Source organism: Haemaphysalis longicornis, unplaced genomic scaffold (genome assembly GCF_048455015.1).
Source record: "Haemaphysalis longicornis isolate Haplotype H1 unplaced genomic scaffold, Haemaphysalis longicornis Haplotype H1 scaffold_4, whole genome shotgun sequence".
In the NCBI taxonomy this organism is placed as follows: domain Eukaryota; kingdom Metazoa; phylum Arthropoda; class Arachnida; order Ixodida; family Ixodidae; genus Haemaphysalis; species Haemaphysalis longicornis.
Genome location: NW_027526361.1, coordinates 125,395,281 through 125,683,638, shown reverse-complemented (window position 1 = coordinate 125,683,638; position 288,358 = coordinate 125,395,281). Strand labels below are relative to the sequence as shown.

The 288,358-nt window shown below is 45.4% G+C and overlaps 2 protein-coding genes across 2 annotated transcripts; one reads left to right on the top strand and one right to left on the bottom strand.

The window, feature by feature from the left end:
* Positions 1–56,354: 56,354 nt before the first annotated feature.
* LOC144179368 (uncharacterized) lies at positions 56,355–196,235 on the top strand. The gene is made up of 8 exons (XM_077707696.1): positions 56,355–56,497; positions 169,759–169,964; positions 175,684–175,819; positions 180,401–180,534; positions 182,758–182,974; positions 187,202–187,335; positions 188,427–188,658; positions 192,790–196,235. Exons 1-8 carry the CDS (start codon positions 56,446–56,448, stop codon positions 192,873–192,875), a joined length of 1,197 nt encoding a protein of 398 aa, XP_077563822.1. The 5' UTR covers positions 56,355–56,445; the 3' UTR covers positions 192,876–196,235.
* An 11,722-nt stretch (positions 196,236–207,957) lies between these two features.
* LOC144179989 (uncharacterized) lies at positions 207,958–208,311 on the bottom strand. The gene has a single exon (XM_077708402.1). The coding sequence runs from the start codon at positions 208,309–208,311 to the stop codon at positions 207,958–207,960; it is 354 nt and encodes a 117-aa protein (XP_077564528.1).
* Positions 208,312–288,358: the final 80,047 nt, after the last annotated feature.

Below are 288,358 nucleotides of genomic sequence, written 5' to 3'. Positions count from 1 at the left end.
CGTTAGTGCTACGCCCGACGGGCTGAAAACTCATAAAGCTCAAGCGCCTGTCAAACTCATAAAGCTCAAGTGCACAGGTAGCTGTTCGGAATCTTCGAGCAAATCGTCAGCATTCCGTTTGAGGTGGACCAACTGGTCGCAGCCTTTCCGAGCTTCGTTCTTTACGACGAGGCAATCTACAGACTTCGTAAAAACATGCAAGCTATAAAGTCAGCGAACAAGCAGAAGCAGAAAATTCTCACCTATACGTGAGATCCGTCGCTGTTTGCATACGGCTGCGGCAGAATAGCTTGTAGGAGATATACGCGTGTTTACACCGAGCGCGCCATCCAAAAAACGTTGTAGCGTCGCGCCTCACCACAGCCATGGTGGACCCTCTCCCCTCACCAGCTGTGCGTGGTAAGGTGGCGCTCACTTCCTCTGCTTACCGCAAGTATGCCATTCGTAGATGGCGCTATAGGCACAACCAAGTAGATGCAAAATAATAAACTATATATAAAACTGACCATACCTAATGTGGGTGTCTGGTTGGGGACGTAACGCACCACATAGCGCTGCTGGCGATCAGCCTTTACAGAGTGGAATGTTATATATTTTTTGAAAAGGCACCAAGTCACAACAACATCCACATCCACCTCAAGTCACAACAACATCCACAAGAACTCTGTTTTTCCGCCATCAATTGCATATTGGAATCAACTTTTGTAAATAGTCGTGAACTGTGACACAGTAGAATCCTTTATTGAAAATATTAAAACGATAAGTCTCGAACATTAGACGCAAATGTACTAATAGGGGATTTTTATTGAAGCAGTTTTTTTTCCTTGGATTGGGTTGTACTTTTCCGCATGATTCTGAAATTCGCAGTCTGACACTGTCGTTTTGACTGCTGGGAATTGAATAGTTTTTTTCTTCTTTTTTTGGATTGTGTCTATGCCTTTGTGCACGTGCCATCGCTGTTTGTATACCCATTGTACCACTCCAGCTTGGACCGAGAAGGTCTGCAGTATACTCAAATAAATAAATAAAACAATCTGATAACTTTGAAATAAGGCAAAGCGTGTCGCCATAATTGTGAAATCTTCCAAAAAAGTCTAATTTTATGGCTGGGCGTGCTATAAACTACTCCAACAATTTTCATGCCCTTGCGCATTTCAAGACAGCTTTTGAGGAATCGACTTATCTAAAGTTAGCTAAACTTCAGCAGGTTCATAAATGTTACCTATAGAGCACGTTTCATGGCCGTGAAAGGCGTGTTTTATGTATGAAACCAAGGACCATTTATCACTAGGCAAATGAAAGTATTCCGGTAGACATCAGCTATTTTTCTTCATGCCAGCTTTTCGATGTCCGCTGTATTTTCAGCATCCGTCATACAAAGTCAAGGTGTATAAAAAGTTATTGCGGAAGGTAATATAGGAAAGAAATGGCGCAAAAATAACAGACCTTGTCTTGCCAATTCACGTCATTAAATTTCTTTCATACACTTCCTGCTGCCATAAATTGATTATTTTGGAGGGATATAGCTGAACTGGGAAAACAATCAATCACGGGTATGTTGTTTATCCAAATTCAGCAATTAAAAGTACACTTTTAGACTTCGTGAAAAGTCCACCATAATGTAGGTGGAAGTATACAGTGAGATAAAGGTACAAATATTGCAGTATGTTTGGAAGTTTAGAGTTCGAAAATGATGGCGACTTCCGGGAGAAATGCCGCTGATAGTTTATTTGCTGTTCGTTGTCTGAAAAAGGGATATAGTATATTTGTGCATCCTACTGTTGGCTAAATGGGATCGCTTTAATTTATTAAAAACGTGCGTGCCAACAGTTCATAAGAAATACTAGGCGCCAGTACATATTTCATACCATCATATACCATACCATCATTCTATACCGCCAGTACATATTCCATACCATATTCCATATCATCAATTTCACAGCCCAATGTTCTGGCACTGGTTTTCACCTGCCAATACACTGATGCACTATCAAAGATTTTCTGAAGCTTTTAAAAATAGACGGCACCCAAATCACTTATAGAAGAACCGGGGTAACTAAAGTTAGATATGAAGGATTTTGTGGTCATTTTTCTCGCTAGCCTTGATTGTGGCCGTAAAAAGTTGTTCATGTATCGAATAGCAACGCTACAATGAAGAGATCTCTACAAAATTGCAACAACTCAATTGTTTTCTAATAGCTTAGAGACATTTTTTAAGGAGAGTATGTAATCAAAAATTATCGGTCAGTCGAGTTCTTGTGACCAATCGTACTTGAACGTACAAATAGCACTGCTCTCGAGCGGTGCTGCATGGCACGATCCAGTTTCACTTCCGGAATACATTTCATTCCAAAACATAGTATAAAACAAGTCATAAGAGGATGGCAATTGCGAAGTATGTTTTAAGCATATGGATGCGTTTAGGTGGAAAATGGTTTTGTTTTGGGTTCTAGCGGGTTTCCAAAAAAAACTAAGTGCCTTATAATGCGTGTTTAGGTTTAAAATCGCGGCCTGAAATATCTTGCTAAATGAATTGTGAAGTATTTTTGTAATAATACTTTAAAAGCAGTTCGAAACGGGCTACTTGCACAGCTCGGTCGGCTATTACAACCGTGGCAAAATCGCGATGAAGGCACCTTCTGTTGTATTGTCATGAGCTGATTTCTAAGTTTTCAGCTATCTTGTCTTTTTGCAATAGGTCAAGCCCCGGTGCGAAGTTAGGATGCCCAAACAAATATGTAACGAATCAGACGGGAATTTATTTGTACTTTTTTGGTGAACGAAAAACTTTACTTGTGGAATACTATTACGAACATTGCTTCATAATGTTTCCTAGCAGGATCACACGGCCCGATGCTAGGTGTTTAGGATTTCATGCTTAAAGCCTGATTCGTCATTTGGGCGTTCATAGCAGCAAACTACCCCATAGAACTCTTCGATTGAAACATAATTTCCAAGCTCACTCCAAGTTCCGCGGTGCAAGATTCAGGAAATATTTTTTTCCTCTTTTAGGTATATCGCAAACTTGCAAAGCAAGACTGCATGAGGCAGACGAGGAAGTCATGAAGAACAAGCAAGGTAAGGCAGGAGCAGCCCAATGATTGCGTCTTTTAAAAATTGGCATCAATAAGTGTTTTCATAAACACTAAACTAGCAATCTGACAGATGTTTTATTTCGGATGGTGGGCTAATAACGCCAGCATTTGGGTGTAGGGCATTTTTTATTCCTTCTTTATTACGCGGACCTCCTGCCCCGCTGTTTCCTACATTATACATTACTTGTCGCACAATTACCCCCGAAGGTAAAAAAAAAGGTGCCATCAACTACGCATACAAGGCGCTATGCCACAGTTTGTGGAGCAAAAATGATACTGTTTGCTCTTTGGCCACTGAGTGATTATAGCTTGCAAAATTCTAACTCCGCCCCCTGAAATTAAAATAATAATTTCTTTAAGGCTACCCGGCACGCCCCGTAATGAGCGCTAAGGTTTAGGATCGGTCTTCTTGTTTCCTAAAAAAGGATCGAGCAAGTAAATCCGGGTTGAGGGCCAGCAAATGCATGGGCAGTTGCAGTCGATTTTGTTCACAAAACGCATGCGGGCGAATCAGCTTCCCCGTCAATATTCGCACTTCCGCTTAAACATTTCATTACAAATTTTAAGAGGGACGGTATTTTTAAACATTTATTGTATGTAGACGTTTATAATACAGCTTGCTGCAGGATTTTTATAACAGTTCTTCTGGGTTGTGTTTGTTTAAATGATGATTAACGAACTCTGCACACCGTCTCGCAGTGTTGGAAGGTGTGTATTTGTATGTGGTTTATACTCAGCAATACAGAAATACAGAAATACAGTAGCACAGCGTGAAACAATAACACTTGATTCCACCAAAAAACAAATAGGTTCCCGTTTGGCAAACTACACGCGATATTTGTGGTTCGACAATGCGGAAGAAACATTTATTGAACGCGTTTTACTCTAAAGCAGGACCTCTACAAGTACGAGAAACGTGGGGCTACGCTCAGTGCAAGAAATCGATTGGATAACGTATTTTTTTCCGAAACACTTCATTTTCTTCGCAAGCCAGAAAAAATTATTAGACTTGGCTTGCGACGGCATAGAGAAAGTTACGAAAATCAGCTTTTTTTCAATTCCGTGGGTGTTCTTGAAAAAAAAGTGTTGGAGATACCCTTTTCTCCTTTCTTCATCGTATACTTATGCATGCCAAATGAAAAACAGGAGCTCGGACTATAGAAGACGACTTACTTGATAGGCGGAGGCAGCTGAATTATAAATTCGATCACCGCTCCAGAGTTCTTTCAGTTCGCGGAACGATTCAGAACAAAATAAGTACCACAAAGAGACGATAACAGTCCACGAAGGCCCGTGACGCAAGGAGGCGGTGGAAAAAAATTGAAGCTCCGATGTACGAAAAAGAAAAGCCGCGAGTGAGTCATTACGTGGAATCAGGGCTACTGTTTCCCCCACCCCTAGAACGTCGCCTTTGATCGATAGAGCAAGCCATGTACTAGCGGCTCCTAATTTACGTCCTTTCGCAGCTTCGCCCGTGTTTTATTCACAGAACCCAAACTTAACTCCCAAAGAATCTAAAAAAGCTTTGGCTTTATGCGCTTTTTACTTAGTTACGGTTTCCTCCGACAATTTTTGCCTCGGCCAGGCGCCTCGAACAGAAGAGCCGCCAAAGTAATTATTATCCCGTGGTTGTGGGCCGAACTCCTTTATTCATTCTTTGAAGTTTCAGCTGTATGGCTAATAATTTCACAGCGTTGGCACGTGGAACACATTTCATAATTTCCCTGCTCAGGAGCATGCGCTTTTATATTTGAGGTTTTTGTAAACAGGGCACAAGACATGCCACTTTAAATTTTTCTCAAGATTAAAAGTCACTAAGAAGCATACACAACATCCGATTTAATAGTAACGACCGTCGGTTACGCACTGTGGCTAAATTATTCTTAACGCGTCAAAGTTGTCAAATAAATTTCCCGCCGCAGAGGTGGCTTTTCAGAAATTTTTGTTTAAAAGGACTACAAAATTTGAGGTCGTTACGCTAGATTATCATTGTCAATTAACACTTCAAGTAGCTATCAAATGGTGTGAAGTTTTGCGTCCCTAAATATTCTACAGTATTATCTTCCCAAATAGGATACTTTTTCCGCTTCGAGGTGAGCTCCTATTTGTTTAAAAAAACTGATTGAGGAAATGTATTATTTTGATGACGAAGTACCAGACTTTACGTTATGAAAAAACCGCGCATGGGCGCATAGTGGCGCCGAAGCAAGGCCACGCAAAATCAGGCATCTATACAATCGAGCGTCTTATTGTTCCTCCAAGTTCACAAAAAGCACACAAGCCTTGCACGCGCCACGTCGTATACGTACATCCGTTCTCCGTTGTCCTCTTCATTGCGTGGTCGTTCCGACCAACGCGATTGGTCCGCGGGAAGTTCAAACAGAATTTACAACATACGTCTTAGTCTGACTACCAAAATACCACACATAGGGCTTCACACGGAATTGGACGTGTTCATACGGCAGCACGACACTGAACGTAATGCTTTCCTTGTTTAGGTTCTAGCATTTAACCTAAGCTTTTCCTCAGCGAGCTCTTTTTTCTTCCCCTTGTGATCCTTGAAAATTTACCTAGAACTATAGGAACATTACACCATTGCTTTTAGTAATAAAATATCGTAGCCACGCTTCCTACACAGGGCAGAAACCGAAATGAGTACATATGTAAGCGTTGTTCCTGTGTACTTACGTGCAGTCAAGTCAACAACTTTTTTGGGCGTTAGCAGAAGGCTCTTAAAGGGTGATCCGGTGTGATGGGAAGCTTAGGTTGGTTCGCCGTCCCAAAAGCATGGGATATCTGATAACACGGCAGAACAAACTCCATTAAACCGCAGCTGCTTAGTTGTGCATAGTTTTGTGATATTGTTCAGAAGTTCTCCGCGGCAGTAACGTTACGCATCGCCCGGCGACGAGGGTGGTAATAGGCGTTTAAAATGCTTTAACAGAAAAAAAAGACAAATAAACAAGGTCTTCTATTATCACTAGCAAAAAGATACTTAGACTTTGTACATCATCCAGTGCTGCCATTATCTACGCAAGCTACGAAAACCGGCTGCGCTGATACAGTAACAGGATGAAGGGCAAGTAACGGTAATTGGTATTGTTTTTCAGAAGCATTCACTTCTGACGTGTGCAGAATACATTCTTCATATTGAAGCACCGCGTTGACTGCAGTATCTGGGCGTGTTACACCATGCACAAAGTCGATACCAGCTGTGGTACGCCACATCACATGGCAGAACATTGCTCTGGCTTTACAACAGCCGGTCACCCGAGACTTGTGCCGCGCACATGTCATTGACTGCCTCTATCGGGTCACCACAGCTATTCATGGTCCCGTTTAGCAATTGCCTGTGAAGCACAAGTCGATCTTCTCTCTCGCCTGACACCTCAGCAGCCACTCTCGAGTTGAACGGCTGTGAACTTTGAAACCTTCGTCGCTTGCGGTGCTGGTCGCCACATGTATGGCTCTTCTGTTTGATAAGTACTCTAACCCAATGAATCGTTGCATATTCACCCTGCGATTCTCCACCGGCCAGCCAGATATTATTATTCGTTACTGGAAGACCATATCATACCTACAATAGCTCTTTGTTAACTGTCTTGCTGCAACACATGTCGGTAAACTTCAATGTTATGCCGGCAGTTTATGAGATGCGTCTTCACCCAACACATTTTAAAGGAATACTATTAGACGCGGTTAACTCGCTAAGAAAACTTAAAATGCAACACACGAGCTATTGTAGCGTGCCTTACTACGCCGTCGAAACGACGGTTGATAGTATTGCTGCCGTTGCGTTTAATGACATAAGACTACTACTGCGTGCAATACTCAAGTTATAAGTTAGAAAAGTTCTTAAAATGATGGCGCCGCCTAATGTATGTGCGCAGTTATATAGGCGTTTATTTGCAATATTCGTCTTCGCTTTCACTGTTCACCTATAACAAACACAGCTGCTGCATACCCCAGGTCGTATGTTACCGGTGAGAACGTCACAGCCTCCTGTCCCCAGTCATCACCCTCTTCTATGCCACTGCGGCTAACGGAAGATGTAAGGGAATTAGGTTAAACCCGTCAGTGATGTGCTTTAAAGGGCACTTCGGTTGTAAAACCCAGTTGTTACTCTTCTGGGCCTTTCGTCGGGAGATGGCGCATTGTGCTTAGTACTCGTCACCAACCTCGCTGCTTCGAGCCCTACTGATTTGACTTGTGGGTTTGTGTTCACTGCAGCGGGTATATTTTCTTCGCACTCTCCGGCAGTGCGGAGCAGTTTGGAGGACACGTACGGGTGACCGCAATTGTAAGGACTGTTTAGAGCGGGCCCGGTAGACCCACGTGATATGCAGAAGTTCAACGATATAAGACGCCGGTTATCTGTTTTCTTCTCTACATAGCATAATTTCTTGCCGTGTAAACATTCGTATCTGCCGTTTCCAACTGCGACTCCTCCATTGATCCTGGCTAGTGTTCTGTTCGCCCAGGAAAGCCGGCGACCCAACTCTAAATGGACAAGCGTAACAGCGCTCAACACTGCGAGCGCGGAAAACCCCCATCCTGGCCCATGCGCACCGTATTTATTCAGATTAGTCGTCCTCCCGCCATGCCCTTATGACATCATTCTTGGCTGGGATCAATTCGAACCCGACAGCCGAATCTGCTAGCAAAAAATTAAGATCAGCTACACTGCAAAAACAATCCGTAATTTTACTCACAAATTATGGACCAGATGGCCGTAATAAAACGGAGCCGGGTTCCGTTTGCTGCAGAACAAAGAAAACACCCGTAATTTAACGGAAGTGCGCTCCGTTCCTAAGTATACGGATGCTCTCTCCGTTACACGTCAAACGGAATCTTTTTCTGCTTTGCAAAATACGGGCGTTTCCTCTGTGTGATGCAGAACAGAAACAGATCAATTTATTATTAACTGCAACAAATATATCGCCGTGTCGATCGTCGGGAATCGATCGAAAAGCGAAAACTGCGCCCCGACAACTTTCGTGGCGTAATGAATGCGGCTCTGTTTCGTTAGTATCTGAAGTGTAGTAAACTTAGTGAAGGACCACGAGGCCCATACCGCTCAACACGAGCACTGTATCTTGTCTTTACGTCGCTCCGGCGACGTCGCTGCCCTGGACCTGCAAACTGCACATGCGTGTGTGACCGGCACACTTGTAGAAAATATAAGGTCATTTGCGTGCAGAAGCAGAGTTGCGGAAGGTAATTTAGTTCTTACTAAATCAATGTCGGCCGAGGTATTTACCCTAAAGCTAAAAACCAAAGCAGAGCAAGCACTATTCATGCAGTGCGAAATCGCAGTCGCAGCCAGTCACACAAATTTTTGCGAGCGCTTTCTCGAAACAGCGGAGTTGATGGCGATCAACTATTGTGGGGGCTTCGCGGAACCTTACTGCGCAAGCGCTATTTAGGAAATCGCACTTTATCAGCCAGGAAATCTGTAAGCCAGCTAGTAAACACCGATGTATGGCACACGCAGGGTGGGCATCCATGTAGTATACAGGTTGTTCGGCGCAAGTGCTGCGTTCGTGCGGTGGTGCAGTGGTCTCGATCGTCGCGCCCATTCTTTCAACGTCGCCGGTTCGATTCCTCGTCGAAGTATTTTTTTTCTTTTCTGAAGGTTCTATCAATTACGGAAAGACGTATTTTTTGAAACGGAGTGTTTGTTTTGTTACGGCCTTTCCGTACTGCGGAATGTCCGTTCTTAAAATTCTTTCGGTTGTGTAAATTACGGAAATGTGTCCGGTAACATTTTACCAGCCGCTTTCTCCGTAAAATTGGCCATTTTTTTACAGTGTAGTAACATCCCAGCAGTGCAAGTGCAGTTTCTCGGATGATGCCCACTGAGTTGTCTTTTGTTTTCGCCTGTTTTTTCTAACAATTGTTTGCTCCCGTCAATAGTCCTTACTACGCTTGCCTGTTTTTGTCTCAAATGTGCGTAAATTTCCCATTCGGTGTAGTTCAATCATGGTATGGGTCAAGAATTCTGCCCATTTTCAACCACGCACTGTACACACCCGCAATCATGCAAAACTACACGCATCGGTTTGCATTACCGTGAGTTCGCCTGAGGCCAAATGACGCCCAGCATTTGTGGCGAAGCACAGAGGCATAGAAAAACCAAAAACAGATGAGAGCAAACCCCTGATTCGTGTATAACTTCCTGGCTTTCACTGATAAGCTTTCTTCTATCTCTGAGTGGGCAAACAACAACCATACAGAGTAATCCTGAATGTCAAAATTGGGTTCATCTTTTAGCCAAAAATGAGTATATAAATCTGGGTTCGTAGAATATAAATCATAGTGCTGTACTACCGTAGCCTTTGACAACGTAACTGGGTAATGTTTGAATTATTATTTTATAAAATGAAAGTGTAACCTAGGAGCTACAAAAGAGTGTTACCTCTCTGCTGATTTCTCCGTTAACATCAACCAAAGCTACACGAACCTATGTACATTTATATAAGAACACTCTTGAAAACAAATTGTAGCACCGAAAAACAGACCGCTAGTACGAATCTGGCGAGGGCATGAACCAATGTCTTATCTTTTATAGATCCGTTCACTCGGTATTTGCATACAGTAAGCCTAGTCACAGTTGTATACAAATGCCGGAATTATCACGTTTGATGCACACTGTTTTAAAGCAAAGCTTTTACCTCTACCCCACAAGGGTTCTTTCGCGACCGTTGGTGTCATCAGAAAACTCCCGCGAACAAATAAAAGAAATTACTGGCACCGGCAGGAATCGAACCTGGAACTAGTAGAATAACAAAGCGAGAACCCCTTGTCTTACCGGTTTAGCTACGAGCCCACGCGGGGACTGAAAAGACTGGTGGTGCATTCACCAAGCAGATCTGCGGCTTTACCCCCTGCATCCTCTTCCTCCGCACGAGGCGTTCGACCTCTCCCTTCTTAATAAATTGATTGATTCATTTATTCTCACTGAATGCCACGGGATAGCGTCACGAGACCTCACGCGCCAGTGTGCGCTAATCCCACGGCACATGTAGCGGCAGTGTGCGCGCTTTACGCATGCGCCGGGAGTTATAAAAATTAGGAAAACGCACACCAACGCATGGCATCTGACTTCTAGTACGCGAACAGGCTAAAACCTGCGGGCTTCAGTGTTCACGTAAAAACCACAGCTTCTTGTCGTCCGCCCTCACGCCAAACGACACATCAAGGAACACAAGCAAATACGCCTTGGTGGCCAGGCCATCACTCCAAGCCCCAGCATCAAGATCGTGGGCCTATATCTCCAGGCCAACACTAAGAGTGATGTATCTTTGCAGCGCCTCAAAAGCAGCATCAATCAAATCATACACATGATCTGGCGAGTTGCCACCAAGAAGCGAGGCCTCGAAGAATCCGATGCCTTTCGAATATTTCAAGCTTTTGTCTTCTCCAGAAGCACTTACTGTCAACCCCCTGTCTTCTTCTCAGCAAGGAGGACATAAAGATGCTTTATATATTGATCAGAAAGGCGGTTCAGCAGGCCATTGCTCTTCCCATGAGTGCGTCCACAAAGAGGCTGCTTACCACGGGACTCCGCAACATGGTAGAACAGCTGATAGAGGGCCATATGTCTAACCAGAAGCTCCGATTGAGCACAACTGCGGGGGATAGCGGCATCCTTCACCAGATCGGCTGGGCTTGATGTACTCCCGGGGCATACCGCTTGATGTACTCCCGCTTGATGAAGCCCGCTTGTTGTACTCCCGTACTTTCGGCGACAAGAACTAAACATGGTCTCTTTTCTTAGAAAATGAACCCCTCACGCGACGAGGGTCGCCGACCAGCACAGGTTCAAGCGCTCAACACCACCCTTGGTGGGGATCATGCCATTATCTACACAGACTCCTTAGAACACCGAGGGAAGCAGAACGCTATCATCATGGCTACCTCAAAAACCAACCTCCTTGCGTCTGCCTTACTCAAGACACAAGACATGACGCCAACAGAACAGGCAGCCGTCGCTTTGGCTGCCTCTCAGCGGCAGTGACCAATTCCCAACAAGCCTACCGGATTTAAAAGTCGGTTTGGGTGTCTCGACCTGCATTGCGTGTGCTAAAAAACCTCTCCCGAAGCGGCTCCATTCAGCTCATCTGGACACCCGCTCGCGCTTCCTTGGGGCCAAACAATACGCCCGCCAACAAGCCTGCGGTTTTACCTCGCGTGCTATGGAGCTGCACGAGGACAGTAACCCGCTTGTCACGTTCCGGGAGATAACCCAGCATTATCGCCTTCAGAGACAGACCCTACCTTCGTCTTACGCTGACCTTTCCAGTCTACAACAAACTACCCTACGGCTCATACAATCTGGTTCCTTCCCAGACCCGACGCGTCTTCACTTAATGCACCCTTATCGCTACGACGCTGAATGTGAATTTTGCTCAGAAGTAGGAACACTATGCCACATAATCGGGGTGTGCGACTTTAGCCCTCAGCGCACTCCTCGCTTCCCGTCAACTACCCAAACAGAGCAATGGGAGATGCTGCCGTCGAGCCCCTCTCTGCTTACCCAGCTTGAGCTGGTGGACACAGTACAGGCGGCGCGGACTGCATACGGGCTCCAGTGAAGAAGGAACCACTCCCTTGGGCCGCACTCTGGGCCGTTCAGAAATTTGAAGGTTTCCCTCCTCCTACTTCTGCTCCTCCTTATACACTTCCCTTAACTCCTCTACCTTATCCTTTTCTGTCTCTTCCACCCATCTCGCCGTCTCCGTCCGCGTTGCAGAGATGGAGACGTGAGATCGTTTAACACCGGGTTACAGATACTGAGACAGCAGTATCTGTAAATTATTATTAGTAAATAGACCCCTTTCGGTCAGGGTGGCGTGTTTTTCTCACAACGGTTCATAAATTAATATCTATAACAGTTCAGAGCAACTTCATAGCCTGTAAACATGGTACGTCAACATGGAGGCACCCGCTATTTCATGGCCCTCCTGTGCCAGGTACGTTGAAATATTTTGTTTTAAACGGTACTTCGTAACGTCGGGGAAGGGCGGGGTAGTCCAATGTTATGAAATATATTCTGACATTTTGAATAAACTTAACATTTCATGCTTCCCTCATGAGCCGAGTGTTGAGTGTTCGGCACGTGCCGCAAGCGTACAATGTTAAGTCCATTATTGTGTCGCAAAGTGATGGCTATTTATTTATTCTCTTATAGTACCTTCCACGCGGAGCAGGGCAGTGGGAAATGGAGGACTAGCAGAGCAAAAATTCACGAACTAACAACAAAGGGTATACAATAACTAGGCATTTATTACGAATAGATCAACAAGTCAAATATGAAAAGGAGTGTAAAAAGAAAAAAAAAGAACATGATAACAACGAGCCTGGCAAGCGGAATAACTAAAAAAACATAAGCTGAAACACATTGTGGCAGTCGTAACTGTAAATAAGTGATGTTCACGGAAAGAAACGCGAGAATTCCTGTTTGGTGGTGTTAAATAAAAAAAAACTTCTACAGGCGATGGCGGAATGTTTCTGGGTAAGTCATCATCATCAGCGTCACCCAACTCAGGCCCATTGCAGAACGAAGGCCCCTCCCGTTGACTCCCAACTGCTCCGGTCCTGCACTGCTCGAGAACACAGTTTACCACCGAATTTCTTTCGTTCATATCCTCCATCGGATTACTGGCCTTCGCCTTCTTCTACACCCACCTCTGAGCATGCACTCTGTCACACGAATTGTCCGCCGATTGTCAGTTCGTCTCACTGCACGACCAGCCTAAACCCATTTATTTTCTTTAGGAAATATGACATCTTCTACCCTTGTTTGTTCTCTGATCCAGGTGGCTCGTTTTCTGTGGTTGAGTGTTATTTCTTGCATCATCCGTTCCATGGCTTGTTACGCCGATGTAAGTTTTCTATGTAGTTTTTTAGTAGGGGGCCAACTTTCCGCTCTGGTTCGTCAGTGATGTGGTATTATCAGAAAGATCGTTCCATAGACGGAAAGCACGTGAAAGAGCAGATGCATTGAATGCGTTTGTGGTTCCGTAGATTCGGGTTTTGATGCGTTGATTGAACAATAGGCGTGATGTGGAGGGTCAGGCACAATATTGTATTTGTATAATATTGTCTAAATGCATAGAAGAGCGATTTGCCCTCGGATATGCAAGGGTGCGAGTAAAAGATTATGTCTTATTTTTGTGAGGCTTGAACTGAACTGATATAATTTGGATATGAACCCTGCAGCCAGATTTTGTACGGCTTCAAGTTTGTCAGTAAAGTACATTTGATAGGGGGATGAAACTGAATACAACAACTCTGACTGTGGTAATTAAAATGTTTTGTAGGCTAGTTGACGAATGCTAGAAAGAGAAGCATGCACATATTGACGTAAGAACCCTAATAATCGTGCGGCTTTAGGAGTTATAGCTTTAATGGGTGGACCATGAAAGGTTCGCGGTTAGGAGGACGCCTAGGTGTTTATACCTTAGTGCCTCGGAAACTGCAGGGTTGTTTCGGAAGTAAGAAAAATCAGAGTTAGTGGGTTTTCGTCTGCAGGATAATATTTGGCATTTGGTCATGTGCATAGACGTTTGCCATGTGTTGCACCAATCACAGATAAAGTTAGGTCTTTTTGGAAAGTTGCGTGGTCACTGGGGTCATTTGTGTTCCGGTAAATCACACCGTCTTCGGAAACGTACGCATCTAGGATGTTCCGCATGAAGGCCTGTCAAAATATTAATGAAATTAAGGGTCCAAGAAGGCTGATTTGAGGTACAACCGAAGTGATAGGGATCAGCGGCAAGGCATAATCAGTCCCTACCGTGAAATGCTGAAGCATAAAAAAGTTACTTAGGCAAGATATGGTTAAAAAATCTAGTTGAAGGGCGGAAAATGTAGAGAACAAATGGTAAAGTACTACATGGTCAAAAGCTTTAGAAAAATTAAAAAGAGCATACCGCCAGTTTGAAAGTTAATATGTTAATGTGCAAGTCTGTGGTCAATTCAGGTAACTGCGTATCAGAAGAAAAACCTTTTAAAAACCGTAGCGTTCATCAAAGAAGAAGTCCTTGGTTTCGAGGTGAGAGTAAGTGTGAGAAGCGATAATATGCTCAAACAATTTACAACATATGCACTTTAATGAATTAGGGCAGTAGTTGTTGGGTAAAATGTTCTTCCCAGATTTACATATTGGCACTATTTCAGCTATTTTCCAGGATCTGCCCAGATGATAACGACTGCAAGAACATGAGGTACAAAATGTTACTTGAAATAGATTTGGCATTTTTAGTATTTTCCAATTATTGTTATCGACTCGTGCGAAGGTAGGTAGTGTAAGACTATTTGTAAGACAGTCAATACCTTCGGCAGTTCTGGCAATAGTTCGCTTGCATGAACAGTCACGGGCATCAAAACAAGAAAATTTGAAATACTCTTCGTAAGTGAATACTGACGGAGAAAATCCGTTAATTGTGATGGGGAATTTGATAGCGATAGAACTAGGCGAGTTCACAGAAGCAGATTAGGCGATGAGGGTGCGTGCCGCTCTCTAGCTATTGTTTGCATAAGAAAATGGTTTCTGTTGCGTTATCGCAGAGTTTGCATGTTATCAATTGAGAATTTGTCTACCATCAGCCTAAAAGGTGTGTCTAGTTCTCGGGAAAACGATACTACTCTCCGTCTAGCTAGACGATTAGAAAAGAAAAAGTCGTCTCCGATAGCAAAATCTGTGCCTTTTAGTTTATGAGCAGCGCCCAGCCCATTAATCTTGTCTTTGAATGAGGTGAACTTTGAGAGTATTGAACCGATCTTTTCTCTCGTGAACTTGCCTAATCCTATAATATTCGAATTTAGAACGAATTGTCTGCGAATTTAGAGCTTTTTGGTACAGAAAGCGATTATTTTTCCTTCAGGTTTTTTATTTTCTTTTAGTCACCTTCAGTTCATAAAAAATTAGGGCCCTTCCCTCTGTGGAGAAGGATGACCTGCAAATCATGATGCAGTACACGAAATGCATGAAACAAAGCACGTTTGTTTGTGGTTTGCTATCGAGCAATTAGCATTCAGCCTAATGAAACTTTGAAGGACCCGGATTTATTCTAGTGGACCAACATGTAGCTGTCTGTTTCCCTCTGCCACGTCGTAGGCATCTTACTGTCTGCGTGACACCCCAAAGCAAACCTCTCGACCACTGAGGACACCAGAAAGTTCGCATTGGGGGGGGGGGGGGGGGGGGGGGTGGACGTAGACGTTTAAACCTCCCGCCATCACAATGGACGTGTCATCAGTGAAGGCATGAAACCTATGTCGGCGCATGCACGCCCCCCCCCACCCCCCCCTCCCTCACAATCTTTTCATTCCACTCCCATTTCGTGCCTTCGTGTGCAGATTTCCCGCTCATGGCAGTCCGTTCAACAGCGATTAATCTGTAGTTATTTAGCGTAATGTAAACTTCTTTCGCGCTGCTAATATTGAGGGTGAAAACTTGCTTTGCGCAGAGTTTCAAGTCTTGCACGTTTTGCGGCTAGGTTCCTGAGCCATGGGAACTATGCCATAGAAATGCATGGGAAGTGAAACTTTATCGCAAATTCAGAATCCTGAAAAGTTCTTCTAGTGTTTCTATCTTCCCGTTGAGGTCTTGCTTTGTGCCAAATATCACATTCCTGAAGTAATTTTCCTAGGTTCCTGCGAGGTTAGGATATTTGAGTGGGAAAGCTGGGTATGATAAACCGGCAACTAGTTATGTGCGAGTGGTTTGAAGTAAAAGGCACCGCCGAAATTGCCGCTATGAAAGCAAATCAAGCTAAACCAGGAATATTGCCTCACATCGACGTTGTTGTTCATCCGGTAGAGCTCCCCAGCCGCTCAGCGAAGTATAGTTTGCGCTGCAAGCAGTGGCGGCAGCGGCTTTCTGTTCTTTTCGCACTCATTAGCGCTTCTTTTCTGGCAGACGCTCCTTCGATTCACGCTGTTCTTCCTCCGAGCGAACGACACACGCCTGTCCCTAGATAGTTAGAACCTGCAATGACTCGAGCCTTATGTTAGTGGACAAACAAGTGGCTGTCCTTTTCTGTCCTGCGTCCCAGGCACCTCCCTGTCTGTGCAACACATCAACCCAAATCCAAACCGCTCGTCCATTGAAGACAGCGGACAGGTCGCATCGAGTCGCGAGACATTCACGTTTAAACTACCGCCAGCACAACGCGAATGTAACCGGTAGTGGAATGAAGACTAGCTGTTCACGCACGCCCTCTGCTTCTACCCCCATCCCATGTACTTATAACCTGGCAACTGGTGATGGGTGAGTACTCGGAAGTGAAATACACGGGATGGCGCTACGTCGGGGTTCAAAGCGGGCACGTTGCTCTGGGAAAACCCGTTAAGGGCGCTACCACCGTTATCAGCCGAGTGCGCAGATTGTGAAAAAGGCATCCATGGTGGCGAAAGGAACAACAGTTGGGAAAGTTGTGTCGGCTGTTTCAAGGAGAAGCGCCAAAGCGGAGCCGCGTAAATCGGCTTCACCGGAATGAGAACAGTGGTGGGGGTTAGACACATGCTGCGTCGCAGTAAAACAGCAAGTGTCACCGTCGCTTGCGGTTCTCAGGTATCGTCACCTTCGTTATCGTTTGAAGCTGGGTAGCGATAGTTTGTAAACTGTTGTCACTTGGAGGGGCAGCTGTGGCACTTGACAAAGAAATATTTCATCCAAGCGCAGCAATCTGCGCTCTTAGCGCCCTAATTTTGTTTCTTGTAACCTCGTGGTTATCCTTTGCAATCTTAAGATCAGCGAATACAGCCCCCAGCCAAGTTTCTAGCTTGTGTATTGCTCCTAACGTGGAATCAAATGACTCTGCCTTCGTTTTACTCCTCGGAGGACCCGGTTTGGATTTCTCCTCGCCCGATAACATCAGCAGCAAATTTGACAAAACAGATTACATATGCGACGGCGAAAAAAGTACATGCCTTTTCACATTAGGCAACTAGGTGGGCACCACACCGCTAATAAACAGCGATTGCTACTCTTTGCACAAGCAGCAGAGTCACGGTAACTAACGTGACACAACAGCACGAATAATACTAGCATCGTCGAAGCAGTGCCGTGCCCAAAGTGGATGGCCGCTGATTGCTTCTTATATTCGCTGCCCCCGCGACGACATCAGCGATGATGTATCCTCGTTGCCAGACGTATGACGCAGATGCATCCAATATTGGCGTGGAGAGCTGGGATTCATTCCAAGGCCGAAATTGGGGATCGGTAGCGGCGAGTTCCGATCTTTGAGGCCAAGGACAGGAGGTCCAGAGCAGAAAGGTCTGAAACAACTCCACGGGTGAGCGTACCACCGTCAACGTTCTGCCGTGCCCAATTATAAAGCGAACATTGCCCCACATGTCTAATAGCGGCATCTTTTGACAAACGCGTCCTGCCGAAACGTAGAGGAAAGATAATTTTTGGGGAGGCGTCATAGCTATGTCGCTCTTAGGAGATGTCCGGCGAAACTCGAGCTCGTTTTAAGGGCATTCGAAGGGCGATAACAACAACGTCCCAACAACTGCGGCAGAACCCCGGTTGAACGGGGCCTTACTTTATGACAAGCCCAGCCCATATTCACCAGTTTTATATATCAGACGTAACAAATGACAGGTGAAGCGAGCACAGGCGTATAATAAAAGAAATGGTACAGAATAAAAGAGAAATGCACCCCCTCCCAAGAAGGCGCATCCAGATAGACGGACTAATTATCATGTACCAGCAGATCGTTATGGAGAAAATGGGTGAAGTTCTCTTCAATGCCACATGGGTCCGAGTCCCAGTCTTGTTAGTTCTTTCTCCGCTAGGATTGAACGTTGCCAGACTGAAGGCCTCCGTGCGCTTGCTGCGAGCACTTTGGCTTTGCCCGCTAGAGTAAGGGGAAAATATTCAAAGATGTTCCCATTAGTAGCACCGGTGCGATTGTTTCCGGTAATGTTGCCCGGTTTTTCGCCTTTTGAGTGGGGAAGGGGGTGCGAAAAAGCGACTCGTTTTGGCGCACTGGGCGATGCGGAGGCCGCTCTTCAGCTTCCTCTCTGCCCACATGCTGCACCGGCATTACGTTCTCCTTAATTCGTTTAGTTTAGATGGATTTGAACTTTTGGTTCAACCAACTGGATGGAAAACAAGCGGATTTACACGCCTTAATTTGCATCTTTTTCCAATGCGACTTTAGCCGTACTGAACGCGAGTAACATTCTTGTGTACAGTACGTCTAAGCATTGTTTAATTCAACCTCTTCCGGCAGAACTGAAGTGTTCTAATCTTCTCGCATATTTATTTATTTATTGATTTATTTACTTATTTGTACAATACTGCGGACCTTGGGAGGTTCAAGCAGGAGAGGGATGTACAGAATCAGAAGACATGCGTACGGATACAAGACCAATACCTGGACGCGTGAATATATGACGAGCCGTTTAGAATGCAGTCATTATACAATGAATGAGAGCAAGGGTGAACGCTCTGCTAAAACATTCCAATACGAAACAGTTCTGGGGAAAACTGAGTTTTGTATTGTTCAGTATGGGCAAAGAATGGTTTAATACTTCGGCTATGTTTGTGCGGAGACGCTCGACCAGGGATGTTATGCAATCTCGTGGCAGGATTCCCAGTTTATCAAAATAGAGCTCGCAGAGAAAGTTTACACTGGCACTTTCACATCGGTTGGCCAATCGCTCAAGGCGTTCAAGCTGAAAGGGAGTCGCGACGTCTAAGATTTTCATAGTTAAAACGAGCCACCAACGTGTAATTTTCTTCGTGCTTTTCTTTATTAGTGATAGTGTAAGGGTCCTAGATGATGCGCTGGATTGCATGGTGGGTGTTACAATCGATTTATATGAAATAGATATAGGCGGCAGGAGGGCATTATGTAAGTTATGCTTCCAGAATTCCGACTTCTCTCTCGTGGAGGAAATATGCTATTTATATGAGAAGCCCCTTAAGTGGGGACGTCAAGGTTATTCCCAGATACTTATGTTCTTCCGCTTGCATATTCTGGTAACGTCGAACACTATACGTGAAATAAGTTTTATTCATTTTACTTGTAATGCACATGTGAAGCGTCTTGTCAAAATGTATAAGCATATTCCACTTATCACACCATTTCGTTACTGCATGCAAAGCATGGTTAGGAACTTGGGGACCGGCGGCCGACAGTATGGGGCTATATATGATGCAGTCGTCTGCAGACAACCTGAGACGTACAGGGAGATTTGCAACTCTTCCCAGATCATTATTATAAATACCAAACAGAACCAGTGCCCAGACCGAACCCTGCGGGCGCGCGAGGAAACATCTAGACACGAGAACAGGCACCGTCAATTTCAACATATTTCTTTCGGCCAGTTAAAAATGAAATGACCCATTTACTACTCGCATGGGACGCCTAAGTGTTTTGTTTGGTGATTAGCTTCAAACGTGGAATTCTGTCGAACGATTTAGAAAAATGTATTAGTATTGCGTCAATCTACACTCCTTCATCAAGCACCAAGGCCACCTCATGAATGGTAACTACTGATTTTTTTATCTATAACCATGCGAGCACCGACAGCTATGTGATCTACCCTTCTTAAATCCTTGTTTGATCAATATTACCAAAACTTGTGAGGGTTTTCGGTATCAAAGCGCCCAAGGGAGCTTGAATAGAAGCACTACTTAGCTTCTGGTGGCCACGATTTCAACATTGGGCTTATGTCGACCACAGGGGTGCCGTCGCTGTTCTTTCATTTCCGGTAGCTTTTGAGTTTACGATTGAAACATATAACCTCTCTAGTTATCCAAGAGTTGGATTGGTTGATTTTTTTCGTTTTATCAGGTATAAACTTATGGATGCAATATTTGCAGCATGGCTTAATTGTGCCCGCAGGACAGTAACATCATCATCAATAAATGTTAGTATTGCCTCTTTTAAATAGTGTACAGTGCTTGTCTTATACCCTGCGTTGAAGTCGTGCTTTCACAGATTTTACATTGTTACACTTGAGTCAGTCTGTAAGCTTTACAAATGTGGTGCTCTTAGTGTTCGTTTAGTTCAAAATAAACGTGCTTGATGTGTTCGATTGTAAACAAAAAAACCTGTAAAAACTCCATTTTGACCTCAAATACAAACAGAGGCAGTTTTCTTAGTTCAACCGTAACAACAGGATCCAGTAGACGGGGCTAGTCGTGAAGCACGGCAAACTTCAATTGACTTCACCGTATCTTCTCTGTGCTTATTGTGAGAGGATTGCAAGGGATGGAGAAAGCATGAGAGATGGATAGGGATCAGAAGAAAGACATTTACTTCCCACAGGCGGCAGAAGACTATTGGGTTTCGACGACGCTTGCAGTGATGTAGGGCGATATGCGGCAATTTTTTTCTGAAAGCTTTCAGTAGGTCAGAGTCGGCACGTGTATTTTCGAAATAACCCCATGGCGGCTGTAGAAGGTCTTTAGTTGGTGTTACAGTTATTTCAAGGTCATTCAGCTTGGTTTGAATAAAAAAGTTACAGAATTGTTTTTGAATTTAAATTCTTTCACAAAAACCAGAGAAAACTCTGCACGAAAATGCTGTTTATTCTTCATTCAAAACGCATTTTTACGCTATGTACGAATTCTAGGCAGCACACCCTATCCCAAGCCTTCGAAACAGCTGAAAACCCATAAACCCTTTATTTCCGATAACTGTGAGATTTTTTAAAGCTTCGAGAGCAATTTGCCCGAAGCACCCTCAGAGCTACGTTTGATTCATCTGTGTTTTTTTTTTAATTTTTCTCCTCATTTCATGAGTTCGTTTTTTTTTCCGGTAGCTGATTTTTTACTACTTCGTTATTTTTTGTTTTGGAGAGCAACATTATTCCGTTTATTAAAACGCGACCATTAAACCGCCCAGTTTTACATATTATTGACAAGAAAATCAATTTGATAATAACTACGTTCCTATTTTAACGAAAACAAATGTTAGTTTAGGCGACAGTAATTCACAACGTTTTCCTCGCATGTGTTATAATAAGGACACCCTACTACCTGTGAAAAGGTATTCATATACCCCGTTTTCAGTAGTGTCAGCTTTGTGTAATGGACCTTAAACTGGTCATTCAGGGTCAGAGCAGTTTCGCCTCAACACAAAACAGTGCAAAGCGGCAAAAACGCGCCCTCTTACCATTCTGGGGTGGCGGAAGCTTCAAGGCCAACGCCACGGAAACGTGTAGAGCCGGCTTTGACTATAAGAGTACCAGTGACTTGCTCCTGCGGTGGTGATTGGAGCCCGTGCCAAAAACACGACGTGCGCTAAACGAAACAATTTCGAAAGAGACACACGGCCCTTCACAGGCAGTCCGCTGCATTATCCTGGAATTGTCTTTGTTGAATGGTGCACTTCAAGGTACGCTTATCTGGACGAAGTTTACCTGGACGAAGGTTACCATTCAGCCAGTGATCCTTCGTGATAACACGCCTACTTCAGCTGTAGTCTACCGTCTTCGGACCACCATTTTAAAGAACGCTTCAGTCTTCAAGTCATCGTTTTTGAGCGTAGTAAGTGCCAAGGTAGTCTGGGACCTCGTCATAAGCTCTGGGTGCAGGGACTCATTTGTTGAGATTATTCATGATCATTTGCACATAGTGTACAGTTATGGTCTACTGTGTAGTGTTTGCGTACAGCGAAACCACCCGCACGTTCGACGTACAACCTACAATTCCGCCGTTCAGTCTAAGAGTGTCTTTATTTTTCACTTCCGCGCATCATGCTGGCTCCCCCGTAATTCATCTCTGAGATGTTCGGAAAAAGCTACATCAGATAGTTGGCCATTTCCAGAGACCTCCTCAGTTCCTGAGTGGGTGACGGAAGCCTCATGCCAATAATAGTACGGACGTTTGAAGGGCCAATGTGAAAGCCTTTCTTATAAACGATGTGTCACAAGAACGATACTTACTCCGGTACATACATACATACCACTTCGCCAGTTGGTGCAGCTCTGTGACGAACTATTTGGCCCCTTCTCTTTCTTGTTGTTCTCTTCTTAAGAATGACCCTCTTTCGCACACATTTCCTCTAACTACGAAGTGATTTTTGAACGCCTGAAAAACGTCGCAGTAGCTGTTCCTCTGTTCCTCTGTCAAATTGCATGAGGCAAGGATGTCTTCGTCGTTGTCGACCATAAAATAGACGACTGAGTAGATTTGCCCCCCCCCCCCGAACATTTATAGGTGAGGCCACTCACAATGCAGAAACTTTCAAAACATCGTTTTCATTGCCGCCCTATTTTTTCGGAGGCTTGCATTGAAAGCTGGACACAGTCATTTTTCCTTTCTGGGCTCTCATCCGCTCTATCGGTCCCTTCGTACCAGATTCAAACGTACGCTGTGACTATGTAATGTTCGCGGAGAGCGAGAAACATACCAGCCATACTTTTGGCGCTCAGCCTGAAAGTGTCTTTTTTTCAGTTCCTTTCACCGTGTTCGCGCCCTCTTAATTCCTTTGTTTGGCGGGCCGAGCCCGCTTCTCGCCGGCGCCCCGCCGTCAACACGGCCTCCCGTGCGTATCAGCAGTAAACACAGCACTGGTTTTCAATTACGCCAGTGCGAAAAGAGTAAATAAAAGAAAATTGGCTGTACAGACCGTTTCGGTGGCGTGTTCTGTAATGGCGATCCATTAGTGTTGTGCTTATTTTTCCGTAGCAGTATCAGAAAGCCATAGTGCTGTTGATTTGACACTCCGACTCACTTTCACTGTGGCCCTGTGTGAAAGTTTAGCCTCATAGCACAACTCTCAGTGTCAGGGGTTGGTGGTGTAGAAACTATTTTCTCTGGGGTGACAAAGAGACACGGTCACATGGTGACAACTACACATAGGGAAGGGCTAACATCAAAATCTCTGTTCTACGCTGCGACTACGCTGACTACGGATTGCTTCTGATTCAGATTCATTACTCTGATCACGAAACCAGTGCATGTTGTTTTCGGCATTGCTTCGAATTGCTGATGTTCGCTATTTACAATACGCTTTAGGGGCTATTTCTATTGGAACTTGTAGAATAGGGCAAGTAGCGAGACACCTTGTCCTGCTTCCAATAGTTCTACCTTGATTTAGAAGTTGTGCTCATGAGAGGGGCGTAGTTTCTGTGCTCGCCAGCATCCTGATTTAGACTAGCTTGTATTTCAGATATGAGGAAGGTTTTTATGCCGTGCATCACAAACATTTCTGTGTCCAGCTTTGCAGAAAAACTTTGTCGGGTTGGTGCGTGGCTTTTGAGATGCTATCGTACCATCACCTTCATTAGTTGAGTGTTATGTCTATGCCCGACTAGCCGAATGGTCCTAGTGTTCTGCTTTATGAGGCCGGGTGTTCAAAGCGGGTGAGCGTGCCACCCGCGGAGGAGGATTACGAAAAAGTGACGCCCTGGTTTAGCTTCAGAATGGATTGTAATTACTTGCGCAAGCGCACACACACACGCGCACACACACACACACACGCACACACACACGCACACACACACACACACACACACACACACACCCCCCCACACACACACACACACAGAGACGCACACACACAAACACACGCGCACGCACACCCGTACCCCCTCACGCACGCACACACACACACACACACACACACACAAACTCACGCACACGCGTATGCGAAAGCAAAGGAAATTTGTATTTAGCCAGGGGAGTTTGTTACCAATAAATCAGTTGTAAGTCCAGTGTCGGTCTGTATTCTCCCCTTGTGTAGCGTCTTAACACTAGTTCCCACTTAAAAGACGCGCTCGCGCACACGCGGACATGCACCTACACGCGGACACGCACCCACACGCGCGCACGCACGCACCCACACGCACGCACGCATCTGCATACGTACACGCAAACACACACTCACACGCACGCATGCACGCACGCGCGCATGGACACGCACGCACACACGCACGCACACGCGCACACGCACGCACGCACGCATTCCCGTCCGAGGACATTCCGCAGTGGTTGCTGCGACTTCCGGCGGTGACACGCCCAGACGAAGCACACAGAAACTGGCGACGTTCGGAAGATAGAGAGGCGGACGCAGCAGCTCGGAACAGCCGACTCATGCGCTGGCCCCTCACGAGCCTAAGCTTCGCCCCAGAACAAAAACCCCCAGGAACAACCACTCGGACGGCAGTGGCGTATCCTCCGAGGCAGCACCTCCAGCGACAAGCACATCTCTAACGGTACCCGGCATGATCAGAGCATGTCCTTGCGCTGGCCGCGAACTGCTCCCGGTCTGGATCTTTCCGCCGGCTCCCCGAATCTCAGCCGTCGCTAGCTCAGCTGGCTCCTATTGCACTCGTTCCCTGTGCATCACTTGCTCTCGTCGATATCTTGCTTGCTTCTTTCTGTTCTTCCATTTCCCGGCTCCTCGGAGTCGTCTGCAATGCTTTTGCGGCATGGGGATGCTAGTCATCACAGGCCGCAGGCTTTCCTCTTGCGGGGTCAATAGATGGGGCATGTCACCGTACATTTAAGCCCCGATCCTTGAACAGGTCGAAAGAACACCAGTGGCTGTGAAGGCGTGTGGATGCGGTGGCACTGTTTACCCGCCGCTAACGGGTCGCTAGAAAGTCGTCAAGTTGCAGCGCAGCTCATTAGCTGTGTCTGCTGGCCGTGCCGTTGCAAACCATCCCGGCGTATTCTAGGACACCCGTCACGCATTGCACCCGTTGTAAAATGGATTGTGCAGCCTGTAGAGGCTGAAAACTGCTCGAAGCAAGGCATTGCATTTATTTTTTGAAATTGTAAGGCCATCATAACCTCATTTTTCGTCAAGCTCAGGGCAATGGTTGGCCGAGTCAACTCTTAACTGTATGTCAAAAGTCATGCAAAGTATATCAGCTCCTCCCTCCCTTTGCTTCGCGAGCACTTCGTCTAGCTTTTTAGTAAGGCTGACGTGGTTTCAAAGGCTCTTGCAACCTGGTATTTGCGAAATCCAGGGAAGTAGAGTGAAATTGCTTTTGCACTTAAGAATCCTCGATTTCACCCACTCCACGTTTGCATATAGTGTAACAATAATAATGTTCAACGGTACATAGCAAATGCCGTCACAGGTAACGCCAAACGCAGAACTCGTTTTCCGCTTACACTGTGATACGGTTACTAAATTTTCTTTGCTATGCCACGATTAGTAAGAGATTCGCTTAGCTTATTCACTTGCTCACTCCTAGTTAGCTACAAACTCGTCATGATGATAGTTTTGAATTCATGTAATTGGACATATCTGCCGCTCGCCTTGCACATTCACAACGTGAAATGCCGCTTATTGTTTTCTTCAGTATTTATTATACTGGTAACGTCAGGCTTTTAGAAGCTGGTAATACTTGGTTTAGAATAGAGGCTGTTCAAAACGTTTCCCGACATTGACGAGTCGCTCTCTGATTCTAGCGATTGGAAATATAGAGGAGTTAGGCATCGTTACACAGTGCGTCGTACGCGCCGCTTGACGATCGCTGCAGCGCCAAACCATCGGCCCTTGCCGACCGTGCCCGTTGCGGAAAACCCACTGCCTGCGCGCCAGTTCTGCCGTAATGAGCAATTGATGAGCGACCATTTCATCCGCCGCGGGAGCGAGCTCCGAAACAGTGCTCCTAATTAATGGGAGCCGCTCATGCCAGATAATGGGGCCGTGGCCTCCTTTGTCCAGTGTCACTCTCTCTCCAGCCACGCTCGTGTTCTCCCGGCTAGCGGGTATGCATGGATGCAACGGCCGAAGCTGGCCTCTAGTTACGCGTCCTGATCTGTTCCGGTCAGCCTGCGTGCGCTCCGTCTCATTTCATATAATTCGTGCGAATCGAAGCACAGGTCAACCGGACAGGTTAATTTGCCCGTAGTGCGCCAGATCGAACGTGTCCGCGTAATCCAGCCTGCGACTGCCTTCATCGGCGTCCACCAGTTGTCGATTAGGCTCGCCCTTCCGACTTCCACGAACTCTATCGGCTCGCGCCTTTCCGCGCATTTCTGCGGGTTTGCATAAGGTCCAATGGGCAGCACTGTTGTGCGAACGTAACGGGAAATGAATTGTTAGAGAAAATGGCTCCCTTTGCAAAGCATAAAAAAGCATTCATGAATTATGTGATCTGATGTTTGCGTACTTATTTGTTTAAGTTGTCATTATTCATCAAGAAAGAAAACCCCCAGTAAAAATAAGGATTTCTCTTCAACCGCGATACTCTTCCTACAAATGATAATTGTTATTGTTCGCATTTTTGTGAACAGAAAGCACGTGGCTGCACATCGGTCTCATGGATGATTAATGCAAGATAAGTCCCGGCATAATAAGTTTACGTACCATGGTTGGAAAGTTGTCTTTTAAAAAGATATCACGCACTAAGACCTCAGCCCTTCAAAACAATTAGAAAATTTAGAAAATTAGAAAACAATTAGAAATGGTATCAAAACATACCAGTCATTCGAAAACGTCGGAGTCTCTTCAGATATATGGATAACACCGTTTATTACGCGAATCTGGGTGGCGGGAACTTCAAAGACATTGTTTCACGAAGGGCATTTAGACAGCTAGCCTTCAGAAATTATCGATATGAATAGGTCAAAAGCCATGTTAACAGAATAGCAAACTGCTTTCTGCAGCTTAATTAATAACAGTCAAATCTCGGTATAATGAATCCCGCGGGACCGCCCAAAATCATTCGTTATATTGAAATATTGTTGTAATGCAAAACTTGTGGCTATACGCTCATACCTAGGGGTAAAATTGGCGTACATTGGAAGCATACGCGTGGGCAGACAAGCAACCTTCAAATGAAAACATTCTACTCAAGTCAAAGTATCTTTATTTGAAGAAATCATTTATTATCTTCTGGCGAGTGCACCCCGCGGGACGAATTCCATTCTGCGCAATACCTCATCGGGTACATCATGGCAATGAGGGATGAAAGTGTGGACTTTATTGAAGTGAATTAAAACATCAATTTTTGACGATATATCATCTTCTTCTGGGTTATGTGATCCACCCACGTCTTCGTTCTCGTCGGGACGATGACTCATTTCGCTTGTTCTTGGTTATGTGGCTAGCTACATTCATCGTTAAATCTCGCACAAATTTCGCAGCATGATCACACACAGCAAAGATATACTTACCTGCACACGTTAATAGCGTGAGAAACAACCGAAACCCAACCGGCCAACGACTGACAACCAAAGCAACCAGAGAGAAAAGGGGCTAAGGCGGCTAGGCTGGCTAGGCTACTGCACATGAAACTACAGCGTTGTGGTGGCGCTAGCAATTGTCACTCAACATGATGATGATGATAGCTACTTCACTTGGGGGAACACACACATAAACGGCGGTTTTTGGTTGCGCGCGAGAGTTGCGGTGCTGTTATTTTACCGGAATTCGTACTACTGAAGTTCTTAGACTGTAAAGGATAAAATAAATTACGTGCGTTATTCTGAAAAATAAGCTGTACTGATATTCGAAGCTCCAAAATATTTTACATTGAAAATGTAGGCAATCGGGCGTTTGAAAATGTTCGTAAATATGAGAAATTTAATAGTTTGGGGTTCGTTGTAACAAGATTTGACTGTATATGCTACATCAGGTAGATGGACAAAGTATCTTTGACAAAACTTTAGGGCTTATCCACATTACGAGAAGGAAACAAGACGTGGCATTTGCACAGCCTGGAAAGCCTTGTTAGAGAACATTGAAGTATCGCCCAGTTGTCTACATTTGTCAGTAAAGATACTCACAAAAACTGAAGCGTACTCCCGGTGATCATTCAATTGGCCAATAACTGAGCACTTATAAGCATAACAAAAAATACCTAGGTCAGATCCGTAGAAAGAAAGCGGTATGGGCAGCGTTAAGCCCAAGAAACGAGCGTCTTCGTTTGAGGAACAAACTAAGGGAGAAGGCAAGCTCACCCACATTGCGAAAAAGAAGAGTAGTTGGTTTCGCAATGTAATGCTAGGAACTGAACACCGTTGGACCAGCCGGGTGACTTCATGGGTGTCGAAAAAGAAGGTTTAACTTATTAACATATTAATTACGTGATAGTTTTTGGAGGCAAATAATCGAAATTAATGAACGAAGTATATCACCAAAGAGAAGTATTTGGGATAGGTGCTCATCCGGGGGGTAAAAAAAAATAGGCCGATGCCAACAGCAATGATGTTGAATTGTTTGCGGCGAATGCTCGAGACAGCTTGTTCTCTAATAGCGTTTGGCACAGGAAATGTCGCCGCCACGTAGTTCCCCTCGCATCATCACCTTTCCATCCCGCTCTGCAAAAATATGGTGGAGAGGTTTATAATCCACAGGTCATTGTTAGGACACTGGTTGACAAGTAACAACGAGATATCAGTTACCCGCCATTGAAGCCGCCGCGGGCAATAAGTGATACACTCCTTACTCTTGGGTCAAGTTAACCGGTTGAAATAGCCGCCCACTATAGTGGGTAACCAGTGCCACGCCAAATTTTAGTTAGCCACGGGCGATAGTCAGCGAATTAGCAATGCACGCGGTGCAACCGGAAGATTCGTGCGAGGCGAGTGACACATGCCATGTGCGCATTTTCAAGAATTTCAGTCGATAATCCTGGCTGTGGTGCTGGTTTTTCTGGGGCGGAGAACACAACGTGGCTTAGTGGACAGAACAAGGTGGCAAGGAAATGTGGTGCCGACGTTGTGTTCTGCGTCCCCCCCCCCCCAAAAAAAAAAACAGGCACGAATTTGCTCTGCTGTGAATCGCGAGAAAAAGGACAACCGCTGTGGTAACAGGCATGCCAAGCTTTTAGTTGGTTGCAAACAAGGTTTTGTATAAAACGTGCCTCTATCTTGTGGAAAATGCTATATATTGCAGACTGGTAGATGCAATAATGACAGGCTCCGGGGGCACAGTACAGCTGTTCAAGCACTCGCTGCGGGGGTCCATTTAGCTGACGACACCGCCACTGCCTTAGCGTTGCAGACTGTGTTCCACTTTTCGAGAAGACACTGATATTGCGCTGCTTGAAGGATCAAGCCAGCCGTGAATTGTTTGAAGCGTGGTGCATCCTGAAAGCAGGCGATAAGTGTGTAAGCACGGCAACTATCGGTTTGTCCAAAAAAGAAATAGATTACTGAGTTCGAACCTAATACGAGCGTAACAAAATGCACCACTTGACTTTGCCACGGCTTCGTCTTGGTGCTTTAGCCATGTTCACGCATGCGCCGTTCCTGTATATCTTCTTTTGTGTGTAGTAAAAATTTCCGTTGATGTCTAGCGCTAGACCTGTGCGATCAATACTTATTGTCCTGTCTTTCCCGCGCTACATAAACCTGTTTCACGGATACAATTGAGTGCAGCAAGAGACTACCCAACAAGGAGCATAAGGTAATGTCTAACTCAGAGTGGTTTCTTGGGCGAGTTGGTCATTCATCGTGTAAGTAAGCGCAAAATGGACAAGGACGAACGAAGTGAACGGGACACGGCGCTACTATCAACTCATTTTATTTTCACTATGATGTCCGATTTTTATACCGGAAGATACACAGCTAAAGAAAGAAAGGAGGAAAGTGAGAGGAGCACAAGCAAGTACAAAAAAACAAAAAAAGTGAAGGATGACATTTCAAAGGTCGCGTTACAAATGCACTTTTGCACGGTAAAATCTAATGATTTGATAAGTATTGCAGTTCTTTCTTTGTCAATGCTAAAGAAGCTGTGCTAACGCAGTTGTCTTTTAAGGACACTATCTGGTGGGCCTCGATGATCTCTCGTGTCAACTGATCCTCGTGACGAGCTACAACCCTAGTCTTATCAAAAAATGGCTTACACTCACAATTTCTGCAGTCTCTGCAGTTTATGCCCAGATGTCCTTTAATCTTATCTACATTATTCCTGTGTTCTCGAAGCCGATCGTTTAAGCAACGACCCGACTGTCCGACATACTGCCTGCCACACGATAGAGGAATAGAATAAACTGTGCCTACTGAGCAATTCACGAACCGGTCCCGATGCTGCGTTGCGCACTTGCTTTTCTTTTTTTTTCTTTGACTCTGTTCATTAACTTCGACAGTTTGTTGGGAGCAGAGAACACAACGTTAACGTTGACGCGCTTTTCTATTTTCTTTAGATTGTGCGAAATTCCATGTAGGTACGGCACGACAGCGCACTTCAACTTTTCTCTTTCTGTCTCCCTGGGTTCCACGTCTGGCTTGTTCCTAAGCTGTTTAAGCATCTTATCCGCGACCGACAACAGAAGAAATGGAGGGTACCCGGCAGATGTTAGACGTACTGTCTGTTTTTTGAAACTATCTTCCACGACATGGCAGCAGGATTTCATCAGCGCGTTGGTAAAACAATGCCTAGCGATCCCACGTTTGGTCAGCTTTGAATGTGCCGACTGAAAAGGCAGAATCGGTTTCTGGCTACGCGGATCATATTCCCAACAGACGTGATTGGGACCGAACGAGAGCCTGAGGTCGAGGAATTTTATAGACCACTCACTTGGAGTTTCATGTGTCAGAACAAGAGGGGCGAGACACTGTCGAAACTGTGACAAAACACTGGTTACGGTGGACGTAAAAGCACTACGCCCACAGTCTAGGACCACAAGAAAGTCGTCGACATATCGGAACAGAGGCCAAGAAATTGTGTGAAAAACTAAATCTAAACCTATTGGCCCAGAGTGTTGGTAAAAGACCAAGCGTTGGTTTAAGAATGTTCTTTTCAATGAAGACGCATAAGGTTGACTGGCCCCTTAGAGTTATTGTTTCCGAGAGGGACACTTGGCAGAAACCTTTCGCGCTGTTTCTCAAAGAAAAGCTGGAAATATTGGCAATCGAGGATCCGTTCCTTATAAGACGCTCGGAGGACGTCATTAGCTTTTTGAAAAAAAAATGACCACAAATAACTTGTTGCTTTCTCGGTTGACGTGAAAGACTTATACTATTCCATACCGCACGATAATCTCCTCCGTTGCCTGGAGGATTGCATTGACCGCTATGATGCCGTACGCTTCCAGAATGCGTGTGGAATCTCGACAAGCAGCTTCCTGGAAATGCTTTCCTTCTACCTGAATTCCACGTACGCGACATGGGACGGCAGAGTTTATATTCAGAGAAAAGGCATTTGCATAGGGTCGTGCTTAGCTCCCATCCTGAGCGACTTGTACCTAGGCTCACTGGACAGGCTCCTAGCTCCTCGCCTAGAGCGGTCAGCCGTCGTTAAGGTGTTCCGATATGTCGACGACCTTCTTGTGGTCCTAGACTGTGGGCGTAGTGCTTTTACGTCCACCGTAACCAGTGTTTTGTCACAGTTTCGACAGTGTCTCGCCCCTCTTGTTCTGACACATGAAACTCCAAGTGAGTGGTCTATAAAATTCCTCGACCTCAGGCTCTCGTTCGGTCCCAATCACGTCTGTTGGGAGTATGATCCGCGTAGCCAGAAACCCATTCTGCCTTTTCAGTCGGCACATTCAAAGCTGACCAAACGTGGGATCGCTAGGCATTGTTTTACCAACGCGCTGATGAAATTCTGCTGCCATGTCGTGGAAGATAGTTTCAAAAAATAGACAGTACGTCTAACATCTGCCGGGTACCCTCCATTTCTTCCGTTGTCGGTCGCGGATAAGATGCTTAAACAGCTTAGGAACAAGCCAGACGTGGAACCCAGGGAGAGAGAAAGAGAAAAGTTGAAGTGCGCTGTCGTGCCGTACCTACATGGAATTTCGCACAATCTAAAGAAAATAGGAAAGCGCGTCAACGTTAACGTTGTGTTCTCTGCTCCCAACAAACTGTCGAAGTTAATGAACAGAGTCAATGGAAAAAAAAAGAAAAGCAAGTGCGCAACGCAGCATCGGGACCGGTTCGTGAATTGCTCAGTAGGCACAGTTTATTCTATTCCTCTACCGTGTGGCAGGCAGTATGTCAGACAGTCGGGTCGTTGCTTAAACGATCGGCTTCGAGAACACAGGAATAATGTAGATAAGATTAAAGGACATCTGGGCATACACTGCAGAGACTGCAGAAATTGTGAGTGTAAGCCATTTGTTGATAAGACTAGGCTTGTAGCTCGTCACGAGGATCAGTTGACACGAGAGATCATCGAGGCCCACCAGATAGTGTCCTTAAAAGACAACTGCGTTAGCACAGCTTCTTTAGCATTGACAAAGAAAGAACTGCAATACTTATCAAATCATTAGATTTTACCGTGCAAAAGTGCATTTGTAACGCGACCTTTGAAATGTCATCCTTCACTTTTTTGTTTTTTTTTTGTTTTTTTGTACTTGCTTGTGCTCCTCCCACTTTCCTCCTTTCTTTCTTTAGCTGTGTATCTTCCGGTATAAAAATTGGACATCATAGTGAAAATAAAATGAGTTGATAGTAGCGCCGTGTCCCGTTCACTTCGTTCGTCCTTGTCCATTTTGCGCTTACTTACACGATCTAACTCAGAATTTGGTTGAAACCCCGTCAGATGTTGCGAACGCTTTTGCCTTTCTTTCAGCAGTTTTGACATTTGATGAAAAACTGGAAATAAATACGATGTGGATCATGACGTCAACGCACCAAATAGGAGTTCTCAGATATCTACACGGAGGTACTGGTCAGTGGCAGCAGCCGTTAGACGCTCATGGAAGATTCACTATTCCCAAATGACAACTATGCCAACACAACCAAACACACCAATGCTTTCAAACCTCAAACAGAGATTTTGGTTCCGCGTTCCGGCCGTGTAAGAGGATGGTGAAGTGCCCCGTAACGTTTCGTTGTTTAGCATTGCCCGGTGCTCCGGCGATGTAAAGCACATTTAGACTGAAAACATCAATGGTTTAAACAGGTTCACCGTTCTTGAAAAATGAATTGGTGGAGTGATATTTTTGCCCCTCCCGCGTTTGTCCAATTTTGAAAGAATAAAAATCAGGAAAAATGAGTTCTTCGCAACAACAGACGATTTGGGGAAAACGCAGGAAGCTATTCTGAGTAGTTACAGATAACAAAGTTTTCTCGTCAGCCGCCAGAAAAGTTCAGAGTGCATTACCTGCTGAGCCACCTCTTTGAAATAATTCTTTGTTCAATTTATTTTCCTAAGAAATGGCGCATTCCAAAAAAACGTCAATATTCATGCGATTTTTAATTTAAATAATAATTGTTTCAATTCACTTTAAATATTCGTAACCCAGACACAAACTGTCCATTAAAAAGTGTTATGAATGCCTTTCTAAATTAGCAATCACCTATCAAGCAGGTTTTTAGCAATAAGAACTTTTTATAATTTTGCGTTGAAAGTGTAATGGGCTCCTCACGAGAGTTATGTGTAGAACGCACAGTTTCGAGCACCCTTTTCTTTGTGATCAAAATTTGGCGCAGGTTCTACGAAATCGGTATTAACGACCACTTGCCAAAATATAACTGGCCTTTGAACAGTGTGTAATTGTTTGCAGGTAGAAACGAGAGGTTCTTATCCCACAGAAGAGGAAGACAACAGAAGCAATTACGAGCGAGCGTTTGGTCGAGCCCTTGGGTATTTACGGCCACCGTCTTTACAAAAACTTCGTTCGGCGTGGGTGCCTGGGCACGCAGGCATCTGGCTCAACAAAGCAGCAGACACTCAGGCCGGCGTTGCTTTGGATGGCCCGGTGGTGGCGGTTCTACCGCCCATAAATTTTCTCACCTCGGCACGCTTCCGAAGATTGGGCATGCTACAATGCATGGCTGAATCTGCGTACGCAGGTTATGACCTCGAGCACCTCCGGCACTCATGGAAGTGCTGAACTAGTCAGTCACGAGCTTGTGAAGTTACTCTCACGAGGTTTTAGTGGGGTGTCCCAAATTTAAAATATTAGCTGTATCGCTGCAGTCTGGCCCCTTCACCACTCTGTGCATTATGTAACGAAGTAAAGACAGCTGAATATTTTTTACTCTCCTGCCGACAATACTCTTCTATAGAAAAGATACTGGGAAAGCAGGTTTAACCAATTGGCCCTCCCGCTGTCTGTTCCTGTAATCTTATCGTTCGTGGCGAAAACGCTTGGTTTTAGCCGCGCAGATATTTGCTCCCCCGTACACTTATTCATTTCGGAATCTGGCCGTCTCCGGTGCTAGCCCCAGGGCGTGCCGGGCTTTCCTAAAAAAGATGGTGGCGTGTATGATCACTTTTATCGGCGCCTTCCCGCCCACTGCCTCTCCTTCACCAACTTCCCTTCTTGTTTTATACCTCTAATTACTTTTCGTGTCTTCTTTTCTTTATTTTTTAAGCTTTATTTTTTTTTCAACAGTTCCTGATGCTACGTCGCATGTTTAGGCAGTTTTCTTTCTGTTTGTATTTCCCCCTAATCGCCTATTTTATTTTATTCCTTAAATTATTCCGAAAATAATACTCCGCCTCATCGCCTGCGTTGCGTCGTCGCGTTAAACCCTACTGAAAATAATACTATATCGAATAATCTAGTAACAAGGTAAGCCAAAAAAATTAATGCCCAAAAAACTGTTACTTTTTGTAGCTTATATAAAGGAACTAATTTTAGGTAGGTATTCTGTAATCTCACTCGGACCAATGGCCATTCAAGCACACGGGCAATGTCATACCCAGCTGAGTTTACATGCACTACTATTGTAAATCAAGTGCAGGCTTCATGACGCCGAGTGCTAACAGAGTCAGCCAGAAATAATTCGTACTTACAAAAAGTGACTCTAGGCCGGTGGCCAAGGGATCAGAATTATCCACTTCTGCAGCGTGCTGAATACCTTTAAAAAATTAATATTTTCCACTAAGCACCTTATCATGGGCAATATTGCGACCGAGTAGGGGCACCCGATCCGAGCTCCGTGGCCTCCGACATACGAGTGGTAGCGTGTATGATGCGAGCGGCCAGCCGCTCTTGCAGCCGTGAAGAAGTCCAGAAGCCGTAGGCTAACGTAACTTCATAGCGACAGGTGAGCCAAAGTCAAAGAACAATGCCCCGACGGGCGAGGTTACAATACAGGACTCGAGCAGAGTGACAGCATGGATTCACTGCTCTAACAGGATAGGGTTACAGCGCCTGGGCAGCTCTATTTATACCCAAAAGCGGTAACGGCCAAAGGAGCCTTCCCTCTGCATTTTGCGCACGCCAAGAGAATCACAGACACACACAACGCTCTTTCCAGAGTTCGTAAGCAGTCGGTATCCTCGGCGCACGTTGAGTCCGAGAGAGGGGAGAGAGGAGGACTCCGCTGAGATCGCGGGGACCCTGTGTCCTTGAACAAGTCTCGGCGCGCCTCGTCGCCAACTGCCGAAGTATAAAACGCGTCGATAGCGAGGCGTCTGGCCCGGCTTGTCGAAACTTGAATGATGAGTCACCGACATGGTGGCGCCTGACGGCTGAAAGGCGCACGCAGTGGCTTTGCCGCACAGCCAAGGAGTGATGCGGGAAAGTACGGTGGCGCTGGTCGATTCGTAACAGCAAGCACAAAAACATACGCACGACAGAATGCGGGTGAATAACGAGAGATCGAAAGTCAGCGTAATTGCAGCAGGTCAGAATTCCCGATGAGGTGCAACGCAAGCGCTCGAAATTCTCCGATCATTGGCCGTCGATAGGTGGCGCGAGTAAGTTGCCGTTGGCTGCGGACACCATTTGGGGACCTCGGGTTAGGTTGCGTGTCCTCCACCCACCTTAACTTCGAACAAGCTCACGTAAGCTTGCGGGGCCGCCGATGCGGACACTATGATAGAGCTTACAAGCCCTTGCCTCGAACAGACAATTTAACCAGCCACACAGTCGTGAGTGTACGAAATGTTAAGCGCAGCAATGATACTTGTGACAGCCCACCTAAAGATTACGCGTCCGTTTTCGTGGTCTTACACGCCCGCTTCAATTCTTCCTGTGTTTAACACTCCAAGGAATGCCGCCGCAGCGCCATTTACGGATGGCGTCAGTGGCCCCTCTGCGGCATTCAGATCATATGCTCTTTCTGGTCCTGAGATCATCGCCACTTTGCGTGGGCTCTGAACGCCACTTTAGAGACATCCGGATAGTTTAATACACCAAGGTCCTTCAAATATATCTGGAGGAGCTTACTCAGCTGCACACGTCGTACGTTTCTACGTAGAAGTAGAGTATTTCGTAGGAGTATATCACCCAAAAGGGGGACTTTTATGCACAGGGGAAAGAAGTTCTTTGCGTTGAACCAGAACTTTTTCATTGACATAGAACTTTTTCATTTTTCATTCTTTCAAAATTGGACAATTCTTTCTCGGACGTCACGAGTGCATGACGTGCTGAATGTAATCAGCACCCGACTTCGGTTAGTGAGCAGTGGAGGGTGACCACACTAGTCAAGAACGGGATATGTAAGCCTGCGCATATAGCAGATCCTACCGGCACTGCACTGTCTCCTTTCGGTGGCTGGACGATGACGAGTAATTCCGAACCAATGATGTTCCTTAATATCTGTATGTTTCGCAGCCATCTTTTGCGACCAGCGCCCTTGTGCTGTGAGTTGGCGGGTCAGGAGCTCCTAGCTGTTTGCTAGCGCGATTTTCTGAAGAATTCAAACCCATCGACTTTCGGCTGTGGCCAATAGTGGCGGCGATTCAGATGAGCATCTTCCCGGAGCGCATCTTGACTTGCAAATGCTCCACGGAGGCGGCGCACCGAGGATGTTGTAAACAACAGTGCTTACGTGCGTGGAATGTGTCTTTCTCCCTCTGTTTTGTGCCGTTTCAGCACGTACCGATCGGGCTTTTAGATTTGAAAAATACTAAGGTCCAGGCAGCCCGGTTCGAAAAACAACAATATCCGAAATACGGTCGGAAAAAGCGATAGACATGCTCCTTTTGGTACAAAATGCAGGGTGATGTTCCTTGTAATAGCGCAAACAAACCTCTATTTCTCACCCCCCACCCCCCCTTCTAGGCAACGTATGTACACTTGGCTATAACAGAAGTACACTAAGTACAAATAACCACACAGGGGTAAAGAGGGGCCCCCGAAAACGTGAAGCAAAGAAAAAGAGACGGAAATAATTGGTATCTCAAAGCACCTTCGCGCGCACCTTTGCAAGAAGCGTGTAATAAATGCAGAAGTCAAGGCGCGCTGAGAAATTCCACCCCTGTATTCAAGAAGCTCATAGAAGTAGGCGCTGAGTCAAGGAAACAGCTGAAAGAAAAATCAATGCAGAGATTCCACCGAGCCCTAACACAGAGGGCCAATATATGCTACCACCATCTGATGCAGACCGTGGCTTCGATTTGAGATGGAGCTGCGTTAGAAGCAGTGAAAATTTGTTATGCATATATACGACTCACAAATCCGGTCGCCATTCTGTAAAGGGAAAACGTGCAAATTGTGTACTTCCAAAAAACTATGTGAACAAAGAAGCAGAAAGGAGTGTGACTGATTGAAGGGAAGACACATAGAAACAAGACCAACAAGGATCAGTTTCAAATTAACATGAAAACACAAGGTCACCGAGAAAAAGACAGTCTTTGCCGATGAGCTGTTTCGAAATGCCCCTATTACTTACTACTTGTGGTTTGTGTTTTTTTTTTCAAGACGCCTGCACTTCAATTTATTAATGAGGATAGCCCCACGCTTTGCGCACCCTGCAAGGTGGTTTTCTAATCCTAATGAATGCGGACGATGTGCTCCACACTTTCTTGTAATGTTTTCCTCATGTGCGGCCGCAAATAATGTAGATTCCTCGTAAACAAAACACAGTGCAACCTACAATTAGGAGATACCATATTTACGTTTCTGTTGACCTTACCATAAAAATTGACCACAGATTCTTAGGCTGCTTTTAGAGAAGTGTTGATTAAACATTACCAAAATTATTACAAGCGGTACTATGCTAAAAGCCCCGATATCAGCCCGTAGAATGCAAGCCAATGTGACTGAAGAACTAGTCGGGACCCTAAAAAACGTTTCTAAAACCCAATAGCTTCCGTTAAAGTGCACGAAAGTGTGCTGTGAAGCTTACCATTGACAAAAACAGTTTGCCCTGTACTAAATGGTTATAAATTTTAAAAGGAATCAGGTTCTTCTTGGGTTTCAGGACTTCTACCTCAGGGGGGGGGGGGATAAAATTGCCCAGAAATACACGAAAATGCTTTAAACTTGCAAACCAGCATTTCTGCCTCTTGGCTTAATATATCTTGATTCCGGTTTAAAATACTGTAAACGGACGAAAATATTATTTTTGCGATTGACCAATCTCTTTATATTTCTGGATAAGCTGAAGGCAAACAAAACCTTGCTTCGATCTGGTCTTTCTCAAAACGATAATGTTACCGAGCTTTTTTTAAATATACCGAAACACAGGGCGGAGGCAGACGTAACCAGATTTTTTTTCTCGTGTGTATTACAGTCAAAACCAGAAGAAATATTGTAAGCAAAGAGCCGTCCAAAATTTGGTGCCTTGCTATTGCAGTCCCCTCAGGTTTCATTTTAACAATTATTCCAGGGAACAGTACGCAAGCTAAGGGGACCTCGCACAAAGAGCGCTATCGTGGCTTCCTCCTTAAATTGTCAAACAAGAGCTGCTGCAGTTACTTCAAAGGGCCAGCCACCACCGTGTCCTCTCAGCGCTGCTGCGCCATAAACTCGTCACCGTATCTTGATTTAGGACGAAAATCGACCCTATTGCTCTGATAATTCTTCCTACGCACACGACCATCTTCTCAAACTGTACCATGGGAGCTACTACCTAGGGGTTGGCCAGTTCTTAGAAAGGAAAAAAGCTCCAAAAGAGGCGCGAGTATTCCTCTTTTGGAGTGACTAGGCGCATCCCCTCAGCGATCACTGCAGAGCATGTGTTCCCTACTGACGGCTCGAACAACCAGACAGGCCCATGAGCTTTTAGGCAGCCAGCAGAATTCGTCGCCGACTGGAGGCAATTTCCTGAGCCATCTCCTTTTTTCATTCCCAATGTTTCGGTTCTTTTATTATAATAAAGATGATGGAAAATCGTCCAAATATTGTGAATGGAAAGCTCATGACATGTCATCGTCAGCATCACTACGGCAGCGCAAGCCATTATGGCCATTATGTCTTTTAGATCATTATTATCTACCGCGCGCGATCTCGGGGAAGGCGGTGCCACGCGGACACAAAGAAACAAATTTGGCACCCGTTCGGGAAAGTTTCCTGGAGCAATATTAAGCTAGTGATGACATCTGGATGGGAGAGCGACGCAGAACGCACCGATAGTCTCCAGGGATTTATCATCCACCGTGGCACGGGGCGCGATGTCGCGGTGGTACATCACCGACTGTGACGTAATCTTTGAGAACTAAAACAACAATCGGCAAGCAGGAACCATGCACTCGGATACCGATCACTGTAGCTTTGTACGCGACCCAACCTGCGACTCATTCCGCCATTGCGGCTGGCTGATAATGCTCGGCCGATCAGCCAGCCACAGCTACACTTTTAGTGCGCTGACGTGTAATGGTAACATTACAACATGCGCGGCTTCCGAGTTGTAGAACGCTACCAGAGCGAAAGAGGTGGTAGAAGGCGTCTTGCAGCTAGAGGGGAGAGGGGGGGGGGTGTAGTTCATTCTCAACGCCTGGCTCTGAATGCCATCGAGAACTCCCGCGGTAGATAACAATACTTATAGAGCACTGACCATGATAAAGAGTTACATTGGTGACAGTCACGCTGACGTTGCACGCGTTTTTCTGTTTGTTTTTGTGGGCTTGTCTGAGCACCCGTGCGGGCATAATGTGTAGTGTAAAAAGAAACACTATCGATAAACATCATTTACACTAATTTCCGTGCGCATGAATAGCCAGCAATTTCTTTCTCTGTATTCTTAAATTTGTTATTTTGTAATACAGAAAAAGAGAACAGCTCTTGCTCTTGGCTTTACATTTTCAGGTGGCGCTGAGCTGGGTTGCCAAGCTCAGTGAAACCTGAAAATGTACAGATAAAGAGAAAGAACGCGACACCGAGTTCTCCTTTTTGAGTGAATTGTTGCTTTGAGTTCTCGGCAGTGAAAGAAGCAGACAGAGTACTAGCGTCTGGGCCTGTCGTGGATTTGGAACACCATAAGAGAGAATGCTGGTATCAGAATGAGCGTTTTGCAGGCAGACCCTGTTTCCCTGATTTAGTCTCTTTTAAGTGTACCATTATGCCAATGTACCCGCCGGTCCACGATTCTGCGATAATAACCAAAACTGGCAGGCTGTACATCACCTAGACTGGAGGCGCACTTCGCGAGGTCCCTTCATATCATCGACACCATGGCGGGCACTGTTTCGCAGACTGAGTCATTCGCGCCGCTGTGGAGGCATGCATTTTCTCCAAGCCACTTGAAGGACTCATCTTGAAAAGACACTGTTATCGCAGTACTGCACCAGTGTGTGCAAACATTTCCGTGAGGACCCAGTGAAAAGCAGTTTTTCGTCGACATTTCAACTCCACAGAGACAGCCTAAACTTGGTTAACGTTAGCATTACAGCAGTTTTAGTGTTATAAAAAAGCTTGATTGATAAATAAACCGATGTTAATCGGGCTTCATTGTTACACTTGATGCACGTCAAGAGCGTACAAAGCCCCACTAAACGAACGGAGCTCGTCTAAAGCGTGCTTTCCTGTTAGGGACGCCAGTGCGGAAATAGGCACGAAATGTTGCATCAATTTCTCAGCCCACAGGAGTAACTTTAAAGCTACAACTAGCATCCCGAAAGATAGCAATTAGACAAAGATGTCCCAAGTGTCAGTGTTTGCATTACCGGCATTTGCGCTTTCAAGTTGAGGGTGACACCAGTATGAAGACCGTAGACAACAAACACGGTAACGAGAAACAAAGCATATCAACAAAATAGGACGTCATGTTACAACCGCTTAGGCCAGATTAGTGGAAGATGATAAAAAAATGACGACAATGCCAGAATCCCGAACGATAAGCCGGTTCCATAAAACGGGAGTGACCGCACTTCAGGAAATTAAAACGAAAACAGCAATAAAAGATCTGTCGCAAGAAGCAATAAATCAATGCGAGTAATAATGTGCAGAAGACCTGAAAGTAGCGTCTTGCTGGACTCGTAGTCGTCCCGTGCCTTCGTGGTCACATTAGAAACACACAACAACTTGAAACCATGAATCAGTGATTTCCCACGTGACATCCATAATATGTAAAGGACCTCCGCTCGTAAAGCATCAGTTCGGGTTGTCGAAAACGTAATCAATGATCTTTAGCCTACCGCTGTTGTTGCCACAAGTGCGCAATGCGTGCAACCGCAATTTTCCTTCCCCGTTTAGCGCTCAGTTTTCGGTACACTAACGCAAATATCACAATCGACATCGAGGGGCACTAAAGTCTTGAAAGAAAGTTTATTAATTATATTTGATACTTTGCTGCGATTATGCGCACCTAGCGCTACTTCTAGGAGAAAGTCCTACAGATTCATAGTGCGCACACATAAAACTTAAAACCTGGCAGCAACATTCAATTTGATGAGACACACATAAAACTTAAAACCTGGCAGCAACATTCAATTTGATGAGACCGTACAGCTTTTTTCGCAAACCGTCACTTCTCTTCCCATATGACATTTGTAAAATCCAATCTAAATGGCAGTCGGTAACACTTTATGCCAGGGGCGCTTCGGGATTGTTTAATTGTGTTTATACCGTGTCGATTGAGAAGGCTTACCTGGAGCAGCAACTAAAGTATTCTTTATATCTTGAGACTGTTACACGAGCGGTGACTTGTCGACGCCCGTTGCCTCGGCTTTTATGCGAGTTTTTGCGCGGTAGCCTGAGTAGGGGTATCCCCCTACTGAGAACCCCAGAACTGGCTACATTTCCCCCATTTCTGGGGCTCTATGAAAACTGGGGGTTAAGTGCACGTCACCAGCCTACGTTAATCATCGCTGTTGCCAGTGGGTCAGGTGTAACGCTGCCCTCCTGGTATGGCAGCCACAGCCATACCACTAGGCTCACGTTAGTTTGGCTCTTTGGCCGGATACTTCAATGCCATCTACTACGATCATACGACAACACGTCTTGTCTTTAGCACTCTGTAGCTTGGCGGCAACCGATTTACGCCAGCCACGTTGAATTAACCATGCTGACCGCACTTCTCAGGATACGCGTTCCGCAACGCCTATCTTCGTCACTATTTGTCGTCCACACAGCGTTGGACCCAAAACCACTAACACCACAGGACTGCATACCTTACATGCAGGTGTAACAAGGCTGTTGTGAATAGTCCAAACGTGGTCCAGGTTTAAAGGGACTAAAAAGCTACGAGCCTTTAGGCGCTGCACGCTTTCATAGGCTAGTGCGGGGGCAATGGTTACCGATACGATAGAGATCCTCAAAGGCGTCCGTGCTGAGGTGGAGCACAGCAACTAATGACAACACTCGAAATTCTTGTCGCTAAACTCTGAAGTGCTATTCGCAGCAAGACTTTTCAAGCTCTTTGAGCGAACTTGCGCTGAAGAAAGGACTTGTTTTCTGTGTGGATTCGTACCCTTTTCCAGCAATACACCGCACATTTTTACTTTTCCTGAGATAGGGAGGAGTTTTTGGTGAACCATTTGCAGCAAAACAACTTATATTTCACAAATACGCAGATGTAGTTATGCCCACGTGGCGTGGCGAAAGGAGCCTCGTATGTCTCCTGACGAGGCCCCCACCCCGAAAATGACTCAAGAATTCGAATATCAAGTATAGTATGGCAAAAGAGGATTGAGTATACGGATGACTTTCAAGCAAGGACCTCAGGCAGAACCACGCGGTATCCGCCAAAAAAAAACCATTAAAAGCCATTTCCCCCTGCTTAGGTGTTTTCCCATCAAAGCTGCAAATCGAGTTATTCGCAGGTACCCAAAGTATAGGGAGCGAACGTGCACATGACTGTCAAAACATCGTCACGAGCATCGGCGTTACGTCTACTGAAAGAGGACGTGTCGACCTCGAACTGCGACAGCTTATGCGTTGCCATGTGTCTGCCTGAGGAAAACACCCGTATACGCAAGGCGAACATGACTACCGATCACGCGCTCAACGACCAAATCTGAATTGCCTTTCGAGAAAGTCAGTGTTAAATTTATCCTTTCCTCCTTTAAAGTTATCTGCTTTGATTGCATAGTAGTTGCGTCTTTCTGCCGCGTTTCCGCTATGAGACACCCGTCATCCTGTCTTGCCAGCCGCTTACGCGCGGCCTATCGAGGACAATCTTCGGGCGTTCTATTTTTTCCTTCGCTCACCGTCGCTTTTCGTGTTCTCACCGCAATATGTGCGTTGTGTGTGTTATTTTACTAAAAGACAGAGTAGTAAAACGACGTGACGGGAAACTGCCTGTCAGGTTGAGTGCACCTCAACCTAAACTGAGTAAAGAAGAAAAGGTATAAGGTAGTACAGCCAGCTAGGAGAATGAATAAAGAATATATAACGGACAGCCCTGACTGCATTACCGCTTTATAGCCGGTCCAAGTGTCCCGCGTCCGATATTATGTTTAGTGGGGCTCGGAAAGTCGGAAAGCCATTTTGAAAAGCGAAGGTCAACAGTCTGGGAACAGAGGGGTGCATGACGGCAGTCGAAGTTTTCTCACCGGAGCTCCATGTGTGCCCGCCCGCAGAGTCAGCGCCCCGTGCTCCTGCGAAACGCTGACAGATGTCAAAACATGGTGCAGGATGGTACACAACCAAGGATAATCCGACACCTTTCACGAGTGCTCCGGCGATGCCTATCTATAAATCTTTCGCACGCTGTAGTCTGAAAGCTGTCAAAACCTGCTGATGGATGAAACGCAGTGAAAGAGTAAAGCCAGCCATTACACGCATAGTGCTAAGAGTTTTTGCCCATCGACACGACGAAGTTCCGGCCCGCTAGCCATTTACAGCTTCCCTGTAAAACTTGAGTTCAACTTCCACTAACAGCTGAAACCCGTGCCCTTTCAGCACTACGTGCTCGGCCGGTATTTTTCACTCATAACAAGACATAATTCCGCTTCAGCGTTTGAATTTTGTTCCCTGTACTAAGGACAAGGACATAAAAGGGTCACCAAGAGCCTCCTAATTTTGCCGTGCTGGAGGCCGCATTCGAAAAAATACTTGACGGCTCTATGCCCCTTCCTACACTCACATGACTAATATTCATAGAAGTTTAAATGGCAAATGGCAGGGCGAATATATATTACGCAATGCGGGCAAGGTTTTGTAACGCCACCCAATGCGGATAAAAGGGCATATGAATTCCCACGATCTGGGGTGCTATTCCACAAGGCCTGAGATAGCTTACTCCGCAGTTTCCAGCTGCTTGAGATTGCAAAGCATTGATAGTAGAGCCTCCCATAATCTTCGAGCGACAACGGCGCAATAGCGCGGAGCATGTGTTGGCATTATCAGCCTGCCCAGTTGAGGCGGCTGACGTTGAAAATGCACGGCTTGTGAAAACGTAGTGCGAACATCCAAGCGCAGCGCCGTCTAAAATCGAGTTGCAAGATTCACTATATTACGTAAATTAGATAACCCTGGTGTTTCTTTGAAAACTTTGGCCTGGCCCCAGCCTTCTTTCAAAGCTCCGCCCTCTAAAAGCGGAGCGGGACTTCTCCGATTTTCTCAGTGTTCTTTTCTTCAACTGAATTGTGTTTGCTACGTGGTTTCAGGTTGCCCCCGGCACAGCTGATTCCAAGCCGAAACCAAGTGAGCAAAGGGATTCGCTGTAGCAAAATTAACGCGCCCTTCTCCCGACTCTGTCAAACTTGACCTTCATTGTTTATGTGAGGATGGCAGGCGTAGTATCAGAAATCGCTCCAATTTAGCGTGTCATCAGTTTTTTTTTAACATTTACGAGTGCGTTTTAGACGTTGAAGTCGCGTCTTCTGCCGTAGATTGTGTTTTTACTGTGTATGAACACGGCTGCCGTGGGAAAATCTTGTCTTGGCCGCTAGAATTGTGCGTACTAGAGCGAACGCTTCGTTCCTAACGAACACCCCGGCGAATATGGCATCACTTGCCTGACGGTGGCCTGGAGACTTCGTATGTTCATTGTTTACTGCTAAGCTTTGCTTCTAAAGAGCATCAAATAGAATTTACTTCGTGGCCGCGAGGCTACCTCACCGGCGAAGTGCCCCCCAGTGTTGGGTGGCACTTCAATCACTATGACATGCCCACGAATCTTTTTCTTTAGCGGAGGAGGAATATTGAGCTCGTTTTCGTCTCTCGAAAGTAGTATGCATTAGCTGTTCAGTCATCTGGTGTGCGGCCATACTTTGAGGGAGCTCTCGCTCCATGACTGCCGAGGAGCAAGGGTTGTGCGCTCTGCCGTTTTACGCGACGAGTACCTTCCACGGAAGCGTTGGCAGTGACCGCTCAAGCGAACGTCACCAGTAGAGAATCTGGTGTTGTGTTCGCAATAAGATAACTGCGGACATGCTTTGCCTTTTTTAGGCGGTTCCCCTGAATGGGCTTCTGCAGGTTCTACCATGCGTCTATGCGTCTGCAGCCGGAGTCTACGCTTCAGTTATCGTCTGCTCGCAGAACTTTCGAACGTTGCATTGCACGAGTGTTCGTTTTATTTATCGTCAGCGCGGCAGATAGTTTTGCTTGAGATGTTGTGTGACACCATTTTTGAGAAAACATTACTGGCTGTATAGTATACAATCGACGGCGTGTATCACTTATCGGAGGCGATCTCTTGGAATTTAAACAGGTTGTGTCCAGTGTCTTCGTCTTCTCGCAGGAAAAAAGGGCATGCAAGGCTTGTGAAGGGGAGAGGTGAGACCGAAAGTAACAGCGTGCCGCAAGAAGGAAAGTGAGCCAGAGCAGAAAGAGGACGAAGGAAGAGAGAGAGAAGTGAGGAGATTGGACTCACTAAAAAACGAGAGAAGAGAGCCTCGTCAAACAGGGGCTGGAAAGCGCAAACTGAAATGAAGGAAGGGATTTTGAAAAGTTGTGGTTGTTGTAATTAATTTCCGCGCAGCACACGCCCACTTAGGGGAATGGCCCGCAATTGGAAGCTTTGAGGAGTTAATGTGCCCCGTTCGCAAATTCATGACACTGTGAATTTGAAAAGTAAAAGTGGCAGAATAGTATTTGCCGCGTGACACGCAAACGTTGTGGCACGTGAGAAGTACAGGTGCACACCAGCCACGTAGAACCCCTATCATAGGGGGGCTGTGGTGTGTGTCAGTGTTCTTGCTGACGTAGGTCGGTGCGAAATGAAACCGAAGAGACTGACGCAAACACGGTATAGCAGAAAACAAGTCGGTCGAAGTAATTCAAAACTTCATACCAAAAGATAAAGAAATCAAAACGAGGAAAAATAAGCAAGTGCAATGTATCAGTTGTTAAAAAGCATCGCTAGTACCATCAGTAAAGGTACAATGGAATGTACAAGGTACACGGAACCTTCTACCATGAGGGTACAAGGTACAATAGAAAAATATTTACGCACTGCAACTGCAATATATCAGCTGTAATAAAGATCACCAACCGTAGCCTGCATATTACGTAGGCAGACTTAAGTATCATTAGAAAGTTTTGTATTGAAAATCGGACGGAGGGTTTCGATAACAAGTGGCACCATTTACATAGGATATGGCGTGCTTCCATCACCCGCTTTCTTTTTTTTTTCATTCGGCCTTACAGACGTGATTGCATTGCCTGCCACCGACCGCACATATGTGCAGAAACGGCTTTTTAAGACAACTAATTCCAAACAAAGTGTTCATATGAACGCCTGAAATTAAACAAAAAAGAACTTTGTAGTGAGATGCTGATTAATAAAAGAAAAGCGCGATAATGAAAAGTAGTTGGTGCAGCAGTAGAGCGAGAGAACGCCTGTAAAATGCGTCACACCCTGGTAGGGCCTTCTTGGAGCGCGCTTCCCTGGGCCGGTTACGCCAACAAAATAACTAGCAAAGAGCGTGAATGGAATATTTGAAGCGCTTGAACACCGCATCGAAATATTATCGTCACGTTACGCGGGCGTTGCTAGAGCTCGTGGCTCCCGAGTTCTGCCCAATCTCTGGCCTTCTGGAAGATCACCCGTGGATTTATTTTTATAAAAAACTCAACCATTAGAACAATGTACCGTCAATTTTCCCCAAAATCTGTCACAATGGATGAACGGCTGTCTCTGTAGGGCCAATCAGCTCTGGATGATCGCTTACGTAACTTTTACAGACACGGTTATCGCAAATAGGATGAGAATCCTAACATCAAAAGTCTGACAGCCTCACAGCGTACCTTAAATTAAATTAACATGTCGCCGTAATTGCAGGGAGAGGGTAGTCTTTAATGGGCGTCCATATCGGCTCACCATTCATATGGCCTCAAGAGTGGCTTTGAACACTGCTTAGCCGTTTAGTTCCACCGTGGCGCGTTAACACAAAACTATCATCATCGTAGAAGTGGAGAGGGTGAAAATGATAGGCCAGGAAGTGTGAGGAAAAGTGGCCTGGAGGCAAGGAGCCCACGCGGAGGGTATGGGAGCACGCTCCTCTGGAATAAATTCGGCTTGGTAGGTCCTAGAATTGAACGAAGTACCTGAAACCCAGGAATCCGGCAACCAAACCACTGGGCCACCCCAAAAGCTTCAGGAAATGGGGTTAGCCGCGGTGGAAACCGTAACATGTGCAGCCAATTAAATAAGGTTGTTTTGGCATGCAGTGCGAAACACCCACAAAAAAAAGGCCAGGTAGCAATTTTCACAAGTATTAGAGCCAAATGAGCTCATTTCGAAGCAAATAAAAACGCAAACCAAGCAACGAAATTAGGAGCCCACAGCGTGACAAAGCCATTCAATCTCGGATCCTCATTACGAGACGGCAGTGCAAATGCACACATGCATTTGGGAGGCTTCAAAGAACAAAAAAGTGCTGTGGTTTAACTTTAGTTAACCCCTGTTAGCAAAACCTGTACTGCCTTGGCCAGGCCCATTGTCAAAGTGTGGTCGAAGTGTGGTTCCGCAATGATATACATATATGTTTGCAATAAACACGCTGCTTATTCATCTTTATGTCTCACGGTGTTCTTAAGCCTCGCCTCTGTAAGAGCGACCACAGCTGGATATGCTTCTTCCTCCATTCAACACGGCCCTGCACAGCACGTGGCCTTCCTTTGTGGCACGCGCTTATCTCTGCGGTGGCGGCGTCCTCGCCTTCGTCCCTCAGGAGGTGACACGGGTGTCGCGCACGTCTCCATTCCCTCCTCACCTATGTTTCGGCAGAAGAGTTGCAGGCTGGGCTAGTTGGAAAGACGCATTCTCGGATGAAACCAGCGTGAACTTAAACAAATAGAAAGTAAGTGGAAAGGAAGGAAGTGAAGGAAGCGGCGCGACAAGTTGTATCAACGTCTGTTTGAGCGAGCATGAATTGTCATTAAAGGGCCCCCCACCATCCCATCTTTCTTCACGTTGTACTGAGCGCAGCGGATGTAAACCAAATTCTTTAGCCGCTGACATTTTTTAGGTCCCGTAGAGCAACGCGCCGCGAAACTGCGAAAGTGTTCGCATAGCAGAAAGAGGAGACAAGTGTGTCAGGCGAGCAAGCCTGTGTATTCTTCCAAAAGAGATTGCGTATCTGCGATATCTGCATGGGCCTTGACTGTAGCCGGTGTCTATTTGCCTTATCACCGTGTCTTTTGTGAATTTGTACTGCTCATGCGCAATGTCTTTGTTTTGTGTCAAGTGTTTATATTCACCCTTCGTGATATTATTCTTCAGCTTTTAGACCAGCGGCTGGATTGTGTCCCACTTCCTTTGCCTTTAATTTCGCGCTTGTTTCATCCAAGAATAAGCCTATCCCTCCCCTGCTGCATAACTCTCCCCGCCATCGGGCCGCTGCTCCATTTCGGTCGCTTGCCGAAGAGGGTGTGGTTCGACCTCTGGCTCTCAAGGTCAAAACTGGTCACCCCGCGAAGACTGCCCGGGGTAGCGCAGTGTAGGTTTCGCTACAAAAATTGATAACCTAACCGCCCGATTTTGGCCAAACAGAAAACAATAAAAGACAGCCGCCGCATGAAACAAAAACGGACGAACTAGAAGAAAGTACGGTTTCCGTTGTCAGAGTATAATCTGGCTCTTTCCCGCTTTGAAACCGGCTCCTATGTGACTGCGTCCATGGCTTGATCTCTCGTGTGCGGTTCTTCTCGCCAGTTCACGTGCGTTCGCGCTTTTAGTGGGCAGCAAATACGCCGATTTCGCGAACCTGTTTGCAGTGGTTTCAAGCGCGTGCTGACGCGGTTCACTTGGGATATATTTGAAATCCCACTGGCATATGTACCCGGCCCGGCAAACCATAAAAACTGTAAGCACAGAATTCGGACAATCAAGCGAGGTGCAGCAGCGGGGTCTCCAACGAAAGGATAGGGTCTGCCAGCTCTGCTATTTCTCCAACCTTGCAGCACTTGTGGAAGCTGCGTTAATTTTTCGGTAGGGCTCTCCACCACAAAATACCGGGGAAGAAACGTGCACTCACACGGACTTGAGTGTCCCCCTGTCTCCGTCCGTGCCATTGTCAGTGCTACTCTTGTCGAGTTTTAGCTGAGCCCTGTTATCGCAATAACTGATATAGAATTCATACTAAGTGGAGAGGGTACGAATTTCAGTAAGACGGGTGTAATATGACCATATTTGTCGCATTACCGTTTAAGCAGGCGCATTTGAAGAAACAACGGTTCACCCCATGTGCTTCTGTAGCAGTCCTAAGCAATACTTAAATCATGAAGACTTACAGCGTCTACAGAGCTCCCAAATCAAACAAAGTAGCAAAACTTTCACCTGTCTATTGCATTGGATGTTCTGATTGGACCAAGTACCTGCCGACAGCCTTTTGGAATGATATTTTTCTGGTGAAAGGCATTTTGGTATTCGTAAAGGTTTTTCGCTTATTTGCAGCAATGCAAGTTGCTGTTCGAGCTAGACTTTTTTCAATGTTAGGTTGCAGGTGTGTCCTGTTCTCTAGATATTGGTGCCGGTTTAAATACTACCCCAATATCATAGCGCCATCTTATAACACTTTGAGAAAATTGAAATGAGCTTGTTGCAAAATATCGAGGGCCCTCTAAACGTAATGAGGACTGGCATAGAATATCGAAGAACTCGCGTGTATCTTTACACCAGTTTTAGTTCAATCTCTTCATATGGCTATATATTTAGTACAGCTCAGAGGCATTAACGTGTTTTGCGAGCATTGCTGGCAAGTTTCCTTGTCACTCAAGCCGCCAACGTGCTTGAGAGTGAAACATTTTGTAGGAAACAGCTGGAACTTGAGTTACGTGCTAGATCAGGGATCTTGCTTGCAATCCTGGGAGAACGTTTTCGCGGTTTAGATTCCCTAATTTTTTGTACAATCAACCACACTTATATGATAATTTGTCTTACTATCTTGTATCAGTATCTCGCGCATGTCTAAAAAATCTTTTATTTCTACCAATTGTCAATCTTGCTGTTAATGAATCCATAAAGCTTTGCGCCTGCACGAAGTTTGACTGTAATATAAGATTTGTCGGCACCTAGGTTATGGCCTATTTTCGGCGCCTAAACAACCCCGCCAGAAGACAATATTTCACAAATCTCTGCCGTCATTTTTCTTTGAAGAAAACTTGGCTCCGCGTAATTAAGAATTTTGGTGCTGACAGGAATATTATGCAAATAATATTGAATAGAATATGCGAATAGCAAACGCATAAATTCGTTTCATTTATTATCAATTATGATACCCTTAAGCCCGGAGGCATTACATAACGGTGGAGATGCGGAGTTTCCAGGAGTAGTGTTGAACGAAACAGGCAAAAACAAGAATAAGGACATAAAAGTCGGAAAATACAGAGAAAAATACCTTCAATAAAAACTTGCACCAAAAACTGGACAAATGTAACACTGAAGTCAAGCGAACAGAATTCCAATACAAAAAGCAGTTGAAGGAGGAATAGTACCAACAAATCAGAATAGTAGAGTTTTATTGTTACTGTTTTAGGTGAATGTGTTTTGCAGCTTTGCTCTAAATTGTTTGTTATCGGTGCACGTAGCCATGTTGGTGGGGAAAGGGTTCTATAGTATAATGGCATCATGAAAAACGCATAAGACCAATGCTGAGGTTGCTCCGGTTATCCGGCTATTGAGTAAGTGTGGTTTAAGCGGGGTAATATTCTGCTAGGAGGTCCTAGTAACGTGTATCTTGATTGTGGCCAATAGAAGAAATTGTGAAAGAGGCATAGACGAGCAATGATGCGGCGGGATTCAAGGATCGGGAGGAAGAGAGAAAGTTTAAGGACAGTGGCGCTGACAGGATTTCAACACTACGAGGTGTGAAAGCGTGAAGCACGGTTCTGAGTGGCTTCAATTTGTACAGTTATGTGTGCTTGTGATGGGTGCCAGATGGCTGATGCATATTCCAGTTTCGGCCTTACGAATGTCAGAGAGGCTAGCCTTTTATTTCCTTGGAAGCAATTTTTGAATAGAGGCAACATTTATATCACGGCGAAGACATCCGACAGTACGAGAGGCTTCCGAGAAAATAGTGTTGATATGCGTCGCCCAAGAAAGCGACGAGGTCATGTGCACTCCGAGGTATTCGTATGATATGACTGCGCTGATCGGTACATTGTTGATAGGATAGGTGCACTGAGATATGGCATGTTCCCGAGGAAATGAGAGTTATGTGCCTTTTGTTATGTTTAATGGTATCCGCCATTTGATGCACCACAATTAAATGCTGTGTAATTAGGTTGTAGGTTAGAATGATAATCGCAGGCACAAATGATTTGGTACAACACGCAGTCATCTGCAGAGTCTTATGTTGGGATGTTAGTGAGCAAGCCTTTTGTACATATTTTTAATCTAGATTATTCGATTTCAATTGATTTTTTAATCGATTCTAGTCTTTTTAAAAAAGACTAGAATCTATAGGCTTCCATCCTGCGGGACTTCGGACGTTACGATGGTTAAACGGGACTTGTGCTCATTAGCCGAGGTTAATTGCGTGCGGCCCTTTAGGAAGTGCTCGAGCCATGATATCAGGTTGGAAGGGATCTTTAGTGGTGATAGCTTATCGAGTAGATAGTTGTTATTGGCACGATTGAATGCTTTAGAAAAATCCAAGATATTTGCGTCCACTTGATGGTTACTGTTCATTTCCTGGCTCAGTGGCTAAGGCGTTGCGCTGCTGAGCACGAGGTCGCGGGTTCGATTCCCGGCCGCGGCGGCCGCTTTTCTGATGGAGGCGAAAAGCAAAAACGCCCGTGTGTACGAGATTTCGGCGCACGATAAAGATCCCCAGGTGGTCAAAATTAATCCGGAGCCCTCCACTACGGCGCGCCTCATCGCCTGCGTTGCGTCGGCGCGTTAAAACCCCACAATCAATCAATACTGTTCATTTTCTGTAGTATATCATGTATGAATTCGGCAAACTGGGTATGACATGGGAACCGTTTACGAAACCATGTTGGCGCGGATAAAAAAATTGATTGGTTCTAGGTAGGTCGTTCAGTTTGAGGTGATTATGTGTTCGAGTAGTTTCGAAGCTATACTTGTGAGGTAAAATGCGCGGTAGCTTGTTACTAGTGAGCGAATACCCGATTTAAATTAAAGCACTATCTGAGCAACTTTCCAGTCGTCAGCAACGCAACTTGATTGCAATTACTGGGTGAATATTCGAGCCTGAGTACGGTCAGGCTCGAATATTACTCAGTATTTTTAGAATTTTACTTTTAATTTGGTCCTCGCCTGATGATGATGATGATATCTTAAGGCTACGGATAAAGTTAGATATTTTCTCCCGGTTAACCTGGATATCGGGAAAAGTGGTGGATGAAAAGAAACGCGGTAATGTGATGCTGTCGGAATTGCATGTAAACACGGAGGCAAAATACCTGTTAATAACTGTTATGCATTGGTTGCTTTGAAGCGGCTCCCCATCGGGGCTTGTCAGATCGAGTTCCTTTCACCAGGACTTAAAACATAGTATTCACCAAAAGTTGCTAGGATTCGTTTAAGGATTGATGGTAAATCTCAGGAAAAAAATTTTCCTTTGCTTCTGTTATTCCTTTAATATATTGTTCAGCGCACGCGTGATATTTTTCACATGTTGCAGGCTTGTTACTTCACTTTGCAAATCTGCAAAGACCCTTTTTTTGGTGAAGACGTGATTTGAGGTGTCTGTTAAACCACTGGTTTTTGAGTCAGATGTCATGGTTAACGCTGGAATGCATTTATTTTGTAATCTAAGAATCTCAATTTTGTACAGCTCCCAGTTGGAGTTTACGGTGCGCGCTAAATGCGGGTCGTTGAATTGTTCGTAAAAGCGGCAGAGTTCCTCATTGATAGCTTCTAAGTTCCCTGTTTTGAAACTAGTTATAATTATTTTCATTGGTAGTTTCTTTCCTATGCTCAGATATATATAGAAATATGTAAAGGATGGTCATCGGAGTGCGCTGCTAACAGCAAGTCGAGTGTGGTGTTACCTCTAATCGGACAGGCTATGACTTGATGTAATTTGAAATCGAGTGATAAATTGACCAATTGGTTTAGAGATTTGAATTGGATGGAGATCTGTTGAGGACTCCGATATGAGGCCAATTATTATGCGGGAACTTGAAGTCACCGGATAGGACGATAGGAGCGTCGGAAAAAGGTTTTGTAATTTGAGTTAGGGGTTGGCTGAGTACGTCGCAAAAGGCTTATCGGGTGGTCTGTAGTATATGCCGATATTGGTTTTTACTGAGGGAGAATGAATGAGTACCCATGCTGCTTCGAACAAATTGTTTTGACTTATCAGTGAAGAAGCAATAGTGCTTTTGATAGCAGTGAGAATGCCTCTCCGTCTACGGGGGCGACTTGGCCATGGCGAAACAGGGTGATGTGATTTGAGGGAAAGGTTTTGTGGTCGACAATGTCGGAATGTAGCCACGTTTCGGTTTCAAGGACCATGTCAGCATCGGTGTAATCTATAAAACTGAGAAGGTCGTCACGCTTAGGTATTAGGGTGCGTATTTCTGTGCATGCAATGTTGAAGTTCATGTATGACAAATGCCGAGAAGGTGGGCCTGATTTGGGTTGCTGAGAATGGCGTCAGGTAGTGACGTCAGTCGATGACTCGGCGATTTCTGTGACGTTAGGAAAGTCGGGGAGGGCGTCGTAATGGTAGCGTATTTTTTTCAATATGTCACCTGTCAAGCCGAAGTTTGAATGCACATTTAGCCGGTCCGATAACCTTGAGAAGCCTAGAGTGAGGAATGCTAGTGGTGGCCGAGAAATTCTCCATTATCGCAAAATTTATGTTTTTTTAGTTTAGGACCGCAGGGCAGTATTTTTTTCGTTTGTTTTAAAGTTCATGAATTTGATGATTATGGCTTGTTTTTCTTAATGGGAAGGTGTTCCGATGGTGTGCGCTCGTTTTATACTGTCGGGGAGAACTTCGAAGGTTAACGTATCCTTGAAAAAGGCCAAAACCTTATCCTCAGAGTCTCTTCCACGTTTCTTTGCCCGTATCGTCACATTGTGCAGCATTATCAAAATTTAGGTTCTATAACGATGGGCTTTGACTTTGCACGCATGAACGCAAGTAAACCATTTAACAAGACTTTTTTACATTAAAATTTAATAAAAAACTACTGTACGTGCCTGTGTTTCCCAGGGCTATTTCTAAAATTGTTACACATCCTGACCCTCTTGGCGCTTTCATTGTTAGTGTTTATTTGGTCCACAATAACCGAAAAACGGACCATTACACAACAGTATTACCACAACAACGCTCAAATTTGGAGAATTCTTTACGTTAATCCGGCTGTTTGACGGATGGGACACCCTTCCCGACTTATATCAGTAAGTCCGGCTCCCTTAAAATGAACACATCGGGGAGCGGGAAGTAGTTCGGTGTAATGATTTTTTGCAATATCTAAACATAACATATGTGTATAAATGGCAACGTTTCGTTCTCTTTAGCCACTGTTTTGTTAAAACCGGGTTCGCTATAAGTACGCTATACTATATGAAACATAAGTAGTACAAATGTTATGCAAATATTAGAGACAACAAGGCATTGTGCGCTATGTTACGGAACATGATGTTGTTGATCCAATGCCCCTTGACTTTACGAATGGAGTGGAAACCGTAATTCCTTTGCAAATTTTTAGGAACACTGGTTCACCATGTCTTGCATATGCGGCATGTGCGTTTATGCGAAACTTTCTATTTATGGTTATGAAGAGCCCCTAAGGAGGTGATAAACTCCAGCACTCGGTCACTTACATCTCGACGCGACAACCAGGAATTGCATTTGAGTTTAAAGTAAGTCAAAAATGGTCATGAATAATGGCTCACTCTTGCTCTTGAGGAACTCTTGCAATTCAGTTAGTCTAGCCGGGTTAGCTTCGAAAGGTACGTACTTTGTGCACCACATGGGGAAATGAATGCGGAAGTAGAGGTATCAGATCTATTCATTCGGACATCAAGCTTTTGGTGATTACGCCGGTCGTAAGTGGAACACTCGATAGTTAACAGGTCCAATTTTGTATGGTGCTCTTTTTCCTGCATAAATGCTGTGTATGTTTTAACTATGTGGCGTTTGGTAAAAGGGGTGTTTTTATTTGCTATCTTTGAGGAAGAATAAAAACAAATACAAGTAGTATTTTTCTTTCTGATTGATAAAAGTAATAAAAGCCGCATGAAACACTGCAGATTCGTTTCTGATTTGTGTGTCAAATAGGAATGGAACGCCGTAACTTTACTGAAAGAACTATTATCAAATTTTTCTTTAGTCCCCGTTGTGCGCCGAGCGCGAATAAAATTTGCTTTGCCAGAGCGAGCTTAATATGTGTTCTACAGATTGCAGGACTTGGCTTTATGACTACATAATAGCTAATAGCAAGTGTAATGCTTCATTTTTTATCACCTATGATTACCTGACATCTTGGTAGTTACTGTTTTGTTTTGTAGACCAATGTCGAGTAATTTAATTTCAGAAATTTTTTTACCGTAGGTTTTTTTTTTTTCATCTCTTCAACATACAAGCTTCCTCTAAGCTGCTTCAAGTATATTATCCTCAGTCTTTGCCACCGACACAGGCGCCGCTGATAGTACGAGCAGTTTGAGCAGCAAAGCAATAAAATCGCTCATACCGGCTTTGATTAATTTTTCAGGCAATTGTTCCCCTCTATACACGCATCCAATATCCCGCTTACGATCGACGCAGGGTCCCCAGCGAATATCGGGTGTGCCGGGCGAGAATCACCCAGGGGCCGCGTTCGTGGCTGGCCGCGGTTTCCCGTCGCGGCCTGCAGGCGGCGCCGCCGTACGGTTCCCCTGTTCACTGGGCATGTTTTGGGATCTCGATTTTTTTCACTCTCGCTCAACTCGGGGCCCCGCAGCCGGCGGCTAAAGCCACGCGCTGCGAGTCAATGCGCTCCTTCGCTGGTGCGTGGACGTGCTCGTTGTGTTACGCCGGATCGGATGGATTCCGGGATGTTCCTCACTCTCCTGACGCTCGCCCTTCTCGCGAAAGGTAGGCGGCACGAGCCACACGCGCGCACGGTGCTCGGTTCACCCGCTGCTGCCGTTGTTCCCTTCTGCCTTTCACCTTTATTTTCAACCACCAGTGACGCTCGCTCGATAGGTGAGAGATTCCTGAGGAGAAGGTGGCCTGTTTCAAATCTGCGATATTTGAGGCGATATTGTGTTACCAGTACTATACACATTGACCGATGAAAGGCATTCAGTGCTATGGAACGCATGACCTCAACTGCATCAAAGAATATCGAGTTGACTGTTTCTTCATCTTTGTTATCTATGCCTGAAAATTTATTTATTGTCCTTACGAATATGCAAGCTCAAAGCATTGCTGACAGAAGTATGAACGCGACATTTTAACTTGAAGCGCTGCCCTAAATTATTTGAGAAACTTTCATCTGCAAAATTAATCATAAACTGTGATAAAATTAAGCGTGCAGATGTTTATTAAGATTAGCTATTACGTTTGTTGTAATACTCACTCATGAACTTCTGGTTTCCAACTTACACTAGAAATAAAAACCAAGTTATAGAGCTGTTCTTGACAGATAAAGCATTAAAATACACGTAATTTGCGCCAATGCCTGTAAACTCTAACGAGTGTTATTCTGGCGCTCAAAATATAGTGGAGTCCGGTATTGAACAAATTGAAATATCCTATCCTCTCGTGGCCGCTTTCCATTGAGGGAGTGTAAGCGGCAATAATATCACCAATGCAGTCGTCGTAAAGAGGGGGGACTGCTAAAACATTTTAGGTCTAAATTATTCGGTTTATGGCACTGATGCCACAACTGAGCTATGAGGCGCGCCGTAGTCGAGAGCTGCGGGTTAATTTTCACGGCCTCGGGATCTTTAAGGAGTTCCAAAGTTTCGACACAAGGACGTGTTCGCTCTTCGCCTACATCCAAAAAGCGGCCACCGCGGTTGGGTTCGAACCCGCGTCCTTAAGCACAGCAGCACAAGGCCTTAGCCAATAAGCCACCGCGGTAGGTTTGTTAGAAATTAAGGTGAGCCGTGGTTCCTCAGATAGGGGAAGGTAGGGAGAGAAACAGTGTGCCTGACGACCATCAAACAATGACCCTGATCCTATTACTGATAGATGTTTTCTCACAATTATTCACGTTGTAAGGGATATGTTCAAACCTTGCTTCCCGTGACAAAAAAAAAAAAACAAGCTTTGTTGCTCGTGACAATTTGAGATTCACAAAATGCTTGGCAAAGCGTCCGGTAGCTCGAAGCTAAACTGCTAAAGAGACAACGCAGTCCTGCCCCCTTCCAGCAATGCAACTCAAAGTAATGAAAAAAAAAACGAACGATCACGTCAAAAATTTTATCAAAATTCACCTAAGTCAAAATTTTTTTAGCTGCGCTTCACCTTCCGCAAAAAAACAAAAACAAAGAAAGCCTGAAGCGAGACGGCACGAAGCCAGCGCACTTTGAAAAAACTTTATCGTTCTTATGCTTGGAGCGCAAGAAGCAGTTTCAAAGCTCCAGTTTGTTTGTACTCGAACAAAAGAAAATATGAAAAAGGCGCGTTCGCGAGCCTCGGGTGCTGTTTTACGCTATCCGCAGCGCTGCACATGTGTCTTGAATAACACGCTTTGTCTTCAAGCCTGATGTTTACCGTCCTAGTTGATGTCAAACAAATTCCCCCAGCAGACAAGACAACGCGAGATCGGCGTATATGACCGGATATAGGACGCTGTAAACCTTTAGACAACATTTTTTTAAACGCACGCGTAAACACTGTGTTGGTAAACGTAGAGGGGCTGGATGAGAACTATTGAGAATGGTTTCAGAATAGCGCGACTAGAGAACGTTCTGAAACCACGAGCATCAATTGTTTTAGAGGCCAATGAACGTGGGGTCCACGTCTGGCTAATAATTGATAAGTGTAGCGAGCTATTGCTGCAATATTAAGAAAAAGCCGAGGAAATGGACACGTAGGGAAGTTTTTTGAAAAGCACGTCGAAAGAAATAAGAAAGAAGTGCTTGCGGTCATAAAATATACAACTCACAGGCCGAAGTGCCCGACTTGCTGTTTGCAGTTTATGTCTTAGTTTGTAGACCTGAATTTAAGTATGCCCGACAAGCGTAGGTTTGCGAAAATCATGACTGGGGTCATTGCGACCTATATCCGCTTCTGCATTAAAACATATTTGAAATAAATATAAGAAAGAGTCCTTAAACCTTCGTATCCCTACCATGTGGACGTAGCCTTATAGCTTTGGTACTGCAGATATAGAAATTACTAAGGCGTTTAGAAATGTCAATAAAGTTATAGGGCTGTCGATCCGGAGCGATTGTTATGAGGGTTCTCAACATGCGATAACAAGGTTCTGAATATTCCGGCCACAATAACTGCAGATAAGATCAACGCAAAGATTCTCCGAAACTCTGAATAACTCTGGTGAAGTGAGGAGTTTTGCCCAACGCTTTGTGGCCTTTTAGCACGTTTTTCTGATAGAAAGCGATTAGGTTTTTTAGCACTTTTTCAGGCGATGACAACGGGAAATGTGGTCGCGAAAAAAAGAGGTGTAAAGCAAGTTCTAAAATTATCGCTGAAATATGTGGTAAAACGCAATAAAAACTAATGCTCCTCATGAATTGCCTGGCTTCTATAATTTTAAAGACGATAGCCTTTCTTGGGCTACTTAAACCCTGAAATTTTGGTATGTCTGTATGTCTGTCTGTCTGTCCGTCTGTCTGCTCATACTTGTAATGATCATACTTGTCAATATTGTTGAAGAACAACAAGTCATTACGCATATATAAGACAACAAATTAATACAGAAGTGATATTTGCAGTGTTCCTTTATAACAAATCGTACATGTTTGATTTTGGCGAGATTAAATACTTCATCAACTGAAGAAAAAAATATCACTCCACCGTCGCCTGCTGTCGCCCGAACCATATAGTTTCTGGCGGCATTTAAAGAAATCAAGGGGCAAGAGTTACGAAAGGTTCCACTAGATAGGTTCCATGTTCTGCTTGGAACGCAAGTGGACTAGGGAAACGCGGTTCTATAAACGTTGAAGAAGGGCGCCTCGATTCACGCGCGTCTTCACCGTACGGCAGCGTTGGCATCGAGACACCCGGTTTGGAGCCGTGGAACGCGGGAAATTTAAAATGATTTAAGCAAACCTTTCGCGTCTTTACCTTGGGAGGAGCGCGACGCAAGAGGAACAACATGAGAGGTGAGCGGGAAAGCGAAGGGAGGCATTTACTTGGCAAAAGTAGATAAAAACTATCGTCTTTTGACGACATTTGCAACGAAAGGAGCAGATACGCGGCCAAATTTTTAGGTGTGTGTTATTCACAATTTTAGAAATGATCCGCATTTTGACATTTCTTTTAAGATAATATACTGCTTTGTAACCAATGTCAATTATTGAACCACTATAATCCTGCTACTTTATGATATTCCTTATAGCAATTACAACTACACACTAACGGTCAGTATATATTTAATAATTCAGTCATTTCCAACTGCAGTTGATTTTATATACGGATTTATATACGGAACATGAATGCAGTCAATGCCCTGAACTACCTTCCCCTTTTACTGCGGTCGTGTTTTTGACTCTCCTGCTACAGCTCGTCGGCAGTACTGCGATGCATTGCAGAGATATTCTATCTGAATATCAAGTGCACAGAGATATTCTATCTTTCAGTGCACATCAGTGCGCATATCAGTGCGCATATATCAGTGCGCGCGCTATCATAGCGATATTTTTCTGTGGACCAGAAACCGTAGAAAGCCATCCCGCATATTTACAGTATACGCACGATTTATGATAAAGGATGCTGCTAGGTCACATAGGCAAACTAGAAAAGCCTGCCGTAATATTTCTACACCGAATGCACGAACTGAGACCGCGTGGAGCCAAGGGTCCAACAATCTCTTCTTATGTCCATTTTTAGCAAGTCGCGGCTGATGAAAAGGTGAGTCTATCGCCGCGTGTCTCCATTAGTCTATGCTTCCAGCCGCGCTTTATTGTAGGCAGCAATGTCATGTCGTTAGTGTAAGCTGATACCAAATCCTGCGGAGGAAAACTGGCGGACAACCAGAGGTGCCTGTTCCTGCAGATTCTGGGATAATGGTAATAAATGGTGAACACCCGAACAATTTCTCGACTTTACCGGGCAGTGTAACGGGAACATATAGAACTGCAATTCAATATTTCCATAACCTGAACTAGCGCGACATTTGCGAAACACACTTTATCTTTGTTCGTTTCGCAGATGGTGGCCAAGCAGAACATTTTTAAGATATAAATCAATAGGATGGACAATTCGAGCACAGGTTTAATCACTTGGTTCCTCGCAAAAACGTTCCCTAGGATTAGGGACTCGAAATAAAGCTAAAACGTCTTGCTATTCGGGTGTCATGTCAGTCTGAACAAACAAAAAAAGACAACGTCGTACAACGGCGCATCCGCATCTCGTAGTGTTTGCTAAAAAATAACTAATTTTCGGAGAATACCTGCACCGGTGTTAAATATTGCACCTGCACTGATAAAATCAAGACTTCAAAACACATACGTTTCAGTCTTGTCGCTTCGAAAATGGAGGGACTTGGAAATAATTAATGTGCCGCTACACGATTTCAAAATTCTACTTAAGTAACGCTATATTTTTGAAACTCTGTGCTCTTGGTTGCTTTCAACAAGTACAGAATACGTGGTGACTGCCACTTTTATAGAAAAACATAAAAAAGTGGTTCGGAGTACAAATACTGTTTGTCAAAAGTAACCGTGCCAATTATTTATACAGCGTGGTAGCCAACAAATATGGGTTGCAAGTAACATGCTGCTTAAGATCGTACCTGATGGTGCAAAAGCTCCTCGTGCGGGAGAACTTCTTCGATAGTCATTGTTGATTGCAATATCTAACCTATGACGTCAAACTCCCACGAACAAATTCATGTCCCATAAGGGTTCCTTTGCGCGCACTGAAACAAACTGGATAAACGTTTTGTAATAATCAAAATTTCTATCACTATCGCAAGGTTCCTCAAAACAATTTAGCCAATTTGTTCTTCTAAGGGAACTTGTAGCCCCCTCGGCATTTATTCAAAATATAATGCTATTTAGCAGTACTACTTGAAACCTACATTCAGAGCTAATGCTATCCGTTTCATAAGATGAGGGTAATGGGTTTCTCGTAATTCGTCGAATAACTGCAAATTGGAGAGTCATTCGGTCTTTTGTTGAAACCTTTCGCCCATCAAAAATTCCCCATTTGCTGAAAAAGGTCACAGAAATATCAGCGAAATCATTATTACATGGCACAGCTCAAAAATTATCTGTATATTTTTTTTCATTCGCCCACCACAATGGGAGGCTTTATTTCCAACTTAGTCAGTTCCAAAAACGGCCGCCAGATAACCTTTATAAGGATGCGAAATTCAAAATAGTAAGCCATCCGGGATATAAGTAATAACGAGAGGTGCCGTAAGAGATGGTGCTTCGCTAATGTGTGCCTCAACAAACCGTTACGCGGCCGAAAAAAAAATGTGATGTTGAGCTGCGCAAATAGTTGGGACTGCGATTACATTCGCGGACATAGTTTCACAAGAAGAAACTACGAGAGGGCGGTAAAAATACTGAGGCATTGAGGTAAAGATGAAGGTATAGCTCGGAAAGAATCGCCTTTAGATCTATTATCCTCCTATACAAATCAGTTATCACATCTTTGCAGTGCGAATGTGGGTTCTTATTACAAGGCAACATATCTTCAAACACGTGTAGGAACGTCTTCAGATTCTGTCACAGGTTTTAAATTCCTGCCTGACGCCAAGCGGAGGCTTCGTCTACTAAGGGCATGCTCTACACAAAAAAAAATAATTATTGTTGTATTTCTTTTGTAACCCAGGGCTAACGCCACCGCAGTTTTACTTCTTGGGATATCTGTGTTCTTTGTCGCATTCTTACTTGTCCTCCGTTTGCGGCACCTTCACAAAATGAAGTTCCAAAGAAAATGTCTCGAGCGTAATTTCTTTGCCATTTGTCATACATTCTGGGCGCAAGAGCAATCTTTATTTTTTCACGCATTGCTAACTATTGTTTTGTGGGCGAAGCTGTTTATGGCTGGCATTCCATGCATTTTCGTTCTGGGTATGAAAAAAATTTGCCCTCGGGCCAGTCTTGTGCCTCACAAGAGGAAGAGTCATTCCCTCCATTTCCATGGAAAACGAACGCCGCTGCGTGTGTGCATTGGCACGCCGTCGCCAACAAAATGGCTCGGCGTTCAAACACGTCTTTAACTTAAAGCCTATACTTTTAGTGACCTAAATATGCATTTAGAGTAGATTATTTACCAACAGGTGCCATTTCTAAGATGAGTAAGCACTGAGGTAGATAATAAGAGCTTCTCAAAGATTTGCCGCTGTGCGACGCACCTCGGCCATTTGTAAGATGGCATCGAACTCTTAACGGCGTTCCAAGCGCTTGCTTCTAAAGTATGCTCCGGTTCTTCGGGGCAGCAGTTTCCGTCATGGTCGGCGTTCCTCATGGTCGGCGTCCTTACAGCTTGCGTGGCTATACTACGCCTCCTCGAGACGGTCGTCCCTTCGCCGAGAAACTTGCCGTTCGCTAATTTGAATTCCACTTCGCTTCGGCTGTATCAGATTCACAGCACGGACTCAAACGTTGCTCGTCATGTTGCTTCTAATTTCATCGGTCATGTTAAACGCACATTTATTTAATCAGGTATTTCTTCATGAAGAGCCCAGCCTTGATACGTTAATGAATGCCCCTTTTAGCACTATTCTGCACTACAGTGGTTAAAAAGGACTACAGCGCACACATCACAGCAGTTATATGCGAAACATTTGTTCATACAGCTTTGCATGTCGAGAAAATTCCTTCTTTGAGCATCGAATCGCTTGCTACGAAAGACATATGAGGGGGGGGTTGAGTCTCGGAGGGCTGGGCTTATTAGTGACGTTGAGGGGCCTCGGTGGAGCCTTAGTAGTGGCAATATATTAAAAAAAACTAGCCTTACGTTTTAATATGAATCGGTTCTGCATTTAGGAATATATACATTGGTTTCTCTCGTGCATACGTCCTAGCGATGGTAACTCTGTGTCAGAAATCACGAAAGATCATCGATAATGTGCAACGTCACTCCAATAATGTAACGTCGGTGTAATATGTAAGCCGACTTAAACGCTAATTTAATCAAGTCAGTAGCACACTGAGAAAATGAAAGAAAGAAGGGAAGACTCGCCGAATACTTTCCACCTCTAACGTGGGCCGCAGTGCTTTCATGGCGCGCGATTGTCTGATTCTGACAAAAATCCACAGGATAGTGTTGAGGTTCGTGCAATTTTGACAGGCCTCATATGGTGTAAATTAAAAGCAGCACAATTTTGCACCGATCTGGCGCGTACAAAAAAGGCTACCGGAAAACAACATAAGGGACATAAAGATGAATTGTAGAATAGGGGGCAAACACCGAGAATGGTTTTTCAAGTTGCAATGACAATAATCAAGTTTTAGACTGCTGTTCGCAAATTCTGGCTGCTTTAAAACAGCCTTAAAACAGCGTTAAGTGCAGTCCATGGATGCGTCGTTATGGGGCACAGCGTTACTTCACTACGGACTTCTGTGAAAGATTTTACAACATTGTATAGGCGGTTACGAACTTGCAGTTTCTTGCCAGCCGTCATAGATTATGAGAAAGCATTTGACTCGGTCGAAACCTCCGCAGTCATTCAGGCATTGCGTAACCAGGTGTAGATGAGCATTATGTAAGAATACTAAAGGATATCTACAACGTGTACCGCTACCATCATCCTCCAGAATGAGAGCAGTAAATATCGTATAAGGAAGGACGTCAGGCAAGGAGACACAATCTCTCCAATGTTATTCACAGCCTGTTTACAAGAAGTATTCAGAACGTTGGATTGGGAACAGGTGGGGGTAAGGGTTAATGGAGAATACCTGAGTAACGTCAGATTTGCTGATGACGTTGCCTTGCTTACTAACTCGGTGGACTAATTGCTAGGCATGCTTTCCGCACCAAACAAACAAAGTAGACCCGTGTGCCCGAAAATAATATGCAGAAAACCAAAGTAATGATCAATAACCTCGGGACAGCACAGCGGTTTGAGATAGGTGGCGTTAACTCGTTAATTCTAAATAGAACGGAACCAAAACATTATTCGAATTAAGCGGAATTCGAATTAGCGGGCAGGTGGTAGAATGAACGGATATCGCGCCACACTGCGCGACAAAGAAGCCACCTCTGAACTCGCTAGCGAGAATTAGACGCTACTAAACATTTGTGGCAAGTTATTTCATAAATAATAGGGTGTTCTAGTCGACCGTTTCTCACGGTCCGCTCTGCTCGGATAGGAGGCGGGAGCGCCATTGGGCATGCGGGACACGCTTGGCTGCGAACGGCATTGACTCCAGTTCCGCTGAGCGGGCCGCCGGCAGCACCGGAGCGGACCTTCGAAAACGGTCAGCTAAAACTCTCCAATCTTTCGTATATAACAATGGCATGCGCCGGAGAACTGGCGCCGGTGGCGCCCTTTCAAGAAGCGAAATAAGCCGTTGCAGTGCGTAGCGCGCACGACACGCTGTTGTCTTTGTAAAGTAATCTACACTGTCCAAGGTTGAGAAGTTTCGCTTGGACCTTGAAGGGCCGTGCTGCGCAAGTGCGAGGAGCATTGCATTGGATTGGATTGGATTGGCCTAAATTGGGTTGTATTGGTTTACATTGGAAATCCAATCCAATTGGAGTACGGGTGTCTAGAGAATTGGTTCTGCACATTCGCCGGTCTGCGCATTCCAGTGGAGTGACGTCATAGCCGCGTCAGACGCACTGGAACCGGCGCATGCGCAGCAGTGCGCCTCCGTTGCGAAGCAGCCAAGTCTGACGGTGCGGCGGAGCCGCTCGATAGCTGTTTCGCGTGGCTACTGCACAGCTGTGCTCCGCCTGTGCGAGGAGCAGTGACTGGACCGGTCTGGATTGGACTGGACCTGACTGGACTGGATTGAACTGGACTGGACTGACTAGGATGAACTGGACTGGACTGGACTGGACTGGAATGGAATGAACTGGAATGAAATGAACTGGAATGAACTGGATTTGATTGGATTGGACCGGACTGGACTGGACTGGACTGTACTGTACTGAACTGAACTGCATTGTATAGAATTGGATTGGATTGGAAATCGTTTTAGCAGCAGAGGGCATGATAATCAGCTAATTCCTAGACAACCAGGACACCTATGAACAGCCAACTGAACCTTAGCTCAGACTAAGTATATTCTGGCGTAGCCGAGCTAAGCCACTGCTATTTTTTCTGTTTCGTTGTTTTGCCTCTTGTAAATTTTGTTTGGCTTGGATTAGTAACACATTGTAATCACCCTGGGCCGACTTCTGTTGCGAGGAGCGATGGAAATGAGGGGATCGTAGTTTGAATTGACCGTTCTGGATACCGACGCGTTCCACTTATCGGGACTTTTTCTTATTTGAAATATGCTGGGCTGTGCCGGGACCAGGGCATAAGTTCAAAATAATCGGAACTTCAAATTAACTGAGTTCCAATTAACGAGCTTTTACTGTATAACGTATGAGCAGATCTGACCGATTTTGTAGTATCCGGATTCTCTTGAGGGCCAGCGTACCGTCGACACAATTTTGTTTAGTTTTTATTCTTGCACAAAAAAACAAATAAAAAAAAACTTCCGTTGCATGCCCCCGCGCGAGGGACACGAGTAAATGCAGAGCATTGGGGGTGGTCACGTGGCGTAGGTTGTGGTAGTTGACGGTGGTAGTTGTAGTTGTTGTCGTAGGGGTTGGGTAGTTGCGTTGCGAGACGAGAGAGAGAGAGAGAGAGAGAGAGAGACGAGAGACGTAAGTAGGTAACGTGTTATTTATTGCCATCGTTTGCACCCCACCCTCTCTGCGGGGCAATCGGTTGGACCTTTATTGTTATTCTTTTCTTTCTTTTCTTTTTTTCTTATTATCCCTCTCGGGAGGGCAGTGCGCCATCGTCGAAGTTCATAAGCGATGGAAGCAACACCTTCAACCAGTACCGCGACGCGAGCCGACGTCAGCGTTGCAGTACCAGTTCAAGACATCGTGCCAGACAAGGCGGCGAGACGGCGTGCTGCCGACGCCGAACTTCGTGCACGAGAAGCCGCGGCCAAACGTCAACGTCGGGCCGCGGATCCTCCGCTCGGGCAACGAGTGTATTCGTAGCGCGCGCAGTAGAGGGAGAGGAGGTAGCACCTGCTGCAGCAACGCCTCTTTCAGCGCCGGAGCACGCGCATGCGCGCCCGCACCTGTTGTTGAGAGCGGGGAGGAGCGATGGGGGGGGGGGGGGGAGCGCACGTGCTGGCTGGCTGCTGACGCCGAGTTACGGACGCATAACATCGTGAGTTAAAGAAATGCTTTGCATTTAAAAAACAACTAACAAACCGTAGGGAACGCGCTGTACGGCCGTTCAATGAAGCGTTGGCAGTTCGCCACTGAAGTTTTAACGACAATAGTCTATCTTGGGCTACTTAAACCCAGACATTTTTGTCTGTCTCTCTGTCTGTCTGTCCGTCTGTCTGTCTGTAACTCGATTCAGCCACCCGGCCAAAGTAAAATGCTTACTGCGCAATCGCCTTATATACTCACAGCCAAATGTAAACGTCTAAACCCGGGTTATACGTTCATACTTGTCAACTTTGTTGAACAAGAACAAGGCATCACGCAAATATAAGACAGCAAATTAGTACACAAGGGACATTTGCAATGTTCCGTTATTAAACAATTCCTTGATGCTTGGTTTTTTGATAGCAAATGATATTCTACATCTACTGCAGAACAACACGTACCGCCTGCTGTTGCCCGCGCCACCTCCGGGCAGAATATGAGAAATCACGCGGCAACAACAAAGAAAACTTCCACTAGCTAGGTTTCACGCTCTGCTTGGAACGCACGTGGAGCACAGCAACGCGGTTCTATAAAACTTGAAGTCGGCTGCCTCGATTCACGCGCGTCTCCGCCGTACTGCAGCGCTGGCATCGAGGAGCCCTGCCTGTAGCAGTGGAACGCGGTAAATTCAAATCGCCTTGAGCAAACCTTTAGTGTGTTTACTTTGGGATAAGCGCGACGGAACAGGAACAGCATGAGAAGTAACGGGGAAAGCGAAGGGGGGCATTTCCTTGGCAAATGTCTTCAAAGACTATCGTCTTATGACGACATTTGCAACGAAAGGAGCAGATACGCGGCCATTTTTTTAATAGCGTGGCTGGGCATTGTTTTCATATAATAGATAAGTGTATCTTTAGACTACGGTCTTGAGATACAAAACTTCGACTGAGGTTGCCTGGCATATCCGCCTAACGATGTATACGGAAAACTTGTCACGTGAATTGCAAACAGCACGACCTACATTACAGCCAACGCACGAAAAACGGTTTATAATACCCTGGCCGAAATAAAAGAAAACCTGATCATATCGATGCATATTTTTCTGAAAGCTCATATTTTATTCGTGTGGTTGTGTTTTTGATATGTATTTATTTTTTAATTGGGGGATTATTGCAGCTTGGCGTGGAAGTAAAACCCCAAGTTCACGAACTTTCTTTATCGAACACAATTACGTTCTCAAGCTAGCGAACATAACCTCGGATTGTCAACAACACACTACATCGAAGAAATGGCTTCTAAAGCTGACAGGCATTTGCGCGCGAGGAAAGCAACGACCTTCGTAGGGCAATTTACGTTCGGCCTCACACTCCTATTTACGTATCGGACCGAGAGTCCGATGAAGCCCTAAATGGTTATACAGGAATACCTTTTGACGTTAGTCCGCCGATGTAAGCAGAATATTTGAGGCTTCTAATGCTAACGTGATCTCCATATCTAATAAGGGTCGAAGCTCGGGCGTACTGGTATACCATGACGGGAAAACAGCTAAAAAAACAAAGACACGTAAGAAAGAGGGACGCCGCTGTGTATGTGCCGTTCTTGCTCTTACTATTTCGTCTTTTCGTGCAGTTTTCCAGAAATCTCAATATCGCTTTGGTACCCTGGACTGAAAGTACGAAAGGTGCTGTTATGGCTGTGACAACCAATAGAGACTTAATTGACGTACTTCAGCCTGACCATAACTTATCATTTCTCTTCTCTGGCTTGTTCCTTTTCTATAGCCCTTTATATACGCCTACAATCGTGTACGGACCAGATTGCGAAACGTTATTCATTATTGTAATCTTAATGCCGGAATATCTTGTTCAAAACGTCTCAGTTTACCGGCGTGTGACGTTTTCCTTTACCACCTAGAGCTTTTTGTAATACGACCCATAACGTACACAACGAAAATGTGTTAATACAACTGCGGAAAAGGGTTTTTAAATTCTGCTTTATTTATCTTATCGCCACCAGCGACATCACTTCCATCATTGTCAACAGCATCATGCACAACCCCAACGACAATAACAACTTTGTGTCCGCTCACCCTCTCCGAAACACTTCAAATTGCTTATTGAGTGAAAAGGTGCGTAATGATTGGGAGGTAGTGACTGAACACTCCTCCATTGTGATGAGGGTATTCTCGCGCTTTTTGGCTATTTTTCGGGGCTAGATGCACAGATGCGATGCCTGCCACAGCGTCGTACACTGGGAGCAGGGTAGAACATTACTGAACAAATGCCTAAAGAGAACCACAAACTTTCAGAAAAACTCAAAGCTCGCGAGGGCTTTGTAAAGATGCTTTGTTTTTAAAAATAAAGTTTAAGGAACCGTACGCTTAGCCTCCGGTTAGGCCTCCGGTCAGCCTCAGGTTAGGTTAACTTGTAGGTGCTTTTAACGAATACAAAAAAGAGAATACAAAGCGACCACATCACACGCAATAAAAAAACTGGAATAAAGGGTCAGTATTAAAACAACAAATGCCAGGAGTTTTGAATAGAATTACAAAGAAAAATAAAAAATAACAAAAAAGGGTGACAAGAGAAGAGTGGAGTAAAAGTAGAAAACGCGAGAAAAATAACAGCCATAAACGCTCATTTTAAACCAAGGCTGGATGTCGGAAATAAATTAATATAACACGTCTATTCCGAGCGCAAAAATGAAGACTAAACTGAAGAGACTAGGATGTTAAAGGGTGTGCTGGTAGAGTAAACCTAAAGTATGAAACACGCAAAGCAGCCGCACTTTAAAAGTTGGGACAGCATGAATTATACTCTGCTGAAACGTACTGTCTCCAACTTTACGAATCTTGTAAATAGACGTGGCCTCAGAAATAAGTGGCAATTACCCACAGAAGAAAGGCCGCAGCATATTACACAAGTATTTTTTCCATGTGAAGCTACTGAACGGCGTGAACCGGAGGCTAGATGAGGCTGTTAAAACTGAAAGAACCGTTTAACCTGTAGAAATGAAGAAACATGAAAGCTGCTGCAGCAATTCCATTCGGTAATTTCGTTTCCTTCACCCTAAGTGTTTTAGAATTGCACCCCGAATATGAATATTTTGGTCTTCAACATCAACAACAGCTCTATGGGAACGAGATATATCAGCGGGAAATCAAAGGCCGTTCTTCTTTTGCGAACTTCACAACGGTTAGTGAAAATCTGCACGTGTCCTTCAAAGTTTCAAGATGTCTATCCTTAGCCTTTGTTCTGATCAGTGCCCTTTACCTCCTGTTGGGAGGAGCTACTGACCCATATTGCCGTGTTATTATTTGGGCCAGGGTATCTCATCCCTGCCGCAGTACCAAATACCTGTTTTCTCAGTTGTACTTCATAAAATTGGCTCTTATTATTTTGAGAATACATAAGCACGGGTTATGACGTCTGCGCTCCTTGCTATTTGAACGATTTTTTTTGTCATCGAACCGCACCCTCAGGACGAAGCAAAATTCATAAAAGTGTAACCTTGAAACTAAGTGTAATTTTTAGGACATCATGTTTATAAATTAGCGGATGCATTTTCTATGTCCACAACGGTTTTAACCTGCTAGCGTTTTTTAACTTCAACTCCGTTTTTTTCTAGTTTCTGTCGCTGGCTGTGTTTCAAATTGACGCGGGTAATTCTCAAAACTATACCGCGGTCTTTGAGCGACTGGCTCTGTCTCGATCTCATCTAAACTTTGGGTTTTTAGTGTCAGGGGTGCACTTAGATAAAAGAGTAGTCGCATATCTGTGGGCATGAACGCAGGGCAAATGTTTTTTTTTTTTAAATACGTGCAGCCGATGCCTGACAATAAAAGGTACTTTATCGTCGTTTTTATGGCAAGCGCCTTTTCTTAAAGTAAAATTTTCTCCGCATTGCGACACAACCTCGGATATTTCTCGTAATGTCAATCACCAGTACACTTCGTTCAGTGGGAATTCAATAGTACTCAAATTGGAAACCGAAGGGCAAAATCTGTAAGACAATTGCTTTGCCTCACGAGCCCACCTACAAATCGAGAGAGCAACAGTTTTCATTTTCGTAGTTGATTGCAAGCTTTCCGCTAATTGTTGCACAAAAACAAAGCGCGCAAGGAAGCGGTGTATTTTTTTGAAATATCCGTCCTCCGATTTAGGCAGAGTGAAAGGCATTTAAATAAAAAAAGCAACGGGAAATTGGGATAAGGCAGGCGGCGCAAACACCGCCTGCCTAAGTCGCCTCGGGCAACGAAAGGCAGGGCTGGAAGACAGCACACTCTGATTTCTCTGCTGCTGTTAGTCAGAACGTTACTTCTTCAAGTTGCTGCCTTTACTCCCAAAATCAATTTCAACTTAACAAAGCCACAGTCAGATATTTTGTCGCTGTTATTGCTTCCCGCCACCACCGCTTCCGGTCGAGCTCTTATTCACCCCGCAGTTCGCCGTCCACTTTCACGCACTTTCATATCAGGCTAAGACGAGCTTTTCTTAGAACGTCCGCAAATTTCAAGCGAACGGGGCAAAGATAAAGGAACGTCAACCACAGGAGAAATACCTTGGGGCGGTCGGTTCTGGAATTTGTGAACTATGCTAAAGTTATAATTTGGGAGCTCTTTACATGAACGCCTTCGAAAAGCAGAGCGGCACTTTTACGTTAACGCGTCGTTGAAGCCGCCATCTGTTCCTCTAGACGAGAGCAGTGTCAAACGTAAGTACTCCGTTCTTTTCTTTGCGCCCCTTCTTTTCGAAGCAAACCTTTGATACTTTTGTCCAGAGGTTTCTCCGCGGATCCGGAAATTCACCGTTTGACCTCACCCCCCCTGTGACACGCCCCTCAAAGCGCATAGCGCGATTCGGCAGGCCCGCTTTAGGCGTTGCTCACAATGCCCCATTTTCAGTCGTTCTGCTTAACTGATCAGCTGAGCGGAGCGAGGTTGCGGGCGCTCAGCTGATCGGCAGCCGACTACCCCGCCACCTCCCACGCATGCGCCGCTGGGTCGTCTAGGGCTATGTGACTCATCTTAGCCCGGCGAAGAGGAACACCACGTTCACCGCGAACGAAAGCGTGGCCGGGCCTCTCTCTGTGAGCGTTGCACGGGACCGAACGGCGTTGAGCCGTGGTCGGCACCCCCACTACATCAGAGGTTAACTAAGCCAAACCAAGACTCAAACAGACTAAGCAAAGCGTTTGCTTTGCATATCCAAGGTTAGCTGAGCTACTTCGGCGCCATTTTTATGCTCGTACACCGGCTTTTCCGGAAGTGTGCTCACGCAAGAGCTGTGATAATTTTTACACGATGTCAGAATCGTTATTCTCAAAGTATTACCGCAGAAAAGGAGCACCATCATTTATTCCAAGCAACGTGGGAACACTGCACCAGTGTACAATTTATGGTTCTGCCAGAGAATGAAATGCAACGTGTGTTATAACGCTCTATCATTGCGGTGGTTTGAATATGAAAAAGGCAGTTTGATTAATACTGTTGCGTTATATCCCTCTGCAAATTTAAGAGACGATCATTTAGACCATAACAAGTTCATGTTCTGTGGAGTTTACTCCAAATATATTATGAACCCCTTTCATGACTATACGCTAATCATCCCGAATAAACTTGATAACTGAAGGTACAGTAAAGTCCGCTTATATCGAGCAGCGCGGGGATTGTAAAATAGTTCGATATAGCAAAAATTCGATAGAGAAAATGAAGCAAAAAAACTTACATGAGCGCAGTCTTGCCGATGGAGTCACGAGCTAACGCTGAGCTCTCACCACCATGCAGTTCGCTATTGATGCGACACTTTTTAGAAAAAAAATACTTTTTTGGGGCGGAAGAACTGTGTGAGTGTAGCCTGCTTCTTGGAGCGCAACGCGTTGCTGGTGACTGCTTGCTCCACGGTGTATGAACAGTCCACAAGCACGACAAAGCTGCCCTCCATGGCACTGCAGTATCGCCGTTACAGGGCTACGGCAGCGACGGCTTCGCTTGAGCTTGGACGTGGTACGGAGTCTTCGGCATGTTCGACAGAGCGCAGACAAGCATGGATACAAACTAATAACGGCGAACCCAGCGAAGCGAGCAAGTGCGGGCAGCGAGTGACGCGGACTTGAAGATCGGTGACACACCGCAGCCCGCAGCGCCTAATGTGGCGCTTTCGGTGCCAATGGCTTGCATGGGTTGTGCTGGTCCACTCTACCGAGGCTGGTTTGGACGCGCTCGAGCTCACGCGGGAGTTGCAAGCGACACCCGCGCAACCGCTGCACGCCGATGTATTGCGGGAAAGCCTTCCGCGTCTTTAAGGAGAGCGAAAAATTCGACGCGGAACAGTTCGGTATATCCATTGTGAGCCAAATCGAGTTTAATATCAAAAGTTTAATATGCATGTGATTTTTACCGGAATTATACAAGGGTTCGACATAGGCAATAATTCGATATATACGTGTTCGATACAAGGCAATAATTCGATATATACGTGTTCGATACAAGCGGGCTTCACTGCATACTTAGACAAAATGACATTAGGCTAGGCACTCGTTGAGGCAGTTTGCGTTGACCAGCAATATTTGGAGAAAAAATTACCCTTTTTCAGCAATAGTAAATTCTTAGTAACGGGTCATTTCACAACCACGTGGGCCATGTAGTTATCTGCGAATCAGCTACAAATGCAATTCCAGGTTTGGAAAATAAATTAAGCACAACTGCCCATTTTCACGAAATATAAGTTACGAGAATGAAGTCGTCGGAGAAAAAAATACATTCCTTATAAACATTCCCACTATCTAGTTGTATTAAACATGTTACAGATGCACCAGTCCTCCGAATACGCAGTGCGTCATTTTATATAAAAAAAATGTGCTTGATTCCTCTTTCATAGAAATCCATAAAACACGAAAGTCAGATGTGCCTTCACAGAATCATTTGAATGTGTATTCTACATCGATATGAACATGCACATTGCTTATATGGCATCTTCAGACTTATCAACACTAGACACTGGATTGCACGCGCCAGAGCACTGCGTAAACCCGAATGAAACCACACGCGCTTGCAAACAATGCGAACGAAACCGAACGGGTTACCAGCGAATCGTTTGGTGAACGCACGGTTCGCTGCAGCGACAGAGCTTTATTTGCGGGGCTGTCTTGCGGGTGTGCTTCGCCAGCGACAATCTGCTGGCGCGTCGCTTTCGCAAATGTGCGGCCATTGCATCCCTGCTCCGTGGAGTGTACGGCAGACGATTGCGTTGTGACGAGGTCAGCTGGCGCCAACTGTCTGCGCTCATTGTAGTCGGGATGCACTACTTCTCTTCACCTCTCTTACACGGTAGCACTATCGAAATAAAGAAGGTTATCGGAAAGATATATGGCACTTTCATACATCTGTCTGCGCTTCAGCTTGTAGCGGAGTCGGTAAATCCCCCGACACCTACCGTTGCGGCGATCGAGCACCAAGCTCTAATTCTGGCACAGCCGCATTTTTCTGGGGATGTCATTTCCGTGACGGATATGACGTAAGTCAGGCCTTGGTGGATCCCGGCATAAAACACTTTCGTCTTGAAAAATAATCCGCTTTTTATCTGTACCTTTTTCCGACACGCAGCGGTAAAGAGTAGGTAAACCAAAGTCCCTTTTACTTAATGAACAAGATGGTCGAAGCAAGATTGTTTCTGTGCGTGAATATATGTAAGCGGACATTTGTGATTTATTCATTGAATTCGATTTATTTATAAATTCAAGTAGCAGTGGGGAAAAAAAGTCCGAAATCCTTGAAAGGGTTTACACCGTGTCGGATTAGTGCAATCGGATAGACGCCGGTTAATAGCTTGAGGGACCCAAGTTATCTTCCAACACGCAAAGCGTTTTTCTTTCTTGTTTTATCATCATTATCATCTGCCCTCACAATTTTGTAAGGTTGGCTTTCCTGCTGTGCATTCCGGTGAAGACCCCGCAGTTAGTCAAACCAAGCAAGCATCGCTTTGAAATTCTGAAAACAGGGACAGTGTTAAATGTTACTCAGCTGAGGTAAAAAGTTACTGGATGACGTGATGTATCACCTTAGAAAAAAGCCCATTTCGCCGTTGATAGCAAAAGTGAACCTAGAACACCGAACAAGATAGGCTGTTATCAAGGCATTGTAGCCCAAACGCACTTAAGTGGCGCACGTTGAGCAATTTTGTGAAATAAATTGTCGGAAACTTTGGCAGGCACAAACAAATTGCTCATTTGGAAAGGTTTACAAAAAAAAAATGCAAAGCTCGAGCATAGATCTGCAGTGGAGGCACACGGATAAAATGACGGCAGCATCTTCTGTGGCTGCCACGGCCTGAGCCGTAATTTTGTCTTTGTTTACGCAATGCTGACACAATCGCTTATATCGCGGTAGATCTTCGTTCTTGCTGTCTGGAATACGCTGTATCCAACAAGAACCCAACAGGTATTCTATTCTCGCTATTTCAGCCCCTTAGACCCTGTACCAGGAATGCCGCACTTTTATTTAAGATTTGCGTGCCTGAAATCTACTAAAGTGACACGATTAAAAAATGGCAATTATTAATACATAACATTATAATCCTGCTAAACTTAAATAAAATTCATGGAAGTAACCAGCCGCGCAAGCATCGCTGTTCACAGAAATTGCCTGTGATGAGATCACGATGTTCTTGTTTTATTTTCGGCTTCTAAAGACAAGCTTTCTATGCCTTACTTATGGTGCTGATGAGCGAGCAAAACGCACTGCAGGAAATACATATTCGCACAGTGGGTTTCTCAAAATAGTGATGATGATGATAAGCAAAGGCCCTCGAGCGCCTAAAAATGCTTGCCGTGCTCGCAATCCAACCTGGGAACCTCGCATGATGGAGCCGACGTCTATCAAGTTGCACCATTCCGATGCAGTCGAAGCGGCTTTGCGATTTAACCACCTTTCTCTTGAGAAAGGACCTTCGTTTTCTTAATCTCGGAAGTTAGTTATATGAGCTCCAAGTGGTAAAAATGTGGCTTTAAGACACAATCTCTCGCTGTTCAAATACCTCCATGAGTAATACAGTGCCCCTGTGTTATTCCAATGCTCACACAGTGTACGTGTACAAACGGACCCTATTTAGAGCATAATAACGATTGAGTCCAGTCACTGTGTGCGTAAATGAGCTATCCTAACAACAAAGCAACAGCACCACCTTTATCACCGCCATTTTTTGCAGAAACAAGAGCTAAGCCATTTACCTTGAATTGATTAGTTGAACAACACAAAACGATACGATAAAAGGGCTGAACGCACAAAACTAACGAGAGAGGACAGCGCTTGTGCAGTGTATTTACTCTTCATCTCCTATATTTACGCAGTTCAAACAATGGGTCCCGAACCAAATGACCCAGTTCCTTTTTCTGCTGCCTTTGTTGGTTTGTTCGACGAACTCCGTAGTAAACTACCAGCCGCTCGGTTTGTGTGTTTACTGCTTTCCTTTGTGAACTTTTTTGCGCTGTCCAGGTAGTCAATCCAATTGCATTGTCATGCTCGTATTTGACGTAACCGGTTATATTCCAAGTCATGGTGAGTGTTTTTTGGGGCAAGCCAAGAGCAAGAACAGTGTTGTTTACGTTTGGCTGTACAAGAAAGAACCGCACATTGTTCGAATTTTCCCAAACCCATCTTTTAAAGCGCACGTCATTCCGTATGTGTGCCTAGGATAATTTTATTGTAAGTTAATCGAAGCGGTTTGGGCGGATGCATTAGAATAAGATTTTCTGCTAACCGATATATGCTTCTGAGTTAACTTATTGGTACACTCGTTGAGTGTTATGTGCACCTATTGGTTTTCAGCTTGGTAGTTTAATTTTGCGAAGGCGTCGCTTATATGAAACGGTGAAGCCAGAATGTTTTATTACAATTCACAGCTTAAAGGCTGGTTTTTGGTATTGAAGACGCATGTTCTGAAATTTGCTCGGTATTTTTGTACTAATGTAGCCATCGCTTCCCGAATTTCAGAGCGTGGGAATGAGGTGGCGTTAAAGGAACTTGAATATTACCCAATGCCTAATATATTTTAAAACAAATGGTAGATTGCTTGTAAAATTTTCGTGATTTTAAAATATTCATGACCTGCACGACCCTGAAGACCTGCAAAGAACAGCACTTGCCGGGTTTAAAGTACTGTTAATTAAGGGTCCTTTGCGTCGTTTGGCAGGTATTTCGCGTACCTGCCAAATAATATCGGCTGCCACTTACCGGTAAAGGCTTCTAAAAACGTTGGCATGCTTATCCACATGATCATTTTGAGACTATTGAAGACAACTGTTGGCGTGCTGGTTATAAGCTAACTGCTTTATCACAGATGATAGAGCACAAAAATTATATAAACACCTGACTTTTCATGGGTGGAGATGTAAGTTTTTTACGAACTCTTGGATGGCATGAAAAAACAAGTTTTTTTCACATATTAAAATTTAGGAAAGATAAATCCGCACACATCTATAAAAAAACTCCCCCTAGTCCTTAAAGCAAAAGCCTTAGACCTCTCATCAATTGCAAAAAGCGACCGTATACTTGCGGGTGACTGCGCGATTGACACGAAATTCCGGCCACCGCAAAACCAAGATATGTAAACAAAATACAGGTGTAAACGCATTTGTGCTGTAATGGGATTTCCACACGAATCGCTAGAGCTACGGGCAAGTGTGGCACCGTGTACCGTGCCGTGGTAGTGTATATCGTGCCAGGTACCGTGCTAGGACAGAACAAGAAGTATCCGGATGATTGCCGCAATGCGTGTGGCCGTGACGGCCCCGCAAACACGACGCCGCAGTGAAGTCTTAGATAATCGCTTGCTATTGCCATTGAAGCACTTAAGGGGTTTAAGTGCCGAAGGAATTTTTCTGTTAACGCTCAAAATAATATCAGTGTTAAATGCTGCGCCACACAACTCCACAGCAGAGCTTGCGCTCCCTATATCGGCGCAGGATTTTACGTCAAGCCATATTTTTCAGAAAGCGCTTCACTCACTGCAGATTCGTTGCATGACAGTAACGTTACCTGGAGAAGGTTTGTTTTGAACTGTTATAGTTTTTGGAAAAAAAGTGGCCACGTATCTGCTCCTTTCGTTGCAAATGTTGACGGAAGACGATAGTCTACTGGTGCCCCTGCCGTGTAAATGCCTCCCTTCTCTTTCCCACTCACCTCTCTTGCTGTTTCTCTCCAGTCTCGTTCCTTCCCTAGATAACACGAAAGAGGTTTGCTCCGATCCAGTTTAATTTACCGCATTCAACTGCGCCAGGCCGGGTTCCTCGATGCTAGCGGTGTCGCACGGCGGAGACACGCGTGCATCCAGGCACCGTACTACAACGTTTGATAAACCACGTTGCTTACTTTATGTGCGTTCCAAGCAGAACATGGGATCTATCTAGTGGAACATTTAGTTACTTTTTCCATTTGATTTCTTAAAACGTGACGACAAGTTACAGTGGCGCGGGTAAAATTGATTTTCGCCTCATATTTGCGTAATGCCGTCTTCTTATTCAAGAATGTTGACAAGTATGAACATTGAAACCGGGCTTAGACGTTCATATATGGCTGTTGGTATATAAGACTGTTGCGCGGCTTCTGTTTCTTTTTGACCAGGTGCGTGAATAGAGTTACAGACAGACAGACAGACTAAACTTTCTGCGTTTCAGTAGCCCATTAAAATCGTCTTTAAAACTGTTTCTATCTTCTTTAAATTCTTTTTTTAAAGTTTTCTCAACCGCTCAAATTTACTCAGGAGTGGGAATGACAAATCATTTCACTTTTATTCCAGCTTTTTCATCTGTGTTTACTGGTAGCTTTTTGTGATTATGCCACCTTCTGTTGCGACAATGCCTTTGTCAGGAGAGGTATACACATGCCTGGCGTGTAAGATTTTTGCCGTAAAGTTTGCGCTTTTGTCGTCTGGAGGTGGTTTTTGTTGCAGCTAGCGTTCTTCGCTGTGAGGCATTGTCCTGTTCTTGTGCGTATATTTATGAGGTGTCTTGCGTGCCCGACATTTGACATGTCCCACAGAACTAAACGCTTTGTAGTTTGTCTTTTTGGGATGCACCAAATGCATGCAGAAACGTGTTTAGTGGCCTTATTGTGCCCTGTTATTAGGCGAATTTCCTTAATGATTCATTAGGCGACAAAACCGGTCCGGCGTCTTCTACACAAAAACGCCTCATTTTGGGGCGTTTCGTAGCACAGATTGTTTTTTTTTTAACGGCAGAGTGCACTTAAGCGAAAATTGCTGCGTCTGACGTCACCGTTTCTAATAGAAAGTCGGCCCCTTCCCGAGGTGTTCCACAGTGCCGGCTTAAACACAGAAGTAGTGAGATGCGGTCGTCACCACCACCACACCGCCGATGAAGGGAGATAAATAACAAGCAGAAAAATTCACCATTCTTGTCGACTTTCACATGACACGGTAGCATAAACAAGGAGCGTCGGAACGCGTAAGAGATAGAGCGCACCTATTCGAAAGCTTTAAGGAAGATCGCAAAGCAAAGCTTCTCCAGCGGCAAGATTGCAAAGTTCTTCCCCAGCGCGACGGAATGAAGGAGTCTGATTCCTTACACTGAACATTCGAGCTTTTGCATTCAGAGCCCGTAGAAGTGCTTAGGCGTCCTCTGGATAGTTTGTCATTACTGCTTTCGATCTATTCATTTTGTTGTTCGCTCTGTTATTTTGACGTGGTAGCTTGGAGAATTTTTCTTGTTAATCACACACAAACGGTATTAGCGTGCTTTGCTAGCTTGGTTATTTCTTTACTCGAATGTCTCCTGCAGGTGTTTGGTATTAACATTGTACACTCTCATTATCCATTATATCCAAATGTGTTTGCGTCGTTTCGTTCATCTGGGTTGTTCTCTTTTTACTCGCTCTTCTATGCTTTCATATACAATATTAGCTAACCGCGCTTTTCCACTTCTCCTACTAGCATGCTCAAATTCCTCTTTTATGCGTTAACACACGTCTGTTTCATACTTTTTCCAGTTCGAAGGCCACAGCGCATTTGCTAGATTTATCTTGTTTTCAGCTAGAGCCAAACATCGAATGGTGTAGGGGTAAGTGTGGGACTCGCATTCTGTAGGGCGGAATTTCCACATTTACATGTGCCCGGTTTTTCTTAGTTTACTGTTACTCACTCCGTCTTCTCGGCAATTTTTTAATCATATTTTTTTCCGCGGCGAGCCAGATGCCAGACTTTTGCTATGGACATAGAGTGACTTTACAGAACAGTCAAGTCGAAGTGCCCGAGTAGGATACCGTCAGAAATTGGGCACCTGCAGGCACATTCTTTCCTTTACTGAAGCCAGAGCAAAATAGCTGGTATGACCAGGTGTGTGCCACATACACAAGGTCGCTTACTATATAAAGGCGTAGGCGCAGATACGTAGGCTACACTGCTATTTATTCTTTGTTTCTTCAAAATATAGGATCCTAATAGACTGTTTTCTTGATTAAAAACTGCACTGGTTTTTGCAGTCCTCAGTATTTCTATTATACTTTAAAGGACTACAATATTAGCGCATCCCAAAAGACATTTTCCGTTTCACTACACTGAGAAGCCCGCTGTAGTATGGGCACATGATTTGAAATTGTCTGGTACTGGGCATGGTCTCCTAAAGTTTAGATTTAAACAAAGCGCGATAGCGAAATTGTAAACACCGTTTCTTGTAAAGAAATTGAGCACCGACCGCAAACACAACCTCAGTGACTTTTATTGAAATTGGTCGTTGCCGTCGGTAATAATATATAGCCGTCAGGAGCACACCTGAATTATTTATCAAAACCCCCATGTTACCTGCTTTTTATTAACGCCGTAGAATGCTTTAAGCTCTTCGAGAACAGCCTTGGCGCGCAGTCCACTCAAACGTTTCATTTAGGGTGATGGAGGCCATTGAATTTATTCCATGACCTTCAACACCCGTGTTACTGCTTGATTGTTGCTGAACATGTCAGCACAAATGTTTGCCTTTTTAGATGTTTCTGCGATAAAACTCTCCTTTATTATTACAGTGGGTGTAATTTGCCTCGTGCGCATCTGAAATTTGCCAACTTACAACACTTCCCTGAACTTACATCTTCCACGAAAGAGCTATGCAACACAGAGCGCAAACAAGCCCTGTCCTGGATTTCTCGTACAAATATCGGAACGTTTATTCTCGCTGCCATGACGTCACCTCATATGGGCCGGCGTATCCGGCGAATGACCTATCCTCAATTCGTGTATGGTCATGCACTACTGAAAATTCTAAGGTAGTACCTAATGACCCCCTCGACGATTAACAGTTGTGAGCACACCTGCTAACCACCACCTAGCTTATCCGCTTGAGGTGCCAAGTAATCGCTTTCATGTTAATATATCTAGCTCCGCGCCTACATTAAAGGGCTCAATAACGGTTCACATGCCAAGATTTTAAATGTCAAGAACGCAGGCTAACTATTGCACCATGTTTTGCGAAGCTTCGCTCGTCCTCGTTCGCTTCCCTATTGCTTGCGTTTCACAACTATATCATCATGAGCATCACAAAAAGCTTCTGGGAGGGCTGAGCGGTCACTATTCTAAGTACGTGTTTTAAGAAACAAAAAGTAGAGTACTTAAAATAATAAAAAACACGGTATTTCTTGTTACCGTCTGCAAGGGACGCAATAGCGATAGCCGACGGGACCTTAATTCATGGGATGTCGTTCTGAGATGCCCGCCTTGCCCTCGCCTAAAAAGTTCTGTAAATTTTACGAAGATACCTGGCTTATTTTGTGCGGATGCTTGCCACTCCGCCGTCGTTTTTTCCTGGAATTTCAGACAGCGACCACTCTTATTTCGCAATGCTGTACAAACGATGGAACTACCCCACAGAAGCACTGTACAAGAGACCCGCCTTTGACTCCGTGATTTGTGAAACTAGTATACCGATTTTGCCGTGTCAACATGTCCACGTGGCTAGGATTCGCCGTCTCGCCATTCTATACCGTGTAGAAAACGAAAAAAACCAAGTGCTTTCCCTGTGCAAACGTCAAAGGTCCCGATAAAATCAGTTGGAGCGCTGCCCACTGGTCATTGTATTTTGCTACTGCTAAGAAGTATGGCAGCTACCGAGCTTAAAATACAAAAAGTCGTGCAAGTCTACTGTACATTAGGTGCTTTAGTGCTGCCTCAGTTTAACGAAGCCTATGGTCGCAATTCACAATGACGTTTTGATATGTGTCAGCATTTCGAAAAGTAAAACGAATATGTGGTACTTCAGCCATTCGATGCGGTTCGGAAATTTCGAACACGGGGTTAGCGTGCGCAATAACTGCTCGATTTTGGCTTAGAATATTCTCGTGTATACATTTCTGCCATGAGTTACGCTGTGTGCGTAAACGATTTCGCCCTACGTGTTCCATACCGTAATCGCACGTATACCGGCTGGTAATTTATACAGCCAACAGTCAATAACTATCACATCCGGCCACCTCACACTCCAACAGTAGCATTCAAAAATTGTGCCAACGGGTGGTTGCTTCAGTTACCCTAACCAATGTCAATTGATATGGTTTTCCCGCAACCAGAATTTTATTCACTTTTTAGTTTCATATTGGTAGTGTTTCTATAGACCCAGCAACTTCGTTAAAATACCTGGGTGTCCCTTGTCTAATTTTCTCCTGTAAAAGCCACTTGTAGGTAATTTGCTGAGTCCGCAATAAAAGCGCTCGGTTCTCTTGCAAGTAATTCTGGCAATTGTTCACCGCATTTTAATCAACTCGCCTGCAAATTCTTAGTTATTTCCAGACTTTGCCGCGCATTCGCTGTGCACAACCGACGTTTTAAAATGACTAACGCTCTCAAGCCAGTGCACAATTGTACCAGCAGATCCACTCATTCAGCTTGTTCCTGCGACATTAGAGTTCCATTTCTCAAACCGTGGTCCGGAATGGAACCTGTTTCTACTCAACGTCGCATCGGCATTTTTATTTTACAGCGGAAGCCGTATTACTCCAGCTAGAGCCCCCGAAAATCTCTTGTTCCGCCAATTCCTCGTAGCGTCAAGATGACCTTCAAGCTCAGCCAAGCCCTAGCCTGCGCTTAGTGTGCTTGCGTGGAGTGAAAGCGTCTAATCGCTCGTTCGCTTGAAGTGTAGGGTTGCAGACAGGTGGCTAGGTGGAAAGAGTAAGGGTTCATGCTCAAAAAAATAGCACAAGGAGGCGCTCGCTGAATCACATTGTCACTGCGAGTTCGCGCCGAGACCGGCTACTGCGCCCAGCAGCATTGGGCGCTAAAACCAAGTTTAACAGCAGCATATGTTTTATATATTCTACTGTTCACTCAACTCCGCATGGTTCACCTCCTCACTGACGTACATATCTTTTAGCAGGACCGCCACCTTCACCGCCTCCTTTTTTTCTGGAGGTTCCTAAACACTGTAAATGCCTTCCCCACCATAGCGACACACTCCGAAGCCCGGCTTTGCTTAATGTTAAAGTGTCTTGTCGCCGTTCATATTGCTTTTACCCGACCATACCAATCCTGAACATAGAGAAGCCTGACTGACGAGTAAAGCGCAAAAAATTACACTAAGGACGAAGGGAGACAACAGAGACAAGCGCTTGTCTTTGTTGGCCCCCTTCGTCCTTCGTGTACTTTTTGCGCTTTACTTGTCATTCATGCATTGCCAACAATCCCAAAAGTGTGCATTAATCAGATGCATAAGCCTTCGCATGATTTCTGAACGTGACAGCATCAATGCCAAATTAAATGCTGCTAGTGGTCATGCGAGTTTTCAACCGAGTTATATCTTCAACTCTTGCTGTGGTCAATGTCTTTGGGTTTTGCGAAAAAAATGGTGCTGTTATTCTTTAGTCTAGAGTAGAACGTTGCTGCAGACTGTACTTTTTTGGACGACATTGCTGATAATTCTAATGCCCTGACAGCCGCCTCGTCACCGGTGACTGTTCCGCTGCGGATGGATACCACAGTAATGCTCTCAGCTTTCCACGTAGCTATGCAGTCGCGGAAGGCGTTGGCTAGCAGCGTGGTCTTCGTCTTTCGATGTATGAATGAAAAGCACCCACTGAGAATGGCTCAGCAGTCATGTAGGTTTAGTAGCCGTTGTGTTGTCACAGACACTTCTTGTGGTTGATTGTTTTGCGAGTTTCACTGGAATACTTTTGCAATTATATTGTTGGCATCGGGTACACCACCCCGTATGTGATACTTTCTCTAGCAAGCATTTTAGGCGCAATGAGAATCATTTATAGGAATATGGTTTTCGGCTAGCGGTTCCTCGTGCATCTACGCAAGCTCATTTGCTGGTTTTCCAACCACGGTTTCAGTTGTACTGGCACGTATAGTAGTCACTGATACGTTCGGGAAGCCTAAATTACTCGACCATATGGAGTGTCCTTTCTTAAGTCTTCCCCTGCTCTTTTTCCTCCATTAGGCTTTGTGTTGAAGCTATCGACTTCTGGGAAAGTTGATGGAGACTTTAAAAACTCTAAATCGTTGCATGTGCCCTAAAGCCTAGGCGAAGGCGAACGAATAGGGGAGAACTGACGCTTCCACGGCGAGGGCGCCGAGCGTGGGATAACTAAAAATACTACAGCGGAGAAAAAAGAGGGCACTTCATGTAGGCGCATACCACTTCTCCGCATTGCGTCTTCGCAACGGAGGTTTACTCAGGACTAGATGTGCGCGTGTTTGGCTACGCTGACGGTGATTGTAGGGTATCTGCGCGTGGATATATTAAAATAATTATCGGATTGAGCGCAATAACGGTCGTGGCGAACCTCCCATGTCGAGCGGCACGCATCGATAGTTCGCCAAGCTGCAGTTAGCAACACATTCGTCAAAATATTTGCAACACAGGCGAAACAATCTTCCAAGGCCATAATGGGGGAGAAACTGGCACTTCTCAACTAAAATTCAGCGGCAGGTCAAAATCACGTTTTTTTTTTACGGTGACTCCTTGTCTTGAGGTGCATGGAGGTGGTAGTTTATTTCCGGCAATATTTTGGCGCAATCACATTTACAAAAACATTTACTTTGCTCGCACATTTTTGTTTTTCTACTTCCCGGAGTAACTAGCTCTAATAACCTCGACAAAGGAGCAGTTGCTTAATCGCGCTTATTTTTTCGTGAGTACACCAAACTTTAAGCAGGTCTTTCTGTGAGCTTGAAACGCGGACAGCGTCTCAACTTACCCTGGTTAAAATTCGTCACGCGGGGCCTCTAGCTTTGTATGAAGCAGAGCGCCGTGCAGTGACCAATCGGTCACTCGGCGGCGATGTGTTTGGCAATCATTCTTTCGCATTCACAAGTCGTAAGTTCTGAAGTGACCCTGTAGTTGGTGTTATTTACATTTCCATAAATTAAAAAAAACAGAACGGATAGCTTTTGAACTTTACGTCTCCACATACCCTCCTGATCCCACCTCGCGGGGCGTCGTCTCTTTTGCCGGTATTTTTATGATGCGGGCTTCGCTCCATGCTTGGCTTCGATTTGAGGGCGTGTTGTTTGAATCGCCATGCAGTTCACTATAAGGTTTCTTGAAGCTCCGTACGATCCATTCCACTTAGGTACCGCTCACAAACACACCGCTGCAGCTCGCCAATATCTAGAGCTTCCGCACGCCCGCTGCAGCATGGCTGTCATACGGTCAAAAAAGTCGTAATAAAGATAAGCGAACAGCGCCCTACGATGTCGGGCCATTCACAACACCAACAAAAGTGCTTCCCCGAGAGACGACTCCGGAAATAGATGGTCATTTGTGCTTCCTGCGTATCGCGGAAAAGCGGGCTGTGTTGTAGTAAATGGGAATCAGATCGTTTTAGCAGAAGAGGCGCTACCCTAGATTGGACGTCAAGGCGGACACTTATTCTACATTTCGCTTTCTCGTAAATATTGGAAAAGAGCTTTTTTAGAAAGTGATAACAAAGATTGCTGTGGGTCGAGTGAGCCAGTTCGGGCTTGGAAACATTTCAATTCGGGGAAAAAAATCTGCCTCGCCGTAAAGGCTGTCAGTATTCACAAAAATAGACGACACGCAAGTTTCTCATGCCCTTCCGAACTTTCGTAGGGAGGACATGTCCATGTAAAGTGAGTCTGTTTTCTGTATTTAGACGTATTTCAAGCCAATACCAGGTCGAATTTGGGAAGGAGTTTTTGCTTGTGTTTCTCCCAAGCTTGGCTTCGATCCTGTTGGCAATGTGCAGTTGTGAAAACTCCTATGGATCGTTTAGACTGCGCGAGCCAATATGTATGTATGTATGTATGTATGTATGTATGTATGTATGTATGTATGTATGTATGTATGTATGTATGTATGTATGTATGTATGTATGTATGTATGTATGTATGTATGTATGTATGTATGTATGTATGTATGTATGTATGTATGTATGTATGTATGTATGTATGTATGTATGTATGTAGCGAATTAGAATGGGAAATGAGGTGCTCGTTGAATTAAGACAGAAATAAAGGTTGGCAGTAAAGAAAACCTGGGAAAGTAAAGGGGAGACTGTGGTAGGTCATTGAAAAAGATAAGGAATTTGGAAAGTTGAAAAGAAAGTGAAGAAAAATTGCCTGCCGGGTGGGATCAGAACACACGACCTCCAGAATACGTGTGTTCTCGAGGTCGCTGGTTTGGATCCCACCTGGCGGGTATTTTTTCTCCCCTTTTTTTCTCTCTTTCTAAATTTCTTATCTGTTTCAAATGACCTAGCATATTCTCCATTTTGCTTTCCGAGGTTTTCTTGACTGTCAAATCTTATTTCTGTCTTAATTCAACGAACCCCTCATTTCCCATTCTGATTCGCTACATGCAAAGTGAGGGCCTCTGTTCTTGCAGTCGTGGTGCCATAGGGAGCTTAAGAGGGTTCAACGCTGGTCGGCCACTCTCGACTAGTCATAAACACTCGAGCCACGGCCCGGGGGCTAAAAAAAAGGTCCCCTTTACCCCGAGTAGTTCGAATGGCGCTGGCTACCACCCCAAGCGCAGGAAACAAAAGTATCTTGACATAAACACCGCAGAAAGTGGAGGGGAAAATAGCCCCGCCTGTAGCGTAGTGGTCATCGCACTAGACGCGTATTCAGGAGGTCGAGAGTTCGGATTCCACACGGCGGGCATTTTTGTCTCCACTTTCTCTCTGTCTTTCTAAATTTTTAATCGGTTTCACTCACCTACCACATTCTCCCGTTTGCTTTCCGAGGTTTTCTTGCCTGCCAACCCTTATCTCTGTATGTGTGTGTGAGAGAGAGAGAGATAATAGTCTTTAATGATACCGCTGAGGATAGCCTGGCCAAGTCATCAAGCTTGCTACACCAGATGTATAAAAAATAAAATGGATGAAGAGATGATGATAACGACTGGGATGAATGCGTTCAGTAATGGAATCCTGTTTAAAGAGTCTGATCAAGTCCTGTGCTTTGCAGGAAAGACAATAGAGCTTTTGTCGCTCGAGATGCTCGTTTAGAGTTGGACCAAGGGCCTAGCACGTCACTTAGAGTTAGTCCTCCAGAAAGCGGAAGACCCAAGGACACAAAAAGGGACGTTCTGGCTGCTCTATACCGCGTACACGCACATAATACGTGGTACAAGTCCTCGCGCACGTCGCAGAGAGTGGAGAAGGGGAAGCGGCCTGTTTCATCTTAAATCGAAAAGAAATTTTGTAAGCGATATTTAGCCGCACGCGGTGAAGAACCGCTACGTGATGCTTGGAAAGTCTGACAGGCATTGTATGTATGTATGTATGTATGTATGTATGTATGTATGTATGTATGTATGTATGTATGTATGTATGTATGTATGTATGTATGTATGTATGCATGCATGCATGCATGCATGCATGTATGTAGGTATGTATGTATGAATGTATGAAGGTATTTATGAATGTATGTATCTGCGAAACATTTTCCCAACTAACTGTGCTCATCTACTGCAACAAGCCATAGGGCTTGTTCAAGTAGAATACGACACAATTGTGCATGCATAATTGCATTCAGAACTTGTTTTGACAGCTTTCCCCTTGAGTGTGCGCCTTATTTTTTCTCCGCGCGAATATAGAATTATGACGATCTGCAAAGCAAAATTACGAGATAAGGCTGCTCAGTTCGTGCGTTTCTCACGGACGGCTACCCCATGCTCAGACGTGGGATGGGAAAGCTGCTGCGATAAGCGTTGTCAGGTGATAGTTATTGCTGTCGCGGGCAGCCTTGTAAGCATTTTCGGCGTAATCTACTGTCATCTGCATTGTGGCGCACAAATTTGTGGCTATAGGAGCATACGTGTTAAAATTGACACTGGTGTGTGATTTTGATACGGCATGGTGTGGCATGGCAGCCCGGAACAGCTGTGCCCGCCCAAGCAATAAAAGAACGTCCGAAGCCCCTGGAGACACGCCGGAAATTTGGCAGGAGAAGGGCATGGTCGAGAAGTCAGGTAACGGCTGATCACGTCTCATCTGGACTCGGCGGGTCATTGGCTGGTGACACGGAGCTGTGTAACTGGCGCGGCCACATGTCTCACCGGAGCTGGGGCGGACGGCGTGATCCAAGAGCTTCGATGCGATATCTTCTGGAGCCGAGACGGGGTGAAGCTGGAACAAGTGTGTGGATGAAGACCGCATTCATTAGAAAAAGATGTTACGTGGCAACAAGATTAGCAAGATGACTAATGGTTAGAGGTGAAGCGATCTATTTACAAAAAAAAATATGAATCGATTTCAATGCGTCCAGGACCGCTCAAGCGGAGTCACTGCCACCCAGTGCTTCATACTTGTCGGCGTATGTTCGCTTGAGGGATGTTGGAGCGTGCACATCTGCTTCCAGTAGCAATATCGCCGAAAGTAAAAGTACCTTTAATTTATTCCTAAGAAGTTCCTCGAACTGATTTTCAAACAACACAGCAATACCGTAAGAAAAAGGGGATTGACTTGTGGTAAAGTCCTGGCAAGCTTTTTTGCTTACTCCAACGCCGTGATAACATTGTTAGTACAGAGTGGGGACAATAAAATTTTCATTGAACGCTGTTCACAGAAATGTCGACAACTTCCAAGCATCCGTTCCTTCCCACAAGTAAGTTCTCGATGCTAAAACACAATTGAGTTTGCTTTTCTCTTTGCCTTCATAGCACGTGCGTCGTTAAGGAATTGTGGGAAGAGAAATGTGTGAACAAGTCCAAACACGCTAGTTTGAGTTGGGGGTAATATCTATTGTACAATTACTATTGACCGAACGTAGTTTACAGGTTTACATTGAGGCAAAGCGCACCTCTACACTGAAAGGCTTTCTATTCACCTTCAACCTTTTAATTAGCTGAAGCGTACTTGAGGTATTTAAAATATATTAGAAAATAAGCAGTGCATTCGTAGCTATCAGGTGGTTGGACGACACTCTTTCAATAATATCTTAGCAATGCTGCAGCCGCTAAATGACACGAAGAGTGTCCTAAAACTCTGTAAAATTGTTTAGAACCCTGGATATATCAATATTCGAGTAAAGAAGTTATTTTTGTTCCAGCGTTACCTGCGACAGATTGTTACTGTATTTAGAAACTCATTTTACCTTGACATAAAACCTGTTCGTTACATAAGGTAGTGCCATAGTCACAAAGATAGCGAGAAGACCATTGACACTTTTCCCCGCTCTTTTATGTACTGAGACAATGTAAAATCTTTTTGTATCATATTGTTGGCTTGTCAGAAACAACTGAAACATTAGGATTATTAATACGGCAAACCGTTTTTATTGTCTGCAGCAACCAACGTTAAATTTCTGAGAAGGGACGTCCTCCTCAGTGAAAGTTAATAAAGAAAGCGGAGAGTAGTCACAGCTACAAAAGGGAAGACATAAGTATCATAAACACTCTTACGACTTTCCCGACCGGGAGGCGAGAGCCTCTCATGGATAATACCCCGAAAAGCCAGGCCGTTACCTTATCCTTACCATGTTGCCGCATCTATCCACCGTCGCACGGAGTGTATGCTTCCGGTGGTCGTAATCTGTAAAGTGTACGTACGCTCAGCAAGCCTCTGCTCTATTACTACGGCAGTTCGCTCGTGTTTGGCCCACTGGCATCGCGGACAGCCGTTGCGTAAAGCTAGCATGGCTAGATGCTTCTTAGGATGCTTTGGCGAGGGGCTTACGCACCGTAGGACGAAGTCTCGCGCCAAGAGACACTGTGAAGGTTTATGGAAACGATGCCGTCTGTACGAGAGGTATAAACGTTGCAGCCTCAGATGACAACCTTTACAGGGCGAATATTTTTGTGGCTCATAAAAAGAAAAGGTACCCTGCGTCTAACTTTCTGTGTGTAAAAGTAGCCGGGAGCTTTGTGTGAGAGCTGAGAGACGAAATAAAGGAAGAGAGGTTGGTTTCTGGGGCCAAGGGAAAAGCAGCCACAAAGCTTCCAGCACCACTACTTCACAGGAGTTACACATACTTTGCGAGGGCTACTCGCTGTAAAACCTAGCACTGTAGTTTTGCGTCGCCATCGAAACACCCAGAAAAATGAGCCTTCGGCAATCGCCCTGTATTATAACGGGCTTCTTTAATATAAGCTACGAATGATTTTAAATTAGCCACGCCCAGAGACTATTGGCTCATGGTTCCTTCTCGTCTTCCATTATATTTCACAGTTCCCGCGTTAGGGCAACCATCATGCGACAGACACTCGCTATGAATGCCCCACCGTTCGGTATCTGTTTCTCGTTGACACTTCCTTCAGTCTCTTTTGTCGTGGAAGTGAAATAGCAAGGGGGGGGGGGTCTTTGTTGTAATATTTATTTCAAGCCCCAGAACCGCGAAGCAGAAGCATACTAAATTTTATGTGTGTAGCGCAGAATTACTGCAATATTCTGCATTTAAAAAGCTGTACCAGAAGGGGCACAGGGTATTTTAGAAACACATACACTTATGTTCTTTCCTGTCATTAAAAACGTAATGTCAATAAACTTACGCTCGGTTTTCCTGATTCCATTATTTCTCTCCATAAGAGTCAGCATCTCAAAACACATTTGATCAAATCACTCATAAATGGCGTGTCTTCGGCATCCCAACATATCCGAAATTTTGCATTAGCTGATTCATCATTTGGCCGCAAATCACCTTCCCCTTCTCTCTGTCTCTTCAGCAGCTTACGTGGGATTGCTTGGTGCAAACGAATTCCTGTGGATGAGTCCTGGAATATAAACAAATTTGAACGACACCTTTAAGCATCGCGATTACTGTGCCATTTGTGTCACATAGGTATGACACATCAAGATCTCTGGCAGCAATTCCTTATTGATCACGCAGTATTGAAAGTAGCAGCACACACCCGGTGGACTCGTTTTTAGGAACATCTTGTTCTTAGGCGCTCAAAAGGAATTGCATGGCGATGTTTTTTACCGCATGTGCTGCCGTCACTTTAATGCAACCGCAACAGTAGGTATCAAAGTGAGCGTTACTCTAAAACGCAGGAAAAGTTGTGAAATTTGGAACTGGAAAACCTCGAACCATTGTCCGTCACCTCTTGGCCGGCACACCACAGTACGCCAACACAGAGGAGAAAACGTTAACGGTTTTCTGCGTATTTGTGATTGACGTAAATTTCTTTCCTCCAGTTATGAGTGCATGTAAGCAATGACCAAGAAGGCTTTGCAATCTTATTTTCCTCGAAGTCTATGTGTACGCTGTCTCAGTTATTCAACCACAAAATCATTTGCTACAATGGTGCGGTTGGAACCAAAGCTCGTACGCTGTCACAAATTTTCGCATTCCTTCACGCCCTCCTAAACCTTTGCTGATGCTAGGCCACCAAAGCATTCATTCAGCGAGCAGCAATATTGTTATTCCGGGGTGGTAATGCTACAGTAGGTTTAAGACACTCTTCCTCAACGAACTTGGAATGACTTTCCGATTTTTTGAAATACGACACTTGCTTTTTATGGAAAGCTTTCACCTTGTGATAAAATAGCTCTAGAGCTTTGCCGACTGCCTAAAGATGGCTCTGACACATCATTTTGAGTTCCATTCGGAGTTACCCGTCTCTATAAGCTTCTGTGACTATTTATTTAGCTGAGTGCCATCTCTGAAATGGGTGAAAAAGTACACCGTTCCCTTAGTGGATATTTGAGGCAACGGTAACCGTGGCAACCCGTCTGCACTTCCAACCCAGCCTCCCATACCATATTTTTAGCCCTACACTGACAAATTGTGAGCGAATTTCACCAGTGAAGCAATCTTGCTGCCGTCGCAGAATTTGCATGGTGCCTTGTAACGCACTTGCTAGCTAAATGCCGACACTCCTTCCCGCAATATAGACAGACATCTATAAGACGCAACATTATTCCTTGGAGGTGGAAAGTACTTCTTACCTGATGCTGCAAGCTTTCGTTGCCAGCATACCTTTTGAGTAGCACCACCGCTGACTGCCGCGTAATTGCTCCCCAGTTCCTTGATCTGTGATTACACTGCTACTATCCCCAACTCTGAGCTGTTATCCCTTTCGATGCTGAGCTCGTAGCCTTGCCTCAGCTTGCAGCAGATGGCTTCGTTTCGTATTCCACAATGAAGCGCCCATAAATCACCTCTTTCGGAAACATTCCGATGTTGCATGTGACTGTCATCTTGAGTTCCACAACGAAGTGACTACTGCCTTCACATGAGCGTTGGTCTCCACAGTAGAACTTCTACCTTTTAACTATCATGGAGCGCATCTTTGTGTAATGCGTTCACAGGCTGTTCACAATATATCCGAACCCGTTATCTGCAGCACCCCTCAGGATCAACAAGTTTTTAAGAGTGATAAACGCAGCATCGCAATGAGCGTCAATAACTTCTGCTGCTCCGTTGCTTTGTCTTGCGTGCCGTGGCGAAGACTTCTAAGCGTTTATCTTTGATATCGAAATCGCCCTTTCTGGTGAGAATCCCGGAGTTTAACGAAACTCACTTTCCTAGTCGCCATAGTACTTGGTTGTCCAGTTGTAGTCAGTCGCAGCGGCAATGAGCGCCAAGAACATCTCCTGCCTCCTTGCTTTATCTTGTTTGCCGTGGCGAAGACTTTTAAATGTTAATCCATGACATCTAAATCGCCCTTTCTAGAGAAAATGTGGGCTAGTTAACGAACCCCACTCTGTTCGTTGTCCAGTTGTAATTCTTCGCTGCGCTGAATTCACCACGTCCTTGCCAGAATTGTTAGGTTTCGAAGTTACGCAATTCTGACACTTTCGTGGCACCTAATTACTGCTTTATGCGACGCATTAATCCTGTGTCAGTACAAAGTACGAGTTCATAAGAAGCAGACTAAGATAGAGCCGGTGCCTTGCAAAAAACTCCCACTTCCCCTCGAGGGAACCCCTGCGTAAATGCAACGCATACGGGTTTCACGTTGCAGCGTTGGACAGCGGAGAAACGGCGCTGGAACGATGAAGCGGAGCGGCGCAGGCACCGCGTTTTATAGCGCGCATAACGGTGAGGGGACGCGCCGGCGCCAGTGCGTCTGCCGCGGCTATGACGCAACACAATCCAACACAATCCACTTTAATCAAATCCAAGCCAAGCCAAGCCAAGTCAATCCAAGCCAATCTAATCGAATCCAATCCAATGCCCCTCACGAGAGTGTTCGCTTAGAGCACTGCACGGGCCTGATTTTAAGGCCCGAGCCCGGCCCGAGCCCGCTTCGCGAAGCCCGAGCCCGACCCGGGCCCGTAACACCTAGCCCGAGCCCGGTCCGGGCCCGGGCATTTATAAGTAAGCCTGGCCCGAACCTGGCCCGGGCCCGCCATCTCAAACCCAGGCACGGCCCGGCCCGGTAATTTATTTTTTGCCTAGGGAGGGCTCGCGCGTGTGTAAAAAGGCCCGGTCTTTGACGCTGAAGAAAGTTTGTTTATTATATTCCGAGCGATCAGACGGAGCATCTAGTCTGTACAAGCACGTCATGAACTGAAACGCAAAAAATAAGGGTTTAAAAGTGCACTCACCGTCTGCAGATCACGCCACATCGGCTCGTATTCTTACACGAGAGACACCATCACCTTTGATGACCAGCTAGCTAGACTCTTGGCAACTTCACGTGTTGTCTCGGCCACAAGTTGGTATTGTTGCAATTTTTTGATCCGCATTTGGATCAACGAGCATGTACGCGCGTTGAAATACTTCGCCTCCAGTGGTTGTTAAGCGGTGGTGTTTCTCTGGCACGCGAGTTTGATTCCCTGCCACGGCAGCCACATTTTAATTGGTGCAACATCTAAAAAAACACACGTGTATATACATAACCATAGGTGCACAGCTCCAGGATGTCTGAATTAATTCCTTCTGCTATTGGGCATTCCTTGTAATCGTATCTTTGGTATTTATGCACCAAAATACAAAATCTTGATTTAGTACAAGAAATGTCATTACAATTGCAGTATAGTGACCATCAGACCTAGCAAAACAAGTTTTCAAAACAATGCGTACAACTAAGAGCAAGAAGCGAGAAAAATGAACCAAGAATATTCATTTTGATGCTCTTTTCTACACTTGACTCCGGACATATGAACGGCCGTGCCTATGAATTGAAGCCCAAGCCCGGCCCGGGCCCACGGCGTCGAGCTCAAGCCCGGCCCGTGCCCGCGGCATTGAGCCCGGGCCCGGCCCGGGCCCGCCGACAATCGACTTCGGGCGGCCCAAGCCGGCCCGCGGGCCGGATCGGGCCCGGGCTTTCGGCCCGGCCCGGGCCCGTGCAGTGCTCTATTTAACAGTTCGCTATCGGAGTGGAGAGGGGGTGAGCGGCGGAGAGCGCAGCTGGCGCGGCGAGGAGAATGGGGGAGGGGTGGACGCCGACGACAACGCCGACGACGCCGCATGCAGGGACAAGGCGAGTGAATGAGATGCAGTCGCATCTAAAAAAAATCCTGCCAGTGCAACTTCACCAACACAAAGACAGCCGCGTAGGTGGGTGGCTTGGTGGCTGTAATCACTGACCTTATAACAGATAGCGTCACTCCCGGGCTATGTGGAACGCCGCTTTGTGGCCAGCGCTCAGATGTAAGGAATACGTTCCGCCGAAGTCTCGCTTCAAACACTTTGCCTTCTAAACACGTGTAATTGTCCCTGAATGGTAATCGCGTTTCAAGTAGTCTCGTAGCCAAGCACGGAAACGCCGATTTTTATTGGCGAAGTTTAATTCGTTGACCCAAATAAAGCACCAGAAATTATATTATTTTCAGAAGTAATCAGAGACCAGGTGCTCACCAGTTGTCAATGAACATTGTCTCCAGCGCTATCTCCATTCTGCGATATAAATGCATTCATTGTCCATACACGTGTAGTTTGTTCAATAAACACCTTAAAGCTCACGTCACAAGTCATGCATCGCGCTTTAATCAATGTGTATGCGTTGAACGTAAACATATCAAACGGGCATGTCGCTTCAAGGCATATTTGACGTATAGAGAAGAAAGAAGTAGGCACCCCTATTTATTTCTCACTAGTAAAACGGACATACAGACCTACATACCCCACGTGTTGCATTATGTTCAAAAGCAGATATTGCAATTTGGAGGGTAGAACCGTAACGGTAAGTACAGTACAATGAAACACGTAGCGCAGTAAGCTGTAGCGGTAGCGGCTGAAACGTAGTTATCGACAGTAAGTTCAGTTCACCACAATAAAAAGGCGCACATGCAGAGCACCAAACACGCCTGAGGAGAAGTAAGTGCAAAGCTTCATCACGCTAGGCTGCCTGCTAAGGCAATCCCTTGTTCAAGCACTCTGCATAAGTCTATCGCGCTAGTCTATAAAGCTTATCTGGTTACCAATGTCATGTCCCGCTTACGTGTGCATTTAGGAATCACAGTTATCTGCATGGTATTTAGGAAACGGTAAATATAATATGTAAAAACGTGGGGACAATACACATGTACACAGAGTCGAACTTTCTCGCTGTCTTCTCCGGCGCCTTGACGCCACCGCGGCCTTCTCGCTAAAATGTGGCACACCTCGTGACTTCATTGGTTGCTACAACCAATTCGTGTCGGGCGAGAAAAATATAGAAAGTACACATACTCAATTCGCAATGCCCTTTAAATCATCAATTCGTGTTGGCACAAGATAGATAGAAGCAAGTACACATACTCAATTCACAATGCCCATTAGAGAGAGAGAGAGAGAAACAACCTTTATTAGAGCCTGCTGTGAAGACGCGGCTAGTACGTCGCAATAGCTGAACCCCTTCCAGGCCTGCTCAAACAACCTCCGTGGAGGCGGCGCCCGGCCTGTAGAAGTTATTCATTTGCTTTTTATAGCGCAGCAGTTATGTGACCGCATAAGCCTTGCAAGCCCATAGTGATAATTAAATGCCCACTATGCGTATCCGGCCGCATGCCTCAAAGCCCGCGAAATGTTTTCAGGTATTTGAGACTCCCAACTGAATTGCGCAGTTACCACTCCTTAATTGGAACAACTCTGACTTATTTCTTCTTTTCGTGACCCGAAATGAATGCAGTGGCGACAACACTCGTAAAAATGGCGACCATACTTGTACGGATGGAATGGGAATGGAACTAGGCGCGCTTTCCCCGGAATAGAATGGGCGTGATTTTTTAACAACGTTTGTCGATCTTCATACGTGATTACAACCAAGCTGGCGCTTGAACCACCAAAGTTTGAGTAGATCTTAGTTGCAATAACTTCTACTTTCCTTGGTAGGCGCGTTATAAATGCGAGGAATCCCGTAGTGAGTGTGTAGTTCCTGACGACATTGACGACTAAGTATATTTTTTTGGCGATAGTTTTGTATCCTACCCGCCGCGGTGGCTGAGTGGCTAAGGTGTTCTGCTACTGAGCACGAGAACGCGGCTTGGATTCCTGGCCGTAGTGGCCAATTTTCTGATGGAGCGAAAAGCAAAAATTCCCGTGTGTGCGAGATTTCCGGGCAATTTAAGGATCCCCACGGAGTCAAAACTGACCCCGAGCCCTCCCCTATGGCGCGCCTCATCTCCTGCGTTGCGTCGGCGCGTTAAACCGTCCAATCAATCAGCTTTGTGTCCTGTGATGTGGAATCCTAAGAAGCCATCGGAGGATGTGCGAGACAATGACGGGCACCCACCTGCGCTAACTGGTTACTTGTGACCCCTTCGGTGTGAGCCGGGGCCTAAACCAAGCTAATATATAAGAAACTTAGCACTACAGCCTGCTCCGCAACCGTCAGCTGAAAGCTCCCGGCATGCCTTCTCTACAAAATTGCCTGATGCGCAGAGACACACTTAACAAAATGTGCAAACTTGTGTCCGGGTGGCGCCACCGCTCGTGTCTGGTATTAAGCCGGTAGTGTTAATGCCACGAGAATCAACAAACGGAATGGGGTAAATGTGGAAGATGTGTCGATGTTTGTGCAGAGAACACCAAACTACGCGTTTTTCTGACGTTACCCTAGTGTCTATTGCGCTACATAGATAGCAATTATGATCAGTGCTCTGCAAATAAAAGTATTGCGACTGCACGTGGGTGTGACCAAGGGCGGACGACGGGAATGTGTGTTAAGCTTCAACAGCGTAGGCACTGGTGTGATGATACACGAAGCCCGTAGTGAGGTAACAGCTTACAAGCTGTGCAAGACGATATAAGTGGACAGCAGCCGATTGTCCCTGCAGCGTCGCGCAAACGCAAGTCATTACAACATGTTGATCATGGAAATATTATAATAGATATCGGAAATACTGGCCCTTTTTGAATTGGAAGGGTGGTTGTTCTGCCCAATATGTCACCCAGTTGCTACCATCCCTCGTCTTTGGCGACGCGTATGCACATTTTTACAGCTGAGCTGTAAAAATTTCGGCTTGTATAGTGTCATGCTACCTTAAGAGCAGGTTTCTCCTCCGCGCAAAAACCTATTCTTAATATAAAAAATAGAGTTTTTAAATTCAAAAATTAAAATAAGTCCCAGGGCCTTTACATTCCGATATAAGTTGGCTTATATTGCCCCTGGAAAATGGGGTTCCGAGAAATGCACTTACAGGTACAGGTGATGCCGACTTTAAGGAGAACTGTGTTAGTTTGGTCTTTCTAAGCCGGCCTTTTAAATTGGTGGTGGCACAGTGAACATGGCCATCTACAAAGGAAGTATTATTAAATAAAATAGCCGCAAATCGTGCGTTAGGAGAAGCACCCTCAAATAATTATTTATAATTACGTTATGGGAATACTGTACCATTGCGCAAAGTTTAATTTACGTGTCAGGATTAGATAGTTCCAAGTGAAGTTTTAAAATTACAGAATTGCTGTCTGGTGTCAATACAGACCCATCTCCGCAGGAAGTACGGTTACAGAAAATGACTGTGACGGCTGTTTTACGGGAACTGTCCGGAAACAAATACTATGAAAATTAGCCTCTAAGACGACTCTAGAATTACGCACTACAAAGAAGCTGAAGATAATAAGATTTTAGGTGAAACAAAACCACAGCGCGCTGTCTTATAACATTTCTCACTGGGTGCAACTTGGTTTAGGTTTTGAAGTTCTCTACGCGTCTAAAAACGTCAAGCCTCAGTAGCATTCATGGGAAACTCCATACAGCCACCAGGAGGTAATTTCTAGATCGAGGAATTGAAAGGATAGAATTGGACTTCCCGGCCATTCCAGGAATGGGAATGGCCATAATTGCGGCATTCCGTGGACTTTAAAGGAATAGAAATGCGAAAAGTTCTAATTCCTCGGAATGGAATTGGAATAAAATATGGCTCCCTATGAAGCAACTCATAAATTTAAGCAAAAACGACAACGAAGACAGAATGCAAATTTTCGCTAGTCTAGACATCGCACTACCCACAAACACACATGTCAAGTATACGTAAGTTTCATAAGCCAGGTAACTTGAAAAGACACGGATTACGACATCTCCCCTAAGACATTCACCCCATTCGCCGGCCAGTAACGCACGGCGAGCGCACGGACAGGTCTTCGCGGCTTTCCTGGTGACTTACCTAAATAACGAAACCAATATTGAAACGCGCCATGGACGGAATAATGATAGAAGTAACACTCAGAGACAGGCAACGAGAATCTTGGATAAGGGAGCGAACTCGAGCAGACGATATCATACTTGAAATAGTGAAAAACAAGTATACTTGGGCTTGCCATGTAATTTAACCTATTTGCCCACCGCGGTGGCTCAGTGGCTAAGGCGTTGCGCTGCTGAGCACGAGGTCGCTGGTTTGATTCCCGGCGGCGGTGGCCGCTTTTCGGATGGAGGCGAAAAGCAAAAACGCCCGTGTGTACGAGATTTCGGTGCACGTTTAAGATCCTCAGGTGGTCAAAATTGATCCGGAGACCTCCACTACGGCGCGCCTCATCGCCTGCGTTGCGTCGGCGTGTTAAACACTACAATCAATCAATCAATTTAACCTATTTACCACTGGTGGACCACGGTGGTAACAGAAAGGATACGGGGAGACGGGTCTATCAGAAGGGGAACTGCGCCTGTCGTTAAATTTTGGTAGCCAAGGGAGCATGGAATATGTGTTTTGAAATTCCAAATCATCTTTTGAGGCGCTGTTGTTTCATGCCGAAAAAAACCATTACTGATGAGTTGCCTCCTCTTTGGAATGAAGCGTATTTTGCGTGTGTGTATACAAGTTTAAATAAAAAAAAACAACAGCCGACAGCAGCTCTATGGTCGGAAACTCACCCCGGAAACATCGCTTGAAAATGCCCAGACATGTATATTATACGTTGGGAAGTGCATGTGTTCACCTAGGCAGGTATGTTAAACGCTTAAAAATTAACCCAAGGAAAACTACAGCAAACATAAGTGGCTTCTTTAATGAAAATGTTTACTTTGTGTTCTTCGTCGTACAGTGGGCTCATTTTCCGGTACTTGCGCAATGTTGCTCTATCACATGGATCTTTACAAGGTAGCCCACATTAGCCCATCTGTATGTTGTTTTATTAGGAAGGCAGTTGAAAAGTGAGCAGAATTATCCTGAAACTGATGGTCACCTTTTCGTATATAGTGGCTTAAAGGTGTGAAGTCGACTACCCTTGTCGGTCAATGCCACCTACCAGAAGAATCACCTACTTCACTATTACTAGGAGGCTCCCAACCGCACGGTTATTTTGCTATGAGGCGTTAGTACGCCGGTATTGAGAACAGCGCGTGCGTGTGACGACCAGTGCAGTAGTCCTCGTGTTTGTCCGCTGGGCGAACAAGCTCAAAATGAATCGCGCACACCATGGAGGTGCATGAGCTAGGTTGGGAAAACTGTAGGACTGTCAACGGCGATAGAGCCATAACGCCGGGTTGCGGAGCCCAGCATCAACGTGCCCGCGCTAGCGAGAATTCGAGTCGACATAGCCAGACGCGGTTGTGAAGGGACAAGCCACAACATAAATGTTCCCTCAAAACACAGAGAAGCGTCAAAAGCGATATAATGTCCTAATAAAACTCCAACTTCAGATGCCTGCTTTCCAATCTACAATGGTTCTCTGAGAGATTGTTCCCAGGAACATTTACACCCGTGTACAGCTCAAGAAACAATGATAATGTATCAGATAACACACAACCGAAGCAAGGCCCACCCCAAGCGATTCCTTTCTTCATTTCATTCTCACAAGCAATACCCTGGTTTACATATTTATCATGCCTTTACGTGTGGCAATGAACGCAGGGGTGCTCTCTATATTTAAAATAAATCCCTTCAGCTCATTCCGGCCCTCGTAGGCAAGTAAAATAAACTGCTTGGTACATGCCCACATAAACGCAAACCTTAACCCCTCTCCACGACAGTGTTCTCCCCTCTCCCCTTTCTGTGCAATAACTTTGAGAGTAACAGCAATATCAGACTAAACGGAACAAATAGAAGACAGAAAATTCTGCGGTTCACCGGGTAAACTATACACGTGGTCCATCATCATTCATAGCAATTCTCCAGAAAGAAGAAAAAACCTTCCCGGTCAGCCATGCTGAAACTATTATTTGACGAGGCTCCCAATCAATTACTTAACATGATCAGTTATTCTATTAGACATGCATGGATCCCCGATGTCCGGGGTCTCGCCAAAATACTTCATGCACTTCAGAGGGCTGATCAAGGCTTCGTGATGGAAAATGTCAGGCCTATCGCATTTGCATAGAACGTAGTTAAATCAATCGAGCGGATCTTGCAGCAGCGCATATTGCAATTCGTGTCCAGTTCTAGAATCTTTAGCCAGAGAAAAAGTTGTATCCACCCTGTGTGTTCGATTCAAGTGCGCATATGAACCTTGAAAGCCGGATTAAACTGCTTTTATATTGTGCTTTTTATAGTCGATAGAACTGATCTGACTAAACATAACATAACGCGATTTGCATCACAACATAATTTTTACTCCCAAAAGTTAGAACAAACTATGGTAAATAAACAGTTGGATTTGCCGCCATTAAATTATGGAATAACTTGCCTATTAATGCTAAAAATCAATGAGGTCGCTCATCTTACAAACAATCAATTCTTAAATTTATCCTCGAAGACCCCCACTTTTCACTTGATCAGTTCGCCCGACCTTGATCTTTTTTTTTTGCTCACTGTTTTTTTTTCTAATGCTCACCAGTTTTTTGCCTCTTTGCACCTTTTTGTATAACTGAGACGTGTGCTTGCTTTGTGAACAAAGTTATTCTATGTAAGTGTTATGAAATGTTGCAATATTCTTCGCAAAAATTTTTTAAAGTTCTTTCTGTTGTGATTGCTTGAACTTTATATTTTAATACTGTTCATTTGCAAGAGTTCCCACCACAGTGCCGCACTTCGGGACCTCTTTCTGTAATATCAATCCCGATGCACTGTATCCTTGTAAACGATTACAATAAACTGAAACTGAAACTGAAACTAGCCCGTCGCACTAACCAGTTTGCGGCTCTAGGGACTCTAGATGTAGCAAAAGGTTTTGATAGCGTGAAATACCCTGTGTTATTGTCCCGGTTACAAGTCTTAAACTTGCCAAGGTACGTTATAGCTTGCATTTGCCAATATCTGAGAGACAGGCAGTTCAGTTGTATAAAATTAAATGTTTCTTCTTCACAGCGGCCACAGTTTAGGGGTGCACCGCAAGAGGTGGTCCTTTCCGCTGTTCTTTTTAACATCCTTGTAAGCGCTACTCCGGTGGTTTCTGGTGTCTGTAAATATGTCTATGCGGACCATATTGCGTTTTTTGCATCCTTACCTGACATTCAAACACTTTACGCAATAACGCAGTCATATCTGAACATTATGGCCTCCTGGTTGGACAGTATTTGTCTTTCTACGAATGTCAACAAATGTTCCATACTAGTTTTTACGATCTCAACAATTGTTAACATTACTCTCAGTTACCGACAGTGCATAATTCCTCAGGTTCCTTCTTTACAGTATCTTGGGATAATATACACAAGTGAGCTTGCTTGGAGCCCCCATATAGCCCTCATAGACGCCAAAGGTACAAGTGCTGTTGGTATGCTGAGGCGTCTCAGTCATACAAACAAGGATATGAGCAGAGAGACCATCCTTACGCTCACCCCATTTTAGAGTTTAAACTTGTGCTATTCGCCGGGTCCGCGGGGTATAAGCTACATCGTTTGGTTCTTCTGGAACGCCAGGTTCTTCGCTGCTGCTTACGTTTACCTAATAATGCAGATAATGCAGTAGTTTACTTGGAAGCGCACGTTCCTCCTCTGCCTAATAAGTTTCGGATACTAACCATGGAAATTTTCTGAGAGCTTATAGCTATGAAGTGAACAGGGAGCAGTTGATCTTTTTTGCTGAAGAAGCTGCATTTCTGGTGCACCAATGGCCTAGATGCTTATATCCGCAAAGCACTTTGGTACAGAGCTTCCTTTCTCTATGGGGTGTAGCAATAAATCAGGTTATTTCATATCTTAACAGGAGTTCTCTTTCTATCAGTTTCTGGAACATTTTTCCCAAAAATTCTAGACTGTTACCAGGCCGACTGCTCAATCGTCTTCTCCAAGGTTATTTGGCCTCCATGTAGTCAGGTGGTATAACATATACAGATGCCTCTCAACGAGAAGAAAAATCGGGTATAGGTATATTTTCCTTCCCTTAACGGGTCGTCTTCGGTTCGTCTGGTTGGTTTTATCCCCATATTCTTTCGCAATTCCTGGCAATTGTCCTGGCACTACGAAAGCTGGATGCATCAATAATATCTCTAATCATAATTTCAGATTCCATTTCTGTATGTTTAGCCCTTTCTTCCCTTAAAGATATTCCCCTTCTTCGGACACTTCGGTCTTTCATGCCACCTGACCTCACTGAAATTATCTTCTTTGGGTTCCTGGTTATGCGGGGATCACACTCAACGAGACCACCGACTCTCTATGAAGGATCGCACTTTCTGGGCCTGTTGTAGACGTCGTTGAGCCGACACCTTTATTAACCGCTGCTAGTTACCCTAAGATGCTGAAACTCCAATAACAGCAGGAATCGATAGTATTGTCCTTATGAAATTTTAATCATCTGAGAAATTCTCATGGAAACTTGAATGTGGCCCTTCACGGAAATCAGGGGTGATTATTACAGCCCTTCGTTGTCGAGTACCCCAGTTAAATAAGTACTTACACAGGTATCGTCTGGCGCCAACAGCTCTGTGCAGCTATTGTAACGAAGACGAGTCTGTGGAATACTATCTCTTGACATGCCAACGTTTTTCAAGTCTCAGACGTCCCTCCCTGGAGGAGCCGCTGGGCAGTTTGTGAATATCCCTAGGAGCGCCGGCTCTACTATCATTCGGGGCATCCGAAATTGGGTTCTGCCGACGGGGTGTATGCTCTGCCTTCCTGCTCTTCATTGAAAATTCCAACAGATTCACTTTGTGATTGCGATTGGTCACCGTCGCCTTGATCTTCCAGTATTTTTCTGTAGTTTATGGAAGCAAAACTCATTCAACTGGTCTAAATTATTGTTTCCAACATCTCTTAATTAGATAAAAATTCCAATTATTTTAATAGTCTTCCTTTGATTGGCCGATCCCCTGATTTTGTATGCGCCATATTTGAACGCGAAACAACAAAAGATTTGTTGAACAAGTCGGCATTGCAGATTTTGTGAGCTGCACTTCCTTGTAATCCATTGTCTCCATGTCTTTCAATGGCTGATGGCTATAATGCGTGACTTCCTATGCTCACTTAAACGCCCGTATTGATCGAAGCTTCCGTCTTTAGCCTTGCGATCGACTACCGGCCGATGTGCTGAGCGTTCGGCACAATATATCTCGGATGTGCGGAATCTCTTGCATAACCTTTCCTCCTGAAGAATTCCTCCTGGGGGTGATCTGTCCCCAACCTTTACTTAGCCCCACTGACATGCTTCACCTAATGAAATGACGCCCAGATCATGGGTGGCGAATGCGGCTCCAACAATACTGGGATGCACAATCGTTGCTAGGCTGCGCTGTGCATATAAGCCGACGTCCTCTGTCCGCGAGCAAAAACCAAACAAAGAAACAATAGCCGTTCGGCGCCTCTTCGTTTCGGGTGTATATCCTAATGTGGCAGTGGCAATGGAAGTGTTAATTACCACTTAGCAAAAGATGGCCAAAATCGCGAGCCAATTGTGTCCCACGACATGCGTCCCCACCACCTAGATTCCTTTCACTAGGCATAGTCGATGACTGCTACCCCTTTTTGCTCCTTTCAAAGCCAGCGAAAGAAATATTTTTAGGTGGAGGGCAGTTCAGTAAGCCCCCCCCCCCCCTTCCGGTTTGTTTCGTGAGCAGCCTGAACCACAGCCACAAGCGACGATAACGGTGAGCAGGTGAGAAAGAAGTGAGCAAGTGTTCCGCAAACAGAGAGGTGATGATGGGAAGGTGCTTCAATAAAACACGATGTTGGGCTGGGTGGTACAACAACACGTTTTATTTAAGTACCTTTCTAGTACAGTGGGCCCTTTTGTTTCTGTGTCTTCTCTTCCTCAATCCTCTGCCGTCGTAAGCCACATTGCCTAGGCGGAATGCCATGCGATACTCATGACGTTTCCCATTAAGAAAGGTTTGGTAGCGCCTCTCTCGTTTGCCACCATCCTCGTCTTTTTTGCGCAGTCTCCCCCTTCGGTATGCACCTACTAGCCCAACAACACGTTTTATTGAAATACCAACCGAGGTTCGCCAACACTGGCATGAACTGCTGGCACGCCAAGAGAACACAACCTTAGATTAAAAATCCGAGATAGGCTGCTTCTTTACAGGCATTTAACATACAGATGCAGACGCCGAAAACGCTATGCAATTATCACACGTTTACACTAGCTAAACGGTACACCATGCCATATTCGACATGCTCGGACAATAGCCCTGCATGTTTTTGTTTATATTCTGTAAATTCATTAGCAAAGAAACAAAATTTGCCCAAAAATATGACCCAGATGCTACCTCTTCATCCGTCATTGTTTTTAACTAATGAACACCTAATATGAAGAAAATGTCTTTAGGGCTACACAATTCACCTTGTAGTCCAAATTGTTTCCTAGTGCCAGAGCCCCTCTTACGATACACCTAGTGCCAGAGCCCCTCTTACGATACGTGTAGTATTAGCTGCGCATTGTCAGTATCAGTTAGGCGATCTCAAGCTTTAAACCTCCCATTCTCATTACAAGATTCAATTCTCCTCTCCTGTTTTACATAAAGCCATCTATAAAACCGCATACGTGTTTTCTAGATTAAGGTTTTTATATTATACAGCATATTTTCACACTCAATTTGACTTAGACACCATGTTTTCTCTCTTCGGCGTTTTTTGTCTTTCCGCCACAAAATTAACACATATTCTTCACCGTTCTGTAGAATCCATTCTCGTTCTCCTCATTCCCCTAATTAAAATACCTAACACACATGCGACTTTGAATGAAAAGAGTTCGAAGAAGTTTGTCACGAAGCAGGAAGAAAGAAGAGGGAAGTTGGGCCATCGTTTGCGTACACGAGCCGAGAATAGTTTTAAGCAATTATTGCCTGTTGTCGCCTGATTGGACCCAAATGACTGCCAACGAGGGCGTTATTTTTTGTGGACCGTCGATTAGCCGGGCGAAAGAGCGGTCACCGAGCGGAGAAAGAAAACCCCACCACCGGCCTTTTATCGATGTGCCTACGAGAATCTAGCACAAAATCGATGTAAAGCCACCCATACGTGACAAGGAAAATTATTGCTTTCTGACATTCTTTTTCTTCAAAGTAGCTACGGCTTTCGACACGGTAATTACAGCCCGAAGCTTATAACGGAAATCGATGTTCTCACTGCTGCTGCAATTGTGCTGGCCGCGTTTGACGTTGATGAGCTTTGTTCATTTCACACCACAGATTTTAATTTTTTAGGTGCATGTAAGTTAATAGGAACAAAGTTTTTAATATTAGGATGCGTATTTAATTTTTTAAAGATATATAACTTTTACCGAACCAATAGTGTAAATAAGTTTAGCGCCAAATAAAAAAGAACGGGGTTCATCTAAGCAGAAAAAATTAATTAGATATTCGTTACTGAGGTAAGCAGCAAGTTGTGGTACCCAGAAGTAACTTTTATTCTTTTGTTTTTGAATTAGTGCTAGAAACACTGGACGATGTCCGTGAAACAAACAGGATTTTAGCATCGCGACTGAAAAGCAGCGCAATTTATCTTACTGAATGAATGTAAGTTTTGTTTGTTTCTGTAAGTACTAGTTAGAGGCAAGGAAATATAGAACTATGAATTAAGTTAATGCTCGCAAAGAGGGTGTTCTTTATTATCACAAAAAACGATTTAAATTTTCCTGTTTGACTTGCTGAAATAGTCTGTCCAACAATGCGATGCGAAACGATATGCGAAAGTGCAGAATCAAAACAAACTGCGACGAATGATTTGAAAATGCAATCGTCTTCTAAGTAGTTGACAACTGGCTTTCGCTGGTTGTCTCATATTGCTCTTTGCGGTATTTTCCCAGCTCCGAAATCATCCTCCCAGAAATATACAGTCGCCTTTAGCCTGGTAAAAGCTTTCAGTTCTTAAAGGTAGTCGGTGAATAAACTTCTGGCAGCTATGTTCTTAGAATGTGCCATCTTCATTTTACACTTCTGTGCACATTAACACGCGTATTTACATTGCTAGCAGTGTCCAAGTAAATATTGCTCTTATTTTTCGCGCATCCCGAGGAAAAAATTTAGCATTAAGAAAACTCTGGAAAGTCATTCCGGCTCATTATTCACTTCAAAAACTTGTTTTTTTTCGTAGATGCGTTATTCAACCTGGTCCCTAACTTGAACAGTGTGCAGATCAAAAGTATAGAAACATTCAAAAACTTGAAAAAACTAAACATAAAAACACATTTGATAGTTTTTACTCCGGGCTGGCAGTCAGATTCAATGTAATATTGCGATATTGTGGCCCACGAATTGACAAGGGCACAAGGAAACGTTTGTTGCAAAGAATACTTTTATGCGTCTTTTATCTGCTGGAACCAAGAAGCAATAACAAATGTTCCGGCTTCAAAAGAGGGCCACCTACTTACAAACCATTGTGGACCAGCAAAGAACGACAGCCCCCTATTTTTCATTTATAGCCAATATTGTTTACAACGCAAATCAAAGACAAAAAAGAGAGAGAAAGACATAACAGGAGCATTAGCGCAATCATGGCTTACAATAAATATGGATGCGTAATAATAAACGTCTTTTTTTTAAAGAAAGAGCCTAAGGTATTCAGATCTACTTAGCTACAATCTGGAAAATAGGATCGACGCGAAATCTTTGTGCGCAAATTTCTAAAGCCCAATAAATACCTAGCTAGCGAAACAACTGCGGAAGTCGTGAAAGGTCAGCTTGGGATCCGCATGCCTGTGCTTCTTTTGCGCAGGGTCTTCTTTAATGAAGTTATGGCGGTAGCACTCTACCATATAAAATTTTAGGTCCGTTGATGCTGTCGCCCACACAAAACTAAAATAAAAGATATATTCTCCTATTGCGGCGCAACCTTTCTCTAAGTGTTTCTAGGTACAAAACAGTATTCTTGCTTGCCATCTGACTACTAACTTCGGTTATGCGGCATGCCGTTTTGAGTACTTTGGAAAAATTGGCTTTAAAAAGAATCCGTTTTACGTGCAGAGCCGCAGCGAGCTGGCACTTTTTTACTTCGCCTCCCTAAAAATGCGGGCTTATACAGGCCAAAAAACAAATTAAGGAAGCTCACACTAACGCGTAAAGCAGAAGAAGAAGAAGAAGGACAAATTTATTTGCCGAAAACATATTTACATAATAAAATATACAGAAGGAGGTCCCAGAGCACGAGGCTCGAGGGGGACCTCCTATTACAGGTAGAAAATAAAAAAATTCAATTCTGCAGCAAAGTCAGCAGTGAAAAGAAGGTGTAATGCGTTAGTGCGAAATACAACTCAAAGACCTTTTTATGGATGCTATATGTGCACCATGCGAAATTTAACAAAGATCGTTGAAAACAATGTCGCAAAAATAGTAAAGTAATATACAGGTCAGGAGTGCAATGACAAATACAGCGTAAAAACATAGGGTCCAACCAGTGAAGCCAATTATTCATTGAGGTTGAGTAAATATGCACGGAGATTGTTCTTAAAGCTTGGTAACGACAGCGATTGTTTTGATTCTGTCGGGAGGGAATTCCTGTTATTTACAGCAACAAAAGCAGTATTCACCTCGCCATAATTGGTGCGTATATTAAATAGAAGAAGGTTGCCAGTCGAAGCGAATCTGGTGGAATTCAAATTTTTTAGTGAATTGCGATTGAATATGCTAAATGAACACAGGTCATGCACAGATATGAACAGGTAAACGAGGATCTGAATTTCACGAGATTTGAGACCGTGAGTATACACTATTCTGTAACTAACAATGAAGCGTTAGTCCGGTATGGACTGAAAGTGATGATCCGGATAGCTGGGTTCTGCAGATGTTGTAAAGGAATTACGTGGGTCGGGTATGTATCGCCCCAAGATGCGGCGCAGTACAAGAAATGACTGAACAAAAGAAAAGTAAAGTGAGATTAGTTTGGGAGTTTTAAAGAATGGGCGGGCCTTTAAGAGGATGCGAATTCCGAATGCAGCTTTCCGTTTGACATGGGCAATATGGTCAGTGTACTTCAAATTTGTATCGGGAATTACACCCAGGAATGAACATTGGTTAAGCATAGGTATTGAACAATTGCTCGACAAGATAACTGGATTGCAGGTGAGTTGCTTTTGGTGTGAGTGGAAAAACCATAAAAGTTGTATTAGTTGCATTAATGTGTAGACAGTTATTACGGCACCAAAACCAAAATACTGTTGAAATCATTGCTGAGGTTAGACGCAACGGAGGAAACTGATGTACTAGATGATAATATGGTCGTGTCATCTGCATATAGAAATGGTTCACAGCTAGTAAGGCAGGTGGGAATATCATTCATATAGATTAAAAATAAGATTGGCCCGACGATTGATCCTTGTGGAACGCCTGTATTTGCGGTTTTGAAACTTGTTGTTACGTTAGATATAAATACGGCCAGCTTCCTGTTTGACAAATCACTACTAATAAAAGTTAGAGCTGAACCAACTACACCTATGGCTTCGAGTTTGGCTAACAAGATACTGTGAATAAAAAAATCAAAGGCTTTGCTAAAGTCTACAAATAACGCGCCAGCGTAACATCTAGAGTCTATTGCAGTTCTAATTTCATCTGTGAAAGAAAGCACAGCGCAGTCAGTCGACAAACCAGCCTGCAAGCTATATTTTTGAGGTGAGAGGATGTTAAATTTGGATCGATATTTGATCAAGCGATTTACGAAACAAGATGGAGATGGCAACAAGAATGGCAAGATGGAGATCGGACCGTAATTGGCAGCATATTCTCTGTTTCCTTTTTTAAAGACTGCAATTACTTTAGCATTTTTAAGCTGCTAGGAAATACTCCGGTTGAAAACATCAAGTTAATCACATAATTCAAGGGGGTTTCTATGGCATACTCTAATACTTTTATAGTACTAGGATGAATATGATCAAGGAATGCACTAGTTACTTTGAAGTTTGATGTCTTCAATTATGGCAGTGATTTCATGGGGGGTAGTCGGGAAAAAGAAAAAGGACTGGGGAAGTCGTTGTAATCGTTGAGGTTCAGTTCGAGGCGTGTGGAGTTTGCTCCCACAGAGTTGTTCATTAAATATATTTGCAATGTAGAATGAGTCATTGTACTCGATGTCGGAGGATATTAATTTCGATACATGAGAGTGCTTCGCTTGATTGTTAAGGAAATTGTTATTATTTTCCATTTCTGTTTTACGTCATTGCCTGCCTGAGAAATGTTATTTTCACAAAATCTTCTTTTGGCTGTGTTCAGCAGTCTATTAAGGGTATTGCAGTATATTTTATACCGTTCCTTTACTTCATGGTAAAAGGCCGGTTTTTTGTTTTCTTATACATATTTTCTTTTTTTCGCATAGACTTCAGTAGTTCATTAGTTAGCCAGGGGCTGTGAGGAGCTGGGAACTTTCTATTACCCTTAACAACCGGCGAAGCCTTATCCGAACACTCTTTAACAAAGCATACCCTCTTATTATAGGACGATTCAGCGTCTGTTAACGTACAAACATCTGACCAATCCGCCTGAAGCACCTGGCTAGCAAACTCTTCCTTATTAAGCACAGTTTTATAAAATGTCCTATTTTGTTTTTTTTCCCGTGGCAGTCGAGACGAAAAAATATCATTTGCTTAAAAGTACCGAAGCTGGACGCAACAGAAGCATGTTTTCTCTTTTTTGCATCACGGCGTTGTTTAAGCGTCGCCGCTCGACGAGCGACCACATCTGGATGTTCATCTTACTCCATCGCACACGTCTCTGCGCGCGCATCGCCTTCCTTCGTCATGCGGACTTATCGCTGCGGCGGCGGCGTCCTCGCCTCCCTCCACCAGGTGGCGGCACGGGTCCTGCGGGCTTCTCCATTCTCTCCTCGACTATCTCTCCTCAGGGGGTGTGGTTTGACCTCTAGCTCTCAAGGTCAAAACTGGTCACCCCGCGAAGACTGCCCGAGCAACATGGCATCAAAAAAGTATAGCAAATAATTTCTGGCGTCTGTCTGCAATTCGCTGCACTTCAGTTAATAACCGCAGCCCGTGCCATACCGATAAAACGTACCAAAGGAGTGTCTTTAGTATTACATTGTAGTTGCGCTGGAAGCATATGCTTGTTTATACAAGGCAACACATGCGGAAGGTTTTGTAAAAGTTGTCAATGCAGAAATAGTAAGATAACAAGTATCCTCATAGCCATAATAGTATAGCGTGGGCCAAATTGCCATGAGGGACAAAGACAGCAAGAGAATACAGATGAAATCGCTTCCGGTTGTAGTGTCCTCTGCCCATTCTCCGTAATGGTAGCAATATGACTCTTTAAAGGTTTCTTTTTTCTAACTTTTAAGTACATAAAAGCACAAGCAGCGTCTCACAAACGTTGTCATTTCTTCACGCGGGACCTGTTTTTGTGGGCCGTGCCATAAATTTTCTCGATTTCCACACGGAGTTTCTATATGCCTGGGCGTTCGTTACTGGCAAGATTGAAAACTGGGCAAGCTGGTTAGGCATCATTTTAACTGCCCGGAGGAACAATTGGAGGAGAAAACAGAGGTCGAGCGCAGCCCTGCGTGTACTCCGCCCCATTTCATGCTTCCCTGATGTTAAAAATGATGGGTTCTTTAAATAACACGTTCGAAGTAACCCTTGTCCATTCTGTCATTTCTTCGTCCTTCACCAAAAAGATGGCACCTTGCATGGTTGGAAAACGATCCCTAGCTTAACGCTATTCGTGGTCGTGTTGTACCTCCGGGGTATAGATAAGAAATGACTTAAGGGAGATGAAGACGAAGTTTCAGCTAAGATATGGCTTGTACTCCTGAGTGTGTACGTGCTTTGATATCTTGGAACCAACAAACGAACCAACAAGTAACATTAGAAAGAGCAAGCTCAGTGATCCTGCCAGAAAACCTGTTGCTGACAGCTTGCTCCGAAAACGATTAAGAATCACGTAGCCGCATACCGGCACCATCCTAGGTGTTGTATATCCAGGACATGTGGGCACCATGTCTCAGAGCCGAGCAGCTTTAAATAAGGCGACTAACTCGGACACGGGCTCAGGTGGATTTTGGATGACACTTTTATTTTGCTCGATTGGAATGCGTGCTTCCATGTTCCCCCTATACTTAGAAAATGCTGAATATATGAACTCTCAAAAGCTTGCTCCATCAGTTCACCTCGCTGCTTAACACGGCCGCCACGTCGTTGTGAATAGACATTGCTCGCGTGTCCCCGGAAGCTCCGACAGCGGACACCCAGTGGATAGCGATGCAATGGGAATTTGGGGCCATAACTCCCGCTGAATTTTCAAAGCCCGCTAAATATTAATCTCCCTGCAATCTTTTTTATACGCGGTGCTTCATATGTCACACGAGCAACGGCCAGCTGTCTACCGCGAAGATTGCACTGAGCTAACACTTCAGAGCCCGTTAGCGCCGTCGGAATAATGATCAAAGGTGCATGACGAACCAAGCACGTGCGTTTTACGAGTAGCCACACTGGACACACCGCCCGCACCTGTACTCGTAGCTTACTTCGTCTGGAGGAAATACCGTTCCACGCACTTATCGTACTCTGAAGGTCACCCCAGTCAGTGTACAAATAACCCAGAACAGCACTTCGCGCCAGTTATCTGACATCTCGATTTAGCTATCGCTCGCCTTCCTAAACCTCGTGTGCCTTGAAAGCTGCTGCCCTGCCATCATTCCTCTTTGATAGCCTACACCAATCGCCGTCTAAGGCGGAGGAGGAAAGAAAACTCTGGTTCGACCAAAAATTACTAAATTTTTCAATCTAAAACATCACCGGTGTTATGGCCGTATTCTCAGATTGTCTGCCACTGCAGGTGTTCCCTCAAATAAGCTCAGTGGCGGATATCGCAGTCCGTTTACATGCAAAAAACGAATTGAAGGATCTCCTCGACTGGAGGCTCAAGTGAACGAGGAATACAGAATAATTGGGTTTGTTCTAAAGTCACTGGGCGGTCGCTGCCTGACAGGTCCTTTTGACCAACTGAAGCTAACCGCCGAGGTCAGGGCTGGCTAGCATGCTTTCCTAGTGCAAAATGAAGTATGAAAGCACTCTCAAGGTCATGTTCAGGAATGCGCAGATTTGGTGGCATGATTTGCAGGTGGGTGAAAAGGAGCTGAAAGTGACTGCGACTTGTATGGGGGTGGAATGATGCTTTCATGAGGGATGCCTCCTTGAGAGATGCCTTCATGATTACACTTAGGCCACAATATCCTTTGTGCAAATTCCGCTCTAGATGACTGTTTTACGTGTGCTCTTGTTATCGTGTGCAGGAAAGGCACACCAAGTGACAATATTGCTTAGTGAATAGAGCAGCAACTGAAAGACCATGTACAAATAGTTTCAGTTTTCTTCACAAGACATCTATGATATAAAGCTTCTAGTTATTTACGTTGCTCACAGAAAAACATTCATTTTAAAAATAACCAGAAATACTTTGTCGTCCGCTATGTGCTGTATAGCGCTTTGTGCTAATCATTGCCACTGACATCGGATATCATGCGATGATTACTCTTTACTCTTGCAAAATGAGACGTAGTAATAGACAAGCGCTTTCAAGCGTAGAAGATGATGTGCCCCATAGTGCTTCTAGTGTAAGCAGTAGAGGCTGGACTTCTAAACGATAAAAAAGCGTGTTTTAGGCGCCCAAAATACGCACGAAAACTAACGTGTTGGGCCCCGAACGTCACAAATATAGCCATGATACATTTTTACATGAATGCAAATAATTTCAAGCAAAGACGTATGCGGCGTCTGTCTACGACAGCAAAAAAAATGTTATTGTTTATTCTGGCACAATGGCTCAAACAGTTGAAAATAGCCGTTGAATTGTTACATTGAACTGCCTAACTAATGAAAGCGCACTGTTCGCATTCATGTTCAATGGCCCCGGTTGCTTGCTCTAGCCTAGCAAATAGGGAAACAAGCATGCAAAGGAAACACACTAGAGGGCTAGGAATACTCCTTTAAAAAGCGCTACTTTGTGTCTACCCGGCTCGAAAAAATTATGGCACGACAAAAATACACACAAATAATAAGCGCAAGAGAGACAACCATTTGTTAGAATTTAACATGTTCTTACACAAAATGTGTTAGGAACAACTCGGGCAATTGGCTCATAGATATTACACAAATTGTACAATCACGATGTCTCAGCACTTCCACATAGACGTCCACATATTTAAACATAATTTTTCACAAGGTGTCTATCAGCCGACCAGTTTTTGATAGAAAAGCATATTTAAGAGCAATTCGGAAGTATAAATTGTAAGGACTAAGAAAGTGCACCTGCGAGTGACGTTGCGCCGTTGGGTCTAATACGGGCGTGTAGAATGCTCAATAATTGCGGTGAAAATGGGGTTGAATTGTTGTGTGCTTTTAGAAACGAGGATGTTACTACAGATGTTTCGAATTAACTTAAATAATTGTACGTGGAGCGTAGTCTATGAATCACTCTGACAATTGTGGAAGCGTTTGCAAACTACACGAACTCCAGGTTTTTACTCAAAAGGTTGCTCCTTGCCACTAAGAATAAGCATCCCGTTTCACCGCTGATAGCTGTAGTTTTCCGGGAGTTGGTTGAACTAGTGAAATAGTTTTAATAGGACTGGGTAAACCCCACAGAGTTCAGAACACCAATGTTGCGCGGTAGCATGACTAACATTGTCAAACTGCACTCGAAAGCAAAACTCGAGACTCAACAGTGTCCATACAGGGGCCGAGTTTGGCCGATAGGCTTTTATAGACATTGATAAGCATTTAGGCACAAACGCCAAAATTGGCCTTTATTGGGACTATAAAAATCCCGCAGAAGACTTTGGTAACCTCTGATTCCTGCTGATACATCAAAATGGTGTGTTAGGAGCGCAAGGAACAAAAAAGGAAGTTCCCTGAAATCCTCTAAACCTCTAGTAAACCTCTAGTGAACCCCTAAAAACCTCGTGTAATGACCTTCGCATTCATGCCTATTTATCAAAAAATTCAGGTTCAATATTTACCTAAACACAAACGTTGCCTTCTGAAATTGTTATGCGCATGCAGTGTTGCAGTTTTAAGTTTTTAGGCACTTAAAGTGTAAAAAAATACCCAGAATATTATCCAGTATGTTTTCTAGGGGCACTCTTTGAGAAACTCACAGTGTACTAAAAGCATCTACCTGTCAGCTGTTACGTGAAGCTTTGCGATCACCACACCGGACACCAATTTAGAATTTTCCCCCAAGGTATTGTGATCGTTTTCGCTGCTATCTTTGCGTGCGTCTGAGTCCTAATTGTCTCCGGCAAGCATGTCGCTCCGTGTCGGCGTTGGGGTGAACTTAGGGGCGCGTCGACCATGCCTTCCTTTTCCTGTAATCGAAATTTACGACGAGCGACGTATAGACAGAGGGAAGGGACTTTCACATTGTCATTTCTGATAATTGTGTTCAAGCTGCTTGTTTTCGCATGAACCCGGAAAGTGAATCACCATGACGTACTCTTGTTATAGCCAATATCTTGGCCGGGTTCCTAAATGTACTTAGTAAAGTACGCCCAAAATGATGTTGAAATAAATAACAAATGACAGTTTTGTGGTGCGTTAGAAAAAAATACCAGCAACTTTTTTGCGCTGGGCATATTAGGCAGCAGCATCTCATGTTGCTGCCTATAAAGCGACCACATACACGCTTGGTTTGTGTAGTATGCGGGGGGGGAGGGGGGAAAGCTTCACCATCCTTTTTCACTTTTGTTTTATTTCTTTTCCTCGTTACTTGAGCTAAGAGCTTAGGCCAATCGCAGCTTTTGCGTGAATGGTAGGTTGATTGTGGTGTTTAATGTACCGAAGCTACACCTGCTCTATGGGGCGCGCCGTAGTGGAGGGCTCGGGATTTTTTTGACCACCTGGTAATCTTCAACGTGCGGCCACATCTCGACACACGGGCGTATGCGCGTTTCGCCTTCATCTTAAATGCAGCAACCATGGCCGGGACCGAACCCGCGTCCTCGGGCTTCGCAGCAGAACGCCTTAGCCACTAAGCCACTTCAGCGGGCCGCGCCTGAGGTGTAATGTGCAAGCTTAACATACCTTATCGCGGACGTTAGGCATAACGACTTACAAGTTAGGGTAAAACTTATTGTACGCGTCAAGTTGCTTGCACTGTTGTGCTTTGTTAGGCATCAATAAGTTGGCCTGTTATCGTGTTAGCCTGAAGCATTAGCGCCTGGATTATACTCGCTTGTCTCTGTCGAACCTGCGCTATTGAACCTAAACTGAGTTATACGTAGCGCCAAACCTCCGTGTTACAACGTTTCCTACCGGCAGCCGATGGGTCGCCACTCGTGTTGCTGGTTTCTTGTTGACGATGTCGTCGTTATTACGCTTTCATCTTAAACTAGTGAAATCCAGGTCCGGAGGGTCAAATTACCCTCGCAATAAATCTAGTTACGCTTCACGAACTCCATATTGAAGCAAATTCCTGCCACTTTTTTTTACGGAAGCGTTATGCCTCACTTCAAAAATATATGTCGGTGTTGCATGAATGACGTGCGCCAAGAAAGCAAAGATGCCATGAAATGGGGAAAAAGCCGCTGTTTCAAGCTCAGCGCGTGCACCGCGTACTCGCAGAGACGTACTGGAGAACATGATGCAAAAGGCTTCACTGAACCATTTCAATCACTCGAAAAATTCAATCCATCTTCAAATTATTAAATATAATCAATAATTATTCAGCTTATAAATACACTGATAGTGTTTATGCACTCATAGACAAGCATGCCTCTATTTCATCACATTGCTAGCGTCCACCGTAGCCTGGAAAAGCACTACTAGGTGACCCATTGCTGTAGAGGAGGCGGGCCCGGCATTGAAGGTCACAGAGATAACGCCGAGACAGCGATGAAACCTGTTGCTACGCAACAACTTGTGTCGACGTGCGGCGCTGGAGGCAGGAGCGTTGTGAGCGCATCGTCCCATGCCCATCCTACCGAAGTTTGCAGGTCGAAACAACCATCAATTATACGAACGAGCATACATTCTGTAACCTACATTATTCCGATTCCCGGCTGCACGGAGCTCGGAGATAACCTTTAGCACAATGCCAACGATGAGATCACAAGGTTCGCTCCCCTGGCGAGTGAAAAACTCAATTCTGCTGTCTTCAAGAGGGCTAAACTGAAAGACTTATTCCAAGCATTACAGTGAACATTTAAAGAGGCAAAAGAAGAATAGGAAAAAAATGATTTCACAATGGACAGAAAGCACGCTCACGTAAAAACCCGCAGCAGCTTTTCAGATTGCTCGAATTTTTAAACACTATATCATAGCGTTGTAATATTTTAGATCAGGGGTTCTCAAGCATTTTGGTCCCAGGGAACCATGCTAAGTTCCGTTAAGTGCCAAGGAACCCCACCCTCCTTCCGCCATTTTTCATTCCGTTCATGCTACATTAACGTGCAATAAATTCAAAAGCAAGCAAGGGAACCGTTTTTTTTCCGTCGATTTTACGCGAATGCGTTCGCTAGCGGCACCTATCTCCAAACAGGAGAAATGCGCATGGGGGTAATATAAGGCCGAGATTCAAGTGCAATAGTTTAACCACGTGGCCCGTTTTCGGAGTCTGGCTGGCTACAAGCTGCTGGCGAGATTTATTGCGCAGCTAGCGCGTTTCTGTTATGCGCCGAGATGTGCTTACTGACACTCGAGCGTGAGTAATGGAGGTTCCTTAGATCGATCGCACCTCAAGTTCACCATATAAGACTTTGCGACTGCGGAACCAGAGAAAATTTATCGGAGGCCCCAGGAACCTTGAGGAGGGGCCTGCTGAACCCCAAGGTTCCGCGAAACCCACTTTGAGAAACCATGTTTTACATAATCATAGCGGTGCTCCGGACTCTTACGGCCAAACGTAAATATGAAAAATACGGATGAATGTCACCTTCAACCAACCCGTGATTTTATTTGGCAAGTGAAGGCCGAAAAAAAAAACACATGTATAACTATTGCTGCGTGGGCCTATTAAGATTTTGAGTTTGGGAAGCGTGGATGAGTTCGTTTAAAGAACAGCTGCATGAGCCAATGGCGTGAAACAAAGAAAAAATACAGGGAACAGGTGTTTTTTATTTTGTTTCGAATCGCGGCGTTTTATTACGCATTCCTAAAAAGTTCCGCATTCTTAAAAAGTCACTTTTTTACTTTGTTTTTAATTGCTAATATTTACGGGCCAATAAAATTTCATAGGTTCTAGGCGCGGTAAACAACACCACTATATCTTATCCTTTTAATCAAACTAAAGCTAACACAACATTGACAACCAAGAAGGACAAGTAACTCACACCAAATTTGAGAACCTTAAATGGCGCAAATTACGAAGGCCGGTACTCGTTTTCTCGTATGCTTCATTTTTGAACAGTTTACTACTCGCGGTTAGGTACCCCAATTTTTTATAAACGCTAACGAAGTACAAAATGTCTTTAAGTACGAAAAAGTGTTTATTTTGTTTATTAGCGTGATTTTTTTATATAAGGGGTATTAAGCGACCTTCAGCATTAATTGAATGGTTTTTCAGGTAGACACTGGGGACACAAGTTTGGCTCTGCCGGCTGGCCTGATGTGCGCCAGAAGCGGATCAAATCGATTTCAAGCGCTGCCAGTATCGGTCAGTTGTGTTCACGACTCGAGTGACCTGGGTTTTGGCTGGCCGAGGTTAGCATCCGAGGCCCCCCTTACTTGTCCCGCTTCGATCTCCCACAGCGCGTGACGAAGGGTTGCCGGAGGAAGTCGCCTAGACCAGGAGACTGTTTCTTGAGGTCGTTACTTACTGCGCAGCCGATTAACCTTTGAGCCCTCGGCTGGCTTCTCAATCCCCTTATCTTATACGTCGCTAACAATTCCGCCTCAGGTTCTTTCGGTCCTCTTTGTCGTCAATGCTTTATTTGGGTTACTCATCGGTTTCCTCAATCTTCTCCATTCGGCACATCCAAGCCCAATCCGCTTCCCACCGAGTCCTCCCTAGAGTTTCAAAGTTCTTTCGCTCGGAAGCGAAACTGAAAAAAACTTTGCATTTCCTTTTGTGCGTGTCTGTTCTCCTGGCTTCCCCTTCTTTCTCGAGAGCTCCAAACTGCCGAGAACGCTTTTCTCCTTTAAGCCCGGCAATCGAGCGAAACGAAAATCGATGAATAGGACCGTAGATACAGCTACTTGGTGTGAATTCTGATTGAGGAAGCGCCAGCTAATCTGCGCGGCGGAAGTCTTAGCGTTCAAGGAAGAGTAGCGTGTTTTGGAACACTTTTCGCGGCAGGAAAAACCTAACTGAGCGTTTTAGGCGGAACGAAAACAGGGCGACGTGCAAGCCTTTCGTGTGAGAATAGCGAAACGTCCTTTAGCTAGCTTTAATTTTTTTCTTTATGCATGATGTGAACACGCATACGTGCGAAAACAAGGGCAGGAAGTTGTCACGCGAAAAAGCTTGCTTGATAACATTTCCCTTTGTTGCCGACATTTTCGGGCGCCGGATATTCTTGATGAAAAGACCGATATCATTACTGCACTTTTCGCTTCTGCGGCATGAGCCGTACTGTCGTGAAGCATTGTGGGAGTTGCTTTCGGCATGGTGCGTACAGCCTTAGAAATAACAATGAACTGCACTGTGAAGAGAATCGTCAAACAAATGTCTCTTGCTTTTTTGGTAAACGAGTAAGGGATCCTGTGCTTTTCTTTTCGGAATCGAGGCAACTGGCGTATTGTTCTTTTGTTGGTGGTTCAGCCGCTTCAAGTCGGCGTGTTGGACCCGTACAAATATTCATGAACGAATGTCTTTTTAAACGATAAAAGAGCTTTGTACTTTTTATTGGTCAGTTCTACGTATGTTGTAGCCCGGGCGAGCATTGACGAACGAACACGCTTCCATGAAAGCGAAGCGGTGAATCCGGAAACACAGTTTTTCAGCTTTTCATTTCTTATTATATCACTAAAAAAACCACAGCATAAAATGTAATTAGTGGAGCAGGTACAGGTTTCTGCCGCAAAGCGAAAGCGTTGAATACGTCCGGTAATGCCCAGAATTCTGCGACAACTGAAAAAATCTGTTCGATCGAAATGATCGGTCATTTAGTGTTTAAAGCGATAAAAAAGTGGGAGAGATTTGTTCGGAATTGCACAACAATTGCACTCTAGTCACTACTTCTTTCGAGCCAAGACAACTTCTAAGGTGGTAGACATGGTAACTGAAATCAGCTTTTCAAAGAGAGACAAAGTGCAATTTTAACATCACAAATAAAATCACAAAGGAAAGCAGAACTAAGAAAGGACACACAACAGCCTCATGCCTTCCCATTCTTTTGTTCGTTTCGTGTTGTGACTGGATGTGGCCATCGCGTATACTCCTGCATTTCAGATTTGCTCACTGATAGCCTGATAATATGGACGGCCACATTTTTCATTGGTACTCCGCACCTGGGGTGCTTACCGCGGCCCGTGGTGACACAGTTCCGTGAACGTCACGGCTGCCCGGTTCGCTTTTTTTTTTTTTGCTATCTGGTGGCGTTTATTTGACGCGCGACACTCGCCATGTAAAAAGACTGCACATCGGAGAGCGATGTTGTTTTTAATATTCGATGCGTCTTTAATAGGCGCACTCGAAAATGGGTTTGGCTTGCGGGACACGCGCTCGGATCACAATCGCAACGCTACAATACTGGCGGGAACGGTTGGATGCAAAGTTGCTTGCTGTGTGTTTCCTGCTCTATATGGACGTAAATTGATACAGGTTTACCAATCAATCAAGCTAAAACAGAAAAAAGTTTAAGTAACTTGTCTAGAGGGATAGAATATTTTAGGATAAAGAAGAATTTTAGCGGCAATATGTAGCATCATTTCTGCAAAAAACGAACCGCCGAAAAGCGAAATTCAGACTGTATTTCGGGGAATGACGACGGCTATCCTAATGTCCCAAATACGGACATTCGCCCCACGAATTCGCAAAAATGAAAATGCATTGTATAAAAATTTCATCTGCTATACTTAACGTGAAGGCTTTGGGAAAAGCAGAGCAGTAATTCGACATAGTGGGCTGAGGCGCCGTTATCCTCTCACTGCTACCATCCGTCCTGCTCTTCGCCTCTCTGTCGCACTCCTCTTTTCATGAATTGAACGGAGGTTTGCCTAATGCAATTCGAATTCCCGCCTTCCCAGTGCTGGCGCGCTCTCTGCCTGGAACAGCGCGAGCGAGATCTCGTACGTGCCGGCACCTTAAGTGTGCAGTTTGGAACGCGTCGTTTCTTGGGGGCCACTTTTTTCGCTTACTATCGTAAAAACCTACCCAACGGGCGGTCCTAACAAAATTTACGCGGGGACAGCCGGTTATATACAAAAATTGTGCCTCAAATGTACCACCAGTTTTCTTTGCGCTAAGCAACGCGAAGATCTATGACAAGCGCAGGCGGTTTATGAGTTTTTAACGGGTATGACTGTATTAAACCGCTTGTTACTCGAAGCCTCTGTTTGGGTCCCTTACGCTGTAACGCCGTAGGGCTCTACTTGCGTCCGCTATGTCGCTGCGCCGCCTGATATACCCAGTCACTTGAAAGTGTGACAGCGAATGAGCAACGACGACAAGATGGCCCCTAAAGTTCTCTGTACTAATGCGACATTTGGGATCCGCTTCTCAAAAGGCGCGTTTTGTGGCCCTCAAAAGACCTTCAAGGAAATTAGGGTTAGAATCTGCTGGGGGTGTAATGATTGCGGAAGGCGCATCGCCTACCGAGGGTATACCTTACTTGAAGCTTGTGGAGGCAACACGATTGCAGCGCATTAGTTAACCACAGCTTTTTCCAACCCAGGATTATTCATTTGGAGTTCTCAGACGAGCAACGTAGCAAAATCATGTTGGCAGGTGGCTCGGGACCGAGTAAATACGCCGGCCTTAAAAAAATTGGCTCCAATTCACATGCTGAGGGTGGTTGGAAAGCAAAGTTTTAAACGGCACCCACTACAATTGCCCATGGGACGTCATTTGTATTCACACACGTGGCTCTACAAAGAGCGAAACCACAGATTCTGCCAGCCGTTACGTCGAATTCACGGAGGCTCTGTCCCGAACACAAGAGCGTCAGCAACGGCCAGGCTAGAGCGGCGGACGACGCCGCCGCTGCAGCCCGGCTGTGAGCCAGAACAGAGACAAAACGGAGAGGAGCGTCTTTCAAATGGTGAGACAGTGGAATTCCACCATCCTGATGTGCTAGCCTGAGGCTACACCGCCACACGACAAAAGCACAGACACCGAAAAAAATCGGCATTTCAACTTAGTGATTCCCATTGATTCCGATTTAAACTACCTAATTTATTAAGTATGAGAATTGCGAGAAAGCTGAGGGAACATTCATATCAGCAATTTATCAGAATCAGTTGCTCCTTTCGCCCTTTGTAATATCTGTTGAAACGCAACCGAAATGATATTCACCTATTTAGAAAACGGGGTCCCATTTGTGGCAAGCAGTGCGCAAATGGTAGCGTTTCTCTAGCGGCAGATGTCTGTATGTAGTCCCCATATATTGTTTTCCCGCCCTGCAAGCCAATCCTTAACGTATCTTTGCAGTACGACCCCTTAATCTCGTCGGGTCCGGGTTACCCAGGAGGTGCTGTCGAACAAGCTAATCAAGCCGAGCGAAGGAAGCGCGCAATGGAAGGGAAGAATGCCAGAACAGGCCAAAAACACAGTCGCTAAAGCAGGCGACAAAGCCATGTTTGAAACATAGAGCGCGAAACCCAGCACTCATCCAGATACAAAGTTGCCATCAAGCGACGACAGCATTTCAACATTCTGAATCTTTCCACAAAGACCTTGTAGACGTTGCTAGATAGCTGTCTCGGCACCAATGGATTCACCGGATATGCTTATCATCGGCCAACAAATACGATATCCGTGTGGGTATCCGTGTGGGTACGGTAATCCTGGTTTCTTGTTGTGTGCGCCCTTACAGTGATCGTGCGCCCCGTCCACGGCTGGGCTGGCTTACCGCACTTCAGCGAACCAACCCTGGGTGCCGTGGCAAAGCTATGCTCACTGCAGAACATAGCTCTCACTGCCGACACGATTCTACAAGGGCAAGCGTACCTTGTTTCAGGCACCAACTACCGCCGCTATGTCGTCGCGGGTGTAGACCCCGGCGAGAATTCGGACTACATTCGTGACAACATCAAATGTGACACACATCAAGTGCTTCTTGTACGGTATAAGGGATCCCGACGCACTTGCCTTGTTACGCTACGGGCCCGCTTGATCCCGCAAACCGCCTATTCTACAATGGCTGTGTACTTTAACCTCGTTCATATAAAGCAGGGGTAATGCACTGCTACCGTTGTTTTAGACAAGGTCACATGAGCAAGTCTTGCCCATTCCCAGCCCGGGATGCCGATGAGGACGCAACGGCACTGCCTCAACAGCCAACATTCGATTGCGGTCTCTACCGCTCTGATGATCATGAGATCACCGATAAAGGCTGCCCCACCAAGAGTGAGGCAACGCGTGCTAAGCGTCGTGCATGGTGTGCTCGTTCTCTGCCAGACCCAGCCTTGACATTGAACCGATTCGATTGCTTGGTGGAGGAGGATTAGGATGCAATGGAGGAGGAAGCCGCGAGCCTCCATCGCAGCCAACATATCAAGACGTTGTTCGCCGTTCACGCCATCGTCGGCAACCTGTTTCTGAGGTTCCTCCGTCCCCTACGGAAGACGAGCTTGTTGCTTTGGACCAAAAGCTGGCCTTGCTGCATGGTGAAATTACCAAACTCACCAAGCGCAAGTCTCAAATAAGTCTCCGCCAGCAACGCTTACCTGAATCGTCCAAAGACCCTGCAAGTCCGCCTCGTCTTTTCTCCAAGCATCATCAAAGCGCCCCGTTTACGAATTCCGTTCCCTCACCCCCACCTCCTCTACATCAAGCCACCAAGACCTCCTCCAGTTTGTGGTGCACCAGCAACAGTCATTGGTATCTGTACTTGCTGCACAACTTCGCTAAACACTCCGTCAATATGCCCGAACCGCAGCAGCATATTGTACAGTGGAACAGTCGGTGTCTCTCTGCGAAAATTGGAGAGCTCCGTGAAAAACTACGTCTGGGCAAGCTCCATGCTTGGGCCTTCTTACTTCAGGAGACGAACTCTCTCCCACGCCTGCCGATATTTACGGCGTACGAGAGCCGACCATCTCTTATCGCCGGTCCAGCTCCAGCTCTACTCCAACGGGCAAGGCTGCCACTTATGTTCAATCTCGGTTTCTTCAAATCCCCATCCTTCTGGTAACATCGTGTACAGCCTGGCAGGACGTGGTAGTGGTAAAGGGGAAACTTCCTCGTTGTGCGGTAATCCTGGTTTCTTGTTGTGTGCGCCCTTACAGTGCTCGTGCGCCCCGTCCACGGCTGGGCTGGCTTACCGAACTTCAGCGAACCAACCCTGGGTGCCCCATACTTGTGGCGGGATACTAATTCTCCGCACTGTGATTGCGGACATCCGTCCTCAAGTGAGCGTGGTCGTGTGGTACTGGAGCACTTCAGTGATACCCGCTTCATGCTTTTGAATGACATCTCTTTTTCGACACGCCGGTGTACGTACGCACGGATGCCACCGTACTCACCTGAATTGTCCTGGTAGCTGAGTGCACAAACTGTATCCTGGCAACCTGAAGCTGACTGCTTGGGCAGTGACCATCCCCCCATTCTCCTGGGCTTCATTCTAGAGTCGACGGGTCGTCTTCGTCGCCGTTGCACAGTTGTGAACTGGGACACCATCCGTTCCACACTGAATGCATCCTTCTCAGCGCCCATCCCGGACCCCACCGCTCTTTTTCAGCGTGTCCTCACGGACCCCTCTACCAATACGTGGGTGAAGTAGTCCCGCCTAAAGCCCGATCTTCGGCTCCTGCAGCTTTGGCCTCAGCGCAAGCAAGCTGAAGTAATTGCCGCATGGGATCCTTCGTGCATACAGGCGAGGCTTCAGTATCAGCGCCTTACCGCTGCTGCCCGACGGCACGAAAAAGACTGTCGAGGCAGCGGTGGCTAGACTGGTGCGCCTCCCTAGGCCCGTCTTCCTCAACGGCGTCTGCCTGGCGCACGTTTCGCGCCATGAAATTGGGCAGTTACCCTCTGGATGCAGCTGCCAGCGCTTGTATTGCATGAAACAAGGATCAGGCACAATTCGCCGTCGACGTGTCTCGGGCCTTATTTCCTGCATTTTATGTTATGCCAGTGGCCATGCCATCTTCGTTCCCCCTGCTGAACGATGTTGGATTACGGCCTACTCATGAAGCCGTTTTGGGAATTCAGGCTCCGTTCACAGTGCCTGAATTCCTGGCAGCCATCCATCACGCTAAACAGCAGACTGCTCCGGGTCCCGACGGCATAACTTACGAGGTGTACAAGAACATCGACGACACAACCCTCGTGCCGCTTTTGGACTCGGTTCATCAGGTGTGGCTCTCCGGTCAACTACCCGACTCTTGGCTTCGGCCGGATATTGTTCCCATTCCAAAGCCCGCGAAACCACCACATGTACTTCAGAACATGCGCCCCATCGCCCTGACATCGACGCTGTGCAAGTCAGAGCGAATTCTTGCAACACGGTTTCAGTGGTGGCTTAACACCTTGCAATGGTTTTACCCGGCGCAAATTTGATTCAGGACATATTTCGGTACTGAGGATGGGTTGGAAGAACTCACATTTATGTTTTTAGTTGGAGGCCGATCCCGCCATGTGAGATCTGTCCTCGCCATGGACATATGCAATGCGTATGAGAACGTTAGTCACGCTGCCATCCTACAAGTTCTAAATGGCCTACACCTTCCAGACAAAGTCTGTGATTTCGTCCGATACTTCCTTCAACACTGTTATTTTTCCATCCGCATCAATGGAGCAAGCTTCGGTCACTTTACACCAGCCCGAGGCGTACATCAAGGGTCTGTTCTGTCTCCACTTCTTTTCAACATCGTCTTGTTGCCGCTAGCTTGGTACCTTGCTTGAATCAGATATCTATATTTCCTCATGTACGCGGATGACATTACGGTGTGGTCAGTGCATCCAGAGTTGTCAAGACAAACCGAGCACCTCCAGCAAGCACTAACAGACTGCCAGAGATGGTGCGAGTATGCGGGCCTCACTCTCTCGCAAAAGAAGCCTGCTTTACTTCCCGTGACCAACACTTGGTGCCGCCGTCTCCTTGCAGTGTCTCCCATTTCACTGCAACTGAATGGGAATGACATACCCACTGTTGATTGCCTTCGAGTCCTAGGGCTAGAGTTATCGGCATCAGGGTCAGCAGCTCAATGGCTCCGATCTGCTCGACAGCAAGCCGGACATATGCTTCACCTCTTTCGCGCATCGCTCAGAAGTATGGCGGGGCACGGCTTGTGTATCAGGCACAGTTCCAGCACATGATGCAAAGGGACTGGGCTCAGCATTAGGCCATCGACAGGGCCACCATTTGCACCATTACTGGCCTCCCTCGCATAACACCAATTCCACCGCTAGAAGCCGAAGCCCAACTAAACACGCTAGATGAGATCATCCATCAGCGTCGTTCCGCTCGCCTGCTAAAGCTTGGATGTGTACCGATGGCAGCAGCTGTCGCTGCATATATGGGCCACGTTCCTGATACGATGCCAGCCTTTTCTGCGGCTTGGCCACAGTACCTCTACCATGATGTGACGGACAACAAGCCTCTGGCAAGGCTACATGTCCGAAACTCTGCCCTTCATCAACCTCCGGATGCAGCCCTCCTTCATGTCCATCACTAGGTGCCTGCGACGCGGCCACGAGTCATGCCGGATTTCGTGGACGCCGCGGCACACGACTGCATCGTAACCACAGCCTTGGCTTGTCCCTCTTACCCAACCTTAAACCAGTGCTGCACCTGCAAGACCCTCCGCCATCTACCAAGCCTGTTGGCAGAACTTACTGCAGTTCGGGATGGTCTCCAAGCGCTTGCATCCACAGTAACTACCGACGTGAAACTGGAAATTTACACGGACTCAACGACAGCGATAAGCGATCTACGTCGCGTTGCACGTATCACCAGCATGTCGGCACGTATTCACACGATCTTGGACACATACCCATGCCCTATGCGTGTTTTGCGGGTGCACCGGGGCATGCTTCCTGCCCATATAGCGGCGGATCACGCCTGTCGCCGTATAGACCTTCCACGGCTACTACTACTTCTTCCGGTGTCCACCCTAGAAGAACTGCTGGTGGAAAAGAAGAACCTCCGCCGCGCCGCGCGTGCTTTACTTCCACCGCGTGGAACTGACCTCCCCAGTGGGCTCGCTCGCTGGGTGGAGGTCCTGCTGCTGAGGCTTCGATTTGGGGTAACCTTATCCCCCGCAGTAATCCACGCTTGGCCTGCCCGCTATCACGCACTGTTTGCGGACACTTGTCCCTTTTGTACGGTACCTGCCTCCGAAGCCGACACGAGCCACCTCCTATGGACCTGCCCGGTCCTTTAAACCTCTCGCCTGCAACACCTCCGGGGCACAGGGCTCCATCCTGGGAGACCGCCTTATCTACAGCGGTAGATATGGGGTCCTCAGTATAGGTCTCTGCTGACGTTCCTGCGTGAAGCTAATGTGATGTTGTATATATAAGTGTTATGCCGTAAGGCAAACTCTCGCAAAAAAATAACATAATGCACCAACTTGCCCAAAAGCTTTGTTTAATAACAAAGCCCTCCCTTCAACGCCCCCCCCCCCCTTCTGCGCGCAGGGAACTGCGCGCGGGAAACGCTGGGTAATAGCGCCCAATCACCGCGCCGTCTACATTGCTCCGGGAGCGAAAACCGCCCTCCTCCTCCTCATCTGCGTTCAGAGCTTCTTATCCCGCACGCCACGAAAGAATCGTTGGCTGGTAGAGGTAGAAAGCATTGCTCAATAATGATGTCTATCTGTACGAGAAAGAGGGAGAGAGATTTTTATAAAGGCGCCACTAAAGGTCTTCCGGGATGTTGTGCAATTTTTACGAATCGAATCTTGTTTGTTTCCTGTTGTTCCTGTGCGAGTACATCACATTTAATCCAGATTTAAAACGTGAATAGGTTAACAGGGTTTAAGATTTATATATTTAATAAAATGCGGACGCTTACCGTCATCTGCGTCGGCGTCAACAGGAACGGTACCAAAAGTGTCGTCGCCTCACCTGCGGGAGCTGCGCAGCGGAGGAGCGCGGTAACGCACGGGCGCCATTGCGTGGCTATCGCATTCTTACGCGTAGGCAGTTTGAAAAATCTTTGACAACGTTTCAGTTAGTCTCATTAAATAAGGCATATGTCATTAGATAAGGTTACAGAGTAACGGCCCTCTTTTCTACTATTGTTCCGTGTGACCGCCATGATTAGGGGTCAGTTGGCATCACGTGGCATTTGTTTGCACAGGGATTGTTCATGGGCGCCGCTCTTTGGTTGTTTATGCGTTTTATTCGGTCCATTTTACTAAGCTTAGCATGTACTCCCGGGTCTGTGGCTGCTCGCAACGGACGTCGTTCCTAACGCGAATCAAAGATAAGGCGTGTAGCAGAATTTCAGCAGCAGAAGTGTGTCTGAATGTGTGGTTTTGCCACATCTTCGGCAATGTTAACAAACGAGTCGGTCGAACTTAGCGGCAAGGCAATAGATGCGGCAATCTCGCAACATTGATAAACATCAAAATGGCCGCCATTTCGGTCTTGCGTGTCTGAATGGCGGTACTCTTATACCTTATCTAGTGACAAAATTTTTAGTTACATGGACAGAAGATGCGCTGTCGTCGCGATAAATGATTACCAAGGAATTTTCAACTGAGCATAAAATCTAAACTACAGGGCCGTTGTCAAGCAGCTGCAATAAAAAGTAGTTTGCGTTTCGAAAGCAACAAACCAGTGAACACTGGCGTAACACCAGCAGGTTTCCAGGAAGAAGCATAAGAACCGCTCGTAGAATGCGCAGATGGTCATTTGCGTAATTACTTGACATGTGACACAAAACCTGTTCGGAGAACCCGTGGGCGCTTGAGTGACCGCCTTTGCGATAATGATTACGACATGCATAAGATTGTCGAATTGCACTGAGGCATTCCTTGCCGCGGTTGCGGCCCCATTTCCAGTGATGCCAACCGAAAAGCAAGGGAGAGCTTTCGGCCAGGGGTAATATCTAGTCTGGCGGGCGGCTCCGTGGGAGCACCTTTGCTAGAACTATCAAATATGAAATTGATTTTTTTTTTTGTGGGGGGAAGCGGGGTACCTCCCCTTGAAGTCAAAGTATTGTATGCCCTATTTTGAGAGCCCATATATGCTTTAAAGCTAACGTTTTGTCTCTGTTTAAGAGGTCGGCCCTGTTCAAATAACCACCTTTTGATGTTAGCGCTTGTTTATCTTTCGTTTGAGTATTTTTATCGAGTTCTGTTTAGCAGAAATACGGCTGCGGATCATTGTTTACTCGCGGGGATTTGTTTTTCGTAGCGCGGAACTGACAGGGTGCTGTCGTTGTCTGTAAAATTAAAGCATGCTTGAATTCAAGCAAAGGTATTTTTGCTCGGCAAGGCTTTTTGCAGTCACGATGGTACGTTAAAGTGTGCGAACTGGAATAATCAACGCTCCATTGCTGCATTTATTACTGCGCTTGCGGTTAACTCGTAACAAGCATTTGCAACAGATTAATATTTTTCAGAGTATTTTATATAATGTCGTCCGGGATAGTTCTCCGTCTATATACCCCCACTGCAGGGGTGATTATTTTGAAGTAGAAAGTATAAAAATGAAAGTTGTAGCTAACGCATGGTCCTTACTTTCGGCATTTATATTGATGCTGAAGGAGGAAAAGTTTGTTGTTATCATAACGTCAGTGCAGCCCCACTATTCTATCTCCCTGTTAAGGATAGTTACGTTACTCTCGCTGTTAAGGATAATTACATTAATTCAGAGCTGCATATTAGTGTGCAGCACTTTCGCATCCGCTACTATGGTTTGGCGGCGCCGATTTCCTCGTAACCGAGCGAGTGAACGAGGCACCGAAGGCAAAAGAAAACGGAGGAGGAGTGAGCGGCGAAAGTATGAGGGAAGGGCGCTTCTTGGCATGAAGAAAGGCTAAAAAGTATACAGAGGAGGCAGTGAGGCATGCTGGGCCATGTTGGCGGGCTGGGTGATGGCGCCATAGCAGCGCCTGCCTAACGCGTTCACTTCCTCGGACGCAGTTTGTGCTGCCGACGCATAGGCTTACCATCGCTGCCGTCGAGAGAACCCACGAGTGATGCGCAAGACGCATGCACGACGAGAGCACGCGATTGCAATGCGGCTGATCGTGACGACAGTCCTGCAGGACCGGTTTTGTCGTCGTACGATCGCCGGAGGAGGCTCACGACGTGCGACTGGCGAGCCAGATGCTATCGTACGATAGTTGTGACCGTCTGCGGGCGCAGCCAAACAGAGCACGGAGGTGTCGTCATAACGACGTCACTGAGAAAATTTTCGATGCCCCTAGGACGCGCTAGTGCCTGTTCCGAGTATTTTGAGCGGAGCAGCGCCGGGCAGCGCGAGACTCGCTCGCGCGTTCTCCGCTGACGCGCTTATTATTGTTGGCGATTTTAATGCTTCACACTTAGCGTGGGGTTACACTCGTACCACGCGCAAGGGCCGTCTACTTTGGGAAGTTTCACACAACCTCCGCCTCACCTTAGAAACAGACCCCCAAACCCCTACCCGCGTAGGCAACAGTGGTCAACGGGACACCACCCCCGACCTAACCTTCTCGTATCGAGCGCCAAAAGTGTCCTGGCAAACCCTTCCAGACACCCTGAGTAGTGATCATTACATCATTGAGACCACACTCCATCTTGCCCATCATTTTACCCACACCCCACCGCCCCAACACATCACTGATTGGGACGCGTTCCGTACTGACTGTGCTACGCTCCTTGCCCTCATTCACTTCGATGAAGGCGCGCTCGAGCAATGGATTCGTGATATCATGGAAATAAAACACTGTCACGACAAGCCAGTTGACCCAGAGCTTCCCAGCCCCTATGCGGATTCCCACCTCCTCCATCTGTTTGAAGCCTACTGGAGTATCGAAAAGCGCTGGCGCTCCCGCAAACGCCCAAGGGCGCTCAAACGCAAACTTGCTCGCCTACAAGTCTCCATGCATGCTCATGCCGCCACACTCGCTCGGACTCACTGGTATCAGGTCTGCGACGACAAGCGCGGAGGCCTTTCCATGAAAAAGACCTGGGCCCTCCTCCGCCTCCTCCTCGACCCTACTTCGTCCAAAACCATCACAATTACTCGCCTGCATTCTCTCATGAACAATTACCCAGGCACGTCCGCTGAGCTTCTAAACAAGCTTGGATTCATGTACATTCCTGCTTCCTCATCGCAGCATTCTTCGCTTCCCCATTACTCCGGACCTCCGAATATTTCCCTCGATCAGGACATCACTGTAGCTCAGGTCAGGCACGCTAGATCCCAATTACGTCGACAAACCACTCCAGGCTCCGACAAGGTCACCAATAAGATCTTGCGACAACTTACCGACCATACGATAGATTCTCTCACAGCCCTTTTCAATCACCACTGGTCTCGAGGCACGCTCCCATCAACGTGGCGGCAGGCTGACATCTCATTAATTCCTAAAGCACACAAAGCTATTACATTGGAGCACCTCTGTCCAATATCCTTATCTTTTATAGCGCTATCTTTTCTTTTCTTCGCCGTTTATCTCTGTTGCCTCTATTGTATTGAATAATTTCTGTGCTACTGCAAGCTCTGTACTTCGAGTCAATCGTCGATATACTTCTTCGTTAACTATTGTAAAAAAAAATCTGTTCGACATGTGTTCTTTGACTATGCCCGCTCCTGTAAAAATCCCAGAAGGGATTGACAGTATCAATAAATAAATAAATAAATAAATAAATAAATAAATAAATAAATAAATAAATAAATAAATAAATAAAGAAATATCACTCACCTCTTGTCTTGGAAAACTGCTCGAGCATATCATCAACACGCGGATCACCACCTACCTCGAAATCCATGACCTGCTCCCACACACCCTCACTGGTTTTCGCCAAGGGCTGTCCGTACAGGATACGCACCTCCGGCTCTATCATGACATTATAGCTAACCCTTCCAAGGCGGACACCTCGGCCATTCTGGCACTTGATCTCCACAAAGCATTCGACAACGTCTCTCACGTTGCCATTCTTAACTCTATAAACTCGCTTGGACTTGGTGTGCGTACCTACTCTTACATCTCCTCCTTTCTTCGGGACCGTACGGCCACTCTACGATTCGGACCCCTCCAAACCTCGAACTTCCCATTACCCGCAATAGGCACACCTCACGGTTCGGTCATATCTCCTCTTCTATTCAATCTGGCGGTGATCCCCATGGCCACTGCCTTGTCCTCCATCACAAATCTCCACACCTCTATCTATGCAGACGATATTACGTTATGGGTTAAATCAGGTAGCGATGCTCTAATCGAACACACACTCCAGCAAGGCGCAGACATTGTCCAAGCAACTGCGTCTCAGTTAGGCCTCCAGTGCTCCTCGCACAAATCCGAGCTACTTCTTTTGCACCCCCCTTGCAAGCAACCCCCCACGGAACCCCCCATCACAGTTTACGCCGACAACCATATCGTCCCTCATGTCTCCTCGCTCCGCGTGCTAGGTCTCACCATTCAGGCCAACCGGGGCAACGCGACCACCTTAACTAAACTCCGATCGCACGTAATTCAAACACTCAACCTCCTAAGAAGAATCACCACACGGCGTCACGGCATTTCCGAACCTGAACGCTTGCAACTTCTTCATTCCTTCGTACTCTGTCGCTTTACGTTTTACCTCCCGTACTGCAAACTCAATGCCTCTGACAAAACAAAACTAGATAGCCTACTACGACTCATATACCGAGTTGCTCTTCTAATACCTCCCAGCGCCCCCACCAGCCGTCTATTAGCCCTGGGCATTCACAACACCGTCGATGAAATCATCGAAGCCCACCGCACAGCCTAGATAGCCAGACTATCACGCACGCATCCCGGCCGCGCCCTTCTCGCAGCGGCCCACCTGACCTCCCCTTTCCCCTCACCTATGGCCTCCCTTATTCCCACTACGTTACGCCAACTCTTGCATGTACGCCCACTGCCTCGCAATATGCACTCCCACCACCACGCCGACCGCCGACTGGCCAGGGCTAGACATCTGCAGCGCACATTCCCTCCCTCCCAGCATCATTTATACGTCGACGCAGGTAGCTACTACGATAAGCCGGCTTTCGCCACAACCGTCATTTCATCGCTCGACAGCCCTCCCTTGGACGCACTCACGATACATGCAACATCAGCTACCGCTGCGGAGGAGGCGGCTATCTCCCTCGCTGTAGTACAGTCTCCCACACCCAGAGTTGTCCTTTCGGATTCTCAGTCGGCAATTCGCAACTTCTCTGCAGGGTTAATCTCCCCACTCGCCCTCATAATCCTCTCCCGCAGAACACCATCCCACCCCGTGGCTCTGCTGTGGACCCCGGCCCACACGGGAACAGACGCCAATGAAGCGGCCCACCGTACAGCTTGAGCTCTTGTCACCCGAGCAGGCCCTTCTATTGGCTCTACCCACGGCACCCCCAGCTTCCCGGACGCTCTAGTCTCGTACCGGGACATTACCCAGCACTTCCGCCTCCTCCGCAGGATATATCCTCCCCCACACCCTTCCCTCACCCACGAAGCCGTTCGCCACTGGCGGCTACTACAAACCCACACAACCCCCTGCCGAACTCTCCTACACCGCATCAACCCCAATCTCTACCCTTCGCCCCTTTGCCCTCAATGTCTCCAGCCGGATACCCGCTACCATTCCCTTTGTGAGTGTCCCCACGACCCATTTCCCCCTTTTCCTTCCCCCTTACACTGGGAGCAGGCCCTGGAGAGCTCCGACCCGGAAGTGCAGTTGGCACTAACCAACCGGGCCGCCCAGGTCGCGGAGAACATCGCATCCTCCGCCACCCTTCTCCCCTAGACCCAGTTTGCAAATAAAGTGTTTCTCCTGCTCCACCTCCTCCTACTGAGAAGAAACAGGGGGCTCCCGCAACAAGTCCCTAGAGGGCATTTTTGTGCTGACTGGTATATATTTATTTCGAAGTGGTTTGTCATGGTGGGCTAGATGGCTCATGTCTGCGGGATATTGGCGGTGAGAAAAAGCTCCAGCGAAGGCCTATGTGTAGCAGAGCAGATAGAGACAAAGCGGCACGCGTCATGCATGGGCAGCGACAATACCAACACCTGGTAGAGCCATGTTGCCAGCGGTACCCACAGCCTGAACGAGCGGAATCGTGGGTGCTTAGCGAACACTAACCGCTTTTCTGCACTTAAAAAATGCAGGGTTTACCGTAACAGCAATATTGAGTTTTACATAAAGTTTATAAATGTTTTCTTTTCTTGCTCGCATTTTCCTTGCACATATCTAAATCAGTCGGAGTGCGCCAAAACGGGGAGGCAACCATGGAGTGAAAACGTTGGGCGGAGCGACGCCGACGACGTAATGCATGCACGCATCGGGATCATGTGTGTCCAATTCACGCATGCGTCTAGTCGTGCCAGCCATATTTCCAAACAGTCGTGCATCGCATCGGACGGCTCTGTTGTGCATGTGTCTCGCGCTTGAGTGCTGCCTCAGCGCACTGCAGCACCCAGGAGTGAGTTCTACACAACTATTTACTGTAACCTATGGATGTGCTTCGCGTCCTCCTCGTCGCGTTGCTCATCCGAACCACGTGACATTTGCGCGGGAGCTTCCAACACGATTTGGAACAAGCTCGGCGGCGGCGATGCGCTGTGAGATACCGGCAGAGTTGCGCACGCTGTCGGTGTCTCAAATAACTCACTGGGACATTCGTTTTCCAATACCTCGGGCTAAAACGTTTCATCTCCATGATTAAAAACGCGTACTAAATGAACACACCGTGACACTCGTTTTTCGTTCACGCTTGCTGGCTTGTTTCTATTTCGTTCCGTAATGGCTTTAACTTTAGAATTTCCATTTCTTCGTTTTGAATTTCACATCTCCCCCTTCTTCGTAATTACGATGACGTGAATATCAGCGCGCGCCGTGTGGCCAAACAGAGACTTGAACGCTTGGAATACACTTATACGCGGCGGGCTTCGCCCATCCCAAGTTTCACTTTAGTGGAGAGGGCCAGGTTTCTTGCGGGATCTCCCGGCGTGGTGTGGAAACGCAAAACTCCCGCCTCATTCCTTCCGCCATCTTTTCCAGCCGTGAGAGGAGCGAAGGATTTATAAGCAGACATATGAAAAAAACGTCGCAAACGAAATGGAGAAAATCAGAAAGACCCATCCCAAAACAATACCAGGGCGCAGAATATCGCTGCAGCAGACGCCCGCAACCAGAGGCTCTTGCAAATCTCACCGAGAGGCAAGGCATCGTAGAGGTCACGCTCGCACGGTGCGAGGAGGTAAACGAAACGATGTAGAATAGAGAATGAATTGAGAAATGCGATGTTTGAGTTGCAATAACTCCACTAATACTCATCGCTTTAACAAAATGCTTCAGGAAGGTGATCACTGGAACATTGATTTATCTGAACCCGCGCGCAGCTATGCATCGGCAAAATGTCTTTCAGTGCTCCTTTGCGGTTGCCGAGAAATATTTTTTGGTGGTTAAGAAATGTCAAAATGGTAAGCCTGCTTCACCTTAAATACTCCAGGTAGTTTAAACAACTACTTCACCTTAAATACTCAATGTTAAAGGGTTCTCTATATTTCCACTGTCACCTAACGTAGACGTCAGCTAAGACACTTGTTGTGCGGTGGCGATAACAGACACGTTACCAGGCAATTTTCGTTTTAGTTCTCCCGGCCAAAATAGTACTTACGGGAGACCGCCGAATATATTTTATTTGTAGATGTTAATGATTTGTTGTACAATTACCGACGCGTAAGGTTTCAAAATTGATTTTGTAAAGGTAGAACCTTCGGAGAATATATCATACAGCCTGATGTAATGGCTTTGATTTTGCATGGGTTAGATACCGAGGGATGTATTATTGAGTAGCAGAGCAGCTGGCAATTTTGTTGACGCGTTACTCCGAATATCCGCATAAGGTCCCATAAGTACAAGGCCTTCCTTTGCACACTGCATAATATTGGCCAATGCACGTTCTGTTTTACTATTTGTTACTTCCGTCAAATTTTATTCCCCCTCCTAAGACACTAATAGCAAATCATTGTTCTACTTCGTTATGAGTACAGATTGACCGGTGCAAACGAAATTATGAGCTATTCCACTCAGTGAATGCTCATTGTTGGCCGCACAAGAGGTCAATTGTTGCAACAAGCGGGGTCATTGAGCATTTTTGCATGTGATTAGGCCAGATGTATAGATGTAGAAGCGGTCGCTTTCTGTTCCGCCGCTACCCCACATACGCAGAACATGTGCACAATTAGCAAGCTTTGCACGCTCTTCTAGTATCACAAGGCTACTCTACCGCTTCTGTTAGCATGAAGACAGCGGTTGGCGGGGAACGCAGTCACACACGTTTGCTGAAAGCATGTGGCGTATTGCCGGAGTTTGGGCAGTATTAGGCGAGAAAAAGTATTCGCGGGCGATAAAACACCTTTTCGAACTTTCAGCGATAAAACACCTTTTCGAACTTTCAGAGACAATGTTCCAGCAACCTAGCCTAACGCTTCATCATTGAGACAGCGGTTATGGCAGTTAAGGGACGGTATAGAATCGGGTCTCACTTTATCGTTCGACGTAATAGTAAATATTGTCGAATATAGCTGGGAAGGCTATGCCATTGCTGCTGCAACCTTCTATTTCAACTTTTGTAACAGCGTTGGGATATAATACCATCTAGGAAACTCAAGGCCACCCGAAAAAGCAAATAAAAGTTTATTCGACGTGTGCGTCTCCTGGGAATATTAGCCCATGCCACCTGTGATGGCTCTGTCGCGTGCACCTTCCAAAAGGGTAGCTTTCCAGACACTATGACCGGGGGCGCTTTTTATCGATCGACATCTGCCAGCGTGTTTCTTGCATTGCGTGGGCATCGCCGGTATTATTAGGCAAGAGCCCTCATGCACATGTTTCACGAATAAACTGCCTAAACACGTTTGGTACTCCTCGAAATCAAACCCAAGTTCTTCTCTGCGTCTGAAGTTCCCAAAAGTAACCTTTAGCTTACTGCCATCAGGGTATGACAGCATCTTACGGCAGGCTTTGTATTAAAGTGTTGTGGGCTGTTTCGAGGCCTACTGCGTGAAAGGAAAATTCCTCATCTAATCTAAAAAAAAAAATTCTGTGGCTCCTGCCATCTCATGCCTGCTCACACCGGACAGACATCTGCAAGGTTATTGATGAAGAATGGCAATGCCTTGCTTGTTTCTTCTGAAAGTTATATTCCGCAACGAAATACTTACATCTGCCCACACTGCGGGTGCGGAAGACCCAGATTGTACTAGTCGATTCAGTTTCGCGAAACCGTTAATCCGTTTCATATTTGCGCAGTTTTCGAAGAAGGTATCTAATGTGTGTTTAGAAGCGCCATGGACACCGACGGTCTGTTAAGGGAGTGCCCTATACCTGTGACACACGGCAACGCTAAACCTCCTTAAAACTAAACGCCTTTTCCCACGTCAAAAGACATTTTGTGGAAAGGAGTGGCGCTTCTGACACACAGTAACCCCCGATCTCCGTTATGTAGTTCCAGTAACTGACACACCATTAAAGTGGCGCTAGCAGTTCAGTGAAAAAGCATGCACAATAACAAAAATTGAGTGAGGCTAATAGATCTTATTTATTATTTTAGAGAGGAACCGTTCGTTTTGTTTAGAAAAACAAAATAGGTAATTTCACATGTTTGTATTTAACAGCAACGATGTTGATTGATTGATTGTAGGGTTTAACGCGCCGACGCAACGCAGGCGATGAGGCGCGCCGTAGTGGAGGGCTCCGTATTAATTTAGACCACTTGGGGATCCTTAACGTGCGTCGAAATCTCGTACACACGGGCGTTTTTGCTTTTCGCCTCCATCAGAAAAGCGGCCACCGCGGCCGGGAATCGAACCCGCGACCTCGTGCTCAGCAGCGCAACGCCTTAGCCACTGAACAGAACGATGTAGTGCACGACAAAATATTTCACTAGGACAAAACTTTCCGCGCTTCCATCCTTGTGCTGCTTTAGCCTTAAGTTGTTTATACCGAATTTTGCGCCATTGCGTAGTGTGTGTTAACCCCTTTTCTTCCGAACAGTTGTTTAAAAAGCTTGCTTTGGTCCTATTAACGTTGACAAGTGTTGACTTGTGGGCTAGTTGGTATTTTGACATTATTCATGCAAAGCACGAAATAACAGGACAAAAAGAATATGTGCAGAGACAACTGTGTATCCGCGTCCCTTTTTTGCGACTTGTTCATGTGGGGAACATTATTTACGCGTTTCGGGTTGAGGTAGAACCCGCAGATTTAGGCAGTGCGGTGCGCACTGAACAGTGTGCCCAAATAAGGGACGACCTTGGTCTTTCCGCGCATGCGTATTTATTTATGTATTTATTTTATTTTGAAGTTAAGTAAAATATAAGGTAAGGTAAAGATAAGTTATAAGTTTGGGTGTGGCCGTAAATGCGTTTGAAACACCGCGGATTGTGTAACCTGTTGGACATGCGTACGGGAACTTCGACAGGAAGGGGTTAAAGATACGAGCAGTTTACATACTTGTGAAGTAAACCAACGGCACACACCTGCCCACGGCTCTGTAATAGAAAGCCAAGTAAACAATTGCACATGGAACACACCTCATCGGACGTTCATCCTGCGCCACTGGGATCGGCGCAAGCAAAACGCCGCACTTTGGCTGCCTGTTCTTCATTGCCGAAGAGAACCGGACATTTTCCCCCCTAGAAATGACGCCGCCACGAATGTAGCAATAACAAAAAGTGGTGGACCGATAAAGAGGGAAGAATGACGGCTGAACTCATTGCAGTCTTTAAAATTATCAAAGCTCCCTAGCAGGCTTACCACAGACCGACCCGGGGTAAATTTCTAATACAATTCTCGCAATCTCCCGAGAATCAGAAAGCTTTTTGTTCGACCCTTATCAGGTCTTCAATAGCGGACACAGTTCTTGTTTCCTTTATTCCTTCAACATCATCTCTTTGTTTCGCCTCACGGTTTTGTCTGTCTGCATGGAAAGTGTACTGGGGATAATAAGAGCAAAAAGTAAAAAAGACATAAAAAAAGCAAAAAAGAACGCGCATGGTGCCGGGCTTTCTAATAGGGCAGGAGACTTCTTTCCGCTGTTTGCTTCAGTTTCTGACACGCTAAGCGGCGCCTCTTGCACAATTTCGTTTTTCCTGGGCTTCCTCGCTGGCCTTACATTTATGACTCCCGGCCTAATGTCTCCCCGGGGAAGAGCTCGCGTTTTCAGTGGGGTGACTCAATTCGCTACGCACCGCTGCTGTTCGCTGGGCCGCATCTCGGCCGCTTGATCTGAATGTTGGCCCCGACAAAAGTGCTTCCCGGCTCATTTCTGGTTGGTGATTTCTTTTTTACTTGAAGCCTCGAGCGAAAGCCCTGAAAGTGTAAGCAGACATTCCCTGGAGCTTTTCTTTTTAGGGCGACGGTTGGTCCCGAGATTTTCGTTGTTTTTTGTTATAGTAATTGGTTTCACAAAAAAACATCCGCACAGGGCGGAATTCACTGTACTTCGCAAGGGTAAATTGTAATAATAATGCTGGACATGCTAGAGTTTCCTATTTATTAGGGAGTAAAGTGACATTGCTCTTCATTGTTTTATTCATTTCTCAAGAACTAACTTGTGTGAAAGGCGACAAAAGAGGTAACTTTGTAGAGATTTCCGATTTCAAAAGGCGCAATTACCCTAGGGGGAAAACTCGGGATTAAATTTACGCTCGTTTAACACATACATGGTAGCAGTTTTTCAATGATTGTATTGGCGAACTTGGGCTGTCGGTGGTGGCGTGCTCAAAACGCTTCGAGGCGACGTCAACTGTGTCCACGTGCTCTATCGACGATTTTGATTACGACTATGATTATTATGTCCTTGAGTGTAACACGTGCCATATCGTGTGGATTGGCCAGAGATAAAGTGTTGAATTTGACCCTTTTGGAGCTTATAGATTGAATTACATATGCAAACTATCCTGGGCGCAGCTGTTCTTGTGCGTAGCTATTCTTGGGAAACTATTCTTGGGCGCAGCTGTCGCTTGCCGTTAGGAGCTGACGCAGGCACGGGCGCACAAGTGTCGCGCTATATCACGCCACAATGGGAGCAATCAGCGTCGTCGCTCGCATCACGATAGATCCCAGGAGTGGTCGCTCGCTACCGGCAGGCAGTCCACCTTTTAGCGAGGTAAGGGGAGGCGGCGGAAGTTCACTCCGCGGAAGAGCAGGCAGGCATTGAAGAACGTAAACGTTCCCGACTATTGCAGAAGAATGATATTCCATAACGTTTAACGTACATTTGCGTTCAGGTAAAGCTCAGCCAAATGAAAGGGATTCGTTTTGGTCAATCGATAGTTCTGCTTTTTTGATATCGGTCATTGCCTTCTGATTTTGGCAGATTATGTTTCCCTTTTGTTTCGCGGCCATTGCATTTCCGTATCGTCGCGTTTGTTGTCATTGAGCTCAAGCTTCACGTGCGTGTTGTTTCCGTAGGGAAAGGGGCTATAATGTTTTTACCTCTTCCTCGTCGAAAGAAACACTGCAAAGACAGTCGTGGCGAGTCCACTGCGGCGTAACGGGGCCTTGAAGAGCAAGCGAGCTAGGCGTATTTCAATCGGTGTTCTGGGGAACAACAACAACAGTCCTCAGCACACCAAGAAGCGTTTCAGAATGGCTGTTTTACAAAACTGGAGGGAAAAAACGGGATGTGCTGGAAAGGTTGGTAAGAACAGTGAACAGGTATCGTTCTATACTATCAACTGTAATCGTCGTATATGATTATACAGGAGCAATATATGGTCAGCATCCCCAATGACAAAGGTTTGGCCATAAAATAGTCGGCTTCATTGAACAGAGTTCGGAAGTGTATACAATACAGGAAGACAAAAATCAAAATTGAAAGCCTAAGGAGTGGGGACGCAGGCGCCTTTCTCTGATGTAGCTTCTCATCGTTTTCACGAGTGGGATGTTAGGTGAAGCTTGAATAAAGATTTAAAGGTATAACTTAATCGTCGTCATAAAACCGGTATATCCAGATTGAATGAGCATCTACAGATTCAGGCCTCCAAACGTGCGCTAAATAAATACTTCATGGCGGGTGATCCTCCTAATAAAACGCTGCATCTACAACACATGTCGCCCCTTGTAAAGCAGCTCACCTGAAAGCAAAACTCCTCGGGCGTTTAGAAAACGCGCCTGGACACGTCAGGAGGAAACACACAAGAACACGGACGATTTCATAGAAGTTCAGCAATAATTTGTTGACGGGCTAGTTGGTCTAATATTAGAAAAGCCATGAGGATTGCGCGGAACGACGACACGAAGAAGAGAAAACAGGACAACAGCATCGCCTGTAGGGTTGACGACGAACATGTTCTTTCTTGGCGTTTCGCACATGTATGTTCGGCGCATGCTCCAATTTGTCTTATATTTGGGGGCGTAAGCTCTTGGATAAATTAGTTGTTAGTTGCGCTCGTCCTGTTGTGTCTTCTTCGTGTCGCCGTTCCCCGCAATCGTCATGGCTTTTCCAGATTCGATAGAAATTTGCCAGTACACATCTTCCATGCATATTTGCCGTCAAGAGGCAACCTTTATGCAAGGGGGATAAGGACCCCTTAATGATAAAAATCTGAATAATAGCCGTGTTCCCAAAGTAGCACTGAAACAAGCCGTACCAGTGACATAACAAGAGACGGCAGGATATGAACGCGTAGCGCCGCGTCCCGTAGTCTTCTTCCATCCGGTCCAGTTTTTTTCACATTTTGTGTTATTATGCAGGGTTTCCAAGGTTTCTAATCATGCGAAGCTTACATTCTACCTGAGGAACAGAAGTATCCTTAGGTCACTTGCACCAAACTGCCAATATTTACGCCGAAAAGGAAAATGTTTGGCTCATTACAATTACCTCGTGTATACCAAAACTTATACAACGCCTAGAACGCCAACGACTGAACTGTTTCATCGATGAAATAATCAAGATGGCTTTTAAAAAGGCCTGATTTGGACCGCAAACATCGACTATAAATGGTCCTCTAGACCCTCGGGAGAATGTTGTAATTCAACAGTTCCGCTCACATTTGAGCACTACATGCGGCTTATCTCGGTAAAGTGTTCGATAATGTCACCCATTACACAATTATTAACACCATCTAAGCCCTGCATGCGGCTCACGTATGTTCAATGATATACCCAGTTTTCTGCTGTCGCATCACGCTGTAAAAACTATGAAACACTCGGTACTAATCACGGAACAAGGCTCCGTATTGTCCTCAGTTCCCTTTCATGTTGCTAAATGCTAAATCTCTCCGAGCATCGGCAAAATGCCAGACATCAAATACACCCAACGCCAATCGCGCAATGATTACGATAACCAAAAAATCCCTACGACTTACCGATGATAAGTTTCAGGAAGCCCCCAACGTGCTGTAAAACCAGCCCACAAGACGGATCTTAGTTTTATGCAACCACTTGTGAAGTTTTTCTGTACAAAAGGCGCAACTGCAAGTATATAACAAGAAATAACCATCCAAGCAAATGGCACCAGTTTTTTACAAAGAAATACAATGAGCTTACTCAGACACTTGCACTTCGGGGGTAAATTAACGTCAACGGCAGTGAATTTTTATCTCTCAGAGAGCCAAATATTCAGATGCACAAACTCATTACTAGTCGTAGTGTCGGTTTCAAGTGAGAGTAAGGTTCGTTCCCGAATGATTCCATTTTCGGTTTACATTTGTTACCTTGTCCCTGGCAAACAACATAAAGAAAACAAGTTGAATAGCACCACGCACTGTATCAAAGTTGCGGCAGGTGTGAAGCCAACAAAAGCAGGCATGCTTAACTGAAATCGGTTTGTTAGTCCATGCAAACAAATACGGTAGCAGTATTAATGAAGAAGAGGTGTGTGTACCCCATACAATAATACATATGACATCAGTGCACATCCTCGAGCAACGGAAGAAGAGAGCGGCGGACAAGACAACACTAAAAAAAAGACATGAAAGCGATGCTCTCAATCAGCGCTGAGTGTAATAGGCATATTTGTGGTTTAGCCAAGCTGGAGGCATAAATGTCAAGTGAAAGAAAGAAAAATGGCGCTGACAGCGATGCTAGGGCAGAGAAGGAGCACAGAAATTATTATATCAAGCCGTTTGCAAGCAGTTATCGCCATATTACATGTTTTTTCCGCTTTTGTTGAACAAAACTGAAAACGCATTATGTGATGCTGAGCTCAAGAATGCGGGTTCGATTGCCAGCCGCGGCGGTCACTTTTCAGGTGGAGGGAAAAGCGAAAACGCGAGTGTGTTCGATATTTCAGTGCACTTCAAGGATACCCAGGTTGCCAAATTATTCCGAAGCCCGGAACTACAGCGCGCCTCGTCGTCTGTATAGCTTCGGTGCGTTAAACCTTGTAATCAATATAAAACACATTACTTCTACTACTCAAGAGAGAACCTCGTGTCAACTGTGATTCAGATACTTCCTTTTCTGTATTCGAAGCGCAAGGGGCTCAGCACTCCTGTTTTGGCCACAAGTCTGATTTCGCTTGTCTCCCAGTTTCGTCATTCAATTACGAAATGAATAGATTTGAGTTAAAGAATTGTAGGTCCTCTTTGGCTGGTGTTGTGCATGGGCATGTGTATTTCTTCACAGCGGCCTTGCTAGTTATACCTTTTATGTCGGTAATTATTAGTACCCACATGGCACCTGTCGCGTGTTTTTTATGGCCGTGTCGCGAACACGTATCAGAGAACGCAAGCTAATTTATAATAAAATACGCAACTTTCTTTGTATTTGCTTCTTTGAGTGATTACCTTCTTCTTCGCACTTCTTTCGGAACAAAACGCTTGTACTTGCTTGAATGAGAGTATTTAGTGGCATTGAGCAAGGCACTGTATATAAAAAATAAAACGGAATCATCATACTTATGCGAGATGCAAATATTAACTTACTGTACGTTAAGTTTAATGTATGTGCCACATACGCGGACTGTTTAACAAGGTTGCGTTACGAATTATTACATACCTTACCTCCTTCTTCAGTGTTCATTAAAGCTTTGTCTCTCTCTCTCTCTCTCTCTCTCTCTCTCTCTCTCTCTCTCTCTCTCTACCTAACCTGCTTGTCACGCTTGCCATAGAACCGAAAGACTTAGGACCATGTTTCTTCAAATTTTTCATTTGTTACGAAAACTTGCGTTATACAAACTTATATTACCAATAAATTTCTAATCTTTCTTACTTTTAACACTCAACCGTGTTTTTTTACGGCAGATGTTACTTTTCTTCCCTATTCAAAGAAGAAAAATTCGTAGAAACAGTCAGTGGTACTGATTGTCGATTATCTGACTCGTTCGAGATCCAGTCGAAGCTCTTAAATATATCGGCTAATCCTTTTTTAAGGCAATAAAAACTTTACCTACAACAGCACCTTGTAAAAAAATACACGTTTCCTTGTAATATCAGGAAGACTAAGGGCCTCTTAATAAGCATAAGCAAGGAGGATAATCTGCACAAAAACCAATAGTGAACTTTTTAGAAAACTTGCCGTGAGCTATAAAAATTATCGTAATATTCTTAAAACCGTAATAATACATGCTACGAAACGGTTTTACAAAAACGCCTTCTTACAAGGTAAACATGATACAAAGAAAGAGTCTTCACTTTTGAATGATTTCTTGAGTAGATCTAAACACCGCTCTACCATATCTAAACTCAAGCTCAAGGACACAGTGTACGGTCTGTCCGTGGACATTGGCAACGACTTCTGTGATTAATTTCCCTCACCCTTCAACATTGAACAAGTCACTGACTGCGAGAATTCGTGCGGCGCTTTCCCAAATCTTTCTATTGTTTTCCTTCCACCCCTGAAAAAAACGCATCTTACAATTTCAACTTAAAAATGCGTATAGGTTTAGATCGTATTTCTAAGCGCTATTTGAAAGCAGCTGCTCAAAAAATTTCCGTCCCTATATGTGATATAATTACACCTATCTTCTCGTCTTGATGATTCCCTAAACCGTTCAAGCAACCCAAGATTATTGCCGTATTCAAAAAAGGTTACAAAGAAATTATCACTAAGTATAGGCAATTTGCATTCTTCATTCTCTGAGCAAAACAAACGAAAAAGTGTTTTAACATAGATTAGGCACCAATTTAAACAAATTTGGTTTACTGAAACCTTGCCCATATGGCTTTATTTATTTATTTATTTATTTATTTATTTATTTATTTATTTATTTATTTATTTATTTATTTATTTATTTATTTATTTATTTATTTATGTATTTATTTATTTATTTATTTATTTATTTATTTATTTATTTTACATAGAAACCTTACAAGCCCTATTGGAGGGCAGAGAGTAAGGGGTGCATTTGAAAACAATAACAATACAAAGCATAAATTAAACCAGGAACATCGTAACAACCAAGTATAAACTCATTATACATATTTCAAATTACAAATTGATCACATTTTGTCCGTACATGAACACTTGTGGCCGTTGACGGAGCAGAAAAGCATAAAATGTGTGGGAGAAAAAAAAAGAAAGAAAACACAAGATAGACCAAATCGTAGTAATAGGCGTTACACAAAATTTTGTAACAATATTAAATAGTGTAAAGCACGAGTAGCTGACAGCAAAATGTTTCTGGGTTTGACATGGTGGCAATGCTATCACGGATGCTTTACTAACTTGACCCGGATTTGTTTACTTGGCCATAACAAACCATCAATAAATTATTCTCAGGTGGTTGGCCCCGTTTTTTATATTTTACGAAAAACTTTAATACCTATAATCACGACGTCTTAATCACTAAGCCCGAAGAGTGCATCACAAACTGGCCGGGCACTAACATTGTTGAAAATATACCTTATTGATAGGAAACAAGTAGAATATGAAGCATACAAATTTTATGAAACTAGAGTCAGCAACAAACGGGTGCTACAAGGGTCAATGTTGGGACCCGTATTCCTCTTTATTTATATGAAGGACTTTCACGAGACGCCCTGCTGTCCTCTTATTGCGTCTTAGGTGATGACACCACTATCTCAACATCGGACAAGTGTACAATCTCTTTAGCATTTAAATTTATTATCGCTCGTTTTATCACCCTATACTCGTGTAAAAAGAACCAATTACCAATACACCCCATCAATTAAAAACTTACGACTTTCAATTCAAATCAGAAGGTCACACCCAAACTTCCTTACAGTACACCTTGTGAAAATTCCATTCCTACTTTTAATTCCGAAACATTTGTTGGTACCTGTCTTGATCCTCACCTTTATTTTGATTCGCATATCAACAATTCCAAACAACGACTGCATTTCAAATTTGCCCGCTCGTTATTGACCGGTATTTTTGTCTTCCGCACGGTTATACTTCTATTGCTCCTTTTATACAGAGCCACATTATCTATGCTATCACCGCGTGGCGAAACACCTTTCAATGTCTCTTAAAATCTCTCCAACATATTCAAAACCAAGCAATGCTTATTATTACCGCCAGACGTTTTAGTGCTGATATTTCATTACTACGTACAAAGTCGCCTCCTTGTAATCACGTTCTTTAATATTCTAAGCAAACGACTCTCTTTTCAGTTAAACACGTTCATTCTGTAAGCACTATTATCCCCGCTGGATTTGCCTCCCGTAATATGTATTTTACACCTGATTGTTCACAATAGGTACGAAAAAATACCAATGTCACCACTCTTCAACGCTGGAACAGCCTGCCTTATCCTCTGAAATCTTCGATGTCTTTAACTGTATTTAAAAGACCACTAAATGTATTTGTCTTAAGGCGCAAATAGATGATTGTATGCTTTTTTGTAACCTGTGTATCTGATAAAACATAGTAATTTGGAGTTAAGTAATTATGACACGGTAGAATGTTTCTTCTGGAAGCGGATAATGTTTTGTAGTAGTCGCTAAAGTGTTAGTACCTACTATAAATCAACTTGATAGAATTGCTAAATAAAATTGTTCAAATTGCTACATTTTCGGAGTGTTGCATTTATTTTTGGTATTTATTTAAAAAAAACAATTCTCTTTTCGCGGCGTATAAGTTTTGCTTTAGTAATCAGCTACCAAGGGTCCCATTTCGGCTTTCTGGATTTTTGACCCACGTCTGTATATCCACACGTATGCACCATTGTGTGAACTCAAAAAACCTCTTTAAACCTTTCAATATCGCCATCAGTTAGTTTAGCAGGAGCATGTTAACATAATGAACAACGCCTTACAGTACGCAGGTGGCTAAATACTCATTTAAATCCTTCGCCAAATGCTTTCGGTAGGACTGAGGGATAAGAGCATTTTGTGAAACGTGAAAGCATCGATATGTTGGTGTATAAAGCCAATAAAAAAAGGCCTGCCCTCCTAGTAGGTGATGCGTCGGATCCAAGAAAGCATCCAGCTTAAAAAACAGAAAGTATGATCCCATAACTGGCTGTAAAAAAGAGGCATTGTGATTCCAACAACACGCAGTGACAGTAAGCCACAGATTTCTTCAGGCAAAGTACAGGCAATAAAACGTTCATGAGAAAGGCTGGACCTGTCAGAAGCCCAAACCGTCCGAAACTTCCGAGCCTCTGATGAAACTGTCAGCTGCTGCTGACAGCCCATTAGGCTTTTCGCACTGTCGCGGGTGAGAGGCTGCTAAAAATCCAGAAGAACACAGCATATTAGCACTAATTTCTGTCGACTGGTACGAAATAGAAATAACAAAACAAAAAAGAAACCCGATGAGTGAAGGGTGACGGGCAAGAAACGCAACCATTACAAAAGTCTTGAACTAACTGAGCAACGGGGTCCAGTCTCGTTTCTTGTGGTACTTTACCCATCACTGCCCCGATGTAGCCTACGCGGCACAGAAGTAATTTGCGAAGCTCATGCAGCCGCACTCCTTCTGGCTGGCTAGATTGACGATGGCAAAAGATGGGTTGACAGGGTCTAGACACAAGCCCTTCCAACATCGACACTTCTATTCTACCCTTTTTTTCTATGTTGGTACAATTGTTAGGTTGTTTTTTTTTGCCTCACCCTTGTGATTCCGACACTTTTGCGTAACTATTTTGAGGGTAAAATCACACCACATGATTATAGCCTTTCAGACACGTCATGTAACAGCGCTAATAAAAGGCATACATTCGCTATGACCTTTCGCACTGGCTAGCATCCTTGAAGGTGTCCATACATCCCAAGAATAGTTAACGGACTAGGAACACGCCCGTAAAAAAGAGGTATATGCCAAATGTGAGGAAACAACGAATTACCCATTTCATGTTATACCTAGCGTTTATTTATCTTAGATAGTTCCGCAAGCGGGCATGATACGTTTGTTTTCGCAGAGCGGTCTTGGGTTTGGCGCCACATGACGTTAACCAGTTCTGTCCCATTGACTCTCCGTGGCAGTTTTACATGCCTAGAAATCAACCCCTTCCCCTCGCTAATCCGCCTTGATACGCACCAAAATTGACATGCGCAAGTAAAATTATTTTTATTTTCGTGTGAAGTCAGATGGTGAATTGTGTGAAGCGACTTAGTTAAGCTTTATTTTGTTTGGTTTTGCTTTGTAGATACTGCAGTCCGAAAATTAGGTAGGTGGGCATAAAACATGCAAAAGAGTGAGTACTTCCAATAAAAGCATTGAGAAACCATGTGAACTAGTGCATATTTACGAAACGGCAATCAAACCTGATGAAAGTTGGAACAAGATGAGAAAATATAAAAGTATAACAAGAATGTTACAAGGCAAGAAAAGCATACACAAATGACAGCAGGAGCGGTGAAAATGCGAACATATTGCAATAAGAAGACGTTTTTTTTAATATCGCAGACATCACTCGCCGAAAACACATTAGCAGGCACCCCATTCCGCTCTTCGGTAGAGTGGCGGAAAAGAATGCTTGAAAGCTTGGCGCATGCAAACATTGGAGTCAAAGTGGGCTTGTGGGTGCATCTACTAAGGCGAGATAAGCAGGGATGTATATAGAATCCTGGATTAATATTGAGTTCACACGAGTTAAGTGAACAGAGGAGCTTCAGGCGCGCAATCTGCCTCCTGTTATCTAACGTCACTATATTGTTGTTAGCCACGAGAAGCGATGGTGACGCACTGCAGTGATGACAGTAGTAGATAACGGGGATGGTCTTTCTGTGCACCCTTTTTAGTTTGTGATTATCGTTTTTAACAAATGGGTGTCATGCTGAGCTTGCGTACTCTAGTAGAGGGCTAGCGCTAGAATTATAGGCTAGCAACTTCTAATGTGAAGGTGTGTCTTTTGGTTTATGCTTAAGGAACGCGAGTTTTGTGGATGCTGACTAGCGACGCCTATTAGGCGACTGGACAAACTCAGTCGGCTAGTTTTAGTAACGCCTAAGTATTTATTTTAGGAGCGAAGACCCTTAGGGGCAGGGGCTGTTGACGTCTCCTGTCGTCGCCGTCGTCGTACTTGTTGTAGTAATCGTCGTTTCATGTAACCACAGTAGTAGCACACCGGGAAAACTTGTTTACGCCTCGCGCTAGAACGTAACACGTACTAAAAAAATACCGCGACACTTGTTTACGCCTCCGCTGGATCGCTTCGTAATACGTACTAAAAAAGTACCCGGACACTCGTTTACGCCTAGCGATAGAGAGCTTCGTTCTTCGAAGACAAAAGACTTTTACAGCGAAGCTATATACCTCTACCTTCCAACGGTTCCATCTCCGTTAGAAAACAGGCCAAGGCGCCAAAAATAAACTTGTACACTGCATGCTTCGCCCCTCCACAAGTTTCACGTTCCTGGAGATGTTTACCCAGTGGCACACTTCTAGGTCTGCTGGCGGCAGTGATTCGGGCTGAAGGGTGCCAAGTTTTCGCACAATCTCTTGAAGAGTTTCCTTTTTCTACCCCTTGTATCTTTATGTGTTTATTTATTCAGTACTGCTCGCTCTCTGGTATTTTATTTTCCTCGTTATCCCCTCCTTTCAGCACGTGGTTATTAATCCTACAAGAAAACGCGAATGAATTTTTTAACCCCTAAAGGGCTAGGGCTGTTGGCGTCTCCTGTCGTCTCCGTCATCGTAATCGTCGTCATAATCGTCGTGTTATGTAGTCACGGTACTAAAACACCGGGAAGCTCGTTTACACCTCGCGCTAGAACGTAAAACGTACCAAAAAACACCGGGACACTTGTTTTACTTCTCACGCTAGAGAGCTTCGAAACACCAACTAAAAAAAACACGGGTAAACACGTTTACGCCTCGCGCTAGAGAGCTTTGTGCATCGAAGAGAACTGAGTAAGTGAGTGAGGGCTTTAATAGTACAGAAAGTGGAAAAGAAGTGGATTGGTCATATTTTGAACTCATTTGGGAGTTCACAAGCATACGACCAAGTCCGAGGAAAGGGAAGACAAGAGACTTTTACAGTAAAGGTGTATAGACCGTTTCATCAGGCGAGGGGGAAATTAACCTCGTACTCAGCGGTACCAGCGCATGGACCGCTGTTCCCCCTCTCTGGAGTGTGCGCGCTGATCACTGCGCGCATGGCCCGGCCGCTCCTTGCATTGACCGCGCTTTATAGGCATCGCACGCCGAATCGTCCCCAATTTACCCATTATTTTAATGAAATGCTGCTAATAAATTAGTCAGAGTGGTTGCCTGTGAGTTGGGTGCTTCAAAACACGCAAGACATTTGGCAATTTTGTTCTGCTGAGCTCTTTCTGCGCACTTACTTTGGAGTAGTGGACGAAAATTGGGCAAATGTCAGGGTCTCTGTGCCCGGAACAGCAGATTTCTTTTTGCTACAGGTTGACGCCACAGTGAGACAGGGAGGAATGGGAAAAGTAAACGTTATTTAGGCGAGCCTTAGGTGCTGATGTCTTGGCACCCGCCTGGTGGGGGTTTGGTCTAGACCACGATACCCAGGCCTGCGCTGGTCAGCCGGGCCCTCTCCACCAGGCTACGCTGGAAGGCCACCAGGCTACGGTGGCAGTCGGAGCCAGTCAGGCGTTGTAAAATAATAAAAACGTAATCGATTGTTCCCTGCCGAAGTGCCATTAGGGTCTTTCGTATACCAAGTCCTGTTTTCGCGGTCGTTGACGACATTTTCGCAATCGTATTTTGCTCTAGCACTAGTTGTCGCATTTCGAATGCGTCTTCGGCCTAGAGGAATGAGCAGCGCCAAAAAGCTATAGAGGTTTAATATCTCTTCAAATCACAGCCACCACGTAGTAGCTGTGCTCGAAAGCTTGTAGCGGTTCACACCTAGCCGCAGTCGAATTAAAAATGGCGGTAGTTTATCTGCCCTCATACGTACCTTCTTTCCAAACTGAAGCGGGTCATTGAAACTTCCCGTGCTCCGGGTGGAAATGCAGCTTGGTCTCGTTGATATGGACGCCTCGGTTCCACCCCAAAAAATTGTGTCTAGTGTGCGTCGTCCGTTTTAACAAATCAAGGTAAAAACGTAAACATTAGGTTACAATCGTTGAAAGCCAATGCTTCTTAATCTTGGTTTAGTGTACCTTTTTGTCGAAGAGGTACGAGTGCCGCGAGTGCAAGGACATCCATTGCATCGGGTTGTTCCATAGCTGAGCTTTCGCGTATTGAACATATGCTGAAGGTGTCTTACTTTTGAATTGGTGCATTCCATTTTTTTAGCTCAGGGAAAATATCGGTTCATTTACGCTTAACACCAACTATTGCCTCAGCCAAACTGACAAGAAAAGACCACTGTCTTGCCTTTAATCCGTAGCGAATATTGGTACGATCTATTATCGTCCTCTTGTCTTGTCCTGAAGCTCACTACTTGCTCTTTCTGGCGCATGACGCGCCGGCCAATCTCGTTTGATAGGGAAAGGGTGTCAACCTGCCCTCACTACCCTGCAGTGTTGTTCGCTGTACACAAATGTTCTCGATCTAATTCGATTGTACTCGAATGAACACCGTGCTTTGGCCAACAGGAAATTCCTGGAACGTGATTTCGGCTCAGGGTGTAACCCGTCTTCCTGTCCCCTTTCACGAGTCCACAAAGGAGACAAATAGCCCTCCATCGGGCTGACAGAGGGTTTCTATATTAATGGGGCATGATTGCATGGTCATAGACGTGTCGCCAAAATTTTCGTCATATTGTGCGGGGTCCATAATAATGCGGTCCATATTAAAGAGACATGACTGTAGTTCCATCTGCAGCGTTACTGCGGTTGATTGTTTGTACGGTTTTAACGCGCCGACGCAATGCAGGCGATGAGGCGCGCCGTACGCTCCGGATTAATTTTGACCACCTGTGGATCTCTAACGTGCGACTAAATCTCCTACACACGGGCGTTTTTGCATTTCGCCTCCATCAGAAAAGCGGCCGCCGCTGGGAATCGAACCCGCCACCTCGTGCTCAGCAGCGCAACGCCTTAGCCACTGAGCCCCCGCGGCGGGTCACTGCGGTGACATTTCAGCCTGCCCAGCTCGAAGTATTACGTGAGCTGGCCTTGACGATTATCAGAGTGACTATTACCTCCATAGGATGTCCTTTTCTCCCGCCAATCGGGGGGTTGGGGGGGGGGGGACTACTGAAGAGGTTTTAGCCGCTTTTCTTCCCCTGTCCCCGACTCAAGCAAAATAAATTTGTTCACTCACTCACTCCAGCCAAGAGTTCAGTTTATTGCCAAAATAGGATATGTCTTTGTCAGAAACTTCAAACTAAGCAACGAAAAAGCGTACGCTTGTCTGGCTGGCGAACAGCGGACGCTGAACAAGTCCTACTAATAACGCTCTCCGGGAGCCGTTTTGTTTCTTTTATTTATTTTGTGCATTAGTTGCACGGCTAAATTGTACTTCAGAGCAGCTCGGAATTCTAGAGAGATGAAGTTTGTTTATAGTTTTCGGCAGTGGTGGCAGCTGGGGAGGTGTTGATATATCATTAGGATTTATTACAATGTATATAATATGCCAAATCCCTACTAAGTTCATCCGAAACCACCTATATTACACCACACAGCGATCTGAAGCAAGCAGGCTGTTACATTGAGACGCCCTTCTGCTTGTTGCCAATGGGCGACGAGCATATCACGGTTCGATCGTTTTTACGAACATCCGTATTTTGCAGTAAACCGCGATAATCAGGCACAAACACAAACAACAAAAAAGTATGACCAATTGTTGCAAACATATGTGCGACACGGAGTCGTTCACCCACCGTGCACCATGCTACCTCGACGCGATTTCCAGCTCCCGCGCGGCACAAAAAACCGCCAATTTAAGCCAGGTCGCCTAAATTGCTCCTATGCAACAACTCTTCCACTTAAAGTACGTTACCGAAGGGGACGCACAATGCGCTACTGCGAAAATTCCCCAAAACGCAGTGGCCCCTTACAAAAATGGTTATTGAGATTGAATTGAAAGTCAATTGATTTTACTCAGTACAATGCGTTGACGGTCAATTGACTTTGAATTGAAATTTTGTATTGAGTTCTCGTTGAAAATTGGCCGCCGTGTTTCAATTGAAACGCAACGCTGTGTTTCAATTGAAAGTCTATTGACTATAGTCAACATGTCTGTTGATTTCCAATTGAGTTTCTGTTGACTCTCAATACACTTTTCTTGTTGAGTTCCTGTTGTGATGTATCAATTGAAAGTCTATTGAGAAAAGTCGGTGGAGTTCCAGTTGAGTCTGTGTTGACTATCTATTGATTCTCCTGTTGAGTTCCTGTTGAGAAATGTCAAATGAAAACCTATTGAGCATATTCAAGACAGCCCATTTGATTTCATTTTAGTCTTTTATCAAGTTATTTCAACAATTGCCTCGTAAAGTTCAGTATACTGTACTAAATATATAGTGAGTCTGCTTCAATAATGCAAAAAATCAAGGTGTGCATTGAGCAGGTGAAATAGTGAGGTGTTTCATGGCAACGCTTGCTTTATTGCTCACGAAAGCAGCACGGGAGGACTGGAGCCTTGCAGGGTCCACTTGGCTACTTGACTGTGTAGCCTGCAAAATACAACAAGAAACAGCCTTGTTTGTTTCCACCAGTATAGTACGAAATTATTGCGTCCCTTCTTATTAAGCATGCTGGTCTAAGTAGCTTGCTATTTTATATGTTAGATGGTTTGTATTTTTGGAAAGCAAGACAAGGAGACAGCAGTTCAACAAATGTATAAGCTTGTTTCAGGTTTTAGTGCATAAAGGCAAGCTAACCACATCAATTAATTCTACAATGGGTAGGGAGTGGAACGCCTTTACTTGAATGCCTTCCGCATTAAAGCACCTGAAATCTACAGGAACGACTATGTCCGCAGGGAGCCACAAAATCACCCGCATGGGCTAGTTATCGTGTCTTCCACATCTTTGAGGCCCAAAAGAAATCCGCTTAGGCCTATCAAGACTGGGTGAGCCACTACCAAACCTGTCCAAAAGCATACCTGTCAACCTGTGGATTTTGTTTTGTGAAATTTCAATGCTTGAAATGTGAAAACAAAATTAGATAACTGTCAACTTGCATGAGCTGGTTTACTAAATTGTAGCCTTGATTAAAAAAAAACTAGTGTCAGATGGTACTGTAAACTAAAGTTACTACAACAGGCAATCATTACAAATGGCTTTATGAATGAATGAGCGCATAATACTTTGTGCTTACCGACTAGTGGAAAAAAATTACATGAACCGTGAAAGAAAAAAAAACTTGCCAGAAAGAACGTGACAGAAAAAAATACGTAAGTTGAATTTCGCAGTCTTTCACACTCTTGTAACGCTGAAGTATGGTGTGTGCCTTGTTGTACATATAACAAACAAGTAGCACTAAGCAGCAGCTTGAAGGGATCATATGATATATGGGTATATCCAAATTTTTGCCTTAATCGTAACAATGCCAGAGGAGTGTCCCAGTATAACAAGGTCGTTATGCCAGTTTACACACAACGAGAACACGAAACAGTTTTGTTTGGTGAGAGGAAAAAACAGCAGAGTTGCTGTAAATGAGAAAAAATGTAAAAGCTTTTTTTCCCTTTGCTTGACGAGATTTTCTATACAGCAGCAGCACTAAAACAGTACAGTGATACCGTGCCGACCAATCATTTGGGTAATTCCTAGAGGCAGAACATTTGTCACAACAGATCGACTAAGCCCTCGCGCAATGCCGGTGTAGCATCAGTCAGTGGCACGTCTGATGCCACGTTAGGCCAAAATGTTATTCAGTGATTTTGCTATGACTCACACCACATTCAGCCCAAGTTATTCAAAACTGCTCCGAGAAAGGCAATCAGCAGGTTGTGATTATAAGCAATGGCAAATTTCAATTTATGCTAGCAAGTCGAGCAAGTGCTTCGTCAAAACCGGTATTCATCAGTTTGAAAGTTTGACGCCTGTACATGTTCTAGCGCAAGCTGCCTACCACCTGAGACAAAAACTGGCTAATGAGAAATTCCAAGAAAGATACGTGGAGAGAATTGGCACTTGTGGTAAAAGACTAATATATAACAGTGTGCAGTCTGTTTCCAACTACTCCTTACGCAGCACATTTTTTTCTTCATTGGTTTTAAAACCAAAGTGTCTGCTTGCCTCTAGGGTGTCAAGGTAACGCATCAGACTTGTGTAAAGATGCTTTGGGTTCAAACCCTAGCTTCTGCGGATACACAGTCTCTATTTTCCAAAAGTAATAAATTAATTTCTTATATTCTTGGGCATTATTTCTTTAGCTGGAATGAAGTACGTTTTAGGCCACGTTTGTCACCTGAGTCACTGCTCTGCACTCAGGGAACGCTCTTTCTCCAAACAATCGTTCAAATTAGGAAGCAAATATATTGCCGGCAAACAGCACTTTAGCTTGTAAGTATATTCTACCGCCATGTCTCCTAACTGGTTGAACACACTATACTGTTTGTGACTGGTAGATCTGCCCCTCAGCCTAGCGCTGTCAGGTGTGTTTGCATAGCGCAGTATTCGTGCGTCTGTTATTGATCCGACAGGCACTTGTTCGATTCGACCTCTTTCATTTTTTTTTCATTTTTGTTAACTTCGTTCGTCAAACATTTTATTTACCTTAATCATGGTGTTCTTTCTTTTTTTATGACACTTCGTACCAGGCAATACAGGGCTGCTGCTCTGTTCTGTAGCGGCACTGCGTCTAAAATTTTATTCATTCGTCACTTGCCTTCAAAGGTTTTGTTAGACCTTTAGCTTAAGATACATACAAATATATTACACGCGAAAGCAATACAGCAGCGCGGAAGACAGTAAACTACCGATTGATGTCAAAATGTGTGCCGGTAAAATACCCCCTTCTATTTGTTACACTTACGTACAGTATTTTTGAAAATCTGAAGTGAAATCGTACCCTTTAGGTCGATCTCGAGACGGCATGCATAAAAACACTGTTTATATAGCGACAAATAACGAAGTCGTGAGTATAGCCATTCAGGTAGGTCTGCACAACGTGTCGTGATGAAATGTACAGGAGCGCTCGGAAAGAATGAACTTACCTTATAACAAGTCGCTCCCGGCGGGGCTCCCAGCGTGGTGAATTTGACGGATTCCAAAGCGGGGCTAACAGGGATGGTAACACCTCACTTCGCAAGCTTCTTCACCGTACGATCACAGGGCACAAACACAACACGACACACAAAGGATGTTCACCGGCGGTAGAAGAGCGCATACGATGACTTTTCCTTCAATAAATTCGATGTATCGCCAGCTGCACTGCAATGTCTGACCTTCGATGCTGGTTGAAAAGATTCGCACACGGCACATAAATCGCCAACAACAGGAGCAAAGCTGTAAATTTGCACAGAACAGTGAGAAAGACCGCACCGCGATGGCGCCCGCACACAGAACAGGCCCGCACATGCGGGATCGCGAACAAGCGACATTGGCTTGGTTTCAAGACGGTTTGCGATGGCTATACCACAGCTACGCATTCTTGTGAAACCTGAGCGTGAAAACATTGACACGAGATATAAAAAAAACCTACGGTGGCTTGTGAGTCCTATGTTAATAATTACAATAATTTTTTATAGAATTATTATCAACCCCTCTAGCAGCAGTAATATTATATTGGAGATAACCGAACTCCGCCGAGGTCGCTGCTGATGATGATGATGATTAAAGGCCTCCCCTTTGAATCGGGGTGACGGCGTGCGCCATCTAGCCTATCTTAGTAGTTTGAATTTAAATTTAGTCTCTCAACTTAGATTTCTTTCTAATTCTGCCCTGCCGCTACCCCTGGCTGGGATGTTATTTTATCGACTTCCCTGCTTTTTTTCCACCAATACTCTAGCCGCTGCTTAGTAATACCTACTGCTGACCAGTTAATGCTTCCATCCATTGCGAAGCCCAGTACCTCAGGAAGTAGGACTTTCCCCCCAATTCTATCCGCCTGAATCTTTTGGCATCCTATTACTATGTGGTCGATTGTTTCTTTATCCCTGCCACATACAACACATGTCTCATCCTGGGACGAATATTTGCTCATGTAGGTTCGAGTTCTCAAGCAGCCAGCCCGCGCCTCAAAGAGCAACGCACTACCTTTATTGTTGTCATAAAAGTTGTCTTTCCGGGTGTCTTTTTTGCTTGCTTTGTAGATTCCCAGCGATCCCTTCTTTTCCATCCTCTCTTTCCACATGAGCGTCTCTGTTTCCTTCACTTGCTTTTTAACTGCCCCCCCTTGTTTATTTGCCGCGGTCAAGGTATATTTAGTCGCCAGCTTTCGCGTCCTCTTCCGCCATTGGGTGTACACTTTTAAGGTACATGTACCTGTGCACTCTGGCTGCCCAGTTCTTCTCATCTAAATGTCTAAGCCGCTCCTCAAAACGTATCTTACTTTGCGCTTCCCTCGCCTCAAATGAAGCCCAACCCATATCGCCTTGTACCGCCTCATTTGTAGTCTTACTGTGAGCTCCCAGTGCTAAGCTGCCGACTGCCTTTTGGTTAACCTCCAGTCCCGACAGGATATCGGACTTTAAGCATAACACGGCATTAGAGAACGTGAGCGCGGGCACCATTACCCTTTCCAGATGCCTCGCACTACCTCGTACTTATTGTATCCCCAAAGTGCTCTATGTTTCATTACTGCTTCATTTCGTCTCCCTTTCAGTTTGAGGTGTTCTTCCTGGGCATTCAGGTAGCCTTTTTCTTCATTAAGCCAGATCCCCAAGTATTTGTACTTATTTACTAATGGTATGGCTTCCTGTTGAATTCTTATTGGTGCTGTATGAGCTTCCTCGTTGAACACCATGACTCCAGATTTCTGTGGGTTAAAATGTAGGCCTAGGTACGTTGCCTCATCCCCACAAATGTCGGCCAGTTTTTGAAGGTCTTCGGCATTATCTGCCAGCAACACTATATCGTCCGCGTACATCAATCCCGGAATCCGTTGCTCCACCAACTCTCCATTGCTTCGGTACGACAAGTCAAAGCCTAATCCACTCTCCTCCAATCGTCTTTCCATTCCTCTAATGTACAGTGTGAGCAGCAATGGCGAAAGGGGGCACCCCTGTTTTAAACCTCTTCGAATGTACACGGTCTCTGTGCCTGTACGTCCTTCCCATGTAATATGCGCCTTGTTTTCCTCATATATTGCCCTTAGCAGCTCCACAAATTCTGACTCAATCCCCTCTTCTTCCAGTATATGCCACAGCAATCCCCTATCTACGTTGTCGTAGGCTCCCTTTATGTCCAGAAACAGTAGCCATGTTGGTCTGCCCTGTACTGCCGAAATTTCGATGGTCTGGGTTATTACGAAAATATTGTCTTCTAGGCGTCGTCCCGGCCTAAATCCATTTTGCAGTTCCCCTAAAATACCGTTACTTTCCACCAACTTCAACAACTCGACTTTTATGGCTTGTATAGCTGATCTATAGAGCACTGGCGTGACTGTAATCGGCCTGTACGAGCTCGCCTTGTCCTTCTCTCCCTTGCCTTTATAAATCAAACTCATTCTGCTTTCGCGCCATTGCGTGGGAATCCTCTCGGATTTTATAGCGCGCTCGATGGCTCTATACAAGTGCGTCTTTCCCGCTGGTCCCAAATGGTTGATAATCTCTATTGGGATACCATCCGGTCCTGTTGCCGTACTTTTGGGAACACGGTGTTCTGCCTTTTCCCAATCCAAAAATTCGATATTGAATTTTTTATCTGTCGCTCTTCTATTGGCCACATGTGTCCGGGTAGCCGATATCTCGCGTGTTTGGCCGAAAGTATTTGCTATGACTCCATGTAGGTATTTTAATGCGCTGTCCCCCAGGAGAACGTTACCGTCCCCGTCCTGTATCTGAGTCTGCACCTCTTTAGTCGTCGTTCCCAATGCTTTTAAATGATTCCAGAATTTTTGGGGGGCGCTCTTATCCTTCTTACGTATACCTGATACCCATTTCTCACTCGCAGTTTTAATCTTTGCTTGTACTAGTTTTTGCACCTGAAATTTCTTTTCTCGGTACCGGCTCCACCGTAACTGCACCTCTTGCTCCTGATATTCCATTTGTTTTGCCTTTCTGTGCGATCTAGAAGCCCGTTGTCGCTCTTCAATAGCCAATTTAATTTCCTTGTCCCACCAGCTTCGTGGTTTCCTTTTACCCCTCCAGCGGTTTTGTTTCCTTACTTTGTATATTTCCTTCTGTATACAACTCACAACCTCGTCATATTCACACACCTTCGTGGGCTGGACTGGGCTGTCAGCGCCACTGGCGGCAGTGGCAACGCCGCGTACTAGACATTCGTGACAGCGCGGTAACTTTAGCTAGCGTGGGAGGGTGCCAGAGGAACCAAAAGAACTGGTTATCGCCGGGTGTGGATGTGGATGGCACGTCTTTTGTGTCCGGGCGCCCGCTTCGGCGAACTGCAGCAGGAGAGAGGATGGAAGAATTCTGGAAAGTCCAATCCTTGAAAACAGCTTCAAAGTTCTTGATCTGCTTGGAGGCTCAGGATATTTGCGAGGCGCTTGCGTTTGAGAAACGTAGTCCGCGGGCGTGTTGACATCTTTAGAAGACATGCTTTCGTTAGCGAGAGAGCGGTTCGGAGTGTAACAAGCGGCACGCCAGCCCGCTAATTTGTTCGGTTTCTCTCTCTCTCTCTTTTTTTTTTTGTAGTCGCGTGAAGCAGTGTCAGGATCGTTCTTTCTTTTTGTGACCCTGTGCAGTAAAGATGAGTTGTTAATCCGCGCTTCAGTTTGTCTGTCTTTCTTCATTTTTTTTTCTTCGTTTGTTCGTTCAGTTCGTGTGAGCGGCGGCGCCTTGGACTGGCGTACAGAGTTCTTCTGCAGTGAAAGAACTGTTTTCACCTGTTTTAATAGAGCGTAGATGCGCGTTTGCTTCTTGTGGGATTCTCTGCATTCCACATTGCTGTTCTACTGTTGTTATCATAGACAGTTCACGATATCCTCAAGGAAAGTTATGTATGACGGGGAATAGAACTCGAGTCCTTGGGCTCAGACCACGGCGGGGTGCGCGAGTGATAACTGGAGTAATGAAGTTCACGAATGAACGACAATGAGGCCAAGTCTGCGTTGGCTTGAATTGAACGCTTGTTTTAAAAGTTCGCTGTGTACAAAAATTTAATTGTTCCTTTTTCGACGTGTAGGGATTTACACCAAAGTTTTGCTGTTTTTTTTTCTGAGTATTTATAGGCACAATTTCGTCACTGGAATATTCTTGTGCGTTTGGGTTTGTGAAATAAGTATTCATTTCTGCAAAACAGCGCTGTTAGTATCGTGCCTCCACAGAAAAACACTGAATCATCGCACTAGGATGCGATGTCACATATGCCTTTTGTAGATGTAGCAGATGAAATCGCGTACCTCCTTCCCACCTCCCCTCCCTGGAACACAAGGTATCACAGCATTGTATGTGTGAAAAGAGGTAGGGGGAGTGAAGACTTGTTTTTGTCTCCAGAACTGGGACCCCAAATATGTAGCCTCCTCCTCTCTCCCTCCCCCCCCCCCCGCCTTTCCGTTTTTTCCCGGCCGAGATATGCATGCTTCATGATTCCGCTCCAACTTTCCCGGAAGACTGACTTCGAATATGTCCACTGCCGCTAAAGCGGAAGCTTAGCAGTAGTGGAGATTGCTCACCCATTATGTCAATGCGTGCTAAGGTATAAAGAAGAAAATCCGCTGCTATAGCAAGGAAACGATTCCGCGGGAGTCACGTGCCAGAAGAGATGAGTCACTAGAGTTTTGTCAATGTTTAGTTCCTCCATTGTTTTGTGCAAAGCATGTTGCGGCAGTATTTGAGGAAATGCCGTCAAAAATTGTCCAATATAATTGATTTCCCCACTTAGCAGGTATAATTATTATTTGGGCGAAGATGCTGCTGGTAAAGGCTACTGGCCTAAGGAGTTTTATCAGCTTTGAAAATTAAGCGCGAACAATAAACCATGCACAAAAAAGAAGGACACTGGTATAATTTTCAACAACGTATGTTCACCAACTAGCTCGACTCTCAATTTGACTTGATTTTTGTCACTAGAAACTCTATTGAGTTTCAATTAAACGAAGTCATTTGATATTCTGTTGAGTTTTGTCTATTGAAACCTTGTTGACTTTTTATTGACTGCACTCAATAGAAATGTTAATGTAGAATAAAAAAAACATAAAAGTAACCTAGTAGTCTTAATTCTGCAGGCACAGTGGGCAGCGCTGAAAAAAATAGCCCTTCAAAGTGTATGTTTCAGCCTGATGAGTTTTGTCAATTGGTTCTCCAAAGAGTTTCAATAGACTGGTGTCAAATAGTTTTCTATTGCGTTTTCTCAATACAAATCCTTTTGAGTTTCTACTGACACATCTCAATAGCCAATTGAGTTTGAATTAGGTTTCTGTTGACTCAATAAAAACTCAACTGGAACTGAATTGAAACTCAAAATCTATTTTTGTTAGGGCCCCCGTACGCCGCGGAGCTAACGCTCAAGACAACAAATCGGCCAGCTACCACAGGGCGCTGCGCACACGAGATGAGGGAGGACCAGATAGCTGACCAAGCAGTACGGGAATTCGGTAGGGCTAAGTGGGGTATACACGACAGTTAAAAAGCAGGTAAAAGCAGCAGACACGGCGAATGGGGTACAGAGAATGGAAGAAAAAAAAACCCTGGATACTTTTAGAATAGAGAATCTAGAAACCAGGAAGGAAGGTTTCTATAGCAATAAGATAGACAGTGCATTTGCTCTTTGAAACACGGCCGGGGTGTCCGAAAACACGGGAATACACGGCTAACTACAGGCAAGACGACGAAACTTGTGTATGCTGCGGCCGGGATCGGGAGAACGTAGGGCACATTTGCACAGAGATACGACCACGGCGGAACGATGGGGAAACGATGTTGACAGAGGCTTTGGGATTACGTGTGAGGGGGAGCCTCAGGTTCAGGGCCATAGAGGTGAAAAAGAGGCAGCTGGAGTGGTGGTGAAAAAAGAGTAGGTAAAAGAGTGGGACATAGGAAGAGTAGTATACCGAATTATAAATCATTACAGGAGGGGGGGAGGGTAATTTGGTGTGCAAGAGCAGAAAGAGGGAAAAGCGATGGGAGCTCGAAACCACGGGGGAGGGGGCTAGCCCATTTGGTTAGTTAGTGGTAGGGCAGATACGTAGCATAACGCAGGCAAGTCGGTTAATAACAACCGACGTCCCGATAGAAAGGGAGGGCATCTAATTACATTCATGATGATCATCATAGTCATCATCATCATCGGTGGTACCCTCCTTGGAACGATCTATACCTCTGCCTCCCAACGGTTTCATCTCCGTTGGCAAAAAACGCCAGGGCGCCAAGGATACAATTATACATTGCATGCTTCGCCTCTCCCCAGGTTTCACGCAGTGTTGTACACGTTCCTCCAAAATAGGAACGAAAGCTCGTTCCTCGTTCCTTGCCAATTTTGAAACGAGTTCCCGTTACAAGTTTCTTTATTGGGAAAGGAACGCGTTCCAGTTCCACTTCGAAAATTGGAACGCGTCGTTACATTAACGTTACAATTAGATTTTTAAATTAAAATATAGTGTCGGATAATCCTGGGTCGAAATTAAGTGAGACATTTAAAACTCACATCGAACTACGTATATTATATGAGTATTAACACCACCGGCAGCAGATTATCAGGAGATAAAGATAATCAACAGAAACGCTCCTAGGCGAATTTTTTCAGGGAGCACCGGACAAACTCCAGACGGCTCGAGGACATTTCGGTGCAGGATATTTCGGTGCGGAAATTTCGGTGTACGGACATATCGGTGTACGGACATATCGGTGCACGGGCGTTTCGGTGCATGCACATTTCGGTGTACGGACATTTCGGTGTACGGACATTTCGGCGACCAAATTATCCGGTGCTTGCCTGTTTGCGACAGCCGTTATATTTTTATTTCCGCATTACGTGGGTTATGGAAAACAATCTGGCGCAGTGAATTTATTTTCTTGATTGATGCCGTGTTCGATCTTTGCCAGGTATTTTTAAAAATTCTACATTTATATATTTTTGTTTAATACCTCTTCCTTGGGACACCTGTTATGTGCAGCCGATTGAATTCTTTAGCACACGTTTTTTTTTTTTTCATTTATGACAGGTTCTTAATTTATATTCGCTCTTTTTTAGCTAAGAAAATTACCCGCGTTTACGATGGTCTACCGCCTCTTTTGTATTTTTTTTTTAATTACACACCCTCAAATTACATAAATCCATGCACACTCGCAATATCCAAAAAGTAACAAACATTAGCTAGCCCCCCAGACGGAAGAGAACCTTATGAAGAGTATTACGTAGGCTGGGCTGCCTTGCTAAAATGAATTTGCGAACACTGGTCTAGGATATTGCCGGAGAGGAAAAACGGGCCTTTTGGAAAACAGCCGCAGGTTCTAATGTCCTAAATGCTGATTAAGCGCGTACCGGTTGTGCATACAAATTCCACCCATTGTGTTCGGGACAACCAACCTTCGTTTATGTTTACAAGCCTACATTTACCACATTTTAATTCTTTGTTCTAGTGCCCCCCCCCCTCCCACCTCCCGCCTATACGCTCGAATCTCGACCAGATTTTTTTCAGCCATATTATTTTCGGTTTCCCCTGAAAATCCTACTGCTGGCGTGGGGGAGGTCACGGTCTCCGAAGCGTCACCACAGGGATTTTTTATTTTTTATTTAGAACATACTGCTAGCCTCTTAGTGGAGGCTTTTGCAGGAATTGGGTGATACATTCAGAACAATGGCATAGCACACTTCGCGTTTAAAACAGAGAAAAAAAAGCTTTATATTCACCATGGGCGCACGAAACCTCTATAATGTGACACAAAAAGCCACCCAAAAAGCTGCTGAGAACACAATGGCCACTATGGTTTGCTGGCTACGCCCTTCCGCGCGTCGTGGTCATATCGACGGCGCCCCCACTCCAGGAATCGCTCTTTCTGCGACTTCAGTCGCCCCCTGGGGAATTAACTCATCAAGTCGCGCATATCATGGACACCCCAGGTACACATCGCTTCCTCCCATTATAAGGAGCAAAAAAAATGAATAGGCTAGTGTGACGAGAGCGGCAACAGTCGTCTTCAAGTTTTCGAAGTCCAGTCGACGCAATGGTGAAGCACAAGTGACACCCCTCTCTCTCTACTTAGGGGGATGATTGCCGGCGGGGCTCAGCTTTCCCCTCCCCTAAGTAACGCCACCGTAAGTGCGATCGTTGGTTTGTTAGTTTTAAGTAGAACTGACGCCGAATGCAACGAAGGCGAGATTGATTGAGGGAATAATTAAAACGAAATGCACACGCGCCTAATCGACCTCGTTTTTGTGTTGTTGTTTTTTCGCGGAAGTTTTGCTGGGGGGGGGGGATAGAATAAAAGAAGCAGTGCCTTGCACCGTTGGGTGAAGTGAAAGGAAACCGCTTTGGTAAGACCTAATGTATTCGGGTTGTTCACATGATTGTTTAAATAACAAAAAAAATGGTTGAATGGATCCAAATTAACAACGTTCATTTTTACCATCTGCTACAGAAATTGAGTTTCACGTGGCAATGCTCCGCCAGGGTTTAGCGTTCGTTTCCACGAACGGTGGCGCAAGCAAAAGTCTCGAACGTAAAATCATCTCAAGTCACGAAATTACAATGTATGCTCCGCCAGGGTTTAGCGTTCGTTTCCACGAACAGTGGCGCAAGCACAAGTCTCGAACGTAAAATCATCTCAAGTCACGAAATTACAATATATGCTCCGCCAGGGTTTAGCGTTCGTTTCCACGAACGGTGGCGCAAGCACAAGTCTCGAACGTAAAATCATATCAAGTCACGAAATTACAATATTAAAGCTAAATTGTTCAAAAAATGCCTGGGACATCCCCTCACTCAAAATGTCTGGGCCAAGACGTCGTGTACCAAAATGTCCGTGCACAGAAAGGTCCACACCGAAACGTCCTGGACTGAAATATGTCCGGATCTCCTTTAGCAGTCCGTCCGTTTCGTTTGCTACGTTGTTACCGGGTCGACCGGGACCGGTCTGCTCATGAGCGCGAGGAAGGGCGTGTAGTAAGGGTGTGGAGGCACGGACATGGCGAAGGCAGGCCCGCGGAACTAATCCCCTTACCGCGACGAATGCCCAATCGCCCAGCCGGATCGCGGTCAACCCAGTAGCAACGCATACGACAGAACGGACGGACTGCTAAAACTCTCTATTCTTTCCCCGCTAGGGAACTATTCTATCAGCCAGACGCGCATTCTGGCCTCACCAGACAAACGATGAAGGGTGAAAAGCATTCTCGCGGCTACGCTATTTACCCGTCGAACGCCGCGTAAGCAACCAGCATGAAAGCAAGCACAAGCTGCGGCCTGCTGCGTGGTTATCCTTCTGCCTTTGACCTTCGAGGAAGCACGTACGGCTGAAGGGCGGGCAAACTGACCATCTTACAGGAAGAGAAACGCAGTAGCGCTTTGTGGATTTTTGTACTCGAGCCTTGGCATCAAAAACAGCCAAATCCTAGCGATGTAACGGCAGGAACGCCGTTCCTGCCGTTCCTTCAAAAACGTAACGAGTTACCGTTACAGTTCCACCGACCCTTAATGGAACGGTGACATTCCTCCGTTCCTCCAAAAAGGAACTAGTTCCAGGAACGCCGTTCCTTGTAACGCCGTTCCGTACAACACTGGTTTCACGTTAGTGGAGATTTTTACCTTGTGCACACCTCTAGGTCTGCTGGCGGCAGTGTTTCGGGCTGAAGGATGCCCAGTTTTCGCACAATATCTTCGAGTTCGCTTTTTCTAGTTTTTTACATCCCCCCCCAACCTTTATGCGTCAGTTTCTTGACTACTGCTCGCTTGCGCGTATATTATTTTGCTCTTTATCTCCTCCTTTCAGCGCGTGGTTATTTATCCTGCCAGGAAACGCGAATGCATGTTTTAGGGGCGATGCCCCTTAGTGACTGTGTGTTGGCGTCTCTCGTCGTCGTGGTCGTCGTAATCGCCGTCGTAATCGTCGTCGTAATCACCGTTTCATGTTGTAATGGTACTAAATCACCAGAAAGCGTGTTTAAGCCTCGCGCTAGAGCGTAAGGCATACTAAAAAAAACAGGACACTTGTTTATGTCTCGCGCGGGAGGGCTTCGCAACGCGTGCTAAATAAACCCCGGATAACTCGTTTACGACTAGAGATAGAGGTTTCGTGCATCAAGAGAAAGATACGTTTACAGAAAAGCTGTTTACCTCTACCTCAAACGGTTTCATTTCCGTTGGTAAAAACACCAAGACGTCAAGAATACACTTCTAGACAGCATGCTTCGCCCTACTCAGGTTTTACGTTTGCGCAGATGGACCAGGATTTTTTTTTTTGCTAGCTCGTTGGAGAAATACAAATTTGTCACAGATCTATTCCATGGAATGTTTGACACACATTTCAATGACGGAATTAAGGATAGTTTGCAGGTTAACTTGGTCACAAGGGGGTGAAATACATTTGGAGGGTACACAGTCGTCGGGATCCAACTTTAAAACCATCGATGACGCATCAGTACACTCAGTAATGTTGCTAAAGTAAATTAAAAAAAAAAACAGAACAGGTTCAGTACGCTGCCCTGAGGAATACCGGAAGTTAGGGGGAGCGCACTGGAACAGGAGTCCTTTATTTCAACAGACTGATCATGGTTAGAGGGAAAGGGGGGCCTGTAGTGTGCCGGTGCTCCCAGCCGGTGCCTCTTTCTTAACAGCTCGGGATAAATGAAGTTTTTACCACCACCACCACCACCACTGATTTTATTTTACCAGAGTTATTTTAGGCCAGTTTTTTAATCTTTAAAATAAGCTATGGATGAGCTCTCTACTCAACCCAATTCTTTTTCTCACTTCACCCGAGAAAGTCCGGCTTTCTGTCCTTTGACTCTGTGGTCTAGTCAAGTTCATTAAAATATGTCCAGAAATTTTTTGTGGGTATTTATGCCCTTCTGTAGTATATATCTGTCGCAAATGAGTATTATTCTTCCCATACAAATTTGGGGGCATGTTGTCTGTCCTATTGATACCAGTTAGCCGGCCGAGGCTCGTCGGTAAGTTCTATGTTGGTTTGAGCGCGAGTGTGAGGACGTTGTCGGCGCCATTGCATGTCTTGGTCCACAAACAACATTGTGTTTGATGGTGTAAATTAGTTGATTCGTTAACCAGCATAGGTATCTGGAAGATAAGCCCCATGAAACTTACGTACGCAACCATTGTTTGTTAAACACTCCATTATAAAAGCCGACCAAGTGTATTATCTGCGGCTTCTCCAATAGATTCACCAGAATCGCTTGTACTCTGTTCCCGATAGCAACATAGGTTACAATCTTCGCGTGGTAAAACTAAGAGTTCTGCGAACGCGAGCAAATTATGGCGAACAAAACTGAGTTGTTAAGTACCCAACGCCTTAAACAAATTCCCCTTTCTTGATGAGTTTTTTCTATCTGAAAACATGTTCAAAAGAAAGACCAAACAACATGTGATTGAAGGTGAAATTCTAATGTAAAAATGCAATTTACCGTCTTCAATACATAAGCGTACGTGTATGTATATGTGTACGTGGATATAAGTGTATATATCTATATTGCTATCTTTTTCACACAAGTACTTGAGTCGCATGATTTACTTTATTTCATCCGTATGTACGAAATTGTACTTGTACAAGCATCAATTTGTGTTTGCCCATGATTTTGCACATGTTTTGTATTCTAGTAAGTGTTACTGCTTATATATTAGTTTTGTATTTTGATTGCTGCCCCTTCGGTGTATTAAGTGTTTTTGCGCTAGTATCTGTACTACTTACAGGCTTAGGGTATCGAGGCCTCGTCAGACCTAATCGTCTTTTGCCTCAGTCCCCTCTTTTCTATGAAAAGAAAATAAACTCCACTTCACTTCACTTCACTTCACTTCATTCGGTAGTTCGTGTTTCGGTAAAACGGAGAACGTGTGTTTCAGGGCGTCTTTCAAACATGTTCTAGGTTCCGTAGCGATGAATTCAGGGGCTAATAATTAACTCACAACTTGAACATCACAAAACTGGGCTTGCTGCACAGTTGACAAGAGAGACGCAAAAGCGTCCGTGTAGGTTCGTATGGATGTTCTCGCGATAAGATTGGTGTGTTCCGCGCATCTGTCTTCAGAAACGACGTTAGTTCCTTCATCGGGAGAAAAGATAACAAGAATAATAGATGGTTACAAAAATGAATCAGGTTTATCAAGCGGCCTTTTCTTAGTAATGTATTCAAAGGAGCAGACGTAGACGCAGCCGGCGTACAGGGATCTAGAGTGTAAAGTAAGTAAAACAAATTGCCGGCTCGTCTGCGTCGTCATTATTTAAGTTAGAGCACTGCTTCTGACACTTATAAAACTAAATTACAAAACATGATCGATATAGGCGCTATGACCAAAAGCTCTGACCTAGAACAACGCCACCCCAAATACTGGCGTAGAACCCGCCTGAACGCAAAATGGAGTGAACACTACATTTAGTAAAACACATTGTCAAGAAAGTTGGTGCTTAGGTGCTCCAAAAATAAGAGCCCGATTGATATACCACCGAAGAATAAAGACGATGGGACAGGTACTTGTCCCTTCATTTTCTTTGTCGTTGTGTATACCGCGCTGTTATTTGTGAATGTACGAAAATTAGGCCAAACTTAAAATTTGCGAGGGACGTGGCACAATGTTCATGCATTCAGAAAAAAGCACGAGTGGATTCTGAATTAATTATTTTAAATCGACACCTAAGGAAACACCATTAGGCATCGGTCTTTTCTTTCAAGCCATATTCAGTTCGCCAAGACCATTGTTGTTATTACTCCTTTTGCAGGTTAAGCTTAATGTAATAAAGTACACTTAAGGCTACAATGAAGGAGCGTGTGCCTGAGGCTGCAGAATACTCTTACAGGTAAACAAATCTGCACAAATTGAAGCATCCGTATTGTCGGTTAAAGATTCTTAGAAACGAGGTATTCCTTCTTTTTCCTTTTTATTACAATGCAATCGGTTTTATTTCCTTACACCAGAAATGAAGAATTCTCATTTTGCACTTAGCGAAGAGATTGGTTTAGCAGCTTGTTAATCAAGAAGTGCATGTAACCACTTCGTCAGTTGCAGCATTCTTAGTTCTGTTTTATGTATGTGCTTAGGTAAGACGATATATATAAATTGAAAGCAGGGATCTGGACTCTGCTTTTTATGGACTTCTTGCACAACACTTCTCTTCTAAAATTTCTTTGCAGGGACCTTGAGTTTGCGGCTTCTACGCTTAGATGTCCCTTCAGTGGCTCGACGTGGTGAACCCATCTGGCTGAACTGCAGCTACGACCTTGACAGGGACCAACTTTACTCCGTCAAGTGGTACAAGAACAACGTTGAAATATACCGATATCTACCAAGCGAAACTCCCCGTGTAAAAGTTTACAACATGCCTGGTATCCACATTGACGTAAGTTGATCCCTGTCCTTTGACTGAAACATGTTTTGCTCATTTACAAAGGAAAGGTGGGATGTCACTAATGTGTGATGGGTAATGTAACTAAATGGTGAAAATCTGCCGCATTTGGTTAGCAGCGATCACAATGGTTTGTTTTAGCGTGCTGCGTCTTGCTATCTTTCAGGACATACTGAGATATTTGTAGATCTAGCAAAAAATTACGTGGCACTGTAGTTTCCTGTTCCAATGGGGGTTGCTTGTGGCAATCACATTTTGTCAAGTACCCCAAGCATACGTCTGGAAAAATAGTTGAGGTCACTGCCAGTGGAAATTGGGGAAACGCCACGAGCTTTGACAGCTTCTGATGCCGGCCAATCCTCCTGTTGACACCGCAGTTGGTACAGGTTTGGCAATTAGACACCGAGAGTCATAGCTTAGAAATTTGACACCTAAACCAAATTAGAAGTTCTATGTGAGCCGTAAGCTTGTGGTGGCAGTTGTAATTGGCATTGGCCAATCTGCTTGCGCACCTAAAGGAGGATTGCGGGTGGGAATGTTTCTTATAACAACCGAGGCTAATAAAAAATAGGCATAAGATGTGACTTTCCTATGAATTTTGTGATCGGCACTGAAAATCCACCTTCCTGAATGTGTTTCTTTACGATTAATAAGCCTTCACTTTTCATGACTGTAGCGTTGAGCCGAATGATGTTCTTAGAGCGTCAAATTCATTGTACGCAAAGAAGCAGTTGCGGTTGAACGACTTTATCTGTTAAAACGTTATATTAGTGCCAATGTTCTTGAATGGCCAATGAGCGTCTCACGTCTTCACCAAGCATCACTTGCAAACCCATCTGAGTGTTTTATCGTTGAAATAAACTTCTCCTGAAGATTTTTCGCAGAAACCGGCGTAAAATAAACGCGCCGTTTGTCGTAAAGATGCCATAAACTTTGTCTTAGCGCAGTCTTTACGATGAAGTGCTCGTTGTTTTGTGTCAGTCTCGGGGAACTGCTCCTGGCAGTACCTTTCCAAACGATGTTCCATCAACCAGCCTGAAACCAACCTTTACTTGAGTATCTACTTTGGCGTTTAGGGTGCCTTTAAAATAGCTTCAATTACAGATACTCATAAGAATGAGGAATGGTTAGACTCATTGTAAGTCAAACAGTTTGTGGCAATGAATGACGAAGAGCTCAATACTGATTGTTGTTGCTAAGTTTATAAAGTGGGCTGGGTGCTTGTCCGTGCTACTACAACCCCCACAGCGGAGTCCAGCTTAATGGGCATAAATGGTAGGCAGTCGCAGCCGGGGGAAATTTCAATGAGGGTTTGGGACTGTTTTTTGCGAATTTGAATTCCCGACAGGCTCCACATGTGGTTTTTAGGGATGCGGATTTGAGGACGCCGCCCTACTTGCCAAATGTTCCGAAGTTCTCACGCATCCAAAAATGTCCGCATGCCATTTTAATCTTCGTATTCATCGCAAATGATTCATGCTACCACATAGTAGCCTCAAATGTACCTCTGCCATCCCTAAACGCTGTGGCTTACGGGTCCCTCCAGCGCGGATGACAGAATATTTCTAGGTTTTCATAGTTGCTGAAGCCGAGTCTCGAATAGGTCTTCGTCGCAGCACGAGTTAGTGCTCATTTATCTTCCCACAATACCATTGAGATGATGTTGAGGTTAAGGAGATTTCAGCACGCAGAAGTAGATGCCAGGACAAAGATTGCGACGCGGGTTCGACGGACAAGTGTAACCAACATTTATGCAGGACGGGGCATAAGGGTAATGGGGTACTCTAACCAGGTAAGGTAAACATAAACGGTACAATCGAGAGATCAACGCAACCAAACTAGCGTAAAGAGGGACTAGTAGTCCCACACACAAAAACATGATTCGAGGTGTCGCGTCAAGAAAGAGTCTCACGTGGTCGATGCACGGATATGTCGTTGCGGAGCTTGAAGGCGCGAGCGACGCAGATGCCTTCAGAAGTAAAGGCGCGGATGCCGAAGAAGCGAGGGCCAGGTAGGGAATACAAAATGGCACGGTCTGGGGAAGAACAAGGTGTTGCCAGTGGCGACTTGGTATCTTGACGTTCTATGCCAACGGCCGCAGAACACCTGTGTCTTCGCCGTCCTGACGACAGGCTTCCGGAACCATCGAGCCCACCAGGCAGCCCGTCTTCCGAACCGACTTCTTCCTCGTCTTCGTCTTCCTTGTTGCGGTCGCTGCTTCGCAATCCACAATGATGATTACCAACGGCGACACCTTGCACTGGTCCTTTTCATTTTGATTTTGGGCACCTCACAACAGCGAGACAGTAGTTGTATCAATGTGCTTTTCTGCGTCGATATTTATTGAAAAGGATACAGAACGCTCTCTTTTCACCAACCGAAAACAACACAATAGAGACAATAGTTTTAGTACTGCGTTTTTCGTGCGGCGACATTTCTTGAAACGGATACAGAATGCTTGCATTTCACCAACTTAACACAACGCAGTCCATACTGATTATTCAGTGAGCGTGACACCACAAATACCCGCAAGGAAGGCGCTCATATTGAAAAGCACTGAAACTAGAGAACATTTTTAGCCGCAGCAGCAGCATTTACATGACCCAGTCGGAGACCACCTAATGTAACCACTAGGAGAATTGCAACAAACTTATTTCCGTTGAGAGCGCTTCACTTAACTAAGCTAACAGCGCCGCGAATAATAATGAAGGAGATAGCCACAGCTATGATGAAGGATGTCCACCCAACGTCGAGCTCTTCCTTATGTTTAAATTTCCCCGTGGTTGCTGAATTTGCAGCGGACAGCAGATGTCAGTAATCTTGTTTTTCTAGTTTTGCTAGAAGATGGTATTCCATCTTCTATAACACTTGACGTCCTTGCTATGAATCCCCCTTCTGTTGGCAGGCCAGGTTGTCGTGGCACTGACAGGATGAGTAGCCCACACCTTTCCTGGGACAAACAACTCGGTAAAATAGCACTTCCTGTGACAGGCAGTCAAAGAAGAAAAGGTGCATGTACAATTCCGGTGCAAAAATATGTTATATGGGATTTGCAGTGGACTTCAAAAGGTCGAACAGAAGCAGTTTGCAGTTATAATAGGCAATAGGCGGAAAATTGCTTCCCTCTGAGCCTTCTTGCTGCGCGGCACTATTAGGGTTGATGGTTAATTCCCAGAGAACGCGTGGTTTTTTTTAACTGAGTTGAAATGGTGAAAATTCAATGAACACATGCTTTTGTGATCGCAGCGTCAAATTGAAGAAAATATTTTTTTTGAAATTCTCAGTTCTCAGTAATAAATGCATTGCTGCGATGCATATTATTTTATACCAACGAGACTAAAACGTTTTGGTAATCAACTTGAGAAGTTTACTTTCAACTGTGATGCCATGCACTGGATTGAGGTGTAGTTAGTGATAGTGGATATTTTTTAACGCAACAATAATTATCTGAGTAAATTTGAACGTTTGTGCGACCTCAGGTATTGCTCTCCAATAAACACTTAGTTTACTAATCGAAATTCCGCAGTGTTTGACATTGCATCAGGTGAAGAAGCAGGCAACTGAATGCTGTAAAAATTTCCATAAAAAAGAATTTTAACATTTCAAACAAACAAAACAAAACAATACCAGGTAGACAACAATAAATCCTGGGACGTATGAGTTCACAGGTTTCTCCCTGTGTTTAAATGCACATTGACAACATTAAATGTTTGTGCGGTTTAAGACACTGATGCTACACCTATGATCTAAGGAGCAATGCAGTGGAGGGGTTCATAATAATTTTAACCACCCAGGGATGTTTAACGTGCGCAAAAGTTTTGATGCACTGGCATTTTCTTTCTTCGCCTCCATCAAAACCAACTATCCAGCAACTAGCCAACTAGCCAGCAGCTAGCCAGTCATGAACCAATCAGCCAGCAATCAAACCGTATTAAAAATGGCAGAATCTTCACTTCGTGGATGATGGCGAGGGGCCGGAGTACGGGGACTCGAAATTACGTCCAAGTTGCGCCCCGATTGACATTCGATTTGCGCCCCGACCGTCATTCGATTTGAGCCATGAGTTCTACCTTTATTATCTCCTAAATGAAACTGCAACGCACGGCACAAATTGAGTTTCGCTTGATTTTCCCTTCATAGCGGTTTGACGGGCTGATGAACGCAGATGAACACTGAGATGTCGTAAGGTACTCCACACCGTTAATGGCGAGAAAGTAAGCCGTTTGACTGTCGGGTACTAACTCACTGCTTTTATCTGGGGCTCGACCTGGGAACGGACGAGTAGAACTAATCTTTTCAGACGTGTGCGTGATGGTGGTTTGTCACTATCGCATCTTTTTCTGCGACAAGTAGTCAATAGATTTCATTTTTTGCGTGAGCTGAAGGACCCCCTACTTCGCACTGTAATTCAGGTTAGGTTAGGTAGATTTCTGCCTCAGTTTGTTATTACGTCATCTTTGTGTTATACCGGAGGACTTTACGGATATTTAAAGGAAGTCGTACAGGCAACACAATTTTATGTTCGCGTTTTTCCATGGAGTATTTGACTTCAGTGTCGAAGAAGAAGTTGTACAATGATATCGTTGAAATCTGCTTTCCTGTACCACCATACAGATCCATGTTTCGAAGTGGACCAGGACAAAATGTTTTGAAACGTGTAAAAGCAATGGTTGTTCCGCCGGGTGTTAAAACGTTTTTCTTTAAGCTTCATGTTGGTGTGCTCCAGGTTGAAACGTGGATGCTTGAGAAGGGTTTGTTTTGTGCCCTGGGGAGCAGACTGCTGGCTATGCAAGAAGCCGGAAACTGTTGAACATGTATTTTTGGACTGTTGGGATGCGGTGTTTTTGTGGGATGTTCTTCAGAGAACTTTGAAAAAGGAACTCCCCTTGGATCCTCATGGTATACGGTTTCTGGCAGTTGAGAACGATAATGGAGTGCCTTACGACCTATTGATGTTGCTGGTCCTCCACGGAATATGGAGGTCTCGATTGGCAGCTCGTTACTCGGACGTTGATGGACGGCCCGCGAGGCAGTATTTCTGTGAAAGCGTTCATCGCATTGTAGAAATGTGGAAGGGTCAACCTTGAACACCCGAGTGGCTGCAGGAAGTAGAGAAAGTGTTGTCTATGCCCCGTTTTTAGACATAATACGCTGGCTTAGGCAAAGCTAGCGTTTTTTATCTGTAGCACGTTTTTGTGATGTCTGAAACCAGTAATAAAAAAAAAACGGTCGTAGCCCCATGGGTAAGACGACTGACGCTAACTCTCTTTGGTCTACCAGACGCAGGCTCGAATCCTGCCGGTGCCTGCGTTATTTTTTGCGATTGTGAATGCTATGCGGGCGGACACGGACGGACATTTTTTGCTCCTAACGTACTCCGCACCTAAAAAATGCTACCGCCGCCAGGATCAAACCCGTGACGTTGTGCTCAGCAGCACAATGCCATAACGCAATGAGAGCACAACTGGTCCTTTATCAACGGTTCTACAGAAGGAAAGGGAACTAGTGCTCCCACATTGGCCAAATTTATGTCCGCATGGGAGCAATTATTCTTGTTTCCTTTTTAGGTACTTTTGCACGAACCACTTTATGTGTTATGCACTTGTAGAGGGCTTGTAAAAGTTATCGTACAAAATCGACATAATTTTTCCCTACTTGCTAAGCGGTACCCCGTTAATTTATTGATTCATGCTCTGTTGCGGATATTTCGCAGTTATTACGGTCCAACATCAGCGACCTATACCTCAATGAAACCGACCTGCACACGGAGGGCAAGTACCGATGCGAGGTGTCAGCGGAGTCACCATCCTTTCAGACGGAACGTGCACAGAAGGAACTAATTATGTACGGTAAGAACTGCATCTTGTTTAAACTTCCAATAAAGATGCCGTCGAAGTTTGTCTCAATATATTCTTTTCAAAATAACGTAAGAATAAACTTGTCACACGAACATGATAAATTTATAAAATGAAGACTTTTCGTCTCTATAGCAGTTGAGTAATGCATGTGAACAACATCATGCAAATGCACTCGGCAAGAAACAGGCCGCTAAATCTAAGCGAAAAGAGATGTAAAGAAATTCGGTTCTGTTGTGCTGCCTCCCAAAATAAAGGTGCTGCTTAGCGGTTTTGAACTTAAATGACCCGCAATATAGTTTTTGGGCCTTTAAAGAAATTTCTGAAACATCGAAGAGTTCCACTTGACCTATCGCAAAGAATTTATGCCGAATTGTGTATATGTATGCGCTGGCTCGCGTATGCCGGCACAAGATTGATAAGTCGAATATTAGGGTAATAGTTAAAGCTATCGGCATTTTCTACCAAGAAATAACGTTGTCATAATACTGCCTCCTGCCACACTGTAAATATTATCGACATGGTTGTCTGATTGTGTACTGTTGTATAAAAACTGTGCCGTGACTGCAAAAGAATACGCACATCACCCCGGCTAAAACCGCGAAAATGAAACGGAGATGACAGGGTGACAAAGCATCCATTGTCTGCAAATGATTATGGTTCTATATTTCCAAGGAAACAATAAAAGCTTGTGCGTTAAATGAACCCTACGTTTTAAATTGAACGCGAGAAATGTCATTGGTCAGTTAGTGTTTATATTTTGCCTTCAATGTTACTTTAATACCAGTGAAAACACCTTTCTATACGTGTCAAGATTGGAGTTGTGTTATGCCAAATTACTACATCTACGCTTGAAAAAATAAACCATATACGTCCAGACCTTTTGGGAAAAGAACTTACGGATGTTAATAGAGACCGGTGGTCAATAAGACGGAATATTTGGGCTGGTTGAAATAATTTTTACAAAATGGCTACTGATGCTGAATTCAGCGAAACATAAAATACGTAAAAATTCGTTTAACATGTTTTAACGTTACATGCTTACACGGAAAAGGCGAAGTGCGTTAACAAAATATGCAACATTAGTTTAGTAAGAAGACAACGGCAGTGGGAGTTCTTGGATGTTTCAGTGATCACGCTCAGTAGTACTATCTACGCATGTGCCGGTGTGCATACGTTATATGACATGACTACTTGTAGTGTACTTTGTAATGTAAATTACGAAAACATGAGTATTTATACAGAAAAAGTGCAATCATTTCACACACACACACACACCCTGAGAATGCTTTCAATGTTTATTGGGGTAACATTAAAGATTCTTCATCGATGCTTTAAAGCTAACTTGCTTTAGAGTGTATAAGGGGAGTAATTATAACAGACAGAACTTCCGCAACAAAACTGGCAGCCAAGTAGGAGCGGGCCTTTAAAGACAAGACACAAGAAAGAGTTCTGGTACAAGGCAATGTGCAATAGCACAAGTCGAAGCCCAGCTGTATCGACACCCTTTTGAAGTGTTAGATTAAGCAAACCGTAAAAAAGATTTTGTGGCACTTACGCCGCCACAAATCAATAGTATCTGGAATTCACACCTTTCTTTAGCATCATAGAGTACGCGACATTGAGTTTCGAGTCCTCGCTACGTGCGCCACTGCTGGTTAAATTTCGAAAAAAGAAAGATGTGTTTTGGCTGCTAAATTTAGCGAAAAAAGTATTATTAGCACAAGATGCGTCACAAAGCCAGATACGAAAGCACTCCACAGATACTACAGAACCGATCAAAACTTAAGGTACCTCGATGCGGCAGTGTATCCAAGCCGAATAAATAAATGAGCCCATACAATAAACTTTGTAGACTTCAATGGTTCCCATCTATCATCGGCAACAATCAAGAAGGAAGGAACGAAATTGGTGGAGAGGCAGAGGTTGCGCTTGCTATCACCACAGCGCCGGAAACCAAAGAGCACATCACAGTGCTCGCAGACTCTCAAGCAGCCTGCAGTAATTACCAAAAAGGGCTAATTTGAAAACATTATTCAAGATATTCCAAGCACGCAGAAGCCCACTAGACATCTGCTTTGTGTGGACACCGGGGCACGAATCTTTAGACGGTAATGCGGCGGCCGACGCAGCACCCTCAGACCTCTCACTCCGGCAGTTGGCTTGTCGAGAACACACCTTTTCTCCGGGATGCCACACAACCAGTCCATTGCTAAACGAAGTATAGACATCTTGGAACACTTCAGGCCTACAAGAAGGGAATACCTAACTCCACATCCAAAGCTCATTAAATAAGAATCCATACCACTACGAAGACATCAAACAAAATCATTCCTACATTCCACACAATTGCATATGATGTATCCCACAATACATAGCTTCAAATGCAAGTTCTGCAGCGGAACGCCCAACACCCTATACAACATGGTGTGGGAGTATAATAGCGTTAATGAACTACCTGTGATCCTGGCGCCAACACCGTAACAGTGGGAGGTCATGATGGTGTGCCTGAAGTCGTCTTAATGTCAGTCGTCTTAACGTCGTGCGCCCCCGGAAATGCTCTGCATTTGATCGTACCCCTCGCGAGGGGGATGTTTCACTGCGTCTTCTCTCGGTCGCGGGACCCGTGGCGCCATCTGGCGGAGGCGCGGCACAACTCGTAGCACTTTCAAAAGATGCGGCGCCAGCCAGCTGTGTGTGTGCGTGCCGCACTTGTACAAATGGCGAGTGCATTGGCTGTCCACAGAGCAAAGCATTCGTGCAAGTAAGCCGTTGCAGTCAGTCAGTCAGTCAGTCAGTCAGTTAGTTAGAGTTAGTTAACAACTCCGCAAGCATTTGCGTTTCTTGTTTTGTTAGGTATATATTTTTAAATTCGCAAACCAAAAAAAAATGATTTTTGGGGGGTCCCCTCTATATTCCCTGTGTAAGAACGTTGGCCTTCGTACTGCTCGTCTACCATGTTTGGTATATTCTTTCGACGCGACTGCCAATTATGTGGGCGTCATTTTGATGGTAAACAGTTATACCTACGCGTTTTGGAGCACGCGGCGTCAGCTTGAGGGTTATTCACAGATTGAGACTTCCACAGAACCAGAACCACAATCAAGTTTTCTGACAGTTTTCTGTGTCATGAAGGGCGATAATGATGCCCTCATGAAGGACGACTGACGATAGAGAGAAGGCACGCCTAAGCACGTGACACCTGCTAATGGCTCTCTGGCGTATTTGCGGTTGCTCATTCGTGGGCGTCATCTAAGGGATGAGTGAAAGGTAGAACAAATCGCCTCCAAATAAACTTGCCATTGCTACTACGTGAATCATACGGTTAGATTATAAGCCAAGGAATTATTTCTGGGTCGGCCTATCTGGGCAAGACCGTAGTTCTCCGTGGTGTCCCATTCTCATTGGAGCTGAAAGCGCGACAAAATATTAACGTTGAACTTCAGCACAAAAGAATTCTGTACTGGAATGTACAATCTCGAAAGGGGGGGGGTGCAAATACAAAACATTTCCATTTACGCTCCCGTTTACATTCCTGAAATCAATGTACTTGTTCCTGACTTCTAGTGGCGGGCCAATAGCTAAGCTCACTATTGTTATTATTCTTTTTACACAAACGCGATTTATGGCGCTGGTAGGTGCATTTTGTTCAAAATCATGAAACACAGCTTTGATGCAACGGCAACTTTATACACGTGTCTTTGAAATATGACATGTTCCGTGCTTACGTCTTTGTGTTCCTGTGTTTGCGTCCTTGGTTTTACCATGGGTGCCTGCTGTAGAAGGAGGCATCCGCGGGGCACAAATTTTAACTCTGCCGGGCGAGTCCTCTCCAGAAAAGTAGACGCAGACCACTGCCTATTTTGAATTTCGATTCTGCTGTTTTGTGGCAATAGGGTGGCCTCGACTAGCCCGCGCTCACGCACGCCGGGGGCGGTGCAATATTCCGGGCGCGCAGCACCTGCAGACCTTCTGCAGACCCTGACTCTCTCCGATGATTTGAATACGTCTATCTGGTGATTACCGATTATCTGTCAGGATAAAATGGCGTCCAAATGCAGGTAGTCTCAGCCCCACTCCCTTTAAGAATTAGAATCTGTTGAGAATTTTCTGTCCCTCAGCTACGCTGGTCGTCCACATTAACCGAGTAGAGTGGCTTATATTTTTTTCTAATTACGTATTTCGTGTACGAAGTGAAGAACACGGAGCTGCCTTTTTAAAACGAGTATTTTCTTCGTCCCTGCGTCTTTCCATTTGCGTGCACATCACCTGGATAAAGCTGAATATTTCTTATGTTTTTCGTCTACGGAAAGCCCGCACTAACGAGGTACCCGCACCAAGTGAGACGTGTGATTATTGTGAGCTCATGCATTCACTAAATATGTACAGGTTTTGTGGTACTCTTGCGTAACTATGATGGCTCATTCTTTCATAGGGAAATTTCTTGGCCCCATAATCTGTTGCAGTACTAGTTCCTTCTGCGGACATATTCTCCGGAGATTTTCTGACGGCAAATAAGGACGAGGAGTACGTTTTATCAACTGATGTAGATTGTCTCTTCTTTTATTTTGACAGTGCTGCCCCTGGAAGATCCGATAATAAGGGGCCTGCATGCCCAGTACCAGATCGGTGACCCAGTAAACCTGACGTGCTCGTACGGGCCTTCGAAACCGAATGCTTCGCTCACCTGGTATATCAACGATAGAAAGGTAAGGCTGTCGTAGAAGACAAATGGTGAGGGTGAGTTTAGCTGCGTGTTGCTCCACGAGAATCTGTCTGGCACAGTTAGTGTCCGTGTGAGCTAAGGTGAAAGAGCTACACTTGGAGGCTCACTAAGAGGGTTCCACTTAAAATTGAGAACCACACAGCGAGTAATGGAGCGGAAAATGATAGGTGTAACATTAAGGGACAAGAAAAGAGCGGAGTGGGTCAGGGAACATACCCGTCTTAAGGACATATTAGTAGAAATTAGGAAGAAGAAATGGACGTGGGCAGGGCATGTAATGCGAAGGCAAGATAACCGCTGGTCATTAAGGGTAACAGAGTGGATCCCTAGAGAAGGCAAGCGTTGCAGGGGGCGGCAGAAAGTTAGATGGGCAGATGAGATCAAGAAGTTTGTGGGGATGAATTGGTCGTAGTACCACAGGACCGTGTTAATTGGAAATTAATGGGAGTGGCCTTTGCCCTGCAGTGGGCGTAGATAGGCTGGTGATCATGATGATGATGATGAGCTAAGCTGGATGGTATGTTTGGCACCTGCAGCATACCACCCTATCCTGAAATATTCGGTTGGTGTTACGGTGGATAACATTCCAAACTAATGCCCCTCTGCCTCATGTTTTACAAAGGTAGTCGCTAATACTGAAGTTTGTTTCAGCGGGGTGGGCTGTTTGTCAGAGAAATATTTCTCAAATTACTCAAAATGAATTCTTTGTATGTCCGTCTTCTCTGCGCGATGAAAACGACTTTGAATACTGCTAAAGTATATGTATTGAATATTGTATATTGCAGGTACACTCTTTTTCCTGGCTACTGTTTACGCACATTTAATGACCTGTAACGAGGTTTCCGTCGAGCTGTAGAGCACGGTTTCTGGAGGAGTAAATCCTGAATATGGGTCCCACTATAGTGTTAAACCCTTGGACCTGTTTGTGTGAATTTATCTGTAAGCAATGTAAGTTTTGGTGCTAAGAATAAACCTCAACAAAAACGGAAACTTAATTGCTGCGTAACCTCGATGACTACAGTATATACCGCACAAGTTACTACAGCAGTTGCAACCTTTAAAAAATATAAAAACTTGTGAGAAAATTATCCGAACGCCACGAATTTCTCATATGATAGCTGTAGGCTCTTTTCAGTTGTTCGGGTACTCGGGCTTATGTCGTTTGCAGGGAAAAAAATTTAAATCGCATCAATTCGGCAAGCCTTCTGCAGCCCAGGACTTTACAAATGGTGAAACTTTCCGATAATGTCGATCTCCGAGCGCTTTCGACACTCGTTGTGTGCGGAGCTTCAAAAACTACACAGCAATATTTAGAGAATGGAGAGCAGTCATCCGCTCTTTGTTTACGGCTTTTTAAAGAGTTTCAATGCATATTTATACCCGGATTTTATATATCCTCTAAAACGCCCTGAAATTTTTAAAATTGTGCGTGATTTAAAAATACTAATTACGAAGCATTCAAGCTATTCCCAAAAATCTAAATCCCAATTACCAAATGTGGTAACTTATTTACTGCCCTAATATAATCAGTTGGCTACATTACATGATACAGCATCAGTAGCCATTCTATGAACTCACAGCGACCCTCCTAGTTGATATACGTGTAGTTTTATATTAAGGAAATTAAAAAAAAACATTTGGGTGAACCATGCTATGTGATGGTATTTGTGGGTAGTTCATGTCGTACAGCACTTGTCTTGCTAGAATTTGTTTTATAAGCTGAGGAGCTTTAAGACATGCCTTTGGAACCGATGAAACAAGTTCAATCATGTTAAACATTGTTTAAAAAGTGGTGGGATTGAATATAAGGCTCATAGAAACGAAATTTGCCGTTAACTTCAGATTTCTCTAAGAAATATTCAAGCTTGAATATTGAAGTTACGGTTCATTACGAAATACGCACTTAGCGGTATACAGTTACCTCAGTATTTCATTGATGTGCTATTCCTCTTGCTGTATTGTTTCATATACAACAATGTTAAAGCGAATCAACCTTTGCGCACGTAATAAAACCGTCTTATCTTCGACATTCCCATCATACTGAAGTCTTTCACTGTAGTCTGTCAAAAGCTGTCCGCAACAATACATTTGTGTGGATTAAAGAATATGAGCGTGACTGAGAGTTGTCAAGCGTGCCGGTAATAAAGAATGAAGTATTGATTTTCCGGAACCCTATTTTGCCACTTCCCTCCATCCTTCCTGTCAGGTGCCAACAGCGAGCGGCGAACTTGTGCAGAGTGGCCACAAGCTCGACGACGAGGGACTCTGGCACTCGCACTCTCTCCTTTCCTTCGTCGCACAGCCCAGCCACTTCTGGCACGGCAGTATGGATGTTCGGTGTGCTTCGCACGCCGCACTGCCTTACTTTGTAAGCAGCGAGGAACTAACCCTCCGGGATTACGGCAAGACTGTCGACGTTTCCGGTGAGCAGCGTCTCGCAAGGCGATGAACTTCCGTCGGTCTTCTCTCTTTTTCTTCCTGTCTCAGTTTGCCGGCGTAGACCTTAGAGATCTGTTTCGAAGGGTGAGTGGCGACAAACCACTTCACTTCGTTACTCACTCTGATGATTCTGATTAGAAGGAAACTAAAATGTGCTTCTAATTCGAATTCTTTAAAACTTAGGTTAGCAGATGCCATTTCAGTACTGCTTTAAACATTAATTAGGCTTTACTCTCATCTATATCCCTCTCTTTATTTAAGTTCAGTGACCTGATGAGTTGAGATCAAGGCAACCGAATCTCACAATAGAACTTTTCCGTAACCGCAATATTATCAGTTTTCAGTGTTTATTTATTCACCCGTATCTTTTATAAGGGAAATATATTGAAGAAAGAGGTTAATAGTTCAAGGTAAATACTAGCATTTGTACATTGACAATTCTAAAGGTATTGTAACATGAAACACTAACACCAAAAGCTTGTACTATAATTACTTCCAACGACATACGAGTGAATTTGTGGAAGGAGCACATGTAAGGACGGGATCCAGTAAAAACAGAGGGGTGGGTGTTGCAAAAGTCGGTGGGTCAACAGTCTGCGAAGAGTGAAAACCGCAGAATCGCTTTAAAAATGCGATACCTTAGCGAAAGTGTTCCGAAAAGAGACCCTCTTATCAACCGCAAATAAACGTTACTAGAATGAAAAGGTGAAACCAGTAAAGTGCCCAGCAAATTGATCTATAAAACCTTTATGGTCTCCGCAAAAACTGTACCTCCAAGTGACGAGCTGCAGGAAGCATCCCAGATGAGCTTTTTACAACTTCGGGTAACGTAACAACGCAGTACTTTTACACTGCCATTAGCAAGTCCGTGGTGAAATTCTCTAAAATGAGTAATGGCAATTTAAATGCATCCTCTCATTCTGCATCTACGGTAACTAGTGTTAGCATAATATTTGGGTTAGCGTAAAATATTTCATTAACAAATATTCGGCTACGAAGTAAGGTTGCTGTCACTATATATTTTCTCATTGCTGCGAAAGATTGTTGCATTTTAGATGCTTTTGAGAGGTACATTCTACGTATATTAACGAACAGTGCATTCCGCGCGAAATGTGGAGTGCGCAACAATTGTCCTGTTCTGGCTGATGCCAATGTTTGCCTATAACTACAAAGTTGTGTCTCTCCTTCCTCTGTTCCCCGTTCCAATGGCGCTGTGGGTGAAGAATGCCAAAATACCAGCCGGCCAATCGGTCCTTTCTCGCCATTTTTTTTAATAAAGCCACACAGCCGTTAGCTCGAAAACCTTAAAAAATGCCATCGCTATACTTCTAAATATCAGATTCGTTTTATTGAATTCTGGTTGTGACGCCGTTTAAACTTAGTGAAAGGTCGTTACCAAATTTCAGTACATTTTAATGCTTGTGGTGGCAGCGCAGGTGAAGAATTGTCACAAAGGTGAAGTCTTGTCGAATTGCGTCATCCTTGAGCAACGTATATTTTCACTCTGCTGCGTAATTTAAGCTACCTATAAATTAAATTTCTTATAGAAAATCAATTTTATTTAAGGATAGTATTAGATTCCAACCACCTTTGCAATTTAAATTTCCACAAATTAGAAAAAACCTCTTCTTTTGAAAAAAATTCAGAGCATGACACTCGAAATGTCTGATGGTTGATTCCTTTCTGAAATCTTCCATAGCATTCCAGGTGTACTGCGCGTTTGCTGCAGCATCGTTAAGATTTGTACTCATTTATTCAGATTTGTAAAGCTATTCGCATATTATCACTGCCGAAGCAGGCTGTTTAAATTCATTGCGTTAAAACCAAACCAAAAGAAGTCTGAACGTCTTGCTGATAATTGCTCGGTATAGCTTGCAAACCCCGGATAAAAGCAGCTGTAAACAGCTGATGGGGTTTATACGAAGAAATATATGCTCACATAAAAAAAGCTCAAACTGCACTTGTCAGCGCGCTCTGATGCTTAAATTGGATACCCATTTTTTATGTGGTATCAATCAGTACGACCACATAAGGGATGCAGTAAATGTGCTGAAATAGGTGCAATCTTCTGAGTCTTTTGTTTCAAAACACCTTCACCATCCCTTCCTAAACAATTTTGAGAGAAGTGCGAGAGCTTTCTAACGCGTAAACTGCTTCAAGAGTGCGTCAAAAACTTCAGTAAAAGTGCGCCCAAACTTTGCTGAAAGTGAGTCCAGTCGACCGTGGAGCCTGCAAAGACCCATATCGCCAACGATGAACGAACAGGTGCGACACGTACTTGGTAAACACATCCGCGAATGTTCAAAATGTACACCGACGCGTGCTTTATGAGATAAAGGTACTCTTGAACTAATAAATACTGTTGCACTAATACACTAATAAATACTCTTGCACTAACAAAGATAAATTGCACTCTTTCTTCATGGTCGATAAGTGTATTGTATAATCTAGAACTATTCTTTTTTTGCGATTTTCAAGTAACAGTTTTGACGTAACGGAAGGCCGTTTTCACACACTCGCCGTTTGTCATCAGATCTGAGCAGAGCTTTTCACTCGAGCAACTGGGCTATGGGGCATTATATTAGTTTTTTTACAAGACGCCATCAGTCCCACTAACAGAGGTTTCGCTTTAAAGAAGCTGCTGCTTTTTGACACACCTACGAGTCTAGCTCCAATTGCTCAAAACAGGGCGTTACAACCTCAGCCATGGCCGCAGATTTTGACCACTTTAAGGAACTAGCAAAGAATATGCAAATCATATGATCTGTCACAATAGAATCAGAATGGGAGCGACAACATATGCTGCGCGGCAGCAACACGAGAAGCAAAAAACTGACGAGGAATTAAAAGAGTAGTTTAGTGTTCTTGCATGGAAGCAAAAAATAATGATTTATTATCAATCAGACATTCGGATTATGATCTTGCTTATTGTTGAAACTGCAAATGAAACACATAGCTTGTTTTAAAACAAAAGTCATAGTGTACGTTTTTTTGCGGGTATACTGGTCAGATTATTAAGATTAGAGCATTTCGCATCTAACAGTATTCGTGAAATCACAATAGAAATAATCCTATAAAATAATTGCAATTTTAAAGCTATCAGTACATCTGATCTTTAGAGACAGTGCAGAACCATACGTGATCATATCTCCGAGTTATAATTAAGAAACACAGAAATACAACATCCCCATTTCTAATGGCTTAGCGGTTGAGTATTTCAATATAATATTACTCGTTCATCTTCTCCGTTTCCATTTGATGAGGAAGATAGTTTCGTAACACTGAAATTTCTACTGCAAGCACTTTGAACCAAAGTCATTAAGCGACCAAATTATTCAGCTGTCAAGTTATTTATTTTAGCCAACGCAAGTTAGAGCCAGCTTCTCAAATTCGCTAAATTACATATCGCCAGAGAAATTAGGCAATTTTTTGTATCTCTATAATCGAACCACGGATGTGTGCTCAGTTTCTCTAGATGGTTAATCTTCCCGTAATTACTCTTGATCACACCATCTCAAGGTTAAGAGCACTAGACCTTCGCATTTGGACCTATCAGAGTTCTTCAATATACACCAGTTTCGAAACTCCGCTTTAGAATTCGTGCGGCACTGGTCACCCTGCTCCGTTGTAGCTAGAGGGCGTTTAAGAGTCCGACGCCTAGGAGAGAAAAACTGGACCGTCTGAGCACTTCCTGAAATACAAAACTTCACAGAATAAACCTTGGTGTTAAAATTAGAAAGCATAACTCTAGTAACATTTATTTCTGTTTCTTTGGTTTATTGTTTTAATAACCTACGGCGGCAGCCGCAAGCATTTAAGTACTACTTTAATTATCTGCCGTCAGATGACAGGATCGTCAACTTGCCATGTGCTTTCCCCTCTTTGCCCCTTAGCAGGGGCGGGGGGAGGGGCGAGCAGGCGGCAACCGCGGACCGGCTTTTGATACATGGGGCCTATTTGGAGTTTCAGACCTGGTATATATCGAGAAAATGTGCGTCCTATAGCATTGTTTACCTTTATTCGCTTGTTCTGCTGGAAATTTGTGTTTTACAAAGCCACAATGAGCGCTTCGTGAATAACGCAGGCCCAACACATGCATGTACGCGAAATTAAATTTTAGGCCTCATGGGGCAATTAATGTGCGCAACGGAAGACCAACTTTGTTGCAAGTTCCGCATACGCTGAATTTCCGTGTTCTGTCATAAATGCAGGTCCCCCTATGGATGGCCCTCATCTCCAAGGACACAAAAAGCGCTACAACCTTGGTAGCCTTGTGGACCTCACGTGCAACGCTGATGGGGAATTGCCGAGCCATGGCCTTACGTGGCTTGTTAACGACCGAGAGGTGGGTGTCCTTCAGAGACAGTAAACACCGCTTGCTTTTACTTCAGTGGCCGCTTTTTATGGTATTCCTCCCATCGCATAGTAGTGTTTCAGTTGAATTAGTGCAAATAAAACTTTGCAGCAATTTGCTCTAGAAAGACAGAACATGTTTCAATAATGTACAACAAGAACTGGTGGGAGAAGGTACGGTACTCACACCTGTACCATAATAGAAATGTGATTGCATATTACGTTTGTTTCTTTCAGGCCCACGTCTGCTTATGGCCCTAATGTTTTTCACCCTATGTAAAAGACATGCTTTGGTATTACATATAAAACGCTTTTTGTTGTTTAACAGAAGCTAGAGACAACGTCAGACGCTGCTCCCAAAATGGTTGAATAAATAGAGATGCCAGATGCAACGAAACATAGCACAAAATGTTACTACAAACGGCAACGCAAATGTAATAGCGCGTTTAAACTAGAGGACGTTTGTCCGCGTGCCTTCAAAAGCAATATTCATTGTACCCTGTAGCGATCGGTAGTGATATTACGTGTGAGACACTCCAAACGCAGCCACAAAAAATTCTCACAAAATCTGGTATTTACAACACTGAATTAGGAGACTGAAGATCACAAACTATACTGGAAGTTTCTAAAATATCTCCCGACGAAGGCTGTGTTGCGAGTAAGTGTGACCTTCTAAACAACGTGCTTCTGCTCCACAAAAATAACATATCGAAAAAAACGGCGCAATGATATGTAAAGTAAGAAACCGGAAGTCCTCAAAAAAAGGCAAACCTTTTGACGCAACTTACGCACTCTCTGGTTAGAAAATATATCCTGGACCTTCATCGCTGCTATATTAGTTGCTTAGCATAAAGCTATTCTACAATTTACCGACACTTGAACAAAGCTTTCACACCTTTCTTGTGTAGAAAGGTGCGAAAGAAAAGGTGTGAAAGATGAATTGTGCAAGATTTATGAATTCTGGTGCTTCAATTGCCGATTTAGCTGTATTCGATTTCTAATGTTTCCTACAACAACGTTTTCACAATGTTGCAACGAGGACCATTTTGCCTCTCCGGTTGTTATCCCATGCCACGGGAACAGGCGCAGGACTCGTACGTGTCCCTTTCCCCGTCACAAGGCGTTCAGTACCAGTCGTCCCCAGGGACGGTGCTACGACTCAGCTTCAGGCTCGGTGAACAGCACTTCAGCAAAGGAGAGCTGCGCCTGAAGTGCGTCTCGCGGCAGCTAAGGGAGTTCACTGCATCCAGTGAAATACGGGTGCGACTCAGTGAGAAGCGCCAAAGCTCCGGCCTCCAAGTCTTTCTCTCTAGAAGTGAGTACCTGGCTCCTTACCTCGTCTTTTATGCCGCTGTTGTCTATTTTCTACTTCTAAAAATGTCTTTGTACACACTTTTTTTTTAAATTGTCAATGCTCGTGACGTACAATGGCGCCTAAATCTTAATCGAGCGTGGGCAATTCGCTTGTTGCGGGGGCACGTGCTCTACTCTGAAAAAGGAGTTGTTCCACTGTGTCAGAGGTTATTATACGGTCTGATATATAAAACTTCAAACGAAGGTTTTCTTCGCGCTAGTCTAAACGTCCTGCTTCCCGAGGAGACAGTCGTAGCGGAACGTTCAGCATATGCTTGAAGCTGCTGTATAGCCACCTTTATAATACAAAGATTTTTCAAGACGTTTTGTGCTTAATACCTGCTATAAATTGCCATTTTCAATTATTTTCGATGCATTCGAACGCAATGCCTCTCTACTGGCTTATTTGCATATATAGTGTGGTCTGGTGAATAAGTGATTATCGGGGAAATAAAAGTTGCCGTGTAACACAGGTATTAAAACACTGAAAACTTACAGATGTTGTCGAACTGACTAACCCTGTCTAACTTTCTTACCAACGCAGCAGCTTCGTTCTGAGCGTGTTGTATTACTTTTCCTTCTAGCGGCTATCACCAGCTAGAAAGTCAACTTAATAGATGTGAGCCTCAAGCAGCGACGTTGCCACAACTACCTTGAATTTATTTAAAATCCAAATTGAACATGAGTTCAAAAGTAGCTAAAAAATTGGTTGAAAAAGTGTTTGAAAGCAAACTCTCATATCGATTTTTACCCACCATGTGTCAGAAAGAATTACAATTATGCTGGAAACTATCGCGCACGCAGTTCTTGCGCAGTTGGATGAAAGCCTTTGGATGGATTGCCTATGGATGGAAGCTGGAACAACGCATTGAGTTATGCAGCATTTGCTTCTAAGCTGTAACCGTCCAAGCCATGCATAGAAATCCGAGCATGGTGCCAGCGACATATGACGCGGATTGGGGGAAACATGGTGCCCAAATTCGCTGTGGGCCGAAGCAAACGCACCGGCTAAATTCCCGCAGTGCTCTCTCAGGCGTGCAATCTAACTCTCCGTTTGTTTGCTGGCCCTGAGTGGCACTGCAGTTAGCACTCCACATGGAGAAAGCAGGTACCGACGCCGAAGGGTAGCGAATAGCCAGAACAGGGTCAGTTGAGTAGGCCGGCCTGGTGTGCTTACCTGTAACTGGTAAGACGCGTTATTCACCACTATATGTCACCCCTGCCGTCGATATGGCGTAGCTCGATAATCTTGGGCTGAGTACGTGCGCCTGCGGATGATAATGGTGTATATTCGCCGGACCATACCTTCAGCTTAAGGTTTAGTTCTCTACACAACCGCCATGCGCCTCTTAGCTTAGGGTTGTGTGGAATACAAGATAAATACATTGGTAACGCCGTCGCCAGTCGTGGCTAGGAAAGCACTTTAATTCATGCGCTGGTTATAAAAAAGCAGTTGGAGACTTGCAGGTTGTAAGATGTCTGGGGGCTTCTCAGAAAACGAATCGCTTGTAGCGCTGCCAAACCACGTTTTACTGCAGAGTCGCCTGCAGTAGGGAGAAAGACATTGCCATTCCGACTTGGGAGTTCAGAAATTATATCCGTCTTTCACAAAACCAAGCTAGCCCTCTTCACAAAACTAGTGAAGGAATCATAGTTATTATTTCACGAATTCTTATCTACGTAATGCATTGTTCACCCGGGCAACCTACGTTTCATCGCGCATGGATCATCGCCACAAAGTGGGCACGCCTTTTGGTCGTAGTGCTTCTTACTTATCACCTTTCATTCCAAATACGTCATTAGAGTGGAACCACCTTCCATCAGCGGTCGCTGAAACTAACAACTTAGAAGAGTTAAAAAATCGGCTGCGCGCGCACATTGGAGTATAGGCTGCTCATTAGTTGCCTGCTTTGCACTGTTATCATTGGGTACATCTATTTAGTTTTTGTACGGTTGAAGGGCCTGATTGTTGCATTGCTTGTAATCAAAAGTTGTTCCCTTTTTTTTCTGTTCTTGTCTGGTATTGGATAATACCGCTATCTTTTTGCGTTTAATTTATGTCTGTAAAGAAACTTGCTGAACATTGTTCTCTGCTAAAAATGTACGCTGTACCACCCGCTCTCCAATGCCCTTGGGCCATGAGGGTACATAAAATAAAAAAAAATTATTTGACAAGGTTTTTAAGAGAATATAAAAACAAATTTATTGGAATTGAGGAGCCGCCAGCAGCTGTTTGTGCAGAATTATAATTCAATACGTCATGATCTGTGACCGTGAAATGACATGGTTTTCCTTCGGCTGCGCATAGATTTTTGTGTGTAATCCGTAAATGCGTCTTTAAATGTGCATCCATGTGTGAACACGTCACGCTGTTAAATAACGCCTTCCTGCATCAACACGTCCTGCGAATTTGCTATTTGTGCACTTATGATTTCCTTTCGCTATTGCCATAAAATTGTAGCTCTTTCAGACCTCGTGTAACAGTTTTCTGTAAAAAGAATCATGTGAAGCTAATTTCATAGTCATCGTGACAACACGTCTTTTGCTCTGCTCTCTCGCGCGGACCAGAGCTAGCATTTTTACTTGAGCTGTTTCTGTTCCGTCGAAGCCGCAAATATAGGGTAAATACGTGAAGACGTTCAACTGCACGAAACGGTAAGGTATCTTAACCGCCTCTCCCCACTCGCACACTTCGGACGCGGGAATGACCATTGATGTTTGTTATCCCAGCCATGTGGTTCTGCCAATGTTTCGTTAATAATGCGGCAATGTCTCGACATTGGGTTTTGTTGGTGTGGCCATGGCGCGTGCTTTAAACAGTAATGCGGGACGTAATGAATACCGTTCCTATAAATTTATGTGATGCATTTTTATTGCTTAAAGCATGACTGGAGAAAAAAATGAAGGCAGCTCACACAAACGCGAAACACTTGGAGGTCGTGAAGCTGTACGCAACCTAAACGAAAATCACGATGCTTTAAGTTTCACGATAGATGTCGATTTGCTTCTTCTCCACTACCGCAACAATATTTACTCCGTCGTTGTTGGTTTAGGTGGGAGCTGCCTTCAATTTCTTGGAAGCGATAATGATTGGACATCACCATGCACGCTATGACCAGTCGTTCTCGTCCGAGCAAGTGTTGCCACAATTACGGTGAACGCTGGAGTCTTTCTCATCCCGAGCAACTGTGATAACTATTACTGTGAATGCTGCAGATTTGTTTACCCAATCTTGGCCAGTATCCCGAAGCGGGTGCGCTTGGCTTAACAAGCGTCCACCGGAGACGCTGGACGGTCGCCGCGACGAACGCAGGCATTATCGCTGGGCATTTTCTGTATTTTAACTGCCGAGCGGTCCCCGTTAGGCCCTCGCTCACATGCGCTCGCTCGGCAATGTCTTGGTATTTTTAACTGTGGTCAAAACATTGCTATTTACTAAACAGCTTCACTGTTAAAATATTACTTATAACCACCTATTTTTGCCAGATGTAACAAATTTTGTTAATTTCTTTGTAGTTATGTCGACACCCATATTTAGGTTACAGTACCGAGTAGTTAATTATAAATTTTGCTGTCGGCATAAAAACGTTCGGAACACCGGTGTTTTTTGGTTAATTAGGTATTTGGGAACAGGGCAAGTCATATCGCCCCATAAAATAGGCATGTCGGCCCCAACATTAGCATGACAGGGCTTGGCAGCAAAATGGCCTCGGCAGCCAAACTCTCACAACCGCAAGCTAGACATTTTACGTGCCTTTGCGCTGTCGTACTTTTTACTATCATGTCATCGTGTTGACTATATAAGCATCAATAAAAACAGGGAGGCGTCAATTCTCGTCATATCCTACCTTATGATGCCTTTCGTTTCTGACAACGACTATAATCACAACAGTTGTTTTAGTTGATGATTTACGGCGGCCATGCAAACTCATGGAGGTGGATGGAAGCAGAGATTCGCCATTGAACGGTTTGAGGTCTTCGGACATCTGTGGCGGACATTACAGATAATAAGTGCACAACTCAGGCTTTTCGAATATGCGTCCCCAAATGTCGCTTTTTTGTTTGAAAGTATGTTTTTTTGGCCTTTTCGCAGCAAATCAGAGTTCGCCACCAGCGAAAGTCATCTGGACGCTTGTCCTGGTTCCAGTCATCACATCACTGCTGGCAACCACTACATAGTTTGGTGCAACCGTAGAAGACCATCTTGTCGCATCGTTACAACTTCGGCGACGTGACAAACATTGTCTGCTCAGTCGATGATGCTACCACGGCCAGAAGTAGCTCTCTGCACCGTCATCGGGCCGAAGAAGTCTCTGCCTGCACTAAATCATCCACACTCAGATCACGCGTGTCCAGTTGCGGTGAGCGTCCGAGTCGCCTGCGGTGAAACCATAGAAACACGTGCACTGCTCATGTTGTTGGTGCTCCACTGAACGTCTATTTTGGTGTCGTGCTGTGAAGGAGAAATTTGGTCTGCCTGTTTCACCACCATGGGATTTATTCGAACGACGAGACAGCTTTAGGTGCGTTGTTTAAACAACGCTGTGCACATTGTTAGATGCGAAATTCCATCCTTGTGTCAAGGCGCTGCGCGCTGAAGAAAAATCACCGTCAACAAACATTTCCCGACAAGTACAGTCTGCTAGAACCACTGACTGTAGGTATTAGTGAAACGACTATGCGAAAATGTTCTTTTGGGAATTCTCGACCATGTCTGTTCCTAGAGCACACCCTGCCAGGAACTGTAGTGATTCTTTGTTCACAACGCCACAGAATAATTACTTGCGTCTATTTTTATCCAATTATGCACACTTGGCCGTTATTTTAAAGGAAGTATTCTGTCTCTTCAAAATTTTAGGCTCCATTTGCCATTTTCTACACATGCCCAGAGGCACCACAAACAGCTCGTTTCTGAACTTCTTAGTAATAACTGGCATACTAATTTGGTAGTTTGTTTGAACGCTGCCACGTCACAATGCTCCAGAAGATTGTAGCCGATCTTTTTCTTAGCGTAACGTCACTGTTTAAACAGTGAGTCGCTTCAAGCTTTCATCTTTTGTTATCATAGGGTTATGTCTCTCTGCTTGAGCTCCAACCTTACGTAACACCTTTAAAAAATTGTAAACAAGGGTGTCTTCAGACAACTATGCCTCACAAGCAGTCAAGCCAGTAAACCACATTGGTCAAGCGAAAGCCAGGAAAACAGGAAATGCTGGAGCGTTATGAAACAAGGACAAATATATTGTTAAGATGTTCCGTGTATGACTTTTTAATGTTTCCTTAACAACTTGTTCTTGGGGGTCGATTGCCGTGTCAATTTTTATGCGGTTGAATCATGAATTAAAATGCTGATAATTCAGCTTCAAGAGATGCGAGTACAATGCATATACAACGCCTGCTCTTGGGCGCTTGCTTTTGCTTTCTTGGATGACATGGCTCTTAATATTACATAAGAAGTATGTTCATGTAGCACGTTTACGACTTTTATAAAAAATTTAATGTACGCGTTATAGGCCGGCTAAGACTATTGATACAGAAATGCGACAAAGACACCGGCAGAAAAAGAATACATCATAGATATGCGTTACAGCTACTCACAGTTAGAGTGTTCAAACCAGGAGGCTTCCGCCTTACACTTCTATGTTGCTGGCTTACGAAATAACTGTTTATGTTTTATTTGTCGGCTCGGGTGTTTTAATTAGGTTTTTTCTCCCGTATCGAGTCGGGTATATAATACGAAGTATAAAGTCCTTACGTAGGATTTACATTGGCAACATTAGCAGTTTTCCCACCGTCTCACTCATTTAAATATACGCGTATTTAAAAAGCTAACCTTCATTGTGCACCAACTCGATTGGTTTCTGGGTTTATTTTAACCCAAGTGGTTGTATAACAACACGGAAGAGGGATGTAAGGCCGACAAACAAACAGGTCTAAGGCTAAGCGATGTTGCCCTGACGAACATTCAAGGTGTGGCGCAGTATTCTCTGTGGATACATTTGAAAATTGTATACCTCAAACTATAAACTACTGTTAAACTTTCAAAGCAGTAAGGTAACCTTTATGTACCAGCTCCATGGCATTGGGTAAGTACCGTGAAAATGACGAGACAATATTCGACAAATATTATTTGTTAAAAACTCTCATTCGGAATGTAGGCCGTCTAGTTCTTGGTTGCAACTTTGAAATCGTCTCGAAGCACAGTTTCATCAAAAAAAAAACCTATATTTAAACTATATAACAATTGCCCCTCAGAATCTAGTTAGACCATCGCAGTAAAGAAAGAAAGGCCACTAATGACGCACTCGCGACCAAAAAAGCGATTCCTATTTGAGTCTAATTGCCGGCAAAAGGCGCTCTGCATGGTTCTGTGTCCTCATCCGCGGGTCAAAGCAAATAGAAGCCTCATGAAGATATATTGTTGATCACGGTTTAAGTACCAGAATATGAAAGACTTACACTATAATGCCGTTATATTAATGGGTCCGATAAGATGCATCTAAAATTCAAACAAAGCGGGGGAGTTCGGATCGCAAAGAAAAAGTCATCTGTTTAGTCTAGAGGATTCAGATTTGCAAGATGATATTGTGACTGATGCTTGATCCGTTCACAGTGGGAGCAGTCAGTTAATACCGAAGTGCACAAATTAAAGCCTTACCACAAGCGTACTTTTAAGTCATGGCTGTTGAAAAAAAATGCCCCTGCCTAGATAACTTGAGCCGTTTCTTTCATCGAAGTGCTTACAACCTTATTGCTCAAATGTAAATACGGACATCCCGAATCTAAGTGGCGATGATAAAAATTAAGAAGTCTAGATGGCTATATCAATTTGTTGGAACAACCAGTACTTTAAAAAGTGAAACAGCGCTTTTGGGTAAAACGGCCGTGTTGGGTGCAGTTGTACCAAATGTATCGGCGAAAAATGACTGGTTGGTTCCTCAAAAAACATTTTACTTGGTAAACAAAGAACACCGTGTTTAAGCCATGGTTACCAAGTTGTTGAGATGCTGCCAACGTTGCGAAGTGATATTCTGAAACAAGTGGCAAGATGGTGGGTGGCGTATTTTTGTGAAGAGCCTTTCTTGCGGGAAAATATTTAACATTGACGAATAGTGGCGCTATCATTGTTACAACAATACTTCCCCAAACTGGAGGAGCGACTGTCAGTCCACCAATTAGATCTATCGTACTAAATAAGTTCAACCTCACTAGCTCATGTACTTGTTCGAACACCTAATACTGGCGCCAATGTGTTACTTTTCGAACCACATTGAACAACCGGCGTTAGGCACAAAGGTTGCAGCAAGAACAAAGCAAATCTGTGATGTACGAATGGGTGTCATTTCGGCAGAACCATGGTTATCTCATGAGCTAGTGTAACACTCACTAAATCGGTTACCGTAGCTTCGTGGACATGTACAATTTCATATGAGGTCTCCTCTCTAACCTCACATTTTTCGGGATCATGCAGATTTCACCATGTTACACTGCAGTTACTGCGATATGTGTTTCTCTTAAGCTCAATAAATGCGTTTGAGTTTAGTGACTGTGCTTGTAGCCTTTTTTACCTGGTCCTACCCCACTCAACAAAATGCATTTGAGGAAAATTAGGCTACCACAACCCAACCCCAAAATATTCTGTCTCCGCCACATTGGAACTGCTTTTGTATGAAAAACGCCGTCGCTTGTACATGACAACCACCCAATAGAAAGTTGTAGCATACCGTGTCTACTGCGTATACCGTCCGTACCGGGCGTACTGAGACCCGACTGGACTTGTGCGCATCCGTTCCGGTATGGTGAATCTGTATCCCGTACTAGCAGCCCCCGCCTTGCACTGCCCCCGCATTTGTTTGGTGAGGGGTGGCCCGTCACACGGTACACACGCTAACATTGAACATACCGTAAGCTAAAACACTCTAATGGCTGCAACGATGCGTTACGGCCCACGTGCTCCCGTGTTATATTTATGTTTTCTTGATGGCTCTTTTCAGGATGTCTAAAAACAGTCCCCTGTCAAAAACACTCTCTTTCGGATGTCCTTTTGTCGGAACCTCGGCGGACAGGAAAATACCTATTGGGGATATTAGTTATGGCGTAGCTTTAGTGCATGTCTAAGCGCAAGTTTTGCTTCTGAATGCCAAACTAGAGTTTGTGTTTATGAACTGGAACCTATGGCAGTGTTTTATAATACTATCGAGCGTGCGCTTGTTACCTTACATTCACATTTGGCATTACGATATTCCTCGGTTAATGCTTGTATAGTGCTTCAGTGAGACCAGGGTATGCCAGTAAATAATTGTGTCGGTGTCGTTATCAAGAAAAACGTTCTAGAAAACGTTTGCGCGTTGGCTTCTAATGGTCGATAAAGTTTTTAATGAACGGGCCCAAGTTGCATTGGCTGCAGCATTGGAAAGTTCATGTATGTTCCATCCTAATGCTCATTTGGCCAATTGCAACTCGCGCGTGCGCTCCCAGGAGGCAGTGTCAGTGGATGCGAGGTGGCGGGGGTTCCTACACGGCAATAGACATAAATCGTTTTTTCAGCGCAGTGGTTGTTCACTCTAAAACTGATCGTTGCTGCCGTGGCTGTGTCGCAAAAAACACCGAGTGGCCAACGTCGCATGGTGCATAATGCGGAGAGTATGAACGGCTGCGGTGATGCATGAAGTATCCTAATTGCGGTAAAGCGGATGAACTAAGGCCTTACATTCTCGCAAATGTACGCTGAGAGCGACTGGGGGAAGAAACATACTCCGGCGAAAACGCCATATGACCAATATAGCGAAAACCGGCGTTTGACTCCGGCAATGAAATCCTTGCAACAGTCTACGTCACGTGCCTGGAAATCGTTCCTCAATGAGAGTGCTCCATCAGGCGACCATAAACTCCGGAGTGGTGAAAGGTGGCCGTAACCGCCAGTTAGCTGCGCATAAAGTGAGGGAGAGCAACAACGCAGTCAAGCGACGTGAGAGACCGGCTGATCAATTAAAAGAGCCTATTGCCCTTTTCATCGCCGAACTTCAGAGCCGTTACAGTCAACCCCGACGCACAGGCAGCTTGCGGAAGCTGCGCCTCTTGCACGCACACACTTGCACCATGGTGCATCCTCATCAAGAATCCTCCCCATCGAGTGGTCAGAATAGTTCACACACCCACCCACCCCACTTCTCGGAGTGATCACTGTGATGAAGTGCCCGTGGACCAAGAGGAAGAGAGGACCGAGCGCGCGGCTGCAACGAGTGCGTGCAGAAAAATCGAACCAGGCCGGTGATCAGGGGACGCCTGTGACGCGCTGGGCATGAGAGCGCGGCCCTGTGACCGTTTCTGGGAAGACCCGGAGCGCAACCGCTGCTGTTCCCGAGAGCTGTCCGCCGCTGATCCCGACAACCCGTGGGCTGGCCGTGCCTGGAGCTGGTGACGCGCTGGGCGAGAGAGCGCAGGTCCGGATTCACCTGGAGGTGGAACCCTCCGCTCACACCCGCTGCTACGCCATCGAGCCGTGACTCTTCGGAAAGGTCGACGATGCCTGCCCGACGTCCCGCGCCTGGTTACGACGGGGCCTAGAGCCGGTCATCGAGCCAGCCTCGCCGTGACGTCCTCGTCGACTCCGCACGCATCGGGACTTCAACACCTCGAGGGGCTGCGACAAAACCCCGGAGGACGTTTGCTTTCTTTATTGCGGACATTTTGCCGTTAGCCTCTTGCCTTTCGTAACGCCTATATCTTTAGCCTCGCGTCCTTGCTTCCGTGCCCTATCTTCTGCTTCCTTCGTGTCATGCATAAAGCAACGTTTACTCGCGCACGCACTGGCCACTGACTCGTGACTTTCACGCCAATCCTGGGCCCATTCATTACAATCACTATGCCTGCGGACTCACCTGAGCGCTGATTAACCGGCCCCAGTGGAAGAGCTTTACTCTACAGCAAGTTTAACCTACGAAAAAACACGCAATGCTACAAAAAAGATAGGGGGACAGTTCGCCTGTTCAACATAACCTATCCAAAATACAAATAAACACCATCAGAAAACTGCAACAAACACGTTTCCATCTCGTCCTCCCTGCAATTATGTTCCCCACAGTGTAAGTTTAACAGCCAAGTAGGCACACTCGACCACTTGAACTGGGAGTGTGACCAATAGCGCTACATTTCCCCCATTCCCAAACCTTTTTGTTATCAGAAGGGGAAGCTGTCGTAGAGCCACGACGCGCGAGCAAGACCATCATTGCCGATGGAGCAGGCTGCGCTAGAACTATACCCACACACTTCCGGGATAGAAACTTATATACAAATTTACTGAATAGAACCTTTGCGCTCTGTCCCGTCAAGTTTCTAATTAGGCAAGGCAGGAACGAGCAGTTGCGGAAGACGTAGGAGATTCATTGAAGACACTCTAAAAACATTTGGGCGCAAGTGAATCCCTAACGAAGCCGTGAAAAGCGACAAAGTACGAAACCCTTCTTCAAGAAAAAGCGGAAAAGTGGAGATCAATAATGTGAAAAAGCGGACAAAGCGTGTTAGACGTTCAAATTAACAAAATTCTTCCGCGCTGCCAACCCATAATACGTGCTTAGATGTCGTTGCAGTCTCTTTTTATGACGTTGAGTCTGTCTGTCCAGGCTCTCATGAACGAATCCACTCATTTCCGTAGTACGCAAACTGTAGTTAGCCAGTACACGCCGAGAAGCAGTTCTCCTACATGAAGGTGAGGACAGACGTTCTCGTGGCGAGGAAAGGAGGCAGCATTAGGTAATAATCGCAAAACATTAAGAGACCCTCCGATATGGCCCCGGCAATCCGGTGGTAAGGCATGACATAACGACCAATAACACAGATGTCAAGGAGCAAAAAGAGGGACTGAAATCGGTGGCGTAGATAGCATCAACATACTCCCAGTAGCGCATTATGAATGCCATAGCGCGTCGGATTCAAGCACCGCGTCCATCCAACTAAACAAAAAAAATCGTAACGGAAGCGGGAATTCATAAATCCATAGACGGGTGGTAGGAAGTACGCGAATAGACCACTACTCTATACCTACGCCAAACGAAACAAGGCTGCCCAGTATACCTCATTATACTTACGAGCTTTCACAGGGAAGCACTGCGGCTCCCATAGGGGATAATATGTGCCTCGCTAGATCAATAAAGCTACCGAAACACAAATTTGTAGGTATTGAGTACCAAGTTGCCGGTGTTATAAGTTCTTTCCAAGCAACCAGACAGCAGAATGGCAACGGCGATGACAGCTGCCTTCATGTTTTCAAGCGAAGCTTGTATTGTCCCACTCGTTTCGTGGAAGCTCGTGATGCTGTTTTAAAAACAAACCAAGTGGCTCAAGAAAAAAAAAAACGCTTGTGTGTTCAAAATCGAATCTGGGTCTGTCATGTCACGAATCCGAGATTTTCATTTTTTATTGATTATGAAACAGACGTCTATTCTAATTGCGGTGTTCGGACACGGTATTGATTTGCAAGGCGTTGAAGGTGACCATTGCGCGGCATCATAACGACGGACGCCGCTGTTGCTAGGTCGCACCGCACGCCGGGAGATGAGCAGCTAATCTGAATTGAACGCGCTAGGCTTATGTCACGGGGCGGGCTCTGTAGCATCCACCCTGGTCCCGCGTAATTCGCGCCAACAGCGCCAAATCCACACCTAGTGGAACATGGCGTCTGAAAAACGTTGCATTTATCGTCTTGGCAGCGAGTGGGGAGGGGGAAAAGGAGGTTGGTGACGTCACGGACGCTTCTGACGTCATTTTTTCCGCGGCAGGCGGGCCGGGCCGCCGGGCGCTGGCCGCAGCAACCGACGACGCTCGCCCAACCTTCGCGACGACTCTCCTGGTGCCATTGCCCGCCCGGCAATAGCTAGTTTTAGCTGACTGTTTTAAATGCAGAGCATTTCTTTAACTCACATGTAGCGTCCGCCGTCCGTCCGCAACAGCTCAGCGCGCAGGTGCGCCCTCTCCCCCACTCCTCCTCTCCCGCACCACGCTACCCTCCTCGCTCTCAACAACAGGTCCGCACCCCTCCCCCTACACTATATAAAAAATAACACTTATCGGCGCCTCGTTTCGATCCCACGACCCTGCGGGCGGAACGCAAGGTACAGGTCCGCGCAGAAGTAAACGGAGCACGGGAGCGGTGGCCGAACTGCATCGTTGCGCCGCGTATGGGCGCCGACGGGAACCATGGAGCGCCGGTCAAAGAGTGTGTTCGCCCTGCCACCGCCGCCTTATCTGATATATGTTGAATCGCCGCTCTGCTGGCGTGTCATGCTCGGCGAGACGGTCTTCAAAGGCAGCGCTGGGCTATAGAGGGGCGCTGGTTGCATTGCAGCTCGCAGGCACCAGCGGCGACCGAATCTGCTGGTCATGAGCTGGACGAAGCTGCGTGTGCCCTGAAACGTGCCTTGTTGCGCGCTGTAAAGGGCGGCACAAAATTGTAGGCCGCTCTGGTTTGGCATAGCATGTCATTGCGATATAATCAGTTGTTAGCCGGCAACAAAATTGCCCTGGTCAATATAAAAAGCACATTTACAAGCATTTTCGTTGTTCAGGAAAAAAAATCTCGCTTGCGGGATTTATTTTTTACTTTTGGGTTTGTCCCAAGTTATCGCTGCCGGTGACTCTCCAGGTCTGTTCTTAAGACAGGGAAATAAAAAAAATTCCATGTGGTAGAAATTCTGTGTTAGAGAACACCGTAAAGAATAGGTACAATCATTGCCCGCTATTACAGCGGGCCTCATAGGGCACATATTTTGTTTTTGCATTTAAAGCGGCGTTAATATTTTTAACGAGCACCTTGTGTTAGTTAAGAATGTGTTGCAGATTTAAACTCCACATTGAATGATAAGATGGCTTCACTGCATTACCCTAGTGTCTTGCAGAAAAGCGCCGTGAAGGCCCCAAAAAGACCGGTGATTAGTATAGTCGTCATGACCGATTACTACCATACTCGTCATCGGTTAATTTGGTTCAAAATCCTATGACGGCTATCCTCGTCAACGGGGAAGAAAGGGTTAATGCCACAATAACATATGCACTCTGTGAGGCCGGCTGTAAAAGCAGGCAACGATTGTACCTATTCTTTACGGTGTTTTGTAACACAGAATTTTTACCACATGGAATTTTTTTATTTCCCTGCCGTCAGGACAGACCTGGACTGACGGGAGGCAATAACGTGGGCCAAGCTCAATATTGATAAAAAAAAAAAAAGAAACGTCGGAAGCGCGATATTTTTCCCCAACAGCGAAAATATCCGTGATTGTGCTTTATATATCGTCCTGGGCAATTTTGTTGCCGGCTTAAAATTAATTATATCGCAATGACATGCTATGCCAAACCACAGCGGCCTAGAATTTTATGCCGCCCTTTAGAGCGCGCAACAAGGAACGTTTTTGGGCGCGCGCAGCTTCGTCCAGCTCATAAGCAGCGGATGCGTTCGCCACTGATGCCTGCGAGCGGCAATGCAAGCAGCGCCGCTCTATAGCCCCGCGCCGCTTTTGAATACAGTCTCGCCGAGCATGACACGTCAGCAGAGCGGCGATTAAACATATCAGATAGGGCAGCGGGGGCACTGCGAACACACTCTTTGACCAGCGCTCCATGGTTCCCGTCGGCGCCCTTACGCGGCGCAGCGATGCAGTTCGGCCACCGCTCCCGTGCTCCGTTTACTTCTGCGTGGACCTGTACAGTGCGCGTCAGGCTTGTCTAGGGCAAGCGAGCGCGCGGCTTCGGAGCGTGCTGGCGACATCTGCTGATAGCGGCTGGGTTGGAGATAGCTTGCCTTTGCGCGTGCACCTACCTCGGACAGGCTCAGGCCAGTCGTCGTCTTGCACGTGCCACTCTATTCCAGACGCCACCACCCGAGCTCGTCGAGCGCGTTTCTTCCACAGGGCCAACAGTGAGCGTTGAACAGAGGCGTCGTTTGACGCAGTGCACTATCCCCGCAGATGGTTACGCAATCATGCAAAACAGCCTGCGCTAATCTTCTTAATCTTCCGTTTAGCAAACAAAAAGCACGAAACAAAAGTGCACTTCAGCGCTTTCCGTCGAACCTCTTGTGCGATTACGTAACGCCTGCGCTGATAAGGCATCGCGTCAAATTACCGCCTACAGCTGGCAGTGCAGAACAGAAGCGCCCCTTTCGGTGGGAGGCGTCTGTAAGTTTAAGTTGCCAATGCTAAAGCGTGAGCGGCCCGAGCCTGTCCAAAATCCACGCATGCGCAATCGCAAGTTATCTCCAACCCAGCCGCTATCAGCAGATGTCACCAGCGTGCTCCGAAGCCGCGCGCTCGCTTGCCCTAGACAAGCCTGACTCGCACTGTACATGGTGCTCTTCCCACTGCGCCACAAAACCGACACAGAATCAAAGGCTACGAACGCGCCTTATATCCTTGACTCATTCAAACTACGTCAAGAAGCTGCTGATACAACGCATTCACTACCACCAACTCCCCAAACACTAAACGTTAACGCAATAAACCCACCCCCTATGCGACGCATTTACTTGAGTCCCCCTCGCGGGGAGATGGACCCAATTTTAAATGCAGAGCATTTGTATAACTCACGATGTCACCCGTGCGTCGGCGTCCGCAGCAGCCAGCCTCCCCCTACGCTATAAAAAGAAATAGTTACCGGCGCCTGGTTTCGATCCCACGACCCTGCGGGCGGAACGCAAGGTACATGGTGCTCTACCCACTGCGCCACAAAGCCGACACAGAATGAAAGGCTACGAGCGCGCCTTATATCCTTGACTCATTCAAACTACGTCAAGAAGCTGCTGATACGACGCATACACTACCTGTGGGCGGAACGCGAGGTACATGGTGCTCTTCACACTGCTCCACAAAACCGACACAGAATCAAAGGCTACGAACGCGCCTTATATCCTTGACTCATTCAAACTACGTCGTCAGCGGCGTGCGTTGGCGACTCAGCGGCGTGCTAGCGGCGTGATAGCTGTGTGGTGTACACGTGATAGCACCAACCCCCGAACACTAAACGTTAACGCAATACACCCACCCCCTATGCGACGCATTTACTCGAGTCCCCCTCGCGGGGAGATGGGACCATTTTTTTCACGCTCCGCTCCGCGCTGATAGCAAGCGGGAGCACCATTGCGCATGCGTCGCGCGCAAAGCCGCGAACGGCATTGGCTCCGGTTGCGCTGAGCGCGCCGCCGATACCGGAGCGGACCGTCGAAAACGGTCAGATAAAATTCTCTATTGACATCAGGCGCGAAAGTTGGACGAGCGGCGGCGATACCTCGGAATGGCCGCCGCCCATCGCTTGGTATGTGTGTGCAGTAACGCGTCTAAGAATTGAACGAAGAAAACATGTAGTTAATAGTGCGTTTTCTGGTGTCGAATTGTCTTTGTGGCGATATTAATTGGAGCGTTACACAAAGATTCTTTTCGGTTTTATTTTATTCAAAATTCATATTTCGACATCTTTGATTCGAAGTCATGCAAAAACATGCACTACACTCTTATATTGCACATACATGTTATGGCCACACTATTGGGCTCTAAGCAAAATTATGACATGCACATTTAGGCATACACATTGTACAATAAGAAAAAACGTGCGTTTAGGTACACAATGATTAATTACGCAAGAACAACTTCGAAAGTTTTAGTCACTATACAGATTTTTTTTTTTCACGCACACCTCGGCGGGAGAAGAAAAGAACTTGACAGGTACACTCAATGTACACTTATTTCTTGGGCTCGCCCGGAGACAGGAATATTCTTAGACATTCAAGAAATTCGTTTCAGTTCAGACACACAGAAATCGGGAACCTATAAATTAAAATAAAGCACGCACAGGTATGCTTCAAGGCCTGCCTGTTGGTCCAGTTAACGCAAACTCTGAAAGAAAGCGTTAACCCGGCCATTACCTGCATACACTGCCAAGAAATCATGTTCACAGCAACAAAATGCAGCGAGAAAAAACTGTTGCAACACAATAACCGCACTATTGACCACTCATTGCTGGATTATATCTGCGTACAGAAATAAACCGCAACCACGTCGTATACCACAGAACACAATCGCAACGCAAATCGAACGCACCGTATTTTCTTTTAATGGCCCGCGAACAGTCTCATTACCGGGGGGGGGGGAGAGGAGGAGGGGGGTGAAGACACGCAGAAAAAAAGCGTTCCTGTAGTGTAAGCCGAATGTACCGTGCTCATTACTTGCAGATATCGGCTAGGTTGTCACAATCTACTCTCTAGCTCGTGTCTGGGCGGCGCCTCGTATCTCATCATGTCTGATACGGCATGGAGATTATAAGTTTAGATATATGGAACAGCAAAGCTACTCGCGAAAAGATCACTAGGTGCGGCCGCGCAGGTTAGATTGAAGAGCAAAGCCAGTAATGCTACTTTTTTTGTTTTTGTTTTTAATGAACCAAACGCTAGCAATGGCGGCTGCTGACAACGGTTGTATTTCGGCTTGGCCTTACACTGCTCCCTGTGCAAAGCGACTGGCATTGAACACCGCGGTATTACGCCAGATTTTTCGGAGCACTGAAGCAACGCTTGGAAGTAGTTTTGCCGCAAATATCCGTTTTTGTAGCAAACAGGCACAGGAAGAATTGGTTAGGACACACCACCCCCACGCCAACAATCGCCGTGGTAATAGGTACACAGTCAATAGCGAGTTTTAGCTGACCGTCTTTTACGTTCCGCTCCGCTCCAATAGCAAGCGGGAGCGCCATTGAGCATGCCTGGCGCGCTTTACCTCTAACGGCATTGGCTTCGGTCATGCTGACCGTGCCGCCGAAACCGGAGCGGACCGTCGAAAATGGTTAGCTAAAACTCTCTATTGACAAGAAGCGCGTACAGTTGAGCTTGCCCTCTTTGTGAGCAGGTGCAGCGTGATGACTTTGCAGGGGTAGAGAAGATAAACCAGAGAAAACGCCCGATGAAGTATCAAACCTTCCTCGACTTAAGGCCCCAACCAAGACTCAAACGAAACAACAATAAAAAATTACGTTGATAAGAATCCTTAATCGACGTTCAAGCAGTTACTAAGGCAATCATAAAACGGCAATGCCGCCTCAAATTTACCTTACGAGCAAGAGTGTGCGCACCGAACGCGTGTTTACTTCTATCAAAACATTGTGTACCTGCAAGGCTGGGATATTTTTTTTTGCACATAAGTTTCCACTCCAAGACGACTGACATGTCTCATTAACTTCACGTTACAGGCGCGAAGTATTTTGAAAACAGAAGAGTGCCATTGTCGGCTGTTTTGGAAATTACTATGACTTGTATAAAGCTAATTTGCTTAACTGTCATCTTTGGAGAAGACCAGAATTTATTGAGCCCAAAAGATTAGGTGGTGCCCACAGGCACCATTCGGGGGTGCTTCCCTATTCACGGGACCCATATGTCGCCAACAAATACTGGCCTCTTGCCGCCAGGTTAAGCTGGGTGGGCAGGGGTTGGGCTGGACAGCCAGGTCTCCCACTGCTTAAGAAGTGGGGGTGGGGAAGTGGAGGTAGGATAGGGGGGTGTAGGGGCGGGAGGGGGGAAGTGGACTCTTGAGGAACGTGCATTCTGCCATGACGTGCGACAGGGTGCATATGGTCTGATTGCAGAAAAGACAGGTGGCGTCGTGTAACTCGGTATACATGCGATAGAGCAGGGCGGCGTGTGCTAGCGACCCCGTCTGCACTCTGCGCGGGATCGTGTGCTGTTGCCTGGTTAAAGTGCGGTGCGGTTCGGGTAAGGTGCGCCGTTCTTCGGTGTATGCTCGAGTAACCTCTCTGTAGCTTGTCATTAGAGTCGAGGTGTCTGCATCCTCGCGCGAGTTGGTGGCTACCCGAAGCGTCATTTCGCGGGGGTGGTAGTCGGCGATAGTGTGGCCTGTGCAACCCCCGAGTGAGCCGGGACCCACACGAGCTCAACGGCTCATCGCGGTGTCCCCTTCTTATTCAAAATCGCAACTGCCGCGGAGGTAACGCGTCCCTTTCGGTAGTTGCCGTACGCAGTCTTAGAGGCCGGGACCACGGCCTCGATGTCCGGTTGAACGACCACCAGGGCCACAGCCACCTCTTCTGTCGTAACGGGATCTCTCGTCCTCGTCGACGCTGTGACGATCAGTCGGTCGTGTGTCGTAACGACTGCCGCCGCCCGGTCGCTGTGTTTCCTGAGCGACGCGTCCGCGTATAGAACCAGGGGATTTTCCTCCAGCTGTCGGGCCAGGGCCTTGGCCCCCACATCGCGCTTCCCGTCATCCTTACCCTTACCCGGAGTCATGTTCCGGGGTAGGAGCTTGGTTTCGATTGCCTCCGTCCACCTCTCGGGTAGGGGTGCCGTGGTGGGTGTCGGTTGGATCCGCAATCCCAGCTTGCACAGGACGGCGCGTCCGTGTTCTGTTCCACTTAGTCTGACGCGTTGATTCGAGAGGGGAGCTTCAACCAGCTCGTCCACCGTGTTCCAGACGCCCACGTCCTGCAGTCGTCGGGTCGACGAGTATATGGGAACGCCCAGATCTTTCTTCGTTCCCTTGCAAATGAGCGTGTCGATGGTGTTACACTGCGTCCTCGTCAGCTGGAGGACCGAGTATGTGGCCCTCGACACGACAAACTCCCGCACTAGGTGGATGGCGTCGTCCTCTTTGAGGCCTCTGTTTCTCTTAGACACCCGGCGTAACATGCCGAGTATCTGTTCTGTGGTGGCTTTGATTGTAACGACAGCGGCTTGCGCTTTCCCGTTGTTCTGCAGCAGCAGGCCCACTATCCTGCACTGCGGCGTCAGCTTGATTTATTTGCCATGGATTCGGACCATGACGGCGGGTTCGGGCGCCTTCTTGGGTCTGCCCGGCTGTATGAGTAAAAGTTCCCGCTTCTGCGGTGCGCAGCTCAACTCGCATGACTTGGCGTACTCGTGCACCGTCGAGGTTTCTCGCTGCAAGGAATCTCCCATCCACCCGTCGGAGCCGCCCTTCACCGCCCACACCGTGGTGTTGTCGGCGTAAAGGGCATGGTCAATGCCGTCTATTTGCTCTAGTAAATGAGGTAAGGGGAGGAGAGCCAGGTTGAAGAGCAGGGGAGGCAGGACAGACCCCTTAGAGGTGCCCCTCTCGCCGAGCTCCATGGGATCCGACTTCTCCCTTCCTAATGTGATGGTAGCTGTTCTGCTGGTCAAAACGTCCTTCACGTAACCGAAGGTTGTCGGGCCGCATTTTGTCCTTTTGAAACTCGGCAGCACGCTCGCGTGCTTCACGTTGTCGAAGGCACCTTACAGGTCGAGGGCCAGGATCGCCCGCGGATCGCCCGTTGCTTTTTTCACCACGAGCTCGAGAAGCTGCACCATAGGGTCTTGGGTACGCAGATGTTTGCGGAAACCGAACGTCGTCGCGGGCACTTTCCCCGTGTCCTCGAGATTCCCCTGCAACCGACGTAGCACCATGCGCTCCATAAATTTTCTGCCGCAGGACGTGAGGGATATGGGATGCATGTTGCCTATCGAGGGGGGCTTTACGCGCTTCGGGATGAATCGCACTTCAGCTTCCTTCCACTCTTGCGGCAACAGCGAGCCCTCCCAGGTTTGGTTGACTTGCTCAAGGAGCTCGCGCGCCGCCGTACCGCTCATGTTGGCTAGCACTTGTAAGTTATGGCATCCTTACCATACGCGCTTCTCTTGTTGCACTCGTCTATGGCAGCTCACAGTTCTGCCATTGTAAACGCCAAACAAACCTGCCCATGTTCAAGCGTTGTATTTTTCTGTGTTGGCACTGCGTTCATGGCCGGCGGTAGTGTCGGAGGACACGCCTCGCAGATGCACCGCTCACCCCATTGCCTTGACGCGACCATAGTATGGGGTCTTGACTTCTTCCTTCCCAGGCAGTACACATTCAAAACTTCTGTAAGAAGCGACTATTGGGCCGAGTAAGCAGCAAAGGAGGGTGGAATGACAATGATCGTGCCAGAACTTCAGCACTCGTGGAGAACAATAGCAGCAACAGCCAGCCAATCCTGCTGCTCGGAAGAACAGGTGTTACCATTTAAAGGGACACTGAAGTGAATTTGTCAAGCTCCCGGTTTTGCCTGCACTGCGTAGACTGGCTCAAATTACCACACTTTTCATTGTTTATCCGGTTCATCAGTAGTTAATTATTCTATAAAGCGGGACAGAAGAAAAACTACCATGCGCGGTCTGTGGCGGCCGCTCCAACTAAAGCTGTGACGTCGCGAGGAGATGGCACTGTGATTGGACGATGTCCGAGGTTAACATTCAAACGACATTTGGTTTCGGTTCTGTAAAACCGACATCCGACGGCATCGTTGGATGGGCCTTCTCGATATCTCAGTAATCTCCTTACCGCCCTTCTGCCATATTGCCGGCTGTAAAATGCCTGAGATAAGCCTCCCACGACGGCTTGGAATCGTAGAAATCACTAGCCGAGGCCTACGCAGTGGATGACGCCCTCCGCGTTACCGCTGACGCTCAAATGCCATGCGCTTTTCCCTCATATTCGGAGCTTGCCTCACTCATGCCTGTATCGTAAAAAGCGTGTTCGCCCCAGGCCAAGGGTGTGCTGATTCAGGCCTGTGCCCACTGCCCGCAAGCAGCAGCACGCTAACGAGAACTCGATAGAGCGTCAGTGGCAGTCTGCGCGCGTTTTGCATACTCGCTCGTGGAACAGTGAACGTTACTGCCCAAAAATGGTGAACTCAGTTTAGAAAACATAGGCCGAAAACGAAAAAATCAACAGGCAAAAAAAAAACAATGCACGCTCGGGGATTCGAACTTGCGACTTGCAAAACGATAACCTAGCGCCTTAGACCACTCGGCAACCCCCAGTTTTTTTTTTCTTTAATACATGGAAATTTTAGAGAGAAGTCAGCCAAGACAATTGACACACAATATAAACACTAACAGACAGAAAAGGGTAAGCCCGTCAGTCTAACAAAGGTCGGCACCAATTCAAAACTCAGGCAAGCAAACGCACGCATCCAAAAGATGCAGCCACTCTGGTGGATTACTCTGCGCGACGTAAACGCTCCGTACCAACGCCGCCTGTTCCCGAAAAATGACCTTGGTCGGCCTAGGGGGTTCAGCATGCCGATCAGTCATGCGGCACTTCCACAAGCTAAACAAACCTAGGAGCACAAAAACGTCATACGGCACCCGATTAACGTCCTCAAATGGCAAGAAGCGAATGGTGTATGGGGTGATGTCAATGTCCTTTTTTAGTGTCGTTGCAAAACGTCCCAGAAAAACACCGCGTCACGGCACAGCACAAAACAGTGGTCAATAGTTTCTGGTTGGTTGCACAAGCCCCAGCTCTCCTGAGGCTGCTTATATAAGGTATATAATGTATAACCAGTTTACACTTTTATTTACCCTTATCATTTGAAGTACTTTAGGTGACTATTTGTCGTATAGCGCCCGTGCAGTAAGCGTCCCCAAACTTCAACAATATCTCACTTCTAGCAATTCCATTTCTTGGACGGAAAAGCGTTCGCAGATGTGCGGTCGGTCGTGCTGCTCACCGCTGTGCTTGTTCAACCAGCGCAAAACAGTGCTTCCTGCTCCCTAGTTTTGCGCTGTACAGTAAAAGTTTCAGTTGATTTTATTTTCTTAGTACCAATATTGACTTCGTTGACTCTTCTCTCGCCTTCAAGTGGCCTTAGATTTTCCTACTAGCGTAAAGTCAGCGAAGCGTCGCATGTGCAGCGCTTGTGTGAAGCGACCTTGACTCGGCTGGGAGCTAGATACAGTGTACAAACTAACAAAGTAAAGAAAGGCACATTCTTTCATTCACGAACATGTGGTGGCTTAGTTTCAATTGAGCGAGCCAATTGCGACGACTCGTCGGCGGCCGGCAGTCTAAACGCTGTGCCCACTGACTCGATCGGACGGTCGGCGAACCGTGCTGTAGCGCAGCCAATTGCCAGCTCGTCTCCTCGTGACGTCACACGAAAACGCCACAAAAAATGGGGAGGGTGCGGAGAGGAGGACAGCATTTTCGATAGCTTTTTCTGCTAAATAAATTCGCGTAAACGCGCTCAGAGTGGTCGAAACATGGCCTATGGACTCCGGAATACAATTTGCGCTAGTAATCCCGCAATGTTTACAAATCACTTCAGTGTCCCTTTAATTGTTCAGAATAAAACGCATGGTTTGAACAATGTGCGAGAAGCTTCATGCCGTTGGCTTGTAAAACCGGACCACACCGTGAGAATCAGTTAGAGCCCAAGGTTAAAGATGGAGATGCCTGAAACGTCAATGATTCTAAATATTTCAGCAATTATTCCCCCAATAATTTTTTCGTCGTACATTTCTGGTCCTTATAAACGTCGTACAAATTTCCGAGTTAAAGTTGCCACTTAGTGCATAATTGTGCTGGCCAGCGGCGATTTTCTGTGTATACAATTTGTTCCAGGACCGAGCAGTATGCGTACGGTGTCACTCCTGACTAATGAGCTACTCTCTCCTACAGAGTATCCTAGAACCGGAGTTCAGCACACGACTTCTGTATTGCACCACCCGGTTGTAAAAAAGACATCACAACATCACATCACAATCACGTGAAAAGCATGCATATTTGCGACGTGTAAAATGACAAATCTCGTGGTTCCCATGATCTGCGATACATATGAAGGGCACATATTATTAAAGAAGGCATGGGGCCCCTTATCATGTCATGCAGTACCACTTGTCAGGGATCTATTGTGCAACTCGTTAGAGAGGAACACCCCGAGAGACAGACGCACAGGTAGACAAACGAAATGTTGTCGAGTGCACATAGCTTGCGAACGATTATGCACTAAAAATAGGGACCACAGCCCCAATTCTGTACGATGATATTCGTAAACTCGTAAATGTGGGCGCGTTGGTTCGAACTGTGAAACATGGTTAAGTAGCGCGGTAAATACGGGTCAAAAGTACGGGACTCTAGCGCTAGTGCTGTGTGGTCTCTGCTTTTGTCCCGTCTTTTCCGCGCTACTTAACCATGTTTGATAGTCGTAACTTTAGAATGGCGTGGTATATACACATTCTTCAATTGCATGTATTATTCAGTTCGGGAGCCGTGTGGAGCGCCGGGAGATGGTGCAAACATTTTGGGGTATCACTACAAAGACCATCCTGCTGCACGGCCAAAAAACGACACGCCATACGACTCTTTGTGCAACAGTCATGAAGAAATTAAACTTTCAAATTCTCTGTTAAAAGCTACACAACAATTACATGCAGTGGTATGGGTTTTACCACAACTACCTCTCATTTGTTCCATGCTTTTCACTTTCGATGAACATAGATTCCACTCGTTTTCTACAGCTTAATAAAGCAAAGCTTTCTAGCTCCACCAGCAAACGGTTCTTTTGTGGCGTGCGGGAGAACCAACTCCCAACGCGGCGGAGGCGGCGGCGGGGAGAGAGGAAGTGGCGAAAGGTTTCACGCACGGAGCGCACTATAGATGGCTCGGCCAATTTACCCAGCGCTCCCCGCACAGAAGTGCGTGCTCGCTGGCGCCGGCATCGGCGGTACGGTTTTGTCGTCTGCTTTAGCGAGGATTGTTTGGGCCTGTTTTAGTGCAGCTTCGCGTCAATTGCATGATGCGTTCGCATGGCTTGAATAACTTGTTCGACATCCCCTGTAGGGTAACCTGTACCCGACGGAATTAAGTGGTCGTACGGCAAACGTACGTTAAGGATTCGTTTGCAGGGCGGGAAAACAAAATGTACAAACCCCATACACACATCTGGCCGCTAGAGAACTGCTACCTTTTGCGCACTGCTTGCTACGATAGGAGCTCCCTTTTAAATTGGTGAATACCAATTCGGTCGTGTTTTAAGAGGTATTACAAAAGGCGAAAGTAGCAACTGCTTCTAATCAATAGCGATTATAAAAGTTCTCTCAGCTTTCTTGCTATTCTCAGACTTACAGAACAAACTAGTTTAAATCGGTGTAAATGGGAATGACTAAGCTCCCATGCGGAATTGTTTCGGTGCCTGCGCTTGTGTCGAGAGGTGGTGCAGTCCCAAGCTAGCACAACAGGATGGCTAGGTTCCGCTGTTTCACCCTATGAAAGACCCTCCTCTCTGTTTTCTTTCCGCCGACTCACAGCCGGGCTACAGCGGCGGCGTCCGCCGCTCTAGCCCGGCCGTGGCCGACGCTGCTGGGGTGTTCGGGACGCCGCCCTCCCGAATTTCAGGTAACGGCTTGCAGAATCTCTGGTTTCACTCTTTGTAGAACCACGTGTGGGAATTCAAGTGATGTCGCATGGGCAATTGCTGTGGGTGTCGTTTAAAGCTTCGCTTTCCAACCACCTTCGCAGCCTAAATTAGAGCCATTTTAGATGCAAAGCATCTCTTAGTCGACACTCCGTCGTCCCGCGTCCGCACCTCTTCTCCTCTCCACAACAGCTGGGATAACACCACACTCTCTCCTCTCCTCCTCTCCACACCACCTTTGTGCTATCGCGCGCTGCTCTTCCTCTCCCCTCTGCACACCAGCTGTCCAATCACGCGCATTCGCGCTGCTCCTCCTCTCCACTCCCTCTGCTCTGCAAATAAACTGGTACGCGCTTTGCTCAGTTGCTTCTTCGGTACTGCGCGATCCGATGACTGCAAATGGACGCCAACAATTCCGTCAGCGAACTGGCTGACACACCTACAACTAGCTCCAGCCAACACACTGTCAGAACCGCGAGCACCTCGGAAGACAAGGCTGCACAGAGGAGAGCTCGCTACTTTGAACGTAAACGGCAGCGACGAGCGGCGGATTCCTCGCTTCGAGAACGAGAAGCCGCTTTGAAACGCCAGCGGCCAGGAGCTGATCCAGATGGCGTTCGGCAACGTGACAGCGCTTCGAAACGCCAGCGTCGAACAGCGGATTCCTCGCTTCGAGAACGAGAAGCCGCAAAACGTTCCCCACTACTCGATAAATAAAGAAGGCATTTAATACGCTACTACACGTGTCTTTACTCTAACAACCAATTAACACGCTACTACTCCACGGCCTTGCATCCCCTCAGGGTTCCCACGTGGGAAGATGGTGTAATTTTTTTTCTGGAAAGGGTAAAAGCGAAATTTACTTTAATTTTAAGCATTTTCTCCTAGCAGACTGACCAATCCTGAACACTCGCGTTGTCTAATGTGGGTGAGATTAACATGCTTTTTTGAGGAGGGTTCTTTTTCAACGCATGATTATGTCTATCTCTTCATGTGAGAAAAATAGTGAACTCGACGTATTGTAATGGTGACATCTGATTTAGGTATACGCCCCAAATAATGATTTGAAATACTTTTTTAGCATTTTCTTGTGGCTGACATGGCCTAAGGTATTCGTTTGCGGCACCAAACGTCAGCTGTTTAATGTTTCGATAGGAAGACGTTGCATTTTATTATTTACTGCGGCTCCTCTCTCTGAAAATTTCAAAAAAAGTGAATTGTCCTCCTACCAAGCCAGTGTAAAAACCATTCCCAATTTATTACTTTGTTAAAGATACACTTCGAAGTGAATACCATCGACATCTTTGGTGCTGTGCTTAGCAGAATAAATTTCGAGGCCATGCATACAGCTTAAGGTTTCTACCACAATTAATTCTTTGGCGATTTCAGTACAGTTTTCTGTCCTTGCTATGTGCATTTACTGTATTTTTATGAAGGCTTTGGGCGCCACGTAGCCAAAAGCCGCTTCATTGTAACTTCTGCAAAGAACAGAATGCGCACACTTGTGTAAGCTAAACTTCAAAAGAGCACCCGGAATGGTTTTGTTCATCTTCATTCTTGAATAAATGATGGAGTCACGTTCAGCAAAAGGGCGCCACGAGAACGTCATCCCCTCGTGGCGTCCAAGCCATTCTAAGAAACGGTCGTCCCTTGCCCCCCGCCCGCTTTCCGTCCTTAAAAAATGTGCACCCAGAACTTTATGCATTTTCTCCAGGGAGCCGCCATTTCCTGCATTCTGTGCCAGGGCACTCCCCAGTCCAGCGCTCGTCGCCATCCTTTCGTCCTCCGAAGCCGAACCCCTAATTCCCTCTTAAGTCTCAAAGCCGGCGCTTCTCCGGCCCTGTCCGGTGCTAGCCTTTACGGTCTTGAACGTCGGGCTTTGCCGGCGAGTCGAGACTGACGCAAAACTGCGCTAAAACAGGCCGGAGGCCGCCAAGGAGACGTAAGGACTTTTTAAACCTCATACATATTCCACAACGTGGCGTTCCAACAGACAAGGCTGGTCATTAGCGTGACATTGTCTTCCCCTTTTTTTTGTTCCTCGTGACGCTAAGATGAATGAAGACTGGGAACTACAGATTAAAATATTTAAAGCCGGCATGCCCTTTCTTTTCAAAGTTTCTAGATTTATCTGGCGAGCAGATGCATTTTGTATGCGCCATTTTATGAACGCTGTCCGCAATGATTTAACGAGGCAGGCGTGAACGATGGCGGAAAGTTGTGAAACCGGAGCTTGAAACACGGTCTTAGTAAAAGCGAACGTATTCCCAAATATGTAGACCCTGAAAACGAAGCATTTCAAAGGCAGACCAACATTTTTGCGCATGACAACTGTGAGGAAATGCGCGTATTTCGGTTTCTTGCGTGGTAATTTTGTACGACACATGTATACGAAACGCATCTATTCGTGAGTAATGTCGAAATACATTTACTTCTAGACAATGTCGATCGTGCTATAGCATATAAACTTTGGGTGCCTTGCAACAACGTGTCTTCCTAGAGAGCTACCCTTCACGAGGGAATAACTTTTTTCACCGGTATCTTCGAACATTTTTTGTGGCCCTTCGATACTGTATATCCTGTACTTGACAGTTCCTCGAAACAATGCTTTAACTTAGCGAAGGAAAGGTTTACATCCACCTCATTGCAGTCGTACGGCTACAAAGAAAATATGTACAGCTTTCTCAGAAACTTCGCAGTTGAAAAAAAAATCGTCCTTCGTAGCCGTACTGCTGCATTCCCTTGTTGCCGTACGGCTGCATTGAGGTGAATGTCAAACTTTCCCAAGCAGTAACTTACTCCCTCTTTGGGATTCCTCCTAAATCTGTTCGATTAATGCTTTAATTCGTTGTAACTTCCATGTCATACACCATTTCCTATTAACATTTTTCTGCTGCCAACGCTATCTCAAATATCTCCAAGAAGGTCCAGCTGAAAACTTGTTCAAAAGCACTCGGTCTTTCAACCTGTATTTTAGATGCGAACATGCCGAATTGGGTTTCAATTTAAAACGAAGCTTTCTATATCTACTGACGGTGTATGTCAATTCGAAAATGCACTGAAAGAAAGCCAACTTTCTATTACGTTAATGGTGATGCTGCCTTAAGTAAAAATTAAAACTCTTCCGGTGGTCGGTATCGAATGTTGGTCCATTGCCTTAAGATGCCGATGTCTAACTGATAGCGCCATTCTGAAACGGTCAAAGCAGTATGGATTTGGAGAGGGGTGCATAGACGCGCAAAATCGGACAAGAATGTCATGCGCCTCTCCCTCTAACGAGGCCCATAGTTGAACGCGAACCTTTCTTCGTGTGAAATCGACCGGCAGATGAGAAAATTCACAGCCGCTGCGATTCTAAGTCCAAACCGTCTCCGAATTAAAGTCCAAACACCGACGAAAACCTAGAAATCGCTTACGAGAAAGCTTTGCGCTTAACCTTCTTCTTTAGTAGACGGAGGGATACATAGCTTTATTCGGTGCATAGGCGTATTTCCCTATGTGCCCACTAACGTAATAGTGCGAGGTTTCGCACATTCTTTGTATTTGCACCCTTTTATCTTTCTCTCGAAGAATAAGCAGTCGGTTGGCGTGTAATACTTCTTTTTGTATCTTTGGGAGAAGTCCCACGTGCAGGGGTTTTTAAGCAGTCACAGAAAAGCATTAGCACGTAAACGAAGAGGTGGGAGGAGGAGGAGGGGGGGGGGGGGAAGGCGTGGAAGCGTTTGAGCAACCATCTACAATACATGTCTCAGCCAAGTACGTGGTTTGGAAAAATTTTCCTCGAATATCATGTGTCATGGTCTTGTCAGGTAATGTCCTCGTGCGTATTTTAACTGCCTTTTCAGCGTGCATATTAAAAGATATCCCTGAAACAGTTCTTATTCCCTCTTCTCTGGATCCTGGGAACACGATTGTCTTGTATTTCTTTCCACTCTATTTTGAATAAGCGTTTTCAGGGGAACCAGCTCTTCATAAAACCTCTGGGTAGCTAATTAGTTTTTCGAAAGCTAGCTCTGGAGGGGTGATTTACGCAATTCTAGCGGAACAAAATGTAACCGTAATCTCAGACAGACATGTGCGCTTGTTCTTTTCTCGCAGAGACACGTTCTTTCGCCCGGTGAGCAGAAGTGAAGAACGTTTCACTACGCACACGTAAAGTTGGGGTAAATGAAAACTTCGAAGTAAGCCCTTTCGTACAAATACAGAGTACTTTTCCAGGAATCTAACTCCACTGTTTGTTTCCCGTGGAACAAATCCCTTCATGCGTCCCTGTTAACGTCGGTAACTCCCGTGATTCCTTCTCCGGGAATTAAAATCACCTGGCAAAGTGAAAGAAGTTTCTTCTGGGCGCTGTTAAGTCTTGCTTTTTGTAGTGGTCTCTCTAGTTTTCGTTCACTGTGATTTCTCAGCGGCTTCGTTACTGGCGCGCTATCTTTCTTCCCGGGTGACCGACTGGCTTGATGATAGCATATTTCGCCTGGCAGTACGCTATATAATGTAATTCTGAGGCTGAGTTCCCTCAGTGACCTTGCCAGGTGTTCCATATGTGACATTATGTTACAGTCGTTCTTTTTTCCAACCTTTATTCGATACTCGAGTTGTGTGCTCCAATAGTAGGCAAAACCGCCTTTCTTGGTCGGCCACCTGGTATCTGTAATCCGATCAGCGGCAGCGGTCCCACTCATATCTGCATCCCCAACAATGTTGCAGTTCCTAACTGAGCTGTGTTCGCTGAACAACGTGTAACTACAAACAAGACACCAGTAACGTAACGTGAGTGCTAGCTATTTCTGGTATTTCAGTAAATTATACTGTCAAATTGCTTGCATCAGTTTAACAACCGTGACTTAACGGGGGGTCCTAAAATACTTTCAAGTATTTTGTATTCCTCACTTTTGCATATACATCTAAGCAAGAAATTGACAGCCTTCAAAACGGTGTTGCACAGCTCTTTCATATGCACAAAGTGTTACGGAGGAGCATATAACTATTAAGGGACGGTCGAATACTCCATTTCTAATAATGAGTGAGCATCTCGCCACTTTTCTTCTTAAGCAGCTTTGGCATACCTTGACCGTAGAACACATTCCGCATTCTTTTGATGCCTGCTTGGCCCTGCATGAGCTGCGCTTGTGCAGCTAACGCAGGGCTAATGCACTCAGTTTCACTGCATGGATAAATAGAGAAAAACCCCTACTGGACGCCACAATGCACAACTGAGGGCCACCGCCGCTGCCGTACCTGGACCTAAGGTTGTCAAAAGCTACTTCGACGGGAGCACACGGGAAGGATATCCAGTGTGGAAGGGCGGGAAAGCGCAACAGAAGACAGGCTTCTATTGAAGTTTTCTTTCTTTTTTCGAGATGTCGCATTATCCACTTTCTAAGGCACGTCTGTCCATGCACTCTACCTACCCTGTTTTCATTTGCTTCTCCTCTGTCATTCGCACTGCTGACAAAACGACAGTTCTCTGCTAGCATGTAAGTGTCATAACTACATCATAGCTTCACTAGTTAAGTGAACTTTATGAACACAAAACGGCTCCTGAGGCAATGCCCAAGAAGCGCCTGGCCGCAACCAGTCACTACAAGAGTCCGGAAACGAAACCGTATCTTGGGCTCTAGTATCTTGGACTTTAGTCACAAAGACCGTACTTTCCTTTTTGGATGTTTTACTTGTTGGGCGTCCCAATGTAAGTTGAATTTCGAGTACTCTCCAGATTTCATGCGTCCCACGAACGCACAAGAAACAAAATTATGCCGAATCACAGTATCATGCGTTATGACAGCCGATACGCAATAACCTCGTTCATATCAATTCTGGGCAAGCTGAAAGTATTAGGCCTTAGATGTCATTTGTTTCAAGTCGTGCCGTAGAGTGCGCTCCACGGTTATAACGAACCGGCGAGCGCGTGGTAGCTGCGCTCGCTAAAGCTGGCTAGACTCGGAGACAGTCATAGCTTTAGCTTTGGCAGCCTTGCTTTACATCGCAGGAATGTCCTTGATGATTATAGCTTTCTTGAAGACATGTTGACTGTTCATTCAAAAACGAGAGCCACATAAGGCGGAGAAATAAAATGGGCTGCGTGTTTTCGGCAACCACTGCGGAATAAAAGTGCAGGCCACTCCTCTCACAAAAAGGGTGTCTAATGAATACTTTCGTTTGCGATGAGTGCTTGAACAGCGGACTTCGTGAACCTTCAAAACAAGCATATAGGTCTTCCCTATCAGCTCTAAATACAAGAATGTTAAAAGTAGCATTTGTAATACGAAATGAGCAGAGGTGCCTATGGAGAAAACACAGATAGCTAGCACCCTAAATCCGGGCGTACAATGTAGGGAGCCGACAACCATGGGACACCAATGTACACCTTAGCTGCGGATATGCGGGACTATGGGGCCGGAAGATAGTTAGCGCATTGAAGTGCAGTTATAAGTAAAGTAGAACGGAAACGTTCACTTAAGGAGAACAGAAAAAGTGTAGTTGGCAGGGTAAAACCAAGGCCTAATCCACAAGTGGACCTAGTTAAAACTTCGACGAGGACGGTGATAAGGAGATATCCTCACAAGCGTGTTGCAATCATTGGTTGCGCCATTTTTGGGGCAAGTATATTAGAGGGGGTAAATTTGGGGCCTTCAGATGCTTGGTATAATTACTAAATGACTGACGCCATATCCTTAATCGATTGCAGCTTCAACTTCATGGTACTTACCCTTGTTGGCTGATGACAAATATTAAGAAAAATATTGAGATTGTAATTATGGGTATGACACAGAATAAAATAACACAAATGTTATGCAATCATGATATTGCAAAGTAGTGATCCCAGTGATCCCATTGTTTATTAAAAATTGTGGTTGTCCTTTTTTTACACAATATAAAAAAACGGCGAATTTGTCACGTTTCCGTTTTGGTACAAAACGATTCACCCATAGATTTCTTAACACTAATATTGGCATAACACCAGACTAACGAAATTTAGAAAATGAACACCATTCTTCCAATCTTGCACTGAGGTACCAAAAAGTCCCTAAAAAGGAATTTAAATGCTCATTTTAGGGTAAATTCTGAAGTTTTCGTGAAGAAGAGTGTTTGTTGCTATGATAGAAACATATCGTGCAGATATAGTAAAGATAAATAACGAAGGACCTGACAAAGACTGGGCGTGACATGTGTTACACTTCTCGATTGGCCGAAAACAGATATGCTCTTTCTTCAAGTTAGCAGAGCGTTATATTGGGGTCTGATAGAAGAAACAAGGGATAGAAGGCGCGTACGACAGTATGCGTGCGACTAGAACGGCCCAGAAACAGAATTCGCAGAACCGGCGGCGGAATGCTTCTTTTCATGGATGATGTCTTTTTGTATAGCTGGAACAGTGGAAATAACCGTACAATGTAGTTTTTTCCGATATCGTAGTAGTTTCCGATATGCCGACAAATGTCGTGCAGACATTTTTTGGCCTCGTTCTTTGTACGCGCTGATTCGTACTTTAGAAATGATTTTTGGGGCGCTTGCACGAGAGGGCTTCTGGATGGGGTGCCCTTTTGTTATTTCCTGGATTCCCCCGATTTCTACACGCAACTTTTTTTGATTTGTGTACTTTTGTTGTCAGAGTTTCTCGCAAAGTGAAAAGGGCGCTCACTAGTAAACTTCACAGTGCGCTTGTACCGATTTCTGGCTTTGCAGTTCTTCTCGCCCACAAGTTTTCAAAATTTTTTTAGGCTTGTGGTATTTTGATAACGTGCAGAGTGTTTGTTTTGCAATTGTGTTTTGTACCAATGACACGTACTTTTGGGCACTGCACCGTTATTATCTCTGTTTTATTTTTTCATTGGCGCTAGTTGTACGCTATCAGCCGTGCTAATGAATCGTATGCGGGACAATGTCATCGCTGCAATCCGGCGGCAACGATTGAGGCAATCAGATGCCAGGGCTAGGTTGAATTTATAATACGGCGGCGGGGCATTGGAGTATGAAAAGAAGGCCAACAATGATAAGGAGGAGATAAAAGAAAAGATACGTGATTGCCGCAGGCGCTTCGCCTGTTTGGTAAAGAGTTCGTTCTGCTCCCTGGCGGTAGTAACTTGCTGGGCTGGCACACTGTCCAGCCACGCCCCGAATGGACGCCGTCGCAACAAAGCGCCTCTCCTATGGGAACGTATGCCGGCAGAAGCATTGGTTCACCTAACTAAAAAGCGGGCGAAAGATTCATTTGATTTTAGGGTTTAACACGCCGACACTACACAGGCGATGAGGCCAGCCGTAGTGGAGGGCTCCGGGTTTATTTTGACCGCATGAAATCTTGTACACATGGGTGTTTTTCATTTTACCTCAATCAGAACACCGGCTGCGTGGGTATAAGCATAACGCGTCTCTCAAAAGCCAAGGAAAGTGTTTTAGGTGCTGTTCCTTTTGCGCCTTTTCTTTTCTCTGCACTGTGATTGAGAGGTTCGGAATTCGGCCCTCGATATAACTAAATATACTCTATAAGCGCGAACGGGCTTTGCTAATTTTCGTAATAATCTCGCCAAATTACTCTTGCAGGAATATAGTCGTGAGATTGTGAGCTCTCCTTACCATTGTTACCTTAATTTTGTCCTGTTGTTCTCTCCTTATCCACTAATTTCTCCTTCGCCCTGGGTATACGTCATATTCGTAAGCCTGCTTCGTGATGTATTTATGATACTCAAATTATTGCTGCGGGCGTAGGTGTAGGCCTATAACACACGTTTTGAAGCCGAAGGCAGCGCGGCATTCATAAAGTTCAGGTTTAGGAAGCTAGGGCTAAGAGTCAGCGGTGGAGCAGGCTCCACAAAGGTATTGCTGACCCCGGGTCCGCATACTATTTCTAATTCGTTCAATACTTTACTTTTACTTTTATGGTTTTTTTTTTGCTCTGCGGTTAATTTTTGGCACCTTCGCTCTATCACTCAAGTTGCCAGAATTCCGCTTCATGGGCCATTACGCACTTTATCAATACAAATTATTTTTCTACCTTTTCCCAACACTGTTCCGCAACGTAGATAATAGGCCGCGATTTGCAACGCTAACAAGATGTCCGAAACAGAACCAAGTAAACTACACTTCTATACCGCGCGAACTACACTCGAGGATCTCTTTCTCACTGATATTTTTGCTCCCCTTTTTGGTTTCTTTTTTGGGGCACACATTGTGCCTCTACGCTGTGCTCACACACATTAGAATTATGCTGCTACTCTAGCAATGGTATCGTACAAATTTGTGTCTATGAATCTTTTGCTGACCGCACTGTTTCTACTCCTCGTCAACCATCCGCGAGAAAAAAATCCTGCCTCCGTGACCCATGAAGCTCGCCGCTGAGCAGCCTTAAGACTGTTTTACTAGCGGTTGGAAGAAAAGGTCTATCTCCAGAACGCTTTCCTTTGTAGTGTTCTACAAACTTTCCTACTTTTGGCAAAAAAACATGTTTTCTTTGTGCGTAGGAGGTGATTACGGGCTTATTTGCGACAGTCTTGAGTTTACAAATTAGTAAACGGTATGCGTCAAAACAAAGAGCTAAATTGCCGGACATCTTTGAATTGCATTTTTTTGTCTTCCAAAAAAACGTTTTTTATCAAACAACGTGATTGTAAATCAATGTTATAAAACTAATAAAGGATTCCTCGGGGTGCTCCTGCCGCCTTATCTCCTTCGCGGGCGAAAGCTTATTAACACATATTTTTTCCGCGGGATGTGATGTAACAGAATGGAGCAAACTACAAGCATCATTATTCGATATATTAGGCTGAATTACCCGTATTTTATTTTGACTTGTAAAGCGTTATCGTTCATGTTTAGTTCATTGCTTGGCTTCTGCCCATGCCCTACAGTTTCTTTTTGTTGCTGCTTTCAGGTTTCCTAACCATTTTGTAATTATACAGAGCTCATAATTACGCCACTCCTGCTTTGGCCCTTCAACTGTCGGGGATAATCAATAAATAAAATATTTTTTTTAGCCTTTCGGCCCTGGTGGCGTCAATTGACGCCATCACGTTGTAGTTTCTCTAGCCCATAGCGAACGAAACAAAAACTGCTAGATTTTGGGGGGTATTGTTCTTCAATGATGCCTATTGCGATAGATATCACTGTTGTGTCTTTTTAGTGGAGCTACTCGCTACAAAAAAGAAAAAGCCCCGGTGAACTCGAAATTACGACACGGAGGCTGAAAAAAATGGCAGTCTCAGTTTTATTCCCAAACTTGTAAGTTTATAATTACGTGCACTACACAGCGGAATTTTTGTCTGTAGGTTCATGTAGTCATAGCGTTTAGGAACATATGCAACGTGCTATCATTGCTCTGCACAAAATTTTTAATTGCCAGATGTTTAAATAATTGTCTCATTAACAAATCCGTTATAACTATTACTTCCAGCTCTTTTTTTCGTTTGTGGGCTTATGTGACCCAAAAAGTCACGAAAACGCACAGAAAACACTGTTTTGATTGAAATAAAGAAATCAGGGCCGAAAGGGTTAACTTCGCTTCTCGCCTTTGTGCGGAAATGTGTTCCAGGGACTTTTTCACTACTAGAGCGCGTTAATGTTCCTTCATGTTCGTCTTTTGGTGCAAACTTTTGGTGCAAATGTTCGTCTTTTGGTGCAAACTTTATGCGGCCCCTGTGGAGCTATTTCTATATGCTAAACCACTACCCTCACACAAAAATCTTTATTGCATTGTTTGTGGGTGGATCAAAAGCAGGGGAGATGAGCATTATACCTGGAAATAAAGAGCTGAGATGAACATACGTACAGGGACTGCAGAAACCTATGGTTTCTCGAAGTCATTTGCGGCAATGAACGCGGACATGAAGGAAGTTCTTTTTTGCAAAACGCCTATGAGGATGGCTGATTCTCTAAGTCAAAAAAAAAATGCCATCGCCACCAACACCTGGTTTTAAGCGCGCTATTCGTAACCTGTCACGCAGAATTTGATTAAATGAACTCAAAAATTTCCTTGTCCTGCGCGAAAGAGCTAAAAAGCTCCTTCATTATTGATCCTGCGCTTGTTACTTTTGGTAGACAGGCATGCAAAGTTCAGTGGTTTAAACATGGAGCAAATAGTTTAGGTATAATTTTCGCCAAATTCCGTATATACGCCGGTGCTTCAAAATATAGCTGGATGAATTTCCGGTTCCAAGGAAACTGAGTTAGTGGGAGAAATTGCAAAGGCTGCTTTTGTAAGAAGAAGGCTTGGACAAATGTCAACATGTCTGCGCGTTCAGAATGGGAAGGTAGAACAATGACTTCATTCAGGGCCACGGAAAGCCTTCTTGTTTCCCCGAACATTCGGAGCAGCAAAGCAAGGTCACGGTACACAGAGGGTATATTTGAGGGGAATGTTCCACACTTTATACATCCATGTCTGTGGAAATCAGATATTTCGCTGCAAACGACACGTGGAATGTAACTTGGGCTCAATGATTGGTAAGTGAGACGATGTACAGACAACCCAAAGTTAAACGCAGCACACGAGCGGTGGGTGAACTGGGCAAAGCTACATGCCAGCGTGATGTGCCGCAGATATCCGAAGGCCTATGTGGATGTTCTGGAGCCCGCCTTGTCGCCGCCTCGAGCGAAGCTGCGGTGTTGGAATTCGTGCTCCCCAGGGGCTTGAAAGAAATCCTTCCCGCAGACAACGCAACCTGTCTTCTGCAAACATGCGTAGCTTTGATGGCCTTTATTGATTTATTTATACATGCGGCGAAAGTTATAAGTGGATTTCCTCGCTTAAGCAAATGGAAACGTTAAAGCATTAAAAACAAAACACAAAACGAGAGCACAACACTTTCGGCTCCATTGAGCTACAGGGAAAGTTGTCAGTGTTCTTGGTGTTTATGGAAGCGGTTCGCGGTCTTGTGTGCTGACGGAAAGTTCTACGTCCGTTGTTCCGCCAGTTTCTGTGGCGAGTGCGGGCGGTTAACGACACAAGTGTGCCGAGATTGCCGACCCGAAACAGGCCTACAATTCAACGGCGAATTCAAAGAATAGGGACTCGTTTGTATTATGAGGGTGTCGCGTACGAACTCACTCACACAAACGCGTTGCCACCTTATACAAGCTTTTCATAAGTATCGATCGCCACCAAAATTACAACCCTTTGGCATCCTAGGTAAGTAAATAGACGTAAAGGGCCAGGAGCATTTTTTTTCTTCCGCTTGTCTTCTTTTGTGGTCGATTCCTCTCTCATTCTTCTTAATAGAAGTTATTGGGCAGTTTTCACGAAAGAAAACCGCTGTTACCTTGAGTTACGTGTTTGCGGTTCCCATTAAAGCACCGCAGGTTTCTTTGTCCCCAAATGAGGCGGTGTGCCACACAACGAAGGCAATTCTGCTTGAGCGTCCTCATACGGATGCCGAGAGAGCAGAAGAGCAAAACGTTCAGGCTAGGTCGGCCTAGTGCACTCCTGGTTCCCGGACGAGTCTACTGGTTCTGTGGCCTGTCGACCGGACTGACATAACCACGGTGTCCGGCGGCTGTCTACTGGACAACAAGGCACCAGATCCGCATCATCTGAAACGGCTGAGGTGCCACGATCGTGCCACCGTTATCTGCATCCACTACTGGCCTGAACCACAACCCTGACGGGGCAATGTCGATGCGTCCATCGTGCCTTCAACTGCCTTCCATTCCCTGCCTTTTTTACCACAGCAAAATTCTCTTAGCCATCTTTCTTGTTCCTTTCCCCGTCTCGCATAAATCGTCATGTATTCATAATGAGAAAACCCTGTGTTGCAATCCGACTTCTGCCTCCCTTTACCTAGTCCTAAGTTCGAGTACCCTAATAACATCACAGTCTTGATTTGTGTCCTGCGTAATTGGTCATTGTTATGGCAGCCCTGTGAAAAATGACTTCGAGAAACCCACGCCAAAGGAAAGATGTCAAATATCAGCGTGGGAAGTCCTGCCTGGTTTCGACTTATTATGCTTCGCGTGTAAGCGAACATAACCTTATTCCTTAAGGTCATATCCACAAAGTAGCCCACGGCAGTTAGGCAATCCAGGGATTTTAGCAAAAAATGAAGGACCATACTGAATACATTTTTTTAAGGCTGAAAGAATACAATCAAAATACGAAGTCCGGGGATCAATATAGAAGTAAACTGATTTTTACTCGACACGCATAACAGGTCGCAACAACGGCGCGTCCGTAAAAAATACTGACTCATTTAAATGAGCAGGCGCTAAGCTGGCTTCTAAGAAGGACACCCCTGCCTCACTGTATAGATACAGTGAGGCACGGGTGCAGGCACGGTAGTCTGGTCTCCATAAAGTGCCGCTGCTTCATATCCACATGTGTGCAAAGGCTACTTGCACTTGATAGGATATCTGCGATTTTCATGTGCTCGGCGTGACAATATCTAGAATTGGCCAGCAACTTCCCTGGCTTGCGTTCAGGGAAGGTTCATTACGGCATTTTGCTCCACTGACGACTCTTCAGCGAAACCTAACGTGTCTTTTTTGTTGTTTTCTGGCCCTAGCGTCAGAGGGTAATTGAACAAAACGCCAAAAAAATTGTTTATCCAAAAACCGCACGTCCACACTGATGTCTTCATGACGCAGTGGCGTTAAGTTTTTAACCGCGAAGTACCTTAGAGACCTTTTCGGAGGGGTGGATCCAAGAAACTCTTTCAAGGCTAAGCCTAGGACAAGTAATATTAACGCCAAGATTTTGGAGTTCCTGCATGAGATGCGAAGAGCGCGGAAGCTAATAAACGTTTCGGTATTCTTCCGCGTGTGCATAGCACTTTTGAGGGTCAAAATACAAAATCAAGAAGGAAGGTCTGTCAACGGGACTTCAGAGCAATCGAGAGAAGTCTGTAATGAAGGCGCGCAGCGGAGCCGAAATTGTTTTTCATTTAACAGTGCCGGCTTTTACGTAGCTCATTTAACTGTATTCTGCGATTTCTCATATTCTACCATGTGTATGTTCATGAAAATGCTTGTGATAAAAGATTACTTCGAGAAAGGGTCTAAAGTATTTGAGTAAATGTCGCTGTTTGCTATCCGTTTGTTTCTATGTGCAGTGCCACACTTTTGTCAGTAATGTATTCACCTCGGTATTTTAAGGCGTTTTACTTGAACTACTGCGAAAGTTTATTTAGCAGTTCTTGCAGCGTTAGGTATAGCTGAACAAACCGCACATGGTGTAACGATTTTCTGATTTTCCACCGATAAAAACAACCGCTGCACTCAATCCCCGCACTCATCATCAGAATTTTGCCTGAACAGACTTTTAATCGGTCTTCATTTATCGTGAAATGAGAAACTTTACCCGATCTACGAGTTTCGCGAACTTTGTTTCGAAGAGTCAGTTATTAGTTTTTGTTTTGTGTTAAAACCTTTTTATAGAAATCACATTTTTTCCGCTACCTGAGAGGCACTACTAAATTTTTCAAGTTCTCGATGATTACTTCTGTTTTGTTCTGTGCTTTTTTCGATGTGTGAAGCTAGGTTGCTAAAGAAACGCACTTGTAAATCTCGATGGACAAAACGTTTCCCACAATCATGACATTTGTGAGGTTTGCATTTACCATTCGTACTTTTTCGCATTTGTGCGAAACTGCTGTAAACAGTGACAAGAGAGCAAATAAAACTTTGTGTCTTAGCCTTAACGCTACTTCCGACTATAGTGCCTAGTTTTACTTTCGAATAAAAGCAAGTTATCGTAAGATAGCTTACAATGGAAAAAGGAAGACATTTTTTTCGCCGTCTATTTTGCAGAAATAGCAGTGCACTGCACATGAATGCGTGTAGTTTTGGAGAATACCAAGCACAGTAGCATTTATGCCGCAGCTTTGCAACCCGAAGAAGCTCTAGCAGTTTTAAGAAAGCTGTTTTAAACAATTTTAACGTACGTGCATTCGAATAGTTCTGTTAAGTATTTTGCATACTTCCTGATGCTGTTTCCTGGTTTTCTCCTTTTCATGTTTTTTTTTTCAAAAGACGAAGATCTGATGAGTCTCTTTAGTCGACATGTACGACATGTGGACAACGTAACCTGCCCCCCATAAAAATGTTTCTATTACCTGCCGCCAACCTTTTTGTACCATTGACTTCAGCAGTCAGTATTGATGACTAATCTTTTGTGGTTCGCATCTGCAAACGTTTGGCAAAATGCTGACTGCTTATACCGCACCGGCATCAGACGATGTTATAAAACATTGAACCAAGTTTACTGTTGGACGAGTTGGTAGCTCATTAAACAAAACAGCAACAGTGCTAATAGAAACAAGGACACAGAGAGACGACGGGACGAGTGCTGACTTCCAACTTAATTCAATAAGAGAAACCTTCCACCTTTTATACACACTCATGTTAACAGCGGTAAAATGTATAAGAAATAGAACAACAACAACAGCAGAAACAGTTGGAAGTCAGCGCTCGTCCCGTCGTCTTTCTCTCTCCTTGTTTCTATTCGAGCTGTAGCTATGGGAGAACTTTGTTAGACGTAAAAATACCCTAATCAAACTGCAACCTATACTAAAATTTTGTTGCGCGCTGGTTTTGATACATAAACGGCAGAAAATATTACCAAACTAAAATTAATTTCTTCATACCGCAGATCGAACCCTGATCACACCGTCCCGAAGCTGAAATTGGTACGTTCAAACATGCTCCTCTCCTTATATAGCAGTAATAAGGTAGAGTTTGATGTCTTAGTTAAGGAACCGTTCAGAACCCTACAAGGCGAATGAATACTTCTTCATAATATGTATGATTTTGATCAACTGGAAAAGCAACGACGGGATTCCAGCCTAGAGCTATACTGGAAAAGGGAATGCGCAGTAAAGAAACTAAAACTTCCAGAGGACAAACGCCGCGCTTGGCGCCCGCCATCATGCGAATTTGCGAAGAATGTAGAGGTCAATTAGTAGCTTACCAGTTGCTAAAAAGAAATAGAGGTTCCCTACACCGTTAAACGCGCGCAAACACGCGCGCATAAGTACGCGAGGGACTGGCCAAAAATGTTTAACAACTGCCTTAACAAGCAAATGTACCGGCTTATCAGCGTTCCTGCTGCTTAATGGGTTGCTTGCTTAGACGGATCATTTTGGCGTATATTTTCTCCGCGACTTCCTCAAAGAACGGGAAAATACAATCGATTATTCTTGCGTCGGCAATTGATGGGGCACATGGGCAAATGTTCCCGTCAGGCCCATCGCCCTGTAACAAAGCGAGCTATAGGAGGCCGGAAACCATAGATTAGAGAGAGCGCGGGGAGAGAGCTTTGTTGAAGAGACGAGGAAGCGACGTAGCCAAAGAAAAGAAAGTCAAAGTGCGGTGGGGCGCCTGCTCTTCTGAGGAGCCGAAATTGGTTGCGCGGTGTTTCGACGGATGCCGAAAGTGCGATTAACTTTGTCACGCGTGGTAGGGTGAGTCTGCAGCCACTTCAGGTTGGCAAAGAGGTACGAATGCGATCGGTAGTGACGAACGGCCGATGCTGGTGGATAAGAAAGGGAGCGACAGGCAGTGAATGCCGTTGCTGATGCCAGAAAACGCAACTAGTCAGATAGCTAGAGAACTTTGAACGCATTTCACCGTGTACTACGGACGTGTGGAAATGCCGCGTGGCGGAAATCTCAAGCCAATCAAAGGCATCCGCCTTAGGCCCAGCCTCAAGTTTGCGAGGTTTGAGGCGGGAGACGGACACCCGTCCTTAAAGGGGAAGTGAAGGCAAAATACTTGTTCGGTTTACTAATATGGCTATTTTGCTACGATAACAATTCCAAATTGTTTCTCGAGCTTCAAAAAAATTATTGAGATATTAAAAGAAACATGTTTGACAGTGGCGACTCCAAATCCACTTTCCGACAATCTTTCTATGCCTTCACAGAATTTTACTTCGGCAATCGGAGTTCACCGACCTCAGCCACGACCACAAAACAAAAAAGCCTGACTGGGTGATTGTAGTCAGTTCTTTAATCCTGTTTGATTGTATCGATGGAATGCTATCGCGCTGTTAACACACTGAAAAAAAATCTTTCTACTGCTCCGCCCATAAGGCGCGCTCCTGCCCGTATCTCCTGCGAGATATTGAAAACATTTCAGATTTCCCTCTATAGTGATAGAGGGAAATTTGAGATGTTTTCAATATCTCGTGTTTTTTCGGTTAAAAAAACATTTTTTTTTACATCGAGCTAAATATTCTAAGTCTAGTTCTTTCTAGCTGAGCAAATTCGTTGTCTTCACGGTTTTTTTCGATCTTCCCCAGTGAATTTTGAAATAATACTTCCTTTGTCGGTCCATCATCGTCGTCATCATCATCATCAACAGCCTACTCAGGTCAATAGCAGAAGGCCTCTCCCATTAGGCTTCAACAGCGCCTGTCCTGCGCTGCTCGAGTCCACAGTTTACCCCCGAATTTTCAATCTAATCTTTCCATCCATCAGATTAACGACCATCGGGTTAAGCATTTTTTCACGGAACATCAACCTGATACGCATAATAATTCCCCGCGACTTTCAATGACCAATATCAGCCACATTAATTTTAACCTTTATTAAGATCAGTGGTGGATAATTTATCATATTTCCTAAAGATTCGGCTGCGTGGTCCGCTGCTTGTACTCTGAGTACTACACCGACAGGTCGGCCTTCTGTCCTGTTGCACTAGACAGATATATGACTGTTGTAAGGTTTCCAAGCACAGCTAAATCAGCACTGGTGATCATCCGGCCAAGGGCGCCGAAGAAACAAAAAGAGGACATAAAAGTCAGACTAGAGGGCGAAGACATCCTCCCACGCCCCAGCACAAAAATTCTCGGATTAGTCATCCAGGCCGACAACAGGGCATATACCTGTTGAAAAACTAAAGCGCACGTCGGAACAAATCCTTCATATGCTCCGACGGGTGGCGTCAAGAACCCGAGGCTTCAAGGAGAGGGACACACTTAGGCTCGTGCAAGCCTTTGTGGTAACCTGAATAACATATGTAGCACCTTACCTCCTCCTGAACAAAGCGGACACACAGGTGCTGGACGTCATCATCCGCAAAGCCGTCAAGCAAGTTTTTGGAGTTCTTATGAGCGAGTCTACATGGAAACTCTTGGAAATGGGCTTGCATAAATCGGTCGACGAACTCATTGAGGCCCATCTCGCCAATCAGAAACAAAGGCTAAGCCAAACACAAGCGGGCAGACGCATCTTGCAGAAAATCGGCTGGAAGGCGACGCTATCTGAGGGCAGAGACCAGCTGCCAGATGAATGGCTGGAAGCCATCAAATCCAAGCCCATCCCCAAGAACATGAACCCAGCGTACGGTGGCGGCAGGCGGGAGGCAAGAGCTCGTGCTCTCAACAGGCTTCTGGCAAAAGAAGAAGGGGCTATCTTCACGGACGCCTCCATGAATGACGGTAGGAACCAGTCAACAGAAACGGTGACAACTACGAAAGATCTGCTGACGTGTGCATCTGCTGTAGTTCAGAGCATTGAAGACGCAGAGGAGCTGGCGATTGCTGTGGCCCTTACTCTACCGGACAAGACCAAGGTGGTCATGGATTCCAAGCAAGCCTACCGAAGCTTCCAGTGCGGCTGGGTGTCCCGGTTGGCCCTCCGAGTGCTCAAGAAGAAAAAACCTCCGAAGGAAACCGTAGAATTAGTGTGGGTAGAGGTCCATTCTGCGGTGGAGGGCTACGAGTTTGCCCACCAGCAGGCCCGAGCACTGACTTACCGGGCCACGTCCACAGTAGAGGCAAAAAACCAACCATTGCTTACCTACAGGGAAATAACCACTTATTACAGGCACGACAGGAGGACGCTACCAGCACCACACGCAGCACCCACGAAAGAACAGCAAACTATATACCGGCAAATCCAGACAGAGTCCTTTCCGCACCCCCGTCTACTCAACCGCATGTTCCCAAACCAATTCGAAGAAGCTTGCCCAATCCGTAAAAAACTAGGCACTCTCCAGCACATGATAGGAGAGTGTAGGTTTAGCCCGAAGCACCCGGCCCCCCTTACCCGAGTCTCGCCCCACCAACCCCACTCTACCCTTTAACGAGAGATGGAGGATCTTGCTGATCAGCCCCGCCCCTGGAGGATCAGCTACTACTGGTCACCAGAGGCCAGGCGGCGGAAGCAGTATATGGATTCCCGTGAACAGGGAACCACCTCCGTCCAGTGTGAAGTTCGCAACGAACGACTCTTAAATAAAGTTTCTTCTCTCTCTTGACCTAGATTTCTTTCAAGTCTGTATCCAACGTAATTTCAGAACGGTAGTTGAGAAAATCTCCAGAAGAAACAGGAGAAACACCGGAGAAAACTAGGTCGCCGCACGGACGTCCTCAATTTCTTCCCTCGCGCCATCTGAATTTACGTCCCTTCAGGAAAGCCCATTTACATTTTAATGGGGTTGTAGGCTTCGGTGAACAAGCCGTGTTCCGCCATGCGGCAGGCTATGCTTCCTTGGTTCCCATCCGATATATAAAGTTTCCGAGGGTGGCAATACATCGGCACTGTAAAAACCTTCTACAAAAAAGGCAGGAGAACACGAGGAAAGAAAAATGGGACCATAGTATTCTAACCAAATCCGCATTTCCGGTTTCCTGGCCTGCTACTGTAATTTCTTTCACAGACCTATCGCCAAGGCGAAGGCAATACATATATGCGGCCACAATGTGAGCTTGCGGGGTCAGCACTGCCCGATATGGTAATCACTTTTTCGACGGGGGCACAAAAATTAGGTCAGAAATTTAGCATTCACCTTGTTCCTCTGCTGTTAGCGGGTCATACGACCACGGGTTCTCACTGACATACATACGAAAACCAATCATGCACACTTCCGTCTTACAGCGACGATGCTTTAACGCGAAGCTTTCTGGCGATGGATTCTTTGGTTCGCGAACGCCACACTGCGAGTATGTGTAACTATGAATGTACGCAGCATTTTTCTAGAATACACCCAGCTACCCTCGGGTATGCACTCCGTAGGCCTATCGTTTGGGTTTGGGGTGTACGGCGGGAATCTGGTATCTGCTACTTGACGCTCAGTTACCAATTTATTGAGTGGGTGCCGGTTAGCGGTGCTAAACCCCGAAGATGTGACGTTAGGCCTAACGTCGTAAACCTCAAAATGGCAAGTTAGGAATAACGTATTGTGTTTGACAGCCGTGCAGCACGCAGAGCGACGCCATTCTTCTCGTGACGGTTTCTTTGGTTGTCCAAAGTTTTCCAAACCGCTTCGATCGTGCCGAAATGGCGCAGAGGGATAGACGCCGGATTTATAATGGGAAGGACCCCGGATCGATCCCCGCACCTGGATGCATTTTCATTCCATCTTCATCATCATGAGCATCAGATAACGTTGGCGTTCCTGCAGCAAGTATTGGCGTACGATGTCACCAGTGGGGCCAATAACGATTCGCATTAAAAATATATTGTTCTTACGCCACTTCTGTCACTTAGGAGCACCGTGCGTGCAGTCGACAAAGGACCGTGAAACATCCTCAGGCGCACGAACGCTGAAAGGCGCTGGGGCGCTCTGCATAGTTGGTGACTAAAATTTGTGTATATAAAATCGCCTATGTGAGCCGAGTTGCACGTCTACCGGACATCTTGAGTTCCACGTTTGTGTGGAAAAGCTTCCCGTCACACCTGTAAAATCCGAGGTTTCCAGGGGCCCCTGCTGGGCAAAGTTGGCGCGTTCATGTGCCCCCGGATACGGCAGCCGCTGTGCTAAGCGGCCGTACGCGCTCACCTGCCAACAAAGAAAAAAAAGTGCTTTTATGCGCAGTACTGAAAACAGGCTATCCTGTAACAGTGGCACCGATGGCATGACAGCTTACTAAGTAGAAACCAGACAGGCAACTTTACGGAGCAGATATATAACACCTATATGTTACTGATACCGCACGGCTTGTAGTTAGGACAGGAAGAAAGCCGCAATCGTATCGGAACCGATATCAGTGGGCATGTCGATACGGCTGTAAGAAAAGAGGACCCCCGTTGGCAGACCAGCTACCAGAAACCCGGTCTCAATGCACTGCTCGATCCACAGGCCTGTTTTTCTAAATATTCGTAGTTCGGAAACGATACAAGACGGAAAGGAGAGAATCTATTTAATCCTGAGGTCCCGCTGGAAGGCGCAGAAAAGCATTTACACGAAACTATACCGGCCTGTGCATAGAAATTTTGAAGTTGTTGCTATGAGGTGCTCTGAGACCACTGTGGCCAGTGACACCCATGGTTCAACTCATTACACAACTCTCACGACTACGTGCACTTGAGCTCGCGTGAGGTTTATTAAGGAGGAAGGATAAGCAGTTGGCGGTGAACTGCGCACCAGTCAAGTATATATATATATATATATATATATATATATATATATATATATATATATATATATATATATATATATATATTTCTTTATTTATATTTATATATTTATAAAAATATATATGTATCAATATATATATATATATATATGACACAGAAATAAGGGTTGGCAGTCAAGAAAATCTTGGAAAGCACAGGGGAGGATGTGTTAGGTCATTGAAACAGATAAAGAATTTGGAAAGAAAGAAAGTGGAGAAAAATTACGCCCACCTCCCCTCGCGGGAACCCTGGTGTGATGCACCGCATCTCTCTCATGGGGGGTTCCATTGGCGTTTTCCATCGTATTGATTACGCTTATAGCAGGGATTCTCACGCGAAGGGGAGGTGGGCGGACGACCGTCGACTGAGACCGCCGGAGCGCGGCATGCCGCTTTATATTCACAGCGCCCGAAGGAGAGGAGAGCGCGGAGAGAGCACTGCACATGCGCAGCGCGCGCAGCGCCGAGCGCAGCGCCGCCCACCGGCGCCTAGCAACGGAGTGCGAGCGCGCTGCGCCAACCCGCAGCTGTTTGGGAGAGAGTGTTCGCTATCAGAGAGAGGAGAGGAGGATAGGCGCAGCTGTGCGGACAACGCCGTACAGACGAAGGAAGGACAGAGGGGCGAGCATGAGATGCGTTGCATCTAAAAAAATGCCCGCCAGGTGGGATCTGAACCCACGACCTCCAGAATACCGGTCTGGTGCGGTAACCACTACGCTACCGGCGGGGCGATATTCCCCTCCACTTTCTGGGGTATTTAAGTCAATGTAATTTCTTTCTGCGCTTGGGTGTGGTAGCGAGCGCCACTCCGACTTCTCGGGGCGAAGGGCACCTTCTTTTTAACCCCCGGGCCGTGCCTCGAGTGTCTACGACATATCGAGAGTGGTCGATCAGCCTTGAAACCTCTTAAGCTCCCTATGGCACCAAGACTACCATAACAGAGGCCTCGCTATGCATGTAGCGAATAAGAATAGGAATTGAGGGGCTCGTTGAAAATAAGACAGAAATAAGGGTTGGCAGTCAAGAAAACCTCGGAAACCAAAGCGGAGGATGTGGTAGGTCATTGAAACAGATAAAGAATTTGGAAAGAAAGAAAGTGGAGAAAAAGTGCCCGCCAGGTGGGATCCGAACCCACGGCCTGGTTCGATATTCTGGAGGTCTGGAGGTCCGCCAGTAACCCGCTCATGACAGGCTGTAGACGCTCGAGTCACGCCCCGGGGGTTAAAAAGAAGGTCCCCTTCTCCCCGTGTAGTCAGAGTGGCGCTGGCTACCACCCTCAAGCGTCAGAAACACTTCTAGTAAATATAAATAGCCCAGAAAGTGAAGGAGAACACAGTCGCCCAGATAGCCGAATTGGTAAGGCATTCGACATGTAATCGAAAGGCGTGGGTTCGGTCCCCACTCTGGGCGCGTGTTTTTCTTTCTTTCTTCTGTATAAATAAAAAAAATGTTTACCTAATTAACCGTAGTGATAAAGAAAAGAGCCCAACCACACCCCTATGCCTCCTTTGGCGTTGTAGACTGCTGACCTATCTTTCTGTATTTCCTCAACGAGCCCCTCATTTCCTTACTATATATATATATATATATGTGTGTGTGTGTGTGTGCGTGTGTGTGTATACATACATACTACGCACATAGAGGCTACCCCGCGTTTCCCCTACAGTGGAGACAGTGATAAGCCTATGAATCTTGGTATACCTGTATACGTGGAATACAACGTCACCCAAATTTTTCCTTGAGTACTTAAGGTACACCAAGGTACACCAAGGTAAAATTAGGTTAGCCCAGAAACTTGCAAACATGCTGTACTCAAACCAAAGACACCACTGTGGAATCAAGAGCTTCACTCGTTGTTTAGAGTCTGCCTGAGATATCATGCATGACACTCGAGACAGAGGATTTTGCAATACGTAAAGATTATTGTTTTGTATTCTCAGCAATCTTGACCCCCTCCAGTCGTAAACTAGAAGGTCAAGGTTCATTTTCTTGTGAATATGAGACATTCGGAAATAACTTTATTTGTACCCGCAGTGTGTGCTGCAACCTTTCTACATTGTGGCCGTCGTCTGGACAATGGTTTTCAATGATTCACGTCTGCGCGACGGGAGCGCACGACTTGATAACAGGATGTGAGGGGAGTTTAATTGCCTGGGTGCATACGGTGAATGGGCGTGCACTGCGGTTCTGCGTATGTGCCAGGCGGTTTAAGAAACTGCCCCGCCGAGCATCGTGCGATCAAAGAAGATGCTCATGTAAGGGAGTGCCTACTGCTGCTCCCAACGTGGATGCAGGACGTGCGATACCCTCGTTTCGATACAAGTCCAGATCAGCCAAGAAGTAGTAGTGATAGAGGTTGGTAAGTAACTAAAGAAAGGAAAGCATTTTTGGAGACGACCTGCAACGTGTAACGTGTTTTTGTTTGCACTTGGTTTTGCACACCGTCGCGGTAAGTTCACCTCTACAGGGAAGGTATGCACCCAGGAGAACACATAAATAGGAGGTATTATTGTTGTCAGAGGCTTAATTAACTAAGATGGAATAATTACCTTTTAGTGGCTACAGTAATGAGGCATGTTTGTATTGGAAAGTTAAACGCAATCTTGTTTCTACGCACTTTAAATTGGCAGAATTCTTCTAGCGCATCCGTAGTTCGAGATATCAAACGGCAAAGTGTAAGTGCCATTCTTATGATTACGCATGCAAGAGAGTCTGCACCGCCGCAAAGAGAGTCTGCACCGGCGCCTTTCGTGTAGGGTGTTTAGTTTGACAACGGGGTGGAGGCATACACAAAAGTGATAACTGGCGCCCATTCACTCTTGGCAGTCGTTATCGCAATCTGCAGTACTCGGAACCGCTATTGAAACACAGAACAAAAGGTAGGAGCTATGCGCCGGTCTTGACTTCTAGCATGCGTAATCATGCAAGCAGGCAATTAAACTTCGCAGTTCGATATCTCAGACTACGACCAAATGAAACTGCGTAGAAAGACGATTGCGTCTAACTTTCGATTACAAACCTGCCTGGTTACTGCAGCCACTAAAAAGTTAATTAAACAATTGTAGTTAATTGTGTCACCTACATCAATAAATGCCTCCTAATTATGTGTACTCCAGGGGGCATAACATTACTGTAGACGTGGTCTTCGCGTAAATTTGAGCCCCTATTTTAAAAATTACACCATCTTCCCACGTGGGAACCCTGAGGAGATGCAAAGCCGTGCAAACTCGAGATGCTTCGCATCTCCTCAGGCTTCCAACGCGGTAAGATGGTGTAATTTTCTTGCTTTTCGCCTCCATCAGAAAAGCGGCCGCCGCGGCCGGGAATCGAACCCGCGACCTCGTGATCAGCAGCGCAACGACTTAGCCACTGAGACACTGCGGCGGGTCACTGCCGAGGATCATTGCCGTCCATTGTCAGCTCACGGACGGCGCAGACCGAAGCAGCAACTGATGGAAGCAGCGGAGCGGACCTGGTTTATATGAAGTGGCGAGGAGGAGGGGAGAGGAGGAGCAGTGCGCACAGCTGTTGAGGTGACGTTATCACAGACTGACGTTATCAGAGAGTGACGTTATCACAGGTGGCGTGAAGAGGAGAAGAGGTGCTGAGGGATGCCGGAAGGACAACGGACATAGCAACGAGCAAGACATGTTTTGCAACTAAAAAAAACCTGTCGACACAACTTTGATCACCCTGTATAATGAAGCGCTACTAAGCAATGTAGGTCATCTGGTTTTGTAAAACGTTGGCCAAAACTATTACGAAAGATGTCGTTTTTTGCCTTCTTGACAAAAATAACTGCCTCGGCAGAGATCGCAGCACCAAAATCATGTTTATCGGGAATAGGGAATAATATGTCCGCTGAGGGCTCTAATAATTAGTTTTCTTCACTTTTTGTCATTTATTGAAAATACGTACTGCGATTAAAAACAAAAAGTTGATTCCCAATACACATATTGTGTATCTGAGGAGAAGTTCCGTCGCCCCAATTTCATTAGAAACTGCTTCACCTCAAACCCTCGTCAAAATATCATTAAGTGGAAAAGGAGTGATTGTGACGACATCTTCCCAGCCTACTTAGTTTATTTTAGGTTCAGTTTAGTTTCAGCTTGTTTCTTTTAGCACACAGACGTTTAGTACCAGGGCCTGTCGTAGACACAATCACTGATGCGGTGTGCTTGAAGTAACAAAGGTTGCACAAAAGGTCGTCAAACAAAATAGACGTTTTCGCACCACTAGCCACATTCCGCGTTGCCGTTGAAACCGTGTCAGCGACCAGAAACCACGACCGACGGGGTGCGCGATCTGCCAACTACCATAGGAAAAAAATTTGTTAGCGCTGTCCAAGGATTAGAGAATAAACAAGATCCCTTACACCATATCTTGCACATATTCATTCATTCATTCATTCATTCATTCATTCATTCAGCTTTATTCACTTCTGTTTTACATAGTTTTTACATTTTTTTTGTTTTACATAGTTTTTACATAGTTTTTACATATTACATTTTCTATATACAGGGGGTTTCAGAAACTCTTTAACAACTGTAAAAATAGGTTTCCGGAGGTAATTTTTTTTTCTTTCGCGTAGTGATCAGGGGCCATGGCGGGGCAATAAAACTAGCTCCAATTGCTATTTAGCAATTAGCTAGTACCTGTTTATTACCGTTTTCATTATTTTAGTTAGGCTTGTGATTTTAACGTGCTAATTGTAGAAGATCATCACTCAAACCGATATGCAGTGTTGGATTCGCGAAAACGTACTGCCCGTAGAACTATAGGCTGAGCATTTAAGTCCTGCGAACAAGCCCATATGGGCCTCGGCGGCTGAAAGGCGCCGCAGAGCCATGTCCCCGTGATGTCGTCACTCAGAGCTGTACACGTCACACGAGAAGGGAGGCAGTTATTTGATGGGGCCGCCAGTCGGCTATCGTCTTTTGTCGGCATTTGCAAAGAAAAGAACGCCGCGTTCTACCACGCCAGACCAGGGCAGAGGGGCGCGATTACGTGCCTCCGTTCTGCTGAAACGCGGCGTACGTGTGAAGTGGGGCGCCATGTCCCCGTGATGTCGTCACTCAGAGCTGTACACGTCACACGAGAAGGGAGGCAGTTATTTGATGGGGCCGCCAGTCGGCTATCGTCTTTTGTCGGCATTTGCAAAGAAAAGAACGCCGCGTTCTACCACGCCAGACCAGGGCAGAGGGGCGCGATTACGTGCCTCCGTTCTGCTGAAACGCGGCGTACGTGTGAAGTGGGGCGTCATCACAGGGGCACGGCTTTGCAGCTCTTTGCAGATGTCCTAGATGCGCATGTCCTCAGGACGGAAGTACTCAGCCCCTATTACGGCGGGCAATTACATTTTCTACAATTCAACTATGGATTTAGGGTTGACTGATGATGCTCGACAGTTTCCACATCACAATTGCACGCCTAACTACGATAATTAAAATGTTATGTGATAACTACTGGTTAATTGTTACCCTAAATAGCAACTGGAACCAGTTTTATTGTGCCTGCCACGGCTCCTTAGCACTTTGCGCGACAAAGACAATTGTACCTCAGAAAACGAATTTCCTTAATTGCATAGTCTTCCCTGAAACACCCCGTACACTAGGTGGCTATTCCGTGCGATCAGGATAACTCAATTTGAATGAAAAGATTTGCGGAACGAGAGAAATACCTGCACGAATAACGTAGTGGCACTCAATGGTGATCGTCGGCCTACATACCAACATACAGGAGCCCGTGCCCTGGTACACGTCCTCCAGAGTCTACACGGTGAAGATTGGTCGAACGGATTATTTTCTGAGCTTCGTCAGTTGTCAATGGTTTCGTGGTCAAAGTTATACGCAAAACACAACTTACGTGGTTTTCGTGAGAGAGTTGTGCATAGGTGACTCTTAGAAGTTCTGCATATTCTACGTCGTCTTGAAAAAAAATTGCGGAGTTTTCACTAGTGGTACAAGGGTGGACAAACAGGGCTCCATCTAGGCTCTTCCGGTTTTGCTAAGGTTTGCTATGAATTGCTAGTGTTTCCAAAGTTTTGTTAGGTTTTGCGATGTTCTTGCCAGGCTAGGCCAAGGGCGGAGGGGTGAGGCCACGTTTTACAAGGCCCTTCCTCTCTGTCTCCGACTTTGACAGCAGATCCCGTATGAGAAGGAGCTAGGTTGACCCACAGTTCCACTGTTTCTCCAGTCTTGCCCGGCTTTTGCAAGCTGCGCCATTTTTTGCGTTTTAGTAGCCAATGAAGGACTCTCACCCATAAAACGGGTGCGCATACGCATATGCCCCTTGTGCGCACATTGCTGCAGGTTTGAAAGCTGGCTTCACTGTTATAATACTCTATCTGCGGTGGTGCACCCTTTACAGGTGACTCAGTTTCTTTTTAGGTGGTGGTTGGTAGAAACTTCATTTATCCGAAGCTGTATAGCAAGAGGCGCCCGTTGGGAGCACCAGCATTTATTTTGGCTAACGGCACTGGACCAAGCTCACGCTTACAAAGCTCCGCTGTTAAAAGCTTGTACATGTCATTTCTTGCCCGTAAACCGGCAATCCTTGGTCAGTAAAGGTTTAAAGAGGAGCAAAGTTATCCCGTACATAGAGGTGTAGGTATAGTGAATTGCGAAGTTTTCCGCTGCCGATTTTGGTTAAGAAAGCAATACTAAATAATAAACCGCCCTGAAGAACGAGACAATAGGGGCAGTTCAATGAGACAGAATGAGACAGTTCAAAGACAGTAGGGCTACCACTGAAGCGAAAAGTCCTCTTAATTCAGCACAGTAGCTGTGAATACCTCCCTCCTTCTGGACTGCACGGAAATTGCCGTCTGCTGAGAACATTTTCTCACCCGCAAGTAAATAGTGTCTTAATATTATGAATTTGGTTGAAGCATTAATGCCTACTTTTCAGTTTTATTTTTGTACGTACATTGTGCTTTAGTTAAATGGCAAGTTGGGCTGGTTGGTGCAGATTCAGATTCAGGGTGAAAAAGAGCCCAAGAAACACATCGACGAAAAGAGGATGGACGATGCACAGGGCTCACGCGCTTATAGCACTGGGCGTCGTCCGTCTTCTTTTAAAGACGATAGTCCTTCTTGGGCTACTTAAACCCAGAAACTTTGGTCTATCTGTCTGTCGGTGACTCGATTCAGCCACCCGGCCAAAGTAAAATGGATACTGCGCAATAGTCTTGTATACTGACAGTCAAATGTAAACGTCTAAGCCTGGTTTATATGTTCAGACTTGTCATCTTTGTTGAACAAGAACAAGACATTACGCAAATATATTACATGAAATTAGTACGCAGGGTATATGTAGTGTTCGTTTCTTAAAAAAAATCATCGATGCTTGATTTTTTGATAGCAAATGATATTCTACATCTACTGCAGAAAACCTCCGCCTGCTGTTGCACGCGCCACCTCCTGGCTGGCGGCATATGAAAAATCCCGTGGCAACAGCAAGGAAAGGTTTCATTAGCTAGGTTCCACGTCCTGCTTGGAACGCACGTGGAGCACGGCAACGCGGTTCTATAAACCTTGAAGTCGGCAAGCTCGATTCACGCGCGTCTCCACCATACTGCAGTGCTGGCATCGAGGAACCGGCCTGTAGCAGTGGAACGCGGTAAATTAAAATCGACTTTAGCAAACCTTTAGTGTGTTTTCCTTGGCATGAGCGCGCCGGAACAGGAACAGCATGAGAGGTGAGCGGGAAAGCAAATGGGGGCATTTCCTTGGCAAATGTCTACAAAGACTATCGTCTTGTGACGACATTTGCAATGAAAGGAGCAGATGCGCGGCCATTTTTTTTGTCCCTGCGTTTCTCGCGCTGTTTTTCACCATGAATCTGGACTTTGTGCTATGGCTGTTCCAAAAAGCCGCATGTGACGTGGTTTTATATTCTGGTGACATCGTGGCCGACAACTTAGCTTTTTTATCCTTACAATGCATTCTTATGCAAGCAATCCAGAAGATTTGCCTTTTGCTCCACTCATCCTCGGAGCTGAAGAAAGTGAGCTTGTATATTTTGAATCTTTGAGCTTTTGTGCCATTTTTAACGGGTCGCCAAATCAGAGCTTTGCTAGTTAACAGGTAGCAAAAACCAGGATGGCCCAGGTTATCCTGAAACGTGGTTAGAACAACCAGGGTATTTGCTTTGAAGCTTCTGTACACACGTAGTATAATTAACGTTTAGGCTCACAAATAGATTAAGACTTTTATATTTTAGGTGCAGTGATCTTCCCCACAAAAGGGAGCGAAATGCGTTTATGAAGAACTGAACTCCAGTTGTGCTTTCTTCTGCTGCTTATTCGCCTTAAAGTATGCTGTACCTAAGGTCACGCAGCGAACTTCCGGAAACTAAATAAATTCTGTCGAAATTTGGGGAAATTGTCTACAGAAGCATTGACATTCTCTTGCCGATTCTCTTTATTTTAAACGTTTTGTAGGCAGACTTGGCCATGAGTAGGCCAATTTGGCTTCTTTTCGTGATTTTTATTTATCGTTAGATTATAGCGGCAAGCATTTGTCCTCGTTTGATTATTTTTTGTTAATTTTTACCAACAATCTATATTTACACAATTATTCCGATATATGTAAGCATTTCGCCAATTATGTAACCCCGTGCGCATACAATACGTTGCGCGGTTGGTGTTTTGGGACGGTTTTCTGTGCGAGAGACCTATTTGCCGAGATTGCACAGCACCAAAGGTATAAAGCTTTTAAGTTCGTCTTCTACGCAGTGAAATGCGCCTCGTTAAAATATGAAAACTCTAAGCTGCAATGCAGGCGCCGTATTTATAATCGCCGCACGTGCGCAGGAGCTTTAATGCAAAGCCTGGACCCTGCAGTTCGAGAATCTGGGCCGTCCGAAAGATCCTGTTACGCACAGATCCATGTTGTTTCGAGAATTCTGCTTGCGTAAAACCCCGAAACTACGGACTTCGTTGTGAGACTGGTTGCATCAAAGGCATAACAAAAACTTTGAAATGCACAGACTACCCCACCCCCAGCACGTGCAATTTTTTGAGACTGCGGGGAAGATTTATCTGCGGGGCTTCTAGCTGCTTCGTAAAATTTCCCGCTTATAACACGGTGTTCTCTCCTTACGCAATGCTTTAACTAAACGGTTTGAATTAATTTGTACAGAAGGGCTGGTTCAAATTGGGGAACAATTGTGAAAGGTAAGGCTTGTTAAGAAAGGTCCCGCTCATATCCGCACATGCAGCGTATTTCATGTGACCGCATGTGTTTCTTTCGAATGAATGTCTTCTTTAGTTCTCCAGTTCCGTTGTTAATTTATTTTGCAGCCTATATAAGTAAACGAAGCACGTGAAACAGTATTTGGAGGAAGAAAGACGGTATTAGCAAGTGACAGTTTCGAGGCTGAAGGCAGCGCGAAAAATGTTTTGTGGAACAGAGCATGTAACCTGTCGAAGCAAACTGTCGAAATCTTGCAAGGGTTAAAGGGGCACTGACACAAAATTTTGAAGGCGAGATAACTTCGGAGATAGATTGGTGGGAACACATATACATCATCTGCAAAATATCAGCGCCGAATACAGCCTAGAACATATTTAAAATCAATTTTGAAGTGTGCGAAACGCAACCGAGCAGCCAGCAGAGGACCACGCGCAATTGTAAATAAACAACATCCAAACACGTCACGAGTTTGTGTTTGCCGCTTCCTTACTACCGGCGTTTTTTGCCGGCTCGCCTGGCTCGCCGCTCCAATCGGAGGGCCGGAGGGCGGAGCTTCTGCTCTCGAGAACGAACGACCCGATCGTTGGCGGCGGAGGCGCCGTGATTTCGTCAGCTAATCGGGCAGCTGGCCGCGACCAAAGTTCTACAGCGATTCCAGGCACTCTGTTTCTATTACTGTTTATTACCATTGGATGCGAAAACGCGCCGGAGGCACGAAAAGCTCACTGATCTAGCCGCACGGTCGCTGTGCAGGCGGCGGCCACGGCCGCGAAGTGGCCCAGGCCGGCGCAAGTACCTCGAGTGATAGCTTGTTACCGCTGCACGAAATTGTCCCCAAGTCCCGACCATGGTGGCTTACATGAGAAAGGAGTTAATGATGCGATGGCTGGTTGCATTAAAAATTGTCATCTGCACCGATTACGAGAGTGGCACTCGAATATCCGCCGCAGTGCTGAGCCGAACACATCTGTAGGCGGACCTGTAGGCAGACCCGGCCGGCTGCTCCCAGCGCGCCTTGCCACCCACCGTCTCGAGCGTCGCGCGTCGTTCTTTAGCCGCGGTAGCATTTGCACTCGCAGCGCCTGCGTCACATCCACGGTCGCTTTTTAATTAAGCGCCTCACGAGATCAGTACGTGGGGGCATTCGCAGAAACTGCCGTCGATGCGGATTCGACAGTGCTATGGCGGCTCTGCTCTGTGATATCCCTCCGACGGTCACGTGGTCAGCTTTGTTCACACAAAATCCACAAAATCCATCGTTTCGCGGCACTCGCTGAAACCGAAAGTGCGACTGGCCGCATTGAAAATGCCTCTAATTAAACAACCGTCGCACGCTGAAGCAAATGAGGTTTCTACAGGTTATAAGTAGGTCACTAGCTACTTATCGCAACAAAAAAAACAAGATGCAAAATTTTTGTGTCAGTGCCCCTTTAAGGCTTGGGCGAGTTGGTGCATGATTACAAATAGGGGAGCACCGCAAACTCAGACAAGACAGAAGAATAAGAAGGAGACATACACGAGCGCTGAAGAAAAAGAAGGAGACAGCACTAGTGTTTGTCTCCTTCTTCTTCTTGGGTTTTGTCTGAGTTTGCGCTGTTCCCCTATTTGTAACCGACGAAATCACTTTTTTACTGGCCCGCGCTTTCCTCTAAAGATTTCTTAGCACAAGAAAGGCTTTAGAAGGAGAAAAGAAACTGCGTATACTTCACTGCAATGGTCATCATCTGGTCTCTTCTAACTTTACTTCTGATGGCGGTACTTTCTTGTTGTGTGTTTGGTGTCATTGAAAAACATCAGGGGTTATAACAGTGAGCACAACACCAGTAGACCTGCTAATGGCCTAGGCTGTGAGTGTTCTGCGGAAAAATGGAGTGCGAAAAAGCGTTAATTCTTTCAAATATTTCACAGCTGCAAATTATTCTGACCTGCGTTGTTTGCTTCCGCGTATGTCCCCCTACAAATAAAAGACCTCTGGGTGCACTCTAAGACGATATTACGCAACTAGCTTGCAACCTTTAATTACGTAAAGCGAGATATCATAGCATAGTACTGCTGCTCCATCAACTGGTTCGTAAAAGCGTTATGCTTTCTCGCTAACGCTTTCTGGAGCGTAAACGTTAAACAAAAACATTAATTCGAGAATGCGTTTTAGAGGTTATCTTTAGAGGAAATCTGTATATGAAAACTGAGTAGAAAACTGTGGCTAATGCCGAAAATGTAAAAAGCTCGAGTGGCTTCAGTGTCTCGGCATATTATCTTGATGGAATTCATACGGAGCCGCCGCTCCGCTAGAAAACTCGTAACAAAAGCTCGTTTGCCGATGAACTTCTGAATTAATTAGATCTATTTTCTAGCTTCATATGTGTACGCATAATACTATTAACGAATAAAGACACTGCTGATAGTGTCCAAAAGGAGGTATGAGAAAGAGCGCCTGGCTTATTTTCACAGCCTTCACATACTTCATTGCTTCGGTTTCCGGGATCAGAGCCACCATTCAAACGAGCTTGATTATGGTGGCGAAGTTCGGATTCACCTTTAGAGCCGGGTATATCACTTCACTCATCCGTTCTTTACCTCGGTTGGTCGCCAGCTTAGTTTCCACAATACTTCAAGTTCCGTGTTTCTTAAGGTGTAACAAAACTTGTTGCTGAGCTAGTTGGTACATACTTTAAGGAAGAAGAAAACGTGGCGCAAACTAGACGTAGACGAAAGAAACGAGGTAAGACATATACAGGCGCCATATACAGGCAGGCACCTGTTTATGTCTTACCTCGTTTCTTTCGTCTACGTCTAGTTTCCGCCACATTTTCTTCTTTCTTAAGGTCATCAGGAGCAAAGTGGCTATACTTTGAGCATGGTAGTGCTAGGTATCCCACGTCGTAAAGTCATGGGTATCGTTCTGGCAGAGTTCGAAACCTTTCAATGAAGGTCACAGAGCGAAACAATTTCCCCACAAGATGCGAGTGTTTTAGCCAGCGTACGCGTGTTTCTGCCATGCTAGTGGCGCTCTGACAAGTGCCTGACAGCGTAAGTGGGCTGAGTCATCATAAATAGCCTTGCTATGAGATCTTTTGCGGAGACGGGTCGTCTCCGAGCCGAGACGGGCCGAGACAATGAACTTGAGTTCAGTGTATGTATAGCAGTGTTCGCGCTACCGCGGCCTTATTCCCTCATGCCTGTGCAGCGTGTAACCTTTATCGCTTTGATCATCCCGCAGTTGTTTCAAAGAGAAGGCGGACGAAGTACTTCCAACAATATTTTAGATGCAAAGCATCTCTTTCTCTCGGCTCCATCGTCCGTCGTCCATCCGTGCGCACCTTTCCCCCTCTCCCCACCAGCTGTTCGATAGCGCGCGCGCTTCTCCTCTACTCCCCCTCTCCACGTTAGCTGTGCGATAGCGCGCGCGCTACTCATCACCGCAGCTGCGCGATAAGCGCGCATGCGCGTCTCCTCTCTCATCTCCTTCTCTCCACTCCATCTGCTCTATACACCATTTTCCATAAGCAGCCGGGAAAGGAGGAAAATACTCTCAAACCAGTTCTCTCGGCGGCCGAACAGCGTTGCCTGGTAGCGCTGGGCTGCTAACAACGCTCGGCACGGTGTGCTCCGCTGCGTAGTTCAGGAGTATTTCGCACCGTGTGCTTAGTTTTTGCGGAACTTTCAACTGTTTTAGCCAATGCTGCGATGCCGTTCAAGGCGCAAACGTCGCTTGGTCAGTACTGTGCGGTGGTGGGTTATTGAACAACCAGAGAAAGCGAGAAACAGTTGCTGACAGCGCGCATGTGCACGACACTGCCTGGAAAAAATGAAGTGCGGTTGCGGCGTGTTTTTGCTGCATCGCTTTCCAATGCACACCGAGCTGAGATATCGGTGGATGCCGTTGATAAATCGCAACGACTTTGTACCAACAACCAACTCCAGGGTTTGTTGGGTGCACTTGGACGGCAAGCAGACGGAGAAAAATCCATTTATCACACGCAAAGCTGCTACAGGAAACGGAACCCCCTGAAATGTTAGAAGCAACTTTATCCTTTCAATACAGCATTGAATAATTGGTTGATTGATTAATTTGATTCATTGTGGTGTTTAACGCCCCGACGCTTCATGAGTGATGAGGCGTGCCGTAGTGGAGGGCTCCGGGTTAATTTTGACCACCTGGGGATCTTTCACGAGCGCCGATACAATACAACATTACAATAACTTCTGGTTCCTTGCAGCCAATTTAAAATACCATATATTGTTTGGTCATTACAGCCGATTGGCATTAAACAATCCCTTTTTCATCTAATCTAACCTTTAAAATCACAGCGTTTTGTTTACTTTTTTTCAGGCCAACGCATTACACTGCCGAACGACATGAAAGGATAACTTTCTCCATCGCACACTGTCGGTCGATAGCAGGATAAGCAGGCAGCCCAACATGGAAACGCAGCTTGAGATACACGTAAACGCTGCATTTGGAAAATAGCTCAACGTGTTCTCAACGCGGTCAAAGGAAAAGCTTCTAATCCTTTTGCGGTCACGGAATCTAAAGTATTAAAATTACAAAACAGTTAGTTCTGGTCGCGTAAAGCATTTGTTGTGCAAGCAGCGGTTTCACAAAGGTGGTCTCCGAGCGACAGGCCACATGAGCTGCGCAAAGTTAGGTCAATCATGATCATGATCAACCAATATTAACTCGCCCGAACGTCGACCCTTCTGATCAACCTTCGAATAGTAATTTGACTGGTTGTGCGGTCGGGGTATTTTTCCGCCCAGGTAATTTTGTTTCGTCAGTAACCGTCATAAGTCTACTTAAGAAAGATTATATTGCATTGCAATGTCAACAGCGTAGCAATCGCCTCGTGGAAAGTCCATGGCGAGCACGGATCACCGTGACCCACATATGCTGTGCGCGGTCCGCATTCGACATCCGCGCTTCCGTAAACATGACTAATCGGTGAACATAACAAACACGGTGGCATTGAAAACACGTATTTACTCCCCGATATCGATTTCTATGTCAGTCGGTGCTATACCGGTACGTTTGCATCGCGGAACTGCGGAGCACCATCGGCACCACCACCACCAGTGCTACTGCTGCTCGCAACAGCCGGGGTCGGCATTTTCCGCTCTGGCAGCAAATTAGGACCTAAAATCCGTCCACAGATGATGAAAACAAAACATAACACACACACACACACACACACACACACACACACACACACACACACACACACACGCACACGCACACGCACACGCACACGCACACACACACACACACACACACACACACACACACACACACACACACACACACACACACACACACACTGCAACCGCTAACTTAACGCCGAACCAGCACGGTTCACTCGGTAATGCACGGGTACGGAGGAGACGCACGGAAAGTACGGAGCACTTAACAGCCCAGCGCGGAGGTTTCGGCGGTCGCTTCATAGACGGCGCTAGCGTCTGGTCAGAAAAAGCAAATGGCGGCGCCCACCTCTAGCAAGGAAAATGGTGTATATCATAAACCCGGTCCGCACGCCGCTCCCTCAGTTGTTGCTTCGGTTGAGTCACGCTGCGCCGTCCGGAGTTTCGTCATTTTCCGTTATTTGGATACCCAATCTCGCGAACGTTTGGAACCTCCGAGATGCTTCGCATCAACTCCTGGTTCCCTCGCGGGAAGGTGGTGTCATTTTTTTGCTCAGCTTCGCGTATTCCCACCCCAGGAACAGGCAGTGCGTAGCGCTGTAGCTGGTCCAAAAAATACCCCAGTAGTTGGATCCCTCGAAGTACCAAGAATACCCGCCCCTTCTGCCGCTTTAGCGCTGCCACTCCACTTTCCCTTACTGAAACAACTCTGATTTTTGTCATTACAGTAACCAGCGGTAGCATAATATTTTCACGGAGCCAGAAAAATAGGATTTGCCGTGTGTTGATAAATGTCAAAAGTGATAAAGCTTGTGGAATCTTTTTGTACAGTTTCAGTTTAGAAAAGGTTGCCTAGCGTATAATTTTTTGTGCAGCCAAACCCCGTAAAAACAAAATTCGCCTCAACAAAATTTTCGCTTCAACAAAATATTCCTATTTCCCTGTCAGGAGTCCATACAAGTCAATGCAGCAATGTCCTCGCCACACCGAATCATTTGTGAGGTTTGTTTTTGCTTCAATAAAATTTTCGCTCAGTGGGGCTGGGCTTGAACATTTGTTTAACGAAAAGAGAAGCACAATGCCAGCCATTTGTACGTTTTTATACTTTCGGGGCGCTTAGCTTCACTGAAGCGGTACGCCCACACCCATACATTCATAAAAAAGGTTACATGTTGAGGCGATTGTTTCGTGGTGATAACGATGTTGCTGGTCGTCTTCACACCAGGCGGAAGCCTGGTGCGCCATGTTGGAGGTGCACTTACCGTACTTACCCGATTCTAACGCGCACCATTTTTCCGCAAAAGTAGACCGAAAAATCGCATGCGCGTTAGAATCGGATACGAAACCGAAACTGCCGAAACAGCTGAAATTTCGTTCCACCCATCGCCATCGCCATCTCAAGATGGCGGCAAAGCTTTCAGCAACAATTTTTTGGATCTAGGCGCCAAGGCTCTCCTTTCGGCGTTCACAAAAATCGTCAAAATATTCCACTTGCGTGCTTGATAACAGCAATGCAGCAGCGGCAATGAAGGTGCGCCGCTTCCGCGGCTTACGAGCGGCTCCCACGCGTTTACAACGAGCGGTTGGCTGAAGCGTATGCCTCTGGAGAAGCTCGCGGTATGGGCATGCGAGGCGTGGGCCACGATCCCATCGAACATGGTTGAACGTTCGTTCAGAAGTGTGGAATCGCGAACGCGCTTGACGGCACCAATGACGAGATGTTGCGGTCAGCGAAAGGCGACAAGGAGCTCTCGGGGAGCGACGAGGAGTGGGATGAATGAGATTACTTCTGGGAATAAATCGCCCGTTTCTCTCGCATTCGTTTTTCTTGCTCACAAAGTTCCTTGCGCTTTACAGACGAATGTGCAAGTTTTTTCGGTTTTTTGCCTGGAAAATCGGGTGCGCGTTAGAATCGGGGGTGCGTTAGAATCTGGTAATTACGGTATTTCTTCTATAGGCTGCGTTCCAATTCGCGAACAGCTTGGTAGGCAGGTTACGAAGCAGTCAAGTTAGACGTCCTTACGGAACACGGGTTCCGTAAGGGATTTTCTACCACTACTCAGCTAATTGCTTCTCTCCATTCATTATCACCTGTTCTTGACAAATCAGGCCAATCAGACGTAGTCTTTATAGATTTCAGTAAAGCTTTCGATAGAATTTCTCACTCAAAGTTAATATTTAACTTAATTTACTTGGTTTTCCGTCCACCATAGTAAACTGGTTAAAATCTTATTTACACTCCCGCATGCAATTTGTCGATATCAATGGTTCTCATTCACAATGTCTTCCTGTAAACTCCGGGGTACCGCAAGGTAGTGTCCTCGGACCACTACTTTTCTTGATTTATATTAATGATTTAACAAGCTGCGTTAAAGAAGGCGTTACAATCAGATTATTCGCGGACGATTTCTTGCTGTCCAGCACTATTAATTCCCTTAAGGATCAGCAAGTTCTAAATGACAGTCTTGAAGCAATAAATAAATGGTGCGACCGCTGGGACATGAAACTAAACGTTGACAAAACCGTATTCATGCGTATTACTAACAAAAAGCAGCCATATGAATATCAGTACACAATTAACGGCGTTCCTATCTCTCAAACCGACAGTTTCAAATACCTTGGGGTTACGACAAATAGCAATTCAACTTGGTTTACACACATACTTAAAACATCCGCGTCAGCTCGGAGAAAACTGGGTTTGCTGAGACATAAACTGAAACGCTCACCTTCCAACATAAAGCTTCTTGCCTACAACACAATACTATGACCAAGTTTAGAATACGCATGCGTAGTTTGGCACCCGCATACTAAAAAAGACAGTAATAATGTTGAAAAAGTTCAAAAATTAGCTGTCCGCTTTATATACAATCGTTATCGCTGTCTTGACTACCCAACCAATCTGAGGAAAATTAACAAAATCCCAACACTGGAATCTCGAAGAAAAATAGCCAGGCTAAAATTTGTCCTTCATTTAGCACAAGGAAGTTCACGACTTGATGCATCGGCCTTACTCAATCCGTTATCATCGCGTCCCACGAGGCACTATCATTCCGCTAAGTTCACGCCTATCTCGGTGCGCACTGACACATTTAAGTATTCCTTTTTTCCCAGGACTATACCCGACTGGAACAATCTCCCCCCTGAAATTCTTTCTTCCAGTAGCATGTTGAAATATATTGATGAAATGTTTGATTTCTAAAAAAAAAGAATTTTCACATATGTACCTAATAAGTTTGTACTGCCTTGTTCACACGTTTTCCTTTACCCGCTAGAAATGATGTAACTTGTCTTATCACAATGCAACACCACCACTCCTGCTTAGGCCCATTCGTGGCCCGCAGTATTGTTTAAGTAAATAAATAAATAAATAAGTGAGCAAAATTGGAATGGCGCAGCGGTCACCTACACAGATGACAACTTTGTAGGAGATATCTTGGGTAACGTAAGCCACAGGTTTTGTAGATAAAATAACCGTTTTTATTACGAACGTTATGTAATTTAAAAACTAAACAAAAGTGTCTTCACCCCTAATGAGCTATACTAAGTATTTCAATAAAGTAATGAGCTAATTTGTCAGAACATTAGTACGCAAAATGTGGCGCTGCCGTCGCTTAGTGGTTTAGTCAGGTAGATAGCCTGCGTCGTTGCTGACTACGATACTGTTTCTTTGAAGCAGTCTTCCTTGACTGCTTCGTTCGAATTTGAACGGGGCTTAACTTGGCGGACTGTACGCGAAGACGGCAACGGAGTCGCCTAAAGAGTAAATTGGAACGCACGCATAGTCAGTGGTGAATCCAGTTCAAACTGCGGATTGCGCTGCTGGTGCGTCACAGTGATGTATGCGTTGTGAGCAGCCGTCGTTGCAGGTTTTCTTCAAGCGTTTTTCAAAGTTGTTCAACCGCTGTTAAAAAAAAAAAATCGCCCAAATCCACACTGTGAATGTTGTTGTAAAGCAAAGCTGTAAACTGCACGCACAACGATTACCCATGCGACGTCACTTAAATTCACTCACGCCACTGTACAAATCGTGAAACCAGAGAGAAGTGAAATGCACGTAACCATACCATTTATTACTTCAAAGAGATATTCATGGTAAGATTAAATCAATACATGCTGCATGAAGTGTCGTTGGATGAGTTGTACTGGTGTAGCACATGAGTGGAAACTCTTTTTTAAGTGCGAATGCACTTTATAAGCGACCCTGAATTCCGTTGACCGCCGTCCGTCCACATAGCAACAGCTGCGGGTGCGCGCGCTCCTCGTCTTCCTTGGCAACGGGGGGAGATGGCACATACCCATGTGGTGGATTGGCCAGGAATCGGGCGTGAGAAGGGATAATGCACCCGCTTAAAGGAGTACTGACACGAAATTTCAAAGCTGAGATCCGCTCTAGCAATCAAGTACAACGACAACACAAATAGGTGTCTGTGCGTGGCACATACCCGCGTGGGGGATTGGCCAGGAATCGGGCGTGAGAAGGGCTAATGCACCCGCTTAAAGGAGTACTGACACGAAATTTCAAAGCTGAGATCCGCTCTAGCAATCAAGTACAACGACAACACAAATAGGTGTCTGTGAATAAATGCATCTTTCTTTCTTTGTAGTTGTGTGTGTGTGTGTGTGTGTGTGATCTCTCTTTCGCGAACATTACCGAACCGCGCAAATTCAACTCCTGCATTCGCACTTTCACATTCTTCCCCTCGGGGAAATGCGGGGAAATTTTATGAAGTTAAAGGAAGCTCAAACCCTGTCTTAGACGATCATACTTCTCCGTCTGTGCCGCCGCAGACGGAGGCGATGCGATCGGCGGCAGAGACGGAGAAGGACGAGAAGGAGGAGGAAATAGTTCTATTCAGCTTTTTGAATGGCCCAGAGTGCGGTAAAGGGAGTGCTTCCTTATTCACTGGAGAGCCTATGCATTCCGGCCCGCCTATCCTCTGCCCACCAGCTGAAGGTAGGTAGGCAGAGAAGGGCTAGGGAGCTGCATCTCTTATTGCTCTTGCTGGGTAGTTGACGGAAAGAGAGGAGGGTGCTCAAGGCTAAAGTCGCACAACTCGATTATGTGGCGGGGTGTTCCTACTTGTGAGCAAAATTTACATTCAGCGTCGTAGCGATTCGGGTGCATTAAGTGAAGACGCGCGTGGTGTGAGAAGGAGCCGGATTGTATGAACCGTAGGGTAGTTTGTTGTTCTATGGAAAGGTCAGGGTAAGGCGAACGTAGGGCCTGTGTAAATCTGGAGGCGATAATGCTAGGTTATGTCACTGAACGTGACAAGCGGATGACTGTCCTCGTGCAGCTCCATAACACGCGGGGGGGGGGGGGGGGGGGGCGAGGGAGAAGGGAGGGTAAAAGCGCAGGCTTCTTCGTGGGCGTATTCGGTGCCGCCCAAGGAAGCGCGAGCGGGTGTCCAGATGAGCTGAATGGAAACGGTTAAGGGGTGTTTTTTAGCACACGGAGTGCTGATCGGAACACCCTACCCAACTGGTAATTCCGGTATGCTTGTTGGGAATGGATGACTACCTTCCGAACCCATTCGATGAGTGAGAGCCAAGGCGATGGCTGCCTTTTCTGCTGCCATCATGGCTTGGGTGTGGAGTGAGGTGTACGCAAGGACGTTGGTTCTGGAGGTTACCACTATGATGGCGTCTTGATGCCCTCGATGTTGGGAGGAGTCTGTGTAGATAACTGCATGATCCCCACCGAGGGTGGTGTTGAGCGCTTGAACCAGTTCTTGTAGGTGATCCTCGTCCTGTAAGGCATTCATATTTCTAAGCAGAGAGAGCATCTTTACTCTTTGTCGCCAAGAGTCCGGGACGACACCAAGTGGAGTGACATTCTGTGCTGTCCAGCCAATCTGGTGAAGGATGCAGCGACCCGCCGCAGTTCTGCTCAATCAGAGCTTCTGGTTAGAAAGATGACCCTCTGTTATCTCTTCCAGCGTTTTGTGGAGCCCCGTGCTAAGCTGCATATCTAGGGACGCACTCATGGGAAGACCAATGGCCTGCCCGACCACGTTTCTAATCATTGTATAAAGCATCTTTATTTCACCCTTGCCGAAACGAAGACAGGAGGCTGACGTAAGTGATTCTCGAGAGGGCAGCAGCTTGAATTAATCGAAAGGTATCGGATTCTTTGAGGCCTCACTTCGTGGTGGCCACTCGCCTGATCATTTGTATGATTTGATTGATGTGGTGTTTGAGGCGCTGCAAGCATACGTCACTCATTGTTGGCCTGGAGATGTAGGCACAGGATCTTGATGCTGGGGCTTGGAGTTATGGCCTGGATATCACGGAGTATTTGAATGTGTTCCTTTATGTGGTGTTTGGCGTGAGGGGGGGGGGGACAAGAAGCTGTGATTTTTACGTTAACACTGAGGACCACAGGCTTTAGCACATTGGCCTACTAGAAGTGAGGTGACATGCGTTAGTGTGAGCTTCCTTTATTTTTTGGAACTCTTAGCACATGCGCAAGGCACGCACAATGCCGCTAGACGTGCCGTGGGTGGACCGCACAGTGGCGCGAGAGGTCGCGTGAAGCTATCACGTGGCGTTCAGCGAGAATGCAGGGGGTAAGCCCGTAGATGTGCTTGGTGAGTGCACCACCTCTCTTCCCCCTATCCGCGTGGGTTCCTAGCTAAATCAATAAGACAATGGGTCTCGCTGTGCTGTTCTATTAGTTCCATGATCGATTCCTCGTGGTGGCAGTAAAGTCTTTTATTTGTTCGCGGGATTTTTGTGTTGACAACAACAGTCGCGAAAGAACCTTTGGAGGGTAGAGGTAAAAAGCTTTGTTTTAAAAATATTTTCCTGTGTTTCCGTAAATGAGCATCATCATATCTTTATCTCGAGTGCGTGCGTGTGCGCTTGCCTTGAAAGGTAAGATGCTGCCGTGCCCAGCCAAAAGATAAGATTACGGGCGCCGCTTCTGCCACAAGCGAGACAGGGGGTTCCGACGAAGTCGCAGCTATCTGCTAGTAATCACCTCGGTAGATGAGCTTTGTTGCCACGGAGCAAAGCACGACAGGAGGGGAAACTAGGCTTCCAATCGCGGACGGATAATGTCACAAACGTTCATCATTGGTTAAGCTAGCGGCGTCTGCCGCTGGTGAAGAAACTGTGGGGCCGGTGCTATCGGTAATACACTGCGCAACCACGGAAGGAATTGCGTCCGCTATCATGTCGTCCGTCGTGTGCCGCGACTTTCGTCTTCGACATCGCAGCTACGAAGCTTCGCAGTCCACCTTGGTTTTCATTGTGGCATTATCTGGCCGCTCTGCCGTGCTTGCGGCCAAGAGCCATTTCCCCTTCTGTATATTCTTGCTCCTAGAGAAATATCTTTTGCGACTGTATTTCTTCCCCAGGTAACGCATTATTTACAAGCGGGTGGGTGAAAAACTATTTTATAACTACTTGTACAGGTGCCGTCAGAAGTAATTGCAGTACGGGAGCTGTTGCCGAACCGCAAAGGAGCGCGGTGTAGCTACACCGGAGGTAAACGAAAGGAGCAGAACATGCATGCACGCCTGCCGACGGGGATAGCCATTCTATACTTCTCAAACCACTTCTTTTAGCCCGGCTTAGAGCGTTGTTCGCAGCATACTGAGTCTCGGCGATGGCGCTGATAGCAGACCCACCTAAAAATATCAGAAAAGAAAAACTGTCACTTCAGACCTCTGCGGTTGCGACGCTTCTCCTGCAGCTCGCGAGCGCTATGTAAGCGACGCTGCCAGAAACCGCCTCTGGTATCAGCGCCATCACTGAGATCACCATGCCACCCGTTTACCGTTTACCATAGGTGTAGGTAGACACGGCGCTCCTATGCGGTTCGGCCACAGGTCCCGAGCTTTAATTACTTCTGATGGCGCCTATACGTTCGTTATCCGAAAAAACACGGCGTAATTTCCCATCGCTCCTTTTTCTAAAGACGGCATTATGCAGTGAAAGATGCGGATGATGTACGGGGGTATTTTTCACGCCCTTTTGTGGGGTGTTGCGGTAGATTTCACTCCAAAAAATGTGCGCTGCAACACAATTTTCCCCCGTCTTTCCGTTTCGGTACAGCAGAACTCGTGCTAGTGTTCCAAGAATGTATTCAGGTTCTGGTGTTGGGGTGAACAGACGATCCAATTAATGCTTGCAGCGTGAACAATTAGACGGAGGACGAAAGATAGTGGCTACATGGACAAACGCTTAGCCGCGTAGCCACTCTCTTCGTCCTTCGTTAATTGTTCGCGCTGTAAACTCGCCCGAACTCTCACGCTAAATAGATGATTTATTTGATCCAGTGGAATTTACGGGCACAAGCCCAGTGTTCTCAGGTAGGGAGGTCGACAAATTAGATACCGCATAAACAGTTAAAGGAGTGTTCAAGGCTCAACAATGGGCCAGAAATCTGGGTCACAAAAATCAGATGTGTTGTTCTTATGTCTTTGCAAGTGCAGCACTCGGGGACAGGCGTCTGACACAGTAAGGACTCCACAACTGTCGCATTGAACGCCTCTGGATGCTCCGTAGAGTACGTTGAAGATCGTGAGTGTTGAATCTGCCATAGGTATTACAGCGGTAACCTGCGGGTACTTATATGTTGACTGTAGTGGCACCCAAGAAATATCCGACTCTTGTAAGCGCCAGCTACGTATATTGATTAGCAAAATTTTTCAAGTCGAAGGCAACAACGCATTCGTTGTTTCCACTTTTAGTTATATCAAGGTATGCATTAGTAGTAACCTCAACGAACTCGGCTTGACGTGCATTTTAGAGGCCCCGAGATAGATTGCGTTTGAGCCATGAGTTTTGGGAACTTTTTTACAGGAGTGTTGTTAGCTAAGCTAGTTTGTACAGTTACACGGCGGGTAACAGCGCAAACTGGAAGAAAACAGGAAAAGGGAGAGACACGAACAAGCGCTGATTCACAACTGATTTTAATCCAAAAAAACGCACAATTACGTACATAAGTCGCATCCTCATGGAGCATCCGCGAAAAGAAAAGAGGGAGAAAGAAACATCCTAACACCCTGATTCTGTGCCACCGGTGTCAGCAGTTAGGGTGTTTCTTTCTACCTCTTTTCTTTTCGCGCATGCTCCATGAGGATGCGACGTATGTATATAATTGTGTATATTTTTCGAATAAAATCAGTTGTGACACAGCATTTATTGTGTCTCTTCCTTTTCTTGTTTTCTTCTAGGTTGCGCTCTTACCCGCCATGGAACTTTTTTAGCCCAAAGATATTTATTGTTTTCTCGCTACCCAACATGTCAGGAGCCGTTTCGAGGCACATAGGTGTCGGTCGGCGGTTTTTTCGCTGAATTTCCTCTTATATCTTCTGCAATGCCAATACAATAAATGTTGCAGCTCGCTTGTTATCTTCATCCAAGTTATCCCATACGATAACAGCCCCTGCTGGTGCACCGGCACAGCACAAATGGTTTTCCGACACAGTTATTCTCTCTCCGTTACCAACATTCAGTTTGAAGGCTTACCGAGCTGTGCTATTTCCGTCTGTAGACTCTGATACGGCGCTCACGTTTTAGTCTTTCATTTGAATTTCCGGTTATTAAGTTTCCCAGAACGGTTTATTTTCTTCGCGTTATCTTCTGCACAGGAGATGAATTCTTGAAATTTCTCCTAGGAAAAGCAGCATCTAGTCTTCAAACCTGGCGGGGACAGCCAAAGAAACGTCTGCTGCTTTCCCCCTAAACGTAGGTGATCGGGTGGTTAGGTTTGGCTACCAGTAACACACAGTCTTAGATTTATAACAAACGAAATCAGGAATTTTTCATCTGCAACCATGCTAAAGAGAAATGAACCCTACACAGTTTTAAATGTATACTTTATTTTTCCCGCTTGTCTCAAATTTCTGCCCAACACGAGAAAAAACCCGGTACTCCGGGCGGTATACCGCAGTGCTGCCTTGAAATATTGTCGTTGGGCTTGGTGGGTTGTCACTGGCGCGCGGCCGAAGCTGCCGTCGCTGAATGCTACGGAGGAAGGCGTACAGTTGCGCGTAAGGTTGATTCCCAGCAATGGTATTCTACAAGAAATAAATAAAAGCAGCAAAACAAGAGACATACAAGCGAGATGAACAAGAGTACGAGCATGGGTGCGGGCAATGTGGCGAAGCAATCACGAAAACGAGCCGCCAGGTAACCCAACACTGCTCGAAAAAAGTCAAAGGCTCCTGACAAAAAACATGAGTGTGTCGGGAGTGGAAGGGACCGTAAGGTGGGTAACCTTCGTTGGAGCAGAACGAGTGAGCGCCTCCATACCCAGTGGAAAGCCTGCTTCCCGTGCTTCGGGCCCAAATTATGAGCGTGCAAACCACTCACGATGAGCGCATTCAAAATGCAGCGCCCGTAACCTTTTGTAAGTGCAGATTCTAGACCGTTCACTGCGATTGCCCGAATACTATACGCTTTTTTGTGCTTTTTACTTGATGCTAAAGCTCTCTGACGGAGTGTACGCCCGAGCTTTCACGTCCGGGTTGCCGAAAAAAATACCCTGTTTATCATTCAGTGCCCTGGCGGCAATGCACCGACGAGGGTAAAGTTCCTCGTCTGGCTAGAGTTACGACTCCAAGCATTCCACTGTCGGCTGACAGGTTCCACACATACATATGAGCACTGTAACGAAATTGAGCAGATGGAAAGCTGTCAGCGGGGCGCCACTGAGACGAATTGGCGGAGTAAGAAAAGGAAATAAGAACATGATTGCCGTTTTTTGTTTAGTCTCGGACACGAAGCTACACATGTAGGTTGTACTCATATGGCGACGGTTCGCTGAATCTACTATTCATTGCAATCAACACCCGTCCAGAAGCATTAGCCTCGCATTTTTTTAGATTTTGGCGCAGCCACACAGGGAGGGCGGATCGGGGGATATCTGGCACAACATTGCATTTACATTGGTGGAACAACATTCTAGCAGTGGAGATACGACGCGCCCATTCTTGTGGCCCAAACACTGCAGTACAGGGCAGTGTAGCTTGGTACTCAAAGTCCACCGAAGTAACTTCAGCTGCCTACATTCATTTCAGGTTCATGCTAACTAACCATAGTGACTCTCTGAACAGGGCATCACACCGAACACCCAAAATCGCTACTTTAAGCGGTACTGTAAGCTATTTACGCAAATGTACTTAAACGCCCGTTTTATGCATTGACACGGGAAGTGCCGGCGTCAAGGCCAAATTATAGCTTGAAGGCCATCAGCACAGTCACCAAACTTTAATTTAGTTGCCAATGAGATGAAATGCTCTTTTGGCATTAGCCACAAGGACACTATGCCCCAGACGTACTCGTTCATAGATTGCGCGGACTTTAAATGTTTGCCATCTAAAGTGTACTTGAGAGAATGCGTTCAAACAGCCTATTACATGTTTGCGTTCGCGACTGTGGTGAGTTCCACAGCGCCCGTGTTTGACAGCGAGGAAATGGTGATGTAGGGAATAGACATCGGGGAGGCGTTACGGTACCTCAAGCACTGGTCGCACGCTGAAATGCACAGCCGGCGCTCTTGGGTGCCGTTTTTGGCGCGCAGCTTCTCCCGATATGCAGCAGTACGACATGCAGATATCCACACGGGTATAGCTGTAGGGATTACCACCGCGCTGAAGTAGACCATGACCGTAGATGGCCAGCTGTCAACAATCCGATGCACCGTTTCTTTGTATGATAAAGTATTCAGGAAAAAGTTGCAGTTTCTTTCATTTGAATATCTCTGATACCGGTGTACAGTGGAAGCCCTGAAAATAGTGCTGTCAACTGTAGGGTTTTCGCCCTACAGCTAGGGTGTTTTTGTGATTTTCCTTCTCGCCGTAGGGCCGTAGGGTCGTTCCGCCATTTTTGCTCTAGGCGTAGGGCGAGTTGGACTTTTCTTGTTGAACTTGAAGCTCTAAGCCAAATGCAGCCGCTAAAGTATGAATTTATTTCTTCGTCTAATGGGTTGTAATGCCAACTTTGGTTACTGGATTGCGTTTCTGCAGCTTGATTCACCGGCATAAAGCGACAAAACAGTCACTCATAAGAGAACGACAGAACCCGCGCGGCATGCGTACCGAGAGAGATGACGTCGTTATAGATTTATTACCTGAACTGGTAGAGATTAGTACAGTGTAGTGCTGACCAGTGCAGAGTGCTAGTCGAGCTATCCATTAGTAACAAAAAAACATGACGCACTGCTTCCACCAGTCTCGCCAGCGCAAATACACAAATCTTCCTAATTCTATGGGCAGTATGGAGGAAAGCTTTCCTCTGTTATCAGCATGTAGAAAAGGCTGATCCACATGGGGTAGCCGAATGATATACATTGTATAGCAATACGGATCTCTTATAACTGTCGGTTGTATGGCCGCTTTAACGGCATCACGCAACGCGTATCTGCCTATCGTTGACAAGGGATAGAGGTAACTAAAGAATGGGAAGACGATGGTGAATGAACAAAACATTTTGTGCCGTTCAACGGTGCAAAGAAAAATGACAACAAAGCTGGGCGCAGCCCGCGCAGTGGGTTAAACGAAACACTCGTGTTTGTGATTTTCATAAGCTTACCTCTTAGTTTACTGCGCGCCGAATGAAGCTGAATGAAATTTGGAAGGGCTCTAGTTTTATTACCTGTAGAAACGCTTGTATGTCCGTTTTCCTCTTGTACAAGCCATATATTGACAGTAGGTGACACTTTCTCAATATTTACGACTTCGCATTCATAAAACTTTGAAATCATGAATTATGTAATCATGAACACTACATGAAATTCGGACTACTGTGAGAGTAGTCCCTGCACCTAATTTCCAGAGAATTTGTTTCTGAAAGTACTTTTTATTAAACCAGAGCTACATCCGTTTTCTGCAACCATAAGATCTTCTCAATCGGCGAACGTCGATTGAGAACCATTGAGAACCATTGAGATTGAGAACCCCCCCCCCCCCCCCCATCCCGTGTGCATGCGTAAAGGGTCATGGGGAAACACCAATCAAAACGTCGCTCCGGAAGCCCGTCAAGGTGCTTGTGTCGGAACGGGAAAAACAATGGCAAGAACTTAACTCCAGGGGCCCTACAAGAAGGCAACGCGAAGCATTAGGTCTGGAGACGAAAAATTCCCGCTCTACTGCAATTTGTCCGCGCAAATGTTATATCTAGAAACCGAAACATATATGACTTCGCCGAAAAAACACAACAAATCAGAATAACAAGAAATAAATAAAATAAATGGAAAAATGTATTACACAATTAACAGGCCAACTGGAAAAAATTTTCGGCTCCTAAATGCGTTATTTCCCGGTAATATTTCCGTAAAAATTGCTACCTGCAAAATGTGGAGGCACAAATATGCGCCGCTGCATCATACACGAAGATAAAAAACGCCCTTTTCAAACCGAATATTGAAAAAAAGCGGCGGCCATTACGGACGGCCGGAAGTGACGTTACAATGAGGAATGGAGTGAACGCAGCGGGCGGATTCTCCCACGGCTGCCCGTGAGAAGCCGGTGCGCATTCGATGTGTTTCAGGTCGTCCGTTTCTTGAAACATTTAAAGCGTGCGTGAAAAGGGGTTGGGAAGTTCGTGCAACTATAATTGCTTCGCTGTCAGCTGCAGAGAGCGCGTGTATTCGTCCGGTAAAATATAAGTAAACAAAGGTACCGCGAGGCGTCGTGGCGGAGCTTGGAGCTAGGAAATAGGTACACAAAGGCAGTGTTGAGCGCTAGATGAACGCCGGCGCAGCCAATACGCTCTGTGCCGAGCGCGCCATCCTGTGTTTGTGAGAGAAAATAAAATTAAAAGGATATTGTTGGAGCAAAGCTTCGAAATAAGGCGGCTAGCGTGTAAAACTTCGGTTTCAGCTCATGTTATCACAGTTCAAATACAGAATTTTATTATATTTGTTTACTCAGACAGTTTTGTTCCAGTTAGCGGGGTGCCCACACCAAATATTTGGATAATGATTCTATATAGTAACGAACGCAGTGCAATGTCTTCGCTGGCTTCGTGAAACAGTGACCTTTTCCGAGGCTCATTGCTACCAAATGTGCCCTTATTTATATTTTTTTTAGTGGTAGAGAAATGCTGGCAATAGCGGCTAGTATTTATTTGTTTTTGGACGATGTTGTTTGAACTGAATCCATTCCGCACGTGCACTGCGCCGCGTGCTGTACTTGTTCGTGCCCCAACAGGCGCGATAACAGTGACAACAGCGTACGCCTCGCGTCGGTCTTACTCGCTCCACTCGCCCTCTCGAAGAGTCGACCGGCCACGATCGGGCAGTAGGCCGCACAGCCATCTCCAGTATACGTTCACGCACCGAGCAGCCGCGCCAACAGCGTATCGCCTCGCGTAGGGCGTAAACGCTTCTCGCGTGTTCGTCGAGTCGACCGAGAGCATGCTGCCGCTGTCGCGACCATCAAATCGGCTGTTGTGCATCTGCCGTACTCGCTCGCCCACAGTGTATTGCCTCTCGTAGACCGGCCCCGGCACTCTTCGAATTTCTCTTTGTCTCGGCAACCCAGAGCTTCTTCAGCTTTTCGCATTACGGAAACACATGAAAGTAATTATTTATGCAAGAGTCAGGAATTTCACTGCTCACTCGCGTGAGGCCTCGCGTAAGAACACCACTGAGGAGAGGTGACGACCGCACGGGAGTCCTGACTGGCACGTCACATCCGGAAGTTCGCCGCAGTGGCGACAGGTTGTGGCGACACTCCGCTAGGTTTTAATAAAAAAAACTGCGCGTTTATTGAGTTTAAAATTATGTGACTAGAGACTTCCAGGTGCATACCACACGTTGAGGCTGAATTTTGGGCAGGTAAATTTTCGTTGCAGTTGGCGTTTAATTGATACCTATGTCGAAAAATTGTCATTTTTTTCGCGTAGGGCAGAGCATAGGGCCACCAAAATTAATCTGTAGGGCGATGTACGGCTTCGTAATGCCGGTGGGGGGCGCTGCATTCAAAAGTGGATGTCTATACTGCCTGAAACGCCCCCGCAGTGCTCAGGCGTACCACCCCTTCCGTCATAGATGCATGTGAGAATGAAGTAACGAGGAAAAGTCCAGTAAGGTGCGTCCATCAACGCCACACTTGCCGGCGTGTCAGCGCCGGTGTTGTCCGCAGCGGTGGAGAGTAGGTTCCTCCTCTCCATCAGAAGATTTTGCTACGGGTATTGGCCGACCACTTACGTGAGCACGACCGGTTTGGTCAATCAACACTGCAACACTACTTGGCCTCTCGCGTTAGCCGCTTTCTAATGGCGCAGTAGGGACGCCTGAGAGACGTCCATAAGCGTGCGCACAGCACGGCTCAGCGAAGAAACTGGGCGTTCCAGGGGGCCTCAACATGGAGGTGCAAGACGGCCACATTACGAAGTCTGGAGAATCCCTGTAATCGTTCTGTATAGTTTTCGTCAAGCTGCAATGCTCGGCGGAGATCAGGCGGAAAGGCTAGCGAGATGGAAAAGGCACGAAAAATATACAGAAAATGGCGGTTCCGCCATTATCAGCAGAGATGATAGGCGATGTATATCAAAGTATTGGCCACATTGTAATACACATTGGCCACATTGTAATACACATTAGCCACATTGAAGCAAGGATGGCGTAGGAAAACAAGCGAGGAATTCGTCGGCAGTACTAGCACAGCGATAAGGCCCGCCGAATGGTCGTCGAGGTCAGCTGTGGTTTCAACACGGCGGGCTGCCACGTGACTGGTTTTATCAATAGAAAAAGAATGGCGCAACAGAAAACCGATATATCGGTCGGCTCTTTGTTACACAATGAGCGCAATGGGTGCTAGGATAGGAGCGCTGGTTCTATTTAGGAACATACATCTTTAATTATTTCCTGTTCGGGTAGCAAAATATTGGGCTCTGAGGAATGGGGCCGAGTTTATAAAACTATTCAGCGGCTGTTATAGTTTTTTTAAAACATGAGTACACCCCCGAGTTTCCGGACGTCTAAGTCTTATTACTGCGGCAATGAATAAACGACACACGTTTAGTCTGCACTGTACGGAGAAGATACACCGCTAAATTTACTCATCTGTTTTGGAAGTTGTGGCTCAAAATTGCGGGTCACGATCTCCACGTTTGCGGAAAATATTGGGTCGGAAAATGCGCGAACGAAGCCAGAACAAAGCCTTCCTTCTTCTTTCAAGCGTCTGTGACTTGCCAACAACTCGAATGTAGGCGTCTGCACTCACCTGTACTAGTGAGGCAACGCACATTGAGGTCATGTGATGTTCGACATGCCCGTGTTGAAAGTAATTATTTCATGTATGATGCATCTTGGCCATTTGGTGTCGTCCCTAATGGGGTGTATATAGGTTTGCCAGATTACATTGTGGTGTTGTAAGAAAACGTGCACGTATTTACATTTCAACTGTATAACGGCATACCTGCTGGTGGTCTCTTTTCGATGTTTGTAAACGTACTTACTGTATGTCGTTGATAGTTTAATTAGGGAACATATGCTCTTTCAGGGGTTTTCCCTACCGCTATAATTATATCTGGGGGTCTCCTAAGAAAGTCACCCTACACTTTCTTTACGCCATAACAACATGGAGCGATTTTTGCTAGCGACGCGACAAGCGACAAAATCTGGTTTTCGCCGCGACCCTCCGTCACTAACCTGTCTCGCAACTGCCGATTCTAACATGGTGAAAGAAAAATCGCTTGTCGCCAGCATAGCCACATGGACCGTTTTTTGCGAACGATGCGACCGGTGACAGCGACAAGATCGGGCTGTCGCAGCGCTCGTCTGTCGCCAACTTTTGGCGCATCGCAAGGTTTTGGCCTGACAAAAAAAAACAACAACAACAAAAAAACCCGTCGCCCGGAAGGGGCAGAGAAACGCATAGGCTTACGGGGTACATCGTCTGCTCCCACGACTTCCGTTTCTGGAAGTGCGCTTGCACCCCGTCCGCCGGCGACTGTCACGCGCGTGCGCGTGTGTTGTGTATTTGTCACAAAGTTCTTGCATTTAAGTGACGCACCTGGTAGCAGTCATCGTAGTTATTCGTTGAAGGCGCGATATTTGAGCGTTTTCTTTCAGTGGCAACCCAGAAACAACGCGCACACAGAGGCTTGTGAAAGCCGCTGGCGGTCGGAAGGCCAGGATAGCTTCGACCGGAGCAGACGACGTACCCGAAAGCGTTTGCGCTTCTACCGCTTGCTATTGGCCTGCTACTGGCGCGCATTGTTGTTGCCTGCTGCGGAGAGCATGGGATTCTTAAGCGTTGCTGCACGATGGCAAACGCACGGCCAACTTTCAACTACAAGTTACTTGAAGAAGTGGAAAAAAGCCCGATATAATAAAACCTGGCATTTCCTGCCAACAAGAACCAGCAAAGGCAAGAGTTTGAATGTGCCGCATTGCGCGGTTGCTCCGTACAGGTAAGAGACTCAAACAACCGATATCTGCTACTAAAAATGAATTGCACTACGTACAGTTTAGTTTTATTTACCGCTTTCGCCAACTTACTCTTTTCATTATGTTCAACCTGCGTCCTTTTTGGCGGCGCAATGGTTTCTTGCTTCGAGTGGCGTACGCATGCATTGCTTGTCCTGTAAGGTTTGTTTTATTCATTTTGAAGTACAAGTGAGAGGCATAATGGAATGAATGCGATTGGTCATACATAGCTTTAGTCAATGTCGTAATTCCCGAGTACCAAATTATGTACGGGCTCGCCAAACACGATTTCTTACTATGATACTGTCACAAAGTCCAAGATGACACAGCCGTCTTCAAGAAAAAAAATTAGCCCCATCTTTCCGAAGGGAACGCTGAGTAGATGCGGAGCATCTCGGGGTTCTGTTGTGTTTCCGTTGTGCTCGTAGTAGTTTGTGGGGTGGTGCTCACGCTTGCTTGCACAAACCCACTAACTGACGGGACTGTTGCTTCCATCACACTTCATCGGAAGAACGGAGTGAAGTGGAGTCAACCGCAGCAAGCGCTGAACTGAAGGTGTGGAGCGCGCTACCCGATTTACATTCAAGGTTGAAGGAGAGGAGACGAAAGGAGGAGAGATGCGCAAGCGCCGAGCATCCGCCGCGAAAGCAGAAGCGAGAACGCGGGAGAAGCGAAAGCAAAGTGCACGCAGCTGGTACGAGAGAAGAAGTGGCGGGAGTATCGTGCAGCTGTGGGAGAAAGGGAACGAGGAGAGTTGCGCATGCACAGTGTGAGTGCGGACGCCGACGCGGGACATGCCCAGACTATAAGATGCTCCGCATCTAAACACAAGTCTATTGGTGCGAACTTGTGCTCCCCTAACAACTGAAAGAATACACAGACGGCGAAGCAGCAGTCAACAAAGTGACTTGCGTAGGCGGGAGTCGTCGAGTCGAATATCTCGGCGTCTGCTCTGCAGGCGTTTTATCTTTCGGCGCGCGTGGTTCTCGAACCATCGTTTCACATCTAGAACATTGTACACCCAAGAAGATTATTCTAGGCTGTTCACGTTAGTTGGGAATGCTCACCCTATCAGAACAGATAACACATGCGGCACAGAAAGAAAGAATGAAACACACGCTTCCCTTGGCACAGAAATAACACAGGCCGGCGCAGCCGCGCAGTAAAAGCAAAACATAAATAAACAGACCCAATGCACGGTTTGCGGCAATACTATAGTTTTCTCCCGAGGCGATCATTTTTACATTTTATTTTCGCAGTGCCCAAACTGAATAGGCGGTGGAAGAACCTCAAAGATGCCTTCCCAGGAATTTTCCAAATCAAAACCCCTCTTGAACAGCGGCTCAGCAGCTGAAGAGGCCGAATTCTCTGACACTGGCAAAAAAGATAGCAAGTGGCAGTACTATGACCGGCTAATGTTTCTAAAAGATACCATCATCAGCCGGAAGTATGTTTAGGAAATGTTACCTTCGAAAAAATCTTTTGCACAATTAGGTGGCTGACAAGTTGCCTGCCCTTAATAAGGTCGACACGTTAGATGACTCATACAAAATGGTTCTTATATAATTTGCCAAGTAAAAAAGCTCTATTCATTCCAGAAAACGACTATCGAGGCGTACGAGATCGACGTTTCCCTCTGGTAGGGGTCCCCAAGTTTAGGTACCCTCACTCAAGGGAAAAAAAAAACAATCTCGTACCAAATACCTGTCCCGGCTCAGGCAGATGCCAAGCGTCTTTTGTGGATCTGCCCAGATACAAATAGAGCTAGGGACCATCGACTAAGACAGGCTTGTCTCCGGTTGTGTAAACGGGATGACCACAACCACCGCAGGAAGGATAACAAAACGTTACGGGCCCGTACCTAACTTTCACAGTGAACTTTGTGCCTTTTCACTTGATCCACTTCTTCCTTTTTTCTCATCGCTGACATTCATACACTTCTTCCACTCCCTCCCATGCTGTATTCTCTTTTCATTTCTTGAATCTATTCTCATATGTCGAATAGAAGACATGGAAGAACAAAAGATCGATTTTTTTGTTTGGGAGCATTAGGAAACCTGGAGCAGCTGCACGACGGAGGCAGCATTGGAGAGCAGAGTGAGGAGCCCACGAAGGAGCAGCAGATCGTTGATTCGATATACTCACGGCGACTGTGTGGGTGGCGCCAGCAGAGATGCGTGGCGATGTGCAAGCACAAAGCGACGTCTAGGTGTTGACAACTGGCGCCGCTGTGCCAGCGGTCACTGCTCCTCCAAAAAACGGAAAAGGCAAAAGCAGCAGTTTTAAGCGGAAATTGCGGACCTGACATGGGTCACCTCGACAAAACCTGACGAGGCGGAATACTGTGGCCTGCTCATAGCATCAAAAATTAGGTGGTATAGGCACCGGATAGGCACATATAGGCACCGGATTCGTTTGAAAGTGTAGTCTATTCCTGCTCAGTGATGGCCAGGTGCAAGACTCGTTATCACAAGGCACGTTCGTGTGGATAGGAGAACCATCAGGGCCACCATAAAGAGCATGGGTGGTGGCACCGTGCTTTGAAATAAAGTAAGGTACTTCGGTATGTTACGGTGTGGGGCGCATTCGCCCTGATCGGTGAGGAGCTTTCTGTCGGTCAGGTTAGGTGCATTGAACTGGCCTAGACGCGGTATTATAGAGTTCAGTATTCATACCTTCATGTATGTTGAAGACAGCTCCTCCCACAGCACTCCGCAAGTCAGATGAATGGTCTGCCTCGTGGTTTCTTTCCCTGCAGGGATTGACAGGGCGACGTCCGGGATGCAAATTCCCGAGGAAAGGTACCTGCAACGAGTATAGGAAAGTGCACTTCTAGACAACATTGGTAATTATAATAAAATACTTCTACTAAAACTGCGCATTCGGACGGAACAAGGAAAAGAAGAGACAGGAGAGAGGACAAAAGACAAGACGGGAAAGGACGGGCTGGGCCCGTCCTGTCTCTTCTTTTCCTTGTCCCGTCCGAATGCGCATTTTTAAGCATGAGTATGATGAACCAACTAGCCCGAGAACATGCTTTACTGAGAATAAACTACTTGTTCGTAAAAGGCTCTGCCGTCCCAAGGATATGGGCTTACCGCAGGGTCAGAGCGAAGCGGTCGCCGGACGACAGCGGTTCTCTGCAGAGCCACTCCTTCCTCAGCATTTCGCCGAATAGACCGTGGAGGGAATCGAACGTTTCCGGGGACATCCGGTAATAGCTGCAGAACAGCTCCGCGTCTCCGTCCTTTCTGACTTGCATCTATAACGACGTTTGGAAAACCACTCGACGTGTGCAATGTATTTTCGAAAAACGAGTGGCGAACTTACCGCCGTGGAGTATTCGATTTCCAAGGCTCGCTTACGCCAAATTGATCACACCCAGAAACTCCGATTACCTTGGGAAAGTTGCCGGAGTGTTAACAGAGCATTCAGCCTGGCAGCACAATTTCTGCGCTCTATAGCCAGAAAAAGGAAATCCACGCACCTCTGCTAACGACTCAAAACCGAGACAGCCCTTTTGGCGCCTTTAGCCTGCGCGCGCGCTCGTTCTCCGCAATCGCGAAGTACAGAATTGCGAACATATTGTAGTGAAAAATGAACTAATAAATACTATAAAAATCGTCACCGACTATGTTTCACTAACTTATAGCTACGTCGTGTAATAGTAAATTGTATTTAAAAATTTGTTTCGCATTCGTAACCGCATGTGACCAAAAAGCATTCTGTCATCGCTCCCTTGGTTGCCAATGGCCGGGCGACAACCCATCGCTTGTCGCTGCATGTGGGTGTATCGGCAGGCGAAGCGCCAAGCAACAGCGACCACTTGTCGCGGTCTCTTGTCGCGTCACTAGCGAAAATTGCTCCATGTGGTTACGCCTTTACTCCAAAGTTGCGAGTTGCTAGTAATCTCTTTCATTTGCTAGTAATCTCTTTCAACGTAGCTAGTTACGCTACGTTGGCCTAACTAGACACCCTTACCATAGCCTGATTCCCGCTCTCTATTCTTTTCATCAGCAGGCCCGGCTCTGCTACGATTGTGTACAGAAAACCAGCTGCACCCAAAATAGGAACAACCTCTCCGCTTCAGTCGTCTTAGCTAGTAACGCTACGTTGGCCTAACTAGACACCCTTACCATAGCCTGATTCCCGCTCTCTATTCTTTTCATCAGCAGGCCCGGCTCTGCTACGATTGTGTGCCCTTCTGGTAGCAAACAAAAGACAACAAAGGACTGGGATCTTCTTTGTTGAATAAAGTACAGCAGTCTCATCCGTCCCTCCTATTGGATGTTTCATTGCGCTCTCAAGCGTGACTTCCTTTGCTCTTTTCGTTACCGAGTAGCTCCTAGGCCAGAGTTCCCAATCGGTCCCATAAAACAGAAGGAGACGATAGGACCGGGGATTTGTTCCTCTAGCCTTTAGACGTGGCACGCATTCGTAAGTTTGCTTCCTACTGTAGTAATGACGTGACCAGGTTAACCAGAAAAGTATGTGGTTGGGTGCTTTTGCCGCCTGGTAGAATTGCCACCCAAACAATCATACAGTACAAGAGGCTTCCTTCACAACTGATGTAGTGGAATGTTCTTCGACATCTTTATTTTAACATCTTGCCAGCGGTGTCCTACGTTTATAGCCACGAAACATGCAAACGGTGCAAGTTTTCCGGCGCGAAAAAAAAAAATATCACGGGAAAGCAGCATACGTTCTAAAATGTAAACATTGGAGAATTACAAAATGCTTTTATGTGCTACCGGTTGGATTTGTAACGCTTTGGTAGGCATCAGAGCACGGTTATAGGTTTCTAAATCCGGGCCTAAACTTAATGTGGTTCATCCTACTGACGCTCGCTTTATGAGTTGCGGAGTAATTTATTCATTGCTTGGTGCATGTCTCAGCATGCCTCGCGGGAGGCGGCGTCGAAAACAACGCGCGGCTTGAATGTAAATTTCTGGTGATGATGTGTTAATGAATACACCATCCCGGGTATGTCCACTCTGAGGATTGGTACTCGTTGCTATAATAAGAGCAGCAACTATTGGGTATGCGCCAGAATGGAGGCCTAACGGTTCTGTTTGAGACCCTACAACGTCAACAGCTACCAGAGGCTTCGCGTATAGAGAACGAAGAATACCGATTTCAATAGGTACCGGTTGATTCCGCTAGAACCCAAAAAAGGGCATTATAATTGACGCCTGATTTTTTAGCTTAACTCTGCGTAACCTTCAAGTTAAGCTGACGTCACGTAAAGCTACATCATACTTATTGTAAGTCGAGGTACGGGTATCCTTGAATGTGAAACCCCAATGCATCACCTTGGGCCTAACGTCAGGCACCACTGAAGGACATCGCCTCTTCTGGCGTATGCGTATCAACCTTAGCGCAGGCGTGTTATCAACCGGAAAATACGACAGGCTCCACAAATGACGCTTCACGAATTACTCTTCATTAAGTGGAAAAGACCGCGCAAAATTTGCTGCGGTAAGGAAATGGAGGATGTGGCCTCAGAACTATTTCTCCACAGAATGCGCACATGGCAGCAATTTATAAATATCGGAGGAAACAAGAAATAAGAGGAGCGTTACTTCTATCCACCTAGTGGGAAAAAAACAATTCGTGTTTTCTGCCTTTACAAATGAAAGAGCTTATCATTACTCTATAAATTATGAGAATAGAGCGGCGGACACACATAACACCCAACTTCCTTGGATAACGAAGAAATGTGGGTTGAGGCCAAAGTTCCCCTCAAGAACAAACACTACGAATACTTTTGGGATGTCGTGGTAAATCCTGTAATGTTTTTGGAAACCTTATTATTACAATTTTATTTTCACGTTGACAGCGTTAGAAGAATACAGTTGGGCCCGCTTTGTCTGCACGGGGCAGTAAGGCAGGAATTGTTTTCACGAAAAAGCTGGGCGACATAGTTCATATTGCCGCGAACAAGGTATGGGTTTGTTTATTTATTGTTTGTTTTTAGTGCCGTGCCACGCCCGGCTGTGTTATCTGCGTTCCAAGCGAAGCGCGTCTTCCATTATTTACTTTTATGCTGCACGGGCTATCACATTCAGATAAGCAGACTGTTTCACCCTAACGTCACTAGCCCAGAATAATCTTCTGTGATCTACAATGTTCTGGATGTGAATCGACGGTTCCAGAAACACTTGCGCCGAAATATAAAAGCCTGCAGAGCAGACGCCGCGGCATTCGATCGCCGACGCAAGCTTGCGTATACGTCACTTTGCTGACTGCTGCTTCACAGCCTGAGTAATCGTTGAGTTATTAGAGGAGCACAAGTTCGCTCCAAAAAATTGTTTTCCTTCAAGACCACTGCGTCGTATTTGGCATCGTTACAATATGCTTGAAATGCTTGTGTGTATTTTGGAAGTCGTAGCTAAAAGAGTGAAAAAAAAACGAAAAAAATTTGGCTTGTTTAGGCACAATAGAATTTGTAGGTACAGATATACACCCTGCCGCAGCGCAATTTCCAACTAAATAAAACCGCAGATCCGTTGAGCTCCGTCTCAGCAATAATAAACTTGGTTCGAATACGATTTCTGGTGCAATTTTCCGGCAATAAAAGTTGCTACAGTAGAAGTTGTAAGTGATCGAACAGTGTGAATGGAGTTGGTCCAACCATTTAAAAAAATCGCAAAGTTAGAACATTAAACTACAAAATCCACGTAACTGACAGCTTCTTCTGTTAAACGAATATTTCTGAAATGCCTCGAACGACTTCTCTCGTATAAAAAAAATGTATCTTTTTGTCTCTTTTCGCAGTATAAACGTCAATGACCGAAAAACATTGTGGTGATTTAATAACTGTGGAAACATTGATTTAAACAAAACTCATGCTCGAGGTTAGCGTCTAAAACAATTGCACTGACGATCAAAATAGTACCTTATTGAAAATTTGTTTGCAGCCCAAAGCAGTCTTCTCGGTCACCCGCCATGGTGGCCCAGTGCCTAAGGCTTTGTGCTACTGGGCACGAGGTCGTGGGTTCGATTCCCGGCCACGGCGACCGCTTTTCTGATGGAGGTGAAAAGCAAAAACGCCCGTGTGTACGAGATTTCCGCGCACGTTAAAGATCCCCAGATGGCCAAAATTAATACGGAGCCCTCCACTACGGCGCGGCTCATCGCCTGCGTTTCGTCGGCTTGTTAAACCCGGCAATCAATCAATCAATCAATCAATCAATCAATCAATCAATCAATCAATCAATCAATCAATCAATCAATCAATCAATCAATCAATCAATCAATCAATCAATCAATCTTCTAGGTCACGCTCTCGAATATCTGCTGCGCTATGGGAAGTGATCACATGATCAGCGAACGCACGGCGCGCGCTCTACTCTTACGTTATCTCGCAGCGCTGCACCGCCCTGACCACGTCGTCGTAAATTGTGTTTGAACCGCCCGCGTAAAGGTCTCGTGGTTCGGATGGGCCACAAACGGGAAAGGAGCGTCTAAGGAAAGTGTGAGGAGGTGGCAGTCAGACATAGTGAGCCGCGGCGATGCGCCGGGTGATGAAGCCCGTTACATTTAACTGCAGACGAGACGGACGAGTACAACTTTTAATTTTCGAAAAGTCTTTTGGGTGGAGCCCTCAGTCGAGGGTGCCATTGAAGCAACCCGCTGTCTTCGCCCCTTCGATCCGTTGCAGCTGTCTGCTAGGGCAAGAGCTCGCGAGTTCTCTCTCCCACTGCTCTCAGGAGTGGTTTGGGATATGGTCAGTGTGGGTGTTAACTTTGCATTCCCCTACCATGTGGTAAAGTGTGGCAGGGACGCCGCAGTGTCTGTGATTGGGATCGAAGATGGTGAGGTGTATAGCGTGCAGCCTCGTAGGGTGCGGGTACGTGTTCATCTGGCGTTGACGAAGAACAGTCTGTTGCGGCCAGGTTGGTTGCTCAGAAAATGGAGGGTATCGCATTCGGCCAAGCAAGTAATGCTGTGTGATGTCCTTATACGTGAGAAGGGGTTATACTGTCTTTCCTATTCTTGTAACGGTGCTCGGCTGACCAAATTTCGAGCGAAGGCGTGCGCCGCCTGGTTTCCGCAGAGACAAGAGTGGGCTGGGGTCCGGATTATTCTTATGTTTATTATTATTCTGATGTTTATTCCTATGTTTATGTTTATTTTTATGATTATTTAACAGGGAATTCCCAGCTGCGGCGGAGGTCGTGCGGCAGAGGGACTAATCTTCGTAGCTTCTGTACTACCGAAAATAGATCATTTTGCCGCCCGAGTGGCGCCGCAGCTGTACATTACCAGGTAAATTCGCATCACGTAGAAAGTGCTTTATTAGCGCGTGCCTGGGGTGTATCGTTCGCTCGCTCGTTTACGTGGGCATCGCCTTTACCTTCTCCTGCTCCCCCGCATTCGCCGCAAAACCTTTGTACCGGGCGCCAAAGTGCTGCGCACTAAATCCTTTATTCAGATACCTTCATGTAGGCCCAGGCTATTTGTTACAGGCTAAAGCGGTGCCCCACTTTTAGAACAGCCTTAGTAACGTTTGCATTAGCTCCCATTTCAATACTTCGGTCACTTTCGATTTCACGTTCCATCCAGCTTGATATTACAAGCGGTGTACATATCGGGGCAAGAATAAGTTTCTCGATGCCTATCGTGGAAACTGGCATGAGCCACACCGTGAGTAAGAAGAGAAACAAAGCGTCAGGAAAGCGCCCAAAACCTGATAGGCCTTGGTTGAAGTGAACTAATCGACCGAACGGCACTGTCTCCTGACTCCAGCTCCATTGAAAGGATAGGGAAGACATGAAAATAAGGAGAGGGAGGAATCCAGAAGACAAAAAAGATAAATTCTGTGTACGTAACAATAATTCATAGTGTCATAGCTGTTTTCAAGTTTACGATTTTCAGAAAACCACCAAAAGTGACAAACACGCCAAAAAATGATCAAAGACATAACAACTTGAAGGAGAACATGAAAATGTACATCAATTCTCCCTTCGTCTCGAAGTGGAGAAAAACGGCATTTAGAAAATTGTCCATGCTTCAAGTTCCAAGGCTCCTCAAAACTTTTTATATTCTTTCATGCTCACTTCCTTTCTTGCAAGCTCTCTTTCCTTTCAAAATTTTTATTCTTTCGTGCTCTCATTTTTTGCTACAGAAAATAGGTTCAGGATCTCTCATCAGGAATCCTGTTTGTATCAGCCGCTTGTGCAGGCGGCTAACCGCCTCATCAATGTGCAGTGGTGAAATAGAAATCACTTCTCTTCCCGGCACTTCTTGCGTTGGAATCTGGCCCCCTCTTCTTCTTCTAACAGGATCTTGCGTGATGATGGCCTATGTAGACCTCGACCACACAACATCTGCACAACAGCTATTTATTGCCTAAGAGATATTTGGTCGGGCACACTAGCCTACTTGGAAGAAAAAAATTACACCATCTTCCCGTAGGAGAACCCTGAGTAGCATTCGAATAAGCCCTGGGGTAGACTGAAGTTCCCATTAGTTTTCAGTTCGTCTTTTACGTTGATGTTCAGCTTCGCGTGCCTTCGTTGTATCAGTAGCTTCTTGACGTAGTTTGAATGATAGAGGGGCATAAGACGCGTTCGTAGGACATGCTCCCGTCTCGGTATGTAGTGCAGTGGGAAGAGCGCCACGTACTTCCCGTTGCGGTCAGAGAGTCGTGGGATTAACACCGGGCGCCGCCTAACTATTTCTTTTTATAGTGGACTGCGCTGACGTCAGCCAAAGCGCTGACGGGGCTGAAGAGACGGGCATGCGCAGTAGAGTGCGGACGACGGACAACGACAGGGAGGGACACAGCCCCGAGCGTGAGATACTTCGCGTCTGAAAAAAATGTGTCGGCTGTTAGAGCTCTGCTCGCGAACCAAGTAAGCTCTTCGGGCTAGGGAAAAAAATCCCAATAATCAGGCTGCAAACTTGTTCTTGTATGATCAGAAAAGTGCTAGCACTGGTAAATGTTCGTTTTGCGAAGAAAGTACGGGCGACCGCAAGAAAACCTTGGGTGACATAGGAAACTTTTCGAAAAAAAACCCAACTGAATTTGAAACAAAGGTATTTTGACAGATACCTGGTACAATGACGACTTCTTTTTTCAATTAGTTGCGTTATTTCACACATTTTTCGTAGCATTTCGTATGACGGGTAGTTTTTGGGTGGTCTGGTCCTGACAACAGCCGGGGTCCAACACGTATGGGAAAAATATTTCTTGATTCAGGTTTAAAGATTGCAGCCGTCACCAAGTTTTTATATTTCTTTTCTTCGAACGGGGGCTGTAGTGTTTTTAGCCCACTTGCTTGCGTTATTTCGTACAGAGCTTGCCAGTAACATAAAGCTAATATTATTTCTTTACATCAGCCAAGCAAACGAAGTTCGAATAAAAATTTCGGACGCAGTATTAAAGCTTTTGTATGCGAGAAACAGCGTGGTAATCAAGCTCTGATAGCCCCCAAATCTCTATAAAATCAGCAGCGAATATTTGCAAATAGAATCCAGTAGTGTCAACTTAAAATACCTGAAAGCCCGGGCAGGAAAAAGTTTAAATGAAAGCATTTGTATAGGCAGATCGCAGACCTGCAATTTTTTTGTACTATCTCGCTATGCTGAATGTGTACTGTTTCTGCTCAAAGTAGGAGAAGTTGCAAAACATCGCGTCGCTTGCTTTGAGGCATTGATTGAGAAGTCTGCGGTTTTTGTTTTATGTACACGAGGACATGGAAGCATACTGGAAACAATTGTGACCATCCTTCGGTGAAAATATTGCCGTTGTTAGAATTAGGTTGCAATGCACAGCATCGCAATAACCTCATTGCAGGCAGTGCCGTTTTTATCTAGCTACTCAGTCAGCATCAAATGTGAAAGGACGACAGAGGGTTGTTTTCATAAACTTAATTCATTCAGTGAGATATTTTTTACAGGGCAGCCTAATTTGCACTTGTTCATTTTGTACCTTTACCTAATGTACAAACTTATACTCAATACATGTACGCAATACATACACCTTATCCGTGCCATGCTCAACGGAAGAGAGGTAGACTGCAGTATTTTGTGCTTTCTGTCTCTCAATTCTGATAAGTGCTGTTATTGGTTATATTTTGAAAATTTTAAAATGTTTGGAATAATTACGATCAGTTCGCCGCGAGCCATTTTTATTGTTTGATCCCTGAAAGCAAAAAGAGAACATATTACTCCTCAACTCGCTCTTTGCGTAAATGAGGAACGTGTGGTAGGGGAAGAGAAGAGAAAGTGACCCCTTGAACATCGACTTCTGCTCAAATTCGAATACGCTTGCGCCGCGACACATATACTTGAGCTTCACTTTCAGGGTAAAGGTCTACGTAAACAACCTCAACTAAGCGTTCTTCAAACACCATTATCTTAACACTCAAGCTACTCTCGGCGCTACCAAAGTCTACTTCAATCTGAACCGTACGAATTGTGTTTACGGATATACAGTTCACTCGAAACTCTCTTCGAACACATCACATGCTTACAGGCTTCTAAACGACGCATTTTACGTAGTTTGTATTAGTGAAGGTGCAATGAAGAAGAATCAGCAGCAACCCATTTACCTCAGAACAATGGTGTGAAATGTTTTGTTCATCTTAGTGTTTGGGACATTTTCATGCGAGCTAATCATTTTCCGGACGTGTCTGTCACTGCGCCCATTAAACTGAGCATGCGTGGGAACGTTTTGCTTCAGTACACCGACCATATTCGAACCACATCGCGCTTCAAAAAAAAAAAAAAACAGGGATCGTTTGGATGAATCCCATTGCCATTTCACTTGGAGATCAACTATGTGTTTTGTCTTCCCTTTTTTTCCCGTCTGGACGCCGAGATTTTCCTCCTACGTTCGTCTCCATCATTACCGCTACCTGTTAGGGATGTTGACAAAGCTGTATTTTAAAAAATCCTGTTTCCTCGCGCGGACAGTTTCTGCATTCTTGCTGACGGTTTTGTCGGTGCACACATTTAGCGCAACCATAATACAAACTCTGGTGAGCGCATACAAACACAAATATTTTGGCAGAATACCCCTCAAAGAATAGGCATCTCAGAGTCCATAGCATTCATAGGTGAATATTATCGTCACGCTTTCTTTTCAGGCCGCCGGACAGTGGTCACCAAACCTTTGCTGTTTATGTTGTGTAATTAGTCTAAAATGCCGTTTTATGATGTGTTTTTGTTTGTGCTCGCGCCGTGGTAGGCAGGGTCTTTCGTTTTATAAGTTTCGTTTTTGCTATCTTTTTATCAGGTCTCTATCTGTTTCTCTCATTGGGGCAGTTTTTAAAGCAGACGCAATCCTTTCTATGTTTCACTTTTGTCTTGTTTGGTGTTGTCGGGACCGCGCAATACTTTGTCATTCCATTGCTTGCTCTTGTGTGCGGATTTATCTCCGTGTCATTCGAAGCAAATTTTATGCAGAGTTTTGTATTTATTTTATGAATGAGCATCTGACGTCAGTTTAGAGAACGCTTCAAGTTCTCTTGATGTACTTGTGTGCAAACTTAATTGGCCCAGGGCAGCCTGTCCGCTAAGCAATGGTGACATCTATGAACTGTGCCACTGGGGAAATTATTGTCGAAAAGTTTCCCCGTAAATACCTTGAAGACTTGCTGATTTGAAGAGGGGTAGTTGGCACTTGTGGGTTTTTCTACCACAAAAACCCACCACAAAATAGATGCGCAGATAAAAATTCTCCGTTAATTTCCCTAAACTTGAGGAACTCAGGTTACTGGTGGAACCAGGCTAGCAACCCATGGTTACTACGCAATAAGACAACGACGATGGATGTAAAAAGAATAGAGGACACGTGAGAGCTGCGGGTTTATTGTTAGGTGAACGCCTCAAAACTAATTCGGCGCTACGTCGCAGAACGTGAAGACAAATTTAACATATATTTTACCTATAAACGCATAAACGTTACTCATAATTTAGTGGGGCGGTGTGGAATTAGTTTAAGTGCAATGGATCGCAGAAGAGTAAAACAAGCATGTACAGATAACGGCTGACGATCTAACTAACCTGATGACGTCAAAGAACGGGGAGTGCACTTTCTTCTATGCAGCTGTTCAAATTCTCACCTTTAACATTTAAAGCTTCATGTGGACCTTTTTAGGTGCGAAGCCTCTTAGGTGCTTGGGCTGTCGGCGTCTGCTGTCGGCGTCGCCGTGCCATATCGTCACGGTATCAAAACACCTGGACACTTGTTACCGCGTTTTTTGTTAGAAATGCGTGTGAATCTGCCAGAAAATATAGAAGCGGGCTTTCGTTTCCAGAGTTTATTCTGGAAGCGCTTGTGTTTGTCTCGTCTCCAATTCGTCCCGTTCATTGTTCTGCCTTTTACTCTCAAAGTTTTGTGACAGCCGGCTAAAGCTTTAGCTCTTATAAGGAAGCTCTTTCGGCGCTGAAACCGGTATCAGGAGTTCAGTACTATCCGTATGCTTATTTGGACCGTACAATGTTGTATGGTAAGTCAAGGAACAAAGATCACCGATGGCGTTGCGTTTTGTCTCGGTTAACTTTTCTTATGTGTTTAGATGTGAGGCGTATCTATTGCACATTTCTTTGTAACTTAAAACGTGTATTGTTTATATGCAAAACTCGCATTTTTATTTTCGCGGTGGCTAAATGAAATAGCTAGAAAGCAGTTTAAATCCTAAAAATAATATTAGAGCTTACTGCATCTCTTAATACGTTAATCGTTTTTATGCTGGAATTTAAAACTTTAAACGCGTCTCAATGGCAAACGTTTTGGTGTTTCAGCTCTGTCCAACACCCACTAGCCCGACGGTTCCTGTCATGTTTTGTAATGGCGAGAAATAAAAGGTTGTCCTATTCACAGATTACCGGCAGCACACTAAATATAACATGAATAAATATGTCCTTAATAATCTACCAAGAATAGCCCCCATACCTTGTACTTATTCCTGTTTACGTCAATGCGGAACTGCCTACACGTGGATGAGGCAGACGATCACTTAACAGCAGTCTGGCATTTTCAAATGGGTAGGTATGAAGGAGGGAATGGAAACGCAATGAAAAGATTGTGCCGCACACTTTTCACACGGTGCCTAGCACGTGTGCTAAGGGAACTCAAAGTGCAGAGTTGCACGGCGCTTCCGTTGAAAGCAATTACTAAACTGTCACATAAAGGTTCGCCAAAGAGAAAGACCGTAACGGCGCTGAAAAGTTCAAACCCCGTCAAGATCACGCGTGTTGAAGTTTTTGGAGCATAAATGTTCGCTTGAGGCGTAATAAACTTCCCGTGTGCCTTCCTCTCTTCACTTGGCTTCGTCCCACATCCCGCGAACTGCCACGAGAAATGAAGAGCCAACGGGGTTCCACAAGTAGCTAGCGATTTTTCGCCCGTTAGAACGCACCTACTTTCCTGCCGTGATTCTGCTTGCAGTTCCTTCATACTCGTTTCGACGGCCCTGACTAGTGGGAACCAAGCTTCTTTGTGTATTCGCCGCCGGCGTCTAATCGAGCGCGGCAGGGATCGATGCGTTTGAGAGAAGCCAGTAGAAGTTTCTAACTGTATGAGCTCGTGCAAGAACCGTATTTTTCTTATTAAAAACTTAGCTTTCAGTAACAGAAATTGTAAGCTGATAAGAGACTCTCTGGAATTTTAGCGTCCTCGAAAATTATGGGCCGCGGTATACAATATAAATAATCTGCTCGCCATAGTGTAAATAATCAAAGTGAATTGTTGTATCAGTTATTGTAGTTACATTTATATCGCAATTTGCAAACAATTAGAGGCACAGTGATTTTAGTAAAATGTTTACTAATAATAAAACGCTGAATTTTTGTTAAGGATGCCCCTAAGATCAACATTAGAAAACTGATAATATTTCAAATATTTTACGCACGTCTTGTCGATAGTCTCCAGTTTTGTTCCTAAGTTTTGAGCACGCGCAAGGCATAAAACCGCAAAAAACGAGGCTGGATTTAGCACGCTAAATATTACCATCAATCACCGAGTGTGTATGTTTATGCTAGCCATAACAGGCAGATGTCAGGAGTGTAAGTCATCTGTCGCAAAACGTAGCACGGGATGGCGTACCAGCTTGCTGTACTTTTTGGTATTCAAATCTTCCAAAAGGGGATTGTAGGTTAATTGAATCTTTGTACGACGCATCGAGTTTGGGCAAAGATTTCGGGTATAGTGCGGACTTTGCTCTAAAAGCTAGTGTTTTTTTAATGCAGCTTCGTCAATATCCACCGAACATAATGCTGTTGATGTCTTTGGCCACGCGGTGGTGCTAGTGCTGCTTAGGTTTTTCGGTAAATTTGATAAATTTGAGCATATCGGGGGGTGGTGGAGCGGCCGCGTAATTTGATCAGAAGGGGTACGGACTTTGGGATCTGGAAATTTATATGTATGTATGTATGTATGTATGTATGTATGTATGTATGTATGTATGTATGTATGTATGTATGTATGTATGTATGTATGTATGTATGTAGGAACGTGTATGTAGGTATGTGTGATGTATCTATGCATGGATGTATGTATGTGTGTATGTATGTATGTATGTATGTATGTATGTATGTATGTATGTATGTATGCATGCCTTTATGTGTGTATGTATGAGCATGCATGTATGTACTAACGTGCCGCAGATACATGTACAGCACTTTTGGACGAACACTTCTTACGGCAATTGGTTCATTCATTATGAGATTTAACGCACCAACTCTAAACAGGCAATGAGGCGTGTCGTGGAGGGTTCCGGAATAATATTGATCATCTGGGGACCCTTAACGTGAGCCAAAATCTCGAACACACGGGAATTTTCGCTTTTCGCCTCCAGCAGAAAACGCCCGCCACTTTCGGCAAGCAAAATATGTATCCTCGGTATTCAATGTCGTGGAATGTATGCAGGCAACCAAGTGTTCGCCGCCATATCTGTGGCCAAGCGTCTGTTGCTAGGCGACGTTGCGCGCACGGCCCGCAGATCAGGGACCCCTCTTCTCCTCCATGCAACCGTGTGAGTGCGCCCGTGGCCTCCGCGATTTGCTGCCGGCGGCGCGCCGCCGGTAGCCGATCGCGAAGGCCACGGTGCGCCGTCACTCGTTACGTCGGGCTCCGCGGGATGGCGGCACTTGTCCGTGCTAAGCACGACTGCGAAACACATGACTGTGTTTCACGTTACGAACTCTTTGCCGAACACTAAGTATTGCGTCGAGTTCACTGTGAGTGCGATTAATAACATCTCTCTTGGCGCCACAGTTTATAATCGGGTTGAAACGGAGCAGGTGACGCATGCCGGTGTCTTTTTTTTTTCTTCGGCGTGCGGCCTCAGTGGCCCAGGCTGCGCCGTGTCCGTGGCGCATCGACCATGTCTGTGGCCGTGTCCAGTGTTGCTAAGCGAAGAAATTGGCCGCTAAACTTTTCAACGAATACCGTCTATAGGTTTGTACGTAAGTATGTTTTAAAAGAACAGTTTGAGATATAGCTTGGGGTAATTCAGATTCATGAGCTCGTTGAATCAAGGTAAAGCATAAAAAAACGTAAAGCGATCAAAAAGGCCTATGAGTTCACCTTTGTGTGCGCGAAAACCACTATAATGAAGTGTTTGGGCATGTAGGTACATCGTCGAACGAAAGAGCGCGGATCACGGGACAAAAAGAAGAAAAGACGCGATTGTGTACTCCATTCCTTTACTTTTTCCTGTGTATCGTGCTGTTTCGTTCAAAATATTTTGGAAAATATACAAAAGACAGAAAACAGTTAATCATTTACGTTCCCGCTTTATTTCTAACTTGCGACCTTTGAATAATACGCCCATCAGTCCACCGATTAGGCGGCTGGAGTAACTGAATTAGCCTCTATTGAGAACTCATGTTTATGTAAACAGCTACTCAAACGGCGTACACACCCCAGTCAGAGCGGAAGTGGGGAAGCAAAGGGTCCTTCCCCCAGAAGTTATCGGAGCGAAGAGCTATAAATGTCGGAAATCGAGCATTCAACATGGAGCAAAAGTTGCGGTAATGTAGGCAGCTCTAGACGAAATGGGAAAGGAAGGATTTCTGATCGCAACTGAATTCAGTCACTCTGAGATATACCCTTATCAAAAAAATTCCTAGACTTCAGTTAATTGACAGTATGACATCTTAAGGTAAAAAGAAAAAAAAATGTCGTAATATTTTGTAGAGTATTTGGGGTATGTGTTTATGCCCAGTCAGCTCAAAGAGCCACTCCCGGCCGCGACACAACATTTGCCAGACTATTGAAACCAGGCGTTTTTGGTCCAGTGCAAAGGATTCATTAACACGAGTATAAGTTGACCACCTCCCCTAAAGGAGCCTAAAGCTTACCGAACCACCAATATTAGCGAAAATATGTGCAGAATTGTCTTGTACCACCTTCCATTAAAAGTTGTAAATGACCACTTGTTATCCCCATCAAAACTGAAATTTGGGAACCACGGAACCATAAAAAAGTTAAGCAAAGAAAGAAAGAAAAGGCGGGAAAAAGCAACGCTGTGCCAGGTGCACAAACCTCCATGTTTTTCTTCTTACTTTTATTTTCTACTCAGTGTATCAACGAGCAACACGGTCCTAACAAGTTCAAGGAAATATGTCGGCAAAGTGCGCGCGTATAATACGTGCATGATACAGCCTTATAAGAAACAAATACAGTCTTCCTATTGACATCGCTTCACGAATGCCAGATGAAACCACTTTGCAGCGAACTTAATTTTCCCAAAGGAATGCCACGACTGGTATTCAATTCTTTCTTTGAACAATGTCCTTACGGAAGAACAAAAGAGACAAAAATGGCCCTAGTAAAAAAACAGCGTATCAACGAAAAAACTCCCAAGACCCTTTAAGCATCGCAAGAAATTGTAAAAATAGTGAAGGGGCGACACCCCAGATAAAAACAATGGCCTTAGAGGTCATAAATACAATATACGATACGTTGTTAGTGTTCTCGTGTGAGCGCAATGGCTCAGAGAACGTTGCTGTAATACAACCCCAGAGTTCAGGGCAACTGCTTTTGCACCTAGCAACTTGAAACGTGCAGCAAATATTCTCTGTCGCCGACACCGACGTAATGTTATTTTATAACACAGGCTTGAGGCGTCTGAATGTCAACTGCTCGAACGAACTGTTCGCGTATCCGCGCGAAAGCTCGGGAAATCTGTGAAAGTAAACTTTTCGCAGCACGCTGTGCAGGTAAGCAAGGAAAGGCTCATTTAAAGGGCCGTGGAAGGAAACTGAAATTAAATGCATAGTGGATTAGCTATTTTCTTACGCCTCTTCAACTGCATGGAAGTTTACTGCGCTAAATCCGGACACCTGTTATAGTTTACCAGTTTACATGCATGGTAACTGCCAACAACTGCACGTCATTTTCAACATTTTTTTCTTAGGTGATTCTGGTTCTCAAGGGATTACTGTATTTACTCGCATAATGATCGCACCTGTAAAATTTGTGGTCAAAATTCATTTTTTTATTTCCCGCGCAATTACCGAACCTTGAACTTGCCGCAGAAATATGTCGTATGGGTGCCACGCCAAGCTGATGATGGTCGTCCTTACCTCTGTTTCCTTTCCGTTCAAAACGGACATGGCTACGTTACCGCCGCAGACTTTCGGATATTGGCAATATTGATGAGGAAGTAACTCACACTAAAGGCGCATAATATAATCACAAGACAAAAAAAAAAAAAAAAAACGCGCGCAGCTTTCTGCGTCGGTAGCCATGTCTCTTTTGATATCCCGCAATGTGACAGCGGCACTCAGTTATTGGTCGACCTGTTGTCACCTCGCAGCAAACTCGTTCGGGCGCATTCCGTAATTCAAGAAAACACTGCATTTTGCGTCACTTCGAAAAGCGGCTGGCGGCAGTGTGCGATGTTTTCATTGATTTATAGTTATTTTTTTTATTCTGTTCATGAGTATTAGTGTAAAAAGTTTGACCGGCAACTTGCTTCCGTTTTTTGTGCTCAAAAGTTTTGCGCAAAAAAATTATCCCGCGTAATGAACGCACGCTCTAATTGGCCTCATGTTTTTGAAAAAAAAAAGTGTGATCATTACGGGAGTAACTACGGTATTGCTCCATGTAGGAATCCTAATTGTCTTCCACTTTTAAGTTACCAGTATATTTCAGCACAATGCTTATTTGAGTACCCCTGAAAAGAAGTTACGCCATCGAACAACAGCGTAGTTAAAATGGTAAGTTACTTTAAACAGTTTGCGGCTGGCTTAAACTTGCCTGGTCTGGGAAATAGATGGGCGAAGGCAGCGCTTTCTGCTCCAAATCTGTGCCCGTTGTTTTTAGGAAGGATATAAAAAGGCCATTGCGCACCACATTAAAAGGACCATGAAATATCCCCAAATCGTCTAAAGTAATCCCTCAGTTTGGCCTACTCGAACAATCGGCCCGGGTTGGCCCGACAGGCCCAAATAAAATTGTTGCCTATTTTAAAAACGCATTCGTATCACATGAGTGAACCAATATATCCGAGTCCACCAAAACAACTTACAAAAGCTGCCACCATCATTTACTCTAATGGGGGTGAAAATCAATGAACGGAAAGTTAATAATGACAGCCCGTAGAGAAATATCAGAGCCAGAACATAAACAGGCTAAAAAAATTGCGAAACGTTTCATGGGCAACGTCCGTCTGAGGACGAGATAAGGTTGCCTTAGTTTGTTAGGTAAATAATATGGCCTTTAATATGCAGTAAACCCAATTCCAGCTGAAAGCATTGAAAATAGCGGGTAAGAGTTAACGATGCTTCTGGTTTAAACCTTCTTCAGTGCAAAAGCTGGTCATACAAAAATTAGTGGTTATCATACACGAGTACAAAATTGTTAAAAGGGCCCTATAGAAGCGATGCAGCTTTACTTTATTTTAAAGAGCGAGGCTTTCGAAGCTTAATACGTATTCCAGCCACGGAAGACTACAGAAAGAAAATGCAACAAATATCGATCTTTGCAATTTTTTGTTACAGTAACCTAATAGGGGCAAAATGTAGGTAATATAGGTCAAGGGGAACGACCAAGAAGAACTCGAGGACCTACTGTATTCGCTTATTCATGCTTATTTGTGGTGTCGTAGGGCGGCTGTCGCCAATCGCATATGCAACATTCGGTGACGTCACAGAGCGATTGATTGTAGGGTTTAACGCGCCGACGCAACGCAGGCGATGAGGCGCGCCGTACTGGAGGGCTCCGGATTAATTTTGACCACCTGGGGATCTTTAACGTGCGCCGAAATCTCGTACACACGGGCGTTTTTTGCTTTTCGCCTCCATCAGAAAAGCGGCCGCCGCGGCCGGGAATCGAACCCGCGACCTTGTGCTCAGCAGCGCAACGCCTTAGCCACTGAGCCACCGCGGCGGGTGACGTCACAGAGCGATTGCCGACAAGCGGCTGAGGAGTCGCCACGGCTTCCTATGTGTTCTTACACATCTCGATTATATTTTATATCCGTGATAAAATTGGTAGCATTGCTATCGGCAGAAATCAGACTTTTTATTTAACGAGACAATATATTTTGTCTTCGAGGCCCCTTTAAAGGATATGGGGGAAAGCAACGCTAACCTCCAGCTAGGCATTTGGTTCGTTTCCGCCTTTCTCGCCACGGAATAGTAAGGTATTACGATAGTATAGACATTCTTCACAGTATTTTTAACGAATTAGAAACAGCAACAGAAGCAAGGACGCGACAGTAAGGACTCATAAAGACGCAAATAGAGCCTGAATATACTGATTATCAAGTTGTGAATATTGCTTCGAAATTTTAAGGGCATTGATGTAACGCAAACGGCTTACAGCAGTGAAAATCCAGTGAAAAAAACCTGAGAAACCGAGCAAAATTTCCCCAACCGGACGGTGAACATTAAGCAATTTTTTTGCGCTCGGGGTACGGCTCTACGGTACAAGCCATTTAAGCATTTTCTGAGCGCTACATGGATAGTTGCTGATAGCGAATTTTGTCTAATAAAGTGTATTTACAATAGCGTTTGTAATGCTTGATGTAGAGTTCGCGATTAATTTCTCCATTTCGCACTTAGGAGTCCTAAAACCACAGCTATCAGGGTTATTATTATGGCTCCCGGAGCCTTTGGGGTTTTAAAGATATATTACTAGGAGTGAACTGCAGTGGGCACAATTAAATTGATGATGACTGTGACAGCTATACTTTATTAGCTGATTTATAGTTTTGAGAGTTACTTCTAATTTATATCGTCTGGACAGGTATGACTCTTCCAACCTTTTATTTGAACCGACTGATTTGTTGCAGGCGATACTGTAGCGGAGCACATTTTACAAACGTCCGTCAAAGATAGGAAGAAAAAACGCCTTCCGGATGCCATTTTGGTTCAAACGTATTAAACAGCGCAAATCCCTGCTACTTTTAGCTGTATTTCCTGTTATGTTGAAGATCAAAGCGCAGACCTCTTTCCGTATATTTCTCCTCATGTTTCTCGCCCTAGCGAGTGTATAAGGTGATTGATGAAAACTAAGACTGTGGGGTCGGTAAAGCCATGCTTTGCGTGTTCCGCTTCTGCATAATTCATGACGTCTTTCTCAAAACAGCAGCCACTGCCACCGTCACGGGACTTCTTCCCTGCTTCTCCCATTATTACGCGGCCTTCTCTGCACAATTCTTAACTATGTGGTCACGATTCTTGTTAAGCATAACTAAACTTCTTATTTAAAACTGTAGTTCCTAACATTCTGTAAACACCTTTCCGGCGCAAACAGGCCCATTCCAAGTAACATCTTCATCATCGCCTGATGGTGTTGGTATTTGCATGTGCATATATACATATATGTGACTGCATCCGTAAAGTCCCTTTCTGCAAAGGGCTGCAATTGTAATTCAGCTGGTTGTGGTTATGGGTTCTTGTTGAAAATGGCATTCCGGGCGCATTTCATCCCGTATTTTCTGCGCTGTAGCGTTTTTTCTTTGCGTGTTGCACTTTAGTGAGCCTCTTTTTGGTGCATACGAATGTACCGGCCCATTCCTGTGAATAAGCATTGAAGCAATATATTTTTGGTTAGTGCGATGAATTGTGAAGGGGGTTTGGCTTGCTGTAGCTGCAAGAGAGGAGCCAGAAACGGTAGAGTTGAACGCGCTTGCTTTTCTTACGAGAAATACCACAAAGCCTGCAGCACAACAAAGTTCTCAAATGATAGTCATTGACGCCAGCAACTTTCCGATGTACAGCAAGACGCCAGCAACTTTCCGATGTACAGTAACCAACAATACCAACCATTGTTCTGTCTACATTTGGGTTCTTTTATGGCGCGTAAGAGCCCGTCATCTGGAGTCAACTACGTACAGTGAACCCCAACCACTTTTTTATGCAAAATAATTCACCTGACGTCTCCAGCAGTTTGTGATGTCCACGTTGGTGTCCATGTGTACGTTTTATTTAC

Excerpts from the sequence above, each read along its gene's own strand:
- LOC144179368 (XM_077707696.1), top strand. The coding sequence starts at position 56,446 with ATGGATTCCGGGATGTTCCTCACTCTCCTGACGCTCGCCCTTCTCGCG. Across the intron at positions 175,820-180,400 it reads GAAGGAACTAATTATGTACG|TGCTGCCCCTGGAAGATCCG; the intron begins GTAAGAACTGCA and ends TTATTTTGACAG. Across the intron at positions 188,659-192,789 it reads CCAAGTCTTTCTCTCTAGAA|CAAATCAGAGTTCGCCACCA; the intron begins GTGAGTACCTGG and ends GCCTTTTCGCAG.
- LOC144179989 (XM_077708402.1), bottom strand. The coding sequence starts at position 208,311 with ATGAGCGGTACGGCGGCGCGCGAGCTCCTTGAGCAAGTCAACCAAACC.